General features: G+C 36.4%; 5 protein-coding genes and 2 long non-coding RNA genes across 9 annotated transcripts; 3 read left to right on the top strand and 4 right to left on the bottom strand.

Moving 5' to 3' along the window:
- Nucleotides 1-50,967: 50,967 nt before the first annotated feature.
- LOC129452438 (voltage-gated inwardly rectifying potassium channel KCNH7) lies at nt 50,968-136,052 on the top strand. The gene is made up of 16 exons (XM_073854764.1): nt 50,968-51,372; nt 51,403; nt 52,149-52,374; nt 82,365-82,520; nt 95,080-95,514; nt 96,429-96,640; nt 104,413-104,838; nt 112,049-112,448; nt 113,286-113,485; nt 116,473-116,725; nt 121,823-122,028; nt 122,110-122,194; nt 124,356-124,574; nt 129,399-129,555; nt 131,143-131,308; nt 133,675-136,052. Exons 1-16 carry the CDS (start codon nt 51,293-51,295, stop codon nt 133,891-133,893), a joined length of 3,441 nt encoding a protein of 1,146 aa, XP_073710865.1. The 5' UTR covers nt 50,968-51,292; the 3' UTR covers nt 133,894-136,052.
- Nucleotides 95,351-113,370, bottom strand: LOC129452440 (uncharacterized). The gene is made up of 4 exons (XR_008647134.2): nt 113,243-113,370; nt 112,235-112,454; nt 106,270-106,435; nt 95,351-95,486 (listed from the first exon to the last, which is right to left on the bottom strand). It is a non-coding gene; the product is annotated as an uncharacterized lncRNA (long non-coding RNA).
- A 2,540-nt stretch (nt 136,053-138,592) lies between the features above and the next one.
- Nucleotides 138,593-174,950, top strand: ifih1 (interferon induced with helicase C domain 1). The gene is made up of 16 exons (XM_055216276.2): nt 138,593-139,174; nt 143,167-143,335; nt 146,728-146,937; nt 147,302-147,370; nt 152,661-152,854; nt 155,027-155,237; nt 157,515-157,732; nt 160,438-160,539; nt 160,966-161,089; nt 166,100-166,315; nt 166,442-166,698; nt 168,156-168,305; nt 168,400-168,561; nt 168,687-168,880; nt 168,979-169,072; nt 172,705-174,950. Exons 1-16 carry the CDS (start codon nt 138,740-138,742, stop codon nt 172,888-172,890), a joined length of 2,991 nt encoding a protein of 996 aa, XP_055072251.2. The 5' UTR covers nt 138,593-138,739; the 3' UTR covers nt 172,891-174,950.
- A 3,869-nt stretch (nt 174,951-178,819) lies between these two features.
- fap (fibroblast activation protein, alpha) lies at nt 178,820-198,453 on the top strand. Of its 2 annotated transcripts, none has more exons than XM_073854763.1 (27): nt 178,820-179,188; nt 179,380-179,464; nt 180,307-180,396; nt 180,490-180,584; nt 180,713-180,787; nt 180,883-180,935; nt 181,080-181,153; nt 183,083-183,202; nt 183,317-183,471; nt 183,702-183,799; nt 183,873-184,002; nt 184,107-184,145; nt 184,235-184,333; nt 184,476-184,546; nt 184,622-184,675; nt 186,907-187,034; nt 187,149-187,199; nt 187,427-187,528; nt 187,604-187,673; nt 190,155-190,349; nt 190,833-190,887; nt 191,720-191,819; nt 193,805-193,863; nt 193,951-194,023; nt 194,120-194,193; nt 194,381-195,426; nt 198,233-198,453. In XM_073854763.1, exons 1-26 carry the CDS (start codon nt 179,186-179,188, stop codon nt 194,480-194,482), a joined length of 2,250 nt encoding a protein of 749 aa, XP_073710864.1. In that variant the 5' UTR covers nt 178,820-179,185; the 3' UTR covers nt 194,483-195,426; nt 198,233-198,453. The 2 variants fall into 2 exon arrangements, with proteins under 2 accessions (XP_073710864.1, XP_073710863.1); XM_073854762.1 differs by having other exon boundaries at nt 178,821-179,188; nt 180,304-180,396.
- Nucleotides 198,454-205,448: 6,995 nt separating this feature from the next.
- slc4a10b (solute carrier family 4 member 10b) lies at nt 205,449-275,283 on the bottom strand. Of its 2 annotated transcripts, XM_073854761.1 has the most exons (28): nt 275,032-275,283; nt 272,125-272,154; nt 256,165-256,246; nt 243,328-243,463; nt 242,056-242,202; nt 241,066-241,226; nt 237,662-237,850; nt 234,796-235,020; nt 232,377-232,465; nt 229,210-229,367; nt 228,861-228,948; nt 227,498-227,644; nt 223,993-224,087; nt 222,898-223,072; nt 222,074-222,202; nt 219,655-219,905; nt 218,699-218,804; nt 218,340-218,501; nt 218,082-218,195; nt 217,136-217,297; nt 216,751-217,002; nt 214,861-214,929; nt 214,573-214,746; nt 213,754-213,876; nt 209,464-209,528; nt 209,136-209,228; nt 207,815-207,852; nt 205,449-206,772 (listed from the first exon to the last, which is right to left on the bottom strand). In XM_073854761.1, exons 1-27 carry the CDS (start codon nt 275,077-275,079, stop codon nt 207,840-207,842), a joined length of 3,483 nt encoding a protein of 1,160 aa, XP_073710862.1. In that variant the 5' UTR covers nt 275,080-275,283; the 3' UTR covers nt 205,449-206,772; nt 207,815-207,839. The 2 variants fall into 2 exon arrangements, with proteins under 2 accessions (XP_073710862.1, XP_073710861.1); XM_073854760.1 differs by lacking the exon at nt 234,796-235,020 and having other exon boundaries at nt 275,032-275,281.
- LOC141350211 (uncharacterized) lies at nt 245,883-247,329 on the bottom strand. Its single transcript, XR_012358205.1, has 2 exons — nt 247,078-247,329; nt 245,883-246,610 (listed from the first exon to the last, which is right to left on the bottom strand). It is a non-coding gene; the product is annotated as an uncharacterized lncRNA (long non-coding RNA).
- A 2,104-nt stretch (nt 275,284-277,387) lies between the features above and the next one.
- On the bottom strand, nt 277,388-282,970 carry tbr1b (T-box brain transcription factor 1b). The gene is made up of 6 exons (XM_055216278.2): nt 281,542-282,970; nt 280,916-281,070; nt 280,676-280,797; nt 280,221-280,379; nt 279,939-280,000; nt 277,388-279,257 (listed from the first exon to the last, which is right to left on the bottom strand). Exons 1-6 carry the CDS (start codon nt 282,216-282,218, stop codon nt 278,408-278,410), a joined length of 2,025 nt encoding a protein of 674 aa, XP_055072253.1. The 5' UTR covers nt 282,219-282,970; the 3' UTR covers nt 277,388-278,407.
- Between the last annotated feature and the right edge of the window lie 5,388 nt (nt 282,971-288,358).

Here is a 288,358-nt window from a genome sequence, read left to right as displayed (position 1 = left end):
ATTCAGATTCAATGGATTGTGCTAAGCTATGCTAAAAGTGCTAGCGCCAGACCCGGAGATCAGCTGAATGGATTCCAAAACGGTAAGAATCAACTGTTTAACTCTAGAGGAGCTTGAAAATTTTTATATTTAAAAAAAAAGGTGGAAAAGTCAGATTTTCATGATATGTCACCTTTAATAGACGTCTAACTGTAGCCAAAAATAAATGAAATAAATAAATAAAAGCAAAGAATTTGTAAGCACTGTTGACTTTGTTTACATGATGGAATATCAGACATCTGACAAGTTATTTTGGCAAAAATGACATGAAACCAAATTAAAGTTTATTTTGATTAGAAGTGGGTTACTCATAGCCGGACTATATCGGGTTACAGTTAAACTAGACAGTAAAATGACGGCTATTCTTTGCTGAGCAATTACTTTATATTATTCAAATCACGTCTTTACTTGATCTAATAATTATCAAAAATTATAAAACGTTCTGATTGGATGAGCCACAAGTTGTGTCATGTTGCCATTGTAAACAGCTTACATTTACATAAATGAGCTACAAAAAGTTTTATTATCATCAATAATTTAATTACTTATTGAAAATCTGTGCCTTTACTCATGTTGTTGCCAACATTTTCTCTCAAACCTTGTTTTAATAAGAAACCTGTAACCTACCGTAAAAAAACTTATGCGAACTTCCTCTTTTGGCTTATTATCCCGGCTAATGTGCACAGAAATATCTTTTAGATGTCTCAAAACTACCTGTGCTCACTGCGTTCTTTCCACTCACTGAGTTTAATACACTTCTAGAAGATTGCACCTTTACGCTTGTTCATATTCACACAAAAAGTGCAGAAGCGGTTCGCGTGTTCTCCGCATTAACCTGCGTCACTGAACAAACACAGTGAAAACTGCCACACCATCCTGACCCTTCCAGCTCTTCATTCACAGGTATTATTTCTGATACAATAAATAAAACAGGAAGAGGCACGGGCAGCATCGCTGGGAAACAATGTGTGCTGTTTCTCTGGGTCCTGACTATTCAACAGACCCCAAGAATCTCAGATCATTGCACACGAACTCTGCTGAGCCGAGACTCTCTGTATCAGCGTGTGGTCCGGCTTCTGTGTTTATGGTGGAAACATGGTGATATTTGTAAGATTTCTTGGACAAATTTCTTTTTATTCATCTTTCGCTGAGCGACAGAGCTGATATTCCATTAGGTTACACTTCAATAAAGATGAATCAGAGTCAAGGCAGTCATCTCAACATATAATGACCTTTAGTCTAGACGCATGTTTTACACACATTGGCCGATGCATTGCTAGCGTGAGCTCTGGTGTTGATGTGATGGTAACAAACATCAAGGGGGCGATAGAGTTTCCTTTGAATATCTGGGCTATTTAACTACATTATGATCCAGCTATAAACATCAAACTAAAGCCATAAACTAACTAGCTCAGCAAGTCTCATGAGAGCTATGTTTTAAGAAGTAGTGGAAATGGCCAAGATTCACTGGAGGGACTTTAGTTTCGGACATATTTTATATTTATAAACCACAGATCACGTGGACAAACAAATGGTAATCCTCTACATTTTAAACTTTGAATCAGAAAATCTCACAACTGTGTGAAAATATGTGTAAATATTCTCTAAATACACTCACCTAAAGGATTATTAGGAACACCTGTTCAATTTCTCATTAATGCAATTATCTAATCAACCAATCACATGGCAGTTGCTTTAATGTATTTAGGGGTGTGGTCCTGGTCAAGACAATCTCCTAAATTCCAAATTGAATGTCAGAATGAGAAAGAAAGGTGATTTATGCAATTTTGAGCGTGGCATGGTTGTTGGTGACAGACGGCCAGTCTTTTACAATCTGCTCAGTTACTGGGATTTTAAAGCACAACCATTTCTAGGGTTTACAAAGAATGGTGTGAAAAGAGAAAAACATCCAGTATGCGGCAGTCCTGTGGGTGAAAATGCCTTGTTGATGCTAGAGGTCAGATAAGAATGGGCCGACTGATTCAAGCTGATAGAAGAGCAACTTTGACTGAAATAAGCACTCGTTACAACCGAGGTATGCAGCAAAGCATTTGTGAAGCCACAACACGCACAACTTTGAGGCGGATGGGCTACAACAGCAGAAGACCTCATCGGGTACCACTCATCTCCACTACAAATAGGAAAAAGAGGCTACAATTTGCACGAGCTCACCAAAATTGGACAGTTGAAGACTGGAAAAATGTTGCTGGTCTGATGAGTCTCAATTTCTGTTGAGACATTCAGATGGTAGAGTCAGAATTTGGCGTAACAGAATGAGAACATGGATCCATCATGCTTTGTTACCACTGTGCAGGCTGCTGGTGTAATGGTGTGAGGGATGTTTTCTTGGCACACTTTAGGCCCCTTAGTGCCAATTGGGCATCGTTTAAATGCCACAGCCTACCTGAGCATTGTTTCTGACCATGTCCATCCCTTTATGACCACCATGTACTCATCCTCTGATGGCTACTTCCAGCAGGATAATGCACCATGTCACAAAGCTCGAATAATTTCAAATTAGTTTCTTGAACATAACAATGAGGCTAAAATGGCCCCCACAGTCACCAGATCTCAACCCAATAGAGCAGTGTTCTTCATTGCGCGGCTCACGAGCCGCATGCGGCTCGGCAAGCTTTAATTTGTGGCTGGCATGGCAGTAAATAATACAGTGATATGATCATGCAGGCATGCGTTTTTTCTGTTTTCTCTGCTCCGGACGCTAACTTTGTTAGAAAACCATACCTATTAGATCAAGATGCACGTCAAGAACCGTGTTCAATCGCATGCAGCGCTTGCACAGAGCGATCGTCATATGACATCAAAGTACCGTGAGATCAGACTGCTTGTTATGCTTTCGAATTGCTCTCGCGGCACAGTAATGTCACTCGCCAACCGTTCTGTGCAGCGCCGCATGAAATTATGAGAAAGGTGGCCCCCTGGTGGTTTGGGGGGTACTGCGTAAGCATATTATAAGAATGCTTAGCATTAAAATCCTTTTTTTGTCATTAAGGGAAATCATATTCTCTCAGACTGGTAAATGATAAAGAATGATTTGCCCTTGTATTTATTGCATTGCAACAGATTGACGGATTGATAGGCAGGCATGCTGTTTATGACTGCATGTAACTTTTGATACTTTGCGGTAAAGGCGGCTCTCCTATTGACCCAGACCTATCAGTGTGGCTCTCATGAAAAAAATAGTGAAGACCACTGCAATAGAGCATCTTTGGGATGAAGTAGAACAGGAGCTTCGTGCCCTAAATTTGCATCCCACAAGTCTCCATCAACTGCAAGATGCTATCCTATCAATATGGGACAACATTTCTAAAGAATACTTTCAGTACCTTGTTGAATCAATGGCACGTAGAATTAAGGCAGTTCTGAAGGCGAAAGGGGGTCAAATGCAGTATTAGTATGGTGTTCCTAATTATCCTTTAGGTAATTGTATATTTTCATTTTGTGAAAAATAGCATCATAAGGTTGTGGGGGAAAAAAAAACACTTTTATTTTGAGATAAACTATTCCTTTAAAATATCCAATTTGCATTCAGTGTATTTATACTTGTGTTTATTTGTCAAGGGAGGTGTATGTATTTTTTATTAAAGCTCAGACACAGATATGAATATAAACTGTGCTTTAGATCGTCTGTCCTTTGGGCAGCACACAGAGCCACGGCAGCACTACTGCGGAGAGGTCTGACCTTGTTATTCTGCTATGGCACTGGCAGGCAGCCATATTGATTGAAGTATTTCTGGACTTCTCTCCTGAATCTCCAGGTGGACTCGGAGGCCTCGGTCCCTAAGAACCTCAAACCAAAAGCTCTCCGCTTTAAATCTCTCCATCCAATGAGAGGAATAAAAAAAGAGAGTAGAGAAAGAAGGACCGGTGCTGCCTTGGGACCGGAGGAGAGAGAGGAGGGGATGTCTGCGTTTCGCACTGCTGAGAGCACGGACAATTAGAGCGTTCCCCAATGCCTCTTTGCTCTATGACTGCCTGGTGGGTTGCTCCACAGGCTACGAGCTGAGGGAACGGTGCCTGGATGGGCCTCGGGCCGAGAGCCGGGGGAACCCGTAATCCGCTTCACCCCGCCCCTGAGAGCTTCAAAGGGGCGGGAGTGATCGAGCTCTATTGGACAAAGACCGACTCTCTCTCTCTGATTTAAGACTATGGATTCTGACAGTCACACATACTGACTGGTGGCACTTCACTTGACTGGATGTCAAAGTGCATTATAACCACACTTGGAGTCGATGCATAAGAAACCAACCCTAACCTAAATTTTTTTATACATCTATTCATAGATTATAGGGACAGACCATAACAGTGCTATCTTCAACTGGTGTGTCATCAACCAAATTTGGAAATATGGCTTACACATATGTTTTAAAAAAAAAAAAATGTAATTTTTAATGCATGCAAAATATATATATATATATTTTTAAAGAGTCTTTGTTATTGATTTATAATTTAGTACATGCGCATGCAAACTCTGTTAAAAGTGTAGAATCCCTTAGTTTTTGTAATATTTTTCCTCACATTTTTGAATAATAGTTCTCATTTAAAGTGCTTTTAAAAAGACATGCACAAGGAGATTGCGGTATTAAAGGAGTTCCCACACTGTAAAAAAATAGCTGTAATTGTAACTGTAACTTACTGTAGAAGATAAAGACTAAAAATGTTTCATGTTCATTTAACTTCGTACAAACTGTTGCCAGTAAATAACATAAATGTAAAATCTACAGTAAGTTACTGGCAGCTAGTTGCCAGTAATACCCAGTAATACTGTAATTTCTACAGACATTTTTTACAGTGCATCTATTATTGACTGCATTTTATTATTTAGCTCAAATGGTCCATTTAAAAAAATGCTTAAATAATAAAAATAACACAATTATATATTTGTCTAAAAAGCACATTTTTAACATTTAAAGTGCACCTATTTCATTGCTAAAAACAACGTTATTTTGTGTATTTAATATAATACAATGTGTTTGCGTGGTTTATGATTCAAAAGACACATTATTTTCCACATACTGTACATTTTTGTAGCTCCAGACATCCTGTCTTCCTGAAGTACACTGATTTTGTAAAAAAAACTCATCAATCTGAAAAGCGCTGTGTCCCTGATTGGCCAGCTAATCTGTACGTTGTGATTGGCCTGAATACCTCTGACGTCAGCCGGAATTTTGTTGTATTTTGTTTTCTTATATGGTTAGATGCGTTTTTAATTTTTTAATTTGGCCTTTTTAAGCCAAATTAAGTCTGGGCTTTAGATGGCTATTAGACATCTTTGGAACCCAAAATTGAATGCTGTGCAGCTTTACCACGTTTCGGTGCAGACTGTTTCAGTAATGACAATTTTAAGGCCCTATATTCCTGGTGCAATGCAGCGCAAAGTGTTTTTTGCTAGTTTCAACCCAGCGCAGTTATCATTTTCACGTTCAGCATTTAAATAGAAAATGCATTTGCGCCCATTTGTGCGCCCACGGGCGTGCTGGCTTGATAATGAGGTGTGTTCAGGTGCATTCTTGGTGCGTTGCAACTACACCATTGACCAACTAAAACCTGGTCTAAAGTCGAAAGTCAATGGCGCAATATTGTTTTAGTTATTTAAAGAGCGCATTAGTAATATATGCACCTATAAACGGGACATTACACACATGGACATTACACAAACTTTTTAAATATAATAAATTCAAAGATTAAAATGTAAATGTTTGCTTTTAAAAAGTGCTAATATTGCATTTTTTTATGCTAGCCCACGGATTTATTGTATATGGTGACTTTGTACCTCTGAATATGGTGAGATGAGAATAAATTTTAAGTAAAATTTTTCAAAACAGTGCTGAACTCTTCACATGTTTGTAAATTCTTTATCTCTTGTTTGTCACACAAAGCATTTTTACATATGCAAACCTTTTTTTTTTTTTGCATATTTGTAAATTATTCTTATAAAAACCTTTAAGATTTCATACTTTACCAGCACATTTTACTTAATACTCCATGACTGAAAACGACTTTAAAAGAGAATCAAAGCTTTAATTACACAAATAACCATTATAATGAATAAAACACAACACATTTTTTACCATCAATGTTTAACTGGTGGTCTTCTTTAGTCTTCTACACTTTTTCCATTTACAAACCCTGCTATCTAAATAGGGAATTCACCTTTGCGCAAGCGCGACTGGCTTTTAAAGGGGATTGGAGATGAGACTCTCATTGGTTTATTGCACATTACGCCCCAAACACACCCATTACTCATAACAAGAATATAAACAACACTTTTAGACAGTGCACCAGGCGCATACACAATTTTTCCCGTCGTTAAACTAGCAAAAGTGGATTCAAACACATCTTAAGTGCACTTGCACTGTGCCCTTTAGACCCTGCAGCTCTGAGAAAGTTGGAGATCAGTCTCAGACAATGGATTAAAAAACACTAAACACTAAACACTATTTCAGTACTGACATGAAAATGTTTTTAACACAAAGTTTCAAAGAAACATTTGTGAATTTCACAAAAAAATATGTTATAAGACAACAAAGGAAGCAATTTTCAAAAGATGCAATTTATGGGATTCATTATAGGACTGTTCAGGACAGACAACCAACAACAAAAGTACCCAATAAATGATAATTTCATATATATTAAGCTTACTGATATTTCAAATATTATTATGGGTTTCAACAGACAACAACATGTCTTAGTAAACATCTCGGATAAAAAACACAAATCCTTTAAATATTTTTGGTTGTGTGACAAGAATGGCCCATAATGTGCAGGTAGTATTAAAACCTTTTAATGTTTAAATTTAATTACAGGCTTTTCAAAAAACAATTGGTAAATGTTTACAATGGATCAAACCTAATCTTGAAAATGCAGTTAGATCTTTGTGTATCTTCATATTTCTACATATTAAAATGTCTAAAGTCATTTTCTGTGTTTATTTGATCCCTTCTATAATATATCATGTTATATTTTAAATCTATTGCTTCAAATTGAGCGTGTGGTTTTCTTCACTGAAGAGCAGGTTTTAAGTACTCCCTCTTGGCTCCACAGCCTATAAAGCTAAAAACCAGTTTGCCTTTTTCCCGCCTGGAATTAAGGCCGTCTTTCTCCATGAAATTCCCTCAGCCCGTGACATAATTTAACAGTTCACCATCTTACACCTATAGATACGTTACCGTGATGTAGTTGTACAACACCGACCGATTCGCCCCGGCTGAATACGTCAACAGCCAAAACTAGCGGCCTAATTATGGGGCTACATGTCTGAGAATGCACAGGCGAACTTAGCACAAATAGGAAAAAGTGCTTTCAGCCCGGCGCATTCATCCACCTCAGTCCCTTAATGTATTACCGCCTGCAACCACAATCACCAGAGCCAAATTTAAATGCTGATGATTCAGGAGAGACAGGGAGCGGACCAGCGAAAAGCCATGCGAGAGGTGATTTAAAACATTGGTCCTAATGAGACTGACCGCTGGCCGTCTGATCTGAATGTGATGGCGGAAATTAGATGAGGGAAGAGGTCAGATAGCGCGGTGGAGAGGCCACGGTACAAATGAAACGCAGTCTACGACGCAACCATCAGACGCTCTGTTTACTTAGTGTCAAGAAAACAGCGGCTTCCAGTGTTGTATAGATAAAATAATCAATGTGTTTGTATCTGGGCTGGAAATGTGTTTTGCGAGGATGTCGGTTTGTGTTTTCAACATCTCAAACGCTCTGGTTGTGAGCCCACAGCAGGTAAAGAATAGATTGCCTCAGTTGTATCTTCTACACTTTTCTGAACCCTGTATACACACATACACCACATCACTCCACACAACAGCATGGACACCACACACGCTATCATGGAGAAAAACAACCCATCATCTTCAATCAAGCCAACATATGTCCTCCTTTAATGTCCTTGAGTCTCAAAAGTCCTTGCACGTTTCTTTAAAAACAGCTAAAAAAAACTTGCTACAGTCATTACATTTACATTTATGAATTTGATAGACACGCTTATCCAAAGCCACTTACAGTGAATTACAACACTGAAAAAAAAATCTTTGCTGTCTTAATTGTTTTTATTGAATCAACTAAGATTTACAAGTCATGTCAACTTACTATTATTTATCTTGACAAGAGATCAGTTGCTACAACTTAAAAAATTAAGTTGACCTTTTTTAACTATATTTTATAAGTTATAACAACTCAATAGCTATATAAAAGTAAGTTGACATGACTTGTTAATCTTAATTAAAAAAAAGGCAGCAAAGACTTTTTTACAGTGAAGTATTGTTTATTATTTCTATAGAACAGTATTGGGTTTCGCAATGCAATATGGGATTGCAATCTCCATAAAAATGTATGCGATGTTGCCTGCACTGTAAAAAATGCAACATGAAGTTAAAACAACTTGGTTTTGCAAGTCAATTCAATCCAATATTTTAAGTCTTTGCTTAAAAAAGTTGACATAACTTATAAATTCAAGTTGCAATTGTTTAACTTAATTTAAATTAAGTTAAAGAAACACAAAAATATAGGTTGATTTAACAAAAATGCTGCATAATTTTTATTGGATCTAACTCAATAAAATTAAGACAACATTTTCCAACTACTTTTTGTTTATTGAACTAACTAATATTTTGAGTAAGGACAACTTTATAATATGGATTTCAATGAATTCAAAAATATTAAGTAGCATTTTAAGAAAAAGCCAAGTACAATCAATGTAAAAAAATCAGCATATTATACACAGACTTAAAGGTATAGCGTAAGATTTTCCCGAATTATTTAAAAGAACCGCCCCTCGATATTTTTTTAAAAATGCACACGGAACACTCTCCCTCCCTCCTCCCGAGAGGGAACGCCTGTTAAATGCGTGCATGAGACAGAGACAGAGAGAGAGAGCATGCAGGAGCTCAGTTCTTCTCTTCGCTCTGTTTACAAGTTTCTGTCGGCATGTTTACCGTGTCTGTGCGGTTCGTGACTTGTACCAGGGCTAGCATCGCTAATCATAGCTTACATCAACTTTTACTATCAGTGATTTTAAATGGATTCTCCAAATAGCATGACAAAATGTACATTTCCAGTAGAAACTTCGCATGGGAAGCGCAACCTGTACTTTTAGCTCACGCCAGCGTGTGAAATAGTCTCCCATAAACATTCTGGTCTTGTTTCTTTCTTTATAGTCCTTTCTCTTCTTGTCATACAATTCATAGACACTTTTTCTCTTGCGACCCTCAGACATTTTGAAAAAAAAAACAAAGCGAGAACGCGAGCTTCAATGAATGGTTGAAACCGCAGCACAACACACATACACGTGAAAGTGCGCATGTGCAGAAAGCGAACCTAGAGGCGAGCACGTACGACGGTTATACGTCAACATATAATCAGAATGATTGACATTTGGGATGACCAATAGTCTTGATGATCCACCCGGAAAACGAAAATCTTCCGCTATACCTTTAATTAAAATAGGTAACAATTAAATGAAAAAAAAAACTAGTTAATGTCTTCTGATTTATTAATTGATTTTATAAAAATCACGTTGAGTTAACTAATAGTAGCCTACTAGTATTACTCAGATTAACTTACTTTTCTTGGAACAGGTAACTTATTTATGGTATGTTTTTTTAACTCCATAAAATGAGGGCACAAAACGTTTATTCAATTAACGCACCCACTCGGTTTCGTTTTGGGCCAGTTTAAAACGCAAAATACTTCAGTATGCAGTCTATGCACAAGCACCAATCTTCTGAACAATGGTAAATGCAAAACTTAAAAAGAAACAAAAACTCTTCCAAATCTCAAAGAGAAATCTCAAAGATAAAAAGTCTTTGTTTTTAGTTAAAAACCCATAAAATAGAGTTTAAATTAAATGTTTTCTCTCCAAATGCAGTCCCATGCAAAGCAAGCTGGGAACTATGAGTCTACTGCCTAGTTAGTTATGTTTAATAAAATCATTCATGTAGTTTCAACACAAAATTATTAATTTAATTTCCTTCTTAAAAATTTAAAGTGAATTATACATGATAAAATGAAGTTGAATTTACTCAAAATGTGTTAATTTGAATTATTCAACACAAATTAATCAAATTTTTAAAAGTTATTTTAACTCAAATTTTGAGAAAAAAGAAAACAAGAACATTTTTAATACAGTTTACTCCTTTTCATTTGTAATCCTCTCTGTTAGATCCAGGCTAAAGTCTCATAAACTGATGATATGATTAAGAGCATTAACTTTGATTTCACATTCATTTCAATCTTTGTCATGACCTTACTCAGTCAATACTAAAGATATAATTTATATTAACATAACACTTTGGATCATGCTGTTTCTACTAAACATTCAAAAGCTGCCAAAACTAAATTTTTAGTGCAGATCCCAAAAAATTTAATTCAACGTTGCGAGCGGAAATTCAAAAAGCTCAAGCACACCGCAGTCTAAACATCAATCCGAGAAAATCTTGGGAAAAATCAAGCCTTCAGCCAAATCCATTAGGACCAGTTCAACCATATCGTCTGAAACACAAGATGAAAGCAGAGAGCCCGCAATCTTAGAACGACGGCGAGTACCTGATCCCTGGCATTTGATTGACAGCTACTGACCACCACTCAACTGGCCCCGGCATCTTCAGCTTGCCGAGCTCAGCGGGGGCTGTCGAGTCTCGGGGAGCCGTGCAATCAACTGGGCCTTACAGAGATAAACAACGCTCCAGACCAAAGGCACGTATCGCACAGTTCCATCACGCGGTCTAGCAGGGTTCACTGACTCCACTGTTTCAGAAATTGCAGGATGGATTCAAACAGAGGTGCGGACTTCATTGTTCTGTCGGCTGGTAAAGGTGGAGATGGAAAGACAGATTCCCAGGATCCTCAGTCATGGGGATTGTAAAGCACAGAAAGTTGATTTATTTAAAACGAGAATCCATCGCTGTGATCTCTAACAAGTTAAATAGACAATACTTGCAACAAAACAGCCATCTTGCACTTTCATCATTTAAACTGAACACATGCACGAGTGCTGAGCAAAGCCACAACAACACGAATGATCTAAACCAGGCAATGATAGATGCGAGCCGACTTTGGAAAGTTTCCTTTAACATATTCTGCAATGTCTTGACATCAATTCTCATTAAATGACATACTGTAGTGGAAAACAGCAAAACTTGGTGCTATCTGTCCTTGGGCATGCCAAAAATAGCATCCACGAGCTCAAAACCAACAGTTAAATAAATAAACAAAACTGGCATAATGCAGGTTATGTAAGTGTCATCTTTATCCGGTAAACATTCCCACGAGCAATGCAAAGAAGCACCCAAGAGCATTTACATCCCTAATTTACCCATCCATTAAAAAGAAAGACGCTTTCATAGTAGTGCCGTGTTTATCGGCCGTCTCGCGGGATTCATTAGATCCGACGCTGCCTTCAGAACATAATCTATTGCTTAATTAAACTTCCCAAATATGAAATTTGAACCTGTGAATAAGAAGAGAAGTTATTGCTTTGTTGTTTCTCATTTGCACAATATTTTAATGAACACAAACTGGAGATATATTACCATTTGCATGTAAATAAAGCTTTTCCTCCACCACTTAAGGGCTTTGATTTGACTGTGGCAGTCTGGAAGTCAACGTTTTTTTTCTGCTTGACGTATCTCTGAAGGATACGAATCTAAGCTCATTGACTGCGTTGGGAAATTTCACAGCTCGTGGCTTCGTCGCACATCATTGCCAAGTGTGAAATTTTAATCAGCGATGTTGTGAAGAAACAAGGATCGTCTGACGACCATAATTAATGACTTCTGTCATAGAGATTAGTGTGGCAGATTTGAATGCGCGACTGTTTTAAAGAGCAAAAGAAAATGCATTAACTAAATTGTATAGCATGAAGCGCTGGTGAATTAGGGACGTCGTGCTGGCGTGTCACTTTGCGTACGCGTCCGTATTCTCTGTTGTATTGCGTTCGTTTGCGTTTAATTGAACGATGCGCACGACACCTCTTGTTTGCTGCGCATTAATTTCACGCACTGATTATTGATGCGTGAGATTCTCAAAATGATTGGAAACATGCAGCATTAACATTAAGTTTATTTGCGCTCTACGGCTAAACTGTGACAATAAACTCATGCATCACTTCTGCTCATATTATTCTTGTTATATATAGCCTGCATAATGTGGTGTATTCAACTAAATATACCCAATATATCACGGCCACTGCTGGAATTCAGGCAGCCTGAAAAAATAAAGTACTGTATGGTAAAACCCAGCCATCATATACCAAACAGTGTATGAAAGTATTATAATGGCATGACACGCTGTTAACCCAGATATTCTCTTTACTTAAACAATGAAGTAAACATCACTTATCACAAATATTTTTAGTTTTGGACATATACTTAAATGGCACATATTATGCCAATTTTTGCAATATGTAATATAAGTCTCAGGTGTGTCCAGAAAGTGTCTGTTTTAGTGTTCAAAATACCCCACAGATCATTTATTATAGCATGTCCAAAGTGTCCCTTTTTGGGTGGGAGCAAAAATGCACGTTTTGTGTGTGTACCTTTAAATGCAAATGAGCTATTGCTCTTTGCTTCCTAAAGAGATGCTTTGGTTAAAATAGATCTGATTTGAATCACAAAAGAAATAGCAGACAGCGTCCAAATCACTAAGGACAGAAACTATGATAAAACAGGACTGCCAGTCAGCAGCCGTGGGCGGGGCTTTAGCAGTGTCACATCACATTGCTAAGAGAATCAAAACAGCTGTTTTGGTTTAAAGGTGGGGTGCATGATCTCTGAAAGCCAATGTTGACATTTGAAATCACCTAAACGAACACGCCCCTACTCCAATAGAATTTGGACCTTCTTTTGATATACCCGCCCCACACATACGCAATTCAGGCAACGATGTCGTTTAGTAGACACGCCCCTTACTGCTGAATGGCTACAAATGTGTTTTGTTACTTGGCCTGACTCCCTTTTCCAAAGCGTTTCTCAAAAATCGTGAACCCCACCTTTAATGAGGATTAAAAAAAAGAAGGGGTAAATAGATTTTTTTCATTATAGGGTGGTTGTGTTTACACACTGCAAACACACATTTATGTCCAACACCTTGTAAAAGTGGATTTTGTATAATAGGTGCCCTTTAAAAATCTTAGTTAAACTTTTAAGTGTATAAAATTCATTAAACTAAAACATTCAAGTGAAACGAACTTACAATTATCAGTACATGTTGTTAGGAATAGTGAAAAAGCATAAATAATCAAAATATTCAGGCACAAAGGATTATGGGACATAAGTACTGATAAGAACTTTAATTACTTAAATACTTGTTGATAAAATGTCATAGAGGTTTAAGCTTATATATTATTAATGTTGTTTTGTTGTAAATGATAATTTTGTGAAGTTACCATTCAGGTGACTGAGATGAAGATTATGCCAAAAATCACTTCTATTTTGTATGCGATTAATCTTTTCCCAGCCCTAAATTAATTATTTCAAGTTAAATCAACTTAAAATTAAGTTTACTGAACTAGAAATTTTAAGTTAAGTGTACTCTTGTTTTAGTTCACAAGAGCATCAACGTTTGATTTACTCATTGATTTCACATTAATTTCAATCTTTGTCATGACCTTACTCAGTCATATTAAATATTTCATTTATATAAACATAACATTATGCTGTGTCTGCTTAACATTCAAAAGTTGCCAAAACTAAATTTTTAGTGCAGATCCCAAAAAACTGAATTCAAATTTGCAAGTGGAAATTCAAAATGCTCCACGACGCAGTCAAGTTATATCAACTTAAAATTATGTTTACTGAACTAGAAATGTTAACTGTACTCTTGTTTTATTTCACATTTTAGGGCAATAACTTTCCTACAATTCAATTTGTCCATGTTTATAGTGCACTCCAGACAATAAAAATCCATCAGTCTGTACTATATAATACTGTACAGTAAGTGCCACACAGTAATATAGTTTATAAACATTTAAACTATATCAAAGAGGTTATTATAATATATGCAATTTTTTATAAAGATTCACTTGTTAATAAAAAAGGAGTGTGTGAAGTGAGGTTTACACAAGGTTTTCTGCACACAATCTACTGAATGTCTGCATTTATTCTTTATGCAAGTAAGTGCTCAGAATCTACTTTAAAATAGAAATTCCACATTGAGCGAGTGTTTTCTATACTTGCATGTTTGACATTAGTTTTGAAGACAAAAATATGCTGCAGCCAACATTTCTTTCATTATAAAAATGTATTTAAGATTTGAAATGGGCTGAATAATGAAGAAAAATTAGCTAATAAGAGCCCCGAACAATTTAAACTGAGTGGACCTTGGTAAAATAGGGTGGGCCTTAATGCATACTCTCAAATTACATCATTTTACAATATAGTACTTAAACGAAGTAGATTACATTATTTGAGTCATGGATTGGATAATTTTTAAATCAGCAAAAAAAATAAAAATAAAAAATAAAATAAAGAAATTATAAGCATATTGAAACAGAAAAGAATAAAGTTAGAATTAACCCTTTAACTGGCGCAGCCCTTTTTGAGTGGGGGGGGGTTGGTGAAAAGGTGATATACACCTTTAAATTAATATAACTCTGGCTTTTTTTGGTCTAGAAGCCTAATTTTGATCTTGTTTTAAAGAAGACACTTCAACGTTTTTTAGGGAAGTGTCTGGAGGTGAAAATATTCAATTTTTTTAAAGCAGTTTACATTTATTTTTAATAAATAAAAAATGCAATATAGTATTATTTTTAATACATAAAATTGTCAAAAAACTGAGGTTTGCGCTGGTTTGCTGTGAGGTTTGCTGCATACTTGTGTCACAAATGAATAAATTAGAGTTACTGCATTATTATTACTGCTAAAAGGTTTTGAAATATGAAAACTACATTCTTAGACCTTTCCAACAATATATAGTTTGTCGTGATAGATTAACATTTACATAGAAAATACTGAAATAAACGGGTTAAAGTATAACAGTAGTATTTAGCAACAGAAATAGAATCAAATGATGCTATGACATAATGACACAAACATAAGAAGATTTGAGGGTACTGCCACTTTAAGACCGAATAAGCACGGATCCATATACTGCACACATCTGATTTCTTTCTGAACAGTTTGCGTTCACTTTAAGACATAACTGTTTTCATGAGCATTCTTGCCAAGACTGTGATATTTTAAGATAATTTTGAATATGTCTGTGCATCTGTGCTCACAGAAACTGAAACAGTTCACTTTAACATCTTCTAGCGCTCAAATGGTTTAAAATGGCTTTAATGTTAACATTTGCCAGGTTTATAAACACATGCAAATGATAAACTTTCTATACAAGTAGTTATTTATTTCTGAATGATGCGTATTTGAGCGATTATTATTAAAGAGCTTAATATAATTTATGCGTGATTTCTTTTGCTTTATTTTGTGTCTCTTCTGACTGGGTGGGCCAGCCGTCAATCTGGGTTGGGGTGGCCAGTGCTACCATGGCCCTTATGTAGCCTCGCCACTGGCCCAGAATAGATGTGTACTCCATCAATACTTTCTCCAGAAATTTCTCCAAATTCTAGACAAAGGTGACTACTTTATTTGCAGGTGCTAAGATGGATCATATTTTAAATCACATACAAAATAAATGTGCTTCACGATGCCATAGAAGAACCATTTTTGGCTGAATGGGTCCATAAAGAACCTTCAATATAAAAGGCTATGAAAGAAATGTATTTCATAGTTTTGAGTTTTTTATTATTGTAAATGTGAAACATATTTAAAATGAATAAGCAAGTGACCCTAAACTTTTAAGTACCAGTTTAAATCTAGAGAATATCATAAAGACTGATCTATATTTTCACCATCATTTAGTGTGGATCTGAGCTGTTGTAGTTTATAGGAGGTTTGTTTCGACAGTCATTTATTTCTCAGAGCAGCTCATTAAAATGCAAATAGTGCATATGTTTTCATTTTCCAGCACAGTAATCTGGTGCTGTTTATCCAATCACCAACTTTTATTTTACTAGCTAGCGTTCATGAGAGCGAGCGAGAGAGATTGCGCTCCGAAGCATGCACACATTTTGAAGTGGCCACTAATCACAGATTGCAAACTCAAGTGTAGGCTGAAAGTGTCTGGCCCCCATTACAGAGCGCCCGTGCCCTCACCGAGACCTGAGTTGTGTTTCTGGCCCGCCGGTGACCTGCAGGCTAATTCCAGCAATCAATATTTTAAGTGCTTCCTGATTCACTTCTGTCACATCCTGAGGCACGGATTTTGATGTGTGATTAATTTAATAGTATGAGAACCATTCTGGAAAGTGAAATTTGTCAAACGGACTGATTACTGATTGTTAATTGCCGAGTCTCTTAATCCCAAACAAAATGTGGAAGACTATTTCAGAATACTTAACCGTTATGAATATCATTGCTCTGATATAAGAGGTAAAACAACCAAATTAATTAGACTTCTCTAACCTCACTGATTTAAACACTTTAATCAAACGTTGCATGCGTTGCCCAAGTACCCATGGATCATTATTCTGAGGTAAAATAAAAACACACACTACAATCGACTCTGTTAGGCCTGCTGCAGTAAAAGAAATGCTCCAGTGGTTATATACTAAAAATAAAGGTTCCTAAAACATTCCTTGTCAGGCTACACTCTTAAAAATAAAGGTGGTTCACAATGCCATACAAGAACCACTTTTGACTATATGTATGGTTCTTTGGGAAAACAATATTGCATCGCTGCCAAGAACCTTTTGTAGCACCTTGATTTTTAAAAGGGTACAGTATTTGGTACAATAAGGATGCAGAAACCATAAGGATGTCTATTGTGCATTTGCAATAGTGATTAAAGGGGGGTTTGATGCTATTTTATGCATTCTGACTTATTAATGCAGTTAAAGAGTTGTAATCCTCATGCTAAAAAATGCAAAAAAGTGTCAGAAAAGCAGTTCAGCTTGTGTGTTGAGTGTTTCTGGGCCAAACTCCTGCCTTTTTTCTACAAGTTTCAGAAAGTCTGGGTTTGAGAAAACATGGGTACCCATTAAACATCAGTGACCCCATATTCCTTTTATGGGTACTTCCCCTGGAAAAGCATGCCTACATGTCAATCAGTGAGAACGGTGATATTGACCAACAGTGTTTATTTACCTATTTTGTATTTTGTTTTACTTATACCCATAGTCAATTTTATTTGTGTTGGATTAAACGATTATAATTTTTTTGTCTTTTTAGGTGTGACATTGTAGGATCTGTCCAGGGACAGCAGATGTAAAATACCCTTTTGGCTAATTCTGGCACATTGTACATTTTTAAATCTATTATTGATGTGCATTGTGCCTGTTAAACAAACCTGAAATGAAATGAGATGGGGACACTCAATAGAAAATATAAATTACATGCATCACTGCTTGCGACAGCTTTTTTTCTATCAAGAATCAACAGTGGCATGAAAGAAGAAGTGTGTTTTTAGATGTGTGTTTGTTTAACGCTGGATTTCATTGAAATGGGGCAGTCCCAACTGGGTCATGAGTCACTGGCGGTAAGTAAAACTGCATCAAATGTCTGTTTTTTATTGGCAATCGGTGCTTTAAGTGGGCCGGAACGCGCCGGTACTCAGTACCACCACTTCCAAATATAAAAGCCTATGGAAAAAATTTATTGTTTTTGGCGAGGGAACCAATAATGTCCCACTAACTTCCGGGTTAGCCTACAAAAATACGTTATCCCTGCGGCACTCTATTGCTCCCTTGAGCATCACACTTAACTTCTGCTTGCTCCATTGGGACTCATGCAACAAGATCACTGTAACACTTTAGTCTTCCAAATACTCGCACAGCCAGACTTTAGACTTGTGCCATCAAGTTTGGTACACTTTTATAAGAACGTTTGATCCAAAATGTATAAACATTTGCAATTTTACAGACGTAACCAGATCAGCCCTGCCTGCAATAGTAGGCTGAAATGGATACCGTCCTTTTACCAATCCGTTGACTTTACAATATTTTCCAGTCTGCTCCATTCACAGCCACCATCACAAACCTTGTGTCGGCAAAGACTCTGGCGACGTCCCAGATGCTTACCAGCACCGCGCTCGCAACTTCTGACGTGAGGGTTTGTTTCACAAGCTGCCTAATCAATTGGAAAGCAGCCCTTTAGAGTCTGGCACACAGATACATTCCTCCATTGTGTCATCTGTAGCGAACACAAATAACGCGCGTCAGTCGGCCGTCTCACCCCCGCGTGAAACGAGAGGGACGTTAAACAAATTGTACGCTATTGTGCGCCGCTGAGCGAAGGGCAGCTCGTGCTTTTTGTTTGTCATCTACAGTAGAGCGTTTGAATAAGCACCTGCATTTGCGTCCGTGCTAAAACGCTGCCAGGTGGGAACCCCATTGTGTTTGGCTGACAAGTGGTGTTAATGAAATCACAGACGCCTGTCCAGCAAACAACAGGAAACCACCAGAGAGGCGCTTACACCAAGACACATTGGCAGCGCTCTGTAGACTGACGCCGGGACTAATTTACTCCACGCAGAGACGAGAGAGAGAGAAGAGAGAGAGAAGGTGTGTGCGGGACTCTAGTCATTCATTACCTCTCCTGATATCAGTCTGAAGGATGCAAATGACCGATTCTTTTCTCCGTGTTGGAGCAGAGACGGGACAGATAAAGTGAAGACGGGACAGAAGGACTGATAGAGCATTGCAGACATTACAACAGCACCCGACGCTGCCCCTGTATGTTAACAGGTCTGCATGGACAAATTAAAGCTGCATGTCATTGTTTGCTACCGTGTCCACAGATTCATCACTGACTGAGTTAAAGACAGTAACACACACACACACACGCACACACGCACACATGCACAGTCAGGCATACATTGGTTTACGGGGGCATTTCCATAGACGCAATGCATTTTATACTGCATTTTATACTCCAATGTCACAAAAACCCACACACACACACGCACGCACACACACGCAAACGCACACACACACACGCACACACACACACACGCACACACACACACACACACACACACACACACACACACACACACACACACACACACACACATTCTGGTTTCCATGTTTTGTGGGGACATTCCATAGACGTAATGCATTTTATACCATACAAACTGTATATTCTATTCCCCTAACCTACCCCATTCCCTAACCCCAACCATCACAGAAACTCTTCACCTACTTCACATTTTCTATAAACAACATTTTGTTTGATTTATAAGCTTGTTTCCTCATGGGGACATCAAAATGTCCCCACAAGGTCACAAAAACACTGGTATTCCTACGTGATAATTACCAGGTACACACACACACACACACACACACACACACACACACACACACACACACACACACTCACACACACGACACTCAGTGACAAATGCTGACAGCTCATTACTGTTATCTATAAGAAACAAAGTGCCTGACGGCCTTTGGGGCAGGACACACCAAAACTTTTTTACGCGGCTGAAAACGCATGGAGGACGCCGAATGCCAGTTGTTTTTCAGCTGAGCGCCAGCTTTCTTAAGCTTTGGTAGCTGTGTTACTTGAGCTGTGAGCCGGTTGGTTGTTGTGATACTAGTCCCGCCCCTCCTCAACTGTGATTGGACGGCCGTGTGAGAACTGACATTGACGAACAGAGCTTTTCACCCAAAGTTGAATCTCTTTCAACTCTCAGCGCTCAGAGGTGAGCGCGGAAAAACCCCAGAGCGAGAAAAAACGCTAACTGCTGGCTTATTTGAAAAAAACGCTGAGCTTCCATTGGAAACAATTTAAAACATGCACCGGCCGCGGGAGTAATAGCTTTGGTGTGCATGCCCCCTTAAAATCCAAATCTTCTATTAGGCCACATTTAAAAGTTCCTTATATTTTTATTTTACTGTAAACATTTGTGCTTTAAAAATAGGTTTTTGAAAAAGGTCATAAGATAAGAACTCAAATATTTAAAAATCATTTGAAATTAAAAACTTAAAGGAGTGGTGAATCAAACAATCAATTTTAACTTGATGATTTGTTATATAAGAGGTCATCATACTTAAATGAACATCCTGCAAGTTTCAAACTGATAACGCCCTCTTTACTGAAATGTAACAAAAATGTTTTTTGCACCAAGCCACGAAAACGGTCGGTTCAGGAATGTGCCTAAATGTGACGTCAGATAAGAAATTAAACACCTCCTCCAAACCCAAAAAGGCAAAGACCACTTTTGTAGCTTCACGTGACACACGTGTGGGCCAGGGGCAAAGCAAACATATGCAGTCTCTCATCAATCAGTAAACATGTCTTAAAAGATTGCCAAATGTAACCAAAATTACTTTTAAATAAAAAAATTCTGAAAGACTTTTATTTTGACGCAGTGATCTGTTATGATTACCCATGAAAACGGAGTCTTCGGTTGTGGAAGAACCGTCTGGGAAGAACACAGTCGTTGTATAACCTTAACTTGGAGGCTCGGAACATAACATTAGGAATGCGTGGTTAAGGTTTGCTTTTGAAGAAGATCCAGCTCGCATGGGGAGTGTTTGTTTACTTTGTGTACGGCGGATTCATTTGTAAAGAAGCCACAAGTCAATGCTGGATTTGAAGAGACTGTGATTAAAAGCACAACTAATATTGGATCTAACAGGAATGATACAGCAGTATTATGTGAGTAAAACATTTTACTAAGTTACTACGTTTCACTATTGCTTTGTTAGAGATCGCTTGATGTGTCCTGATTGTAACATCCGTGTCTAAACACGTATGTTTGACTGTTTTAATTGACAAAAAAATGATTATTATTAAATGATTAATAAATGTACAACACTTAACAGTACAACTGTAATATAAAAATAGAAATATACAAAGTTAGTGATAAAGAAGGACTTACCAGCCACAATTTAGATTCTGATGCTCGCTTACTGTGTTGTATACGGTAATTTAGGCAAGTTGCGTTTGAAAGGTCCAACACTCAAGCTTTTTTATCATGTAACTGTGGTATGTAACGTTACGTGTATGTAAGAGCAACCTCACAAGCACAATAGAAATATACAAAGTTATGGATAAGGACTTACTAGCTGCAGTTTAGCTTCTGGTGCGCGCTTACTGTGTTGTATACGGTAATTTAGTCACGTCGAGTTTAAATTTTTGTTTCTACTTTACTATACGTATTGTCATTTGTGTGTATCATCTTTAGCACCCAGAATCTTTTGTGGCTCAAACATAAATGTGTTCGGCTGCTATTTTTACACATTTAAGGTTTTCAAAACAATTCCCCACATGTAATAATGGGGAATTAAGCTGTCCAATCATAGCAGTGGGCGTTTACGTCCAGGTCTTCAATGCGGCCCGCCCCTTCAAACGAACCATTTCTCCAGAGAGCCACTAATCCATGTTACAAAAAGCCTATTACTTATTGCTTTTGATGTTTTTGAATGTAAAAACCACGCAAACATCATAAGTAGACCTTAGACAACAGTATAAAACAATAAAATCGACACGTTCATGGACCCTTTAAAATCCCAAAATAAATTCATAAAAAGTGGTAAGAAAAGTAACATACCTTACACCCTTCTTATACATATTCATTTCAGCAGTGGTCTGGGAGTTAATGTCTTGTGCTGAAATGGATAAACAGACATGAATTAAGTGCACAGATTTCCATTTATTACATGCACTCAAAAATGCTTTATTCTGATTGGCCAGTCACAACATTCCAAAGTTCGCTATTTTCAGAAAACTACCACTCAAAATGAATAACACACGGTAACCCGGATGCTGCAAATCGTTTTGATATTACACAAAAATAAATATAAATGTAATTTAATAACATATATATGACATAGTGTGTTTGTGACATTTGAACGTCTTGTCTAATCTTAAAACCCAAAGTAAAGGTCTGCTTTTATTAAAAATGAGCAAATAAAATATTTCAAACTATATGTTTCATACCTTACTTATGAGGTAAATAGCCATGTAATAAACAGGATAATGTGCAGTCAGCAGGTTGTTATCTGGAAATAAACTCCTTCAGTGTAATACAAGCTACCCAGTCTCACAAGGTTTCGTGATATAGTCAAGTAATTTTTTGATAATTTTTTCGTGATATTATCACGAATTTCCGCGTTTTTTCGTGATCGTATAACTAATTCTTGTTTTCGTGTGATTATCACGTATTGGTTACTCAACTGCTTTTTCCTATTTTTAAACCATTGACGCTTCGGTTTAGGGTAAGATTTCGTGAATTAGAATGTCACTTTACATATTGGTTTATACTATTTTTTCGGATTTATTTTTTTATATGTCGCCTGGCGTTAGGGTTAGAGTTGGGTTTGGTTAGGGATGTAATTTTATGTAAATCTAACCCTAAACCAAAGCAACAATGGTAAGAAAATAGGACAAAACAGTTGAGTAACCAATACGTGATAATCACATGAAAACAGGAATTTGTTATACGATCACAAAAAAACGCAGAAATTCGTGATATCACAAAAAAAATAATCAAAAAATTACATGACCATACAACGAAATTTCATGAGACCGGGCTGAATACGAGATCCTGTGATCCTGATTTCACTGCTCCGCAAAAACAACCTGCTGCCTATACGTTATCACTTACATAACAACCACTTGAAACTGATAATACAGCCGCATCCAGGTACTGCGAGTCATCTTGTCAGGTGGAGTTATTTCAGTTTATATTTTATTTTTATTTACATTTTGAATTTGCTTTTATTTTAGTTCCATTTTTTTTTACTTTGCTATGAGCTTTTGTCATTTTATAAACGTATTATTTTTAATTTTTTTAAACAAATATTAAACTTAAACATATTCTCTTTTTTTGCTAAGGCAATATTTCATTTACGTCAAGTATTTTTTACTAAAATGTATGCCGATGTTTAATTTGATTCCAATTAACAGACAGGCTTTTAATAGTTTTAGTTTGAGTAAGAACAAGACACATGTTGACACAAATAAATTCAATAAAAATATGTCTACGTAATAACATATATAAAATTATATATTAGCAAATGATTTAACCAAATTGCATGTTTGCCTTATATGTCTTTGTTTGTTTTGGGCTTAAAGCCACTAGAAAACATGTATTCCTTGAGGAAGGTTTGCATTTCTTCCAAATGAGCTAATAAAATATATCCAATTAATATTTTGTCCATTTCTTTTACTCTCCTTGCAAGTAGCCATGTAATAAGCGGGATAATGTACATCCAGCCGGTTGTTATCCATGTCGTCGGGCTCCTGATCACCCTGTTGGGATTTATTCTGCAATAACAACCAGTTGGCTGTACATTATCCCTTACATATTATATGCTCTTTCTCATTTCTGCGAGTAAAGCGTCACTCCCCCAATGCTAACCACCTTCTCCTTCTGCCCCATCTATGCACCACAACTTCTTGTACGTGCTGCTGAAAATCTCAGTCTATATTGTTGATTTGAGTTACATAAAGCATCTCGTCTGCTGGCTGAAGTGAAGCAGGTTTGACCTTTAAGGTTAACAAACATTGTCTGTGTTATAAGGCCACGAGCAGGCCCAAGCCGGCCCTCGCATTGTAATGGCCCGATGTCCCATCCGCCGGTTCCCGTGCGCCTTTACTAATTGCTGTCGGTCGTTTGGCGAGTTGTGGGCTCGTGAGGTTCAGCCTCCTAACAAGGAGTTTGGACTTCTGTGTCCAAAACCGGCAGTAATGGGTGAATGTGGACAGAGCAACTGCATGAGAAACAGCATTAATTGGCACGGCTGTTCACTGCCTGGCTTTAGGCAGTACATTCACTCAACCTGCATCTGTAAACTTTGATAAAACCTCCAAAAGGTCTCTCTTATGGGCTGCTTTATACCTGGACACATTATTTTACTAGATTTGTGTGTACAACACTTGTTTTCTGTCATCCAAAATCAAGCTTACCTTCCTTCACTCCAGGTAAAGACTGATGCAGAGCAGGACTGTCGACTGTGTCTCTCTCTCCTCTCGCTCTGCCAATTTATCTTCCTTCTCTGTGTGAACAGATAGACAAACACAGTCAATCTCACAAAAACATGTCTATAGGTGACATTTCACCCCTCACATTTTACCTGTTTACAATTATTTCTCATTTAGCAAAATCATTTTGCAGATATGTTATCCATTGTGACCCAGCTATAAGGAATGTTCCAGATATTTTTATAATTCCTATTATTGTCAATAATGATTACTGAAGTTTTACACCTGTCAGCAAATCAGTTCAATTTACTGGAAAAACAGGTAATTAATATTTATGAAAATTATTCATGCAAATTACAGCAAAGTGTCACGGTATTCCAAACACGGAAGAATGACGAATGTGTGGTTTTAATAACATAAACCGTGATACAAAGACGTTGCATAGACATTGACGATAACCAACAAAAGACAAAGATAATCGAAAGTTCATATGTAGTGATGTCAATGATACAATGATGGTAGATGACAGGTGCAAAGGATTATGGGAATGCGTAAATTGAGGGCAGATGACAGGGGTATCTTGACACAAGCAAATACATTTTTATTTGTGCCTTAAACATCCCCCTTGCCCAAACATACACAATTCATACTATTACTGTCTTATATTAACATTTCACAAGACTTTTTAAAGATATAATTAATAAATAAATCTTTGATGTTCCCAGAGTACGTATGTAAAGTTGTAGCTCAAAAAACCATATAAATAATTTATTATAACATGTTAAAATTGCCAATTTGTTGGCATGAGTAAAAATTTGCCATTTTTTGGGTGTGTCCTTGCAAATGAGCTGATCTCTGCACTAAATGGCAGTGATGTGGTTGGATAGTGCAGGTTATGGGGCGGTATTATCCCTTTATGACATCACAGGGGGAGCCAAGTTTCAATTACCTATTTTTTCACATGCTTGCAGAGAATAGGCTTGTTCGACTTCATTTTGCGGCGCAATAATCAACAGCCAGATGACGTCAAAGTAACGCAAGAGCGATTCGTGAAATCATACAGAGGAGTTTGCTTTAAAAATCACTCTTGCGGAACTTTGGTGTCATCCGGCTGTCGTTTCTTGCGGCGCCACATGAAGTCAAACAAGCCTAATGCTGCGTTTACACCAGCCGCGGTAGAGGCGTGAAGCGCGAGTGATTTCAATGTTAAGTCAATGTGAAGACACGTTGACGCGCGTCTGGAGGTCTTAGGGCGCGAATGAGGCGTTTAGCATGGCGCGGTAGACGCAATTCTGCCTCGTTCGTGCGAATTGACCGCCTGCCGTGGTACGCGCGAATGGTGATTTTGTGCATTTGACGCCAATTTGAGGCTGACACCCGAGTTGAAAATTTTTAACTTTGGCGGATTTTAACCAATCAGGAGCCTGCTTGCTGCTGTGGTAGCCCCCCGCCCGGAGTCACTCCTTCAACATGGAGGAACGCTTGATAATGTCCGTAAGCAATCACCCAGAGCTATACACAAGTTCTTATTTCTATAAAGACAGGAATAAAAAGGACCTCGCTTGGATGAGTGTCAGTGAGGACATTGGGCAACCTGGTAAGTTGTGAGTCACGTGACGTTTATCGACCCGTGTCGTTTATTTTCCCCCTATAGACCAAATACAAATCGGTAACTCTCTCTATAAATGCACAATCAAGATCAGCCATCCTGCAAACAGACAACAACATAGCACTTGCCCCTCCAACAAAAAGCAAATTTCGCCTCTAACGCGCGTCAAATGCTTGCTTTTTCGGTGTGTCTACTTCGCTCTACACACGCGAATGCATTCAAACTGTTCAAACGGCAAACTAGGCGCGGAAGACGCGATTTTGACGCCTCAAACGCAGTTGGTGTAAACGCAGTGTAATGGTTTAACAAAACTAAGTTACTGGGTTGATCTTATTCACATTTTCTAGGTTAATAGAGGCACTGGGGACCCAATTATAGCACTTAAATATGGAAAAAGTCAGATTTTCATGATATGTCCCCTTTAACGACATCATCTTTAATGGGGGGCAATGTTTTAATAGTCACAGAAATAATGCCATATAATGCAAAATAGGTTTCATTTTATAATTTTTTTTAGTGTTTAATATATTATTGTAAGGTTTAATTTAATTTGCCTCTAAAATGTTGCATTTAGAAATCTGTAAAGTGAATAAATAAATAAAATGGTCATTTGAACCAAAGCCATTCTAAAAGGCTGCTAAGGAAATATCAAAGAAAAACCTCCCGGCACAACGGCGGATTCATCGTAGTGGAAATCAAACATCTGACAGGTGAAATTAAGTTCTTTCATCGCCTGGCTGTAAATGAAATCCATTTATTTGTGGCTTTCAGTGCACAGTTACTAAAGACCACACGGCAGGTCACCTCCTGACCATCTTCATCCGTCCTAAACGCAAACCTGTCCCAGAATTCTTTGCAAGACTCCTCACAGACCACTATCGCAAGACATATACGGTTACACGTCCCGCAATTATGCTCGGCTGTGAGAAAACAACGTCATCAACAACAAAACACAACGGCGACCCAGACACTGTCATATAATATCAACAGATAATGTTTCTGCTGTGCATTTCTTCATGTCACCAAATGAACGTTATGAGCTTCTGTAATGGGATCTGGGCGGGGGTGAATGTGTGTAGTCATGGCCAACCTGTTCTGTTGTAAATCACCTTCAATGTACCTTCAGAGTGATTTGATAGGCATAATATCCTCTGCTGCCCGGATTCCTGGAGTCCGTCGCGCCCGGTGAAACAGTAATTATGGGATCTAGCACAAACAGGAACAGGTCTGTTCCCACTGCCTTATTGGATAAATTTGCTCATATTGCCTTAAATAAATGAGCAAATCAATTCAGTGACTGGCTTTGGACTACAGCGGGCCAGTGCACGCACACACATTAAAACACACAACACACATGAGCGCACAAACACACACGCTGTTATTAGCACTTTGGAGGCACTGAAAGTTCATGATCGCAGCCAGCTAACATTAATCAACCTACTGCAGAGACTGTGAGAGAGAGAGAGAGAGAGACAGAGAGAGAGGGATTATGTCTGATGTGTTTGTGTGTTTCTGAAACCAAAAGGTAAGACAGGTGTCATGAATTGTGCATCATTTAGTACTGAATTCAGACGACTTAGTTCCAATTCAAATCATGATTTTGAATAGAATTTCATAAAACATACTTTGCGTTCAAAATCGCATATCGTGACGGTACATACTGAATTAGATTGAAAATTGACCATTCCAAAAAAGTTGAATATGATGACACAAATGTCTATCGAATGCACACTTCAAAATCTTGCCAGAAATAGGTCATCCAGGTACTTAAACCTAAAAGTTGAATTTACTTAAAAAAAATGAAGGAAAGTTTAAGTAATGTGAACTAAAACAAGAGTACGTTTAACTTAAAATTTCTAGTAATTCCAATACAATTCAGCAAGTTCATTAAACTTAAGTTGATTTAACTTAAAATAATTAGTAATATCAGTTGCTCTGTCCAGCTCCACTTAGTTAACTAAGTTAAAAGATTTTCTATTTTTAATTTATTTGTAGTTACATATGTGTAATAATGAAATAATTACTAAAAATAAAAATTATTACTTTTAGTGTTATAAATTGTATTATAACATAAAAATTCATGACTGACTATACAGACTGATCTCACAGAAAGTTGTGTTATAGTCATGAAAAACTTGATTAATTTATTAGTTTCCATGGCACGAAATTCAGCTTTTTTCGTGCATTGAGCACAAATTTCCCTAACTGAGGGAGAATAGTTTAAAAGCATAAAAAACACGTATAGTAGAAACCAATACATAAAAGTACATCCTAACCCCAAATCTAACACCAACCCCAAGCAACAATGATTTAAAAATAGAAAAGAGAAAACAATACATAAAATGACACGAAAAAAAGTCTTGCCACGGACACAAAAAACTATTTATAGTAATTCGTGCAAGTGACACGACAAAGACATTCAGGCTCAAGGCATTTCGTGCCATGGACACGAATAAATTAATCAAATTTTTCGTGACTATAACATGACTTTCCATTGAATAAACTTGATTCTCCACAGAAACACACACAAAACTGCATCTGTGAAGAGAAATACAATAAAATGTGCTGAACAGGGTTCATGAAAGTCAACACTGATTTCACAAAGTTATCCTTTACAACAAAACAAACATTATAATTATAATAGCTTAAAGGTGTAGTGTGTAAATTTTAGAAGGATCTTTAGACAGGAATTAATTATAATATAGATAACGGTGTTTTCAGTGGTGTATAAAGACCTTACAAAATTGACTGTATTGTTTTTATAACCTTAGAATGAGACGCCTTTATCTGCACACACCGGGGGTTCCCTGACACGGAAGCCGCCATTTTGTGTCATCATGTTTCTACAGAAGCCCTAAACGGACAAACTGTTCTATAGAGCGCGTTTGTCACTAGTTGTCTCAGACAATGGCACGTTTGTCCTGTGATGGCTACCATCACTTCTCTATGTGCTTCGAAGGAGAGGGGTGCAATACACAACCTCACCACTAGATACCACTAAAATCTACACACTGCACCTTTAAACCTCTATGACATTTTATTAACAAATATATCAAGTCTTATTCCTTAAAAAAGCATAAATAATCAAAATATTCAGGCAAAAAGGATTATGGGAATTCCATGCAACATGTTCTGATCATTTATATACTTAAAAGTTAAATAATTTAAGATTTTTTAAGTATATGTTCAAAACTCAAAATATTAAGTGATGTTTACATCCTTGTTTAAGTAAAGACTATATAGTATGGACGTAGGCGATTTCAGATGCAGTGATAGAGTGCCAAGGGTAATTCATTAACATTAGATGATAATCGCATTTAAGATAGACAGACAGTCAATAAGATGTAAAGCTTCTTGTTTTTTGTAATCAAAATCTAATATAAAACAAATAAAAAACAATGCGTTTCCCAACGGATTTGTGTGTGCGTTTGTGTAAATGAGGTAAAGGGACAAAGCAAGCAGTGGACCAAACCACTATAAGGGATGGGAGGGGGGATTTCATAATGTTTCTAACCTTGTCCTGTTTGCATTTGTATTGTGTTACTACTTACACAATTATTTAAGTTTATACCACGTGGCTGTTAAATGCTTTATTGAGAAATGTTCAATAAGTATTTTTCAATAAACGCAGACCTGACCTGCCAAAAGTCTTAAAATATTTACAGAGCAATGTCTGTGGTAACCATAGTATAAGCAAAATAATTGACTATGGTCCTTTGAATTATTTGAAAATATTCCTCTTCATGGCCCATTGTCAATTATTCCTAGCATATATCTTTAAATTATTTATAATACACATGGTTTTTCATGACATTTTTAGGGGGGCAACCCTCCAGGGTTCCTACAGGGTATGAAAAAGTATGGAATTTGATTTCCGAAGTATGGAAAAATAAATCAGAGTATGGAAAAATATTTAAGTTTCCAAACTATTGTCCCTATTTTGTTTTGTAAATATAAAATTAAGAATTTCTAAATGTATATAATAAATATATATTATATACAATCGTTTTTTCATGACGTTTGAATCAAGTGCTGCCAAAAGATGGTTTTAGACTTGAACTTATTAGTTTAGAATGACATGAGGGTAAGTAAATGATGATAGAAATTTAATTTTTGGGTAAATGAATAACCCTTTAAAAATTTGTGACTTATTTAGCATCTTGTTCACAAAAGACAATATTTTAATATAGAATTTCTAAATATTTTATTTATAATTAGCTATTGTTTAATCAGTCTTTTCAAGTTTGCTGTACCTAACAGCCAATTAAGCACTGTCATTTGACTTTAGCTCTATTTTTATATTTTCTGGTTAATTTTACGTGAACATCCTTTCTATTTCTGTATTTACAAATTTAACATGATAGCCTACTTAAAGGTTTTGACTCCGAGTGTAACATACTTGTCGGCGCCGATAGCATTGTGGGTAAATGCGTCACCATGTAGCGCTGTTGTGCTTTAGGAAACCCAAGTTAGAGTCCTGGCTCATGGACTTTTCCCCATCCCGCCCCCTCTCTCTCCAATCTTACTTCCTGTCTAGCTACTTTCCTATCCTAATAAAAGGCAAAAACATACTTAATGTTTAGAATGCAACATACTTGTTAGAAGTTGAATTTTAAAACAATTTATCAGAACAAATTAAATAGAGATAAAAATCTGTGGGGAAGTCTGGAAATTGGAGTCTGGAAAAGTATGGAATTTTGAAATGAAAATTGTGTAGGAACCCTGACACTCAGAGACCTGTCAATCGCCTCCCCCAACCGGGATTCCCGCCCATCACACACTCTAAAAATGGCTGGGTTATTTTTGACCCATAATGGGTAAATATTGGACACAATGCTGGGTTAAAACTGCCCCAATGCTGGGTTGTTTTAACGCAACTGCTGGATTATTATACCCTATATGGTTGCATAACATCAACCTAACATTGGGTCATTTTAACCCAGCATGTGTTCTGTCCAATAGTTACCCATTATGGGTAAAAATAACTCAGCCATTTTTAGAGTGCATCATTATCAAAAGTTACGTTATTAGTTTTATTATGTTGTTAAACTTTTGACTCCTCTGATGTGAAATTTGAATTCAACATGCGGCCAAATGCCATTGCATAAAAGAAGCAACTTGTAAAAGCAGGTGTCACAGGCATCGTGTATGTGTCCGGCCAAAGAAAGACAGGAAAGAAACTAAATAGAAGGAATGACTAAAGACCGACAAAAGCCCAGGAGTGTTCTGTGGTCCAGCTCTAACCCCGCTCACGGGCACGTTGTTCTCACCAGACATTATTTACCACCGGCCCTTATAGCAGACATAGAATGAGAGAGAAAGAGAGAGAGAGAGAGAGAGAGAGAGAGAGAGAGAGAGAAAGAGAGATTTTATTTACTGAGAGGCTTTCTTTGGTCGGTCACCACTGAGGGGCTTCAGCCTGCAGCTACTGCAAATACCCCAACTTCAATTCAGAGAGAGAGAGAGAGAGAGAGAGAGAGAGAGAGAGAGATGAGATCCCAGTTAAGTGTTAATGTTTACTCACTGCTTTGGAAGATGGACTCCATCAAAAAAGATCCACGTCTGAATTGGCTGAAAGCTGCACTCTCTGTCATTTCTTCTTATGAGATGTGAGAGCAGAAAAGATGAGAGAATGAGAGGTGAACAGATGAGGATGAACTGGAGAGGAGAGATTAAGACTGAGATTACAATTTAAAAATGTTACACCTTTTTATACAATTTATAACAAACACATGTCACCTTAACATTCAATTTTGATTTTTTTTATAATGTATGCAAGCAAAAAAAAGTAAAAACAAATTATTTTAGAAAGAAATTAAACTAAGAACAGATCAGGGTCTGTTTATTGCACGGCCTAATGTATTAGAGGGGGAGCAAGAGATACAGACAGAGACATGGAGGGGTGTTAGAGAGGTAAAAGAGAGAGCTCAGCTAATGACTAACTCTTATGCATCACTGCTCATTCTAATGAGCTTCCAGGGAGAGAGAGAAAGAGAGAAAGAGAGAGAGTATGTGGACCAGGCTGCCCGGGATGTGAGATGTTCGGCCATCTCTTCCTCACAGAGATCTCTGCCTCCCCACTCGCAGGGAAACCCAACTCCCATTCACTAATGAGAGAGAGAGAGAGAGAGAGAGAGAGAGAGAGAGAGAGAGAGAGAGAGAGAGAGAGACAGGAGGAAAGACTTCGGTGCACCTGCCAGCCTGTCTGTCTGCTGAGCTCGACTTTGGCCTCTGTATGCCTGTGAGGGGGGCAGAGCTGCATTCCTCCACTCTTAATAATTTACATTGAATCGATTTTATCCAGCACTTCTTCAACCCCACATCCCACCCAATTCTCTCTGCTATAGTTTCTCTTTTATTTTAAAGTGAATAACACGCATTCCCAAGAAAAACTGGAGATTATGATCCTACAAAAGAGACAGCATGTTTCCTCTCACTTGTAAACCCCTAACAGCTGATGTTCTGTAACTGTAAGCGCTCTGCGTCTGCTGGACTCCATCAGGGTTTCCAATGAATTTTCGATCATCTTTCTGGCTGTGTGTGGTTAAAAATTATTTTATAGAGATTTCTGGTGCATATTGCTATCGGAAAAGCACTTATATATTAAAAAAAATTATGGTAAGTATTATGACACTTTATAACTACCAAAAATAAAAACCTTGAGACCAGATGGTACAAAACTGGCTCCGAAAGGTTTTATGAATTCTAGAGGTCGACCAAAAGTGGATTTTACCGATACCGAAAACTAAGTTGGTTCCTACTTGCCGTTAAACAATTAATACACCAATAGTTTTTAAAATGGATACTGGGTAAAAAATAAACATAGCACTGCTAAATGAAATAAATGTATAAATAAAAATATATTAATTATATGAATAAGTATTGAAGTAAATACTTCTGTGAAATACTCCCACTGGTTAAATTGAAGTTACACAAATGTATATTATATGTGCAGTCTTTATTTTTTGTTTTAACATTTAATAATTATCTTATCAAAATAACAAAAGATGTATTGCAGTGAAGATAATAAAAGAACTGAAATCAGATTTTGATTACACTATAAAAAATACTGTAGAAATTACAGTATTACTGGCAACTAGCTGCCAGTAACTTACTGTAGATTTTACATTTATGTTATTTACTGGCAACAGTTTGTTGAAAGTTAAATGAACATGAAACATTTTCAGTCTTTATCTTCTACTGTAAGTTACTGGCAACCAGCTGCATAATTACAGTTCATTTTTTACAGTGTATGTAAACGTAGCTGAACGCTGCATATAGTTCACTTTCTCTAGTTATTAACTTAAAATATAAATAAATCTTGAATAAAAGTCGCCAGCTGGATATAAACGAATGCAAATCGATGGTAATAATTATGACATTAAACATTTGGGTTGGATTTATTGTGTATATTTTTGTGTAACTTTTTGTGCACTACGTCCTGTCAGACTAGTCGACAAACTTAGGTTTATGCATGCTGTTTTTTTTTGCTAATGCAGCATTTAGTCAGCAAATTAATTACTTCATAATGATTAGGGCATGGTTCATGATACAATGTATCACGATACGATACAATACGTTGCATGCTGCAATAAATTGCAATACTTTTTTATCAAAAAATGTTTAAAAAAAATAGAGCTGAATAAAAAAATTTAAATCCAAAATGCTTCCACACGTCGGCTTTGAAAGCTTTTTAAAAATTTCTGCCATTTTCTCACTCCCGCTAACTTCTGAGACATTGGCCGAATATGACAGACAACTGGACAGCGACAACTACCGCAGCACACAGAGGGATTTGATGAGTTTTTAAAAATATCAATAGTAGAGATTGAAAAGATTGATACACTATCGGGGGAAAATGTATAACGATAGTTAGCTGTATCAATATTTTTGCACAGCCCTAATAATGATATTAAGCAACGGACACACTCGGAAAAACTATCAGCATGGATTTTTTAGCTGATTACACCATTGAACTATTGGCGCCGATTAATCGGCAAAACCGATTAATTGGTCTACCTCCAATGAGTTCCAATTTGTTTATGTTTTTATTAATATTTTATCTCTTCAGTAAAGTTCACATGCTTTTATTGTGGATTAAAGCAGAAACAGATTTTCCATTAATTTTTAAGTTTTTTAAAAGTGAGTTTTCCAGAACTGGACAAAAATATTTTAATGACCATGCTCTATACATCTATCCGGTTGCAGTGTTTACCCATTTATAACCCAAATGACCACGCGTCCACGGTTAAATTAACAGTGGACACACATGGGCTGGAGACATTTGGTGCTGCCGGCTGTGTTCGCAGGGAGGTGAACTTTATCTTCACCTGAATTGTTATGTAAAACACACTCTACCTGTCTGTTCTCTCATTGACACGCCAAGATTCTGATATATTAATATTTCAGTGGAAATTCATTTTTTCCCCTGCTGTTTTTCAGATAAAACAGTAAAATATACAGAAGCGGCCTGACCAAAGGAAACCTATCAAAGGTGTGAAAATAACAGGAAGAAAGAAAATGAATAATGTATTCAGCGTCTAGTTTAACCCCTCATCAGATACCAAGAGCAAGAAAATTAGCATTCGTCCACTGTCAACATTCTGATCTGTAAACTCTGCGTTTTAAATATTCATAAACTCGTGCCACAGTCTTTACCTTACACTGATTTATTATTTAAATGATATGAATGTTACATACCTTGGCATTTCCCTCCCCCTCTCCTCTTTTTCTATCTTTGTCTAAGAAAAATCTGGATTAAAGTGTTCATTAAATATTATCATAACCCTGCAGATTTCCACACGGCATCGCTCAGTTGTTGAGGAAAGAAATCATACATTGGTCTTTAAAGAATATTGGTCCATTAAGCAGAGAACACCAAATAGAGATATGATGACAGGTCCATAACAATTCATTTTTGTTTACCAAGCACTGCCCCCTAGTGCCACACAGTGAAACTTCATGTTTAAAATCTTGTGATAGTGTTGTGGACAGCAGGATAAATGCAATTTTGAATGCAAATAATTAAATGCAACTCAATATATAATCATGTACGGTTTATACATATTCAAAAAATGGTACAAAGTTGATAAGCTTATTCATTTTGTTGAAAGTAGCCAATAGGGGTTAAGCGCAAGAAACTTTTCTATTCTGCAAACAGGTCACAGCTAAACACTGCGCACAGGTTTGAGCTTAAACACGCCCGTTTTACGGTTTGTTTATGTGACATTCGGCAATGAGCCTATAGGTGTTTGCTATGTAAAGGCTGTGATGCTACTTATATTGCAGGTTGTATTCAAAGAGGAAGAATTTTATTCTAGAGAAGAGACAAAAACACCAGTATTTAAGTCATCAATATCTTTGGCCTGTTTTCTTGGAAGAAAAAATGCTGCTATATCTGCATAAAATGATCTTTAAAACAGAATACAGAATTAACATGCCAAACTAAAGTTGAAATAAATAAATATAATCCACACCACATTAAAAACTTAAAAAGTTTTACTTACATTGAGGATAAACAAATAGTAGTCGACCGATAGTGGATTTTACCAATACCGATTAGGTTGGTCCGTACTTGCCGATAACCGATTAATCGACCGATAGTTCGATTAATAAAAAAACAAACATAATACTAAAAAGTGAAACGGTGCTAAAAATTCTAAAGTGATAAAACAACAACACTACTTAACCATGAAAATGTGCTAAATTAAATAAATATATAAATAGAAATATATTCACTATTAGTATTGAAGTAAATGCTTCACACTGGTTACCTTTTAAATTACATAAATGCATATTATATGTGTAGTCTTGTACTTTATTTGCTTCTGTTTTAATACTTAATGATTATTTAATCAAATAATCAAAAGATGTATTGCAGTTATGTTAAAAAATAACTGAAATCTAGACATGTTGGATATGTTAATGTAGCCGAAAGTTGCATATAGTTCACTTTCTTTTGTTATTAACTTAAAATATGACTAAATCAAGGATAAACCAGCTGGATTTAAACTAAAGCAAATATACAGTATGGTAATAATCATGACATTTGGGTTGGATTTGTCTGTATGCATTTTTGTGTAACTGTTTAAGGGAACTGTTATTAGCGTCCTATCAGCCTTGACGACATACTAATGCAGCATCTAGTCAGCTAATTAATTACTTTATAATGACATGAAGCTATGGACAAAACTCAGAACAACTATCGGCATAGATTTTTGCTGAGAGACATTTGTTCCCACCAATGAACTATCAGGGCGGATTAATCTGCAAAACCGATTAATCTGCAAAACCGATTAATCGGCCTACCTTTATAAACAAACTTGGTTCTGAAAATTTGAAAGTATCACTGTTCAAGAGACATTCAGAGATGTCTAATTAAAAGACATTAAAAGATGTTTAATATTTTTCTATAAGCGTACACACACACACACACACACACACACACACACACACACACACACACACACACACACACACACACACACACACACACACACACTCCTAAACCAAAACCCATTAAAAACCATCATATGATATCATTAACTTTCAGCCAATAAGAGAGCTGCTCTGATGTCATAAACCTTCTGTGATTGACAGAAGTCAAAATGAGAACATAATGAGGATGAAGGATGTTTAGGTAAAAATGCTTGTGTTTGTGAAAGGTTGTGATTGTAAAGGACAGATACAGGTTTACTCAAAGTAAACTTTCGGTTTGAAAATAATTCGAATCAAGTCGTCAAAAAAGCATCAGTGTGGAAATCAGCAGATCAGCATCAGTTTGAAGAAAAAGGCTGAAACGTCATGGCCCCTTTCTGCAAAATACCATTTGGAACGTCTGACTTATAACTTGCATTGCTTTTATTTGACAACTTTCTTTCGGATTTCTTTTTGCTTTGTTTAAATTCTCTTTGTCTTATATTTTCTTTTATGAAATTCTCTGCTCGCATTTCTTTCTTTCCTAATTTTTCCTGTGGTTTTCACAGCACACCATGAAGGATTTACATTAGCATTGTTCCAGTGCTTTTAAAAACGCTATGAAGCATCTCATACGGTGCAGCCATAAATATTTAATATCTGTGCTAGCTAATTTAGGAAACTCGTTCACATGCTAAATTTCTTTCTTATTTACTCCAAAGAAAAAGCCTAACTTATTAATACATTAATAATGATAAATTGTTTATCAGAAAATTTGTTTCTTGATAAAGATCTTGAATCACTGAAAGAAGAAGGTTTACTGTAGTTAATAGCAGAACATTTGGCCGTTTCTCTCAGGCAGACGGCGTGAAGCCGAGAGCTCGGCTAATGACCCCTCCACTTCTGCTCCGTCGGCCTGGAATATTAATTTCGGTCGCACAATGTGCTTAAAACAATGGCGTAAATTGCCCGAGCAGGCCTGTAATTGTTTATGAAGATGTAAATTGCTTTGCAGTGGGAGAAACTGATAGCTTCTGCGAGCAGGAAAATGAACTATTCTGTGGGGGAGGCTATTTTCTTTATGACTGGTATTTTTCTTTTTTATTAAAGATAATACAGTCAGAGGCTCGCTGTAAAACAGTGTGTTTCTGTACGGGATCGTGTTGATATTGGGTTTTTTTTCATTCATCAGAGGCCTGTTTCATGACTCTAATGGGTGCAATCATACTAGAGGTGCTGATGAGCTTCTATGGCAGATATGAGCTAATTTTTACTTGTAATATGTCTGGATAATAATGATATTATCGCGAAAGCCCCTAAACAGAGCCTAGTTAAACTGTGCCTTGAGATTTCTGTACAGACCTATTATTTTGAACTGAAAATGACCATATGATGTTTTAATCCACTACTGGTTTAAAGCGCTACGTAAATGTGTGACAATTATAAATTGCACTGAGACAGCTTCAATTGTACTTGCCTACACAAAATCTTCTGCCAAAATGTGTGATGCGAGTTGCAGAAGCTTTGCTCTTAAAGGAATAGTCTACTCATTTTCAGTATTAAAATATGTTATTACCTTAACTAAGAACTGTTGATACATCCCTCTATCATCTGTGTGCGTGCACGTAAGCGCTGAAGCGCGCTGCGACGCTTCGATAGCATTTAGCTTAGCCCCATTCATTCAATTGTACCATTTAGAGATAAAGTTAGAAGTGACCAAACACATCAACGTTTTTCCTATTTAAGACGAGTAGTTATACGAGCAAGTTCGACTCAGCGCAGTAACACCCTTCCTCTCCCATTATGAGAGGGAGAAGGGGAGCGGACTTTTCAGGCGAGTCGAAGTACTCCCAAAAGTGCTATTACGCCATAAAATATAGTTCCTCTTTTAAATCCGCTTAAAAGCGCTACGTTTTATTTTGTACCACCAAACTTGCTCGTATAACTACTCGTCTTAAATAGGAAAAACGTTGATGTGTTTGGTCACTTCTAACTTTATCTCTAAATGGTACCATTGAATGAATGGGGCTAAGCTAAATGCTATCGAAGCGTCGCAGCGCGCTCCAGCGCTTACGTGCACGCACACAGATGATAGAGGGATGTATCAACAATTCTTAGTTAAGGTAATAACATATTTTAATATTGAAAATGAGTAGACTATTCCTTTAAGTTGCTAAAGGTGTGCAAAGAAAGCATCATAATAGAAGTTTAAATGACACTACAAACAACAATGTCCTATTTCATCATTAATCATCATTGATTGTTTAAAAAAGTAATAACTTTGCTTAACTCAAGAAGCCAGCTAATTTATGTAACATTCTGTGCAGGATGAAATGGAAAGGGCACAAACTCACATATGACAAAACAGCAATGCTTGCCTTAGCATCACCACAAACCAGAAAACTTGTACTTGTAGCCCACATGAATGCTCTATGAATGAATGTGAAAAGTCTTTATGCTGCCCCTGCTGGCAGACAACCAAACTGCATTAAAACGACCTTAACTACTGCAGCAAATGTTCTAAGTGGTCAAATGACAAGAAAACAAATCATATAAAAACTTGTATAAATTATTTTGTTCTGATGAACACGAAGGAAGGTATTTTGAGGAATGTTTGTAACCAAACCGTTCGTGGACCCCATTGCTCATACTGTTTGGTTACAAACATTCCTCAAAATATCTTCCTTCGTGTTTATCAGAACCCATGAATTTATAAAGGTTTGTAAAAATATGATAGTGAGTAAATGATGACAGAATTTTCATTTTTTGGTGAATTATCCCTTTAAACAAGCTAAAACCAGCTAGTGCTTGCTGGTCTTAGCTGAATTTTTCACATTTACAAGTCCAGAATATACATGGTAAATATTGACAGATTCTCATTCACTATGACAAATGGCATCAAATAAAATATTTTGTCATTTACATAATATATAATTTAAAAAGTGTTTACCTCCTTTGTTTTCGTCACGTCCCAATCTCATCGCTAAAACTTTGCCCTCAGGTAGGCTTACTTAATGCATCAACCAAACATTTGGCCGACAACGAGAGCAATTACAGTTTGTGTAAAATACATTCAATAAAACATTTAAACTGTCAGTTTAGTAGCCAAAAGAATTCTGAAGTATTTATAAACAGCAGATGAACGCACGGCACCAAGATAATACTGCGCATGCGCAATACCTGGACTTTCCCATAACGGCTTTCGGTTGATGACGAATGTTTGGAAAAACATTTTTTCTTATCAAAGAACAAAAGTAGACTATGTTTAAGAGGTTTTGTCTTGAGAAAGATATTATTTTATCTCATGTCTGGTGAGTAAAAACTATTTATATATTATATTACAGGTTATATTAATGTGTTTTATTGAGCAATTAATGTCTGTCTTTTTCCTTATTAAAATGTCACCCCCAGATTATTTAATCTCGTAGAATCACATAATATACAATGTTCCAATATTGGTGGTGTTTGTATTCAAAATAAAAACTGCATTTTACATTAGGAAATGTCTTTGAGTTGATTGAGCACAGCCAACTAAATCGTCCTATGGTTGCTGCAGTCTGAGATAAATAACTTTGTACCCAATAAGGTCAAATAAATTCACTTCAAGGCTTTTGTAAATACATTTAGACATAACATCCACAAGCCACAATGCTTTTTATGTGATCCCTGTTAATATACATTGATACATTTATTCCAAAGGATGAGCTTATTTTTAGACAGTTACTCCTGCTTTTATATATCTATAGTCTATATTGTATACTAATATGATATTGGGGGACATTTTTTCAGTTTCAAATTCAGTAATTCAATAAACATTTTTTTAATAAACTACAGTTTAATATACCTTTTATGTTATTTTAATCATTTTTTATTATTATTTTAAAGTCTGTATATGCATAACGTAACTTGAATTGACATTGAATCTCTTCTTTGTATAATTTGTGTAAAATTAAAACTGTATAAAATGCTACTACTAGCTGCATAGTTAAAGTTAGAGAAGTACAGTACAGTAAGAGCTTCAGTCTGAGAAATGTACCACACCACAAAATCCACTAGATGGCAGCAAAGACCCAGACGTTTCTCCATACAACAAATGTATCTTAAGTAACATTAAGTCAATTATTTAACAAACAATTTGACATGTTCCTAGAACAGCAGCACTTGAGTTTATTGCATTGATCTGCTTGGATGGATTATTGTATTTTTACGTACATTTTTCTATATCAGGTGTTTGTTCATATATCTAACTTGACTAAACAGAACAAAATTTTTACATGAAGAACTTAACCATCTGGCAGGTGCAAAAAGGAAACAAAAATTAAGGTTCTTCAATGTTTTACAGGACCTTAGGTTCATACTGTATGTGAAGACCCCCCTAAAATTCAGATGCTTTGAAGAGATCCACACTTAGAGACGATCTGAGTACAATCACTGTCGTTAAAACGGTCTGAGTTTGGTTATTTTAAAGAAGACTCAGGTGTAGATACACCCTACAGATGTCTGTTTGGCTGCCGGCCAGACGCGGTGTTGTGGAGACAGACAGACTACCCACAATCCCACAGTCCTCTGAGGGCCACACTACAGAAAGAGAGAGAGAGAGAGAGAGAGAAAGAGAGAGAGAGAGAGAGAGTCTCTGTGCCTGGATCATTTCAATTAAAACACCTTAAACACAAATAAGTCATTAATTAGTTAGTCTAAATCTATTTCTTGACAGTTTTTGCTTTAGAAATTAGATTTTTCATTGGACATTAAAGCGGCAGCCACACACAAAAACAAAGCAGTACAAAAGTAAGATTTAAATAAAATCAATCAAATTAACTAATATAACCATGAATTGCACAGACTTTGAATGACACAAACCATCAAGTTAACCTGTCTTTAACCTACACTGGTGTATTTATCTTTTATTAATGGTTTTGGAAATGAATTGGGGGTCTTTAACTGTGCATGTTGACATCTGTCTAATTTGAAAGGCTTCAGATGACTTTGCATCAAAATAACTGATTGTATACAAGACCTTAACAGACATTAACACTAAAGGATATGGAAAGCGATAACAGTTGTACAATAAAACAGTTGCATTTTATTATTTGCATTGTGCATTTGTCCCTTTCTGTCCAAGACCCACCAGCAGATGTAAACTGTACACACACACACACACACACACACACACAAACAAACACTCAGTGTCTGAATCATTTCATTGTTAAAATGTGACACTGTGTTTAATTGGGAAGGGCAGTTGGTCATGCTGTGAAGGGTTGAGGATCTGGGGGTCTTTTGAAGCACAAAGTCAATTTGCATTGAGAAAAAGCAGGTTGTGATGGTGGGACGATGGTTACTATAGTAACATGTGCGATGGTGGGGGTCGGGTCAGGAACAGATGAGGGTGAGGTAGCAAGGCCATTGAGCTAAATCAACAAAAAAAGATTAACGCCTATTAGAGCCATACCACAATGCAAAACTATAAATGACATTAAAACAAAATGCATATGTTTTTAGGGTTTTTAAGTGAGATATTAATAAAACAGCCACAAAAAATAAACATTGAAATCAAAATACACTGAAAAGTTGCCTTTACATGCAGTACATGCAAAGGTGTTTGTAACAAATTTTGCAAACTGGCTGATCCTCCATCCTTCAAAGCATGACCAGGTGGGTCAAATATGTGTTTTATGGGGTCATGGACAAAAAGAAATAAACGCTAAATGAAAATAACACCATACTGTTGCTTGTCTATTAATGACCCACAAAAACAAAGTTAATATACTTTCTTTACCCTTGTGCCTTAAAGTATCCAGGGTTACCCAGAAAAGATTCAGGACTAAAAATACATCAGTTTTGTATTCATACGGGAGCAGAGAGACCTGTGTGTGTCTGACCTAATTGTACTGTACACAATCATCACAGCTAATCCTGAGTCCTGTTAATCCACAGCCATGATTTCATTCATGTGAAAGGTGATTCCTGTCATTCATGTTTACATTTCATTCATTTACAGCAATCCTTTCAAAGGAATGATGTTAATTATTAAAAGTAGGGTTGCAAAATTCTGGGAATTTTCAAGGCTGGAAACTTTCCATGGGAATTAACGGAAATATATGGGAATTAACAGGAATATGTGGGAATTAACAGGAATTCATGGGAATAAAATAGGAATTGCAGAGTTACCTATAACAGGGAACTTAAATGTAGTTTTAAATCTAGCAACTAGCAAATACCAAAATGTGTTAGCTAGCTAGCTAGCCAATAAATCAGATATCTAAATGTAAGCTAGCACTATTTTAATAGCTATAATAATGTTAATTATGCTTAATTACTTAATGAAATAATAAAATAAAGTTCTTCTTATAATTAAAGCAGTCAATAGTTGTTTATTTATGTTTGTATATGATATAGTTTATATTAATTTTCCCAAAATTTCTAAATAATTCCCGTAAATTCCCGTAAAGTTTTTTAATATTTCCAAAATTCCCCAGGTTAAATGGTAAATGGACTCCATTTATATAGTGCCTTCAACAGACCCATGGCCATCCAAAGTGCTTTACAAATTGCCTTACATTCACCCATTCACTCACTTATTCATACACCGGTTAAGTTCCCATGGAAAGTTTCCAGAAATGTACCAGTTCTAGAAACAATTCCGCCCCCTTTGCAACCCTAATTAAGAGTCACATATACACAATTTTTTTGGGGGGAGGGGTTCACTTGGATCAAACACTGGCATTTAATAGATGTACTTGAGTACTGAATATTTAAAGGTGCAGTGTCTACATTTTTTAGCGACATCTAGTGGTGAAGTTGCAAAATGCAACCAGCCCCTCGCTTTTAAAACGCATAAAGAAACTATGATAGCCACCACCGGACAAATGTTTTATCGTCGGAGACAACTTAATAAAAAAGTTTGTCCATTAAGGGCTTCTGTAGAAACATGGTGGCACAAAATGGCGACCTCGATGTGGGGACCCTCGGTAGATAAAAATGTCTCATTCTAAGGTTATGAAAACATAACAGTTCGTTATAAAAGGTCTAGTTTTGTATATTATTTAGCATTTCTTTCAAGAGATCCTTTCTAAAAATTACACACTGCACCTTTAATAAAAATAAAGTTATCAAGGCCAACTTTCATGTTGTACAGACAAATCCTTACAAGAAAGTTTAGTTGGTGATTATATGGACAGACAGATATAGATATAGGTTGAATGGCACATTTTATCACATACTTGTCAAGATCATTTGCATAACCGTTACAATCTGGACACTCGAGTATGTTATCAGTTGGGGTTATGAAGTGCTTACATATGTTTTTACTCTAGGTGACAATTACTCCAGTAGGGCGGCGCTGGAGAGATGCCAACGTTGAGCTCGAGGGGTTACCATGCACATTCATCAATGCAGATAACCTCCCCACTTGGAGCTGTCTCCCTCTCTTTTTTTTCTCTGAATCACCCAATGTTAAACCACTGGGTGACGTGACACACAAAAGAAAATGGTGTTGGATGTAAAAAGGAAAGGCGCCGACAGACAGAGATAAAATAGCAAGAAAAAGTTTACGACAGGCTGTAACACCATCTGTAGCTGACAGCCAACACGATGGCAAACGAGAGATGAGAAAGAGAACGAGGGAAGGGAAGAATTTTATGACGGGGTGGCTGTGCTATCAGTGCGTGACAGGTGGGATGTGTCTGTTCTTTAGCGAATGTACATTGTGGCCTCTTCTCACGGGACACGGTCTCTCCTCTCTAAAGATAGAAGCTCTCGCATGGTGAGACGCTTATCACCTCTCTAAATGAATGGAAAGAAGCGGAGAGAGAAGCTTTGGGTTGCATTGTACACAAAACAAGGCCTGCAACCATGACAATGCACAGCCCTTTGTTACTTTGTTATGCCTAGAAAAGAGCCCAAATCTAACAAGCTAACGAAATCTTAGAGAACAATACTACAAATACAATGTCAGATGTAAAATGCATAATATTAACAAGCCATTTAAAAAAAAATAGGCGTGTAATAAATATTTATATTTCAAACAAATAATTATAATTATTTTGCAAATATGTCAATGTTATCTAGTTTTTATAGCCAAGCGTTTATCAGCATTTTGCAATGTGGCTCATACAGTGTCCATCAACTCTAAACTGTTGGTTGCGTAACAGTCTTAAAAGTTTAGCTCATATTTAGCAGATAGGACAGCGGGTAGAAGAACTTTATTAAATGAAAGTACAGCCTGCTTTTTGCATTTTGTTTATCTATATTTCCATTTAATCCAGCGTTTTTTGATCATATAAATATGACAGGGTAAAGGAGAGACAGAGAGAAACAGAGAGATAAATAAAGAAAGAAAAGAGATATACAATAGGCCAAAAACATCTATGTGTTCAACCCAGTATCACAAAATGACGTACCTATAGTCACGTAAATTTGTCTTTTCCGTGAAACTGACACGTTTTTTTCGCCTTTTTACGTTAACATGTCACGTGTTTCTGTTTACGTGTCACGTGTTGCTCAACTGTTTTGTTCTATTTTCTTACCATTGTCACTTCGGTTTAGAATTACACGGCAAACAATGCCATGTTTTCAGTAAAAATATCTACAAATTCCTAAATTAAAGGAACAGTATGTCAGAAATTTATATCAATAAATCATAAAATGTCCCTGATATGTCACTAGACATTAAGAAATCATTTTTATTTCAAATACTTGTATCACTGACAATAGTAGTCTGGTCAGGATATTGTCATTTAAAAAGTAGAGTTGCAGCCCTCAACTGATGTTTATGTTGTCATGTTGTGTATTGGCCACCAGTTGTGTGATTGCAGTACCAGCTTTGGCCACAATCCTACATACTGTTCCTTTAAGATGCTTTTTCTTGATGGGGAAAACGACCAAAGAAAATAAGTCTAGTTTTAAAACCAAAAATATCACATGTAAGTGATTTTGTGCATAAAACAAGCAAAAAATCTGCCAGTGTTGTTAGCAAATTTTTCTTAAATTTAGTGTTTAAGAAAAATGTTCAAGACTTTTTTGCTACCCTATTGGCAGATTTTTTTGCTTGTTTTATGCACAAAATCACTTAAATTTGATATTTGAAATTAGACTTATTTTCTTGGGTCGTTTTCCCCATCAAGAAAAAGCTTTTCTTAGATATTTTTACTGAAAACAGGACAAAAATACTAAGAAAATCATTGTTTCCGTGTAACCCTAAACCGAAGTGACAATGGCAAGAAAACAGAACAAAACAGCCGAGCAACAAATACGTGACACATAAACAGAAATACGTGACATGTTCATGCAAAAAGGCGAAAAAACGTGTCAGTGTCACGGAAAAGACAAATTTACGTATTTACGTATTTACGTATAGGTACGTCATTTTGTGATACTGGGTTGAACACATAGATGTTTTGAAAATCATTTTTTTGCAGTGTAGATTTACATAAAAGAACATTCTTACCCAAACCCAACTCTAACCCTAATGCCAGGCGACAATGGTTTAAAAATCATAAAATATAAAAAAAATCATGAAAAAGGAATAAACCAATACTTAAGGTAACATCATAATGCAAACACCAATTTTAACCCTAAACTGAAGCGTCAATGATTTGAAAATCGGACAAAACAGTTGAGTAACAAATACGTGACAGTGACACGTAAACAGAAATATGTGACATGTTCACTCAAAAACGAGGAAAAACATGTCAGTGTCACGGAAAATTTACGTGACTATAAGTACATAATTTTGTGATACATGGTTGATATGTTATATTGCTATAGAAAAGGCAGATGGCATCATGATGGATGGAAGGAGAGGAAAGAGAGAGTAAGACAATAAGAGAATAACGTGAGAGACATGAGAGGTTCAGATGAGAAGTAGCAGTGGTTTTAGCATCACTGTGGCAGCAGGAGAGATGTGAGCTCCCTGTTGAGAGATGTGGATTAGCTGCTCCTCTCTCCTGCTGCTCTTTAATTGCTCCTTATTTCTAAAGATTAGGAGAAAATGAACGAGCCATCGCGGCCTGTCACGAAGAAGAGCATCGGCTTTTTGAATCAATCAAAAGAGCGACGCAGCCAGGCATAACTCTCTCTCTCCTCTCTCTTTCTCTCTCTCTGGGTATCACAGTAGAGAAATAGAAGAACAAAGCCAACAAAATCTTTTTTGGAAGATCATACGTGTGGTGGTTGCATGTAAAAAACTGCCATGATGCCACTGTGTTCTGGATGCCTGTTGCTATGGGTGTAACTATGCGGTTGCTATGGTGTTCCGGCTAATTGCAAGGTGACCAGGTTGTCTATGATGTTATGCAGTTTATAGGGTGTTGCTACCTGTAGGGCATTACCATGCAGTTGCTTTAACATCTTGGTTGGTTGCGACACTGAAAAAATATGATTAAAAAAAAATGATTAATTCAATTTACTCCATTTTTTTAAGGTAAGTGGTCACAATCAATTTATTAAAAAAAATTGGAAAAACAAAACAAAACAAAAACATTTGTAAATTGATTGCAACCACTTACCTTAAAAAATAGTAAATTGAATTAATCATTTTTTTTTCAGTGATAGGGCATCATGAGAGGGTTGTGAGCAGTGTTGGGGGTAACGCATTACAAGTAGCATGCATTACGTAATAATATTACTTTTCTGAAGTAACGGGTAAAGTAATGCAAGTTAATTGTTTTAGTGTAATAATTTGGTTAAAAAAATATGTACTGAATTAAACTAAAAGTAGTCACATTATGCACTCTATGCGTACATGCCTGTGTGGAAACAGTTTGAGTCAGAACCTGAGATGGCAGGCCAGATCTCTACATTTTTGTGATGAAATATGCAATTTCTGAATGCAAAACTTTTCAGTCATAAAAACACCTGCAAGGCCTGATCAAGCCTCGGCCAAGAAAAAGTAATGCAAAAGTAACTTAAAAGTAACGTAAGCAATGCATTACTTTCCATGAAAAGTAACTAAGTAATGCAATTAGTTACTTTTTTTGGTAATAACTTAAAGGATTAGTCCATTTTCTTAAAAGAAAAATCCAGATAATTTACTTACCACCATGTCATCCAAAATGTTGATGTCTTTCTTTGTTCAGTCCAGAAGAAATTATGTTTTTTGAGGAAAACATTGCAGGATTTTTCAAATTTTAATGGACTTTAATAGAGCCCAACATTTAATACTTAACTCAACACTTAGCAGTTTTTTTCAACGGAGTTTCAAAGGACTATAAACAATCCCAAACGAGGCATAAGGGTCTTATCTAGCAAAACGATTGTCATTTTTGACAATAAAAATAACAAATATCCACTTTTAAAGCACAACTTCTCGTCTAGATCCGGTTGTGATGCGCCAGCTGACCACACGCAATACGTCATGACGTGAAGAGGTCACAGAGGACGAACGCGAAACTCCGCACCAGTGTTTACAAGTGTGTTGAAAGAGGACCATTCCTACGTTGTTGTATGTAAACTGATACTAATTAATGTCTTTGTGTCAGTTTATTGTTTAAAATGGTCCGCAAATGTCCGTTTTATATATGTAACACGTGACCTCCCTACGTCACTACGCATTTACGTTAGGTCGCGCTGGACCAGACCTAGACGAAAAGTTGTGGTTTAAAAGTACATATTTTTAATTTTTCTTGTCAAAAATGACAATCGTTTCGCTAGATAAGACCCTTATGCCTCGTTTGGGATTGTTTATAGTCCTTTGAAACAGTTTTTTTCAACGTGTTGAGTTAAGTGTTGAGTTAAGTACTAAACGTTGGGCTCCATCAAAGTCCATTAAAACTAGAAAAATCGTGCAATGCCTTCCTCAAAAAACACAACTTCCTCTGGACTGAACAAAGAAAGACACCAACATCCCGGATGACATGGTGGTGAGAAAACTATCCGGATTTTTCCTTTAAGAAAATGGACTATTCCTTTAATATTGACTGCATTACTTTTAAAAGTAACTTTCCCCAACACTGGTTGTGAGGGAAAGCTTGCACAACTTTGCTTAATAATTTGCCTGACTTGGCGCATCATTTAAGTCTGTAATGCAAATACAGAGCTGAAAATGAGTTACATGGAGAAGTTTAATAGATTGTGTTTGTCAGCTAGCATAACACTATGTAAATTTTTTTATTTTAATAATAAGAAGTAACAGACTTTTAGAAACAGTGATAAAAAAAATAAATCAATGAGAAGTATGCTTTAGCATTCATGTGTGAGCAGCATTAAACATCACCCATTCCAGGACAGATCAAAACAGTTTAAAATTGTTATTTTATTAATCCCCACTGTATTGAAACAATTACAAGGTTTCAAAGTTTATATACTGAAGGTGAAATTTGACAGCGAATTCCCAGTGTCCTCATTCTGCTGTGGTCTACCTGTATTTAGCAGCATACAGATCAATCAGGCTATCTATAGCCTCAAAGACACTGCCTCTGAGTTTATGTTCAGGACACAGATTTTACAATGGACAACAAGTGGCAAGTGTGCAAAAGTGCCTTTAAATGTAACCATTATAAATGTATAGATACCGGTACTACAATAAAGCCCATAGCCCAACAACATACAGTACATTACAGACTATATAGGAAAATGAACAGTTGAATCTCGTGGATTCACAAAAAAAAGTAGAAAGCACAAAAAAGTTTGTCTTCGCTTTTCCTGTTAAATCTATAGACCACGTTCATAAACAACTATCTGACGTTCATTTCAAATCATCGGGCACGGTTTTAGTAAACAACATAATTTCCTTGGTTTTAAGTTTGATCAATTTTCAGCCACATGCCATTTTAAAAGTCTACGAATGAGCAGAAGCCCAAATTACACATGGTTCTCACAAAAATATGACCATATCGAAATGCCCTGCATTGCTTGAAATGGTCAATTTCTCTTGCGTGTCCAGATGGGAAGAAGATCATAACAGGTTAACTCTCACACTGGGATTCATTTAAATCTCACACGCAGGATTAGTAACATCCCTGTTACCCGCCGTCAACTCACACCCCAGCAGAGTCAACAGGGCTGGACTGATGAGAGAACATTGTGCAATTTAGTTAATATGAATAAACCCAGTCACTTCATGTACATCACAATGTGACCTTCACCGTTTTATAAAGTATGAGATGATGATGAAACATACAAGACCCATCAGATATAGAGAATGGGTTTAAAAGAAGAAACAAGACGTTTTATGTACATTTATATTCATAAATAATAGATTTTAGTTTGATCAGCACATGCCAGCGCAGCTGGTTTTTTTATCCCATTTTCAGTCAATTAAAAACTCTTAGTGTACACAGCCAACCGCAGTAACTCCTAACATATGTGAAATATTATGATCTGAAAATCACAGCAGCAAAAAAAGGGTTAAAACTGATGAAAAACTAAATGCACCTGCATGCATAAATGTGTGCAGATACAATATGAGCATGCACACTATAAACACTAGATCCATCTCTCTCTATTCCACACATCATCAAGTACACATCTGTGTATTCGTGCTGTTCTTCCACACACACATTTGTGCTCAGAGAATATCAATCTCAGTGTGATATTTTTGCATTAAGTCTAAATTACAGCCTCTCAGATCTTGAGTGCTTCTGTCTCTTCTGATGACAGACAACTAAGAGCGCACACACAGAGAGCTCTCATACTCACTCAAGGAAAACTGAGTGCGCTCTGAAACATTCATGCAATTGCTATATCGTCGGAAATGTACATTATTAGAACAGCTGCACTGAGCATCTCATGGGGCTCTTGAGAACGATGGTGGTGTAGATCTGGTGTCAACATCTCTGAAAGTCCACAAGCCCAATTTTGTTCTCCTTAAATCTAAAAAATGAAGCATAATCTATGTAGCTCATGGTTGGGCATGGCATTAACAACACAAAGGTGATGGGTTTGATCTCCAGAAAACAAATACTGATAAAGATTTGGATTGAATGCTCTGTATAACTTTGATTAATTCCAATTCTTGCAACACGTCTGGATGTTTCACTTTTGAGTTTTTATTCCATTTCCACTGGCTTTTCTGGAAAGCATTTACCCACAAACTTAAATAATTTAGACAAACTAAATCACCTGAAACGGTTGCTATAGCAACAATAGGCTTATCCTGTGCTTTCAGTCAGCATCAGCACCACATCACCTCTCTCACATCACTGTTAAAACTCCCAAACACAAGCCTATTACTCTGTAATGTGTTTTAAAGCACTCAGCTTATTGTTAACTTTATTTTGTGGGTTATTAAGATAAATCTGACAATTTGCATTTTGTTTGTCATAACATTTCTGATATCCAAACCTTTAATATAGCAAATTACCATTTTTTTTGCATAAAGAGCAGCAAGTTAGGGACTTTATTTGCATTTCATTGCTGCCCGGGGTCCCCATGATTTTTCTCAATGGAGCAGATGGGTTTTCAGTCCTGACAGAAATACTGGGACAGATGTTTCAGTAAGACAATCTCTCCATTCTCTCTCTCTCTCTCTTTCTTTACGTGCAGCCCGGGCTTGGAGATTAGCTTTGAAATCTCCAGTAGGGCATATATGGATTAAAGCAAACGCCCGCAAAGCAGCGGAAAAGCCCATTCAGTAAACTTGCATCATGTTTACAAGGCTGGGGTATTAAGAGATTGCAAAATATAGGCCTGGTAGTCATTTAGGGCTGCAGTGGTGATGGGCGGATCTGTGTTCAGTACCATGGACAGATCTCTGTATGTGCAATAGACGCATGATGAGAAATGCCATAATAACACCAATTCAAACTTTTAATCAAGAAAATATTACTGCTTTTTCTAGTTTAGTTAGGTTTTCTTGTAAAAGCACTATCTCAAAACAATTGAATAGAATTGATCTTTGCATGTCTGGTTGTTAAATCAGGGAAACTGAATTGTGTGCCGTGTCACGAGGGCAGTAACTCTGCCCACTTTATACGTATCATCGACGAAATGAGCGCCAGTGCGCCTGAATCCGCGCCCGGGTGAGTTTGGTTTCGGCTGAAGCCGAATAAAGCCTCACAGTCTTCCGTTCAGCACCACAGGACTCCGTCCGTCTGCGGACAGCGATGCTTCATCACCCGAATCTCACCCGAGTCGCCCTCACGACCCATTCATTCCGGTGTCGGACGCGAAGAGTTCAGCCAAGAGTCCGACACGCATGTGACTGCAAACACACCGTAACGTCTGAGTAACAGCAACAAAAGGCGACAGAAAGTGAAGAGATCAGACAGAGAGCCGGTAACTTTACGCAGAGACGCGGGTTTTTTTTGGCGCGCATCTAAAGATTGTTGTCATCATGCCTGTAAGGAGAGGACATGTCGCTCCTCAAAACACCTTTCTTGGAATGATAATACGCAAATTCGAAGGACAGAATAAGTACAAGAAACATATATTATATAAATACAGAGTAAGCAATATATTTGTCTTTAATATAAAAAGTAATGCATACGTTGCGCGTCTAAACATTTATGTAAATAAGTAAATAATAGTCCCCCACCTCTTTTTGTGTATATCCATCGCCAGTTTTTGTTTTGTTCCTCGACTACTGTTTCATACAAGGCTGTTATTAAACTCTGTAATGATAAAGAAACAATGGCACTGCAGTGTATACTTATCTAAAAATGCGAAATTATATCTGATAGATGCGTTAGGACAAATGACAGGAACAAAGAAAAAAGCACACAAAGGATTTTCCCTTAATGGGTTTCATTCACTGTGGAAACATAAAGACTGGCACACGACAACATTCATCTGCTCACATGTGTAAGATCACATTGTTTACGTACACAGTGTTATAGAAATATATGAATGACAGCGTGCTCGTGTTCACATAACGCAGACGCGCTGAGTGTCCAACGATTACGCGCATAGCCTACAGTACGCAGTGAAAGGATTTTAACCATTTTATATAAAATCGACATATATAAATCTATCTTACATATATAAATCTAGGTTTATACCGTTTGTAACCATTATATAAATCATAAAATGACAAAGATATTGAAAAATTACATTTTTTCATTATGGCAACAATAAATAATTAAAACAAATATGAAAAATATATTAAACAATAGAAAATGTTTATACCAAACACCACATCCATTTAATACTAATATGTGTTGCACTTCTTGTTTGTTTGTTTACAGAATAAGAAGTTTCTCATAGCCAATGCCCGGGTCCAGAACTGTGCTATTATTTACTGTAATGATGCATTCTGTGAGATGACAGGATTCTCACGGCCGGACGTCATGCAGAAGCCCTGTACATGTGACTTCCTACATGGAGAACAAACAACGAGACATTCGATTGCCCAGGTGGCCCAGGCACTCTTGGGGTCTGAGGAACGTAAGGTGACCATCATGTACCATCGCAAGGATGGTGAGTCAACAGTACATCCGTACTTACATATTCATACTTTTTCACTGAGCTTGGACTGTCTTTTTCATGAAGGATACAAGTAATGCTGACTTAAAATTTGTCAAAATGAAAATAGACACCTCAATTACACTGTTTGTCTTTAGGAACAGCCCTTGCAGGATTATGCCAAAAATGCTGTTTAGGTAGGCAGTTTGAAAGAGAAAGAAATGAGAGTAGTGTGTCACTAGATGATCTCTTTCTCTTCTCTTGTAAGCGTCTCATTTAGTATGGAGGAAAGCTGATCTCGACTGAAGTGTGCAGTCAAGCACACTCTTTAATGTGGGCATCCTTACACCCGCCTAGAGCTACTCAGTCAAATTCAGCCCTCAGCCTCTCCGATCTCTTCAAACACACAAGATTAAATAAAAAACACACACGGTAGCGTCTGTGTTCAGAGCTGAGATCGTCGTCTGCTTTCTCTCTCGATGTTAGCAGTGTTTGAACAGAGAGATGGGTTAGTGACAATGAGCCGGAAGTCTGAATGTGTTCGATGAGCCATGAGGTCTCTGTGTCTCTCTAAAGTACAAATTATGTTCTAATGATGGAAAAATTTTCCCATTAGACTTTTAGACATAAAATAGCTTCAATAAGTGCATTGAGGAAATCATCAAAAATCCCATAGACATACTGAAACTATATTACAGTAGCGGTCAGAACAATATAAAGATTTGGAACTTGGTCCTGTATATAACCACATAGTGTTACCAACAGTGCTTTTGCACACACGAATCACAAATCATCATTGTGTTTCCTCTACATGTCTTTATAGTGTTAAAATTGTTAAACAATTAAATAATCGCAATAATATAACGGTTGCCACTATCAATGAAAACCCTTAATGAGGAAATGCATTAGTGTGATTTCATTGCACGACAGAGTCGCCATATGGCAACACAGCAATTAGTCTATTATGGCACTGAGATGCCATATGGCAATGATCATACATTCTCAATTTACTGTAAAACTATGTTAAACAAAGGTCGATCTGTCAAAATCATCATCAATTTACTCATAGATCCAGCAAACATCCAGATGTACCAGAAACTCTGCCTTTTTTGTAAGAAAAACAACGTCGGGGAGAAAATCAAATGTCAAGTCACTTAAAAACAGCATATTATTGGTTACTTAAGAGACTTTTGCTCTTTTATTTCAACAGTCACATTTCTTTTAAATTGCATGAAAGTAAATGAAAATGATATAAAATGTATCACAGCACTGTATAAACTTCAATCATACATGATATGATAAAGCGTCTCTCTGATGTGATTTAAGTCATAAAACATCTTATCTGCACTGAAAACCTTAACAAGCTAAACTCATGTGACCTTTTCACATGATTTTGTAATATGTAAGGTCGCGCTGGCACGTCATACGGCTAGTGCAAGACGAGAAGTTGTGGTTTAAAAGTACTAGATAAAAGTACTTTCGCTAGATAAGACTCTTATGCATCGGTTGGGATCATTTAGAGCTCTTTGAAGATGCATTGAAACTGTAAACTGTTGAGGTCCAATAAAGTTCATTATATGGAGAAATATTTTCCTTAAAAAATATTAATTTCTCCTCAACTGAACAAAGAAAGACATAAACATTGTTGTGAGTAAATTATTGGCATTTTTATTTTTTAAGTTCACCAAACTTGGAGTTTGTACAGTGCACTTAAACAATTAAGTTCACTTGGTGTTCATAAAGACTAAACTGTATTTGTCTTTTAACTTTATATAACAAGGTGCAATGAAAGGTATTCAGGACTGACTCTATGTCAATGAATGAATGAACTTAATTCTACACAGAAGCACACAACAAACTGCATTGTTCACGTGTATCTTCATTATAGTGGAAAGAAATACAATGTGCGAGTTAAATGTGGTGCATGCATACAAACACTGATCACCTGAACGGTCAGTGACTTCACAAAAAAACTATAATTTACAACAAAACATCAATAATGCTACAAAGAGTGTAAAAGTCTAAGAAATTGTATTAACAACTGTTTATATGTCCTGTCAGTTGATATTCTTTGACCAAAATTAAATAATTTAAAATTTTCAGGTGCAAGGGCTGAAGGGTATCCTCACAACATTTTGAACTTATACATTTAAGTTTATTGAACTTGAATTTTTAAGTTCATGGTTTTTGTAAGTTAATACGTTAAATGAACAACTATAGTTAAGTTTTGAATTCAAAAGGCAAAATTAAAGTCCTGATTGCTTGACGTTTTGATTACAAGGGCTTTCAGTGTGTGTAGTACTGCAAGGGTTAACCACACTACATAGAGACAAAGTCGAAGTCACCGGCTCATAAAGAAGGTCTATAACAATTCTAATAACTTCAGATAGAGAATAGGTACAATATATATAAAGCTATTGTGTAATAGGAGAAGTGCAATCATTATTGTCTTTGCCGTTATAGATGAATAAAGCTACTGAATAGCACTGGGTGTGAATAAGAAGGGCATTTAAACAGCTATTTCCCCTGTATATAGATATTATTAACCAGCGTTTAAACTGGCATTAAAATTGGATCTGAGAGCAGACTTGGTCTCATTAAGGAATCATTAGAGCTTGGGTTAAAGAGAGCTATCAGCAGCCGAGAGTGAAACTCAACACCCTGTACACACAGACGACAATACATCACATCAGACGAGTATCAGAGAGACATCAGCCGTCCTTTATCAGCCTACTTCTGGCTATTCTTCTAACGATATGAATTATAAAGAAGGTGTAATTAAATTTGAGATAGATAAAGCACCTTAATGAAGAGGACTGATCCTGCACCTTTAAAATAATGAGCTGATCTGAGATCTTATATTGCCTTTTGCAACAATCAAATAATATAGATAAGGCGCACGCACACACACATCCTGATCCGTATTTTCACACTGTCTTCACGTGTAAATTATGCAGAGCAATCCTCCTTGCCTCTTACAACGCTGTCAAACTATCAAAACTTTTGATGAAAATCCCTCGTTTTTAAAGTACCATGAGATGACTCGCGTAAAGACCTCTATGAGACACCTGCAGCCCCCGAACACCATTTTAACAAGGTTACAAACAGCTTCAGGCTGAATCAATATGCAATCCTTAAGCCACCGTGAAGGCAAATCAATGTGCATCCGTGAGCCCAGACTCATTCAGCGGCAGTCATCACGATCGTCCTGCAAAACTGTCAAGCTCCCTGGTGAAGAGAGTTTGTTTTCGAGGATGCTATGGATGAAGGGGTTTATGGTTAATGAGCTCTGATGTCAGAACGCCATTGTAAAGCATACGGAGATGTCAGCACGTGTGCCGAGTTACACCAGTGTGCCCGAACACTTCACTGTCAGCTCATGATGGATTACAGCGCACACACAAAGCTGATGAGCTGTGCGTTTATTTGTTTAGTTCATTACATTTGCTTGACGTCGTTGTTCCTAAATGCGTTCCAGATCTGTTTTTTAAATACTTGTTTGAGGCGAGGTTTTGATCTTTAGAGAATGATTTCAGTTAGCAGAATATACAACTGGAAAACTGGTGCTCGAACCCCTAATATAGATTTAAATGCAAATGAGCTACAGCTTCCTTTCATACAGACAGTGAGCGCTTTCAGTTCAAATACAGTCTGAAACAATAGCATCTAGTGGACATGCAGGACTGTAAGTGGGAGGGGCTTTATCAATGCGACCTCACATTGATAAGAGAATCAAAACGGCATGTCAAATGAGACTACTTTGGTTTAATGGGGATTAAAAAAACAAGGATCGGGTGGATGGGCGTGTCCGATGCCACTTTTGCTAATTTAACGATGGGAAAAATGGTTTGTGCGCCGAGCGCACTGTCGAAAAGGGTTGTCTATATTCTCCTAATGAGTAATGGGTGTGTTTTGGGCGTAACATGCAATAAACCAATGAGAGTCCTATCCCCCAGTTTAAGAATAATGTAAAAAAATGTGTTGTTTTCATTTTTATTAAAATTTATATTCTTTGGATTAAAACCTTTCAAAGCCTTTTTCTTTCAGTCATAGTACAAATACAAATAGCCAACCCATTCTCACTCCCCAAGGTGTCAAAATCTGAACGACTTCAGCGTCAGTATGAAGATGCGAAGGGTGCCCCTATACGTCACTATATCGACGAAATGGGAACTCCGTTGCTTTAATGCTAATCCCTCAGCGTTGGATATAGATGAAAGGGAATCCCAGAAGGTGATGCCGTCAAGTAATTTTTTCCATTGTCGCTTGGGGTTGGGGTTAGAACAACTTTCTGTTACATAAAATTACATCCTAACCCAAACCCAACTCTAACCCTAACCCCAAGTGACAATGGCTTAAAAATCAGAAGACAAAAAGTATAAACCAATACTTAAACTTACATCCAAACCCCAAGTCTAACCCCAACCCCAAGCGACAATGGTTTAAAAAATGGATAAAATTTAGTAGTTACCATCCAGAAGCAGCATGATCCTGCCGATCGTCGCATAACGTGACGGCATCACCTTCCGGGATTCCCTTTCATCTATATCCAACGCTGAGGGATTAGCATGAAAGCAATGGAGTTCCCATTTCGTCGATATAGTGATGCAAAGGGGCACCCTCCGCGTCTTCATACTGACGCTGAAGGCGTTTGAACATGCTTCAGATTTTGACGCCTTGGGGAGTGAGAATGTGTTGAAATAGCAGGCTTTTAATTGCTGTAAATGTATTGATATCCTGCATAATCATTGTAATCTCATAAAATAATTAGCAAATATGTAAGAAAAGGTTTGTACTCTAAAAATACAATACAATACAAGAGATAAAGAATTTACAAACGTGCGGAAAGCCAAAGCGTTTCAGCACTCGGACAGCGCCAGGGGATTTTTAAAAAGCATTACTTAAAATGTTTCTCATCTCACCATATCCACAGGTACAGAGTCATCATATACAATAAATCCGTAGGGTAGCATTTAAAAAACATTTAAAAATAGATGCACTTAATTAAAGCAAAGCATTTATTTATTTAGGCTGCAGGTGAAGCAGCTCTTTATGCCTTCTAACGTCTCATAAATGGTCCTCAATTATGTCCAAGAGAAGCAATAATAATTTTTTACATTTTAATCCTTTAATCATTCATATTTAAAAGCTTTTTTGTGCTGCTGCGCATTCATGTATGTGATAAGCAAACCTGCGTTGCCGTCCCGTTTATAGGCGCATATTACTAATGCGCTCTTTAAATAACAAAAACAATATTGTGCCATAGACTTTAGACTTTGGAGTAGGTTTTAGTTGGTCAATGGCGTAGTCTATTTTAGTTGCCTCAAAATAGCAACGCGCCAACAATGCGCCTGAACACACCTTGTTTTTAGACCCGAATGCCCATGGGCACAAAATTGGGTGCAAATGCATTTGCTATTTAAACAACGTGGAGCTAAACGTGAAAATGATAATTGCGCCGGGTTGAAACTAGCAAAAGACACTTGCGTTGCGCTGTATTGCGCCGGGTGTATGATAGAGCCCATCATTTCCGAGAGTTCAAACACCTTGTAAAAGTGGATTTTGCATAATAGGTGCCCTTTAACCCGGATGCACACTTGCCATGTCTTTGACTTGCTAAATAATCTGAGCAACTGTATGCAATACACTTTTTATCTTCTCGCTAACCCTAACCCTAACTTTTGCAGGTAACAAACACACTGTATGTCAAATAGGTTTGGTATCATGGGTTTGCTCGAGTATGATTGTTTGTCAGATCTGTACCTTCAAGGGACAGAAGTTAAGACCGATCAAACATGAGACAGTGTGGTCACCGTACAGAAACGCTGAAAGATCTAAGGCATGTGGTGATCGAGAGTGCCGGGTTTTATTTGCGGTGACGGGCCGGGCCTGAAGGCTTTAACCTCGTCTTTCTCTCCACCAGAGCTAAATGCAGATGGTTAAGGGCTCTGCAGGTACAGTGTAACAGCAGGTGCAGGATGGTTGCTTCTCAAAAGGGCAGCATGCATTATTAAAGGGCCATCACCTCTTTGGTTACTCTTGCATCTGTTATGAAATAGTAGCGTGTGTTTGGCTGGGTCAGAGGCAAGAGCGTCTGGCAGAGAGAGTGAGAGCCGGCGGCCAATCAGAATACAGCTAATGATGTTATAATTCAAAACATATCAAGTTTAATTTGAGATCAGGTGTCGTGACGAGCTGTCGCTGGATTCATTTGTGTTCTTGTTATGTTATGATAAATACAACACAGAAGTGTCTGAATATATTTATGTTGTTACAAAAATCTAAATGAGTACCCAAAAGGAAATTACTTAGTACTCAACTGGGCATTCCTCTGTGAAACACTACCCATACGGCAAAAAATACATTTCTCTGGACAAAAACATATTTTAAATATATGCTAAATACATTTTGTAGAAAGTAATACTCAATTGAATATTTTTCTTAGTTTTAACCTTCATATATTAACATATATTTCAAAATGCATTTCAAGGGCAAGCAAATACATTTCTTATTTTACATCCAATATGTATTGTTTGCCAAAATATATTTAAAATATATGCTAAATAAGTAAATTTTATAATGTTTGTTTTTTAAGTTAAAAATATATTAAATTTGAACCTTTTTAAAATTGTTAACATGTTCGTAACATAAATAAATTTTTTCTTCCAGTGCAACGTGAATATATTTCCTTGGATTGAAATATATGGAGGGCTAAATATATTTGGTAATACTTTACTTGAAGGGGTGTTCATATGACTGACATGACATGTGTTATGAACATGAAGGAGCTTTCATGCACATTTATGACATTTTTCATTCAATTATGTCAGTTTTAATGCAAAGATGACATTGCTTGAGATGTCTTTGTTAGGACCTTGAAAATAACCAAATACATCATAACTTGTCATTACAAATCGACATTACAAAGACAACATAACTGACCACTTTTTAACAGTGATACAAACTGAATTTGTCATTAAATGTCAATAAGTGTTAATACTCTGTCAAATAGTTTTATAACAGTGTCATGAATATTCTTCAGCTAAAAAAAAGAATTATCCAATAATAATAATAATAATAATAATAATAATAATTATAAATGAGATTTTATTGCATTTGGAGAATTTGGACAATAATGGGTTAAGTCATGCAGCGTTGTAGGGCCAATATCGCTGGAAAAACTGTTAATTACATTAAATAATTTAATTTAATTTAATTTAATTTAATTTAATTTAATTTAATTTAATTTAATTTAATTTAATTTAATTTAATTTAATTTAATTTTATATAGCCTGTTGCATTTTTTTTAGGTATTTAAAATTATTTGACATAGTATTAACACTTAATGACAGTTTAATGTAATGTTAACCCATAAAGCTAAGTAGTTTCTTAAGTTTGATCATTATTCTGCTATGTCATGTTTATGACAGATTTATGACAAGTTATGATGTATTGGCTTATGTCAAGTTGTCATAACAAAGACAATTCAAACAATGCCATCTTTGCATTAAAAATTATTGAATAAATGACACTTAATGACAGTTGTCATAAATGTGCATAAATTCTTTTCATGTTTATAACACGTGTTATGTCATGAAGGTGTCATGTCAGTCTTACACTGCAAAAATGTATTTTCAAGAAAAAAAATCTTAGTATTTTTGTCTTGTTTTCAGTAAAAATATCTAAAAATTCTTAATTTTTTACTGAAAACAAGACAAAAATATTAAGATTTTTTTTCTTAAAAATCATTTTTTGCAGTATTTGAACACCCCTTCAAGTAAAGTGTTACCATGTATTTTTTAAAGCTTTAAAAAAAATATATATATTTTAAAATACATTTCAAAATATACATAAAAGAGCCAAAAAATATATTTTTGTAAACATATTCCAAAATATAAATATAAAAAATAAAAATAATTTAAAAATATATATTTTTTGCCGTATGGGTAAAGATGTTTCTAAAAATATCTTTCTGTGCACTGTCATAAAAAATGGTCCCTTGCTGTCACTGGGGCAGTAAACTTAAAAAAGGTCCTAATATGTACAATTCATACTGTATTGTGGTACTAAAATACTCTTCAGTACCAATGTTATCTCTGAGGTCCTATTACAAACTCTATGAGTGCTAAGGTTTACTTTTCAGTGAAAGTGGTTTAGGGTTCATCAAACACATTCAATTTAGTGTTTTTTGGCACATCTGAAAAGAACCCAGAGCGACACTTGAAGAAGAGCAGATGAATTCGGGCATATGTCTGTCCAGTACATCAGGATAGAACTGCTAATGAAACAGATCTGCTCAACTAAGGGAACCCTTTTTGAAAGCCATCCAGAGGCAACCTAAACCATCTGTTCCTCTCCTCCTGCCAGCATCGTCTACCACTCCTCCACTCGAGCTTTCAGCATTGAGATCTAATCTGACTCACACATGAAGTGAAGGGTGAAACAGAGAGCAGAGTGATTCGATTAGAAAAATCCTTTTTTAGAAACAAAAGCTTTTAGAGCAGAAAATGTTTCTTGGGAATTTTCGATCATTGCTCTAGCTAGATTGTACTTTCACTGAAGTTCACAGAACATGAGCTAGGTCAATAGTGAACAAGCTCCCTTGCTGACCAGCTGGTCAATGATTTAACAGATGACAAATCTTTGTTTTAAAGGCACCACTCGAATCGGCCGAAATGATAAACAAACAAATACTGGATTTATCAACTATATTGGTTATTTCTCTAAAAAATTGTAATAAACATTTATGAATTACTTACCAGGAGAATTGAAAAGGGTCTGTTTTGTATTTGGATACTTCATTCAATTTCGTCAATTCAGCAGCTTTTCCATTCAATTACATTTATGCATTTCAAGGGGTGAGAACCAGAAGTGCATAAGTGACATTTTTTTAGATTCGATTTTTAGATTTAACTTTATTATCTTTGCACATGTAAACAACTCAACAAAATGTTAAAGTTTGGGTGACATGGAGATATAATTATCAAATAAATGCTCTTTATGCTGCCAAAAGTACATAAGTAAATTATTAATCTATTTCACTGCAAAAAAAAAAAAAAATAATAATTTTGTAGCTAGTACTTTTGTCTTGTTTTCAGTACAAATATCCAAACATTTCTAAATCAAAATCCATTTTTAAAAGAGCGAAATCACCTAAGAAAATAAATGTAGTTGTTAGACAAAAAAACATTAAATTTAAGTGAATTTGTGCTTAAAACAAGCAAAAAAAAAAAAAAAAATCTGCCAATGGAATAAGACATCTTTTGCAAAATTTTTCTTGTATTAAGTAAATTCAAGAAAAAAATGTCTTATTCCATTGGCAGATTTTTCTTAGGTCATTTGCTCATCAGGAATTTACATCTTAATTTAAATTTTTTTATATATTTCTACCGAAAGCAAGACAAAAATACTAAGATAGTCATTTTTTGCAGTGTGTGTTTAAGTAAACTTCACTTAAAGTTGTTAAGTAATCATTACTTACATTTTTTAGGGCAACAAGTTTGCTTCGTTTTTTTTTAAGTAAACTCAACTTATTTGGGCCTACAGTGTTGAAAAAGAAGACACCAGTGACCACCAAAGAAAATGTATCTTGATTTAGGAATTTTTTATATTTGTACTAAAACCAAGACAAAAATACTAGGGAAGAAAGTCATTTTTGCAGCGTTGGAGTTATAAAAATTTAAAATAATACACAAATTCAATTGTTCTGGCTCTTTTGGTTGAGGTTATACCGTAGGACATAAATGAAGAGTTTCGTTGCAAAACGAGATAAATCCATTTTTTTAACATTTTTGTCAAAACATGTTTATTATTATGTTATCATGTTATTATTTTGTTTTATGGTGCTACTTAGTTGTATTTTTTAAGTTAGGAAGATTTTAAATCAAAACAAACCAACTGCAGTTGCATTGAAGTTAATTGGAATGCACAACCAAAAAACGTGATTTCTGAACAATTAAAAAAACGGTGGTTATCTCGTTTTGCAATGAAACTCTTCAAATATATACATAAATTAAAAAATGTTAAACATTTGACATAAAGTGAGCTCACTTTATGTCAAATGCCCTAACACACAGATGAGAAGCCGAATATTAGAATATGACAAACGCCTTTCAACCATTTCAGAACGTGACAAATCAAAGATCCCAGCGGGGAAATCATCACTAGTGGTATGAATTTAACAGCCAATCAGTTTACTCATATAGTGGGCATGAGATGGAGATCAGTCTGTATGGCAACTTGATGCAATGCTGATTAGAAATGAAAATAGGCCAATGGTTTTGGGATCACAGCAGCCCCAGTAAGACCAGAACAAACCAAATGGCCACCAGACGGCAAACAAAGGGTTACTGCCTCTCTGTCCCATCCACCATTAACTTAACAACCCCAACACTGTCACAATGTATTAGAGAGATACGCTGAGCAAAAAGAAATTGCTACAGTCTTCTTGGCCATTGAGTTTTATTTATATCTTTTACAACCATACATAAGTGAAGAATCATTCAAGCATTGATTCTACTATATGATCGTGTAAAACTCAAATGACTTTTTATAGATAAGATTAAGAATTAAGAATGCATTGATAAGTGTGGAAATTCACATTAACTAAGATGAATAATTGCAGTAGATGTATTAGTTCATATTAGGAATTTTAACTTTATTAAAGCCCTCAGTCAAGTCCATGCTATCTCGGCACCCACAATTCACCTCCAAAGCATGATGATTGACCTCTTTAAAAAATGAAATGCAAAATGCTCTTTAAAATTGGCTTGCATGCAGAGTATCACGACCACATACTGTCCCGTTCCAAAAGCAGATTCTCGGTGCTTAGCATGAAAAATCAAAACAGCCTGCATCCCAAGTCGCCTTATACTATGCCCTAAAAGTATGTACTGTTTTTGTTATGGAAAAGCATAGACATTTAAGCGTATTGAAATGGGACATACTGAAACTAATTTCGACTACTATTTAGAACTGATAGTATGCAAATAAGGATGCAGGCTTTGTGTAGAACTATAGACTCAATCTGTCTCCAAAGCCAATGACAAAAAATAATCAAAAGCAAGTTATTTAAAATTATTTTACCATCTGAAATCGGTTGCAGCAGAAGCTTTCAACTTTTTAGTTTGCCGAACCCCCTTGACCCAAGTACCCCCATAGATTTGAAGTAAATGTTTCAATAATTTAAGAGCACATTTGCATGTTTAACATCAAAACCTCATTATTGGACCTTCATCAATTATCTTCTACATAAAACATATCTGTATATTTTGCATGTGTTTTTCTGATATATTTGCAGTGTTGGGTAATGGTGACATGACATGCAGATTAAACAAAGAAAATATATACTTTTGTTAGTAAGTGTTTTTTGATTATAAGTGATTATAATTGTAATATTTTTTTCATCAACTCACGAACCCCAAGAAATTCCCTAGCGAACCCCAGTTTGGGAAAGCATGGTTATTTGTTGAAAAGTATGCATGTTTTAATATATTAAAGGGGATATTTCACAAGACTTTTTAAAATGTCAAACAAATCTTTGGTGTCCCCACAGTACATATGTGAAGTTTTAGCTCAAAATATCATATAGATCATTTATTATAACTTTTTAAAATTGACACTTTGTAGGTGTGAGCAAAAATGTGCAGTTTTTGGTTGTGTCCTTTAAAATGCAAATGAGTTGATCTCTGAACTAAATGCCAGCGCCGTGGTTGGATAGTGCAGATTAAGGGGTGGTATTATCCCCTTCTGATATCACAAGGGGAACCAAATTGCAATGAGCTATTTTTTCACATGCTTGCAGAAAATGGTTTAAAACTAAGTACCTGGGTTGATCTTTTTCACATTTTCTAGGTTGATAGAAGCACTGGGGAACCAATTATAGCATTTAAACATGGATAAAGTCAGATTTCTTTAACACAGTATATACTTTGTGGGACTGTAGTTTATGTATGCGAGTCCAGAGATAGGTTAGAGTTTTCTGTTTGGAGGGTTAAGTTACTATAAGAAGTTTAAGAAACAAAGCATTTTCTCCTGAGTAATGTTCAACATAACTGGGTTAAAGTAGTTATCTGCTGGAGATTACCCAAGCGCATGTTGTAATCAGATTCGCTCGTGTGTTCATTCAGAATTTGATTGCTCAGACTCTCGTTCACTTTCTCCACCATAATGGATCTCAGCTGCTGTATTGAGCCGTCACCTTTAAATTGCATTACTCCTAAAACACTGAATGCAGTGAATGTGAAAGCTGCAACCCTTCACCTGCGGTCATTAGACTCTGATGGGTTGTCTAGCGAATAAAAAGCCTCTCAGCGGAGGGAGTTTCAGAGTGAAATCTATCCCTCCGCTCGCTAATGACTTAACACAGTCTTTCCTGAAGGTATGACCATTATGGATCTATTTTTAGCCTAATGCCTTCAAAAGCCTAAACTCACCCGGTGAATAAAACGAAATCTCTCCCCGGGGATGCGGCGCTTCAATCGCCCGTGTCTTGAGGAGAATAAAGTGGCTTTTTTAAGAAATTATAGGGTGCCCGCATGGAAAAATGTTTATTTAGCATCTTCTGAGTTTTTCCTTTGAGGAATAAAGATTATGTTGCACTTCTAGGAAATTGCTTTGTCACCTTGTAATGCATTCATTAAACAGACCAATAAAGTAGTGCTTAACGTAATGGAAACGATGGGAAGTTTTAAAGCAATGCACGCTCCTGTTATGACACTCAGACTGATAATGAAGTGTAGGTTTCTATTAAAGATCATCATGTTTAAACTTGCCTGTCACATGCACCACTGAATAAAGTCTGAAAGATGATTTTACATCAGCGCTGTGCCATTATTTGCCATTATAAATCATACAAGCCAGAAAGAAACCAAACCAAAAGGTGTCTTAATATTTTTGTGACGTGACAGAAATGAGACTCATTGACCAGTGCTGTTTGTCACAAATATGCAAATATATATATATATATATATATATATATATGTATTGTGCATACATAAATAATGCAATATACAGTCACATGAAATATTTATGATTTTTATAATTTTTGATTCGCCTGTCATAGATGGAGCAGGTGTGACAAAAGTTCAGTTTGAACATTAGGGGTGTAGGACAAGAAGTCGTCATTTAGATGGTCTTAGTGAAATGCATACTTGTGTATTGATGTCTCAATGTGCCACAATGTTTTAATTATTGATGATGGAAATAAGAATCTAATGAAATTTCCATCATCTTGAATGGGGAACTATACTGTACAGTATGTTCATATCACGAGTCATGACAGTAGCAGATGCAAAGTCAAAAATATACTGTTCTCCACTCAGATCTCAGTTTCACAGCTCCATTTCTCAGTAACACACAGGTCTCAGAGCAGCGAATTTTTTAAATGAATGAAACATACAGGTCCCAGAACAGCGATATATGCCAATTTGAGTTTATCCCAACCGGCTCGGACGATTAACAGTAGTGTACATTTCCCCGTTTTAATTCCAAATCTATAGACAATTTTTTTTTCTAATTTTAGTGTTTTAATAAATATTAAGATTTCATTTAAAAATCCGTTCACTTGGAAAGTAAAAGTTAATTTCCCAAACCAGTAGCACATGCTTAAAACCTAAAGCTAAGCAATGGCAAGCACCACTATACTGTACAGGTCTGAGATCAGGCAGTAACTATTCGTTTGTGAATGAAAGGTGAGCTCACGCTGACTGACGGTTGTGTTTGATGCTAAAAGTCCTGAGGGAACAACAAGTGTGTAGTGGGCTGGAAAAACAGAGATGAAGTGAGAGACGTCTGCTGTGCGGTACGGTATAGAGCCTCAGCCATAACTACACCTTCATGATGAGGTCACGTAAAAGCTTTTGTAATTTGAAGAAGGGTTACTTGATACAATGACACTATAGGTGATTCAACCAGTAGCCTACATGTGAGTGTCACAGGTTAACTACTGTAATCCAACCAACCACACTGAATTTGTAATGATTCGTGCTTCAGTGTGAATCACAGAGGATCTGCTGCAAATCAAACACAGCAGTCGCTAATGTACAACTCAGTGCATATACAAACCATAGACTGTAAAAAAGATGGACGACGCCTGTTCGCTCTCTCCAATTGGTGAAAAGTGAAGCCGCCAGTTGCCCGATATGGCGCTGACATCTTGGGTCTTGAGTCTGCGCAATAGCGATTTCGGGACCAGTCATGCGCAGTAGTGAGCAGGAAGGGAAGGCGCGAAGTCAAAACCCCGCCCTCGCTCTCGTAGAATGCGCATATCACACGATACCACAGCTGTCAATCATGACGTGACACCACCGTTTTTATATCATTAAATAACTAACTAAACACAAACCTATTTTAAAAACAAACATGTGAATTTACATCAGCGTGATAAAAGCTACAGTAAATGACAGAAACCAGCTTCGGAAAAAAGATAATTGAAGTGTAATTAATTTTTTTAGTTGGTCTCAAGTCCCATTGAATAACATGGGGAGGCGGGCTTTATGACCTATACTGGGACCGGTCACTGGGGGGCGATCGAGACATTTTGGCTTCACTTTTCAGGGCTTGTGCGGCACGCTTGATACAAACACTAATGTTAGACTTTTAAAAATTAATGTGTCATTTCATTCATATCTTTATATAATCTAAAAAAAAAAATTTTTTAATGACAAAGAACCTGTTGTGAAACAGATATTAAAGAGGTGGTTCAATGGTATTTCATGCATTCTGACTTATTAACACAGTTATAGAGTTGTTTCCTCATGCTAAACGTAGGCAAAGTGTCAAAAAAGCAGTTGGGCGTGATAGAGTATTTCTATTCCGAATGCACTTCGCCAGGGTTCGTACAAGTTGCAGAAAGTTTTTTTTTTTCGATTACGGGTCCAGCTGACGTTTCAGGGGTTTCTATACGTATTACTTCTTTTTATGGGCACTTTCCCCGGAAAACCCCGTCCACCCGTCAATTAGCGGGATACGCTAGTACTTGCAAACATCACATCACGCGACAGCATTGTTTAATTTCAAAACTCAACAATGTCACAAAAGATGAATTGTGTTTTTGAATGTAAGGAGAAGAAAGCCAGCCTTATGGAAACAGCGGAGTTTTGCGTGTGTTTGATGCGCTTGAATTTTTGCAAATTCCGTTTTATCCGTTTTAATTTTTGGCAATTATATTTTTTACCCTTTACTTGTATTTTAGTCATAAAAAGAGTGTGCCTTTAATGTTAATGATTAAAATGTAAATGATTTGGGGGAAAGACTGGATAACACGATTACTTAATGACTATAAAAGATGCATTTACACACGCACATACACACGCGCGTGCGCGCACACACGCACACACACACACACACACACACACACACACACACACACACAACTAAATTCAATGCATTGTTTAGTGCTGTTGCAGGAGGCTACAACAAGGTTTCAAAGCAGTGGTGCCTTCAGAAGTGCCTTAAACACATCAATCCAGCGGAACGCGATCCATATTTTATACACAATCGCTTGAAATGCATATAACTTTACAAACAAACACAGGATAGTGATCTGACTTAGGACAGCATGAGGTGCTCTTTGCACGTGCAAGCGAAAGAGAGACAGAGAGCGGCGCCATGATGCAGATGATTATATTTTAAATGCGAGGGATAGTTAGTTTGCCTCAGCTCGCTTGAAATGCATAAAACTTAACAAATACATGAGGATTTGTGTTCATACTTCGGACAGATGCGTGAGCGCGTGCACGTGAGAGAGGTACAGTGAGACAGACGTGGATGAGAGAGTGCATGTATCTTTGCGCTCACCATGAACAGAATGTTGACTAAACTTCCAAAATAACAGTTCTCCGGTGACATAAAAGTCATGTGAGACCTGCTCGGAACTAAGTGCTTAGCGTCGAATTTCTTAATTTTTTCGCTGACGAAAGCAGAGTCGTGGAGAGCTGCTTCGCCATGGTTTCAGTGTTTTGGAGGGGGTCTGAAACGACAGGAGGGGGCGTGTCGCCCAGATTTACTTCCCCCGGTCTGCATTTCCCCCAGACATACGTTCGTCTCCCACACAAAAACATAATTTTATTCAAAATATGTAAAATTCCGCGTTAATACCAGATTCCGTGTTAATTAGCCAATTCCGCAATTCCGTCCGCGATTCCGTGATCGCGGAAATTATAGGGCCCTAGTTATGTTGGAAATAGGCGCGTGCATATTATATAAATGACACGAACATGTAGTGAATCATAAGTTAAACAGTGTTGTATAGTGTTGCATGACTCGTACTCGCTTCTCCCGCAGCTCGTAACTCCTCCTTCTTCATTTTTTCGTTCGTTATTGGAAAGAATCGGTAAAGCTAATCTTTCTTTTATAAATCTAATTAAACTAAAGACTCTTCGGAGATATAAAGGATGTAATACTACTCTATAGGTACTCCAGATTAACATCAGAAATGCAGAAACAGTGTGTGTTATGTGAGCTTTAAAGGTTCTTTATCGAACCATTTACCCAAAAATGGTTCTTTTATGGCATCGTGAAGCACCTTTATTTTTAAGATTTTGTATGACAGCGGTGGCACAACAGGCTTTATAGACTACAGGTGACTTTCAGCGTGATACAGGATATAAAGAGACCTCTTCATTGAACTACTGTACTGTTTGTCCATCTGCTTTAGGTCTTAAAACCCAGAAACACAGTGAATCAAGCCAGAAACCCGAACTAATGTTGCCCACATCACAGTAGGAGACAAAAAACAACCACAATACCAAAGACTCCCAAACTAGACATCAACAACACAAGTGTGCAATTTCTATGACACTAACGACAGCAAACAGAATTTACAGAATTTCAACGTTTCATAATTATGAGCAATGAGATGATTATCTAACCCAATTCACATTTTTATCCGCAAATTTGAGTTAACACATTCAACTTCTCTCAGAAGTCTGGGATAAATAAAGATGACTATTTAACCATTAAGGCCTGGTTTCACAGACAAGGTGAATATTTAACCATTAAGGCCTGGTTTCACAGACAAGGTTTAGCTAAAGCTCTTAGTTCAATAAAAATGTTTCAGCATCTTTTAGAAAGATGCCTTAAAAAAGATGTTACTGGTGTGTATTTTGAGATAAATCAATGGCACTGGCATATTTTAGGATTTATCAGGTCAAGTTATTTTCAGTTGAGACAGCTTAAACATGTGCCTTATGCTACGTACACACCAAACGCGGGCATCGCGTTACTCGCTCTAGACTGTACTCGCGGGATTTAACTTTGTGTCATGCCAATTTTTCCCTCAAGTTGAATATTATTTTCAGCTTGGCAAAGACGCGTTTAAGACGAATAGCGCATGTTTTCGCGGCAAACGCATCACTCCATGCAAGGACGCGTCTGATCACGTCTTTGCATTGACTTTGTATGTAATCTACTACTAGTGCAAATCGTTGAACTCGCATCTGGTGTGAACCCACAGTTAGTCTAGGATTACTTTTTGGCTGTTTAACAGCCTTATCTGTCAAACCGGGCTTCTTTTAAGGACTGCAAGTAAATAACTGCATCTGAATAAAATAATTATAAAGTGGTTTGGCCTTTTTTGTAAAACAACCAATTTCATGATTCATGGATAACAATAATTACTAATAAATACTACTGTGATATATATGAAATACTAAAGAGCTTACAAATCATAAAGGATTATCCATTACTGAAAAATATAAAATATAATATAAATAAATAATATTTTATTAAAACACAAATAATTAAATCAAATTCTGTCTATATACTAAAGGTGGATATTTTTTATAAATCTACCTATAATAGATAGATATCCACACATCCTAACCATCCTTGTATTATGCATCAATGCATATCAATAGATTTTTTTGAAAGGGCTGCACAATTAAGACAAAAAAAATTAACAGTTATCATTTTGATGAATAGTATTTACATTGTTTTTATTTCATTATCAACTACTACAACTAACCCCACTGTAGCTAAGTTTCCATCCACTTGTCAATCGAATTATCTGAAGTTCGGTTAAAAAACTTATACGAATAAAGCTGGTGAAAGTGTGTTTCCATCCAACGGCTTTAAAGCGAATAAAAACCTGTGCGTAATGACGTCACATGCTGGTTTGCGATCAAATTGGTATATCGAATTGATTTGAGACATTTGAAGGTGTTTCCATTCATTTTCGCACTGAATCGCACAATATTCAAGCAAACATTTGCGAACAAAGTTTTGCTAGACAAATTTGCGGCATTTCACAAGTTATAAGTGCTTATGTGCCAGCTGAGCTGATAGCGACATATCAAGCTATAATAATAAGAAAATTACATTAACATCAAATTGCTATGATGATGCAGATGCATGTAAATGCCCAACGACAACGGAGGCATTAACGTGAAATGATAGTCCGGATCAATTCTTAACGTAAATGAGAACGAAAAAATATCTTTAGAGTTGTTAATAAGCCAATAAAGCTACGAGGGTTCTTTGGCCGAGGATCCATCTCATCAAGGTCGAATTTGCTTTTATTTTCCCTCCGACACCGTTGCAAGATAACTCTCTTTTTTGAAACACGTATCGCTGTTTGAGCGCCTCATTTACTCCGGAGTACGTCCCACGTCTTGTCATAACCATTGTTGGGCATTTCCTTCGCCAGTTCCTGATCAATTATGGCATTTCTTAGATTTTTGCTATCTAAAATAGAGCTGTAATCGGGCCTGAAATGACCGGAGCCCGACAGAATGCAGCCCGAACCCAAAAGTACATTTAGGTTGACAGCTTTTTAAAAGCCCGAACCCGTTTACAGCCATACATTATTTAAATTTGCGCACGCAAACAGCTTTTATCAAGAATTAGTAATTTACACAGGTTTTAACATTATTTATTAATGACTAACTGGGCTACACGTCACTTGGAAGTTGAAACAAAGAAAAAAAAGTCATCTGTAACATCGTAACATCTCGTTCTAAATGCCAATAAAAACAATTATTTCTTAACGAATTAAATTAAGATAATACATTCTGAATAAGATGGTTATTTGGGAATAACGAAATTAAGATAAAGGTTCTGTGGTATTTGCTTCGGCACTTTCTTTACATTAATGCCAACATTAGTCTATATCCTCTGTCTAAATTATGTATTTAAGACTAAGTAATATTTAGTTATACATTAAAAAACCTTTACTCACCAAGATAAGGCTACATTTTTGGTGAGGAAATTATTAAATCCACTGTAAATTTAGCCTACCGTGCAAAGGCGGAGCACGAGCCCGTGTAAAATGTTAGAAATGAAGCCCGAATCCGACCGAACCCGTTGGGTTCGGGCAAAAATCTTCAGCTCTACCGTTATTTTCTCTGGTAAATAAAATTTAAAATTAATCTCGTCTCGTCGTTTGTCCACTTACATCTGACTTTGTTGACACACGCCATGTGTGCCACCAGAGCGGAAATGACCTAAAACTTTTTCTTCTTTGCAACCATAAAAGGACCTAAACTTTAATCGCAAATCATTATTTATTCGGCAAATAACGTTTCCATCAGCGTTTATCGGATAAGCCATATATCGATCAAGATAAAATCCGATGAGATCGAACGTATTTCTTTTGAGTCGATATTCATGAAATTCAATCGAATTTTACTGTTTCCATAACGCATTTTTCATTCGATATCACTTAATTCGGATAAAGACATGTGGATGGAAACATGGCTTGTGTAAAAATGTTTTCAATCCCAGCTATCAGGAGTTGCTGACATGTTTCAAAATAATGTTATGTTTTAGTTAACAAGACAGTGATTAAAAAACAACATGATCTCACAAAGTTCCGTGGGATAGTCACGGAATTTTGTGCTCATTTTCCGTGGCATTCTCACGGATCTCTGCATTTTTCCGTGGCCCTGCTACGGACTGTCCTTTTTCGTGGCATTCTCACGGATTGGTTGCTCGGCTGCTTTTTCCTGTTTTCAAGCCATTTTCGCTTCGGTTTAGGGTTAGATTTGGTGTTTGCGTTAGTATGTCACTTTAAATATTGGTTCATACTATTTTTTCTGATTTATTATTTTATATTTTCTAAACTTTAAACAATTGTTGCCTGCCATTGGGGTTAGAGTTGGGTTTGGGTAGGGATGTCATTTCATGTAAATCTAACCCTAAACCGAAGCGAAAATGGTAAGAAAATAGGACAAAACAGTTGAGTAACCAATCCGTGAGAATGCCACGGAAAAATGAGCACAAAATTCCGTGACTATGCCACGGAAATTTGTGAGATCAGGTTGTTAAAATAATATAAGGTTGGATTTGGTGACTTACACACCCAACTCAGAAATAAAAAAAAAAGAAATAAAAAATTGTAAATCCATTCACTTAGAAAAGTTAATTTCTCGAACCAGTACATTCTTAAAACTTAAAGCTACGCAATAACTATATTGATATTTGCCTTGGCAAGCACCACTAGTAAAATACTATACAGGTCTGAGATCAGGCAGTAACAACTCTATATACCTGTAGTTTTCTATAAATGCACAGCAACAGATTTATTTTAGACAAATATAAAACAGCACTGTTATTTAAACCTAACACGTTGCAAAAAAACCCATTAAGGGTGCCGAAAAGCTTTTACAGAGTTATCCTGAAAAATATGTCAAGACCTGACTACTTCATCTCTCCAGGGTGTTAGTGTTCCTCTTGACCCATTTCCCTCAACTTTACCTTCATTAGGACACAAGAGCTTTACCCGTCACATCTCTATCACTATGACTGCAGATCTTTTATCAGTCTAATGTCCTCAGCGGTGTCTTTATACAGCAGGTCGGGACTAAGCCGTGTTGTTCGGTTAGTTCAGATGTAAAGCGGTAGAGTTGTAACAGTACATGGTGTAGAGCAGCAATATGAGAGGAGCAGATGAAAGAGAGACAACAAAACACCAAACAACCAGACAGGATCCATGTCTGTCCTTCATTATTAATTACAGAAAGCTATCATTAGTGGCTTAAAAGTATTGTGAAACTTAATGACATGGTTTAAAACCATAATAGATGACTTTATATTCTTTACATAAAGAATGTATGACTCTTTATATCAGGAAATTAATGCATTAATGCAATGCAATGATTTCATAGAGCCCATCGCAGCAGACCCAATAACTGACCAATGCAACAGAGACATTAGTGGTAAATCACCGTGTATTATGCAATGCAAAGCATAACAAGAAATAAAATCTGATTGCTTATGCATAATTTTCCCATCTCAATTAGTCTTAATCAAGATTAAATTTTTGTATCATCAAGAAAAATGTCATTGCAAAAAAACATCTCAACAAAGCTGCATATTAAACCTTAAACAGCGCTTCAATCATCATGCAACGTTTTCATTTTTTTGTCTGAATGGACAAATTGGTTGTTGCTTGACTTTGTGGCATCACACCTGGTCTGTGTAATTGAGCAGAGAAAGTTATGTCACTCAACATACAGCATCAACACTTAGAGAAAAGAAACCAAGCATATCATCACACAATAAGTATTATACTGTAAAACATAGCGATTACATTCTGTTTTATAAGCAATATTAATGGCTAAATACTCCAATTCATTCCCAGCTGCATGAGTTTTGGCTGGAACTATTATTTTTCTGACCAGTTTGGAAAACTTTCAAGATAAATTCAATTCAGTTCAATTCAATTTATTTATATAGCGCTTTTCTCATTTTGTTAATTGTATCAAAGCAGATTTACATAATAGATGCAGTGAAAAGCACAGAAAATCGACAGATAGCACAACATAATACACGATAGCACAAGCAGCTAAATTTGCTGCGGCTTTAAATCAACATTATAAGCGAACGTATTACTAATGTAACGTATAGAAGTTAAGCCCAAGAAGGCTGCCTCCCCGGGTTGAAAAACCCCCTAGAAGAAAAAACCCCCGGATTTTTAGCCAGAAGTAAAAAAAAAGTCCTAGGAGGGAAAAACCCATGGGAGATATATATATATATATGCACTGAGATGGATAAGGAGATTAAGCGGATATTAAGTGGGCCCATCGCAGCAGACCCAGATAAATAGATCAAAAGCCGTCATTGTTTTGTAATTGCATTTGGTGATGAGAAGATATTACACCCTTCAATGCATTTGTACACCTAACTTTAAAATTCCTTTAAACAAATTAAGCTAAAACAATGCAATCTCAGTATACTTCATCCATCACTCCTCGTTTTCAATTGTATTTTTTACGATTTGTAAGTTAACGATACGAGTCCACAATGACAGCTGCTGTAAACAAACCCCTCCTGTTTCTGTCCTCCTGAAAGATGTAAGTCTGCAGTAAGCAGACGGTTTAAATGATTCTCACAGAAGATGCAAATTGCAAGAATATGTTGAGCTCAATATGTGTTTGAAAGGCTTACACGCATTCAGATTTCTCAGTAGCAGCAGTCATCACTGGTGTTTATTAGCAGTATACTGACTGTCTGACTAAATAAACTGTAACTAGCAGTCTTAATTGGACTGCTCACAATTGAAGAAACCTTTGAGCTCTTTATCCAACATCCATACTCACATTTCCATTTGTCAAGTGGTTCATTTATTTGGCCTGTCTCTGTGGAAAGATAAATAACATAAAATGTATTTGATTGTTTCTTACTGCTACGATCCAAGCATCTAAACTGCCTAGAAAATAAACATAAACATCTTATTCAAACTGATTTTGATAAATGGATAACTGATATGATAATGAAAAATGTATATCTTGTAATAATCTGCAAGTCGCTTTGGATAAAAGTGGTCCAGGTCAAGACAAACTCCTGAACTCCAAACTGGATGTCAGAATGGGAATGAAAGGTGATTTAAGCAATTTTGAGCGTGGCATGGTTGTTGGTGCCAGACGGGCCGGTCTGAGTATTTCACAATCTGCTCAGTTATTGGGATTTTAACGCACAACCATTTCTAGGGTTTACAAAGAATGGTGTGAAAAGAGAAAAACATCCAGTATGAGGCAGTCCTGTGGGTGAAAATGCCTTGTTGATGCTAGAGGTCAGAGGAGAATGAGCCGACTGATTCAAGCTGATAGAAGAGCAACTTTGACTGAAATAACCACTTGTTGCAACTGAGGTATGCAGCAAAGCATTTGTGAAGCCACAACACGCACAACCTTGAGGCGGATGGGCTACAACAGCAGAAGACCCCACCGGGTACCACTCATCTCCACTACAAATAAGAAAAAAGAGGCTACAATTTGCACGAGCTCACCAAAATTGGACAGTTGAAGACTGGAAAAATGTTACCTGGTCTGATGAGTCTTGATTTCTGTTGAGACATTCAGATGGTAGAGTCAGAATTTGGCGTAAACAGAATGAGAACATGGATCCATCATGCCTTGTTACAACTGTGCAGGCTGGTGGTGGTGGTGTAATGGTGTGGGGGATGTTTTCTTAGTATCAATTGGGCATCGTTTAAATGTCACAGCTTACCTGAGCATTGTTTCTGACCATGTCCATCCCTTTATGACCACCATGTACTCATCCTCTGATGACTACTTCCAGCAGGATAATGCACCGTGTCACAAAGCTCGAATCATTTCAAATTGGTTTCTTGAACATGACAATAAGTTCACTGTCCTAAAATGCCCCCCACAGTCACCAGATCTCAACCCAATAGAGCATCTTTGGGATGTGGTGGGACGGGAGCTTCGTGCCCTGGATGTGAATCCCACAAATCTCCATCAACTGCAAGATGCTGTCTTATCAATATGGGCCAACATTTCTAAAGAATGCTTTCAGGACCTTGTTGAATCAATGAAACGTAGAATTAAGGCAGTTCTGGAGGAGAAAGGGCGTCAAACACAGTATTAGTATGGTGTTCCTAATAATCCTTTAGGTGAGTGTATATATAAACTACTAATAAAATTATAACACAGTTAATCTGTTGCTACAATGAAAGTCTGAACTTAAAATTTTGTCAAATAACCTGTTGAATCTTGTTTCAATTCAGTCACATTCAAATGTCAATACAATGTTAAACCAAGTCTGATCAGGTAATAGAAATGACACGCTTTACTTTAAACAAATACACTGCTGTGGTGTTCGTAACTAGAAGGTTTCCAACTCAGGGATTCTAAAATAGCATAACACGTAATACAAGACTATAGATGCTACTGTCTAAATTTGATACATTAGACTAACATTTAATTGGAAGTAAATTAGTGTTAAACCATAAGATTACTTTTAATTTGATATTTTGTCATTATTAATATTATAAAAGGTTAGTAAAAGGTTGAATGCAAAGTTTATGATCATATCTTCTCATGGTAAGGCCATGACATTATTTATCTTCAGAGGATTTTTAAAGCACTTTCACTCCGGATGCCCTTTTGATCATATTGAACTGATAGATTAAACAGCATTAGACAAGAATACATCACACCTCATTTAATCCATTTTTCTTCTCTCGAAAATATTAATGATGCCTGTCTGTGCAGGAGACGTTGATATACTGTTTAAGATGTAAGAAATGCTTAGTCCAGCATATTCCTGCTTTAATGATGTCGGGTATTTAAAGTGATTTATTTGGTTCATGTTGGGTGGGACCATATAAAGTGAAACACCACCTTAATGGAGCAGATTGTGGTCAATTTACTGCAGAGTAATAATAATACTATAATCTGAATTAACATTTATTTATTTAGCAGACACTTTTATCCAAAGCAACGTAAGGTACAAATGAGAGAGCATTTAACATTTTGTCCTACCTGTCAATATTAAGCACAGTACACAAAGCGATGTTTACAATTAGTGACGCTGGGGGAGAAGAGAACATAGTGACAGAGGAGAGGAAGATTTTCTTATAAAAATAACTAACAATGTTTCGGGTTAAGGATATGTAAGGTGTATGCAGAAGAAGGTGCATCCTCAGATGTTTGCTGATCGGGAGGAGGCTGGCAGCTCATTTCACAAAAGAGAAAAATAATGGGTGAATGTAATTGAGAGCGATTTGGTGCATTGTCGTGAGGGAACAATTGGACGTCAAACATGTATACTGATTACAGACTGTAAGCATGCAAAATTTCTACGCAGACAATTGCAGCAACCAGATACTGTATATCATCAGATTAAAATGTAGTTTTTTACACCACACCTGGATTTTGATGCACTGTAAAAAAAATTCAGTAGAAATTACAATGTTATTGCAGCTGGTTGCCGGTAATTTACCGTAGATTTAAATTTACTGGCAAGAGTTTGTTGAAAGTTAAATTAATGTTAAATATTAACAAGTCTTTATCTTTACAGAATAAAACTATACAATAACAGCCTCATGCAAAGCATTCTGGGAAGCAGAAATCATCATCAACCTTTTTCTGTTTTTTGCTTCAGATTTTGTTTCACAGAATGTTTTGCTTGATGCTGTTTTTTTAGTTTTATTCTGTAAAGACAAAGACTTGAAAATGTTTAATGTTCATTTAACTTTGAACAAAAAGTTGCCGGTAAGTAACATACATTTAAATCTACGGTAAGTTACCGTCAACTCAGCTGCAATTTCTACGGATTTTTTTACAGTGTGTGCTTGCACCATTATGGTTGCTTTTATTATTATTGTACAAAATAGGATTATGTAATACTGTTATTTTTTCTCAACATGAAAAGTTCATGCTTTGACCCGAATTTCGCAGGTCAGAGTTCACCAAACTTAAACTTTGAAACGCAGCAAAACTTTTCATGCAAGGTTGCGCTTCCAGTCTGATGCATTCATGTGCTTGTGAATAGAAGTCAATGGAATAATTCATTCAATAAAGTGCACTGTGACTACTCCCTTAAAGGGATAGTTCACCCAAAAATGAAAATTCTGTCATCATTTACTCATCTACATGTTGTTCTAAACCTGTATGAGTTTTTTTTTTTTTTTTTTGATGAACACAAAAGAAGATATTTTGAGAAATGATGTTAAGCACAAAGCTAATTGTTATCATTGACTCCCATAGTAGGAAAACAAATATTATGGAAGTATTGTGATAAATGATGAAGAAGATATTTTGATAAATGACGGTAAGGTATTTGTTTATCCTACTATGGAAGTCAATGGTTACAATCAGCTGTGTGCTTTCCATCATTTATTACAATATTTTTTAAGAAATTTATACAGGTTAAGAACAAAATGAGGATGAGAAAATTATGACAGAATTTAAATTTTTGGGTGAACTATCACTTTAACGTTAACAGGTGCGGTTGCATTTGATAGACAGAAAAAAAATCTGCCATTTACTCACCCCATGTTTTCTAATCCTGTAAGATTAAACACAAAAGCAGAAATGGATACAGTCAGTAACCACAATCTCAGAAATAACTCTTTCACCGCCATTGATTTGACCATTAACCATTGAGTTATCTCGAGAAACCATTTGCATGTAACGGGTGTGCTTTAAAGAAAGCGATGAAGAGGAGAATCCATGTGCAAAAGGTGTTTATTAGTAAAATCCCAATAAGGGCCAGCAAACAAATCCAGTAAGGGTAATCCAACAATCTTAATCCAAATAACAGGCTCAGGTTCAGGGCAGGCAGAGTAACAATCAAAATCCAGAAAACAGGCACAGGTCAAAAAACAGGCAGATACAGATTAACAGAAACTAGTGATGGGTCGTTCGCGAACGAGCGGCTCTAAGAGCTGATTCTTTGTAGCGAACGAGCAGAGCCGAATCTTCAGACGCAGGCAGGGAAGCCCATAGATATGGGGAAGCCGGCTCTTCTAAGGGAGCCGAGCTAGAAGAGCCGAATCTATGAAAAGAGCCGGACTGCCATCACTAAAATGTAGAGCCAGCGCTTGAACCGAAAGAGCCGAATCAATGGAAAGAGCCGGACTGCCCATCACTAACAGAAACAGATACCGGCACAGGCAGATACTAAACAGGATGGCGATGTAATAATCAGCCAGGAGCAGGTGAACAGGATGTGACTTATATACAAGAACAAACAGGAAGTGTGAAGTGAAACATGGCAGGATGTATATCAAAATAAAAGCCAGAACAGAACAGGATGTCAAAATAAAAGTCCAAAATACAAAAATACACAGAATACAACCAGAACACATAACAAAACCATTACATTGCATAAAAAAAATGTGTTCCTGATGAGGTTTTATGTTAATCTGGAATACCGCATTTATCCACTAGATCCAACCCAATTTATGAAAAAAACTGAAGCCAAAACGTTTTTGAACTCTATGTTTTGATAATCGTACTGAATCTGATCTCTAACAAAATTCATTCACAAAAATGCAATTATTTCAGCTTTTTGCTAAAAAAAAATATTTTTAAAGAAAAATACTAACACGGTCTCACACCCATGGCGTCAACACTTGACGACACCTGACCACGCGCCAACACGTTGACGCGAAGGGCACACCCCTCGCGCCACTCCCTGACGAACCGGGGACCTCAATACCACTAGGTACGCGAAATTAAACAGTTGTCGCCTGGCATTGGGGTTAGGGAAAGGTTTGGGTAGGGATGTCATTATGTAAATTTAACCCTAAACCGACGCGAAAATGGTAGAAAATGGTAAGAAAATAGGAAAGAGAATGCAACGGACTTAATAGTATTGAAGTCCCCAGGTCAAGTGTCGTCAAATATTGACGCCATGGGGTGAGACTGGGTTGAAAATACCCATATTTAAGAATTTATAAGCAGAGAAAAAGCTAGGATTAAATGTTTTTTCCACGTTTTTTTTTTTTTTTTTTTTTGAAAGCAGAGGCTCTGTTCTTTTATTTGATATATTTGTATGTTTATAAATTTTTAGAAGAAAATTTTACTGGAAGGCATTTTGTGAAACTTTTGTGAAATTCACAAAAACAAATGCTGGGAGGCAACTTTTCAAAAAATGGCTGGCGGAGAATGAGTTAAAGATACTAACGCTATCACTAGGACGGCACCTCTTAAAATCTACACAATCTCACGAAAAGTCATGTAATAGTCACGAAAAATTTTATTAATTTATTTGTGTCAATGGCACGAAATTCAGCTTTTCCTGCCTTGAGCACAAAATGCCTTTTTTATGTCCCTTGCCCGAATTTCTATAAATAGTTTTTCGTGTTCATTGCATGACTTTCTATTTCGTGTCATTTTATGTATTGTTTTCTCCTCCCCCCTATTTTTAAATCATTGTCGCTTGGGGTTGTGGTTAGATTTGGGGCTTGGGTTAGGATGTACTTTTATGTATTGGTTTCTACATGTTTTTCTTCTGCTTTTAAAACTATTCTCGTCTGGAGTTGGGGTTTAGGTTAGGATGTCTAAAACTGTAACAGAAAGTGATTCTAACCCCAACCCCAAGTGACAATGGTCAGAAAATAGGAAAAACTATGAGAAAACAATTCATAAAATGGAATGAAAAAGAAAGTCGTGCAACAGACACGAAAAACACTTTATAGAAATTATGACATGAGGCATGAAAAAAGCTGAATTTCGTGCCATGGACATGAATAAATTAATCACATTTTTCGTGACTATAACACGACTTGAGATCAGTCTGCTTAAAAAATTCCCCTTTGTACCTAACCGGTGCATATTAGTACCTCAGAGGTACATGAATGTATGCATATCTCTACCTAAATGGTACTTAATATCTGTACCTTTTTAAAGGGTACTGCAGCAATGACAGCTTACTATTTAATCTAAGAGTGCAGGTGATGTCATACATTAATGCAATAAGAGGCCATTTACAAAACATAAGAACAGAACAAACAACTATTTTTGCCCTGTAAGGCATTTTAATAATCCTCTAGAGCAGCAGATATCTGAAATCTGAGAGGCATTTTTACATCCTTTCATCTCTAAAGGGGCTTTGGGCTCAATGAGAGAGAGATAAGGATGGATTTGAGTAAAAGGACATTGATGTCCGAGTGGACAAATTCATTGTGCTGTATATAGTCATGCTGCCCGTCATGCGCAGGCACGTGTCTGCAGCTGCAGGATAAGAGTAAGCATACGCGGCTGAGCCTGCAGAGAGAAACACAAACTCTGACCTTTGATCTTCTGACCTTCTGAGTCTGATTCACCATATTTACAGCAGCAGCTCAGGCCGCACGCTTGCTTTCTCTCTCTCTTTCTTTCTCTCTCTCTCTCTCTCTCTCTCTCTCTCTCTTTCTCTCTCTCTCTCTCATTCTCTCCCTCTCTCTCTCGTTTTCAGAAGAGAGTATTTCTGTAATGTACCGTCTGTGCATTAAAGCTGATGTACTTTGTCATCAGCTATTCACTGATCATTTAATAAATAATGCTTGGAAGTGAATGAGGACTCATGACTAAGCTGTGCTGATGAGTTGATATGATGACGTGTGTTATTGTTTATGAAATATGATGCGTTTGTCAATCCCTGATGATAAATTAATTGCTGTTTAACTTTGCAAAACAATTGACTGATGTTATTTTGCTAACTATTCACCAGTGTTTATGTAAGAAAGGATATCAAATGAATAATTCATCCAGTAATGACGATTTTGTGAATTACTCGCCCTTGGGTTGATTAAAAAACATACATTTCTTTATTCTGTGTTCTACAAAAGAAGAAATATTGAATAATTTACCGCCGGCTGTTTTTAAACCTGATTACAATGAATGGACACAATAGCACCATAAATGCATCCTAAAATATCATGCAATTCATGTGCTATATTCTTCTGTATTCTTCCATGTATTCTGATGCCATACAGCAGCTTTGGGCAATAAAGAGAGCTAAATATAAATCAGTAATTCAATCTGCTCTAATAATCCAGCATATGGCACTATATCCCTTTAAACCAAGCCATTTTTTTAATTTATAACCATTTAAGTTTTGTCATTTTTATTTTGCTTTTAAAAATCTGCACTTTCCTCCCACCCCTCTATATTTCCCATCACAGCTCTTAATCCGAGCTTTTGACCGTATGTCTTTATTAACAAGCCAGAGGAAATCCAGAAAACAGATGGGGGTGTTTACAGAAGCAAACTAAAATGCTTTCCAAAAAAACTAAATATGTTTTCATTAACTCTTTCGTCTTGCTCTCATAGGATCTGAATTTCTGTGCAACACTCACATCATCCCCGTGAAGAACCAAGAAGGAGTCGTGATGATGTTCATTCTAAACTTCGATTATGTTCTGGATGAGGACAGCAATGACTCTACAGAAAAGCTGAACCTCACCCCGCCTGCCAAATCTGACATTAGTGAGTGTTTCTTTTTTTCATAAAGGTCTTAAGGAAACATCTGCTGGTTGCTGCTTCCCATCATCTGATCTTTGTCTTGTCTTAAAGAAACAGTATGTAAGAAATGTATATCAATTAATCATAAAATGGCCCTGATATGTCTCTAAACAATAAGAAATCATTTTCATTTCAAATACTTATATCACTGACAACAGTGGTCCGGCCAGGATATTGTCATTTAAAAAGTGGAGTTGCAGCCCTCAACTGATGTTTATGTTGTCATGTTGTGTATTGGCCACCAGTTGTGTGATTGCAGTACCAGTTTTAGCCACAATCCTACATACTGTTCCTTTAATTGAAAAATCTTGTGTTGATCACATACTGGCCTTTGTAAATTTGTCACAATGCAGCCAGCAACAGCATTGTTTATGATTTTCACAAAAGTTTAAAGCCTTTCAGATAATGTTCTTCTCTAAATATATAAACATACAATATATCAAATGAAAGAACAGACCATCTGCTTTCGAACAAAAAAACTGTTTCATCCTACCTTCATTTGTTCTCTTTCTATTATTTCTCAAATATGGGTAGGTTTCATCAAAAATACAAAATTTTGAGCAAAAACCTGAGATAATTGCATTTTTGCATTTAGATTCAGAGCAATCATGTAAACACACATGGAGTTTGAACTATGGGTTGCGTCCGGGTTTCATAAGTTGGGAAAGAGTGCTACATGGTGGAATAATGGATATACAGATTGCCGGAGAAACTCGTCATTGGCAGGGATGACGTCATTTGTTTTCTTTTAATTGACGCATTAACTTATCAATGGCGGGGAAAGAGTTCATATTTTAATATATTGTCATTGTGTATTTGGTGTCTTGAGTGATGTGGCGTTCTCAGTTTCTAGATCTGTCCTAGATCTGGCGAGGCTACATAAGATTGAGGGCTGCTCCACCCAGTCAGAAAAGACAAAAAATATTTTTGTGGAAAAGCAGAAGAATTCACGCATAAATTATAATAATCATCTTAATAATTGCTCAATAATCGCAAAAAGCTGAGAATCATTCAGAAATAAATAACTATTTATATAAAAAGTTTATCATTTCCATGTGTTTCTAAACCTCGCAAATGTTAACTTTCAAGTGATTTTAAACTATTTGAGAGCAAGAAGATGTGGTTTTTTTGCTGATCCAAAAATGATTCGATCCATGACTAAAAAAAACTTTGAGAGTAGGCATTGAGGTCCACCCTATTTCACCAAGGCCCACTCAGATTAAAGTGCACCTATTTCATTGCTAAAAACAACATTATTTTGTGTATTTGGTATAATACAATGTGTTCGCGTGGTTTAGGGTTAAAAAACACATTATTTTCCACATACCGTACATTTTTGTAGCTCCAAATTTCCCTGTCTTCCCAAAACGCACTGATTTTAAACGAAACTCATCGATTTGAAAAGCTCTGTGTCCCTGATTGGCCAACTAATCTGTACGTTGTGATTGGCCTGAATACCACTGACGTCAGCAGGAAATGTGACTCTCCTTACCATGTTTGAAAGATTTGCTCACAATGCAATGCTAACATTTACATGCTGTGAGTCTGAAGCGTGAGGAATTATGATAATGTCAGTCTTTACTACATCATAAATCCCAGGAAACAAAACTTTGGCAACATATTTTAATTCGCTGTCATACCTATCATAACAAACCTCAGTCCCCTACGGGCTTACAGAGTTACCTTCATACATATGTGCCATCAGACTGGATGTGTTACTATTCAGGTGACTGTAAATGTGAGGTAACTTCTCAGCAAGATGCTGCTTCTTTATTAGAGTATTTGACCTGAACAAGACAACCAGGCGACAGTTTATGCTAAGCTAACCCATCACCAACACAGATGTCCACTGCACACGACTTTCACATGGCATGTGACGTTTTGCTCGAAAAGTCACATGCCATTCAAAAGTCTTTTATTAAATAAATCTTTGATCATTTTCGGAGCTTTGGTGTGTGCTGACTTATAATTTTCTGATATGATGATGATGATCTGATATGTAACTTTCATTACGACTCTCTCCACCATCACATCTCCGCTGCGCTAAGCTACTCTAGTCATTATAAACAGTCTACCTGGCGCTGTCAAGTCTCAGGAAATACATTAGCTGGCCTCTATATGCGGATCAGCGAAGCACGGTGGGGCGTTTATCATCAGTGCATGTTAATTAGACAGGAGGTTCGCGCTGTGACTGCTCAGAAACAGTTGGGATGTTGGCATCTTCTTCTCTCATTGGGTGTATAATTGGCCTCTTATCAATAACGGATTAAACATGCTCATCAGCATGTGCAGATTTAGTTATTGGCCCAGGTGAATGAGATTAAATCCAACATGGGCTTCTTTTTGTACTCTCAAATGACAGCATGGTGTCAGCACACGTGGTGATGCTACAGGAACTCCAAGTTAGCAAGATGTGGCCAAGAACCGGACATTTAGATAAGAAGAAACTTTTAAGACCATATGACTAATACGATTGCTTTTATGTGATATTAGGGGGAGATTTATCTCAAACAGAGGATACAACAACAGAGGAATTTGTTTTATTAATTTGTCGTCATGCGTCTGTATGGGTGATTCTCACGAAACCATTGAAACACCACGGCACTAATGATTTTAGCTTTAAAATGTGTAATATAGTAACATTAAAAAGCATCAGAATTAACACAATACTGTGTTCTACCTTGCACAATGTGTAATTTCAACATAAAAATTTATAATTGTAAATTTGATCTCATTTTCTGCTGAAATTCTCATTACCGCAATGTGTTTTTTAAGAAAAATAAATAAATGGATGTTTTGCTAGACTACTTTAGATGACAGAAAAAATATTTACTGAATATTCATGTATAATAATAATGAAGAAAAATTAGGAAAATGATGTGTCCATGCCTGATGTTCTCATCCTCCGCAACACTTTTTGAGAACAGTTCAAGCACACATACAGAATTTTAATAAAGTTTGATTTTGAGTGACCAAGCACATGGACCAGTTACTTCAAGATGGCTACCAGGTAAGATCATTTTTTTACAGTTAATTTGAAATATTGTCTTGTCAGAATGCTTACACGACATTTTGATTATCATTACCGCAACAGATGCTTATTAAATGTTCATTTAAATCCATGTGCAGAATCTCCAAATTATGTTCTTTTAGGTTTGTCATGTCATTTTGAAAATATGTCAGTGTTGATGTTTTCTGACTGTTGCGGTAATGAGATTTTTAGGACTAATTTTTTAAATTATGTTACAAAAAGTGTTAAATGATAAGTAAAAGTTTTTAAATTAATGTTCCCATTTACTCCAGACTTTGTTTTTCAATGTCTGGTGGGGAAAAAAAAGTAAATTTAAGCAAATTTTACATTTTCATGCTTGACATTTTTAAAACCAAGTTTTCGTGAGAATCACCCGTATAGACGCACGAGTCAAATGAAGTATAATTTGCAAGTCTGTGTGCCTTCAACTGGTCAGGTACACTTGCATACACACAAAAACAAAGTACACTTTGGCCTTTAAGCATGATCTTGTTTCCTTGGCTTTGAAGTTGGATTGCTGTTGAGCTAGCCATGTCTTTATCATCATTTATCATGCGATCTGCAGGCCAGTGTCCTCTGCAACCTCTGACTGTAAAATGCACCATAGGGCGGACAATCGTTGAGATGATGACGCATGTTTAAATGACCGCTGGGGTCCCGTGGATGTTTACAGCACTGCACAGCTGCTCAAGCCTCAGGTGCACTTCAATATTTCTGAAATCCTCACTCAGCACAAAGCACCGCTCTAGGAGAAGGTTTATTTTTAGTGGGGAATGTTTGGTGCCCCTGGGCGTCACAGACAGTATACAAGCAGTCTCTACTAAACTCTGATTTTAGGTGTTACAATATAGCCTGAACCTGCTATCTTAACCAGCACACTAACAAGTAGTGATGCAACAATACACTTAGTTCACGGTTCAATACAATTTTCAGTTCTTGTCCACGGTTTTCGGTTCGGTTTCGGTTCTGATGCCTTGGCCTATTAAAGTGTTTTTTTTATTATTCTATTCTTAGGTGAGTGAGATGTTAAGAAACAAAAATACTGGTTTTAATTGCAGTTCTCTTTATTTTATGTAAATGCAAAAATCATCTTACACATTTCTAGTGTATTGATACAATAATATAAGATATAATTAAATAAAGATATATAAAAATGATACCCTATTCAAACTGTGAATTCATTACATTACATAAATTGGCCATTTTATATACCTGTACTTAGTAAATTAAACTTTACATTGTAAATGAAGGCTATAACTTACTGCACTACTGTTAAGTCCAACATCATGCTGTCTAAGTAGAAACCAAAAATGCGTTTCTCAATCAAGATTACTGGTGGGATTTATTTTAGCATTATGCGCATTCTCTTCTTGAGTTGAACTTTATCAACTTGCGCGGAAGACGTGTTTGAGGCAAATAACGCATCAATAACAAGCCCAATTTGCGTTATTTGCATTGCCCCACGTGAATTTGCATCTTTACATTAATGTTGTATGTAATCTACACGCGCAAATAATTAATCCACACCTCAGATTTGAAAGACAGTGGTGCTGCTTATTTTTGTTGTCGTACTTCTGTTGGGTGTGTGTACGTGCGCGCGAATGAAATCTGACACCAGCATTGCAAGCAGAGTTCAAGCAGAGTTAAAGCAGCAAGCGCACAGTGACTGGATATCAACTCGCTGTGGCGTTTAAGTGCAGGGAATATAAAACTGACAGATTTGGATGGATAAACCGATAAACCACAATTCACATGCGCGTATTGGACCGTGGGGGTCGAACCGAATGGTTCAATATTATATTGAGAATTGTGGCATCCTACTAACAAGTTTGTTTATGAGTCAAGTGTGTGCGCATGAGCGTGTAAATAACAATCCTGGAGGTTTAATATAAGATGCAAATCTGATTCAAAGGGATTGTTCACCCAAAATGATTATTGTGATTATTGTGGTTTGCATGTGGTTTGACCACCCAATATTTCTGTCTTTTTAAAAGCACCTATTGTCCAATTCACAATTTTACATTTCCTTTGGTGTGTAAGTATGTATTAGTTCATGTTAACGATATGCAAAAGGTACAAACCCCAAAGTAAAAAATGACCCGACATTTTACTTTCTGGGATTGGTGAAGTAGTAAATACCGACATTATCATAACTCCTCCCGCTTAGACTCATAGCCTGTAAGTTAACTCCTGTTAGCATTGCATTGTGAGCGAATCTTTCAAACATGGTAATGAGCATCACATTAACGGCTGACGTCAGAGGTATTCAGGCCAATCACAACGTACAGATTAGCTGGCCAATCAGGGACACAAAGCTTTTCAAATCCGTGCGTTTCAGGAAAAGAGTGAAATCTGGAGCTACACGTACGGTATGTGAAAAATAATGTGTTTTTAACCATAAACCACACGAACACATTGCATTATACCAAACACAAAAATAACAATGTTTTTTAGCAATGAAATAGGTGCTCTTTAAAGCTTCAAGGGTTTTCTAGTATAGGAGTGGATGGTGACAGAGGCAGTCCCCATCCACTCCCATAGTAACCAAATATCCTAAAACAACACTTTCAAAATCTGTGTTCGGGTTTTGAAGAACAAAGAAAGAAGCTGGGGATTTTGTTTCCTGTATAGCGGGACTATTTGAAACAGAACAGTGAATGGCACAATCACAAACCAGCTTGGCTAAAAATCTTACATTTAAATAATTGCACAATGATCCATAACGGCTGTACAGAATAAGGGGTGATTCACATATTGCATCTTTTGCGCGCTTAAGTTTGTTATTTTAAATGTAGGTGCATGGTATGCATGCTCATAATGGAAGCGACGCGCTCGCGACATGCTCAGTTTTTCCAGGCGCGCCCGCACCTCATTGAGTTAAAAATATTTCAACTTGTAAAGATGCCGCAAGCGCACCGCAAATCATTTGACAAAAACCTACGCGCCTAACGTTTCCACGCATTTTTAGGCACGACATGTGAATGGCCCCTAAAGAAGTCTTTTTTTATTGCATAGACATAAATGTAAACAAATAAAATATACAGTACAGTTCTGCGTAGCGATGTCTAGTTTATTCATTTACCACTAAGTGGTTTAAAAAAACAGTATTTGTTTTAGAAATATGATAACAAAACATGACTTCACCCCATTGTGTTTTAAGCTATTTAGGTTTGTAAGAAAATGAGGGTGAGAGAGTGATGACATTTTTTTGTAAACTGTTCCTTTAAGCAGGGATAAGGAATAAGAGTGCAGAACTTATCTGATGGAGTTGATTGGATTGGAAATTTAAATTAATTTGAAAAAGCTCAAAAATACATATACAGAACTTACGTTAACTCAAACCTGCAACATGATATACAATTCAGATTAAAAATGCAGAATATTTAAAAGGCCTGTGATCCTGTTCACAAATGACTTTTAGGAAACAATGGAAATGATTCTCCATGTGTACCTTCTGGTATCATAGCAACAAATGGAAGTGAACGAATCATGGGATGTAATCCCCAGATCCGAGTGTATTCTGAAATAGAAACTCTATCATTTTGAATGAGACACAACCCCTATTACCTTTACATTACGATAAGATGAAACCAATCAAACGTAAAGTAATTTAAATGCTAATGTACATTAAAGTCATACTAGGCAAATATCATATGACCTTCAAAAACAAGTAAACATATTACACGTGACTAGTGCAGTCTGACTGTTTACTTCATGTCATGAATAATTTGTTATTGAGCCACTGTATGTTTTCAATCTCTCTGCTATATGGCAATTTCATTTTCAATTCAAAACAATTTATATCTCTGGATTAAAAAAAATTGGATATTAAATGTGCCTAAGTGGAACAGAATACATCTCATTGTTTACCCATTTATTTCTTCCCTAAATGCAAAAATCTGCTTGTTATAGAAGTGCTTAAACCAAATGGTTATCTCCCAAACAGTAAATCAAGAATGTTTAGAGAAACAGAAGAAAATGACTACTGGAAAAGGATGAAAATCAGTCCCATGTGAAATTTACGAGTTTTTTGTGGTTGTTGCGGGCAAAAATCTTTGATCTTGTGCCACGTTTTCTTAAAGAATGCGATGGAATATGTGGATATTTATTCAATTTTATGCGATGAAATTGCGAGAACTTGCAAAAATTGTGGAAATGTGCAAAAACTGCAGGAACTTTCAAAAACTGTTTGCAGCTTTTCCAACTTTTCAATGATGTTCACGTCACATAATCTCAACACTTCCCAACGTTTCCATGACAACAGGGGACGTGGCTGCGCTTGTGTGAAGTAAATGCAAAATTTTTGAACTTTCTGCTAAAATATATGTGATTTTTGCTACGAAAATGCGGGGATAATGAAATCATGCAAGCCCCGCATATTTTGCACACGGAAATCTGTAATTTATGCTGCGAAAGTGCAGCGTATTTGAAAAAATGCGGCCCCTGCATAAATATGCGGACTTTGGCTGATTATGCATTGAATCATGCGATCGCATAATCGCGTTTTTCTGGAGGGACTGATCTTCTTAACACGGAATAAGTTCACCCTAAAATACAATTCTGTCATTTTGTATCATTATGTTTACAGCATTTCTCTCAATTCACTCGATATGGAAAAGGGTGAATTTCACATTTTGCATTTCACTGAGAAAAGAAAGATACAGATGTGAAAGTAAATCAGAGTTTATAGCTCTTTCAGATCAAAGCTACAGGAAATTACAGATGATGGAGAGATAGAGAGAGAGAGAGAGAGAGAGAGAGAGAGAGAGAGAGAGAGAGAGAGAGAGAGAGAGAGAGAGAGAGCACATGATTGAGTATAATGTGCTGACAGTGTCATGAAGAAAGGGGAAGAGTATGTAATGGTTTAATATCTCTTAATGTTTAATTAACCTCTCGACTCAAACTGACTTTCTCACCGTCAACATCACTCAAAATCACAAAGTCTGATGTCTTACTCGTCTGATGGGTGAATGGTAAAGTTTGTAGCATTTACTTAGCTGTACCTCTTATTTATGTCATAATTTCTCTGTCAGTACAGTTGGGTATCGTAAGATATTTTCTGGTTCCGAATCTGGTTACAGTTCTGCCTAGCGTTTGCTAAAAATTGTGCAATACTTAAACATTTGCATTTGTGTTTATTAATCACCATCAAAATATTTTAAATGTAATGTGCATTTTCAGTCACTTATTCCTGTTAAAGTAGTCCTCGTAAGCTCAACGTAATTAATATTCATGAGGTAAGATGGCTGTTTAAAGTGACCGCTCATATCGCTTTGCCCGTGCATCGCATCGGAATCGCTTATAGAACCGAAACTTAAGAATTCCACGGTTCCAGTTCCTTTCAAAAGGTTCCCAACACTATCTGCCAGAGAGGCTTTTTTACAGTTTTGGTCTCATAACAAAAATGTCACACAGATTTTACTAGTGTATGAATTACGTATGCATTTATTATTTAATTACCATTCCAGCATCTATTGCTACAATTAGAGGAAGTACAATCTCCAATTCACTTAAAGGCGGGGTGCACAATCTCTGAAAGCTAATGTTTACATTTAAAATCACCTAAACAAACACACCCCTACCCCAATAGTATCTGGACCTTCTTTTGATAGACCCGCCCCACACATACACAACCCAGGCAGCGATGTCGGCTAGTAGACACGTCCCTTATGCTGATTGGCTACAAGTGTGTTTTGGCCAGACTCCCTTTTCCAAAGCGTTTCTCAAACATCATGCACCCCGCCTTTAACTTGCATGTTTTTTGGGAAAAATACAAACTCCATAAAGAGTTTAGGCTTGAACCCATGACGTTCATACTGAGGCCATTGTGTCACATATACATATATACATATGTGTGTATGGCCACTGTGATTTTGCCAAGTAATGTGTGTTCCCGGATCAACGTTGTTATTCTACAATCTGATTGGTTTATAGAAATGTTGCTCCAGACAATGGTAAAATCATGTATTCTGTAAATATAGCCTACATATTATCCTTTCCCAATCCTGGTCCTCGAGGACCCCCTCCTAAAATGTTTTAGATGTCTCCTTATTTAACACACCAAATTTAACTCATTTGATTTGATTTGATTTAGGTTGATCAGGTGTTTTAAATAAGAAGACATCTAAAAAAAATTTGGAGGGGGTCCAGAATTGGTAAGGACTGCTCTAGACAGCTATTAATTACATTTACATTACATTTATGAATTCAGCAGAGGCTTTTATCCAAAATGACACAGTATGCATTTTTTTTTTTAAATATGTGTGTTCCCTGGGTTTGAACCCATGACTTTTAGTGCTGCTATAACTACAGATCTGTCTGGACCTCTGGAGTGTACTGTAAGGAGGCTTGCGGTCATCTGTATCACGTGTAACTGTCACAAACACATCAACACACATGGCAGATGGACTGTGAGCAGCACTGACAGTACATGAAGGGTTTGATGAGTGAGGGAGTCCTCGTATTCCCAGCTGCTGGCTCTCGTTCAGCTCTGCCTTTGTGATCGATCACCTGAACCTGCCCTCCCGAGGAGGGTTTACGTTGCGCACGTGGCATCTGACACAACACGGAGTGAATGCAGTGGGGTTTCTCATCAGTTGTGAAAGCAGTCGGCAGGTTAACGCTTCAGTTCTGAGCGAGCACACCTGCTTCTGTTTTACAGGTGCACCTCTTTTATACCCCATTGTGCCGAATGAGGCATGCTGACATTTGGCAAAAAGCTTTGTAATTGAGCGGCTCAGGAACGCTCAGAATCTGCCGACACCGCACACCTGTTTAATGTAATGCATGCCTTCTAATGTAATGTCTTAATAATGAGCTGCTTACAGGTATTGTGGCTAATAGAGAGCAGGTGGAGACCGTGTAGAGGAAATTGCTCATAAAATTGCCTATTAAGATGCAGTCACACTATACTTTTAAAGCAGTGATTCACCCGATTGCAGTATGAAAATATTGCCATTACTCACCCACAGTGATCTGAACATGTACGGTATGATGTAACGTCTCCTATGGAAGACACAAAAAATTGTAATCATTAATTTGACATTAATATCATCATTGAAGTCCATATGATTTATGCAAAATATATAGAGGAACAGACTGAAATTTAAATCAAACGACTAAATCATATACACTCACCTAAAGGATTTTTAGCAACACCATAATACTGTGTTTGACCCCCTTTCGCCTTCAGAACTGCCTTAATTTTACATGGCATTGATTCACCAAGGATGCACATCCAGGGCACGAAGCTCCCGTTCTACCACATCCCAAAGATGCTCTATTGAGTGGAGATCTGGTGACTGTGGGGGCCATTTTAGTACAGTGAACTCATTGTCATGTTCAAGAAAACAATTTGAAATGATTTGAGCTTTGTGACATGGTGCATTATCCTGCTGGAAGTAGCCATCAGAAGATGGGTACATGGTGGTCATAAAGGGATGGACATGGTCAGAAACAATGCTGAGGTAGGCCGTGGCTTTTAAACGATTCCAAATTGGTACTAAGGGGCCTAAAGTGTGACAAGAAAACATCCCCACACCATTACACCACCAGCAGCCTGCACAGTGGTAACAAGGCATGATGGATCCATGTTCTCATTCTGTTTACGCCAAATTCTGACTCTAACATCTGAATGTCTCAACAGAAATCGAGACTCATCAGACCAGGCAACATTTTCCCAGTTTTCCTGTCCAATTTTGGTGAGCTCATGCAAATTGTAGCCTCTTCTTCCTATTTGTAGTGAAGATGAGTGGTACCTTATGGGGTCTTCTGCTGTTGTAGCCCCTCCGCCTCAAGGTTTTGCGTGTTGTGGCTTCACAAATGCTTTGGTGCATACCTCGGTTGTAACGAGTGGTTATTTCAGTCAAAGTTGCTCTTCTATCAGCTTGAATCAGTCGGATCATTCTCCTCTGACCTCTAGCATCAACAAGCCATTTTCACCCACAGGACTGCCGCATACTTGATGTAAATCCCAGTACTTGAGCAGATTGTGAAATACTCAGACCTGCCCGTCTGGCACCAACAACCAATTCACACTCAAAATTGCTTAAATCACCTTTCTTTCCCATTCTGACACTCAGTTTGGAGTTCAGGAGATTGTCTTGAACAGGACCACACCCCTAAATGCATTGAAGCAACTGCCATGTGATTGGTTGATTAGATAATTGCATTCATGAGAAGTTGATCAGGTGTTCCTAATAATCCTTCAGGTGAGTGTATCTTAGCACTAACTAAAAACTTGCGTACACGAGCTGAAACCTGACATGAAATTTGATTCTAGCCAGCGTTCACATCCATATCGATAAAAGCCAAGTCAACTGTATGCACAGTTTTCTGTCATACGCTCACTTGATAAATAAGGGCCATAGTGTTCACATTTACATGCATATATTGTATTTAAGTCTGGACTTAACCAAATTGCTCTTGAGGTTTAGTTCTGGGATCACTCAGTAAGCTTGCTCTTATTTACTGGACACAAGCCACACTGGAGTTTACTCTTCAAAGCAGTGATGTACTATAAGAGACATGAAACTCTCTCGGGAAGATGTGAATTTGTTTGATCAGATCCCGTTATATAAAAGTATCCTGTTGTTAAAGCCGCTAATTAAAGCTGTATTTATACTGACGGAGGATTTCAGACCAAAGCCTGCTAGATAATTAAAGGCAGGGCTGAGAAAATGAGCCACATTTTAGACTGTTGGGGGAAATGACCAATCAGTGTCATGTGTGCTTAATACACAAATTCTTGTTTTAATGTGGGGCAAATCCATGAAATGTCATCCTTATCATAAAATGTAAAGTTTTTACCTTAAGTCTTAAAATAAAATAAATATTATTTGTTATTTGAAGAGCCGTCCCTTCTCCATTTGGTGGGTATTATTGCTTCTGGTTTGTGCATTTTAATTCACAGAATTCCTACGAAATATGTTGTCTCTTAAAAAACTTTTGTCACATCCATAACCCATGCACGTTTCTCTTATCTAAAATAAAATAAAAAACATGTGTATAGACTGATATTTTTCTTATGTTTGGACTCTAGATGTTTAAAAAATATAAACAAATGGCTCGATATATTGGTAATAAATACATTTCCTAAGAAATTATATAACAATTTTTGACTGGGAATATCACATCCATAAAGCTGGAATTGCCCTGTGGTCTGGTCTGCAGGCCAATTCATTTCAGTCAGTGCTGTAACCACTTTAAAAATCCACAACACATCTCCAAACTTATCATGAAAATGTTTAAGTGCTATAATTGGGTCCCCAGTGCTTCTTTCAATCTAGACAATGTATAAAAAAGATCAACCTAGTAACTTAGTTTTGGTAAACCATTCTGCAAGCATGTGAAAAAATAAGTCATTGAAATTTGGCTCCCCTTGTGATGTCAGAAGGGGATAATACCGCACCTTAATCGGCACTATCCAACCACATCCAACATATCAGATCTGCCATCAGAATCTCATGTATGCAATTTTCATATGTCCTCCAGGAAAAGGAAGGTTTTTCCACTTTCGCCTGCCAGCGTTGAAGCTTTTGGGAACCAGCAAGCAGTCCCTTCCCCAGGAAGATCCAGACACGGTCCTGGTCGATACACCGAGGGGCAGCAAACACTCTTCGGTTCTCACAGACCTCCACTCACCCACAAATGATGCTCGCAGTCCAGCGGAGACCAACGACACCCGGGCGCTCATTAGCTCCAGTCCTCATTCGTCTCCACTCAGTGTATCTGTACCCGTCGACCACTCGTCACCCAAACAGACCTGGGATCTACCCAGTCCGTCTCAAGCCCAATCTACCACCTGCCTGACCCAGTCCATCTCCAGAAACAGTGTGTGCAGCAGAAGACGAGCCTCTTCGGTCCATGACATCGAAGGACTCAGTGGGAACTCCAAACGTCTGTTTTTAGACAGGCATACAAGTGAAGGTAAGTCTTACAATATACAGGAGGGACCAAAAGTCTGAGACCACATTTAAAATTGGGGATTCTTTGGGGACATTTCAAAGTAATTATCTTTTTGTCTTTAGTTTAAATTGCATGTGAGATTAATAAGTGAGTATGTGCTCTTTGCAGTCAGGAATATTTTCAATACTGGTCTCAGACTTTCTGGCTACAATATATTGACATATTGTCTAGAAGCACATATAACGGCTTTCAGAACTGATAGCAACATCAAAAGTCTGGAAAAGCAGCAAACTAAAGAAACCGTAGTTAGAGATCAAACCCGTTATCTTTCTTGAAAAATGCTTTGAGAATGCAGAGTATAAGCGTCCATCACAGTGTCTGGGATCTCATGCTTTTTCGTGATTGTCCATTTTCAACCTGATTTCCTCTGTCAAATGGATTCTAATGTCCTGATTAGTTCATGCAGAACATTGGCAGTGATTTCAACTTTAGGCAGGACCTTGCGGTATTTGGGTGGATTAGATCGGCTCAGCTGTTCTTACCTGAGACAGGAACTTACTTTTCACATTGTACTGATGTGAGACTGATGTGTGGACTCGCCGTCAAGACAGAAAATCAATGCTACACGCTGAATGACTTTCATCAGCTCTTAATCACGACAGCCACTTTTATCTCAGGATGAGGATATTTCTCTTCTCTAACCTGAGTTGAGCAATATGGCAAAAGAGACAATTACATTTATCCAAGCAATAATAAGAGATGCTCTTACATAGATATGGTATGAAGTGGAGACCACAATAATGTCAGAAACACCAATAAGATGATACTGATGTAAACAATTTATTGTCAACCATAGTTATTGGAATAAACAGTAATAATATTCACATTATTGCACCAGCATTATATTATATTCACGGCTATTTTTTTGCCATCAGGTCCATTTAACCATTTCAAGTCCAGTCTCCTGGGATCAACTTCAGACTCCAACCTGAACAGATACAGCACAATTAACAAGATTCCTCTCATCGCTCTCAACTTTTCAGAAGCCAATGATAAGAAAGTCCCATCTCCACCATCCTCAGAGAAAACCATCATCGCACCGAAGGTCAAAGACAGAACCCACAATGTCACAGAGAAAGTTACACAGGTGAGACTGTCAGCGTGTCAATATGTACTTATTTACTTTCCTTATACATGACCTGTTCTATATTACTTAGATTTTTTAAAATAAAATAAGCTGTAAACAGCATTTTATGTAATTTGATTGAAATGTGGCACTTTAACTAAAGCAACTTGCAAGGGTATTCAAGACCCTGGGAATCGAACTTACAACCTTAACGTAATGCTACTAGATGTGACTTGATTAGACTTGATTTAGAAAGTCAGTAGTGTTGTGAATAAGTACAAACAAGCATTAACAATGTCTCATGAACAGTGTTGGGGAAAGTTACTTTTAAAAGTAAAAAAAAGTCACCAAAAAAGTAACAAATTGCATTACTTAGTTACTTTTCATGGAAAGTAATGGTTACGTTACTTTTAAGTTACTTTTGCATTACTTTTTCTTACTTTGCAGGTGTTTTTATGACTGAGAAGTTCTGCATTCAGAAATTGCATATTTCCAACTTAAAAATGTTAAGCTTTGGTCTGCCATCTCCATTTCTAACTGAAACTGTTCACGCATAGAGTGTGTAAATCTATGTTAATACGTTCAGTTTAATGCAGTACATTGTTTATTTTTTTTACATCTAATTAATTAAACTGAAAAGTAACTCGCATTTCTTAAAAAAAGTAACTCAAATATTATATGTTACTTTACTCGTTACTTCAGAAAAGTAATATTATTATGTAATGCACATTACTTGTAATGCGTTACCCCCAACACTGCTCATGAATAATATTCATACTACCATAGGTCACTAACAGAACAGCAGCAAGGATACATAAGGGCCAGGGTGGCACTGGCCCACTCAGATTGACAGCTGGCCCACCCAGTCAGAAGAGGCACAATATTTTTTTTTGTTGAAAAGCAGAAGAAATTACAAATAAATGATAAAATCTCTTTAATAATAATAGCTGAAATACGCATCAGTCAGAAATAAATAACTGTTTATATAGAAAGTTTGTCTTTGCATGTGTTTCTAAACCTTGCAAATGTTAACATTCAAGCCATTTTAAACAATTTTAACACAAGAAGATGGTAGCCTCTTATGGAACGGCTGAAATTCCACAAGGGGGCATATTTGTTCCTCAGACGTTGCACAGTAATGGTGACATCCGAATATATTCATTATAAAGCGTGAATGAAAAGTGAGATTCGAACGAATGTCCGTTAGTGAACTAATTGTATACAGTATTTATATCGTAATTCAGCCAGAAATGTCAAGATTGTGAGATGAACAAATCGTTTTGGATTAAAAGGCTTGGATATTCCATTTGCTTGGACTTTTGGGGATTTCTGAACAATTTGTTTTGGGCAATTTCCTTAAACCGGATAAAGGGAAGATTTTGAAGGTAAGTAAATATTCTAAATCGGCGCCGCCCGGTTCAGGTAACTAACAACTAGATTACAGTTTTATGACTGCTAAAAATCATATTATGCTTTGTGTGTGCGCTTAATGGAATCCCGAAAATCTAAGATTTACAACAATGTGCCGCATGACCATATATTTTAAAGATTTAATGCTTCAAAGTTAGAATGACGTAATGCAGCCTCACGTGCAATGAAGGGGGTGTACCGTGTACGGCACAGTGTTCCTTATCAGGTTAAAGTGAGCTGCACAGACGCACACACATATTCAAATGGACATACACTCATAAGCAGTGTTGGGGAAAGTTACTTTTAAAAGTAATGCATTACAATATTAAGCTACTCCCCAAAGAAAGTAACTAATTGCATTACTTGGTTACTTTTCATGGAAAGTAATGCTTACGTTACTTTTAAGTTACTTTTGCGTTAATTTGTCTTACTTGGCTGAGGCTTGATCTCTTTCAGACCTTGTAAGTGTTTTTTATGATCGCAAAAATTTCAAGCTCTGGCCTGACATCTCTGTTGACATCTCTGTTTCTGACTCAAACTGTTCCCGCTCAGGCGCACCGAGTGCGTAATTCTACGTTAATATGTTCAGTTTAATTCAGTACGTTATTTTATTTTAAATTGAATTAATTAAACTGAAAAGTAACTTGCATTACTTTAAAAGTAACTCAAATATTAATGTGTACATTTATAAAGTAATGCGTTACTTTACTCGTTACTTCAGAAAACTAATGCATGTTACTTGTAATGCGTTACCCCCAACACTGCTCATAAGCGCATGCACAGAGACGTGCGTTTTAAAAAGCACGCAAACACAGAATCTCTACACGCTTGGCAGGACACAAACGGGCAAAATTATCTCGAAATACCACAGTCTTGGCAAGTATTTTCATAAAAACAGTCAGTTGTGTCTTAAAGTGAATGCAAACAGTTCAGATAAAAATCAGATATCAATATATGTATACCTGCTTATTCGGTTTTAAAGTAGTACCCTCAAGAAATCTGCTTATGTTTGTGTCATTATGTTAATAAAAAAACTGAAACCAAAAGGAAAATCATTTCTGTAGCATTAAAAAGATTAATTATATTTCATTTATAGAATGAAGATAGTGTATAATTAATTTGATTATATTTATGTTCTAAAAACTACTGTTATACTTTATTTATAACTTTGTTCTTTTCTATTTTTCTTGATTTGTTCTTATTAAATTTTTCTTATTTCCCTTTTTTGCTGATCCGAAAAGTATTTGAACTCGCCACTGTTACAGACGTGTGCATGTAAACAAATAAGGAGCTCAGATGCAAAAGCCGCTACACGGCACCTCAGTAAAAATTAGATATTGACCGAATGCTCTCGGTACGTATTGTTCATCTAATATTTTTGCTTCACATCCACTTCATCCCAACCTCAGGTCATTTAGAAATACCGCTTTGTTGACAGAATCCGAGTCTGATAAAAAAATGCTAATTTACAAGAAAACATGTCAGACGCACTTAGCAGGTCTTGAATCAGAGCTTCTGTAATGCTAATTAGAATCCTACTTAATAGTGTTTCTTAGACGAGTAGAAACACCAGTAATTATTTTAAGCACATGTGTGAGGCATCCTCACTCACAACTCTTGCGTTACCTCACCAATATTTAGCATCTTTTTTTGTCACTGTGACACTGAACATTTATCAGAAGATCTGATCATGAGACCTTGGGGATGTTCTTCTTCAAATATGGGGATGTGAACTTTTCCTTTTGGTTCTTAGAAGCTAGATTTGGCTATTTGCACAAACACACACACAGTTGTTCTGTTCCAAAAATCAGCATTTTAAAGCCATCAGAGACTCGAGATATCCGTGAGTTCTTTTAATCAAATTCTTCGTCTGTATTATTCTTAGCAGGGAAACCAATCCTACGATTGCGACAAAGCCTGTAAATTAAATAATCTAAAACGCTGGATGATGTTATGACACACAGAGCTGCCATTTTTATAAAGGGTGATGAACGAATAATACATGCCGAATGATCACATATTACGTCTAAAATCTTTTACTGTCTTAGTAAACTACAGTATGTAGACAGTAGACACCAAAGTATCTCAATAGGGTTTGAAAGTCAATGGTGTGGTTTGGTTTTAAGTTTAGATATCCTCTGCAAATGTCCTTTAATGAAAGTCAGAGAGTTGCACATGTGAAGTCAAACCTGGTCTTAAACGTATCTGCTTCTTGAGCAGCGGTGATGAAAACAGGACACTGATGACAGCCTAGATCTAGACAACACAAGCGTTCCCTTAGAAGTGCTCAGGCAGCAAATGCTGACTTCATCTTTGAAGTCATTTAGCTTGTCACATCTGACTGATTCTCACATTACCTTTTTCAACCTGCCTGGTCGCGTGAGAGCCGGACGAGATACATAATTCATCACTTTCTTAGGAGAGAGACAGAAATGGAGTTAGGCAACGGATCGTTCTCACTGGCGTCATCATTTCTAATAAAGAATTTATTGAGAAAAGACGCCTCATTTGCTGACTGTCAAAGTTGGTTAAGTCCTGGAGAAAGGTGCGTGTGTTCAGAGATGAAAATCATAGACACACATCCTGGATTTCTGACTATCATCATCCTAATGCTGTTGCTATGAGACTTCTGATATGCACTGCCTTTGCAAAAAAAAAAACTTAGCCATTTTGGTAGCAATGCAAATGAAAAGTAATTATTTCCATAAATAATATTAGAAAAAAATATTTTTTTATCAGTATGCGTGCTCCCTGGATTCAAACCCATGATCTTTTGTGCTGAAAATATGATGTCCTACCACTGAGCTACACGTGAAGAATGATTGATGATGGGCCGTTGAATGGTGGTAATGCAGCTTAACGTGAAACGGAGTGGCATATACCATGGTTACCACAGACATTGGTAATAAGGGGTATACACCAAACGTAAATTCAACGATTTGCACTAGTAAATTACATACAAATTCAATGCAAAGACTCGAACAGACGCGAGCAGACACGGACAGACGTGGACAGATGCAAACTGACCCAAACTGATGCAAACTGATGCAAACTGACGCAAACTGACGCAAACTGACGCAAACTGACGCAAACTGACGCAAACTCGCGCGGATGATACAAATGACACTAATTAGGCGCCGCGATTGCCACAAAAACACGTACTATTTGCCTCAAACACGTGTTCGCACAGGTTGACAATATTCAACATGAAGTTTATTCCCGCAGGTAATCTAGTGCAAGGATTTATTTACATTTTGAGTGTACGCATCATAGGAAATTGCACTGGTGGTTATTTTTACGTGGAAATACCATACATAATTATCCGGTTGGTTGTTGTGGTATTTGTCCCGCCCCTCCTCCACTGTAATTGGACGGCCGAGTGAAAAGTGACACTGGCTATGTTTACATGCACAAAATCTTGTCAATCCAATTTAATTGAATATGAATACAGTTTACATGCACCCTAAATAGTGCTGCATAATTAATCGCATCGCAATCGCGATGTCAGCCTGTGCGATTATATGACAGCAAAATATTGCAATTATATTAAATAAATAAGTGTGTGGACTTGTTAACACAAACTTTCTGATAACAGTTTGATGATTTTCCTTGCTGTTTAAAAAAAGAAAGAAAAACGAGCAAAAAAAGGCAGTGCATGTGTGGCATGCACGTGTGTGGTGTGCGTCGTCACTTATACCAGAGCGAAGATGGATGCAGAGGAGATTGACAGTGAGCTGGTAGCAAAAAAAAAACCTCTACGTCTGTTGTATGGCGGTATTTTGGATTTAGGATTACTGACACTGAGCAGTTGCTACATCACGTGGCAATACGAAAACATTTCTAGTTTTACAAATACACATTTTAGCATTATCACTTGTGTGTGGATTTTCCTTAAAACCTATCAAGTTGACTCATGATACCATTTAGTATAATCTAGGGCTGTCAAAAGATTAATCGCGACCAATCGCATCCAAAACAAAAGTCCGTGTCAACTCAACACATGTGCGTGCGCGGTGTATAACCATCACTCATATACAAAAACACACCCAATTTTGTATATATTTAAGAAAAATGTATTATATTTATATATAAAATATTTATATTCATATATAATATAGATTATATAAATGTATATACAGTATTTAAATGCAAATATTTCTTAAATATATACCTGAATGTGTCGGTATTTATATATACATAATATTTAGACACAGTACACACACATATGTTATGTAAACACAAACTTTTATTTTGGATGCGATTAATCGCGATTAATCTTTTGACAGCCCTATCGCAATCGCACATCGCAATATTAGCACCAATAACCGCAATGGGAAAAATTGCACAAATCGTGCAGCCCTAACCCTAAACATTGCAATCTGATTAAAATGTTTGTTTACATGAATATTCTATAGAACCCAAACGGAACATCTGTGCAAGCGCACAGCCAGGGTTGCCAGATTCGCGTATCAGAACCATCCCAAATGGACATTCAAAACTAGCCCAAAAGCATCCCAATGACTATTCACAGCCCAAATACCAATAACTAATGAACGATATACTTTTATCTTTAACCCGCATTAAATGGTGGAAACAGTTTAAACAGTAGCTAAAAACTCGAAAAAAGCAGGGGACTTGGCATCGCCTCGCTGCGGACAGCATCTCTCGTCGAGTTCAGGCTTTATCTCTGGATTAAAGTTAAAGCGGAGTTGGAGAAAGTTGTTATTTTCTGTCTACTTTTCTCCTGCGGATCGGATCACAGATCGTACACCACCCCCTTCAATACGATCCAAATTTGCATCCGATTGTCCTCAATCGGATTGATTAAGGTGTTTAAATGAAGGATTTTCAATACGATTGAGCCATCAATATGATTACAAACAGATTATTTGGTTGCATGTAAACGTACCTACTGATGAGCTGAGCGTTTCACACGAATTTGAAATTTTTTCAACTCGCGATGCTCAGCGCTGAGCACAAAAAAAGCATAGGGCAAGCGCTCAGCGAGGAAAAACACGCTATACCTGCTGTTTTTTTTTTAAGTGTGGCGCTTCCATCGGAAACAACTGAAAACATACACCAGCCACGGGGCATATAAAAGTGTTCAGAAGAGTGCCACTATAGGGCCTAATGGTTAGAGCCTGTCGGGCCTGTGAGTTTCCGGTTCGAGGCTCATGGCTGGCGGGTTGCAACTGTGGTGCCCTTAAGCAGAACGCCTTACCCTAATTGCTCCCCGGGTGCTGGGAAAGCTGCTCACTGCTCTGGGTGTGTGTGTGTTCAAGACTTGCAGTGCGTGTGTTCACTACTCACTAGGATGGGTTAAAAGCAGAGGTCACATTTTAAGTATGCATTGCATGCTTGTCACTTTCACTTTTTAATCTTTACTTGACAATGTCTTGTTTACTGCTTTGCCCTTGAGTGGGATAATTAATCCTAAATAACCTGAGATGCAATTACACTTTATTATCGAAAAAGTCACATCTATGATGACCGTAGAGACGGTACTGAAAGTAGAATAAAGATTTAAATATTTATGCCATGGCTCCCTGGGACAGTACGGTTATGAAATGTGAAAGAACTGACAGTCTCCATGAAATATTACATCAGCTAGAATGATAAAAAAAATCACAAATAAATGACAACTGCAGGGAAATGGTGAGACACAGTCACCTGAAACTGACAGCTACATTTACATTTAAAGCACAAAAAACTTAAAATATTTTTATATTTTTACAATATTTCAATTTTAAAATTAATATTTTTAAAAGCACATCATTTTTACTCATTACATGAAAGATTAAAAGACTTTACAGCTCTTTATTTATTTCTTCAGGACCCAAAACAAAACATAATTGTTTAAAAAAATCAAATGTCCTCAACAAATTAAACATCGTTTGTATCTATTTATTAGTGCCGGGCATATGATCGCGATCAATCGCATACAAAATAAAGGTGCATTTTTGCATTTTATGTGTGTGTACTGTGTGTAATTATATTTAAACCCAAACACATATGCATTTCAGAACATTTTTATTTATATATCCATTTTTTGTTTATATATATATATATATATATACACACACACACACACACACACACACACATGTAAATTTTTCTTAAATGCATACGCGAATGTGTGTGTATTTATATATACATAATAATTACATACAGCACACACTCATATATTATGCAAAAAAATCACTTTTGTTTTGTATGCGATTAATCGCGATTAATCTATGCCCAGCACTACTATTAATACTACTATGACATATGCATATGAATAGTAAAATAATCTATTTCAGTTTTCAAACAAATTGTGATTAATTAATACATGAATATTGTTTATTTTCACTGTGTGATTAATTCTGGTTCTTCTGGTTTAGGTCTTGTCACTTGGTGCAGACGTCCTACCAGAGTATAAGCTTCAGACGACGCGCATCGACAAGTTCACCATACTACACTACAGCCCTTTCAAAGCAGTCTGGGACTGGCTCATCCTACTCCTGGTCATTTATACGGCCATTTTGACACCTTACTCTGCTGCCTTCTTGCTCAATGACCTTGAGGAGCAAAAGAGACGAGAATGTGGCTACTCCTGCAATCCCCTTAATGTCGTGGACTTAATGGTGGACATCATGTTCATCATCGATATCCTTATAAACTTTCGCACCACATACGTGAACTTGAACGAGGAGGTCGTGAGCCATCCGGGGAAGATCGCCATTCATTACTTCAAAGGCTGGTTCCTTATAGACATGGTGGCAGCCATTCCCTTCGACCTGCTTATATTCGGCTCGGGGTCTGATGAAGTAAGTAATCCCAAAACTTTATGTGCACTTTAAAGCGGGCGTCTTAAATTACCTAGCCAGGGGACTACAGACTTGTTTCTTTACCAAAAATGTATTTAATTGCTATTTATGATACTTGTTTATGTATAGATCAGATGAGATATTCAACTTTTTTTAAAGGCGCCATATAATGTAAAACTGTATAGGCATACATGAATATTAACAGTTTTGTAGTAATGACATATCATGAGCCTCAAACGCGATTGTTTCCTTCTTTTTATGTAAATCTCGTGCATGCAAAAGAGCGCTGGAAAACAGACCAATCACAACTTAACACCGACTGTGACATTACAGTCAAGATGTACGTCCCCAACATTAAATTACACATTAAATTAAGTACAATGTTGTTACAATGATAAAAACAAAGTTGTGACTGCTGAGTTAGCGCTATATGCTAGTTAATGCTATATGCTAACGTTTAGGGTGAAGTTCTACTATTGACGTTACAGTTACGTTTTCCAGATCCATACTGAAAAAAAACACAAACTTACCACTAAGAAACGTCCATAAACAATCTCCAAACAATTGATTGTTCCTCAAAATCTGTATCTTCATCTGATACAGACTCAAACATAAGATCTGTTTACACACACACAGAGCTACTGAAGGAGCTGCTCTGAGAAACAACCAATCAGAGCAGAGCTCAACATTATTATTCATGACCCTTTTAAATAAGGTAATAATAGACCATTTAATTCTAAGGCAAATCCTAGGGTTGTTAATGAACATGTGAAACTGTCTCTGGATAATTTTTGCACTTAAAGCGTAACTAAACCCCTGGTCAGAGCCTGACTCCACCCACTGGCAATATTCGAAAAATGCAAGAAAAGTGGGCAGATCCCAACGGAGATAGAGGGGACGAACGAAGCTCGTACCAAGCATGTGGTGAGATCGTAACAAGGGCGTGGTGAGCTTGAACCTGCTTACGTCACGAGTTACTTTTTGGACCCAACATCCAATAGGAAAATTCAACTGCAGTAGCCACCGTTCAACCTGAAGAGGGCAGCACTCAGACGTTTTTACACCATATATTGTAGTATTGAAACACTTAATATCCAAATGTCAAAAAACTGGCTAAAATCAATCCACAGCACTAATAAAGCATCATTCTTACAGATCATTAACTAAAAAAAGTTGGTTAAGGGTTTAGTTACTCTTTAATAAAGCGACAAGCCTTCTATGTAGATATCAAAGAACAATTTAATATATTATTATTTCAATGCATTCTTTGGCACCTTTAAATGTAGATCAGAAAGCTTTTAACGCTGGGTATTGACTACACCACAGACAATTCACAGAATCTGGGATTACATTATCACAATGTGCTGTTTTTCCTCTTTCTTTTCTGAATGGCCCTCGTTTTTGAATGCATTTATGGGATTAGTGGCTTACCAGATCAATAATGATGATGATGAAGATGAAAGTGGGGGCGTTTGAACAGCTTACAGACGGCTGCTAGTGAATAACTGGCAAGCCGTTTGCTTGTTTATGTGGCCAATATTCCTGGCACAACAGGGCATATGGTTTCCCAGCGTCTGTCACTCTCATCTCATACAACCTGAGGACAAAAGAAAAACACTGACCTTTAAAATAATCAAGAGGATTAAAACAGGCTGAAGTTTTTACATTGTCACATCTAATGTATTTTTAGACACAAAGGTGCCCTGCTTGTTTTCTAGTTTGTTGCTTTGGCTTAGATAATATTGTCTTTATATGTGTTATGATCCTAAACCAAGAGATGCGAGCAGCCTCAGTATTTCAACAACCCTGAAGATAAACCTCACATCACAGCATCTGCTCTCGCTTTCACTTCAGGCAGTCAAACCTCTGTCTGTGGTTGCAAAAGAGTGATATATTTTCCATACGTTTATATTTAAAGATATTTTCAAATTGTATATGCATGGTTTGTATTTGCCTAAGCAAGAATATCAATGTTTAATTGGTCCCAGTGAACACTTATAGTGATAAATAACTTAAAAGCACTTTGGGTAAAAGCATTAGAAGAATGCATACTGTACTTAAACTCATGAAATGTTACCCATGTGGGTTTCAATGAAATGGACAGGTCGCAGTCAGGGGTGTTAGTTCAAACATGATGGCCTTCTATTAGTGTATATTATTAATGCAGGGGTATGGAAAGCAAAGCCGACTCTTTGAAATAAACACATAAGAAGAGATACTGACAGGTCTAGCAGCTTCTTAAAAAGAGTACAGCATCATTCATTTAGCATATCAAAGGTCAGGGCCCTGATGGCTTTGCTGATAAATAAACCTCTTTCAGCTGTGTTGGTCAATGGATTATACTGGTTTTTACTGCATTTCATTTATTTGGTCATTTAGCATTTAAATATTATCATGAAAGAAATGTTTAGCCATGCATTTATTCATCCTTTCATTATGATGCCAAATTTCATTCTGAATGAATGACAAATGCAAAGAAGACATGGGAAACCTAATCGTATACGCTGGTGTGGTCAGCCAGATGGGTCTGATGTGCTGTATGGTCAGTAGACAGAGGATAGTGTGTCTGTGTACACTGTGACAGATGGCAGGTGGTCTCAGGAACTCATTTACAGTACTCAGATCAGGTGCTATGGGTCTCTTTGAAAAGCACAGAGGGCATGACTACAGTTTACAAAAACCCTGTAATGACATCATCTGAAATGTGTGATCAGGGCCACATACATGGATTTATGGCCTTTGATATGTTGTATGCGCTGTAAAACTCTGTTTAGAGACCAACAATTGGTCTCTGATATAACAGATATTGCATATTGATAATGGTGATACCAGTATAGCTCAGTCATGGCTTCAAACCTTCCGATCTCTCTGATTAAGCCAATACGGAAGTGAGTGCAATTCATTGATTCAATTTAAGCTTTAAATTTTTAGGGCGTGGCCACTTGAGTGATGTTAAACAGCTACTGCTGTCACTAAAGTCGAGCTAGATGGGCGGGGTTTCACCCACATCCCACCTTTAAACCCATTTTCGGATTTCTGCGAGTGATGCGCAGTGATGCCCGGCTAAGATGGCGACGGCAGGCATCGCATACTATTGGCTTCAAAAATGATCTTCAGGAACCTATGGGTGACGTCACAGACACTACGTCCATCTTTTTTTACAGTCTATGGTTTGAACCCAGGGATCGCACATAAGCCTTTTTCACACAGAGATTACAGAAAATACGCAGTCTGGGATCGTTTGAGTTTTGGTTCGCACTGCCAATTCAGGAAGTCGTGCGTGCATTCACACACATACCGTAAAGATCCTGTAAAGACATGTGACGTTTTTAAAGTCCTCAACTTGGTAGGTTTTTTCCTACCATTTTAGTTTATGACAAGATCATAATGCTGTTCTGTCATGCTGGCGAATGATCCCAGCTTCAGAGCTGATAGTGAGGAGCTCCCTGATCTCTGCTTCAGTCCAGTTTGCCAACATTTCTTGTCGTGAATGTTAATCTGCATTTAAATCCCTTTGTCATAGAGCTGAACCATAACTTCTGGTTGCGATGAAACGTGTGTCCACACTTCAGCACACCCCTTACAGCATTGTTTCTGCCTTTTGTTCACACAGAATGCTTTCCATTTCCATTTACGGGAAGTGTTTGTATTTAAACTGAAGCCTGTCTGCCAAGTTTACGGAATTTCTTTGCTGTGTGAATAGGGTTATACTGATAAACAGTACAGCATACCTAGCAATGTAAGTCGCTTCGGATAAAAGAGTCTGCCAAATGCATAAATGTAAATGCTGTAAACTGGCATCCCATACCTACAGAAAAGACCAGCTTGAACCAGTATGAGTTTCCAGACTGGTTTATGATCCAAATGAGGTACATTTTGCTACACGTTCGATATATTTGGGTTTGTTCGACATGATCTCAAGGCAAGTTGTGTTATATTCACAAATTAATTTAATTGTGTCCATGGCACAAATTTCAACTTTTTTGTGCCTTGAACACAAATGTCTTTTTCGTGTCAGTCACACAAATTTCTATAAATAGTTTTTGTGTCCGAACTTATTCGTGTCATTTTATGTATTGTTTTCTACTTTTCCACCCTATTTTCTTACCATTGTCCCTTTAAGTTGGGGTTAGAGTTGGGGTTTGGGTTAGGATGTCTAAACACTACAAAAAATGACTTTCTTACTTAGTATTTTTGTCTTGTTTACAGTAAAAAACATTCTTAAATCAAACTGTTTTTTCTTGATGAGCAAAAATAGAAAATAACTCACAAATAACTAACAAAACATTTTAAGTGAATTTGTGCTTAAAACAAGCAAAAAATCTGCCAATGGAATAAGAACTGTTCAATAAAAATGTAATATGTTTTGTCTAAAAACTAGACTTATTTTCTTAGGTCATTTGATCATCAATAAAATGTCAGAATTTTTTGAGATTTCTACTGAAAACAAGACAAAAATACTAAGTAAGAAAGTCATTTTTTGCATTGAAAATGTAACAGAAATTGATTCTAACCCCATCCCCAAGCGACAATGGTAAGAAAATAGGAAAAAAAACGATAAGAAAACAATACATAAAATGAAAAGAAAACAAAAGTTTGAAAAACTATTTTTAGAAATTTGTGCGACTGACATGAAAAAGACATTTGTGCTCAAGGCACGAAAAAAGCTGAATTTCGTGCCATGTACACGAATAAATTAATCAAATTTTTCGTGACTATAATACGACTAAGATCAGTCTGGTTTGTTGGACAATGCAAGAATGTTAAATCTGGGTTTTCTTGTGAGGTCAACAGTGAAGAGAGTTTGATGAGCAGTTATATAATTAAGCAATCGTCATGTCCAGCTATAACTCAGAAACATGAAGAGAAGCTGCTAATGAGTTTTTAATGACCGGCTCGTGTCAAATACGCAGCTCTATCCACACTTCTCAACATGTGACTGAAGAGAAAAAAATCACATGCTAGCTCACTAACTCACTGTCAGCGCTTGTACGCGTGCCAGGCATTCCTGTCAGACACATCTGTTAAGACCCGTTCTAAAAATACTCGCTCTGGGTTCTAACCTCATTTTGTGAGGCTGCAGTTTAATTGAAAACTATACAAACCGGCTGCCAATATGGGAGAACTGGACTGTACTGAGGACTGCGTCTTTATTCAGATTTCACCCATACAGTAAATGAGGACTGATCTCAGTTCAGTCATGTACTGTTCACTGAGCCAGGACCTTAACAATATACTGTGGATCCAGCCAGACCCTCAAGCTTATTACCCTTGACTCTCATGTCTGGTGTTTATTTTATCCTTGCAGTGTGAAATTTTGATGAGTTGGATGTGTAGTGTCGGCAGGCACAGCAGTGTGTAATGGGCTAAAATTAAACACGATTATCAAAATATTAATTAGTGTCACAGTTGTAGAGGCAAGGAGTCTAATGTGTCTAAGGATTACTCCACTTTCATTAAAAAATCCCTATAATTTACTCACCCCCATGTCATCCAAGTTGTTGATGTCTTTCTTTGTTCAGTCAAAAAGAAATTAAGATTTTTTTTTTTTTTTTTAAGAAAACATTCCAAGATTTTTCTTGTGGGTTGTTTATATTCACTACCCTTTCGGGTTGTTTGTGTACAAAACGGCCACTAAATTAAACGGCTGTAAAAATGTATCAGATTAATCTTTTTTTCAATTTTTTTCATAAATCTGTTAATCAACCTCAGAACTGATCAAAACTACCAAATGTTTACAAAATTTCCATGGTTTTAAGTCTTTAATTGGCAAGTTCGTAAGTGGTGCCACTGATTTGGGGAAAAAACACACAAATTGACCAATTTTCAATATAAAAGTGATTGTGGACTGGATTTTTTTTTACCTTTTTCACAGTCTAGGGCATGCCAAAGATTGGTAAAAAAAATTGGCTTTGATGCATTTTTAGTTTTTGTGCAGCAGTCACTGTTTTTACCAATTTTTGGCATGCCCCCTAGACTGTGAAAAAGGTTTAAAAAATTCAGTCCACAATAACTTTTTATATTGAAAATCAGTAATTTTGCGTGGTTTTTCGTCTAATCAGTGACACGACTTATGAACTTGGCCATTAAAGAGTTAAAATTGTGTAAATTTTGTAAGCATTTGGTAGTTTTGATCAGTGCTGAGGGTGATTAACAGATTTATGAAAACAAATTGGAAAAAATATTAATCTGATACATTTTTACAGCCATTTAATTTAGTGACTTTGAACTTGAATTTGCCCACAATATATTGTTGAGTTTTTGATAAAATTCAAAAGCATTTTCTCAAAATATGTGTCAATATAAGATTTGTCACCAAAAATCATTCCATTTGAATTCCAACACAGAGAAAGTTGTGGCCAAATTAAGACATAAAAAAGGCCAAAAATGGCCTCAACAACCCATAAAGGTTAAGAGCTCTCCAAACGAAGCATAAGGGTCTTATCTAGCAAAACACTTATCATTTTCGCAAAAAAAATATTTTAAACTACAACTTCTCATCTTGTACTAGCCGTGTGATGTGCCAATGCAACCTTACGTATTACGTAATCACGTGATAAAGTCGCGCGTTACGAAACTTTCAAACCATTTAAGACAATAAACTGATACAAAGATATTCATCATTCCACACCCAATAACGTTTGAATGCTCGTCTTTCTCCACACTTGTAAACACTGGAGCGTTAGTTGTGCATATGTCATACGTAACCTTTCAACATAATTACATAATACGTAAGGTCACGATGACGCATCACACGGCTAGTGCAAGACGAGAAGTTTTTATTAATAGTACTTTTTTGGGGGGGCGGGCGAAAATGATGATCGTTTCTCTATATCAGGAAAAAAAGGTGTTTGTGACACCATACATTTGAAACCTATTTATTTCACAAAATATTGATATTTGTCATATATCGGCATTTATCCCAAAATTACAAAGAAATTAATTTTGGTCATTAGCCTAACCCAGCCCATTGGGTTGTATTGTAATTTAACCTATGCTGGGTTGTTTAAACCTTTGTTTGGTCAAATACTGTACCTCACAAACTATTTCTGGGTAAATTTAACCCAACGGCTGGGTTTGTCCCTTTCTAACCAAATGCGGGGTGGAAAATAACCCTGCATTTTTTATATTGTGATCTTTTTATTAAATTGATCTGTTATAAAAGCCATTGATCACCTGTAACTAAAGTACACCTTCTCTTTTTTCCAAGACAACAACTCTGATTGGCCTACTGAAGACCGCACGACTTCTGCGATTGGTTCGTGTTGCCAGAAAGCTGGACCGTTACTCAGAATACGGTGCGGCGGTTTTAATGCTCCTGATGTGTATATTTGCTCTCATTGCCCATTGGCTTGCCTGCATCTGGTACGCCATTGGAAACGTTGAAAAGCCGTACCTGGAACATAAGATCGGCTGGCTCGACAATCTAGGGGTGTCCATTGGGAAGAGATATAACTACAGTGACCCCAATTCTGGCCCGTCCATAAAAGATAAATACGTCACAGCGTTGTACTTCACATTCAGCTCTCTGACCAGCGTGGGGTTCGGAAACGTATCTCCAAACACCAACTCGGAGAAGATCTTTTCCATTTGTGTCATGCTTATTGGATGTAAGTCTGAAAAATATGTATTTAAATAACTTAAGTCATTAATTGAACAATTTGTAACTATTTAATTTCTTCACACACTGACATTTGACCACAGCTGAAAAGAACAAAATAACATGAAAATACTATCAAATAGACCTTATAAGTACTGTGCTATATTCCAAGTTTTCTTAAGTTATTTAGAGACTTAGTTACCTTAATTTGGTAAACAATCTTTATTATGGTTGCTCATAGCTTTGGGATGAGATGAATTTTAAACAAGCATGATAGGATTTTTATATTTGGGGGAATTGTATGTTTTTTATTCACTGCATAAGCAATGCATAAGTACATGCTGTGCTCATAGCTTCATAAAAATGCATTCCAGTTTTTTTGTGAGAGAAACTTTGGCAAGTATAGGACAGAAATATGAATATAAATGTGAAAATAATTCAAAATCAATTGTGGTGCATTGTTCTGAGAGGACTGCAATGAATCTGAAATGCCCCATACATCTGTAAACTATTCATCCTATATACTTCATCTGAGCCCAAATCTAATGGATGGATTTGGAAAAATGCAGCTAATTTTAAAGCAGTGCTTATGGTCATTTTCATTTTTTAAAGACTATAATATCAAAAATTTAGTTTTGCTTTTAGTCCACGTTTGTTGGCATATTGAAGATTACGCTTATGCGTGCACATGTTTAATCAGCCACTGCAGGCACATTTAAATGAGTCTATAAACCTATCAGTATCCTATGTATCATATCAGAATTCACATCAAATAGAGATCCTAACACAGGAAATGATGCTGACCTTCTTGATCTGTTACCGTCCATGCAACTTTTCTTTTCTCCAGCTTTAATGTACGCCAGCATCTTTGGAAATGTCTCGGCCATCATCCAGCGGCTATACTCGGGAACAGCACGCTATCACATGCAGATGCTCCGCGTAAAAGAGTTCATTCGTTTCCACCAGATCCCAAATCCACTCCGGCAGAGACTGGAGGAGTATTTCCAACATTCGTGGACCTACACCAACGGCATCGACATGAACATGGTGCGTGTATAGTTATTTCACTTCTGGATACTTAGATACTGGATACTTAGTACTTGTTTTCTGAATTTACAAAGTTATAAAACAAGAGTTATGATATGCCAACATGACAATTTATTTATGAAACTAAACTGCTTAAAGGGAAAGTTCACACATAAATGAGAAATTACTCGCTTATATTTTGTTAAACCAGTTTAGACAGCATACTGGGGCTAACATGCTCTACATAGTAAATGACCAATGTGACTATAATGTTGTCTTCATTTATGATTCTTCTGTGACTAGTCAATCCTTTTTATTTTTATTTTTGAGTTGTTTCTTTAAATGAGCCTTTCTAAAATGCTACAATGTCATAACAAATCTGTGGATTAATGTACTGAGCAACACACCTCTTTGTCTCTCTCTCTCTCTCTTTCTCTCTCTCTCTTTCTCTTCTTCTATGAAATGGAATGACCTCATCACGCTGGCAAGAGCAGGAGGTATGTACATTATTTCTAGATTCATGTCTATTCATGTCTATGATCATCATTATTTATCATGTTTTAACAATTCCATATCAGATCATAGCACATGAGCAAACATTTGTACCCTTAACTGTCCAAAACCCTTTGAGAAGTGGATTTAGGGGATATTTTGTAAGATGAGAAATAATAATAAGATAAGTCTTAAAACGTATATACACAAAGTGAAATGGAAAAAACATAAGGGAATGTTTTCGACATATTTTTCATTAACTGAACAAGAAACAATGCACTCCTTAAACTTAATGGCAAATAAAAGTGTTAAATCATAACAGTGTTCACAATCCTGCTTAATTTTGTTGTGATTTTATCACAAATGTTTTGTAACTCTTAAGCTATATCGCCCAGCCGCAGTGGCATGAATTAGTGTGCATTAGATTTGGGCTGTTGGCATTTCTGATAAAAGTTGCACACTGAATGTTGCGACGGGTCTGCATGTTGCTAAGAAACTGATTCCTCTCTCTTTGCCAATCTCAAAGTCTCATTATTCTGTTTTAATAAACGATTGGACTACAAATATGAGCAGATCAATTGTCACAGTTTAGTTCAGACCACTTGCTCAGAATCAGTCCAGGTTAAAGACTTCATAAAGACGCATCATAATTTCCAGCCTGGTATCACTGTTAATACATAGTAATAAAATGTAACTTTCAAAAACACAAAACTTACTTTTTTGTAGACCTATTTGCAGCATTTAATTGTAGCATTATTTTTTTAGCTTTACAGAATTTACAAATCTTTTATACTATAAAGATTGCTGTAAGCTTTCCCTTTAACCGTTTTATTTATAATGTTACCACCCTAACCCTACCCCAAACCTTACCCTAAACATAAACCCTTTATATAAAAAAATTGTAAAAAATAAGTATTGCATTTTTTAAATTTATGCAACGTAACGGACAGATAATAATTTATTTATTGCGAAATTTCAAAAGCAGTACCAAAAGTAGTTAAAATGAGGATGTGCTGCAGTCGCGGTCCTCTCTGGAGTTTATAAAGTAATTATAAAGTAATCCGTCTTTCTCTGTCAAGGTGTGCATTTCAAATGTACATCGACTGAAAGACGGCAATGTCGCAAATTTGTGACGTAGCACACAAGAGCAAATGAGCGTTTGATATGAGTGCTGTAAAACAGTGTGTTGTAAAGCTTCATGAGGCGCGATATTTGAATTCAAATTCATAACTTTAGAATTTAAGATTTGACGTTTACGGTCGCTTCAGAGAACTGGAATTAAGATCGCTGGATAAAGAGCTAAATCTGGATCTGTTCCTCACAATAGTATACATTTTTAAGATGTGGATTACAGAGAATAAATAAAATTTGGTTTTGTTGTAATTATTGTTGCATAGGAGAAAACATCTTTTGTGTGTCATGGAAAACAAACAAAATATTGCAAATTGGTTAAATGATTACAGAAATGTTTTTCATTTTAAGGTTTTAAAGTGTAGTCTTGTTTAATATTGCGTAATTCTCTGAAAGTCATTTCATTAGATTGAGTAAACTGTCTTAAATAAATAAGTCAGAAAGTATGACTGAAAACATGTCATTAATATAAGTAAGAAATGCCAATGCTCGCTATTTTTTTGTGCGTCTGTAAAGCTGTTAAATCTTAAATAATGAACGCATTAGTCTTATCATCAACACGTCGATATTGTATGTTTCAGTGTAAGTAAGTAAATGTACGTATGGTACAACCGAAATTTATGTAAAAATACAAACATATTCTCATTAAATCACGTTGTAATTTTATAAGCAACCGAGAAAGGCTGTTTTGATGATGCAGTATATGAAGTAAAAGAAATGCTGATCATAAATACATAATTCAATACAAGGAAAATTCCATTTAAAATTAAATCTAATTAAAATCAATTCAAATTGTGCCCAACATTTTTTATTTTTATGCTTCTCAGTGTTGTTAACTGAGCAACATTCTGATGTCTACATTATTTTTGCATAGTGCACAAAGTTTCTCTCTATGTAGTGTGGGCCAAACTAAATTAGTGCAGGAAAGTTACTATGCTTACCATACCGTACCCAAGTACGTTTGACCCCCCCAAAAGTACCGTTCGTTTGGCAAATGTGATTGCTCCGTACTGTATCAGGGTACAAAATTACGATACAACTCCATCGCACATATCTTTTTTAGTTTTCTTCAAAACAATTGCATCGTTTAATGGCGTAAGCGTAGTCGGTTATGGATCAAAAACCAAATGTAGTGTGAGTGCACTCGGGTACGGTTCAGTCTAGTTAACTATAATATGAGTGTGCCCTTAGAGGCTGTGTAAGAAAGCCATACACCAGATATTGAAACAGAGCCCATATCACCTTCACGATAACAGGACTGTAATTGTGGGTAATTATGCACTGATGTGTTTCCTTTAATCTTCAGTGATAATGGATAGAGTCAAATTACTCTCCTCTTAATGTCACAATTATACTTCTCACCTCTCGCTCGTGTTTATCTGCAGGTCTTAAAAGGATTTCCAGAGTGTTTGCAAGCAGACATTTGTCTCCATCTGAATCAAAGCCTGCTTCAGGGATGCAAAGCTTTCAGAGGTGCCAGTAAAGGCTGTCTGCGTGCTCTCGCTATACGCTTCAAAACTACCCACGCACCACCCGGAGATACAATGGTGCACTGCGGGGACATCCTCACCGCACTTTACTTTCTGTCCCGAGGATCCATCGAGATTCTTAAGGATGACACCGTGGTGGCCATTTTGGGTAAGAGCTCACGGGCTTGTTTTAATTCTTCTTCCTTTATTTATCGAACAAGTTGAATTTGCCTAACTTATATGTTTTTGACATGTGGGAGGAAACCCACGCTAACACAGGAAGAACATACAAACTCCACACAGAAAGGCCACCTGCCCTAGCCGGATCTCGAACCGGAGACGCTTGTTTTAATTCAATTTCAATTCAATTCAATTTTATTTATATAGCGCTTTTCACAATTGGTAATTGTTTCAAAGCAACTTTACATTAATATAAGCAGGGAAAAACACAGAAATATCGACAGACAATATAAGTAGCAAAATACAGCGACTATGAATAAACTTTACAAGCAAGCGTATTAATAATATATCATATACAAGAGGGTGCTAAGTTAAGCCAATGTCGGCTGACTCCCCGGGGTGGAAAAAACCCCTAGAAGAAAAACCTCCCGGCTTTTTTTGCCTGGGAGGAACAAAAAGTCATAGGAAAGATAAAACCCTTGGTAGATATATATATATATTGACTGTATATATATATATATATATTTATATGGGATGTAAACTGTATGTAAATGGAGTATGTAATGCAAGTGTCACACAGTGTTGTGTTTTAATATATGCTCGGTTCCAGACAGGCTAGCTATTGCGGCATTAGTATATACCCAGACGAGATGTGAATACTTTGTTCCGTACAGGCTAACTATTGCGAGATAAGTATGTTTCCTAGATAAATTATGTGAATGCTTTGTTAAAGAAAAAAGTCTTAAGTTTAGATTTAAAGTGATCGACTTTTAGAAAAGTTCATTTATCTATCAATTTATCTAATATATGCACAATATAAAAATGTAAAAAAGCATGGAAACTATTTACGTACAAAGAAATCTTCACTCTTACATGGACTATTTTGACTCTGAATTTAAATACAAAGACATAAACGAATATATTATATGTGTCAAATATAATAATTTGTAAAAACTGTACTGAAATTCACATGGCTTATGTAATTTCATAGCCATAAAACATATTTTGGGTTGGTTTCCTGGACAGGGCTTATCCTAGCCCCAGACTAAAAAGCATGTTTGAGCTGCCTTCATTTGAAAACGTCTTGCACTGAAATCTCTTAACACATCAGTGCCATTGTTTTGTCTTAAGATGCACACCAGTTTTGTTTTTTGTAAGGTATGTTTGTAAAACTACTTAAATGTCCTAATGTAACCAAGGCCTATTCCTGGATTAACCTAAACCCTGCCCGGTAAGCCTCCCGGAAATTTAGAGATTGGACTCTTGGACCATTATTTGCGCATTATATAACGCTGGTGTAGATATTTCACAAAGACAATATGTAATAGTTTTGAGTTGTGTATCCTGTGGAGACATGACTGCCTAGACATGCTGTTTACTCACGCAGGCCTAGCAACAAGAAAGACGGTACACGCTGTATCTCCCAATGGGCAGATGTGCTATTGTCCTCACATGCTTAAACACATCGACCTGATAGCAGAGGTGTCGAGGGTGCAGTTTGCTGTGTTTTCAAATCAAAAGGTCGAGTGAAATGAATACACTCCTGTATAACAGAATATATTATAATTTCAAACAGATGATCATATTTTAGAAATACACCTGTCTTATCTTACAGACTTGTGCTTTGTGTTGCATTCTGTGTCTGGAAGACCAGGACTTGGTTTATCTGATGAGAGGCTTCTGACATTTCTTTTTAAGTGGCGGCACCTGGATGTCTTTGGCATCTTCAAAGCGCAGGAGACAGAGAAAGAGCTCTGTGCTTCAGCTCAGAGCCGGACTGGGCTTTTTATAGCTCACACAGCCTATAGAGAATGCAACAGACAATATGGAAAGATATATAAAGGAACGTGTTCATAATGGACCGTTGGTTTAATCTTACAGAAAAGTCACATGAATTTCGCATGTGCAAATTCACACGTGAATTTTTGTGTGAATTCTATGTGAAACCCATGTGATCACATGTGTAATCAGCGAAGCACATGTAAACAAATTGTCACCACATTATGCATGTGTGATCACATGGGATTCACACACAAAAATGTTCCAAAAGCACACATTTCACATGTAATCACTTGTGTTTTTTTACATGTGAAATTCAGGTGGTTAGCCAGCGAAAGATATGGGTTTCAAGTGGATGAGGCCAATATCTGAAATGATAGGACTGGTGCCTGATCAAACATCTTATAGGCTAATATGTAAGGAATAATTGATGATGGGCCGTTAAATTATTGGGACAATAATGCACACTCGGGTGTGCATTATTTTTTTTTATAATTCAAAGGCCGGAGTCAATTATTCCGCTTATACTACGGTATACCACACCTCAAGACATTGATCACATGATATATTTAAAGTGATTCATCCAGTTTTTGTACTTAAATCGCTTTTGTGAGTAGGACTATTTCTTCTGCGTCTCATCCAACGGCTCTTTTGCTTGTTCCAAAACATCATTTTAAAGCTGGCAATGGAGGCTTGAGCCGTTGAAAGCATTCTAATGCAGTTATTAATAAAATTATTACAAATAAAATTATATGAACGAGGCTACCTCTGTGTGTCTCTAAACAGCGCTGTTATTGCCTCGACAAATCATCTGTCATGTTGTTTTTGTCAGTCCGTTATTAAAGTTAACTATGCGAAGTGATATGGAACTGTAATGTGGTCAAGAGAGCTGCCTGGAACTACGTTCACCGTGCATTTCCCAGAAAATAATTGCACACCTCAGAACGTTCATCAGCCAATCAGATTCAAGCATTTAACGGACCCGTAGTATAAAGTAAGATTATTATAGCAATTTACAAAACCAGTCATGAGTCGCACAGGTACACTGTAAAAAAATCTGTAGAAATTACAATGTTATTGCAGCTGGGTTGCCGGTAATTTACCGTAGATTTAAATTGATGTTATTTACTGGCAAGAGTTTGTTCAAAGTTAAATCAATTTTAAATATGAACAAGTCTTTATCTTTACAGAATAAAACTATACGATAACAGCCTCATGCAAAGCATTCTGGGAACTAGAAATCATCATCAACCTTTTCAGTTTTTTGCTTCAGATTTTGTTTCCCAGAATGTTTTGCTGATGCCGTTTTTTTTTCTCTGTAAAGACAAAGACTTGTAAATGTTTAATGTTCATTTAACTTTGAACAAAATGTTGCCAGTAAAAAACATAAATTTAAATCTACTGTAAGTTACCGGCAACCCAGCTGCACGGAATTTTTTTTACAGTGTATATTTGTATAACAGCCAACAATAATATACATTGTATGGGTCAAAATTATCGATTAGCATTTTAAGTTACATAATATTTTGTAAATTTCCAACCGTAAATATATAAAAAATATATTTATCATTAGTAATATATGTGTTGCTAAGGACTTAATTTGGACAACTTTAAATGTGATTTTCTCAATATTTTGATATTTTTGAACCCAGATGTTCAAATAGTTGTATCTCGGTCAAATATTGTCCTATCCTAACAAACCATACATCAATGGAAAGCTTATTTATTCAGATGATGTATAAATCTCAATTTCAACAAATTGACCCTTATGACTGGTTTTGTGGTCTGTGGTCACAAATAGCAAAGTGGCACAGCTGATAACCTCACCATGACGAAATATCAGCTATCTTTCTTTTATTAAATACTACATGTAAATACTTGACTAATCTTGAAAAATGAAGGGTCACTTACTTGTTACTTACTAACTGAAGGGCATTCGATTATTTCAGTGTTATTATAAATGGGGTAAAATGCAATGCTCAGCATGGCCGCTCTGGGGTGCATTTCCCAAACAATGATGTAACTCGCTGCTGTGAAAAAATTGTTACTTTGTTGCACAATCGTGGTTTGAACCATGTTGGTTCAACAACATAGTTGTGAGATGTCCTCAGGCCAACATATTGTGTTGACCCAAGGACAACATTTTTGAAAATAAAACCTGAACCCACCCCATAACCAAACCCTAAAATCAGGGAGATATGATAAGTGAAAAACAATGGTCTAGAAGCAGCTAACCCTGGTCGTAAACTTAAACTTAAAACAAATTTTAAACTTATTTTTAAAATCTGTTTGGTTGATTAAAAAGTTCAACCACTTGGCAAAATCAGGAGAGTCGAAAAGACCCACCGTAACTCCCGGATGAACCGCTGTGCTTTATCCAATTCAGTTTAATGTCACCTGCCCCTCAGACAGTATCTTTAATGCTAAATCGCTCTCAGGGTCTGACATTTAACCAAGTGGCCCATCTGAGCCCTTCAGCTTTTTCAGATATTGTAATTATGATGAATGTATTTTGGTGAAGCATTTTAACATAAAAAAAGGATTGATGAAAAATGTAAATAAATGCATCAAAAAAATAGTGTTAAAGTTTAAAGTATAGGTTTAAGTTTAGAGGAAGGCAGTGGAACAGCAGCGACAAGGAGAGAAAGAGGAGGGGTGGACGTTGTTAAGGAGATGAAGGTGAGATGGAGGACGAGGAAGAGGATGAGAGATAAGGTAGAGGAAGAAGAAAGGTTAGCTAGAGAAAGGGAGTTACTACAGTGCAAAGGAAAAGTTTACCTGACGTTATGCAACTCATAATCCCACATGGGAACTCTGATAATCCACATGCACAGATTCTGACCCAAACTGACCCCAGACACTGTTAGAAACACACAATCAATACTGAAAATCACATGCACGCATGTACAGACACATGCTGTGACACACACTCACAGAAGATGAACAATATCAAGATAAACTAGTATTGTGTAGTCGGACTTACGACCTTCAGCCTTAAAAGCTTATCCTGACCCATCTGACCAACATGAAAAACAAAGGATTACATTTTGTAATCCTTTACGTTTTGTTTTAGGTGTTTTTATGGGTTTACTGTAGCTATAAATAAACCAACATGGAAAAAAATTGTACTTCCACGACCGGTTTCACAGAATGAGTGAAATCAGAATTTCAACTTTCCAAACGTAATAAAGTTTACAGAAAAATAACGGACGAAATCTAGTTTAATTGCTAATTAAAATGTTTCAATTGCACATTCTCAAACTTAAGAAAACAAACACAGACCCCAAACTTGTTCTTTGCTATGCAGGTAAGAATGACATATTTGGAGAGATGATCCACCTGTACGCCAAACCCGGTAAATCTAACGCAGACGTCAGAGCATTGAGCTACTGTGACCTGCACACAATCCAACGGGAAGAGCTGCTGGAGGTGCTGGACATGTATCCGGAGTTTGCCGACCATTTCCTTACCAATCTAGAGCTGACCTTTAACCTGAGAGATGAAAATGGAAAGGTACATAATGATTTCATACAAAGTTAAATAAATTAAATGGTTGAGGTAAATTATTACTGTTGTTATGGTTGTCACAAACAGGGCACTTATTTGCAAGCCACTGATTCAGATGGAGAGGATTCGAAGAGCCGGAGAAAGACTTCCTTTAAACGCAAACCATCCAAAGGTAAATATCATCAGTATATTTGAAGAGTTTTCTATACCAAGAAAGTGACAAGATGAAAAGCACTATTTTCTGTTACAAATGTTCACATAGCATCTTTAGGTTATAAAAACATAAAAAATTTAAATCCATAACTTGAATTTTAAAGATTTATTATAAAAACTGATTATTTTTTCCACAAAATGCAATACATCTATTCAATCAATATATAAATGTGCATTCATCTTTGCCATGTTATATTCATTTATACACTGATTAAAAAAATAAACATTAATTGCATTAATCAAAACATGTTGTCGGTAAACTTTTTTCACAGCGATCAACTGTAAAATGTTTTGGTTCTGCTCGATATTCATTGACTTTGAGTAAAATAATGGAAAGTTTTTCATAAGATCCCCTGGGGTAAATGTGTTAGCATGACAGAAGCTTGATGATGTCGTGTGAGAACAAGCAACAGCCGGCATTTTTCCGTCTCCCGAGTGCCTCTCGCGTAAATTATTTGATTTTAATGGCTTACGTTTCTTCCCCACCACAGAAAACCACCACAAAGTACAAAGTAGATGAGGAAAACTAGGATTCTGTGTGTATTGCGCGCCGCCATTGTTTGTTTACAATGCGTGGAATGGTGTGCTGTGATTGGTTAAGCGGATTTATTGCTTTCTGCAGAGAAGGAGGATTGACGTTTGTCATGGTTGGAAAAAGGAAGAAAAGATGACAGAACGATATGGCGGATTTTGGATTTAGCTTAAAATTAAGAATTTACTTAATACTAGGGCTGTAACGATATATCGCTTGTCCCATTAAAAAGGCCTGTCTAAAATCGAATCTGCATCGCAATTCTGTGTTTCATGCGCAGCTTGTGCGTGTACTATGGCGTTTTGGTAAGTAAGAAGTCCGTTATCAATCTAAAATCTGAGTCGTTTATAACGTGCATTTAAAAAATCGTTAAACAAAGTCATTCAAAATATTCTTTATTATCATGAAAATACCTGAAACAATTTGAAGAACGGCGATATAAATATTCCTGTAGACATTTCCTGGAATAGGGTTTGTAACGCTACTTCTTCTGTGGCACAAGTGGCGTTTCTGCACGAGTGCGCCCCCTGGCATTTGGATGTGGCTGCATTTCAACGTAATTCATTCATTGAGAAAACGTGCATTTGCACGATAAATCGTTACAGCCCTACTTAATACTGACCTGATACAATACTGATTTTGGCGGTAACAATTTAAAAAACCAAACTCTTCATTTGTTCATCTGTTTTTATGTGCAAATTGTATCAAGGTTCTGTGGCATGCTTTTTTGGTAAATATCATATTAGAGCTAAACTATGAAAGTTAAATGAATATTACAGCACTTGTTGGCACAATAGCCAGGAAAACCAAAATTTTCCCACACTTTCCTCCTTATTATCACTAACCCCTGTCAAAACACAACCACCACAACCAAAGACGTAAAACTTAAATGTATCTTTTCCTAAAACATGTTCATGGCAAAACATGACTTTCTTACTTAGTATATTTGTTTTGTTTTAAGCAGAAATATCTAAAAGAAATAAAAAAAGTCTAGTTTTTAGACAAAAAATATACAATTTCAGGGAATTTGTGCCTAAAACAAGCAAAATATCTGCCAATGGGGTGAGAAAAATTTGCTTGAATTAAGTGTTTAAGAAAAATAAATCTTATTTCAAGATTTTATCTCACTCCATTGGCAGATATTTTTGCTTGTTTTAATTTAATTCACTTAAATTGTATCATTTGTCTAAAATAGACTTAAGGTCATTTTGCTCATCAAGAAAACACATCTTTATTTAAGATCTTTTAGATATTTCTACTGAAAACAAGACAAGACAAAAACAAGACAAAAACACCAAGTAAGAAAGTCATTTTTTGCAGTGTAAATGATTTACAAGAAAAAAAACTATTTTTGTCTTGTTTTCGGTAAAAAAAAATGATTTTTTTTTCTTAAATACTACATTCAAGAAAAATCTGCTTCTTGTCGTGCCGCATTGCACCTTGGGTGTGCGTTTTTTTTTTATAATTCAATGGCCCGTCGTCATTTATTCCTTAAGTATTGTTATTTTTTGTTTGGTCTGTCTTGGACATCTGAGCTTAAGGATGATTTATTTTGTACCCCTCATCCGTGTTGATTATCAACCCCTAGGGGGAAGTCTGAAAGAAACAGACAGCGAGTTGGGGAAGGAGCGGCGAGAGTCACGGCTCAGCTCTAAGAGAAGCTCGGAGGACCGCCGCACCTCCAGAGAGGAACAGCAAACACTTTTAGGAGCAGGAATAATGGAAAACCCCTCAGTAAAGAGCTGCACCTCCACACCGGCCTGCGTTTCTCCTGATGAACACATGGAACTGGGGCGTTATGATGATGGTGAGATAAAAAACTAACCTGAATCAATATATACAGTTATCCCTCATGATAGTTCACAAATGGTTTAGTTTTAGGTGGATGTCTAAATACAATGACTTTAATATTAATCTGACAGTAAACTACCAATATCTTTTAACTCTTTCCCCACCATTGACGAGTTATCTCGTCAATTAAGAGAAAACGCTTCCCTGCCAATGACGAGAATTTTCGGCGTTCCGCAATACTGCTATTAACCACCGCAACTTTTACAGCTCGGAAGTAGCGCGTAACGTGAAAGAGAAAGAATTCAGTTTATGTTTTAAAGATCGCTCTGCATCTGATCTTTATCAAAAGTCCTTTGCAAAAATTGAATTATATCAGCTTTTTGCTCAAAATTAGGTGTTTTTGAAGAAACCTACCCATATTTGAGAGGTGATAAAAAGAGAACTAATGAAGGTAGGATGAATTTTTTTTTTATCTGATTCACGGTTTTACATTTCCTTTGGTGTGTAAGTGTGTATTAGTACATGTTAACTATATGCAAAAGGTACAAACCCCAAAGTAAACAATGACGCTAGTTATCATCTCCATTGTAAATCTCTTTTCTTGGACTACAACAAACACACAGATATACACAGATATAGGCAACAGTTTACTTCCTGGGATTGGTGATGTAGTAAAGACTGACATTATCATAATTCCTCCCGCTTGGACTCAAAGCCTGTAAGTAAACTCCGGTTAGCAACTGAATTTTTCAAACATGGTAGGGAGCGTCACATTTCCTGCTGACATCAGAGGTATTCAGACCAATCACAACGTACAGATTAGCTGGCCAAACGGGGACAGTTTTGTACAAAATCTGTACAAAAAATGATGGTGTGTGAAAAATAATGTGTTTTTTGAACCATAAACCATGCAAACACATTGTATTATAGACGGTTTCAGCAGTAACAACATAAACAAGCGGCTGTCGTGGTCCGCACATAGCTTCCGGTAAACTCCGCTAAAAATAAATAACAACAAAGTTCTTTAAACATAGTTTATTTATATAACAAGCAAAAAACAACACATAGATTACCTAGGAAACCAAAACATTTGTTCAAGAGATCAGTTTGGTAACTAGTCAGACCATTAAAAAAACGAAACTGGAAGTAAAGTTCGGATAAAGACGTGTATCGCGTCAGCGCACGTGTGTCCGTTGAAACCGTCTATACCAAATACACAAAATAACGTTTTTAGCAATTAAATAGGTGCACTTTAAAGACCATCACTGCAAAATAATATGTAAACCACTCCTAAAACGATCACCTTCATAACATGATCAGTGCCTTTTCAGAGAAGAGAAACAAACTTGTGCCCATTTGTCCTAAAATCTTTTTAGAGAAACATAGATAGCAGACTGTGTTTCACAAAGTATAAAAGGAAAGCAAAGCTTACACACCAAAAAAAGTATTGATCAAATCAGTCTGTCCCTAAATCCAGACTGAAACAACATGATAAGAGAGGAGCTGTAGTAATGCAGGATCTTTTAGGGGCTTAAGGCACAGTACGGCCTTTTTTACGGGTTTTAGGAAAATCCGCTGGGCAGCTATTCCCGACTCTCCTCCACAAGCACAAAATGTTCCCTCCCCATCCTACAGCCAAGTCCACTAATGCTTCCCAACCATCCTCATAAGCGCCGGAGAGAGGATTTGACATTGAAAAACAACATACACATACACTTGTTGTATTATCTATATCTCTATTGTATTTTTGTTGAGTGTTATATATACCGAGCTACCAATTTAATATTTGCTACCCCTGAACCTGACCCTAATAAATGTATTTGATAAATGACACAATTTTTTATTTATGAAGAGCCTACAACGATTTCAACATGGTAAAAGGCTTATTATATAATAAAGAATGGTTGGTTTCAGGTTTCACTAAATAGTAGGGATGATTAATTTACCAATTAACTTTGATCTTCAACAAGTTTAAATCACAGCAATTTACAGTCTGCTTAAATGTCAAAACGCTTTAGTTTTCAAGTGGTAAGAGACCTCAACTATTAATGCCTGTAGAAATTGCCAGATTTGGACTTTCTCCATAAGGATGAATTTGTTTGGGAGGAATCTAATTTCATTGCTCATTTTCGGTTCTCCACAGACCCTGATCAGAAATAAATTGGCGTCTTGCACGGGGCATCTGTTTTGATCAGCGTGTTTTGTTTTTGGCTCTGATAGGAGCAGGTGTGTTTGAGAGATAACCACTAGCTTTAGTGTTTCTATTAGTCCTGAGTCTCACTGATAGAAGAATCACAGCAATATAACACCAACACAAGCGCTAACACAGAGACAACACCCTTTATGCGCACATTCACCTGCTCAAACACACACATTTTCACAGTTTCTTCTCCCTGTGCATCATCCTTCACCACAGGCTGTGGTTTTTTAACTGGTGGGTCACAGGTCGGTTCTGACAGGGCCATGGACGGCAGACAATAGCAATGCTAAATGCAATTAGTAAAATGTGTCGAAGGACATAATAATGCATGAAATTATAATTAAAAAATATTCAAAATTTCAAAGTATGTGTTTGGTGCATCATGTGTGCATCATGTGTCTTGTCAAAATACATGCCTGCTGCAGACGCGTCGAAATGGTTTCTGATAAAAGAGACACTCACGTTCACAAAATACTCACAAGACACTCACTTAACACTAAACTCTGATTACACATGAGATAAAGTGAGCATCTGGGAAACAGCAGCGTCTCTTTTATCATAAACCCTTTTGAAGCGTCTGCAACAGACATGTATTTTGAAATGACGCGTCAAATGCAATTAATAAAATGTCATAATCATGCATTGAGATTATAATTAAAAAAAATAAATAGACACTCTTAGACTTCAAAAATATATATTTTGTAGATATCAAAGATGTCTGGTTAAACTTTATTGTATGCTAGTCAACATTTAAAGTGGATCAACGTTCATCAAAGTTGCCCTAAGACAAAAACGGGTATTGGTTTTAAAACAACTTTTATGAATGGTTTTGATCCACAATGTTGACTAGTGTTTTTTTGCACTGGTTGGTTGCAATGTTGCTGTATCATGGGCATTTACACTATTGATCAGGGGCGTCATGCCCATTGAAACTGCTTTTCTGTACTGCATCCTTGTCACTTTTCAGAGATTTTTGCCGCTTTGATAGTGTTTTGATCGTGTTACATTTACTTTATTCTGGCGGCAGGCGCTGCAGTCAGCACAGCCGCAGACGTTGGAGCGCGCTCACAAGCTTTGCTGTTGCTGCTGCATTTGGCTATCTGAGAAATTAAAACGTGTAAGAAACGCTCACAACATTTACAAACCCCAGTACGGTAATGTGCACTTAACCTCCTCCGTGTAGAAAATGTATGATTTAAAATGTGACCGTCTCTACGTTATATTAGTAGAGATTTCTAAATTCATCTTCTTGGTACAACGCCAAAGTTCGCCAGAGTTCACGGGGCGCGGAATCACACATGCTCTCATATTTAATGCAAAAATTGGTTCGTCTAATAATTTTATCTAAACATATTTTTTAAAATCCTTATTGAACATTTAAATCAATCACGTATGCCATTTTCGTTGTTTATACTGTATACTTTATGTTTTTAAAATTACATTAATTTCATACACTGAAAAAATGATTTATTCAATTTACTCCATTTTTTAAGGTAAGTGGTTGCAATCAATTTATTTAAGCTACACTTAAACAGTGTAGCTTAAACTTAAAAAGTTTTTTATTTTATTTTACTTTAATCTTTTTTGTTTAAATGTAGCTTAAATAAATTGATTGCAACCACTTACCTTAAAAAAATTGAGTAAATTGAATGAATCATTCTTTTTCAGTGTAGGATAATGCAGTTATTGTGCAAAATGCATTAATGACACAATTAAACAAGTCATTAAACAAAACGTAAATAAACAAAACATGCCATTTCAGATGTAAATATGATATCAATATGTCATTATTCCGATTGAATATTTGATATAAAAGTTATTCAACACTTTTATTTTGGAGGTTTTTGCATGAAGGGTGGGGCACTCAGTTTGTTAGAAATGTAGGTGCCATGGAAAAGACTGAAAGCTCTATAATATATTTCGTTTGATGTCTGTGTATGCACAAATTTCTGTGAACTGTGCCCCCTTAAAAAAAATTGTGCGTGACGCCCCTGCTATTGATGATAACCATAACTTTAAAAATACAGTATTAAACATGTTCAATGACATGAAAACAAGTGCAGAAGTTTCTAATATACAAAATTGCTTATGACCCCATGCTGGGTTAAAAATCACCCAATGTTGGGTTGTTGTAATGCAACCATGGGGTATAATAACCCAGCAGTTAAAACAGCCCAGCATTGGGTTAATTTTTTAGAGTGAAGTGCCATTAAATGGATAGTTCACCCAAAAATTGTGTCATCATTTACTTACCAACATCTTTGTAATGATGACCAAAAGAAAGATATTTTAAGGAATGTTTGTATCTTCAAATCATGAGCCCCATTCATTTCCATAGTATTCTTTTTCTTACTATGGAAGACAATGGAGCTTGTGTTTGGTTACAAACATTCCTCAAATCTTTGCGTTTATTAAAACAAATAAATTTATACAGGTTTGTAACATCATGAGAGTGAGTAAATGATGACAGATTTTAATTTTGGGGTGAACTATTCCTTAATATAACGTTATTGCTATCGTCCGGTGTTGCAGTCAAGTCAAGAACTTTTATTATGTACAATTAATTCAAAAAAGTGCTAGTATTTTGTAAAGCATTCACAATGCAAATATGTATATACGAGTATGTGTTAAATGTTTTAGATATACACACCCCTGACTGGTTTGCAGAAAGAACCAAACAGCACATGGACAAAAGTACACAGGAGCAGGGTGGGACAGAAGATGAAGACCTGGACTGTGACATCACATATGGAGAGGTGGAACACAGACTCGACCAGCTGCAACAACATCTGAGCAGGTAAAACACATTCATGATTTGAACAAGAAAACAGGCAAGTTTTTACATAGGCATAGTCCTTAGCTTTGAAGTCAACATTTTACTTCCATAACCTGACTGGGAGCATGCATTTTAAAAATAATTTTAAATTAAGTCACCATGCCACATCACCACGGTAAATTACAGTAAATTACTCAAACCGGTAAAAATATATCTTTGTTCTGCTAAACAGAAAGGAAGATATTTTAAAGAATGTTTTGCAACGAGGCAGATCTGCCTTGTTTTAAACATTTCTCAAAATATCTTGATTAATGATGATTCTTTATATTTGGGTGAACTATCCCTTTAACCTTTAGCCACATGTGTATATTTAATAGACTTAAATAAAATTTGTAAATCCAGTGTCTGTAAATCCATCTGTGAGGCAGATTGTGATCACTACATTACACCCGGTTTCCAAGAGAGATGAACCTTATGGGCTTCTGTACACAGTAAAAGAAAGTGACCCTAACCACACACACCTAATCTAACCGGTGAAGGTTTGCCCTGTAATAAACATTACAAAACAAAACATTACTGTATCATTCACATGCTAGAAAATGAGCCTTGACTGACATAACTAGTTTAGATAACAGCAGTTACAACACAGACAAAGACACACACAGAAGCAGAAGGGTGAGCAGAATAACAGCAGGTGGTATTTTTAGCAATATGCTGGCTTAGCAAGTTGGCATCAGCCATACTGTATCACACATCTTAAAGCAAAGTGCATCTACTGGAGAGATGTCAGGTCATTCTTACTATGAGTAGTATATTTCATACCATGTCTTATTTCTATATTGGCTAAAAACAGGTTTTGGAGATAGCATACATCACAACATAATGTGAAATTTATCTCAATTACGATATCATTCACTTTATTTCCACCTGCATATACTTAAACATTATAATGCATTTTTTAAAATGATGCATGCACGGCACCCAGAGGCAATAGATATTAAATGTCTCCTTCACCCTCCAGTGTAGGAAAGATCATCTTTTCCTTTTGTTTTCTGAGATCTACAGTTAATGGGCTCTGTGGTTTTAATAACAAGGTGTCCCTTACATACACTTAATATCTGACATGAACTCTGATTAACCCTCATATAACAACATTCATCTCAAAATGATCGCTTATTACCTCCTCAGACCTCCATTACCTGAATGAAAATGTAACGCACCTCCTTGAGCTTCACATGCCAATCCTAAAGATTATTAATAATGAAAGATGTTGCTTTTAAAATGTTCATGACTTGTGCTGGCTTGTAGTTTTTATGGAAGAGTATTTATGCATCAGTGAACCCTCACAAGAGGTCTGTGCTATACTTTACACACAACTTTGTAAATTTATGCTGCCACACTGACAGAAGACATCGAGTACATTAGTATATGAGCTCCACCTAGTGTACAAGAGTGGTAAACACAAATGTTGTTCGGATACTATATGGTTTGTTACAGATTTAGTAAATTAATAGCTTTATTTCCTTTGATCTAAATACTTTTTCTTTTTAATGTATATCTAAATGAATTTTTATAGTGTTTTATTACTGAGCTCTACTCACTGTCCAGGTTAGAGTCCCAGATGACATCAGATATTCAGAGCATCCTTCACCTGCTTCAGAGACAGACGTGTTTAGGACCCCCGGCTTACAGCAGCCTCACAGATTACAAGAGACTTGCCAGCAAAGTACAAGCTTCTGTGCCCACCGGTCAACCACACCGCACAACTCCACAGGTACAACACAGCATCATTATTAGGATCACACGGTATCAAACACATTTTGAAGCCCATACTCTTCCTTGCTATTTTAATTGTATTACACAGTCTGTCCATCCCATAAAACCATAAACAAGCAGTCTAGATGAAGTAAAGTAAGTTTATATCAGATTACATACATTTGCATACTGTACCACCAAACAAACAACTGGTGTGGAAGGTCTACATGCATTAAATTTCAAGAACTAGAAATAACTTGCCATTGCATTACAGCTTTCAATTGAATAAATAAATATTGAAAATACCGGAACATTTTACAATAAGGTTGTATTTATTAACCTTAGTTAATTGCATAATAGCTAAAATGAGCAATACTTCTACAGCCTTTATTCGTCTTAGTTCATGTTTATGTCAGCATTTACTAATACATTTTTTAAATATTTGTTAATGCAGAATTAACAAACAGGAATAATTGTATTGCCATTAACTCACATAAACACAGATTAAAGGGGACAGAGAATGACATTTTTTTTTACCTTGTCTTTGTTGAATAATGGTAGTCTACCCACATTCACAAACATACAAAAAGTGCTAAACATCCTAAACATCTCAGTCTCATAGAAATTCCTCTTTTAGAAATGTCAGCCAGAAAACAGCCCAATCTGAAAAACTGATGCTTATGACATCACAGGCATCTAACTGCCCCTCCACTTTAAAATAATTGGCTACATTTTTTGGGTGGCAGCAAAGTCAGCCAATCAGTAATGAGATTGCAAGTTAAGCCAGTAGGGGGAGCCAAATAGGTGCAAAACCACTTGTTTAAAATCCCCCACCCTAATAGAGCTATCTGAGAGAGGTTTTTAGGAAGCTTCTAAGGCATTACAGACCCAAATAAAAAAAAATTGTCTACATGTCACATCACAGAACAAGGATAAATACCCCGTTCAATCATTCTATGTCACCTTTAATACATACAAATATTTGCATTTGTTATGTCCTAATTTTTTATCAGTATAGTGAGTTTACTTTCCTACCCTAATTATTCTTGTTGAGTATCTTAACACATGACATCATGAATCAGAACACACTGACAACCATAGAGCGCCTACTAATGCAGACATGGGTTATTGCTCCTAGAGTAGTGGTAGTTGATAGATATAATAAAGCAATACGCCCCAAGAAGCAGTGGGTTCCTAGTGCATTTTATAACAGCTAAGGGGCGTTGTTAGGCACGACGCGAAGCGGAGTAACACCACTGCTTCGCGGGGCTTCTTGCTTTTATAAAACAGTTACTTCATATGCATAGCAGGATTTTATTAAATAAAACACAAATAAGTTGTAATTATATTAGTACAAATATTACTCTTCCGCCAAACAAAGTAGTTCCTCATTTCTCAACCAACACAGACACAGCAAAGACACAATGAAAATATGATTTAAGACTGTGGTGTTTATTTTATAAATCAACATGCATCTAATTTATACATTTACATTTATATTGTGCAACTGTTGAAGTGATGATCAAATATGCTTGGAAGCATGCTTAACTCAATTAGGGTTACCCCATCAGCGTTTTTTTTTTTTATGTTGCCACCCAGTTTTAGTTTAATGCCTTTTAGCAAAAAATGTTATTCTTTAAATAATTATAAAATATATCAAATGAAAGAACAGACCATCCGCTTTCAAACAAACAAACAAAAAACGTTTCATCCTACCTTCATTTGTTCTCTTATCACCTCTCAAAATTTCAGCTAAAAGCTGAGATAATTCCATTTTTGTGAAGAACTTTTGTAAGAGATCAGATTCAGAGCCTGATCAAAACTTACATGGTGTTTTTGTAAAGTGGATAATAGCGGGAAATATGAATTTAAGGTAGAAACTCCTCAGAGAACATTTTCTCTTTATTGACGACATGACATATGACAATATTTATTGACATTTATATGGATATCATCATTTATTGTGCGAATGCGGTCTGAACCGTGGGGTTACCGGGGTATTTTATTACGGCTTAGAACGCGGTTCAACCAATAAGAATGAAGGACTAGAACGGGCCGTTTTATAATAAATTATATGTGGGATATTTTGAGCTAGAACTTCACATACGTACTCTGGGGACACCAAAGATTTATTTTATATTTTAAAAAAGTCTTGTGCAATGTCTCCTTTAACTCTAATTAAATTACATTTTAGATGGATGTTGTTGTTTACAGAAGAACATTATTTAATATATCAAAGATGTAGTAGAAGTACATCACAGTTCTGCATAGAAAAAAACATAAATGTGAAGTGTGCTTTAGCAAGCATGCATAACCTGCCTGAGAGTGAAAGAGAAGAAAAGGAAACAATTAAACAATCAAACATTATATTTTCTTCTTTTACAGGATGCAGAATTTCCGGCCATAACAAACATCTTTTCCAAAGACTCTCCATCAGGTTTGTCCCTAACAGACTCTAATCTGCAGCAGAGCCATGAGATACAGCCGTCACGAGACTCAATTCCTACTCACGGTTTTATAAACAACCAGACACTTTCACTTCCAGACATCATTCCAAATCTCTGCTTCCAATGGAGCGGTCTTCCCCACCAGACCCGCTGTTGAACCCTGTAGCAACAGAGACTTTAGATCTTCACAGACCAGGAGTAAAAGAACAGCACAGACTGCAGTAGATATCAGGACATCTGCACGTCCAGAGAAATAAATCTTCTGGATTCTCTACAGACACTGGCCTAATGCAACTCATCTATTACTTGACATTGATGTCGCTTCCTTTTTGCTCCTCAATGCATTTGAGGACGATCTGACCGATTACAGACCAAACTTCCATTTGTAGGAAGTTTTCTGTAACGACAAAGGTGACAGTCTTTTGTATGACTCAGGATATTGCTGATGGCTTATATCATATGACAGCTTATGGCAGGCCCTGTTTTCAGTTTCAACATGAGGATTCCAAATGATTGTATCCCGATTACAAACCCCACTAAAAAGTGAAATTAAAACATTAAAGGGACAGTTCAGCCAAAAATGATATTAAACCCATGATTTGCTCAACCTCAAGCCGTCCGAGATGAATATGTCCATCAAGTTATTTTATGCATCTCGGACAGCTTCGGGGTGAGTGGATCATGGGTTTGGTATCATTTGGCGGAACTATCCCTTTAACTCTTATAAAAATTGGTAATTGGTATGACCTCCCTCTTTAAATCTCAGCAGAATTCAAACTAAATCTGATGATCCATATTAACCAGCTTGGTTTATGAATGTTCAGAGCAATCTTTTGTGCTTCCACAGAGCTGAGCATATCTGATCTTTTATGGAAAAGGTCAAATGGATTTCAGGTAGTGGCCTAGGAATGAAGTCTTAAATATTTCTTCATTTTATGTCATAACTTTAAATCCCAGATTTGAAAAGTGGTCTTAGTATTTATTTTTATCTGAATAACTGCCATGTATAAAGAATGTATTTTTCTGCCCGGGAAAAGAGATGCATGACTGAGAGTTTGAACTAGTTGCATGTTTACTGCAACATATTGGGAAGCAGGTGTGGTGTTGGCATGACCAAAAGCTAATAACTAAAATGCACTGTTCTTTAATTGACTGTTTTTTTGCACCTGGTCATGCTGGCTTGAATTAAACTCATGTGCATGACTATTACACTAGTTCACAACATTAGTATACAAAACAAACCAGCAGCCCCTTCGGTTACAGTCGTTCTTCTGAGCTTTGCCTATTCAGAGCCGTCTACTGCAGAAGCTTTTGGGGTGGATTCTGGTTGCAATGTACATTATAGTTTTACATGTAGCTCTGAATATACACTGTACTGTATGCATATTTATAAATAGATTATGTATATTTATCAACTACTGATCTACTGTGATCAGCTATAATAATGTTGGCTTGATCAAGCTACTGAAATTCTTTACTGTATCGAGGCAACAAAAGTCACTTTTTTCCAAATAAGTAGACCACTGATGTTTGTCTCAATGCATACTAGCAATAAAAGTCAAACACTGGATCTGCACACACATTTCTTGTCAAATTTACCTCTGTGGGACTAATCTGTTGAATAATGTTGCAAATATTAGTGTACAACGTCTCTAACATCATCAAGTTGTTAACTTTACATAGTAATAATAACTGTATGGTTCTGGTTCTGAGAGGAGATTTGTGTGCTTGCTTCTCTGTAACGTATAAGTTTAAACTTTAAACTTATTTTAGTTGTATGTATTAAAATATATATCCAGTAAAACACTGGAATTTTTTATGTGCAATAAACACTTTGAATTACCCTGTCAATTTTTATCAGTTCGGACAGCTACAGCCTTTTAATTTATTTTTGATGTCACTGTATTTTGGAGCAAATAATTATTAGTTTTACCTTTTAAATTGCACAAACCCTGTTTTGAAAAACAGTATATACATACTGTATACAAATAAATGAAATCTGCGTATGTGTGTAATATTCGGTTATTTCTGCATAAAGGGAGAGTTCCTGCACTTTATTTCAAAATAAAAAACTTAGTAACCCAATATAATAATTAATGTTGTTACCTAGCGTGCATGTGCCTGACTGTCTGTCGCCTGTATGTGAATTCTTTGCATATTAATGTGTAAGCATTTGTTTTTTATTTATTGATTATATTTTGTTTGTATGCAGTGTGTGTGGACTTATAATAGACGGGAGACAGACAGAGGCTTTTTTATCTAAAACTTTTCAATAAACTGCAAACTTTTGCACGTAACCTCCGAGAAGGTACAAATGTTTGTTTTCCCAGTGTTTCCTTGGACTTTTTTATAGTTTGCACTGTACAGTTTCTACACCACACTATTCTGCAGGTGTACTGAATTTGTCTGTTATATAAAGATTTATTATTATATATATCTGATGCATTTGCATCAGGTTAATACTTTAAGTATATGAATAAAAATAATGCATATAAGTTTTGTGTTGCCTATTCTTACTGCTCCTGTAAATTACTTTTTTATGAGTTGTTAGATGCACTGTCATCTGTACAGGGTAAGTGAAACATTTGGGTAGATTTTCATTTTATTTAGCATCAAAAGTACATACAATATATTATAGATTACAGGTTTAAATGAATTTTGTCGCCATCTATTTTTAACTACTATTTATTTGATCTAGTATGCAACCCATACTAATACTGTGTTTGACCCCCTTTTGCCTTCAGAACTGATTTAATCTACGTGGCGTTGATTCAACAAGGTGCTGAAAGCATTCTTTAGAAATGTTGGCCCATATTGGATAGCATTTTGCAGTTAATGGAGATTTGTGGAATGCACATCCAGAGCACGAAGCTCCCATTCCACCACATCCCAAAGATGCTCTATTGGGTTGAAATCTGGTGACTGTGGGGGCCATTTTAGTACAGTGAACTCATTGTCATGTTCAAGAAACCAATTTGAAATGATTCCAGCTTTGTGACATGATGCATTATCCTGCTGGAAGTAGCCATCAGAGGATGAGTACATGGTGGTCATAAAGGGATGGACATGGTCAGAAACAATGCTCAGGTAGGTCGTGGCATTTAAACGATGCCCTAAGGGGCCTAAAGTGTGCCAAGAAAGCATCCCCCACACCATTACACCAGCAGCTGATAACAAGGCATGATGGATCCATGTTCTCATTCAGATTACGGCAAATTCTGACTCTACCATCTGAATGTCTCAACAGAAATCGAGACTCTTTAGACCAGGTAACATTTTTCCAGTCTTCAACTGTCCAATTTTGGTGAGCTCGTGCAAATTCTAGCCTCTTTTTCCTATTTGTAGTGGAGATGAGTGGTACCAGGTGAGGTCTTCTGCTGTTGCAGCCCATCCGCGTCCAGGTTGTGCGTGTTGTGGCTTCACAAATGCTTTGCAGCATACCTCGGTTGTAACGAGTGGTTATTTCAGTCAAAGTTGCTCTTCTATCAGTTTGAATCAGTCGGCTCATTCTCCACTGACCTCTAGCATCAACAAGGCATTTTCACCCCCACAGGACGGCCACATACTGGATGTTTTCACTTTTCACACCATTCTTTGTAAATCCTAGAAATGGTTGTTTGTGAAAATCCCAGTAACTGGCCCGTCTGGCACCAACAACCATGCCACGCTCAAAATTGCTTAAATCACCTTTCTTACCCATTCTGACATTCAGTTTGAAGTTCAGGAGATTGTCTTGACCAGGACCACACCCCTAAATGCATTGAAGCAACTGCCATGTGATTGGTTGATTAAATAATTGCATTAATGAGAAATTGAACAGGTGTTCCTAATAATCCTTTAGAATTATTAGGAATTATTAAAATATTAATCTGAAATCTATGCTATGCCCCCAATGAAAATGTTAGCCTAATGTCAATCTACCATTAAATACTTTAATTTTTATTTTATGTCAATGATGTGCATTACGTTAAGTTGGAGAAGAAAATGACTGCTTTCAATTGTGTAATTATTTATAACTATTTAAAAAACAATAAATGAAATAAGATAAATCTTTATCACAACAGAACAGACCTATACAGCAAAACTATATTTTTAAATATATTTTAAAATCTCCACAAAAAAATGGCCAAAAAATATATTTGTTGAAACACAAATTAAAAAATATGTTTCATCGATATATTTTTGGTCCTTTTTTGTATATTTTGAAATATATTTTAAAATAAATACATTTTTAAAGCTTGTAAAAAATTTACAGTAATAAGCCCTTCATTTCAATCCAAGGAAATATGTTCACGTTGTAATGAAAAAAAAAACCCCGTTATGTTACGAACATGTAAACAATTTTTAAAAGGTTAAAATTGAATACATTTCTAACTTAAAAAATATACTTTATAAAATTTACTTATTTAGCATATATTTCAAATATATTTTGGCAAACAATAAATTTTTGCCATGTGGGATGTAAAATTTTAAATTTTGCTTGACCTTGAAATACATTTTTAAATACATGTTGATATATGAAGGTTAAAACTAAATATATTTCCAAATTAAAAAATACATTCAACTGAGCATTACGTTCCACAAAATGTATTAAGCATATATTTAAAATATATTTTTGGCCAGAGAATAAATTTTTTGCTGTATGGGATCAGCTGCATATTCATTTTATAGGCTACACATTTATTATGTTATGGTTTCATTTTTATTTGTCCTCACATTTGGGTCTTTTGTTGGCTACATGAAAAACTTTTGTTGGTTTCAATTTTGAAGAAATTGGTGTATATATTACTTGCACTTTTAACTTCTAGAAAACGCAAGGATGACGTTTAGAAACCAAACACGGAATCGAAACCGAAAGTAGCCCACAACACAATATTAGCTGGCACAGATTCGACTCTCGTGCATAGGACGCTCTAGTAGAAACGCTGACAGATCACTTGAGCGATACTTACCGATAACAACCCACTCTTATCGCGTACTTAAAATAGTCTTATCTTTAAAACATGAACTGCGATCAGGACGTCGCGACATGTCACGTTCTGGACTGTTACAGAGACAGACTAAAGCGTCTGATCAAAGTCGAGCCGCTTTTGGACCTTTTGAGTTTCCTTGAACCGCAGCAGAAGGATCGGATAAACGCCAAGATAGGTAGAGATGGGGACATGAGCGCGGTATCTCTTCTTATTGACGAAATTATTAAAAAACGTGACGTCATTGGCTGGTCGCGGGAACTGATCACTGCACTTGAGACTGTCGGTTGTAAACAAGCAGCGAATTATGTTGATAATAAACCGCCCGAGCCGACAGAAGAGGAGCAAAACGACAGCTGTGTTCGGCTCATCGATCTGATGCGACTGTCGCTGGTCAACATGAAAACACGCGATGTGTCCACGCACTGCGCCACTATGGGGCTCTTAACACAGGAGGACATGGAAAATGTCAGTAAACTTAATTTCATCTCTATTGTAGAATACATGCAGAAATAGAACGTGAAGATTACTGTATACTATCATATCATCAAATATATTACCCTTTACAAAAATGAACCATGTTTTTTGTGGTAAAAGTGTAGTAACCATGGTTTTTGTGGTAAAAGTGTAGTAACCATGGTTTTGGGGTGTATTGATTACTATTATTTGCAAAACCACACTGTAAAAAAAATGCAGCATGAACTTATAACAACTTGGTTTTGCAAGTCAATTCAAGCTAGTATTTTAAAGGGGATATTTCACAAGACGTTTTTAAAATGTAAAATAAATCTTTGGGGTCCCCAGAGTATACGTGTGTGAAGTTCTAGCTCAATATATATGGATAATTTATTTATTATAACATGTTAAAATTGCCACTTTGTAGGTGTAAGCAAAAATGTGTTGTTTTGGGTGTGTCCTTTAACATGCAAATGAGCTAATAGAGACAGAGCGCAGTTATGCAAATTTGAAAACCACGCCCACCGGGGGGAAGCAATCCAACCATCTCCATTGACTTTGTATTGCGAGAAGCCGCCTCCTTGTCATTTCTGGCTTATAACAAAAAACTGAATAATGCCTAAAAGCTGCTGTGTGACAATATGTACAGCTAACAAGCCAAAGAACCCAGAAATAAGTTTTTATAAGCTGTCGAGCCGTAAAACCCAGTCTTTAAGGAGAATAAAGTGGATCGCCGACTACGTTTCCCCCTAGTGGACGCAGTTCTACTAATAGAAGTACTATGAAAAGTTGCCTGTATCCATTTTTGTGTCTTTAAACGCTCGTTTTTTGGGGTCGACAGCTTATAAAAACTTATTTACAGATTAAACTTAAAAACAGAATAATACCTAAAAGCTGCTGTGTGACAGGGTGTACATCTAACACGCCAAAAAAACCAAATACGTTTTTATAAGCTGTCGACTTTAAAAAACGAGCGTTTAAAGACACAGAAATGGAAACAGGCAACTTTTCATAGTACTCCTATTAGTAAAACTGCGTCCAATAGGGGGAAACGTAGTCGGCGATCCTCTTTATTCTCCTTAAAGACTGGGTTTTACGGCTCGACAGCTTATAAAAACTTATTTCTGGGTTCTTTGGCTTGTTAGCTGTACATATTGTCACACAGCAGCTTTTAGGCATTATTCAGTTTTTTGTTATAAGCCAGAAATGACAAAGAGGCGGCCTCTCGCAAAACAAAGTCAATGGAGACGGTTGGATTGCTTTCCCCCCCGGTGGGTGTGGTTTTCAGGTTATGACGCGCTGCGCTCTGTCTCTATCTCTGCACTAAATGGCAGTGCTGTGGTTGGATAGTGCAGATTAAGCGGTGGTATTATTTTAATAAAATCCCCTTCTGACAATTATTTGCTTAAAATTTCAAGTAAAACTTGGATGCAAAAATTATGCACTATATTTTTAAGTAAATCCCGTCTTTATTTTTTAAAGTGTAGGTTGATAGAAGCACTGGGGTCACAATTATAGCACTTAAACATGGATAAAGTCAGATTTTCATCATATGTCCCTTTTAAGTTTTGTCCTGGTATAAGAAGACATAACTTGACAAAAACAAGATTGAATGGTTTTAATGGAAATTGCAATGGTTTTAATGATTGGTTTTATTGGTGGGATGTTATCCGATAGATGGGAACCAATAAAACACCATTAAATCCTACTGGAATATACCGAGCCCCTAAGGTGACATTGGAGTAAAAAAAATCTGAAGTTTAGTTTCGCGTGCGCATGTGAAACTATCGCGCACGCACGTGAAAACGAAAGTTTCATGTGCGCACGCGAAAGTTTCACATGAGCATGCGATAGTTTCACGTGCACACGCGAAGCTGAACTTTATTTAATTTTGCTCCATGTCCCCTTATTGGCTCCGTAGGAATACGACCCAAAGCATAATTCAAAAAATAAATCCTGTAATTTTGTAAAATGTCTTAACAGAAACTATAATTGGTTTCCGTGGGTCTAAACAGCACTATTAAAAAATATGCAGCACTATTAAAAAATATGCAGCATTTTTTGTCAAATAAACATATTTTGATTATACTTAAAAAAATAAGTTAAACAATTTCCACTTGATTTTATAAGTTATGTCAATTTATCGCAAGCCAAAACTCAAAGGGGACATTTCACGAGACTTTTTTTAAGATGTCAAATACATCTTTGGTGTCCCCAGAGTACATATGTGAAGTTTTAGCTCAAAATACCATATCGATAATTTATAGTAACATGTTAAAATTGTCACTTTGTAGGTGTGTGCAAAAATGTGCTGTTTTGGGTGTGTCCTTTAACATGCAAATGAGCTGATCTTTGCACTAAATGGCATTGGCTTGGTTGGATAGTGGAGATTAAGGGGCCGTATTATTATAATTAGATCCCCTTCTGACATCACAAGGGGAGCCAAATTTCAATTACCTATTTTCCACATGCTTGCAGAGAATGGATTACCAAAACTAAGTTACTGGGTTGATCTTGCATTTTCTAGGTTATAAAAGCACTGGGGACCTAATTATAGCACTTAAACATGAAAAAAGTAAAATCTTCATGCTATGTCCGCTTAGTAGATTCAATTAACGTGCAAAACCAAGTTGTTTTAACTTCATGCTGCATTTTTAACAGTGTTTTGTCTTCTATTGTTGTTATCTGGTGGATAGAAATCAAGAAAACACCGCTGAATCCTAATGTAGTTAGGCCCGAATATGGGCTTAAATACATTTTGTTTTGGTCATCATTTTGCAATGGTTTTAATTGAAACTATAATGGCCCCTGTGGGTCTATTGGTGGATGTTATCTGGAAGATAGGAACTAATAGAACACCATTAAATCCTACTGGAGTAAGACCCAAAAAAAATTTTTTGTATTAATCTTTTAATTTTGTAAAATTATGTCTTTCATATAAATTATGAAACTATAATGGTCCCTTTGGGTCTAAATTGGTATTTTTTGCCTTCAATTGATGTTATCTGGTAGGTAGAAATCAAGAAAATCCCACTAAATTCTAATGTAGTCAGGCCCAAAACTACATGGGCCTAAAAGCATTTTGTAACCGTTTTAATGGAAACATAATATATAATGGCCTCTGTGGGTCCATTGGTGGATGTTATCTGGTAAATGGGAATCAATAGAATCCATTAAATCCTACTGGAATAAAACATAATACAAAAGGGAATTTTGTAAAATAATGTCTTAACAGACACTGGAATTTTGTTTATTTTATTAGTAGGATGTTATTTGGGGGATAAAAATCAAGACAACACCACAAATTCCTAATGTAGTTAGGCCCAAAATGCACTACATAGGCCTAAAGACATTTTGTAATGGTTTTAATGGAACCTATAATGGTCTCTGTGGGTCCATACTGGTAATGTGTTGGGCTCCATTGGTGTGATGTTATCTGGTAGATGGGAACCAACAGAACACCATTAAATCTTACTGGAATAAGACCCACCACACACTAAAGCAAAGTTGTAATGGTCCTAATGGTAAACAGCTGCTGGTTTATAATTATGTAATAATGGAAACCATTAGAATTTGTTTTGTTGTTGTTTTTTTAAGGTAGGAACCTAAACGTGCACTTAATGAAATCCACAAATTAAATACTTTCTCATTTATTTTAATTAATAATATATGAGTAATTAACATTATCATCAGTAGAGGGCGCCACAAACCAGACAGCCACAGATGTGCAAAACACCTCATTGTCATCAAACCTGGCTATTTGGGACTTTCCTCTTATACTTATGTGGTTATGAGTAATTTCTACTACACTGTACTTATCATATCACCATCACATGTCTAAAAATATTGTTTAATTCTTTTTAAATATGGAAATCATGTTTTCTGGTTTTCCATCTCACAGCATAAAATATCAGATGTGTGTGACTCATGAGTTCATGTGCTTCGCACTCAGTACGTGTTATTTGTGTCAAAAATGAACTGTTCCTTTATTTTTCCCCTTGTAGATAACAACTGCCATTGACGGTAAAGGCAATACATATGGCGCTCGTTTGCTCCTCACGCGGCTGGTCAAGAATGAACCTGGCTGGTTTTCCAAATTCCTGAAGGCTCTGGAGGACACCGAGCATTACGACCTAGCACGTGAACTGAGAGGAGAGCCGTGTAATGAAGATGGTAAGAGGACAAACGCCACGAAAACCTCTCACACATTCCTGCACAAGAAATTTCCAGGGACTGATAAATTATTGGGGTTTCCTCACTAACCTGTCACACGGGTTCCTCCTGGAAAAACAGGAGCTGGAAACCGGAAACCAGTAGAGGTCAAATGCCACCAAATAACGCAGACTAAACATTTTTGGTCGGAATTTCTCACGTTTAGTATTTGTACATACACCTCGTCCAATTCAACTCTTATTTAAGTTTTAACATTGTGTCAACGATACACGTGCCAATGATTCACAAGATCTTAAGTAATGTGAGAAGGTTGTACTGGGGAACTTGGGATTTTTAACCTTTTACATCTGAACAATTTCTGAGGCTTTGATTCACTAGATTGGAGAGAACAGGCACCCATAAATCTTATAACATTTCTAAATACTATTTATAAACAACAAATATAAAAACATTTTTTTCAAAAGTTCAAACACTGTAATTCACTGAATGGGTGATATACGTTTGTATAGAAGATATAAGAGCACTCAACATTTACTTATGTCAAATATTCACTGAAAATATTTTTTTAAATGTTGCATGAGATGTTGGTGACCGAAGTCATTTCATCAGCAAGGAGTAGTGAAGGAGAATGAGCGGGAAAGTGATTTCGTGCCCTTTTGTGAAGATATCACAAGTTTCTGGACGGGGTGTTAAAGTTGTTAAAGTATGCCAGTGATAGTTCTGTAAGTGAGTAGTAGTGATTTGATACGAGCTTCAATCGGTAGCCAGTGGACAGAGATGAAGGGCGGTGTCACATGAGCTCTTTTGCCTACTTATACTATGTCCTTGAAGTGTGTACTGTTTTTGCTTTGGGAAAATATAGTGTAGTGGGATGTAGGGTAAGTTTTGCCCTAGAACACATCAGATATCACCAGCCATGCACTAGAAAACAATTGGAACACCTCGACAACTCCCTAGCATTCATCAATCTAAATATCTGTTTGTTATGTAGGAAATAATTGACAACGGGCCGTTGAATTATTCAAAATAATGCTCACCCAAGATGGTAATGCAGCACGATGCAAGTGTCTAAAATATATTTTAGTGCTCCCGTAACTCAGCAGTTATAGCAGAAGACGACCCAGGGCCGGAGCCGCACCGGATCCGCTAACTTCGGCCAGGATCTGTTGCAGATCTGGCCCGGAGTCGTCTGCTGTCTGGGCGTTATCAGTGCCAAAGGTCATGGTTCGATCACAAGGGAACAAACAAATGTGTAAAATATAGGGCTGCACAATAAATTGACAAGCTGGGCAATATTGCATAAATTATCGTGATATTAGCCATACGTCTAGGGCTGTCACAATGATTAAATAATCATCTCATCGCAATGATTTCAGATCACCGCAATGATTGCACATCTCTCTAAAAAACAAAAGGGGGAGTTATGTGTATTAATATTTAATGCAAGGTAAACCTTGAAAAAGATTTAATTGAAATAATCACAACAATTTTCCAAAAAAATATTTCATAAACAAACAAAAAAAAATTAAATGTCAAAGCAATAAAACAGCAAATTAATCGTCATAATCGGCACAATTTATTTGACAATTAACTAGGGGTGGCAATTAATTCAATTACGATTCACCAGGTTACGATTCAATTCAATTCGATTCTACGATGCATTGCGATGCATCAGAATTCTACTGTACACAACAAGGCAAATTTTTAATCAGTCAAGTAGTAAAGTCAAGTGCAACTATTCTCAACAAAAACGGAAGCTTAGCAGCTTTAAGACAATGACAATTATATACCTGAGATGAGAATTTCACACAGGTTAAGTTTTGTCTAGTTTCCCATTAACTTCATAGAATCCGAAATGTGCCCATATGTCCACTTTCCATGGAAAAGGGTGCGTTTTTATTTACCCGTCTATCACGGTCATCTCTCTCCGCCTCAGCCATCTGGATTGTTGTTGTTATGCCCCCGGACGTAAATGAAACTTCACAACTTTATGGTCCACTCGAGGCCAGAAAATAAACAGTGACATGATCGATTATGGCACTTTGCTGCATCGATGCTGAATCGTGCATGCGCGCATTGCGATGCATTGCCGAATCGAATATTGTTGACACCCCTACAAGTAACCATCACCCAAATTTTACAACTGTGACTGCCCTACATACGTCCACGAAAATAAAGGTGAAATCACCCGATTGTCAGTGAACTACGGCTCGTGTACTACGGTGTAGTAAATGCTGCTTCATCTGAAAGCAGGTGATGAAGATTTACTACTAATCAAGGAACCGGCTTTACTGATCAGATGCGCATGACAATCGCATGCGATTTATTGCGCAGCCCTAATAAACTATATACCTTATTTTCCGAACAATGAGTCGCTCCGGAGTATAAGTTGCATCAATCAAAAATGCGTCATGAAGATGAAATAACATATATAAATCGCAATAATCTACACGTCGCATTTATTTAGAAAATGATTTCACAAAATGTAAGCCGGAAAACATACATTTAATCTGGAAAGGCAAGTTATTAAACTAAAAAATAGCGCACAGAACAGCAGGCTGAATAGATGTCCGTACGTTAACGTAACATTATCAGTTATTTACATGATATACAATAGCATACTGAACATACCTGGAAGGCTGAATAGGCTAAATGAACAGAACAAGCCAACGAGCATCAAGTTCACAGACTCGTCATTCCACATCACTGAATAAAAATATTGATACAGCTAACTATCGTGATCATTTAGATTCGGTAAAAAGATTCGGTATTTCAGTCTCTACTACCGATATTTAAAACCCATCAAATCTCTTTGTGTGCGTCAAACGATCTCCTCCGCCGCGGCTGCAGTTGTCGCTGCCCAGTTGTCTGTCTTATACGGCCATTCGGCCAATGTCTCAGAAGTTAGCAGGAGTGAGAAAATGACGGAAAATGTAAAAACGCCTGCAGCTTTCAAAGCTGACATGTGGAAGCACTTTGGTTTAAAAAAAAAAAGAGTAAAAAAATGTAACTCTATTTTTTACATTTTTGATAAAAAAAGAAAAAGTATTGCAATGTATCGCAGCACGCAACGTATTGTATCGTACTGTGATATGTATCGTATCGCGAGGCCCTTGCCAATACCCAGCCCTACTGAATTCATTGAATTACATAAATACAGCAGCATAGAGCGGACTCTCGCGGCTGTAGACGGCAATGTTGTCTCTTGGTTTATATTTGTCAAAATTAATTCATACTGACAAGTCGCGCCTGACTAGAAGTCGCAGGACCAGCCAAATTATGAAAAAAAAGTGTGACTTATAGTCCGGAAATAAAAGCAAGTAATTTTATTAATCTCAGTAATTACTAATAACTGTATCTGTTACTAAATTGATTATCTGTGTTTTGTCCAGAACCTATGTCTGTTGACACCTTTAAGACGAGAACAATGGAAGAGAGTGAACAGTCATGTGCAGCCGCTCCAGAAGAGATGGAAACAGACTCCATCATCCCTCCGGCTCTCTCTGCCAATAGCTCACTTCTGTCGGACGATCTGGACAGCAGTATGGACAACAACAACAGCAGTCTTGAGACATCAGCACTTTCCACCACTGTTACTGAAGGTAGAATCTGTAACTTTCTCCTACACAGACTTTAAACTCTTCAACGAGTAACTGTATAATGTGCTTATGTTATCACAAAGCCAACTTGACGTTAACAAAATTTAAAATCTCATCTTCAAGACAAAACAGCAATTGCAGCCGTTTTGATAAGTTCTTTGTCATCCTAATATATTTGAACACGTCATCTGTCTTTCTTTGCCCACTCTCAAGTGTAAACAACTCATCTGAGGGCTAGCGGATATGTGGTCACTGTGGTCACCACCTTATAGGCTAATACAGGATGAAGCATTACGCAAGTTGCTGAGCACAGACGGATGACGTTAGCACAAGCCAAACTAACATCAGTGCATATGTTCTCTTATAGAGGCTGATATGTACTTAGATGGTCAACAGAAAGAGGAGGAAGATCTTGCAGAGGACACCGATCAATCTGGTACACAATTGATTTTCATCCATCTGTAAAACATTCAGGTGATGCAGCCAAGAGATGCAAGATATAGGATGGTAACCAAAGGTTTACCAAAGCTCTCAAATACAATTCAATACAATTTAAATTCAGTTTACACTGAATTTTATTTATTACAATACTAAAACTAAACTTTAATGTATGCACCAACATGATATAGTACAGTATATGTTTATCTCTTCTTGATCATGTGGGTCTGCTTTGTGATTATGTTGAATTATTATTTTCAGTCAATTCCTTTTCCTGTCATTAGGACTCAACATCCTTTAATAATAGCATAGCCATTTCATTCATAGTCTAGCTATAAATTCATTACTTGAAAACCAGTTCCTAACTTCTGAAACAGTCCACATCGGTTGTGCTGGAAACACAAATGACTGGAAAAAACACTTTAAATTAATAATGCAGTAAACACTGCACACGTGTTGAATTATTGGTCAATTTACCTTTTAATCACATGTTTTGGTCAAGACTGATTTAAGTATATTACATAAAAAGGTAGATGGGTCTAATTTATATCCAAATAGTAAGAATGATTAGTCCTAATTAATTTCTAATTGGTCAGACTAGTTCTTAAGACACAGCCTTAACTTCAATGTTTACGCAATGACCACTGTAGTGTACAGTATCATCTGAATGCATACTGAAGGGATTAAGTACAGGTAGATTTACGGTTTGCATGATGAAGAGGAAGAAGCAGAAATCTCCTTGAAAGAAAATGCTTACGTCTTCATAAAACACAAAAACTGTTCCCATTATGCAAGATGTGCTCCAGTGATGGGTAGCGGTGCCAGAGGAGTTGGAGATTTGGGGTTGTTAAGTAATAGCACACATGGGTCTGTGGCTAAATGGTTTCCTCAAAATCTTTTGCAGTTCAATTTGCACAAGTGCTTTAATAATGGCATTGCCTACAATGCCTAAAGATTATATAAAATTATGTCTTTCTACATATAGTCCCGTGCTGGGAAAATGAGCAAATTTTCCAAAATAAATTATTTACATTTTGATATTCTCTATTAAAAACCTTCAAAACGATGTATGATTTGTTGGAATCTGACAGAAAATGTCAGAGCTACACGTGTTTGAAGTTGATAAAGTCAGCAAAGTCAATTGTGAGAAAAATCAAATATTTTTTTAAGGTTCAAAAATCACAAAATTCATACCTTAAAATCACTGATAAAATTAATAGATTAGGCACACACAAAGTCAAAAACAATATCGATAGGAAAATATATGTTTAAGTTTTTCTTTTCTTTTATTGTTTGATTGACGTTGAAACAGACAGCTTTAAGATCTACTCTAATGCAAGGATCTAATATAATCTTACACATCAGATATTTTTATTTTTTAATTCCTGCATGTTTTTAAAAACCGAAACCAAAATGTCAGATGCACATGTGGATGCACGCATCTTTGCATTAGACTAAACATTTAGGACAATACACCTCTCAAAAAACATACAAATAAAGATCATTTTAGATGTTTAATTACTTAGAAGAGGGCTTGTGACCCTTATTTTTTATTTTTATGAACTTATTTTATTTCAACCAAAATCGACATTTATGCTTTCTTTACACTATATATTATATGATCGAAAAGGCATAAAAACATTATTTTTTCCATCATAATTTGCAATCAATAACAGTTAAAATCTATAATACCCGAAACAGTAAAAATCCAAAATAATAAAAGGCATTTGATGTAAAGTTGAAAATCACTGCATATAAACTATAAATGCAGGACCGAGCTCTTGTACTGCCAAATATATACTTTACAAAGAAACTGGCTCTTCACTTCCCAATGGTAGTTTAATGTTGTTACAGCACTGAAGAAATAACTTCTTTCTGGTTATTTAATGTTGAGGATTTTCAGAATCCTTTGATATTCATCAGATCACAAAAGCAGATTCTTTCCTTCTGCCAAAAATGCTATTAGCTTTCCAATTACAGACTACGGATGCAAGCGCGTTGCCACAGGTATGCGCCTGGCCCGAAGTAACATCCAGTCTGTGCTTGTTTATCCATCTGGCTAGTGACTAAACTGACCTCTGGAACAAACACCTAGTGGAAAATAAAAATTTGTTGGTTTTCAAAAGACGAAGGGAGACGGTGAGCATGGATTCGCGGATTTGGCACGCAGGGAAGAATTTAAAGGAATAGTTCACCCAAAATTAAAAAATAATGTCATTAATGACTCGTCGTTCCAAACTCGTAAGACCTATAAAAATACATTTTGGTCCAAAAATAACACCTTTATTCAGCATTGTCTTCTCTTCCGGGTCTTTTGTGAACTGGTGCACAAGACTAAAGTCACATGACTGCGGTGACGCGGCTGATGTGTTATCCTCGGACATGTTTGCAAAGTTTTTTTTCAAACTTACTGCGTGCGTCTCCCCAAGACTGTAAACAAAGCTCAGGCGCACAAAAACAAACAGCTGGGGCGCACCAGATAACACGTCAGCCGCATCTCTCGTGCATGCACTTCACAACAGATGCTGAAGAGAAGACAATGCTGAATAAAGTCGTAATTTTTGTTATTTTTGGACCAAAATGTATTTTCTATTCTTCAAAAGATTCTAACTGATGTCACATGGACTACTTTGATGATGTTTTTATTACCTTTCTGGACATGGACAGTAAACCATACGTAGATTTTCAATGAAGGGTCAGAAAGCTCTCGGACTAAATCTAAAACATCGTAAACTGTGTTGCGAAGATGAACGGAGGTCTTATGAGTTTGGAACAACATAAGAAAGTCATTTTGTGCAGTGTGTTACTGCTGAAACCATCTATACACTCACAAATCTACTTATCAACTCCGATGACTTCTCCAGAAACATTGTCTTGCCTAAGCTCTTACATAGCTACACAACTCATGCTGGCATTACATTAACACAATAAAAATGAGTTCTAGCAATTGACATCTATTCAGGAAACTGCAGTGACAGATTTACTGGACCAGCAAAATCCACATGGATTCAGTTAAAACACAAGATGTTTAGCGAATGTGACAGGCTGAGTTGTGACTCTCTGTATTTGCATTGGCATTGATAATATGTTCCATATGTTCTCAGTGCAATGAGTTTACATGAAGAGCAAACCAAGACTTTTGCAGAGGTCTCCTGCTTCCACATTTCTCCTGAGGAAACAGTCCTCAGTAATTTTGTGTGTCTCCTCTTTAGTGATGACAGATCTCAACAAGTCTATATATGTGGTCATACTTGCCAAGTGTGCAAAAGCAGAGAATTTCAAATGAACTCCAGCATAACTTTTCCCAAGAAGAAATTCTCCTCGGTTATGAAGAAGCATCTCGGCAACACAGATTCCCTTCAGGAATTGTCTCATTTGTTGCTTCCGTGTTCACAGATCTTCTTCTTTAAGCAATATAAACAAAAAACACAAACCTTTGCTCAGTTTCCCAGTTGCATACAAACAGCCTAGATTAAACCATACTGGTTTTCATTTACTATCTGGCTTTCTAATAAAACTATTTACATGTGTTAATGGACTCAAAAGGACTCCAGCAAGGGAGGAATTAATTGTGGGCCAAAGTTGCAGTGAGAGCAGGAGGTTATAAAAAATTCTTAAAGGGTGAATCATGAAAACATGCTTGTGTCACAATATATTGCCTTTTTATTGCGATTGCAATATTGCAATTTAAACATTGCAAATGTAAACAACCAAAAAGAACATTGTTCACGTTTTAAGAGAATTTAGGAGACTTTTAAACTCGTGCTGCCTCACGATTAGTCGCGACCAGAGTCGTATAATAAGAGAGTTACGACACTCACATAGACGTCTGTTGTAAGAATGGAATGCGGAAGTAACAGCGTGTCATGTAGTGACACATAGTTTCAAATGCAGCACTGAAGCCCATTTATTTCAATGATACCTGCTGGTAAATCGATGAAATTTCCATTTCTCTTTACATTTTCAGACATTTCATGAATATAGTCAACAGTGATATTTTATGAACTCTGCTGTAGGTAATGATTAGCGTTAATAATAACTAGTAAAATTTTTATATTTTAATGAGTTGTGTATAATGTGTGAATAATATAGATTTAATGGTTTAATATTTTATTACTGGTGGCCATCTACTTTATACTTATCTTTTTTTATATATTACGAGTAACACTAGGGGACAACAGCGACAAGCTAAATGCCTTATAAGAAAGTCACACTGAGATCAAAGCGTTTTGTAACTCTCTTATTATACGACTCTGGTCGCGACTAATCGTTTGCAGAATAAAAGTTTTTGTTTACATAATATATGTGTGTGTGCTGTGTATAATAATTATTTATATATAAATACACACATACATGTATAATTTTAAGAAAAATATTAATTTATATAATAAATATGTATCATTATATATAATATAAATTATATATAAATATAAACATGTAACTACACATGCAAATGTTTGCGCGCGCACATGCGTGTGTGTTTTTACATGATTATTATTAGAATAGATTAGATTGTTGAAGGCGGAGTCCACGATGTTTGAAAAACGCGTTGGAAAAGAAGACGGGCCGACTACCAAAACACACTTATAGACAATAAAATCATATCATATGCCGGATTGCGTATGTGTGGGGCGGGTCTATCAACAGAAGGTCCAGATTCTATTGGGGTAGGGGCGTGTTTGTTTAGGTGATTTAAAATATCAACATTGGCTTTCAAACATCATGGACTCCGCCTTTAATTTAGCCACACGACAAGCTCTACATCATCATACATTACAAACAACAATAGACAGTGCAGTTCACAACATATAACAATACAAGATACATCCACATATACATGTAAACAAAAACTTTTATGCTGCAAGTATGCTGCTTGATCATTACGCTTATGATGCCGTTGTTGTTTTAAATGTTGAATAGCTAAAAATATTTATTGTTTAAGGACAGCTTGACCAAGCAAATAAATATTTTGTTCACGTACTCTCGTACGTACTCACTGATTTTCATTATGTCTGTCTGGCTTAAAAAAATCTGAAATCAGTATTGACACAATTGCTTGTAAAAATTGAATTGAAATATTGAAAACAACCATGAAAAATTATAATCAATGCATCACTAGTAGAGGATATCGAAAAACATAGGGGTAGCTGCATTAATATCCAAAACAAAGTAAAGTCCTCTACTTTAAAATGTGCTTCTGTCTACACTACTGGTTAACTGCAGGATTGTGATACGTGTCATGTAATTCATCCTCGGTTTCTCATGCTCCCTCTCTTCCTCCCTTCCAGCGAGCAATGGAAATATTGTGCTACGTGACTATCAGATGGAGGTGGCCAGACTAGCGCTGGAAGGCAAGAACATCATCGTCTGCCTCCCGACAGGAAGCGGTAAAACCAGAGTTGCTGTGTTCATCACTAAGGAACATTTGGAGAGTCGGAAGCGGATGGGAGAGCCTGGGAAAGTCGTTGTTCTGGTTAACAAGGTGCCCCATCTGCCTAGACATTTCGTTTAGTTTTATTATTTGTATAGACCATTTAAAAGGCGCAGTCTCCTTTGGACTCCCTACTGAAAAATCCAGTTTAGACCAGCATAAGCTAATAGCTGGTTTTAGCTGGTTTGAGGTGGCAGTAGCTGGTTTAATCTGGTCCTCCCAGTCTGGCAAAGATGGTAGCTAGATAGACCAGCTTAAAAAGAGACCAAAACACAGCTAGACCAGCTTAAAAGGAGATCAAAACACAGCTAGACCAGCTTAAAAAGAGACCAAAACACAGCTAGACCAGCTTAAAAAGTGACCAAAACACAGCTAGACCGGCTTAAAAAGTGACCAAAACACAGCTAGACCGGCTTAAAAAGTGACCAAAACACAGCTAGACCGGCTTAAAAAGAGACCAAGATACAGCTAGATCAGCTTAAAAAGTGACCAAAACACAGCTACACCATCTTAAAGTGACCACAACACAGCTAGACCAGCTTAAAAAGAGACCAAGATACAGCTAGACTAGTTTAAAAAGAGACCAAAACACAGCTAGACCAGTTTAAAAAGTGACCAAAACAAAGCTAGACCATCTTAAAAAGTGACCAAAACACCGCTAGACCAGCTTAAATAGAGACCAAGATACAGCTAGACCAGTTTAAAAAGAGACCAAAACACAGCTAGACCAGCTCAACAAGAGACCAAAACACAGCTAGACCGGCTTAAAAAGTGACCAAAACACACCTAGACCGGCTTAAAAAGAGACCAAAACACTCTAGACCAGCTTAAAAAGAAACCAAAACACAGCTAGACCGGCTTAAAAAGTGACCACAACACAGCTAGAGCAGCTTAAAAAGTGACCAAAACGCAGCTAGACCAGTTTAAAAAGTGACCAAGATGCAGCTAGACCAGCTTAAAAAGTGACCAAAACACAGCTAGACCGGCTTAAAAGTGACCACAACACAGTTAGACCAGCTTAAAAAGAAACCAAAACACAGCTACACCATCTTAAAAAGTGACCAAAACACAGCTAGACCAGCTTAAAAAGTGACCAAGACACTCTAGACCAGCTTAAAAAGAAACCAAAACACAGCTACACCATCTTAAAAAGTGACCACAACACAGCTAGAGCAGCTTAAAAAGTGAACGAGACAAAGCTAGACCAGCTTAAAAAGAAACCAAAACACAGCTACACCATCTTAAAAAGTGACCACAACACAGTTAGACCAGCTTAAAAAGAAACCAAAACACAGCTACACCATCTTAAAAAGTGACCACAACACAGCTATACCAGCATAAAAAGTGACCAAGACACTCTAGACCAGCTTAAAAAGAAACCAAAACACAGCTACACCATCTTAAAAAGTGACCAAAACACAGCTAGACCAGCATAAAAAGTGACCAAGACACTCTAGACCAGCTTAAAAAGAAACCAAAACACAGCTACACCATCTTAAAAAGTGACCACAACACAGCTAGACCAGCTTAAAAAGTGACCAAGACACTCTAGACCAGCTTAAAAAGAAACCAAAACACAGCTACACCATCTTAAAAAGTGACCACAACACAGCTAGACCAGCTTAAAAAGTGAATGAGACAAAGCTAGACCAGCTTAAAAAGTGACCACAACGCTAGACCAGCTTAAAAAGTGACAAAAAGATAGCTAGAGCAGCTTAAAAAGTGACCAAGACACAGCTAGACCAGCTTAAAAAGTGACCGAAACACACCTAGACCAGCTTGCTACACCAGCAGAACCAGCTAAAACCAAGCTGGGAGACCATCTAAAACCAGCTTTTGCTGGTCTTGGTTGATTTTTTCAGGGACCTTTTAGGGACCTTTAATAAAAAACTAAGATCTCAATGTCTGTTTCTGACATTTGGTTCTTAAAACCACAGTGGGGGTAATCAAAAACCAAATATTTTATTAAAGCTCCCAACACAGCACAGACCTCCAGCTTATTTTAAATGTGTACGGCACGCTATATTAGTAACAGAGATGCCCTAAGCATGACTCAAAATAAACCAGTAACAACTCAAAAAACCCATTCTGTGTGCCTATACAATCTACTTTATTGACACTTAGATTTATAAACCTTTACATTTGGTGTCAAAGCTTTGTAACATCAAAAAGTTGCCTTGACAAACTTTCTTTCTCTAATTATACATGTTTACATTTTTCCAGGTGCCCCTGGTTGAGCAGCACTACAAGGCCGAGTTTGGGAAGTTTCTACAGCACAAATACTCTGTGAAACCGGTCAGTGGTGCATCGCAGCTCAAAATCTCCTTCCCACAAATTGTGGAGCAAAATGACATCATCATCTGCACGGCACAGATTCTGGAAAACTCCTTGGCCAAAGCCAAGAATGGCGACGAGGACGGAGTCAAATTATCGCGTATGTTACATTTTGCATCGCTCACTGAACACTACTGCAGTGACCGTTGATAGTATTACTTTTCTGTAACACCAACAGTTTTTTTTGGTCTAGTTCACTTTCACCTTCTGCTAGAAAAGGAAATGAGACCGACGTCGCTCCTTAGAGGTTTCTTGTGACAGTTTTCCTCCCCGTCAGTCTTTGGCGGCAGGTTCGACTCTCTTGTGAGTTTGTCTGGCATCGTTCACTGCAAGGTGAAAATTCCCCCCGCGGCATATGCTGTTTGTTTTTTCCCTTTTTGGCTCTTACACCCTTTTCTTTTTTGACGTATGGGCCACGTGTCTGTTTCAGTCATCAACTGCTGATCGGTTCTCTGGCTGATCAAATTCAATGGAGATTTGCTGTCATTGGCTCTTGTCCATTGCATGTCCTAGTGTGGCCCTCAGGGGCCAGGTGGGCAGAGCCCCCATCACCCACCGCCTTTGTCAGGTCTGTGAAATGCAGACTTCCACCGTTTATTGTAAATCCCTGGGAACGTAAAAAAGCAGCGTGATAAAAACACTGTAAACTGAGACGAAGGGAGTGGACTGGAGGTGTGCAGCCAGATAGGGTTTTGTGCCTTTGTTGATTAGAAACACATGTTGGGCAAAACCAAAGAAATTTATTGCTAACAAGATGCGTCACTGGTAGTGCAATGAATGGGTGGGATCGCAACACTCAGAATGGTAAAAAGAGCCAATCGTCAACCGTTAAAGAATGACAACCTCTTGGGGAGGGACAAGACCTGGGGGCGTTGCAAATTTGGCGGTACAGTGACATGATATTCTTAAAAAGACTTTGGCAAAACTGACCCAGGGTTTTTGTTATTAATCTCTTTCGTTCTTTATATTTCATAATATATAACATAAATATATATTATAGCATATAGTTTATGCTAGATTTATCAACTATGTATTATATAACTTAACTACTGTATGTATTATCTAAGTATAGAGATAAGTTTTTGGTTGATTATAATTGTCATGCAGTCCTACGATTAAGTGTCATATACAGTGGCAAGAAAAAGTATGTGAACCCCTATAAATAAACTGGTCTCAACAGTGATTTGCTATTAAAATGTGATCTGATCCTCATCTAGGTCACAACAAAAGACAAAGACAATGTGCATAAGCTGACAACACAGACACACAAATAATTCTAGTTTTTTTAAAACACCCATTAAACATTCACAGTGCTGGAGGAAAATCTAAGTAAACCCATATACAAATTACTTTATTAAAAACTAATTTGTGTATGAAATAAAATGAGTTTAAAGGTGTGGTTTAGTGCTACTTTGATTAATAAAAAGACACAAACATTTTGAGATTGCTGTCCTTAAGAAGCATCAGCTCTTATGAACCATACCTCGCAAGAAGGAGCTCTCTAAAGATATCCAATTAAGAGTTGTTGCACTCCATAAGGCTAAAAAGGGATACAAAACAATACCAAAATGTTTAGATCAGTCGACAGTTTGACAAATAGTCTATAAATGGAGACTGTTTATTACTGTAGCTATCCGTCCTAGAAGAGGGTGCACAACCAAGATGACACAACGCAAAATACTCATTCAAGTAAAGCAGAACCCACAAGTTTTTTCTGGGAAAAGTACTATGCCGCAAAAAGGGCACAGCTTACCGATATCAAAACATCATCCCAACAGTGAAGTATAGTGGAGGGAACATCATTATTTGGTACTGCTTTGCTGCCTTAGGGCCTGGACCACTTGCCATCATCAAGGGGAAAATTAATTCCCAGGTTTAACAAAATATCCTACAGGATAATGTCAGGACGGCTGTCTGCCAGTTGAGGCTCAGTAGAAGTTGGTTGATGCAGCAGGACAATGACCTTAAGCATTGAAGTGAATCCACCACATAATGGCTCACGAAAAACAAAATGTGCCATTTGGAGTGGCCTAGTCAGAGCCTGTGGAATGACCTCAAGAGAGTTGAAGCAATTTTGTAAAAGGGGAATAGGCAAAACATTTCTTCTGAATGATGTGCAAGTATGATTCAGAAAAAAAACGCTTGCTTGAAGTAATTGCTGCCAAAGGAGGTTCAACAAGCTATTAAATTCAAGGGTTCACTCTCATTTTCCTTCAGCACTGTGAATGAGAAACGCAATGCTTCGTGTTTGGTGTGTACGCAGCATTATATAAACCACTCTACTAATCTAGTAGAAGAATTGCAGCATAGCTAACTGGATGTGTTTTATATTCATTTTAAAGTAAATTAAACAGGATTTATTTTGTTACACCTGCAGAGTTTACCCTGATGGTCATTGATGAATGTCACCACACGCAGAAGGGCGGTGTGTATAATCATATCATGATTCGCTACCTGAAACAAAAACATCGAAACCAGCAACTGGTGAAGCAGCAAAAAGACCCGGTTCCCATTCCTCAGATTCTGGGCCTGACCGCCTCACCTGGTGTGGGAGGAGCCAAAACCCAACAGAAAGCAGAAGAACACATTTTACAGGTAAAGAAACCTTGTTCTCTGAGTAAGTGATGCTAAGAGATATCGGCTTAAGTCATGAAGTAAGGAATACCATTTCCTGGTCCAAGTCCCCATTTATTTTAATAGAAGATATTATTTAAACAGCCAATTATGAGCACTATTTATTCATATTGCAAATTAAAGCTAAATATGTATAAACTCACAGTGTACACAGCAGTCTCCAGGCTCACGAAATTATAGACATCAATATAAATGATTCGTAAAAAAAATCCCTGACCATGTCTGATCATCTCCGATTGTTAGGATCTGATGTTTTTGGTAGTTTTGCATTATGATACAAGTGTATATCAGCATGATATTTTTGTTAATTCCCTATGGCATTTGAGATCCGTTGGACAAGGAAGCTCTGCATGAGCGGATTGCAAAGAGGGGAATAGGAGAGTGCTTTACAATTTACAACCTAAAAATGTAATGTAAAAAAATGTAAAAATGTAAAAAAAATGCTTCTTGTGGGAGGGGCAAGTGCTATGCGGTTGTCTGTTTGCAGGATGGCTGATGTTGATTGTGCATTTATCGACAGAGTTACCGGTTTGTATTTGGTAACCTTACTGTAGGGGGAAAATAAATGGCACGGGTCGATAAACGTCACGTGACTCAAAAGTGAAATGTGTATTTACAACTTACCAGGTTGCCCAAAGTCCTCACTGACACTCTTCCAAGCGAGGTCCTTTTTATTCCTGTCTCTGTAGAAATAAGAACTTGTGTCATATAGCTCCTGGTGACTGCTCACGGACAATATCAAGCGTTCCTTCATGTTGAATGAGTGACTCGGGGCGGGGCTGCTGCCACAGCAGGAAGCAGGCTCCTGATTGGTTAACGCGGCGCGAAGATCCGCCAAGGTTCAAATTTTTTAACTCGGGCGTCAGCCGCAAATTCGCGCTAAACGCAAAATGTACAAAAAGCACCATTGTGAATGGCATGAATTGAGCGTCGGGCAGGATACGCGCGAATGGTGCTTTTTGTACATTTTGCGTTTAGCGCGAATTTGCGGCTGACGCCCGAGTTAAAAAATTTGAACTTTGGCGGATTTTCGAATGAGGTGGAATTGCGTCTACCGCGCCGTGAGACCTTCAGACGCACATCAACGTCTCTTGACGTTGACTTAACATTGAAATAACTCGCGCTTGACGCCTCTACCGCGGCTGGTGTAAACGCAGCATATGGGGTTGCTTCAGTGTTTTACAAGTTGGTAAGAGCGCCACCTGGTGGATAATAGTACAGATTGCCATAAAACTCGTTATTGGCAGGGAAGTGTTTTTTTAAATAAGCATTAAGTCATTTACAAGTAGTTTAAATGAAAACAGCCTAACTAACCTATCTGCCTTGTCAATGGCGGGAAAAGAGGAAATGTTATTAAAATAATGTATGGATGTACAGTATGTGCTTTAAGGAGTTTCTTCATGTTAACCCCCATATAGAAAATAACATTATGGCATTTTAATATTAAATGACTTTTTTTAACTAGAGAAAGCAAGTCATAGACATCCGTTGTGGCATGAGGGCTGTAAACAGAGAATTTTCATGTATTCATTAATTTCTCCTTTAAAAATTGCAGGTTGTTCACAAACCATCTTCAGAAGACAGAAAGAATAACCAGAGCACTCGTTTTATTGTGCTTACTGCATGTGTGAGAGTATTTTCATTTTAACTCTTTCCCCGCCATTGACGAGTTATCTCGTCAATCTGCAATACCGCTATTATCCACCAGGCGCTATTCCGCAACTTATAAAAACCGGAAGTATTGCTCTAGGGCAAACAGCTGTATGTCCATGTATGTTTTAAAGATCGCTCTGCATCTGATCTCTATCAAAAGTCCTTCACAAAAATGGAATTATCTCAGCTTTTTGCAAAAAATTTTGTGTTTTTGATGAAACCTACACATATTTGAGAGGTGATAAAAACAGAACACAAGAAGGTAGGATGAAACAGATTTTTTTGTTTGAAAGCAGAGGGTCTGTTCTTTTATTTCATATATTGTATGTTTATATATTTAAAAAGGAGCATTTTCTGGAAGGCATTAAACTTTTGTTAAAATCATGAAAAATGCTGGTGGCGAAAGAGTTAAAAAGTTTCCCATTATTCAGTAGTCGTATGCGGCAACATCTGGCTACAATGCTGGTCAGCAGAAAATGCGAAAAAAAAGTGTACTATATTTTTCTAGTATGAGATAAACTTCAACCATATACACAGTGCCCACCCAATGTCAAAAACACACGTACAGGAAACCACTTATGCACATAGGAGATAACTACAGTAAAAGAGTCTCCTTTTCCTGAATTAACACTTTCCGAACGTTTTTTTTTCACACATACCCCTCTCCAACATCTCAAATCTCTCTAACTAATCTACAAGCTGTTTCCAATGTTCCACATGGCCCCAGCGCCCGAGGACACATAAACCTCTGCATGCCTTGCATGCTTTTCTGTCCAGAAGAAGAATTATTTAAAGCTTTATTTAGACCCTGCGTTTCCATTATTACTATGTTTTACCATGAATCTGTAGCAGTGATTTGCTTGTTTCTCTGGGTAGCAGTATTGTTCAGGGTCAATGTGTTTGACCCGAGCACTTTCATGTGTCGGACAGAGGTGCTTTGGAGTGTAACTGTGGTCATCTGTTATTCATCTGGAGTTCATCAGTATGTGTCTCATTATATTGATGTATTACAGATCTGCGGAAATCTGGACGCCTTTACAATTAAAACAAAAAATTCTGAGGAGGAGCCAAAAAAGCCTTATAAAAGGATTGCAATAGCAGAAGAGAGGAAGGAGGTATTTCCGCTCATGTCTCATAATTTCCAAAAAAAGTTGGATAGGTGAAGTGTCTGATTTCTGTGTCATTACCAAAGACTCTCTAATATTGGTCTGTATGGTCTAAAACGGGTCAGGGCATGGCAGATTGGGCTGTTTAATACTAAATAATTACACATAAATTATTTCATTTCTGTTAGCGACATAGAAATTAAACACTTTCTTTTTCATTACGCTTTTAACACTAATTGCTTTTAAAAGTAAGCAACCACCTAACAACCATAAATAACATCCTAGCAACATTTAGGAAATCTTAGAAATTTAAAAATCTGCTTATTTTTATGATTTTATATTAAACTAAACACCAATATGTGAGTTACTTCATTTAATAAAGAGATGCAATATTGTAAAATATGTAAAGTGGTTTGTTTCTGTATCATGTTAAAGGATCCATTTGGAGACGTCATCAAAAAAATTATGGATGAAATCCACACACATGCCGAGCTGAAGCCTCTCTGTGAACCTGGCACACAAAACTATGAACAATGGGTTGTACAGAAAGAGCAAAATGGTAAGACAACTCGAGCTTTACCAAAGATATTAAATATATTCAACAAGATGCATCACTGGTATTAATCTGAATGGTCAGTATGGCCGCTCTAGTCATGCCTTCCAGTAAAAAGAGCCAATCACCAACTGTTAAAAAATATCATTGGGGGGGAAGGACTTTGCACATGCACAGTATCTGACCGATCAAGTCTTGAATCAGCAAGACCGGAAGACATTGCAAATATGGCGGGGCGCACTGACACGACTTCCTTATAAAGACTTTGGTATTACTTTGCAGAATACAATCGAAGGATAAATGCAGTTTTTTATTTCCTTATATATATGCAGGATATGGAAAGTTGTTTACGTTCCAGACAAAAAAAAGATTTACATAATGACTCTAGTAGAACTAATTTATCAAAACTATCTGTGCAACACAAAGTAGGCATGAACTTTTTAGAAATTAAATGCTTGCAATGCAGCCTATTAATCCCTATAAAAACACTACAAAACCAAGGAAAAAATCTATTAATGGCACATAGAAGAAATAACTAGACATAACAAAACTGTGATCGGACAACTACTGATAAATATTTAAGGGACACAAAAGAGAGACACAAATATTTTGTGTGAAATCAGAAAAAAATACATAGCCTACATTATAATAATCGCTTTAATAAATACACATCATTAAAATTCAAGTGATTTTTAACAATTTGAGCGCAAGAAGATGTTAAAGTGAGCTGTTTTCTGTGCACACAGACATACACATACTCCAATGGTAACGCAGTTAAAAGCACACGCACAGAGAGGCACTTTTTTTTAAAAAAAGAGCGTGAACATGGAATCTCTCTTCGCATTACAGGACAAAACAATTATCTTATACCACAGTCTTCTCATGAAAACGATCAGTTATTAGGTCTTAAATGAACGTAAACAGTTCAGAAAGAAGTCAGTAGGCTATCTGGGTCCGTGTTTATCTGGTCTTAAAGAGACAGTACATAAATCTGCTTATGTTTGTGTCATTATGTTAGTCAAACATAAAAGACATAAGCAAATCACTTCTATAGCTTTAAAAAATATATATAATCAGGGTGCGATTTGTGAAAAAAACAGAGGGGGGGATGTTTTCATAGGCGTCGATTTCGGCGACGGTGGGTACCCACCATATTTCGTCATGAGTCATTTTGTACCCACCACTAGTTTTAACTTTTTTGATTGTTTTCAGTGGTTATGAAGAGCAATATGAGAGAGAAATTTGGTAATTATTGTCCGACCTAAACAAAAATCCATTATAATATTATTATTTTTAAAAATATTTTTCTAATTTAAATATTTCTAATATTCAGAAATGCGCTCCCCACTCACGAGCTCTGATCGGAACAAACCCGAACCTCACTGTCTGCTGAACTTGCGCAGAAACATAAAAATATAACCAGCTTGTCAAAATAGTTTTAAAACTAAAGATTTATACTATTTTAGCACAAATTATGAGCTTATTGACGATTTTTTATAATTCTTGACATAATGCGTCTCTGTCCACAGCACATTTTAAAACATTTTAATTCATAAAATAAATCATGAGAACATGAACTCATCACTGCATTTGCAGGAATTGTAAAATCTTTTTTCTTATTAACTCATGAAGCAGCCTAACGCAATATTTTTACTGTAATAGCTTTTTTTTTCCCCACACATATGAACTTTGATCATGCACAACGAAAAAACACGCAATAATTAAATCTTGAATGGCAAAACTATATGGCACAATGTAGTGTCAACTTAAACATAAATATGAACAATGTATTGATTGCAAAGTTAAACCATTACAGTAGAAACCGTTTTAATGCTGCTTTTAAAGTAATAACATTAACTTTACACCGCGATGCTTTACAGTGATTTACAGTGAAATTATAGAAAAGTCAGATGCATTATGTGTTAGTCACTTTAGCCTCATTTGCGCAAACTGGACGCGCCCGCGCCTCGCTAAACGCCTCACCGGCATTTATCATGTGTGTAACTTCTGCCATTCTCAATGGTGTGACTGGGACACTAACTCTGCTTGTCATCATAAACAGATAATCAGATTGTGATCTTTATTCCCGCTTTATTAATATGCGGCTGAATATGCTGCATTTCATCTTTTCGACACACAGCTCCATAACCATCTCGCAAGTGTTGATAGGCTATTACTCGTGAGATGTAACCTGGTCTGTAACCAATCAGATAGCGCCGTGGGCGGGGCATTGATCAAGTCTTCAGAGTGGTGAATACAGAAATGCTGCGCGGCAGCTGTATCAGAGCCAGCCAAAGTAGCGCATTTTAAAACAAAATTGACTTTAATCAAACCACGGATCCGTGATAAGTTTTGTGATCCGTCTCGCCACTAGTGTAGTAGCACTGATCACTTTGAGAGAGGGATAAATTTATCCCCACCGGGGATAAAAATAATTAAGCAGAGGCAGGGATACATTGACCAGAAAGGGGGAAATCCCACGCATCCCCCCCGGCAAATCGCACCCTGTATATAATTATATTTAATTTATAAAATGAAGACAGTGTTATTTGATTCTAAATCTATGAAAGTCATAGGTTGTATATTAGGAATGCACTGATACAAAATTTATATGCCAATCATCCCAATATTCAATTACTTAGAATGACATCTACCAATATCAACAGATAATACTTTTTACTCCTTGTTTCAAATTATTATATCATAATAAAGTCCTAGAATTGCAGAGCGTCCAAAATGAAATTCTGTTGTCATTGTTATCAAAGTCTTTTTAAAGGGGCCATGTCACTTTTTTTAGATGTCAAATAAATCTTTGGTGTCCCCAGAGCACATATGTACCGAGGAGGATTAGGGCCAGGGTAAAATAAAATAATAAAACCATCTTGAGATTAAAGTCATAAAAATGCGAGATTAAAGTCATTATTTAATGAGAAAAAAGTCCGAATAAATATAATTTAGAGAATAAAGTCGTTATGTTTCAAGAATGAAGTCAATATATTCAGTTTCGGCTTATTCTTTACTTTGTAACGACTTGATTCGCGTTAAATAACGACTTGATTCGCGTTAAATAACGACTTGATTCGCGTTAAATAACGACTTGATTCGCGTTAAATAACGACTTGATTCGCGTTAAATAACGACTTGATTCGCGTTAAATAACGACTTGATTCGCGTTAAATAACGACTTGATTCGCGTTAAATAACGACTTGATTCGCGTTAAATAACGACTTGATTCGCGTTAAATAACGACTTGATTCGCGTTAAATAACGACTTGATTCGCGTTAAATAACGACTTGATTCGCGTTTAATAACGACTTGATTCGCGTTTAATAACGACTTGATTCGCGTTTAATAACGACTTGATTCGCGTTAAATAACGACTTGATTCGCGTTAAATAACGACTTGATTCGCGTTAAATAACGACTTGATTCGCGTTAAATAACGACTTGATTCGCGTTAAATAACGACTTGATTCGCGTTAAATAACGACTTGATTCGCGTTAAATAACGACTTGATTCGCGTTAAATAACGACTTGATTCGCGTTAAATAACGACTTGATTCGCGTTAAATAACGACTTGATTCGCGTTAAATAACGACTTGATTCGCGTTAAATAACGACTTGATTCGCGTTTAATAACGACTTGATTCGCGTTTAATAACGACTTGATTCGCGTTAAATAACGACTTGATTCGCGTTAAATAACGACTTGATTCGCGTTAAATAACGACTTGATTCGCGTTAAATAACGACTTGATTCGCGTTAAATAACGACTTGATTCGCGTTAAATAACGACTTGATTCGCGTTAAATAACGACTTGATTCGCGTTAAATAACGACTTGATTCGCGTTAAATAACGACTTGATTCGCGTTAAATAACGACTTGATTCGCGTTAAATAACGACTTGATTCCCGTTAAATAACGACTTGATTCCCGTTAAATAACGACTTGATTCCCCTTAAATAACGACTTGATTCCCCTTAAATAACGACTTGATTCTCGTCAAATAACGACTTTATTCTCGTTAAATAACGACTTTATTCTCTAAATTATATTTATTCTGACTTTTTTCTCATTAAATAATGACTTTATTCTCGCATTTTGATGACTTTAATCGGGATGGTTTTGTTTTTTTGTTTTAGCTTGGCCCTAATCCTCCTTGGTACATATGGGAAGTTTTATCTCAAAATACCATATAAATAATTTATAGCATGTTAAACTTGCCACTTTGTAGGTGTGTGCAAAAATGTGCCGTTTTGGGTGTGTCCTTTTAAATGCAAATGAGCTGATGAAATTCAAACACTGATCACAATGATGGTCGTTTGTTGTAATTGAAACTTAATTGTGCTGTGAATTATTCTCTCTCTCTCTCTCTCTCTCTCTCTCTCTCTGCATTAAATGGCAGTGCTGTGATTGGATAATGCAGATTAAGGGGTGGTATTATTATAGTAAGATCTCCTTATGACATCATAAGGAGAGCCAAATTTCAACAACCTATTTTTCATGTGCTTATAGAGAATGGTTTCCCAAAACTAAGTTACTGGGTTGATCTTTTTCACATTGTCTAGGTTGATAGAAGCACCAGGGACCCAATCATAGCACTTAAACATGGAAAAGGTCAGATTTTCATGCCATGGCCCCTGTAAGGAAGTCGTGCCATTATGTTTGCAATGCCTCCAGGTCTTGTTACAAGACTGTCATATACTGCGCATGCACAAAGTCCCTCCAACAGGGCACGTCATTCTATAACAGTTGATGATTGGCTCTCTTTACAGGAAGGCGGGACTAGAGTGGCCATATTGACCATTGCAATCTCCTGCATTTATATCATGATGCATCTTGGTAATATTAAATATCTTCATTGTCACCCATTAAAAAAAAAAAATCACACAGCATGAGTTCTGATGCTTTTTCCCGCCCCTTTGAATTGCCAGGATATAATCTGCCCTGATCATTGACTGTTTTTAAAAATATATATATCTAACAGGTATGTGTTTGTTTCTCAACAGCTGCTAAAGAAGAGAACCAGAAGGTCCGCGTGTGTGCAGAGCATCTCCGTCAATACAACGAGGCTCTTCATCAGAGTAACACCCTACGCATGTCAGACGCTTTCTGCTTTCTCGACAAATATCACACAGAAGAGCTCAAGACAAAATCCACTCCTGATAGTGAAGATAATATTACGATCACAGACACAGAGCGATTCCTCTTCAATTTGTTTAAAGGTAAATAATCACAACAACTCATCCAGCAGATGTTCTCCAGAATCTAGCAAAGCTTCAGCAAATGCACAGATTTTAGCCTTTAATTTCTCTCTAATGTCCCTTATGCTCTTTTCTTTTGCACAACAGACAAAAAAGCAAAGCTGCAGGAGCTGATGGGAAAGCCGCAATATGAAAATAATATTCTAGCGCAGCTAAAAGCAAACATCCTGAAGGAATTTAGCAGCAGGGAGAAGGCGAGAGGCATCATGTTCACACAGACTCGTCTCAGCGCCATCGCGCTCTGCCAATGGATTCAAGAAAACCCCAAGTTTGATGAAATTGGAGTCAGAGCCAAATATCTGATTGGTGGAGGAGATCAGAGCCTGGTGAAACCAATGACCCCTGTAAGAGCCATCTTAAACTCAGTGACTTATTTTTCTGCTTTTGGGTTTAACTAACATCTGTTTCAGCCAAACAGATGACACAGAACAATAAATGACTTTACTGTATCCTTATGTTTCTTTTAAAAAAGCAACAATCATGTTCACAGTAATGTTTTCTGACATGCTTAACAGCAAAAATGTGACGCACATGTTTTTTGCTTAAAGCATTTAATTTCTGTCATGCCACAGAATGCTAGCTTAAAGGATTAGTCCATTTTCTTAAAAAAATCCAAATAATTTACTCACCACCATGTCATCAAAAATGTTGATGTCTTTCTTTGTTCAGTCGAGAAGAACTGGAGGAAGACGAGAAGTTGTGGTTTAAACGTGCATATTTTTTATTTTTCTTGCATGATTTTATAATCCCCACATTTTTGTATAAAAAGTCATATATATCTTAGCAGAAAGTTGAAAAATGTTGCATTTACTTCACACATGCGCAGCCATGCCCCCTGTTGTCATGGGAATGTTAGGAAGTGACGTAATTACGCGACATGAACATCAATGAAAAGCTGCAAACAGTTTTTGCAAGTTCACACAGTTTTTGCATGTTCCTGCAATTTTGGCAATTTCCCGCAATTTCAATAAACTTACAAAAATATCCCACATATTCCATCACATTTTTAAAGGGGACAGAGAATGAAAAACCATTTTACATTGTCTTTGTTGAATAATGGTAGTCTACTCGCATTCACAAACATACAAAAAGTGTTAGAGATGCTAAACATCTCAGTCTCTAGAAATTCCTCTTTTAGAAATGTCAGCCAGAAAACAGCCCAATCTGAAAAACTGATGCTTATGACATCACAGGCATCTAACTGCCCCTCCACTTTAAAATAATTGGCTACATTTTTTGAGTGGCAGCAAAGTCAGCCAATCAGTAATGAGATTGCAAGTTAAGCCAGTAGGGGGAGCCAAATAGGTGCAAAACCACTTGTTTAAAATTCCCCCACCCTAATAGAGCTATCTGAGAGGGGTTTTTATGAAGCTTCTAAGGCATTACAGACCCAAACAAAAATTTTTTGGTCTACATGTCACATCACAGAACAAGGATAAATACCCCGTTCAATCATTCTATGTCACCTTTAAAGAAAAAGTTGCCGCAAGATCAAGGATTTTTGCCTGCAACAATCATAAAAAAGTCTGCATTTTTCTGGAAGGACTGGTTAATGATATGAGTATGACAAAAAAAGTCCCGCCCTGCACATTGACGCGATTGGTTACAATTTTGTGATATAAAAAACATAGGCTCTTTAAACCACATGGTTTATCTTAAAACATATTGAAAACACCACATAGTCATAACAACATTAAAAACTTGATTTTCCCCACAGGTGGACTTTAAACTTGTTTAAACTACAAATATTTTTAAAATAATTGCTGTTCTCACCTTATCGGCTATTTGACTCTGTCTACAGGCGGAGCAGAGGGATGTGTTAAACAAGTTTCACGAAGGTGAGATTAACCTGCTGATCGCCACCACTGTGGCAGAAGAGGGGCTGGACATCGCAGACTGTAATTTTGTCATACGCTATGGCCTCGTGACCAATGAGATCGCCATGATTCAGGTGTGGTCATACTATCAGCCTCATTTATGTAAAGAGAGACACATATTGTGATGCACATCTTAACTGAGATGTTGTGATGTTTTCCTCTTTGCAGGCCAGAGGTCGAGGGCGAGCTGAGGACAGCAGTTACACGCTAGTGGCCGAGTCGGGATCTGGCGTGGCAGAGAGAGAGAGCGTTAATGAATACAGGGAGAAAATGATGAGCAAAGCCATCGCCAAAGTGTGCAAGATGAATCGAGCCGACTATGAGAAGAAAGTGAGATTCAACTTTTGTTCTTCAGTACAGCACTACACATAACCCTGCATCTATATTAATATTGCTTACGCTTTATGTCAGTGTTAACATAAATAATCCAGATTTTTTTTTTTTTTTTTGAGTAGATCAAAGAGTTTCAAACCCAGGCCATATTGGAGGAGAAGCTCAAAACGAAGAAGAAACAGCAGAAGGGAATGATAAAAGAACCTCCATCTCAAATCAGTCTGAGCTGCAGACAGTGCGCTGTGTTTGTTTGCTCTGGAGAAGACATTGAGATCATCGAAAACATGCACCATGTCAACGTCAGCGAGACGTTCAGGTAAAACAAGAGTCATTAAATATGGTTTAATTGTCTGTTTGTGTATGAACCTGATGATGAAGAAGATAGTAATGATAAATCTGTTGTTGACTCGGCAGCACGCTGTTTATAAGACGAGAGAACGTCTCACTGCAGGAGAGACAGCTGGACTATGAGACCAACGGCGTCATCGCATGTAAAAAATGTGGAGGGGTCGGTATTGACTTCACTTTTTACATTTAGGCATTTACCATGCACTTTTGTCTAAAGCGACTTACAAAGATTACGAATAAGGATGCATAACGATTAATCGCGATAATCTATAGCAGAGTAGGGGTTTTTGTTTACATCATATATTTGTGTGAACTCTGTATAATAACTTTGTATAAATAAATGCACACACATGCATGTATATATGTAAGAAATGTTTACATTTGTCATTATATACATTTGTATATTTATAATTTATAATATATATATATTTTTTTTTTCTTAAAATTATACATGTATGTGTGCATATTTATATATATATATTATACACAGTTCACATACATTTATGATGTAAACAAAAACTTTTGTTCTGCTGTGGATTGATCGCAATTAATCGTTGTGCAACCCTAATTAGGAAACAATAAAAGCGATGTGTCATAGGGAGGCAATAGTACAAAAGATGCCTATAACAAGATACAAGTTTTCGCCAGAAAAGAAAGAGTTAGTTTATGTCGGCGCACTGAATCCTTTACAAGAACCAGAGTCGACTACACCTCGATACCCACCGAGCGTCATCAAAAACCGGTTGAGTAAGGGAGACGGGGAAGAGACTGCATCAGCCATCTCCCTCATTCCTGTCTAGGCTTCATACTACTCCCTTACTCGACACCCTATTCCTCGGAAACCTCAGGAGGAGGGTCGAGCGAGTGAACATTGCGATACTTATCTTTTACTCTTAACTCTGTGTTTGGGAATTAATAGCCCGATATGGGGTTTTATTAGTCTTGTTTTAGAGTTATGGCCTCGTTTAGTGGACTTTTTTATGAATAAAGGAAAAGAAATGCGGTCAATATCTATGTCAAGTATTTGTGGAAGAGATGGATTTTTAATAGTTTTTCCATTCAGAAAAACTTCTTTCAGTTATAGCTAAGAGTTAACATTTTCTTGACTGTCACATATTGAGTGCAGATGTATTAGGTGAGAAAATGGGTCATGCATAACAACATTAAACAACTGAAATATACAGAGCCACAGTGGCAGAGCTGCAGCACTCCTTGATCCTTTTACAGGATCATAAATGCAACATAAATTGGTTCATTTATAATTATTTTTCATGGTCTCTATACTCTGTGCAAATAGCATCGCTTCTTGTTAAACGCTGTAGTTCCACCCACCAATGTCTGGTTTTTAAAATAAAGTTAAAAATGACACACAGAATTCAATATCTTCGGTTAGTCAGACAGAAGTGAGTAAGATCTGGCTTTGACGCAATGTCCACGGTTCAAATCCGTCTTTTGATGGCCTCGCTCTTCTCTCTTTTTCTATCACATATCACATCAAAACTTAATTTAATTCTATTTTCAATAAGACAATTTTCAAAAAGTGGAAATTAAGTGCCCAAAGAGTGTTTATTCAGATTTAAAGTGTTTATGAGTCAGTGCAGAAAGGCCTTTTTATTCTCCCAATAATGCAGCATCCATTTTTAATAAATATAATCCTTTACTCTCAAGGTACAGAAATACTGAGGTGCAACTAGTATCTGCCAATATAAAGTATAGATAACTGCGGAGGCTGAACTCGTGTCCTCGTCACAAGCTGGGTTTCCATTACCCCAATTTTATGCGCATTTTTGAGGTTTCACATAAGAAACGAGTAATGAAAACCCCAAATTTCTAAAAAAAAAATCCTTAATTCACAATAAACGTTTACGCTCTCTTGAGGTGGTTTTTGACTTATGCGAAAAAGAGTAAATGTGAATAATGGGAGATAGAAACACATTTGCTGAATAATCATGACATAGCAAAACATTAAACCCACGTGACTGATCGTCTTATATTGGGCTCGACGTCGTCGCAATGCCCTTGCTACTAGGGCCTGCATTTCTTCAGTGTATAGCATTTAGTTTGGCAATTACAAGCTGCCCTGCTGCCCTACTATCAATTTATAACTTGCCCAATCATAAACTAAATGCAGTCATGTCTCAATTTTCTACGCATGCCTTGTTTAAATTACTGTTGGTTACTAGATTACCAATACCATCGTCATTCGCTCGAACAACTTGATGGAAACGCACCTAGTTTACATTTGTTTGTTTTTCTTTTTTTGCGAAATTTGAAAATATTCGCTTCACGTTTCGATGGAAACTCAGCTACAGGCGCTTAACAATCTGCCAAAAGTCTAAAGTGAATTTTACATGCAGACACATCAAGAGAGTTTAATTTTAATTCATTTAGAGAGGAAATTAAAAAGATTTACAGACGTCATAGCTGATTACATCCATATACACTCTAAAAAACAAAAGGTGCTATATAGCACCAAAACAGTTGCTTTGGATCGTAACGATACACTCTAAAAAAACAAACGGTGCTATATAGCACCAAAACAATTGCTTTGGATCGTAACGATAGAAGAACCATTTTAGTGCCATATAGCACCGGTGAAGAACCAGTGAAGCACCAGTGAAGCACCTGTGTAGAACCATATAGTGCTATGTAGAACCATATGTGGTGCTATATGGCCCCTTTATGGTTCTACACTGGTGCTTCACTGGTGCTTCACTGGTGCTTCACTGGTTCTTCACTGGTTCTTCACCGGTGCTATATGGCACTAAAATGGTTCTTCTATCGTTACGATCCAAAGCAATTGTTTTGGTGCTATATAGCACCGTTTGTTTTTTTAGAGTGTACACAGCACCCCCAACCTAAAACATCTTCCCGCACCCCTGCAAACCAGTAAAAAAAACTCCTATCAAAGATCAAATTTAGATTTACAAGAAAAATTGTACACACTCCCTTTTAGGGTTGAAGATATACACCGTGTGCACAATTACTAGGCAGGTTGTATTTTTGAGGATTACTTTTGTTATTGTACAACTAAAGTGCTCTTGGTCAATTCAAAATGTTAACAAACCCTCAAACCTGAACATTTATGTAGTAAAAGGGAAGTTTTGTCTTTCTTAAGAGAATATTTCTATGTACACCGTTATTAGGCAACTATTAGTGTACAGAATTATTATGCAACTAAATAAAAAAATAAAGATTTTCCCATCTCACTTGTTTTTTTCACCTGTTAAAGTGAGAATAATAAACAAACTCTACATTTACAAATAAACATTTCTGAAATAAAAAAAAAAATAAAACTCAGTGACCAATATACTCTTGAAAAGATGCAAACCTTTTCCTGTACCACTGCTTAAAGAAAGTGTTTTCTACCCTACAGGCAGGCAGGCACTGACAGGTATTATTAAAGACGAGCTAGCTGGACCTTTGTGGGTTAAAAATGGAAATAAAAAACAACTCTCAGACCTACTGAACATTTTTAGAAGATACTTTCTTCAAGCAAGTGAGATGGGAAAATCTTTGTTTTTTATGTAGTTGCATAATAATTCTGCACACTAATAGTTGCCTAATAACGATGTACATATAAATATTCTCTTAAGAAAGACAAAACTTCCCTTTTACGACATAAATGTTCAGATTTGAGGGTTTGTTAACATTTTGAGTTGACCAGGAGCACTGTAGTTGTACAGTACCGGGAGTAATCCTCAAAGACACAACTTGCCTAATAGTTGTGCACACCGTGTACTTAAGTACCATATGCATTCATTTTAAATGTTTTGTCTCATTCATACACAGCCGTGGGGTTCAATGATGCTGTATAAAAGCATGGAGTGTCCCTGTCTCCACATCAAGAACTTTGTGGTCACATACAAATCTAAGAAGAAAACGTACAACAAATGGACCGAGCTGCCCATACACTTCTCTTCATTTGATTACACGCAACACGCAGATCTCGGGGATGAGGACAGTGACATTGAATGAACCCAAACTTCAGAAGAAGGATTGAAATCATCTCTGACACAATGAAATCATCTGTGAGATGCAGAAACTATCAAGTCTGTTCTGTTGCATGCACTGTGTCTTTCATCAAACTGTTCAGTTTCCTCATTTTTATCATCCAAAGCTTTTGTTTTGATTCGGATATTAACATTTAGATAACTTACTTTTCTGATGATTTACTAAAAATTAAAAATACTTTGTGCATCTGCTGAGCAAAACGCTTGTTTTCAGGTGTTGTTTACATTGCACCCAATTCTGATAATTGTGACTGTGAAATCCAGGCTAAAGAAGACTCATAATTTATTATTAAGAGCAACAAGTTTGATTTAATCATTAATTTCAATATTTGATATAATCTTACTTTTCACAGAATGTTCTTTACATTTTGTAGGGTGATGATTACAGTATATGAAGAAAACATCACAGAACGTGCTTTAAGCGATACTCAAGGCAAATATCATAATTACCCCATAATTTACTCACCCTCAAGTAATCTGGGAAACATATGTACATCATCTTTCATACAAGCACATTTGGAGTTATTTTAGTACTGTAAATGTACTTGCTCTTCCAAGCTTTATAAATTGTAGAAAACAGGGATCAGGGAACAACTTCTGACTTTAAACCCCAAAAGTGCATTCATCCTTTACAGAGGTAATCCACACGACTCAAATGAGTTAATGAAAGTATTTTGCGGGAAATCAATTAGGGATGGCCACGGATATTCGAATATTCGATCGGCAATAATAATTCGAATTTAAAAAATGCTATTCGAAAATATATACACACAGAATATAAGTTTAGCTTGTTGTGGATATTTCCTAATTGTAAGCCTTCTGTGAAATTATGACAAAATGAAAAATACAAAACATGCATGTCTTAATTAACATAATTTAAATAAACGAATATTCGAATATTCGTTCTTTATGAGCTAAAATATTCGAATAGTAAATTACTGGAAAATGCCCATCCCTAAAATCAATGCATGCAATATATTAAGAAAAACACATATTTTAAACGTTATAAACTATATTAACTAGCTTCCGGTCTTGACGCCATTTTGGACTCATGCCATTCACAAGAATCACTGTGCAATGTACCAATGGCACCAATGACTGTTTGGTCAGTTTCCTATATCAGTAGGGCTGGGCAAAAAAAGCGATTTTTCGATTAATCAGATTTTTTTACATGGTCGATTCGAAATCGATTCTCAAGGCCGCGAATCGCTTTTTTAAATATTTATTTCCGCAAACATTGAACGTAAGATTAACGTTAATCTAATTACTAGTCTTCTCCAGTATATTTCACCCTCTTTTTTGCCTTGTGCAATGTTACCAAGGAGCGAGAGGCGAGCCTGTCATTCATTCATTCAGTGCTTAAAATGACGGTTTCAGGTGCTTCATCGACATTGATGCCACCTTCACATAAAAAGTCAGAGGTATAGAAGCATTTTAGACTTCGCAAGCAAGACGACGACACTAGTGTTGTGGCTTTTAATTTCTTTTTATTAATTACCCACTTGTAAACTTCTGTCGAATCGAGAATCGAGTATAAAAAACTACCTGAGAATCGGAATCAGATCGAGAATCGAAATCGAATAGATTTGGTAGCCTGTGAATCGAAATCGAATCGATCTGGAACATCTGAATCGATACCCAGCCCTATATATCAGTGCTATTGTAATGACTGTACATCAACATGTTAATGACATCATCCATAATTCCCACAAATTTTGCACTGAGCCCTGTGATGGACTGGCAAGCTGTCTTGCGGGGTGTTTCTCTGCCTTTGCCTAAGATAGGGTTACAAGCGGTGGTGGAAGATATCTCATAATATAGAGATAAACAGTTTAGATGATGAATGTATAAAGATTTTGCTGTAAATACAGCATATAGATTAAACCACTGTGATGCTATGCAATTACAGTCTATCAACAGCAGTGATTTATGCAAGCGCTCTGTATATGCCTGTACTGTATATGTGGGTCTCATACGTTGTGCTTTTTAAACTAAATAAATAAAAATGCAAATTGATGTATCATATGTTTACTCTCTTTTTTTTTGCATGAGCAATATTTATTGGTGATAATGAATCATGCATTAATGGGAAAAAATGGATCATCAGGGACAATCTCACACACCTGTTCAAGTGTTCTCATGAGGTATTGGCATCCTGAACAAACAGAACCTGACAGTTGTCATACTGCAAAACTTCCCTATCATTATGCATGACTTCAGTTCAGGAAAATGAACAGGTTTTGCCTGTTTCACACACAATACTTCCTATAAACACCTTCACTGCGAGTCAAAAGTTTGATATGCTCAACATTTCTTTATTGTCAGTGTTGTTGATACATGTGCAGACATTATGAATTTCAGAAGAGATCTTTTAAGAGTTTTACAAACTCAGCAAATTTGAGAGCAAAAGTTCAACATTATGAACTCAACATCAAATTGACCCAAATCCAGATTATTTTACATATACAATCTACATACATGTAAACAACTTTTGTCAGTGACTTCTGAGACAAAAATGAAACACATCTGACTCCCTTAAAGGCAGGGTATCACATTTGATCCTGAAACATTTATAGTTATGCTGGTTAAATGTCTCCTTGCATCCTGATAGCAATCACTGTGTTAAGTTGTTTAAAGGGGCGGTGAATTTGTCGATTTTATTGTTTTATACTGTTGTCTGATGTCTACTTATGATGTTCGCATGGTTTTTACATTCAAAAACATCAAAAGCAATAAGTAATACGCTATTTTGTAACATGGATTAGTGGCTGTCTTGAGAAATGGTTCGTTTGAAGGGGCGGGCCGCATTGAAGACTTGAACGTAAACACCCACTGCTATGATTGGACAGCTTCATTCCCCGTCATTACATGTAGGGAAATGTTTTAAAAAACATTAATGTGATAAAAATAGCAGCCGAACACAAATATGTTTGAGACACAAAAGATTCTGGGTGCTAAAGATGATACACATAAATGACAATACGTATATTAAAGAAGAAACAAAACTCGACGTGACTAAATTACCGTATAAAACACAGTAAGCGTGCATCCGAATCTAAACTGCGGCTAATAAATCCTTATCAATAACTTTGTATATTTCTATTGTGCTTGTGAGGTTGCTTTTACATTCACGTAATGTTAAATACCACAGTTATATGATAAAAAATAAGCTTTGTTGAGTGTTTGACCTTTCAAACACAATTCGCCTAAATTACCGTATACAACACAGTAAACGGGCATCAGAATCTAAACTGCGGTTGATAAATCCTTCCTTATAACTAACTTTGTATATTTCTACCTTTAAATTACAGTCGTATTGTTAAGTGTTGTACCTTTATTAATCGTTTAATGTTTTTAGTAAATTAAAACAGTCAAACAAACGTGTTTAGACACGGATGTTACAACAGGACACATTAAGCAATCTCTTTTAACAAAGCAATAGTAAAACGCAGTAACTTAAATAAAGTAAAATGTCTTACTGTGTATTATACTGCTGTGTCATTGTTGTCAGATCCAATATAAGTGGTGCTTCTGACTGAGTCTCTCTGCAAATCCAGCATCGACTTCTTTACAAATGAATCCATGTCCACAACGTTAACAAACACTTCCCATACCAGCTGGAACTTCTTCAAAAGCAAACTTTATCCAAGCATATTGCTAATGTTATGTTGCAAGCCTCCGAATTGAAGTATTTAGCTTCTGTTTTGTTCCCACGCGGTTCTTCCACAACCGAAAATGCGTTTCCATGGTATCATAACAGATCACCGCGTCAAAATAAAAGTCTCTCAGAAAAAATTTATTTAAAATTCATTTTGGTTACATTTGTCAATCTTTAAAGACATGTTTACTCGTTGAGACACACGTGTGTCACACAAAGCTGTAGGCGGGGCTACAAAAGTAGACTTGTCCTTTCGGTTATGGGGAGGTGTTTCAATTCAACTTTGACGTCATTGATTTCCGAATTCCTCACTGGAGTGTTTAGCTGCCTTGGTGCCAAAAACGGTTATATTTCAGTAGCACGGACGTTTTCAGTTCTGAAACTTGCAGGATGTTCATTTAAGTATGATGACCTCTTATATAACAAATTATCAAGTTAAAATTTAGTTTTTGATTCACTGCTCCTTTAAATGTATTTGGAGAAATTTATGTCATCTGTGAAAGGCGTAGGACCAAATAACGTTCAACCAATCATAGAGCTCGGTCCGAACGGACGTTGCCTTTTTTGTCCCTCAACCGTAAGCGTAATTTAAATGCCCACCACCAATGCAGCTAGTCCACGCAGACACCATACGTCATCGGCGCGTTTACGTGCCCCTTACCTCCTGTCTGTAAACCGAGAGAATAGCAATTTTTTCTGCTGAATTGACAACCTGCACAGGAGCCACAAAATGAAATACATTTTTTTATAACAACAACAGCAAAAACTGCCTGGATCAGCAAAGAGCAAAAACCCAAATGAACATCGGTAACTTTACTGCTTTACCACAAGATGCAAACAGCTGCAGGAGGCAAAAGGTCTGAAAGGGTTGTTGCACTGTTTATTTTGGTAAGGTAGGTACACGATATGTGTGTATTGAGATGGATTCATATATTCTACTTTGATGAGACATTGTGTTACTTATGAAATTTGTGTTTGTTCACGGATAAGCGTAATGATATAGTTACTACGTCTACACAAGCGAAAGTGTGCTTTAACTAATTCTGATGTAAACCAGTTGTTTATGTTGGTTATTTTGATAATGTTATTCATTTTGTACTGCAAAGTTTTCTCACTGGTGAATGAGACATGAGATGTGACCGTCTGATCTGTGCATGTTCAAGATAGCCACTGGACGCTGTAACGGAACAGGACCGCAACCCAAAAAAAAACAGAGCCGGACTCATTCCTGAGTCCCAAAGCACATCAGACCGAAGCCGTTTCTGGTCTGTTTTTAGGGATTGTTGCGGATATGTGCCAGCGCCGATCCAGCACCGCCTGATCATCAGTATCGGCTCAGATTCATTGCACCAAAATCATCTGGACCAAATCATAACCAAACACAGCTAATGTCTTTCGGTTACCTTTGGGAAAAGTGATCTGGGCCACATCTGTAAAATTATATAAATACTAAACTGATGGCAGTTAGATGTTTAAGCTGAAACCTCTATCTGGTTCACAATCAAAAAACGTCTCTAAGATAGAAACGGAGGCAAGGGGCTTAAAACGGATCCGGGCCAAATGTAATTGCTATCTGGGGTGTTTTGAAAGATGCGTGACTTTAGATGGCGATTTGAATGGAGGGTGGGATCATGATTTCATTGCTAGGCGGCTACCGTTTAAAAGGGGACATACCATGAAAATTTGACTTTTCCCATGTTTAAGTGCTATAAATGGGTCCCCAGTGCTTTCATTAACCTAAAAAATGTGAATAAGTTCAACCCAGTAACTTAGTTTTGGTAAACCATTCTCTACAAGCATGTGAAAAATAGGTCATTGAAATCCGGCTCCCCTGGAGATGTCAGAAGGGGATCTAATTATAATACCACCCCCTAATCTGGACTATCCAACCAATTTAGTGCATAGATCAACTCATTTGCATGTTAAAGGACACACCCAAAACGGTTTTTTGCACACACCTAAGTGACAATTTTAACTTGCTTATCTATAGGATATTTTGATCTAAAACTTCACATATGTACTCTGGGGACACCAAAGATTTATTTGACATCTTTTAAAAAAGTCTTGTGAAATGTCCCCTTTAAATTTCCTATGAAAGATCAACATCTCTAAGCAATAAAAGTGTCCTCTTGGGTATACAAAACAGATGAATTACACTAATCGTGATAGACATACTGTATATCCCATTGTATGCATGAGAACAAACTGATCCTTATTGTGGCAAAACAAAACCTGTCATCGTATATCTCCGTGCAGACGCTTCAGCTGCTGAAGTCAATGCAGTCGAGCTGCACAGTGAGGCGTTCATGAAGTCAATCTCATCCTAAAGACACTGCGATGGAAACTTATGCGAACTGCTGAGCAAATCATCCGACGACACTGAGTCATGATACATCAGAGGAAGTAACTTTATAACTTTGAAAACAGCAGTCGGACGGCATAAAGCGCAACTATCCGTCCTCTCACATATATCGCGCTATATCGTATGGATATATGTTTAGTAGAACCTGTTTTGGTACGCCTGAATGCAGAGAAGTGAGACACGTCAGCAAACTGAAGATTCCTGAAGTTTGGATGCGCTTTATTAAGCCCCTGCGCAACTATGGTGAGTGACAAGTTTGCGTCTCGTGCACGGTGGGTTTCTGAGTAGAAAACTTTATGCAAGCAGGGTAACAAAGATTGAACATGCTTTAAATGAATTATCTGATGTCTTTAATAAATGGATGATTGTTTTGGTAAAACTTGTTGATGTGTGATGGTTTGTAAAGCGCAGTGGGTTTTTTTCCTTACCTGTAGGGCTGTAACAAGGTGTGCGTGGCGCTGCTCACGGCTGTTGTCGTCATCACGCTCATCATTATTCTCACGGCGATTTACGCCAACAGTGAGTGACAGCTCCTTAAATCTCCTCAGATGTGTTAACTGATTATTAATGCATATATTAATGTCTGTGTTTTAAACATTTGAGAGCAATGTAAAAACATTTGAAGGAAGCTTATGGGCGCATCTGTCAAGTCGAGTTAAGTGTTGTTATCCTAATTTATAAAGCAAGACACAACCTATTTACGTTGTCTTTTCACCATTGACATTAATAAATGATTTCTCGTATTTGTTCCTATAAACAGATTAAATAAATTTGAATGGAAATTTTCCCAGCAGCGCCCCCATGTGAACACAACAGGCATTATTAGGAATTATTGATGTGGCAATGTCTTATTCTGCAATATATCGTTTTTAGTTTTTATTTTAAGATAGTACACTGCAAAACATGATTTTCAAGAAAAAAAATTATAAGTATTTTTGTCTTGTTTTCAGTAAAAATATATAAAAACATTTAAACGTTTTTCTTAAACACTAAATTCAAGAATAATTCAAGAAAAATTTACTTACCTCATTGGCAGATTTTTTAGCTTGTTTTATGCTCAAAATTAATAAAATTTTATATTTTTGGTCTAAAACTAGACTTATTTTCTTTGGTCGTTTTGCTCATCAAAAAAAAGCATCTTAATTTAAGAATTGTTTGATATTTTTACTGAAAACAAGACAAAAATACTAAGAAAATTTCTTCTTGAAAATAATTTTTTGCAGTAGTACATTTTAGTACTAGTGCTGTATTTCAATATAAATATTTTAACTTTATTTTATTGTATTTTTTATTATATATTTCTTTTCTTTTAGTATTGAAACCTGAGATATAACTTTCTTCCCTCACTTTGTTTTCAGAAGTTGATTCTGTTTCAAAGAGAACATTTTCTTTTGACGATTTTTACAATGATACTATCAGGTATAAAACCTACAATCTCTACTGGATATCAGGTATGACACCTAAAGACACCTGGTTTATGTTTTTTTATGTAATGACCTCGGTTTCACCCTGGCACAAACAATGCTCTGTCTCTTTACCAACAGACAATGAATACCTCCACAAAACCAGTGAGGATTTTGTTTACCTTTACAATGTTGAAACTATGAATAACTCAATATTCCTGAGCAACACAACATTTGTAAGAGAACACATTGTATGGTCCTTCATTTTTTTTTTATAAAAAGTATCTTATAGGCTATTAAGCCATTATTATGTAACTGTACATGCTACCATCTCAGTTCCTCGGTTGATTCATTTGATTTACAGGCTAAAGTTGATGCATCAAATTACATTTTGTTGGCAGACAGAAAATATGTCATCTTTGAAAGCAACTACTCAAAGGTAACCTAAAATCACTACAGTAAAACCCACGATGTACATACTATAAACTGATTACTTATGCTGAAATCTCTAACCTAGTTGAAATTCTTCAACAGCACTGGAGACATTCATTCAATGCCTCCTATCATATTTACGACATGGAGTCTCAGTGAGTCAAAATATATAACATCTAAATATTTTTTCAGATCCTGGGAAAGCAATGGACATTACAGTAATTCATTATATACGTTAGTCATAAATGCAGTACTTCTGCTACTCACCACAAAATAATATGTCTCATTATTTTTATAAGGGATTTTATCTCCAAGGGGCAAATTCCACCTTCTACACAACTCTTAGTTTGTGCACCAAAGGGACAGAAAATGGTGAGTAACATACTCCAGATATTCTTCTTACTATTGCGATAATGTCCAGTTTTCCAACTAAGAAAATTCCAAATAAAAAGTAACTTTCCAAACTCCAACACAGTAAACACTTTTTACAAGATGCTTCATGTTGGTTTGTGGCTTTTATAAAAGTGAATACACTGCAAAAAAGAAATGACTTTAATATAACTTGACTTCTAGTTGATCATTTGGAATATTTTTTCTTGTTTTCAGTACAAACATCTAGAAATTCTTAAATCAAGATGCATTTTCTTGATGAGCAAAAAAAGAACTTAAGAAAATAAAGCTAGTTTTTTAACAAAACAAAAAAAAACATAAAATTTAAGTGAGAAATGTTATTAGAAATAACATAATCTGCCAATTGGGTAAGAACAATTTTTTTTATTCAAGAAAATCTAGCTTACCACGTTGGCAGATTTTATGCTTGTTTTAAGTACAAATTCACTTAAATGTTATGTTTTGTTTTGTTTTTGTTTTTTGTCTAAAAACTAGATTTATTTTCTTAGGTCATTTTGCATATCAAGAAAATGCATCTTATAACTGTAGCTCATGATCTATCTTCACTGCAAAAAATGACTTACTTTCTTACTTAGTATTTTTGTCTTGTTGTCAGTAGAAATATCTAAAAATTCTTAAATTAAGATTTCTTGATGAGCAAAATGACCTAAGAAAAATAAGTCTTGTTTTTAGACAAAAAAATATACAATTTAAGTAAATATGAGCTTAAAACAAGCAAAAATATCTGCCAATGGGGTAAGAAAAAAATCTAAATATAAGTTTTCTTTTTCTTAAACACCTAAGAACAAGTTTCTCACCCGTATTGGCAGATAGTTTAGCTTGTTTTAAGCAGAAATTCACTTAAAGCTCACACAACACAAGCTGTTTCTGCATTTCTGATGTTAATCTGGAGTACCTATAGAGTAGTATGACATCCTTTATATCTCTGAAGAGTCTTTAGTTTTGTCAGATTTATAAAAGAAAGATTAACTTTACCAAATTTTTCCGATAACATACAATAAAATGAAGAAGGAGGAGTTACTGCCGCGGGAGGAGCGAGTACGAGTCATGCAACACTATACAACACTGTTTAACTTATGATTCACTACATGTTTGTGTCGTTTATATAATATGCACGCACCTATTTCCAGCATAAGACAGAAGTCTTACTTACCGCATGCAACTCATGACCCGGTTGGGACTTTTCAATGAAATCCAGCGCATCAAACACACACGCAAAACTCTGCTGCTACCTCGGATAATAAACTATATCTATTGTTTCCATAAGGCTGGATTTCTTCAACCAAAAACACACTTCTTCATTCATGCCATTGTTGAGTTTTGAAATTAAACAAAGCTGTCGCGTAATGTGAATGTTTGTATCGTCTCTCGCTGATTGACGGGTGGGCGGGGGAAGTGCCCATAAAAAGAAGTGATACGTATAGAAACCCCTGAAACGTCAGCTGAACCTGTAATCGAAAAAAAAAACACTTTCCGAAACTTATACTAACCCTAGGGAAGTGCATTTGCACAGAAATACTCTGTAACATGCCCAGCTGCTTTTTTGACACTTTGTCTATGTTTAGCATGAGGATACAACTCTATAATTGTGTTAATAAGTCAGAATGCATGAAATACCATTGAACCACCCCTTTAAGTTGTATATTTTTTGTCTAAAAACTAGACTTATTTTCTTAATTTTGCTCAACAAGAAAAAGCATCTTAATTTAAGAATTTCTAGATATTTTTACTGAAAACAAGACAAAAATACTAAGAATTCTTTTTCTTGAAAATCATTTTTTGCAGTGTTTAAAGTTTATCATTAAAAAAATTCTTGAACATTAACTTTTTATTCTGGGATCTTTTATTTCGAGAGGAGTCTCTAATATCTTGATATTGTCCATCCTAATGGCTTATGTCTGGGATTTTAATATTTACCTCAAAATGAACGCCACCGCTGAGCCACTACAAGTTACCCACAATGGAAAAGAAAATCTGATTCTCAATGGAATACCAGACTGGGTTTACGAAGGTAACTCATTTATTCACAACATCAAATCGTACTGACATACAGAAGACCCTATATGTTAATATACAGTTTTTATTTACATCACCTAATCCTGTTTCCATCCATTTTTGATCATAGAGGAAATTTTCGCCTCCAATGAAGCCGTATGGTGGTCTCCAGAAGGAAAATATCTGGCATATCTACAAATTAACGACACTGGAGTTCAGAAAATTGAATACACGATGTATGGAGATGACCAGTACCCCAAGACAGTATCTATTCCCTACCCAAAAGTAAATGATTCATTATTATCTATTTAATAATGTTACATAATATAAACAAGCTATAGCATGGCTTACTATATATTCAGTATAATATACTAGGGTCAGGTACACCTTATATTTTTCAAAATACATTTTTGCTTTAAAGAACTGTAATAGATAGATGTGGGTTAAATTAGCTGACTTTAATGTGTTTTCTTTACAAAAATACATTTGGATTGTGATGTATTTCTCTTTACAAGGCAGGCAGTGTCATTCCCAGAGCAAAGCTGTTTGTGATCGATACAGAAAATATATCCAAGCTTTCGGAAGTTGTGGTGCCAAATACCATCGGAGAGGGGTGCGTCCTAATTTACACGCTAATAATGCAATTCGTCTGAATTCATAATGTCATTTCATTTGCTCTTTCTCAGAGATCACTACCTCAGCTCGGTCACATGGATCACAGAAACACGACTGGCCGTACAATGGCAGCCTCGCAGACAGGACCAAGTCCTCCTGCAGATCTACGACTATGACGGCACCAGCTGGACAGAAAACTCGGTGAGATTCCAGTTCCTTAAAAATGTGTCAGATGAAACCTTGATATACACTAACACTACTGTATATTGTGGATATAAATGTATTTTTTTCTGGGTTTTGAACAGAAATTTTATCAGAAGAGCAAAACTGGCTGGGTTGGTCGGGTGAGTGACAGCAATCACATAAACCCTTCAGAACGTCCTGATGTTCACTGAATGTGCTGATCATGTGAAATCATGTGTGTTTATTACAGTACTTCCCTTTACCTCCTTACTTTACTGAGGACAACTTGAGTTTTTACAAGGTTATGAGTAATGACGCTGGTTACAAACATCTCCACTATGTGACTGGAGTAAGTTTTTTTCTGTCATTCATGTGTAAAGCTCAGATTAATTAAGCTGAGGTGTGCCAGTAACAATGAAATATAACACTCGAACAAACACTGTGGTACAAGCATTACTAGTTATTGGTCAGTCAACTTTGTTGTTTTTTAGGGAAAAGCAACAGCCATAACCTCAGGCAAATGGGAAGTGATATACATCTCTAAAGTAACCAAAGATGCAATGTGAGTATTATATGTAGATAAACGTATCTTGTTTCTTATTGCTGCACATCTCTTATACGGTATGTGTTTCCACAGATATTATGTGAGTAATGAACACATGGGAAGACCTGGACAAAGAAACCTTTACAAGTAACCATACTGTATCTTTCTTTGTACTGTACTGTATGTCAACCATCTGACATCCGCTCTGTATAAGATAAGATCAGAGATAAGAGCATTTTAAACTACCCAAGCAATTTTTAGTTAAAAATATCTAATAGCCATACAAATGTCTAGGCTAAAACCAGGCAAAATTTGGGCTGACAGTGAAAATTTAAGTAGAAAAAAAAATGTAATGATTCACTGAAATGCACAAAATTTTGTCAATATGACTGAATTTAATCCGATTGCAGGTTATGACAAGACAGTTTATAATACAATACATGTACACATTTACATGTACATTCTATATAATCCAAACCAAACATCTGCCTAAGCACACAGTCAGAGTTGCCAGATTTTCGTATTAAAACCAGCCCACTATCCAAAAGCATCCCAAAGACTATTCAGAGCTCAAATACCAATAACTAATCAATGAAGTCTTTTCATCTTTAACCCGCAGAAAAAAATCTGCTTTCGGAAACAGTTTAAAAAGCCCAAATCTGAACTTTGCCAAACGCAGAGGACTTGGCAACGCAGTGCACAGGATCTCTCGTCGAAAGGCACCACGCTATTTAATTGCTTTATGTAATGTTATGAAACACACTGCAAAAAATTACTTTCATACTTAGTATTTTTGTCTTGTTTTCAAAATATCTAAAAAAAATTAAAATAATATGCATTTTCTTGATGAGCAAAATTACCTAAGAAAATAAGTCTAGTTATTAGACAAAAATATACAATTTAAGTGATTTTGTGCTTAAAACAAGCAAAAATATCTGCCAATGGGGTGAGAAAAGTTTTTATTTTTTCTTAAGCACTTAATTCAAGCATGTGCACAAGGTATTTTTGCATCCAATTAAGAAAATACACTGTAAAAAATTATTTTCAAGAAAAAAGTTCTTAGCAGTTTTGTCTTGTTTTCAGTAAAAAAATCTAAAAATTCTTAAATTAAGATGTTTTTTCTTGATGAGCAAAACCACCCAAGAAAATAAGACCAAAAATATCGAATTTGGGTGATTTTGTGCATAAAGCAGGCGGGAACTGCCAATGGGGTGAGCACATTTTTCTTGAATTTTTCTTGAATTTAGTGTTTAAGAAAAAAATTTAAGATTTTTTTGCTTACCCCATTGACAGATATTTTTGCTTGTTTTGTGCACAAAATCACTTAAATTTGATATTTCTGTTAATCTCACTATTTATGTAAGGAAAAACGACATGTAACCAAATTGAAGTTTATTTTAGCTAGAAGTGGGTTACTCATAGCCTGACTATATCGGGTCTATACTTAACCTAGACAGTGACATGACGGAAAGTCTTAAGTGTTTAGCCGGTCTCACAGTTTTGTCTGGCTGGTTAGTCTGATATCTGTTGACAGTTTTAGAGCTAGGCAGTGTTGTAGTTGAGACCACCTAAACCAAGACAAAGACCATCATACAATGCATGGAATTACATCTTGGATATGGGCCTTCGTATCAAATCAGGGCTCCAGACTGCCACCAAATGGTGCAATTTTGCCACCAAAATTTGAGAGTGTGCCACTGAATTTTACATCCAGTCGCAGATGTGCGACCAGTAAATTAGACCTTTTTGTTTGTGATGTGACACTGAATTGTACTTTCTGCATCAATCATCAAAGTATTTCTTAGTGATACAGTGTATTACTTAGTAGAAATCGGAATATTTGGTTAGCATGTTGATTTACGGTATGTGCCCCTAAATTTTCTGGTTGTGCCCCTAAAATTTTCAGTTGGGGGCCAATGTGCTCCTAGTGAAAAAAGTTAGTCTGGAGCCCTGTAAATTATTGACAGATTTCTTTTTGGACAATTCCCTATATCTTACTGGCACAAGAGTACCAAAAGAAATCAATAAGAAATGCTTTTAAAGCCAGAAGTTTTACATCCAATGACATTAAAGATGTTAACACATAAATCAGACGATGCACAGCAATTTCATGTAATTGACCGGTCGGACCGGTCTTGAATTAAAATCCCGAGACCACAAAGTCTGATTAATGACAGTCGTGACCAAGACCAAGATAATCAGAAAATGGTCTTGAGATTGGTCTAGACTGGTCTCGATGAGTACTACAACACTAGTGCTAGAAAAAGCTGATTTCTGACAAGCTTAAATGTAGGCTGGTTTTTCTTCAGAGAATGATATCACATTAAAAATCGAAGGCTGATTTATTATGTAATATCTAAAAACATTTTATTTCTCAGGATTTCGATCACAAAAGATGGTCACTCTACACCCGAGTGCGTCACCTGCTCCCTGTACCAGGACAGATGTCAGTATAACTCGGCTTACTTCAGCACTGACGCCTCCTACTTCCGCATGGACTGTTACGGTTAGTGCACACGCTTTTACACCTGCTCACACAAAACAACAACCTGTGGAAACCTCAGATGATCCGATCAGGCATCACAACATGACAGTTCACTAATAAAGTGTAATCTTACAGGACCAGGACTTCCATTGTTTACACTGATGGACAACCGAGGTCCTGCTAAAGGTTTGGTCATTATTCCTGACCCTCATGTCATTTGAAACCTGTCTGATGTTACTTTATCTATCAATCTTATGTGGGTCAGACCTGTCATTGTAGAAGATCTGCATGAAGATTCCTCAAAATCCTTTATAGTGGTCTTCTTTAGCGTGAGGTTTGGAATTAGGGTAGATCAATGATGACAGGACTGTCTCATCTATGATTTGAAGTGAATTCATGCTGTCCTTTTTTAGCAATTCAGATTTTGGAGGACAATGAGAAACTGAAAAGCATTCTGACCACTGAACTTCTCATGCCCACTATCAAGCACTCCACCATGAAGATCGCAGGATTCGGTACTTAAAACCATGTAAAGCATTCAGTGATTTGAGAATCCTATCATCTAATCCTGTTTGATGATCTTTCTACAGATCTCTGGTACAAGATGATGTTCCCACCAAATTTTGACTCCTCCAAAAAATATCCACTTTTTATTCAAGTGTAAGGTTCTATTATTGTGTAATGAATTTGTTTTGGAAAAAAAAGAGATTTACCTGACTATACACTCTCAGAAAAGGTACATGAAGGTACAAAAGTTGTCACTGGGGCGGTACCTTTTCAAAAAGTACACTTTTGTAGCTAGAAGGTGCATATTGGTACCTCAAATGTATACACTGGTACCTGAAAAGTATATATCTGTACCAATTAGGGTACTATCCCAGTGACAGCATTTGTACCTCTATTTCTAATGCTGCGTTTACCCCAGCCGCATTTGAGGAATCAAAATCGTGTCTACCGCGTCAAGTTTGCCGCTTGAACAGTTTGAATGCATTTGCGTGTCTAGAGCGAAGTAGAGGCGCGGAAAAAGCAAGCAGAGGTGAAATCCGCTTCTTGTGGAAGGGGCAAGTGCTATCCGGTTGTCTGTTTGCAAGATGGCTGATGTTCATCGTGCATTCATCAAGAGAGTTAACGGTTTTGTATTTGGTAACCTTACTATAGGGGGAAAATAGTTTAAAAAATGACGGGAACGCTGTGGGTCGATAAACGTCACGTGACTCAAAAGTGAAATGTGTATTTGAAGAGTTTTATTGGAAAACGAGATAACCACCGTTTTTTTAATTGTTCATAAATCGCGTTTTTTTGGTTGTGCATTCCAATTAATTTCAATGCAACTGCAGTTGGTTTGTTTTGATTTAAACCTTCATAACTTAAAAAATACAGCTAAGTAGCACCATAAAACAAAATAATAACATGATAACATAATAATAAACATGTTTTGACAAAAATGTTAAAAAATGGATTTATCTCGTTTTGCAACGAAACTCTTCATTTACAACTTACCAGGTTGCTCAATGTCTTCACTGAAACTATTCCAAGTGAGGTCCTTTTTATTCCTGTCTCTATAAAAATAAGAATTTGTGTCGTATAGCTCCGGGTGACAATATCAAGCATTCCTTCATGTTGAATGAGTGACTCCGGGCGGGGCTGCCGCCACAGCAGCAAGCAGGCTCCTGATTGGTTAAGGCGCGAAAATCCGCCAAAGTTCAAATTTTTCAACTCAGGCTTCAGCCACAAATTCACGACAAACACAAAATGCACAAAAAGCACCATTTACGTGTACCACGCCAGACGCTCAATTCTACAGCGCTGTGCTAAATGCCTCATTCGCGCCGCGAGACCTCCAGATGAGCATCAACGAATCTTCACATTGACTTCACTTGCGCTTGACGCCTCTACTGCGGCTGGTGTAAACACAGCATTACTGTGGGTTTACACCAGCTGCGTTTGAGGCGTTAAAATCGTGTCTACCGCGCCTAGTTTGCTTGAACAGTTAGAGTGTACTCGTTTCATTCGCGTGTGAAATTCTAGTCATCGAGACATTCACGTGGAAATTTGCGTCATGGGAGGTGCTTCTGCAACTCTGCTCACTTTCTGTAATCACGTCACTACTAAAGCAAGCTCCTGATTGGTTAACGAGGCACATTTTTTCGCCAAAGTTAAAATTTTTCAACTCGCGCATTTGCCGCGAACTAAACGCGCGACTGAGGCGGAAACGCCTCTACCGCGCCGCACGAAACGGCTCATTCCCACCGCGAGACCTCCAACACGTCTTCACATTGACTTAACATTGAAATCACTCGCGCTTGACACCTCTACTGCGGCTGGTGTAAACGCAGCATTAGAGTGTACTGTATGTAACCTTGGACCGTTTTTTTTTCTTGTTTTTTTTTTGAGAAATTGAGATTTATACATAATCTGAAAGGTGCATAAATAAGCTTTCCATAGATGTATGGTTTGTTAGGATATTAGCTAAGAATCAGGGGGTGAAAATATTGAGAAAATTAGCTTTAAAGTTGTCCAAGTAAAGTACTTATATTACTAATGATAAAGTTTTGAGATATTTATGGTAAGAAATGTACAAAATATCTTCATAAAACATTATCTTTAACTAATATCCCAATGATTTATGTCTGGCTATTGCTTCAAACATACCCGTGTTAATTATGACCCAGTTTTGTGGCCCAGGTTCACGTATGTCTTTTACAGTACCTGATTTTAAGTATGAAACACTAATCTACAGTATCAGTGGTATGAAGTCATTCTTCATATATCTTTTAGTTTTTTTTATTTAAACATACATAAATGCATAAAAAATAAAATGACCAAAAAATCAATCAATTATTTATCTTAAATAAACAAAACATGATTATCAACCCGGGTAATATAATCAGTCTGTTTGTCCAATATTGTTCAAATGTAAAAGCATAAACACCTTTTGATATCACTAGGTCCTGTGATGTAACAAATGTTTTTTTGAAAATACAAATACCCCATCTAGTATCAATTGGTCTTAATAAATGCATGCATAAAAGAATGAGCACAATGCTATTTAAATCATTTTTTTCCCTTATACAGTTGAAAAATTACAAAAATATAGTAGGCATTTTAACCATGTCTTTATTATAACCGTTCAAAATAAAGGTACGGGGGTCCAGCGAGCCAGAACACAGACTATGTTTTCCGACTGGAGTGGGCCACGTACTTGTGCAGTACAGAGCAGATCATCATCGCCAGCTTTGATGGCAGGGGAAGCGGTTTCCAGGGAGATGAGATAATGCACGCCATCTATGAGCGACTGGGAACGTATGAGGTGGAAGATCAGATCTCGGCCGTGAGGTGAGCCAAAGCGAACGATGTGCACACGCTCCGTGCTAACGTCACACCTGCTGCCTGTGCTTCAGATGGGTGACGATGAGCTACAATCATTTAGTGTAATATATAACGCTAGAGACATGAGTCACATCTGACACACTGAAAAAAATGATTCATTGAATTTAATAAAAAATTTTAAGGTAAGTGGTTGCAATCAATTTATTTAAGCTACATTTAAACAAAAGTTTTACATTTTATTTTATGTTACTATTCTTTTTTGTTTAAATGTAGCTTAAATAAATTGATTGCAACCACTTACCTTAAAAAAATTGATTAAATTCAATGAATCATTTTTTTCAATGCAGCTTGTAAGAAAGAGTCATGTAGTCTGTGTTAAAAAGAGTTACGGTCACTTGAGTTAAATAAGAAGTGATAGCTTTTAATATCTTTCAACATTAACAGCTATACCAAATGCTGCTTTTCATGTGTGTTTGTGTCTAATTTCAGAAAATTCATTGAAATGGGTTTTATTGACAAAGACAGAATTGCTATATGGGGTTGGGTGAGTAAAATGTTTTCCACAGAATCTTTTGATACACTTTCAGAAGAAATTGTACAAACGCTGTCACTGGGACAGTACCATTTAAGGTCCCCAGATGGTACCAACATTTACCTGTGAGGTACTAACATGCACCCTTCTGGTGTGTACCTTTTGAAAGGGTAAATCATCCCATCGACAGCTTTTGTACATTAAATTCCAAAAATTAGTGTATAACATGCCAACAGGTCTTTATATCCTTAGTTTCATCATGTTGGCTCGATAAAATGCCAAACTCGATTTGTTTAAGATGAAAGATGAACTTTGTGTTGCCTGGCAACCATTTAGTACACTCAAGCAAATGCAACATCCTAGCCAGCTCTAATCCATAACACCCTAAAACACCTAAGCAACACCCTAGCATCCACACAGTACCCTAGCAACCGCCTGCAACTACCAACCACCCAAAACACCCCAGCAACAATACAGCACACTTTTGAAATGATGGGTTGTTTTAAGTTAATAATGTTTAAGAGTTAATATTGGACAATCACATGTTAGGTTTTAAATAAACGTATGCTTTACCTTTCCAACCAGCATCCCAGCATAGGTTTATTTATAACTCAACATGTGTGCTGCTGTCCAATATTCACCCAGCATTGGGTTAAAACAAACCAGCATTTTTAAAAGCAGAAACAGATTAGCATTGCATTTGCACAAAACATACAGTAAGTAATACATTTACACTTATTGAATATCAAGAATTTTCAACAATTAATTTCTAGATTAAGATATTTCTTTACATGCTTTCATAAAGCAGTCACATTAATTCACAAAACATTTGTCTCGATTACAGTCATATGGTGGATATGTGACCTCAATGGTTCTGGGATCAGGAAGTGGCCTGTTTAAATGTGGAATTGCTGTGGCTCCTGTTGCTAAGTGGGAGTATTATGGTATGTGATGTCACTGTTTTCTGATCATATATATATATATATATATGAAGAGTTTGGTTCCAAAACGCGATAAACGCCATTTTTGAAAAAAATGAGTTACTGCCAAAATCAATATTATATCAGGTGAGTAGTTAAAAGTAAATAATTAATTTTGCGCAAAATCCAATATCCGCCGTGATATTCTGTCATCTTTTCTCCCTTTTTTCCCAAAATGCGACAAACGCCACTTCTCCTTTTTTACAGAACGCAATAAATCCATTTCTGATATTACAGCGGACCATTCACGCAATGTAAACAAACATGGCGGCGCGCTGAGTACACGGAGTCCTAGTTTTCCTCATCTACTTTGTACTTCGTGATCAACAAACAAAACAAAATAATACTTTAATAGCATTGCCAAACCTGTGATGGTTTTCTGTGACGGGAAAGAAACGTAAGCCATCAACAGCTAATAATTTCCGCGAGAGGCATTCGGTTGCTTGTTCTCCAGACAGCATCAAGCTTCTCATGCTAACACATTGTGTTCTTAATATAACAAAGTAAGTGTTTTGGTTAATGCCATTAATGTTTATTTTTTTAGTCATTGTATACCACTAGTCAACTAAATAAATATAAAATGGTAAAGATGAATGCACATTTATACATTGATTTAATAGATTTATAGCATTTTGAAATAAAAAACTTGTAATGGATTTATTGCATTTTGTGGAAAAAAGAATTCGTTTTTATAATAAATATTTGAAAATCAAGTTATGGATTTGAATTTTTTATGTTTTTATAACCTAAAGATGCTATGTGAAAGTTTGTAACAGAAAATAGTTGTTTTCATCTTGTCACTTTCTTGGTATAGAAAACACGTTTTTACCGAAATTTGTCAAAATGGATTTATTGCGTTTTGGAACCAAACTCTTCATATATATATATACACGTCATTAGCAGCTGTTTCTATGGGCTATTATATGCAAGTTGTCCGCCATATTGGAAGGGTCTAAGGCAGTGTAGGTCGCTGAATACGTCATCAAGCCTCATTTATTTAAGTTAACTGAGCATTACATATGCAATTCATAAGCATATTACAACAATTTACCATTAACTAAGAATAATAGTCAACTTTGTAATTGCTAATATTTTGAAATAAGACAGTTTTGATGACGTATGCAGCCTGGAAATTCAGATAAAAGCCAGTGCACTGCAAAAAAATGATTTAAGAAAAAATTGTCTTAGTATTTTTCAGTAAAAATATCTAAAACTTCTTAAATAATATGCTTTTTGATGAGCAAAACGACCCAAGAAAATAAGTCTAGTTTTTAGACGAAAAATATCAAATTTAAGTGATTTTGTGCATAAAAAGAAAATTTAAGTAAAATGTTGCAGATTTTGTTGCTTGTTTTATGCACAAAATCACTTGAATTTGATATTTTTGGTCTAAAAACTAGACTGATTTTCTTGGGTCGTTTTGCTCATCTAGAGGAAGCATCTTGATTTAATAATTTTTAGATATTTTTACTGAAACAAGACAAAAATACTAAGACAATTTTTCTTGAAAATTATTATTTTTTTGCAGTGTAATATGCATGTTTTTAATATTATCAAATGTTACTTGCTTTTGTATAAACCCAAACATTATAACTTCTTACAAAATACACAAAAATGAAAGCGTTACCAATCACAACGTGAAGAAGTTACTGTATTTTAAAAATCTGTAATACTGTGTTAATACAAAAACAACACATTCTTGCCTGTGAAAAGTTATCCCATTTTTTCACGAATATAAATCTCTGAAGGAGGCTGCGCAATGTGTCCTTAAAAGCTGTGATTGACATCTGCATCAGGACCGTTACTTATCGTCTACTTATGCTGTAGAGCAGTCGATTGGTGTATCCATGTTGCAACGTATACATATCTAGTTTTTTATTTGTATTTCTGAACTCATCACAGAATAATGCTTTCAATAACAGAATCAATGTTGCTGCTTTTATTTACAGATGCTGTTTATACAGAGAGGTACATGCATCGCCCTGACGAAAACTCTGATGGCTATAAAGTAATTGAACTTATGAAGACTATGTTTTAAAATGAATACAGTACTGTATTTATGGATACAGTATTTTATCATTTTGTTTATTTGCAGAACTCCACAGTGACCGGCAGGGCAACAAATTTCGAGACTGTACAATACTTGCTGGTTCATGGAACGGCAGACGGTAAAAACATGTCAATCTAAACACTATAGATGTGTATTTGTATTGTGATGAATTAAATGACTGATATGATATATTCAATTGTCTCTGCTGGTCCAGATAACGTTCACTTCCAGCAGGCCGCTCAGATTTCTAAAGCATTGGTGGAAAATCAAATTGATTTCGAATCAATGGTGAGTATTTGTGATGTATTTATCTCACAAAACTTTAAAAATAGGTCATATTTCCTTCCAGAATTAATTTAAACAAAGACGACACATCATTTTGCATGAAGAAAGATGATGATACTTTTAATTTTTAAGTCTGATGGGATATAATGTTCTTGTACTCATACTGTATGTCTGTGTAATGTGTTTTCAGTGGTACACTGATAAGGATCACAGTCTGTCGGGTAAAGCGCGTTACCACCTCTACAAACACTTAAACCATTTTCTGCTAAACTGCTTCAAAGAGAAAAAATAAATGGACATATTGATGCTGAGAAGACAAAAATATCCCTCTTACATCAACAGAGACTGTTAAAGATTAATCCATGTTAGTCTGTACATAAAATGTCAATGGAAAATTGAAAAATGTATCATATCTTCATGATATTGACACAGTTTTTTATTTTTTTTAATGTGATATTTGTACTGTTGTTTTTTATTAAATTGTTGTTTATGAACGTTCTGATATGAATGTTGACATGTTAAATATTTACACATTGATTGTGAAATGCTTATAATGTTTGGTTTTGTTTATGCACTGACTTCAAGTGAGTGATCTGAGCTTTTGGTTTGTAAGATCAAATAATTTTAAGACCTTTTTACACAATGTTTTATAAAAAAAATAAAAGTATTTTTGTGTCCTAAAAGTGGTGTGTGTAAATTGTAGCGGCATCTAGTGGTGAGATTGTGAATTTGCAAGCAACAGCTCACCCCTCAATTTCAAAACACATAGTTGCTGCCACAAAAAAATGTCGTTGTCTCAGACGACGGCTGCGTCCGAACCACCTACATCCATACTATAGATAGGGAAAGTGTAGGAGAGGTTATCTAACGAAGAAGACAGATGGGTGTTGTTTTATTTAAAATCTCCGAAAGCAGTAACACAGTGTATTGTGCTTGTTTGACATCATTCCAGTTAACGACTAACTTCTTGTTATGATGATGTTTGTCACGTGATGTATCAACATGGCAGATGTAGTACGTCCGAATTCATTCATACTAATATCCATATTCATACCATACAGTACTGTTATAACAGTCGATTGAGTCTAATTCAGTACATACTGTCACAGTATGCGATTTCAGATGCAGCCAATGCATCGTCCAAAAGCACACTGGAGAGCAGTTTGTCCGTTTAGGGCCACAGTAGAAATGTAAGGAGACCCGCGGCGTATGGAGATAAAAACAACTCATACTAAGGTAATAAAAACAATACAGTTAATTACATAAGGTATGTAGATCAGTGTTTCCTAACCTTTTTTGACTTGTCATAAATATTATACTGTATTAAACGTAGTATTAACATTTAATAATAAAAATCTTGTTTTGATTAACACTGGAATTGATGACAGTGACACACGCAGCTGTGACCAACTCAGCAACCTGGTAGCTAGCTTTGAGCGCTTTTTCAAACACTGTGGCAGTGCTTTTTTTTCATGGTACACCAAACAAGTGGTCACGCCACACTGTGCCGCAGCACAGTGCTTGGGAAACACTGATGTAGATTATATTGCATTTCTGTCAAGAGATCCTTTTAAAAGTTACACAATGAACCTTTAAAGGAATAGTCTACTCATTTTCAATATTAAAATATGTTATTACCTTAACTAAGAATTGTTGATACATCCCTCTATCATCTGTGTGCGTGCACGTAAGCGCTGGAGCGCGCTGCGACGCTACGATAGCATTTAGCTTAGCCCCGTTCATTCAATTGTACCATTTAGAGATAAAGTTAGAAGTGACCAAACACATCAACGTTTTTCCTATTTAAGACGAGTAGTTATACGAACAGGTTTGGTGGTACAAAATAAAACGTAGCGCTTTTCTAAGCGGATTTAAAAGAGGAACTATATTTTATGGCGTAATACCACTTTTGGGAGTACTTCGACTCGGCGCTGTAACACCATCCCTCTCCCATTATGAGAGTGAGAAGGGGAGCGGACTTTTCAGGCGAGTCGAAGTACTCACAAAGGTGCTGTTGCGCCATGAAATATAGTTCCTCTTTTGGGTCCGCTTAGAGGGGCGCTGCGTTTTGTTTTGTGCCACCAAGCTTGCTCGTATAACTACTTGTCTTAAATAGGAAAAACGTTGATGTGTTTGGTCACTTCTAACTTTATCTCTAAATGGTACCATTGAATGAATGGGGCTAAGCTAAATGCTATCGAAGTGTCGCAACGCGCTCCAGCGCTTACGTGCACGCACACAGATGATAGAGGGATTAGTTAAGGTAATAACATAGTTTAATATTGAAAATGTCAGCTGATACGTCAGCTGTGAGACGGTTGATTGCTGTGATACTTGTCCCACCTCTCCTCCACTGTGATTGGATGGCCGCATGAGAACTGACATTGACGAGGGGAGCTTTTCATCCAAAGTTGAACATTTTTCAACTTTCGGTGCTCAGTGCTGACTGCAGAAAAAACGCAGGGTGCCGGTTTTCAGCACGGAAGAAAACCACTAGCTGCTGGCTTATTTGAAAAACGTAGAGCTTCCATTGGAAACAATTGAAAACATGCACCGGCCGCAGGCGTAAAAGTTTGGTGTGCACGCCTCCTTAGGGGTGGTTTCATGGACAGGACTAGGCCTTAGTTAAATTGGGATATTTTAAAAGCATAGTTAAAAAAATGTGCATCTTGAGTCACAATACTAACACTGATATATTTTAAAGGGCACCTATTTCATTGCTAAAAACAATGTTATTTGTGTATTTGGTATAATACAATGTGTTCGCGTGGTTTATGGTTAAAAAACACATTATTTTCTACATACTGTACATTTTTGTAGCTCCAGATTTCACTTTCTTTCTGAAACGCACAAATTTGAAAAGCTCTGTATATGGCCAGCTAATCTGTACGTTGTGATTGGCCTGAATACCTCTGATGTCAGGCGGAAATGTGACGCTCCTTACCAAGTTTGAAAGATTCGTTAACAGGAGTTCATTTACAGGCTGTGAGTCTGAAGTGGGATGAATTATGATAATGTCGGTCTTGTCTACATCACTGATCCCAGGAAGTAAACTGTTGCCTACAATCTGTGTGTTTGTTGTAGTCCAAGACAAAAGAGTTACGTTGGAGACGATAACTCGCGTCATTGTTTACTTTGGGGTTGCATATCATTAACATGAACTAATACACATTTACACACCAAAGGAAATGTAAAAACGGACAATAGGTGCTCTTTAAGATATGTCAGAGCAAGTTGTTTCGATCAAGACAACACTAACATTTAAGTTAAGGGGGCTTAAGCCCTGTCTGGGAAACCACCCCTAAGTGTTTTATTATAGTCTCATGTGCATACGCTTTGTCAAGGTTTTTGTGCTTTTGTATTCCTAAACAAATTTAACTTACCACATAGACACATTTAAAATGGACAATCTTTCATTTAGGAAAAATGGGCCAAAAATTTTGATAATTTTGCACCCACATGTGTATCATTTTTTTGGTTTCCATTAACTTTCGTTTAATCAGAATTTAATCTAGGGACCATAAATAAGTCATCCAAAACAAACAAGTGGTTGGGCTAAGGGTACAGAAAAGTGAATAATTTCTTTTTTTACATTTTGGCTGAACTACTAAAAAAAAAAGTATAAATTATATTTCCGTACCATACAGCTTTCTATCTCCCTCATTTAAGTTAAAAAAACGACACTTTTAAAAAATAATGATGCTGTAGAAATATTGTCTTTGGTTGAATTTTTACAATCCAAATAACCTATATGTTTCACAAAAGTTTCTGTGCAGTTAAAAAGATTTCATGAAAAGTAAGAAAGAAATGGTTTATCTGAACCAAACGGTTCTTTGAGGAACCAAAATGGTTCTTCTATGGCATCACTGTGAAAAACCTTTTAAGCACCAGAAGAGTATAATCATTGGTGTTTGGTTAAATGTCTTCCTGGATGTTATGCAATTGTCTTTTTTCCAACAAGATAGAATCCTGTTTGATCTTTCCTCTTAAGTGAAGCTTTTTAGTCTGTTTGCTCATTGCCCCATCTCTCTTTTTTAAACAGTTGTCCAGTGCAAATACACGCATGCATTCAGAGGGAATCTTGATTAATGGATTGAAACTAATACAGTGTGTGCGTGTGGATCTTGCCACCTGGGCATCCCTATATAAGACACTGAACATCAGACTGGGGACATGAAATCTCACTGGGAGCCAAAGAGGAGAACCCAGCAACAACATTAGGATTCACTTGATTTTTCGGTGACAGCTCGACACAATCCAGGTGAGCTCAGGGGTGCTGGATGCTTTTTGGTATTATATGTTAACAGCATGAATAAATGAAAATAACTTGTGATCTGCATCCTCAGGTAAAATGATGAAAAGGATTTACACTTTCATTGGACTTTTACTTCTCCTGTTGATCCAGACCAGCCTGCAGATTCCTATCCAGGACACAGAAGAAAACTCCAGGTAATAAAACCTCAATCATTTTGAAATATTTTATCAAATGGATACACTGTCAAAATGACAGTAAGTTACTGTAGATTTTACATTTATATTTTTTACTGGCAACAGTTTGTTCAAAGTTAAATGAACATTAAACTTTTTCAGTCTTTATCTTCTACAGTAAGTTACTGGCAACCAGCTGCATAATTACAGCAAATGTTTTACAGTGATATCTTGAAAACTTAAACGTTTGATAAAAAACTTTTACATTACAATAAAGAATAAAAGAAAGAAATAAAAAAAATCTATTTTAAGGACCTTTAAGATTTTTAAATCTTTATTTTAAACTTAAGCACAAATTTTTACTGTAATGAAAAAAAAAAACATTTTTACTATAATGTGGAATCATTCTTTTATATATAATTTTATATCTGTTTTACTGCATTTTCATTATCATTACTAATAATAAAGTAATTCTTGATATTCTCCTTACTTTCAGCCTTATGTCTGACGAGACATTATTTAATGAGCCGAGAGAAATAAACAACATGAAGAGACATTCAGAAGGAACCTTCTCGAACGATTACAGTAAATACCTGGAGACCAGACGAGCGCAGGACTTTGTTCAGTGGCTGATGAACTCTAAAAGGAGCGGGTACGAACTTATTTAACACAAATGATGTGAATGAGGATTAATATTTGACTTTAAAGTTTATACATTTTGTTTTCCCCCCAGAGCTTTTTCACGACGGCACGCAGATGGCACATACACAAGTGATGTCAGCTCTTATCTACAGGACCAGGCAGCAAAAGAGTTTGTGTCCTGGCTAAAAACAGGGAGAGGAAGACGAGACTGAGAATGACATAAATACTGCCATGATAACTGTGACATTTTACCATATAGCGTTTTATAAAGATTTGTGCTGTCAGTTTCCTTGGATTATGCAAATAAAACTTTCTTCAAGTGAAGCAAAATTATTTTGTCCTGAGAGTCAATGGCAAAATTTTGTTATTTTGTAAAATACAAATAAATATGTTACTATATAGGGAATCGCCTCTGGGATCTTAACTGCTGGGTCAAGACTTAAATATGGGTCGCAGGTTTGTTTTATTTGGGTTGCAGTCTGCAGGGAAAAATAAGAAGCAACTTTAAACTGCAACTACCCAGCAAGCATTTTTGCTTTTAAAGACGTCTAATGGTCGTCCAAACACAGCCCAGATGTCTAGGTTAAAACAAGGCTAAATTTGTGCTGACAGCAGTGGCATCTTTTTCGAGGGTGCACGATGCGAAGCTCATTGCAACATGTATTTAGCCTGTCGTGTGTGTGGTTTGTCATTTCAAAATATGTTTTCATTGCATCATGTGCATGCGCATCATGCATCTTGTCAAAATAAGTGCCTGCTGCACACTCAACTAAAGGGTTTTTGATAAAAGTGATGCTCGCATTTGCCAGATACTCGCTTAATCTTACAAATTTCTATGTTATATTCACGGAATATTTTTGCTCATTTATCCGTGTCATTGTCACGGATCTCTGCATTTTTCCGTGTCCGTACCACGGACTGTCTTCCCCTGTCAGTTTCATGTATTGGTTTCTTAATTGTTTTTCCTATTTTCTTACCATTTTCTCGTGGGTTTGGGGTTAGAACGACTTTCTGTAACATAAAATGATATCCTAACCCAAACCCAACTCTAACCCTAACGTCAGGCGACAATTGTTTAAAAATCTGGAAAAAATAGTATACCAATAGTTAAAGTGACATCCAACCCCAAATCTAACCCCAAACCCATGCAAAAAAAATAGGAAAATCAATTAAGTAACCAAAAAGTGAAACTAACACGGAAAAGAAAGTCAGTGGTACGGACACGGAAAAATGTAGAGATCTGTGACAATGACACGGATAAATATTCTGTGACTATACCACAGAACTTTGTGAGATCATGTTGCAATCTCATGTGTAATCACAGTTTAGTTTTGAGTTAGTGTCTTGTGAGTATTTTGTGAACGTGAGCGTCTCTTTTATCATAAACCCTTTCGTCGCATGTGCAGCAGGCACTTATTTTGACATGACACATGATGCACATGGTTAACATATATTTTGAAATGATGAACCAAAAACGACACTTTGAACACCTATTTTAAATTAGCACCCCTCAGAAGAGAAGTCACCAGCCGTCAATGGCTGACAGTAAAAAAATTTAATAGACATCTGACTGTAGCCCTCCCAAAAATCAAATAAAACCAAACATCTTGTAATAACTGTTGACTAAAAATATGTAAAAACTAAATATGCCATGCAACTCACAGACAACGCACTGACCTAGACGTTGAAATGACAGCTATTGCATGCTATGTCACCATATGATTGTGCATAGCTTGGATAGCATAAATAAATATCTTATGTCTGAATAAACAGTATTTTCACAGATTCAAACAAATGCATCCGTAAGTTGCAAGAAGCTTTAGCAAAAATATCATGAACAGATTGTGTGACAATTTCATACTAAATTGAACATCCCTAAAACCCAGACTACATTAATAAAAGGATATCACAGTTTTTGGCGACCACGGTTCGTTGTGGTGAAATATTGACTACCAAGAACATGAATCTATTAAAATTCAAACAGACATGTAATTTATTTATGTAATGTATGTGGTTTGTGGTCGCGATTTGTAAAATGTTTGTTATAAAGCGAAATGAGTTGGAGAGAGCTGATGGTGTATGAAAGCTGTGCTGTGTGTAAACCTCACTGATCTCAAGAGATCTCAAGTAGGACTGATAACACAATAAGATGGTTAAGATGGTTGTTTCATGTGATTCAAAAGACAATAACAGGAAGAGCCCCATACCAAACACCACATCCTCTATGAAAAACAGATCATCATAAAATATGCTGCCAAACGACGTGCAACCCAATAAAATACTCATGTGGAAAACATTGAAAATCATAATATCCTTAAACCTTCATTTTGTCAACACATTAAACTCAGTGAAACTTTACCTGCACTCGGCCATCATTTCAAACGACCTATCCCATAATCCCTGTGGAGATTTTACCTCAGTGATGCGTCATTTCTGTCCACCGCACCGTATCTAACATGACACTGACAGACGTTTAGTGGAGATGTGTCAATTATTCTGCACACGGGGACGTCATGTCTCCTGTCCTTCAACAAGACAAAAACAGTACAAGAGCCAGAGATGAAGTGAGCCCTGGGAGCAAACATCTCTCGGAGCTGTCAACTGATGTTACAAACCATCTGTCTACCAAAAACATCAAGCCAATACACTCATGCATTTAAATAGAGGACAACCTGTGGAAATGTGACATCAGTAGAAACGCTGGTCAAGACAAACTTAAGAAAAAATATTGACTTGCTTAAAAAACCCATTTAGGTTTATATGGGCATGATGTATTTAAAATGATTATTTTTTTTCAATCCAGCATTGGGTCAAAAGGGACGAATTTAACCTGTGCTGGGTTGTAATTAAACCCATTGTTGGGTCAAATATAAACATTTTTTTTATATTTAAAAAGTCAAAAACAAATCATTACCTATTACATTCATGCTCTTGGCACACCCTTATATCCAAATCGATTTTACATTTTACCAATCTGTGTTCCCTGGAAATCAACCGTATGACCTTTCTACTAATGCAATGCTTTACTGAAAAGCTCTGGGGCCTTATACGGACTACCGGCGCATCCGGGAACTTGACTGTAAATTTCGTCACCGCCCCTTTTTGGACGAAAAAAAAGCAGCGCTTCCATTGGCTTCCATTCAAAATAGCGGAACAAAGCAACGTTTTTACACAGCCGGCAGGCGTTAATAACTTATGAAATCACTCAGATTAAACATGTCGAGTATTTATCTGTCCATCCCGCCCGCCACAGAGCGCGAAATACACATCAACACATCTAATTTGGTCAACACAAAAACATGTCCCCCTCACTCTCACAGCGTCAAACCCGTGCAACAACGCCATCCAGTGATTGCTGGAAATATCGCTAAGCCAGTTAGTTGTATGACTCGACGGAAAAGTGCACTACTCTAAATATAAAGACATAATAAATAAATACGAAGTAACTTTCAAATACGAAGTAAAATCATTCACTTGCTTCCCTGTTGACTCGATGAGGTACAAGTAAATGTCCGAGTAAGACACCTCTGGCCAATAGGGAGCGTTGTTACACAAATTTGATGCTGGGAGAATGAAAGAGACATGTTTTTATATTGACCAAATTAAATATGTTAATTTATGTTCCGCGCTCTATGGCAGGCAGGGTGGACAGATAATTACTCAACATGTTTAATCTGAGTGATTTCATGAGTTATTTACGCCTGCCGGCTGTGTCGAAGGTGGCTTTGTTCCGCTGTTTTGAATGGAAGTCAATGGAAGGTCTAGTCTGATTTCCCCCAACAGTGGGCGTGAACCTGTTCAGAGACATTCTATGACGTTGCGCCGGTTGTGCGTATTTATAAAACTGTGCGTAAAATCATTACTATGGACTATAAAATGAAGTAATGTTCCCTTTATAAATCACAGATTACCTGCAAGTGTGCATAGATGAATCATGCTCAGGCCCCACCCTGCAAGCTCATTTTCCCTTTAAGTTTGTATTTTATAGATCACAACCTTTGCGTGGGAAATGGCTTACACACATTTCCAGTCCCGTTTTGTGCGTATGCATGCTTTGTAAATGAGACCCCTGAGCATTAACTGAGCCAAACTAATCAAATACCTTAAAGCACAATGTACTGTACTCACCCTTGCTAAGAAAGATCTGTACAGGCACGATGAAGTCTTCTACCTCGCAAAAACACCAAACAGTTTCAGTAACACAACAGGTGGTGTAAAAAACTCTCTTTAATTTTGATTATCTAAACCACACCCTCTCATCAAACCAATAGGACAGGTGTGGTCTCTCAAGACACATTGCATTTAAAAAGCTCGAATGTGTCTCTGAATAAATGATCAAAAGTGTTACAATCCCTCTGTCACTGTGTGATTGAGCGTTTTAGGGGGGTTACTTTACAAAGCACATGCATCCTAAATTGACTACTGTATGTCCTAAAAGTATGTACACTGAAAAAAATGATTTTTAAGAAAAAAAAGTCTTGTTTTCAGTAAAAAATATCTAAAAAATCTTAAATTAAGATGCTTTTTCTTGATGAGCAAAACGACCCAAGAAAATAAGTCTAATTTTTAGACCAAAAATATCAAATTTAGGTGATTTTGTGCATAAAACAAGAAAAAAAATCTGCCAATGGGGTAATTTTTCTTGAATTTAGTGTTTAAGTAAAATGTTCAAGATTCTTTGCTTTGGCTGATTTTTTTTGCTGTTTTTATGCACAAAATCACTTAAATTGGATATTTTTGGTCTAAAAGCTAGACTTATTTTCTTGGGTCGTTTTGCTCATCAAGATAAAGCATCTTAATTTTAGAATGTTTTGATATTTTTTCTGAAAACAAGACAAAAATACTAAGAAAATGTTTTCTTGAAAATAATTTTTTGCAGTGTATGTATTGTTTTTGTGCATAAAACAAGCAAAAAAAAACAAAAAAAAAAATCTGCCAATGGGGTAAGCAAAAAAATCTTGAAAATTTTTCTTAAACTAAATTCACGAAAAATTCAATAAAAATTTGCTTACCCCATTGGCAGATTTTTTTGCTTGTTTTATGCACAAAATCACTTAAATTTGATATTTTTGGTCTAAAAACTAGACTTATTTTCTTGGGTCATTAGACTTTTTAGATACTTTTACAGAAAACAAGACAAAAATACAAGAATTTCTTTTCTTGAAAATATTTTTTGCAGTGTATTTGAGTACTTTAGAGATAGGACATAGTAAATGTAATTTTGACTGCTATATAGTACTGATAGTATTCGAATTAGGATGAGAGTGTATGTGTGAAAAACAGTGAGCTTCATGTTTTTGTAACTGGTGCTCGGGATGTTAGTCTGTAAAATTCTACAATATACGTTTTAGAAAATAAACAATCATCCTGTTTTACAAACAATAGCTGTTACAGGCTGGGATATGAGTCTTTTATGTAAGTGTAGCAACATTTTTTCCACATTCTTTGTCACAGCGGAAATTTTAATTTGATTCTGTTCTCTCACAAAAATGGTGAAATGAAAGAGTGTAAATGAAGGATATAGCTTGTGTCATACAAAAACAATTACAAAACACAAAAGAATCTCAGTGAAAAATCACACCACACAGATTTAGTGATACTTCAGTTTCATTTTCGCACCTCGTTCATTTACAGAAACATCAACACACGTTCAAAAGAAGAAGAAATTTTTCCAAAAAATGCAATTAGATGAAGTATTTTTAAGAACTTTTAATAGACAGATTAAAATATTACAGGGGGGGAAATGGCAACACATACTACTGTATGTACACATATAATCCACACGATACAAATAAGCAAAACAGCAAGAGTGAAACATTTATAATATTAAATTATGTTTATGATATGTCACATTTCATGATAAATGCTTGAGCAACAATTGTTACAGGTTTATGAAATGGAAATAATTGCACAAGGATCTAAACATTCAGAAACCTTTATGAAGCTAAAACACTATTGCTTTATTCTGTGACTGAAGAAGATGCAATCTGACTTAAAAAATGAATTGCTTTAAATAAAATATATTAAACAATCATTCAGGTCTGACAGTAAACCGATGTTCATGTGATTTCCAAACTGATGGACTGAATATTTACACTTTCACATCAGCAGCATTCTTAGTACAAACTGCAAAAGCTTTCATAAAAAAATCTGTTGTTATATATTTTGTATAGTCTTTTTTGCATAAATGCAAAAATGCTAAAATGCAGTAAATTATTTCATATCAATGATATGCAGCCAAACCAAGGCTTTACAGTACTGTACCATTTATTTAAGCGTCTTCATAGACTGAGCAACCTCGAGGACACAGTGGGTGTCAAAGGAGAAAAACTCAAGCAAATACATTACACAAGCAAACACACAAGATATTATCACAAAGCTGTGAAATTATTAAAATATATATTTTATATATCACTTCGGCCTTTGGTGGACCTACAGTATAACTTAGTAAACAGGCAGTTCATTACCACCCCAAAATAAACTCTGCAAACATTCGACATCTACAGTAAACACATTAATTTAAACTTTTAGAGTTGTTCCATAAAATGCAGTTATGCTGAACATTGACGATACTTCAAAGACAGAGAAAAGTTGAAAACATTATCTTTCGTCACACGAGAACAATCAATCTCTTCCCTATTTGCTGGTATTACTTTATATGTAATGTACAGATTATACTGTATATCAATCAATTTAAAATATAGAAACACAAGACAAGACAATGAGAAAAGCATTAAAGTGTATACTGTACATGTGAACAAACAAACTCAGTACGTGATCGTCCTAAAAGAGAAAAGATGCACATACAGTATTTGCCATTGCAACATTGCTGGTTCAAACCTGTATGCTGTTATTGATCTGTCAAGCTCCAAAGAAAAATAAATAAATTACTTTTAAACATTATTAGAAGTATTTTATGCAACTTGTATGGCATTTTAAAATTCAGCAAAGCACAAATAAAGTTTTGAGTTGAAACAGACTAATAATATCAAATGAACATTTGAAGAGTTTGATTCCAAAACGTGATAAACGGAATTAAAAAAATTTTTACTATCTGGTCAGTATTAAAACGTAAATTCTTAATTTTACGCAAATCCGATATCCGCCATGTTTTTCTATCATCTTTTTTTCCAAAACACGATAGCCAGCCCTCCTTCTCTGCAGAATGCAAAAATCTGCTTAACCAATCACAGCACACCATTCCATGCATTTCATCTTGTCACTTTACCAAATTAGTCAAAATGGATTTATTGCGTTTTGCAACAAAACTCTTCATTTATTATATGTGTGTGATATTATTGACAGATGCAGTCACTATGTCACATGGAAAACAGCAGCATAATTCAAAATTGTAATTTTGGGGTGAATTTTTCATTTATCAAAACAATAATAATTGGATAACAAGTAAACAGTATATGTGTGACACAGTAACACAGTACATCAGTAAAGTTAGACGCTCTTCTTCTCCCTTTATCTTTCTATTGATGTTTGTTGTGCGTTCTCTTAAACAAGCTGTAATAAGACAGAAGAGTCGGTACACATGAATAAACTATTGTGCGATAGTTTTGTGATTCAGCTGTATTGCAGAAGGACGTTTTGGATGAACAGAAGAAAGACAACAAAGTTCAAAGGGAAACAGATCAGGCATTTGTGTAAAAGAAATAAATATATGATCTATATCATTTGAAATGTGTTTTACTGCTCACTGTAAAAAAAATCCGTAGAAATTACAATGTTATTGCAGCTGGGTTGCCAGTAATTTACCGTATATTTAAATTGATGTTATTTACTGGCAAGAGTTTGTTCAAAGTTAAATACATTTTAAATATTAACAAGTCTTTGTCTTTACAAAATAAAACTATACAATAGCGGCCTCGTGCAAAGCATTCTGGGACCCAGAAATCATCATCAACCTTTTTCTGTTTTTTTGCTTCAGATTTTGTTTCCCAGAATGTTTTGCTTGATGCTGTTTTTTTTAGTTTTACTCTGTAAAGACAAAGACCTGCAAACGCTTAATGTCCATTTAACTCCGAACGAAATGTTGCCAGTAAAAAACATACATTTAAATCTACGGTAAGTTACCGGCAACCCAGCTGCAATTTCTACGGAATTTTTTTACAGTCTATATAGTACAACATCACATCATCAGAGAAGCAAAATTCCCATTCGTTTCACTGTTAAGAAATAGATTTCAACCACTAGTAGTCTAGTAATAATTTACGTCTGTATTTACGTTTAGCAACTGTTAGACCAGACACACATTTATTCTTCATCATATCACAGCTGATCAGACAGTCGTAAAGAAACAACAACACAAGATTCTCACATGCTGTCTGTCATTGTCTGACACATACAGAGAGATGTGAATGATTTATTGTTCTCCACCGACACGCCGGATTCAAACAGTTTGGAAAGACACACAATGGTAAAAAGCTGATCCAAATTTAAAACAATAATTTCTGTCAATTGCAGCCAATTTGGTCAAAATAAATGTTCGCATGTAAAGAAAGAAAAGCGTTTGTTATGAGGACAGACCGGAGAGAGATAGACTTACCTTTGGACGCTCAGTATCCAGATCATCACAAAAGAGAGCTAAAATAAAAAGAAATAAAGTTGTTTGTTATAATAATATATTTACAATAGTATCATAATCATAAGATTAAATAATCAAACCAATCCTTTATAAAAAAAATGACCAGGGTAACACTAGTTACTACAATCACTGTCAGTAATACAGTAATATTGAATCTATCTTAAACAACACTTACAAAATATTTCTGTTTTTTTATCATTATTAGTGTTTGTTATTACTTACACTTACAGTACTATTGAATTAAATAAACCTACACTGTAAAAAATTTGCTGTAATTATGCAGCTGGTTGCCAGTAACTTACTGTAAAAGATAAAGACTGAAAATGTTTCATGTCCATTTAACTTTGAACAAACTGTTGTCAGTAAATAACATAAATGTAAAATCTACAGTAAGTTACTGGCAGCTAGTTGCCAGTAATAGCCAGAAATACTGTAATTTCTACAGAAATTTTTTACAGTGTACAGTATATACAGTATTAACTTACAGAAATATTACACTTTACACAGTGGATAATAAAATGAGTGAATAAATTAAAGAAGGCAGGGACCTGAGCCAACTGTGGTATTTTGGTGAAAACTATGTTTACCATGGTACAGTAGATTGATTCACGTACATGATATCAGCAAATACACAATTCAGTTTTTATTGTAAATATACACTGCAAAAAAATGACTTTCAAGAAAAAAAATTCTCAGTATTTTTATCTTGTTTTCAGTAAAAAAATCTAAAAATTCTTAAATTAAGATGCTTTTTCTTGATGAGCAAAACGACCCAAGAAAATAAGTCTAGTTTTTAGACCAAAAATATCAAATTTAAGTGATTTTGTGCATAAAACAAGCAACAAAATCTGCCAATGGGGTAAGCAAAAAAAATCTTGAACATTTTTCTTAAACACCAAATTCAAGAAAAATTCAGATGTTTGCTTGTTTATGCACAAAATCACTTAAATGTGAAATTTTTGGGTCGGTTCGCTCGTCAAGATAAAGCATCTTAATTTAAGAATTTTTAGATATTTTTACTGAAAACATGACAAAAATACCAAGAACATTTTTTCTTGAAAATCATTTTTTGCAGTGTATAAACTAAAGTCCTTCCTCAGAAATAAGTTTACAACTATACTTCAATAACATTTAATTTTATAACCAACGCTATTAATTGGGCCTTTGTATCTATTTTAATGTACAGCACTTTGGACAACTTTGGTTGTATTGAAATGTGCTTTATAAATAACAAATACAATACAACATGCTTGAAAACATTTCCTATCAAACTTATGAGAACCTTTTAGAGTTTAGCTCAGTTTTTGAGTTCCATGTGTTTCCAAAGGAACCTCTGGACATCTCATCAGTAATGTTGACAGAGGACGGATCATCTCTAAAAACATCACAGCAGTTACTTTTCCACATTAACTATTACATGCACTGCCAAAAAATACTTTTCTTGTTTTCAAGAACAAAAATCTAAAAAAAACCCTGAAACGTAAGTGAATGCAAAAAATGTGTATATAATATGTTGCTTATTCAGATTATTCATATAAAAATCTCTCTTACTCAACAAAGATTACTCATATCACATGTTATTGAAAGAATTAGTAAAATCTGGTGCATACTTGAAATTTTCCTCCAGTGGCACTTGTACGATTGCTTCTTCCTCTGCCAAAATACTTTGCTCCTCCTGGCAGTAAACACAGAGAGAAGGAGAGAGGGACAGACAGACAGAGAGAGAGAGAGAGAGAGAGAGAGAGAGAGAGAGAGAGAGAGAGAGATTCATTTTAGTCCAGCCAAAGAGAACTTCAGAGACCCTCTGAGATTCAATAACTCTGCTGAAGGACATTTTGGCAGATCGATTCATGCTCCATTTGTTTGGCATAAAATAAATGCATTCAGACACATAGGTGGGTGAATCGGGGTCTCTCTATAAGAAACGAGTAAAATATCAGATTTTTTGCCAGGGGGTCAGGAAGTCTTTGAATGCGGAAAACAAACAAAAAAAGGGAACATAAATCAGCTCACATCTCATTAATGCAGAAAACCTTCATGAATTCTCAACAACTAGAAGAAAACGATATTTTCATTCACAGTCCATAGAAATAAAAGGCAAACAGAAGTCATGTCATACAGTCATATAGACATCGGCGTCCAAAAACTAATTACTCGTGTTATTAAAGGTCTAAGCAGAGACATCTCAACAACAACTCATTATTTTTCTTGTTTTTTTTTTGTAAACTTTGTTGCTGTATTGTAAAACGTAAAGTCCAGTTTATTATGGGATGGATTTGAACTGTGGTTGCTAAGCAATGAGTGAGGTTGGGACATTTTCAATTGTTCTCATTAACTGCTCAACCAATTTGCATGAAATTTGGCATGTATGAAGTTTGGGAATATATCCAATACTGTAATAAAATAAACAATTCATGGCCCTCATGTATTGTATGTAATCCATATAAACATAGTTTCACAAACATTGCACATGGGGAGACTGAGTCCATGGAGTAAATTTCAAAGAGTGAAGGAGTTCCAGTTCAAATGTTTCAAAACTAGAATATTCAAAAGGAGGATTTCCATCTTTGATCCACATACTGTAACAGCCCTTGAGCAGTATGCAAATTTCATACATGAAATAATGTAAAATTTAAGCATCTATAGTTCAAAATTTGTCTTTAACTAGGGACCATCCATTGAATCTTAATCATTTCCATAACTGACTGGTTTATAGTCTCATGAAATTATTTACCTATAGTCAGTCCCGGCGCCATGGGCGGGCTTTAGGGGGCTGGGCCCGCCCTGTGAGTCACCAGTGCCCGCCCTGGACGAGCCTGCGGTCTCCCTTCACCTGTTCATCAGCTCCATGTTTTAATCAATAGGCTACTGTTATTAATTAAAAGTTATTGTTTTGGACATATATAACTCCTGAATAAAAAATAAAATGTGTTTGGTCTGATTTTAAAAAATATTTATTTTAAACGTATTTGATTGGTTTGTCAATAGTGAGCGCGGAAATGTTTGGTTGTTTGCTTAAGCGCGCCCCACCGCTTAACGTTAAGACACGATTTGTAGTGAGACTGACACGTTATGGTTCTGCTGTTATCTTTCAACTATTTTCGCTGCTGAAACAACAAAAACACAGTCAACATTGCGTCTAAAATGTAAGTGGCTTAATATTAATTACTTGTTTGTTGTTGTCATGAAATCTGTCACATTTTCAACTGTGATGTGATGCTGCTTAACTGTATCATTAAAAACTCCACATTTTTACCGCAGTATGTTTAACCCACTTTGTTAACACACTTTGTGTTTGCTGCGCTTATTTGTTTAACTTTGCGTTATTACATTATGCACTTTCTGTCGCCATTGAGACTAAAGGATGCAGAATCATTATCGTGTTTTGGTATTGCCGTTTTTAATCAGACTAGGCTATTTGTTCGGTCGGGGCAAGTAAAATTCTCTTTCACTTGGCCTTTTAAAAAATCAACTTGTCTCTGATATTAAGCAGACAAGCGTTGATGTCGAGCCCTGCGACATGTTTTATTTGCGTTTAGACTGCTTCAGTAGGCTGGTCCAATCTTTACGACTTCTGCGTTGTATTTCGTTAATGGAGAGGTATGTTAGTTCTTCCTCGGTTTTTGTCCTTTTATTTCATATTTATTGTTTTTTTGAATTGCAGTGTGGTTGATCTCATTTGTGCCCCCCCCTGAAAAATGAAATGCCCGTCCGTGAATTTGTGTCTGGCGCCAGGTCTGCCTTTAGTCACATTTTTTTAAAATTCTTTTTTACTGTCACGAATTTCCAAGTTTTTTCATATTTGTATAACAAATTTTTGTTTGTGTCATTGTCACGTATTTACAAAGTTTAGTTTCGCGTGAGCATGTGAAACTATCGCTTTCACGAGCGGGCACGATAGTTTCACGTGCACGCGCGATAGTTTCACGTATGCGCACAAAAGTTTTACATGAGCACGCGAAACTAAACTTTAGATTTTTTTACTCCAATGTCACTTTAGGGGCTCAGTACCTATTGGTTACTTAACTGTTTTGACTTTGTAAAGTAAATAAAAGTTTTACTTGAATACAAGTAATTAAGTACCAATTTTTGTAGCCTATATAATGACGCAATAAATAAAATTGAATATGAAATGTTGTATGTTATACCCTACCCAGTCAAAGTTTTGTGATATAGTCCCATATTTTTTTAAATTCTTTTTTCGTGCTATTATCACGAATTTTCACGTTTTTTCGTGATCATATAACGAATTCCTGTTTTCGTGTGATTATCACGTATTGCTTATTCAACTGCTTTTTCCTATTTTTAAACCATTGTCGCTTCAGTTTAGGGTTAGATTTGGTACTTGCATTAGACTGTCACTTTATATATTGGTTTATACTATTTTTTCTGATTTATTTTTTTATATGTCGCCTGGCGTTAGGGTTAGAGTTGGGTTTGGGTAGGGATGTAATTTTATGTAAATCTAACCCTAAACCGAAGCGACAATGGTAAGAAAATAGGACAAAACAGTTGAGTAACCAATACATGATAATCACATGAAAACAGGAATTCGTTATACGATCACAAAAAAACGCGAAAATTTGTGATAATAGCACGAAAAAAGAATAAAAAAAAACGTGACTATATAACGAAATTTCGTGAGACTGGGCTGGTTATACCACGGGGCTGTTAAATGCTTTATTCTGATTGGTTGAGAAATGTTCCATGGGTGTAGGGTTGTAACGGTATGAGATTTCCACGGTATGATAATCGTCTCAGAAACTATCACGGTTTCGCGGTTTGCCGGTATTAAACACTTAATAATAATAATAATAATAATATCATTAGCTACAAAGACCCTTAAATTAATAAAAAACAGATAGGGTTTTGGGTTGAACATATGGTTTATTATATTAAACTTTTTTGGGGAAAAATACACTTTCGAAAAAAGTAAACCTTGATTCCTAATCTTTTTTGATTCTTTTAAATAAAATGATAAAATTGTCATTAAATTCTCTCAGAACTGCTCTGGATATATTCATTTGTTCACATCGTCATATAGTGAGTGAAATTTATAGTTTTTATTATATGGCCTAAGTATAATAATCAACTTCAAATGATCTGTAATATAAATCACTTAAATGTGTTTTAGTGCCTGTTTTGCAGCTACATTTCTTGCAAACTGAATATCTATCTTCAAGGACAACCCCATGTTCGTTTTTCGTATACCCAAAGTATTCCCATACTGTAGATTTTAACTTTTTTTCTGGTGGGGGAATTTGTAGTCTCTGAAATTTTCTCTGCTATACATAAACGAGTGCAGTCTAGCAGTCACGCCAAATGAAGTTGCATGTGCGTAGTAGCGCAGGTGAGATCTGCTTTATTTTTTCCAAAACCGTGTATAAGCAAATGTTTACGGTATGATAATCGTAAAAGTTAATATCAAGGTATACCGCCAAACCGGTATACCGTTACAACCCTACATGGGTGTTGATTATTTTTCTGTAAACCCCACACCTGATCTGTCAAATGCCTTAAAATAAGCACCAGAGCAATGTTTATGGTAACTGTGGTATAAGAGGAATAATTGACTCCGGCCCTTTGAATTATGTGAAAATAATGCACATCCGCTGTGTAACGGCACTCTGCTTTGCGTCGTGCTGCGTAACCATCTTGAGTGTGCATTATTTTCTAATAATTCAAGTGCATGTCTTCCATTATTCTTTATATATGCTTTAGAATGTACTGAAGTGAAAGAATACTTGATAAATACTTGCTAAAAGTAAAAATACTTAAATACTTTACACCTCTGTTCACTAAAGAGTTCAGTGTCTGAAAGTCACACTTTAAAATTCTCAGATATTTGCAGGTATTTTAGTAGTGTGGAAAGCCTGTGGAGATGTTCATTAGCAGTTCACCTCTCGCTCAGCGTCCTCCAGTTTCTTCTTTTTGCTTTCGGGCATGAGATCATCCAGCCAGCTCAGTTCTCTCTTTGTAAAGAAAAAATCCAGCAGTTTCCGAATAAAGACCAAAGCCAAAACCTACGGACAACCAAACCAATGATCACATGTTAATGTTAAGAGAGGCTTTAGTTATTTAAATGTATTGTGATATATTCATCTATCATTCATTCCCCTACTTCCTTAATTCTTCCTACATATTAGTGTTATTTTCTTATTTTGATGATTATTATATTATAATTATCAAATGTAGATGAAAGTATTAATAAAAAATAAATGTGTTGAAACCTACCCCTAACCCTAACCTAACCCTAACCTAAAACATTGACCATAAGTTAATTTGTAAATCATCATAATAAAACCATGCAATGCCTGACAAACTCTGAATAAATCTATGATGCGTACATTTAACTCTTTCCCCGCCATTGATGAGTTATGTCGTCAATTAAGAAAATATTTCCCTGCCAATCTGATCTCTAACAAAATCCCTTTACAAAAATGCCATTATTTCAGCTTTTTACTCAAAATGTGGTATTTTTGAAGAAATCTACCCATATTTAGATTTCTGTTCTGTTCTGTTTTTTCATTTGATATATTTGTATGTTTATATATTTATAGAAGAAAATTTTCCTGGAAGGCATTTTGTGAAACTTTTGTGAAAATCACAAAAAAAATGCTGGCAGCAACTTATAAAAAAAGAGCTGGCGCGGAATGAGTTAATTGACACACATATTTGTAATATAATCATGAAACCCGTTTAACATAAACTATATTTACCATCATAGGAAAGACGATGGCAGCCCTGGAGGTTTTGATGACCCAGAGGAGAACCAGACAGCTCAGCTGGACGATGGTGAACAGGTGAACCTTTCTCAGAGGAACGTGTCTCAGGTAAATGAAGTCCGGCTGGTGCTTGGCCGGCATGCCAAACAACTTTAAACGATCAAAAAACTAAATGATGAATGAACAGATACATTAGAGGTCAACTCGCAGGAGATTTCCTAAATAATAAATGCAGATATAAGCCAAATGAATCTGTTTCCTCAGGTGTCTATAATGCTTTACCTGGATTCCTCGCAGAGATGATGCTCCCATGTACAGAAAAACTCCATACAGCACCGGCATGGGAATAAACTAAAGAAAATATACAGTGACTTAGGTTAAAGGATAAATAAGTCAAACTGCACTTCATTACTTCTCTTTACTGGCCTGTTTGCATCTTGTATTAACATCTGTCTTAGGTGATCGCATCATATAGAGACAGAGCAAATACATGTGCAAACGTGATCCAAAAATATCTGGGATCTGATCACCCAAAGCTCACAAAAAAATAAACAACATTCTAAAAATGGCTAGGTTATTTTTGACCCATAATGGGTAAATATTGGACAGAAGACATGCTGGGTTAAAAATTGACTCAATGCTGGGTTATTATACCCCAGGGTTGCATAACAACAACCCAACATTGGGTCATTTTTAACCCAGCACGTGTTCTGTCCAATATTTACCCATTATGGGTCAAAAATAACCTAGCCATTTTTAGAGTGAACCACATCACTTTTGCATTAAAAGAACATTTGCCCATATTTTACTCATCCTCACACCATCCTAGGTGTAACTTTTTTTAACACAGTCAGACAGGGATAAACAAATAAATAATACCCTGGCTCTTTTTATAATGGCATTGGATAGTGGCCCTTTGTCAAAGGTCCAAAAGCGCATCCATCCATCAAAAGCGAATCCATATAGTTATTAAATGTCTTTAGAGGGGAAGCAATTGGTTTTTGTATCGTTGGTTCAGATGTCCTTCGCTTTACCTCGACTCTCTCCTGAACATAGAGTTTATTAAGTTTGAAATATAAATGTTTTCTCACAAAACCCATTGCATCACCTCAGGCGGTGTTCAAATTATGTCAAAAACTATGTGGGCCCCTAGCTAAGATTTATTTGTTTTAATCAAAGAAACTCCAAATTACCCTTAACTCAAACGGTAACCATTTTTTCCCCTCAAATAAGTGTAAAATAATTGTTTTAGAAGAACTTTTAAAAGCCCCTAACCCAATCCTAAATCTAACAATAGGTCAATTCCTACATAAAACAGCGTGTGGCGCACTTGAAAGTGTACATTTATTTCAGACAGAAATCTTAGTTAGTTTATTTAGCTAAATCAGTTTATTGCGAAATTGGGAGAAATAATGGACAGTATCGCTTTGTGACAGCGCAGCACGAGAATTTTAAATTCATGTAGTATTTTAAGTTGAATAAAAACCAGTGGGCCCCCCTAATTTATATTTTTGTGCTTTATGGGGGTCCCTCAATGCTGTAGGAAGTCTAGGACCACCCTAGCCCCCCTCAACCTGAACACTGATCTTAGGGATATTAATAATTATTAGTGTTCATGTCTTTAAATGTGTGCGTAACAGTTTACAATAAGGTTGAAGTAGTAAACATTAACTTACATAAACAAAAAATAATCAATATAGTTTTTCAGCATTTATAAATTCTTGTTAATATTAGTTATTCATGTTAGTTCATGGTGCATTAACTAATGTTAACAGTTATGACGCTTATTTTTATAAATGTATTAGTAAATGCCAAAATTAACATAAACTAAGATGAAAAAAAGCTGTAGAAGTGTTGTTCATTGATAATTCATGCTACCTAATGCATTAACTAATTGTTAACAAATACTATGTTATTGTAAAGTGCTACCAATATTTTCATGACAACCTTTGTGGTTTGAGTGACCGATCACAAAAAAACGTTCGACCCTGTTTACACCTGTGTTTAACACCACGTGGTCGAAATACAGTAAAAAACGTTATACACAGTAAGTCATGTATTTTTTTTCCTGTAAGACAAATACTTTATATTCTGCACATTATCTAGTTCTTAAAGATAATGATCTTTGCTTTAGAAATGACAATGGGTTCATCATTCATACAGACCACAGACCTTCAGCACTGAGGTCATGAAAACAGAGCAGCCCATGAGGAGGAAGATCATCAGACCCGTCACACGCTGCTCTCGAATGCCAAGAAACTTCGGCTGCTCCCCGGGTGCCGAGCACTCCGACTCCAGTTTCAGACTGTTCACGTGAGAGATGGACAGAACGGTCGCGGCCACAAACCACGGCAGCCCCATCAGAGAGCAGACGCCCAGCATCACGCCAACAATGAACAGATCCAGGTGATACCCGCAGCCTTTCTGCCGGGACAGAGACCAAATATATTCATATCCTATCCTTTCAACAGGTGTGATTCACAACAGTGAGATATTTAATGTGTTTTTGTTTCAATAGCATTAAGCTTCCTATATGTGACAAGGTAAGAGATCAAACCTTGAGCTTGTGCTCCTTTCTGTTGATGATCACAGCTGTGATCTGTTGGTCCATGAAGATGAGGATGGTGCATAGAAACGCAGGAAGGAGTGATATCACACACGTCCACCATGGGTTTGGACCCAGCGGGTTAATGAACCACCCGCGATCATCACGAGTCGGCTTAGAAAACAAAATCAGACTTTATTTTAAAATCTTTTCTTACAGATTGAAAGTACTTGGACATTTGAGCTGCAATTAATGTAAAAAAAGGTCATTGTGTTAAGATGAAAAATATCAAACTGTGAGACATTTCTTTTAAAGCAGTGGTTCTCAAACTGGGGGGCGAGAGACGGTGCCAGGGGGTCCCAGTTTTATGACATTTAAAAAAAAATCTCATATATTCTGTGTAATTAATCTTATAAAAAATAAGGCCATAACCAACAGCACTACATATTATTTAATGTTTTGATAAATTTAAAATCTAAGTTTTAAGTCTTTTTTATTGGGGTTTATTAATGTACCCTACATGGGGGGGGAGGCTTGTGCATGCCGAAAAGTTTGAGAACCACTGTTTTAAAGAAAGCACAAACCTTTCAAGTTACCTAGACGCGCTGGTTGGAAAATATTCAGCCAGTGATCATAAAATTTAAACAAGTAGCAAAAAATCTCTGTCCCTGTATCTTTACTTTACCATCATATGTGCCCAAAACTACACAGTCAGAAAAATGTTCAAGAAACAGTCACTAGCTGTCACTGAGGCAGTACCCTTTCAAAAAGTGCACCTTTGCACCAAAAAGTACATATTAGTACCTCAGAGGAACCAAATATATACATATCTGTACCGAAAAGATACATATTAGGAACTTCATAAATGCTACTGCCCCAGTGACCTTTTATTTCTAAAAAAGTAAATGCCCCTTGTGCATAAATCATTTTAATTATTGTATTGTAGTCACACACATACCTTAAACTCATTAGGAACCTGCAGTTTAGGTGATGGCACCCCTATAGCGTAGTCTAACAGCACCATAGTAACAATAGTGATGAAGACTGCAAAGTCACTGATGATGGATCTGACCTGCAGAAAACATGCACGAGAAACATCAGTAGATAGTCTGCAGTAACACCAGAGGGCGCCAGTGCACAAACATCTACACCAGACTCAGTCTATCTATGAGGATCAAATGCAGCTCTCACCAATGCCGGGAAACGACAGCGGTACCTTTGTGGGAAAGTAGCGACTGGTCTTGAACTCTTTAAGAAAAGCTGACATGGCCACGGTCGAGAAGAAGAGAACCACGGACCAGAAGAGGACATCAGGAATATATGGACCATGAGGACCACAGGCAGATCCCAAAAACTCTCCTTTCTTCTCAATGCAGTCCTGAAACATAAGGAAATACAAACAGAGATATATATAAAAGAATATATTAACACACTGACCATAACTGATACCCATACTATATACTGTATATTTCAGCTATACCAGTGATTCACAAGGAATTTACATGATAATAAAATATGCATCTTAAACGCACGGTAAGCATCATATAATGTCCATGAAGTCGCATGAAATCTGACCTGAACTTCCAGAGCCTCCCAGTAGATCTCAGAAGCAGAGATGTTGTTCTTCTCCCAGTACTGAAGAGTGCCATTACTGGGGCTTTCAGGCTCGATACATGAACATCTACAGGAGCACATTCACTTTTTAATACACAAAGAAATTACACACATCACTTTTCATTTCTATAATACTGAAGCAAACTGATTAATGATTTGAAGTGCATTAACTCATTCGCCGCCAGCCTTTTTTTTAAGTTGCCCGTCAGCATTTTTTGTGATTTTCACAAGTTTCATAAAATGCCTTCCAGGAAAAATTTCTTCTATAAATATATTCATTTGTTTTTATAACCTTTTTAAATATGGGTACACTGAAAAAAATAACGCTGGATTTACTAAAAAAGCAATTTAAGCAATTTTTAAGTAAGTTTCACATGGAATTTTAAGCAATTTAAGCAATTTTTAAGTAAGATTTACATGGAATTGTAAGCAATTTAAGCAATTTTTAAGTACATTTTACATGGAATTTTAAGCAGTTTAAGCAATTTTTAAGTAGGTTTTACATGGAATTTTAAGCAATTTAAGCAATTTTTAAGTAAGTTTTACATGGAATTTTAAGCAGTTTAAGCTTATTTTTTTAAGGAAGGATGCAAAAATGATGCACTATACTTTTTAGTAAATCGAGCTAATTATTGTTAGTTTCTTTAAAAATACCAAATTTTGAGCAAGAAGCTGAAATAACTGCATTTGTGTAAATTAATTTTTTTTTTAGATCAGATTCAGAACAAACAGATCCAAAACATACACAAAGTTCAATTTTGGTAAATTAGTTTTTGCTTCCGCTTTTTATAAATTGGGTAAAAGCTCATCAGGAAAGCGTACATGGCAGAGAAATGTTTTCTTTTAATTGACGAGAAAACTCGCCAATGGTGGGGAAAGAGTTAAATGTTGTGATAATAAGATCATGTAGCATTCACCTGTATGAGGTCATTTTCTCCAGATTGTTGTTCATGTTGATGGGATAGGTCTCCCCGAGATGTATGAGTTTTTCCAAGGCCTCGTATATGAATATGATGCAGATGAGAGATGCGAAGGCCTCCTCTGTGAATCGGGTTATGTAACATACGAGAGAACTGGCATCGGTGGCCACAAGCAAAAGACAGAGGAATGCCGTCCACAGCCCGATACACGTCCTGAGAGACAGGTACGACAGCTCATATTCCTTGCAAACACACAGACCCTGTTAAAAGATGCTCTGAAGGTTAACTGAAGACAACTGGCATGAGCCGAACCTAGAAATGCATTAAAAGGCAGTCTGAAGGTTATCTGTGGTTAATAGGAGAGAATGAAGAGATTGCTAGATTGATGCTGCAGTCGCTAGTTTTTATGGTTCTCTGGCTGGTTGCTAAGCGACTGCTGAAGAGTTTTACTGTAGGTGGTTGCTATAGGGTACTGCCAGGTAGTTGCTAGGGCCTTGGGATGTGGTGGCTAGCATATTTAAGGTGGTTGCTTGGGCGTTCTGGCTGGTTGCTAGGGGGTTGCGAAGGTGTTTTAGATGAGACAGATCTACAGATGAGTTGGAGGCCTGATAGCACTAATTAACGATGCGCGGGTCGGGTTAAAGAAATTGTCACTTTATTTGTGGGGTGGGTAATTAAAACAAAATAAAAAACATGTACGTTGCATTTGTCCTAATACCAACATGTTTGTTGGTATTAGGACAAATATATTTTCATAAGTTTGATAATGTTAAAATACGTAGGGCTACCTAGCAACGTAACTTGAGTGATTTCTCTAAACCTTTGGCCTCACGACTAACGTCATGAATGTGCCAAGCAGCTTGCACTGCTAGCCACAACAACAAAACAAACGGAGAAAAAAAGTGAAGATGAAAGCGAGGTGCAGGAGAAATTAAGGTGGGGAATATATGAATAGATAATACAAACGCTGCTTTGAATATGTTGAAAATGTTTATCATTATACTATTTTTTATTAATATGATCATGCTGGTTCATATAAGCGTATGCTGTTGCCAGTTTACGTGGCGATGTAATCTAATGGCTGTCTTCAAGCACTTTTAGGCTGAAATAAAGCCTGTTTTCATTTACTTTACAATGCCTAGTACTATTTGATGGTCGAGGAGCAGGTTGTAAAAATAGATACAGTGGTGCGGGCCGGGACAAATAATTCATAAAAGCATTTTTCCATAACTAGTCTAGCTCTGGAATTTGGGCCATTCCACTGAATTGGTGCCTTTATCTTCCCAGGACACCATGTGTATAAAAATGCAAAAAAAAAAAAAATTACAAAACATTTTATTTTTAAGCAAAGTGTCCTACATGTTAATTTAACACCAAATTTAAACTATAATTGAAAACATTAATAAAAAACTACATACAACACTAAAAACCAGCATTTTTATCTCTATACTTCACCTTTAAATATAAAGCATAAAACTCTTCAGATATCTTTATTTTTGTTGCATTTGAAAAAAAGCAAAAAAAAAAATTTACACTGTTTTTTAAACCATTTTCGCGTGGGTTTAGGGTTAGATTTTAGATTTGCTTAATGAGGTTATTTAATATACAGGTTTCTCCATGTTTTTGTCTATATTTAAGCCATGGTTGCTTGGAGTTGGGGTTAGAGTTGGGGTTTGGGTTAGGATGTCATTTTTATATAACGAAAAGTTGTTCTAACCCTAAACCCAAGTGAAAATGGTAAAAAAAAGCAAAAAAATTGAGAAACCAATAAATAAAACGACAAAAAAAAGATGCAACGTTTAAGTGAATGGGAAGGACTGGCGTATCATATGCACGCCAAAGTGGAATTTGGCGTATATATTGCACGATTTTCACACTTCGTGCTATTTGGGAAACGCACGTAAATGAACAACGAATATTCGTTAAGTAGCTCGTAGAAAGCGCTCTTAAGTGCTAAGTTTAATCGTTATCGGGAAACCCAGCCCAGTCCTGTTACTCATATTATTTCTTTGATGTTATCAGTTTATTTCAGAATAAAAGATTTTGGTAAAGTACTAGAACTAGCTCAGTGTCTGTCTTCATGCTATTAGCACATATTTAATAAATGTTACCAAAATACCTCCGTACTTCATTACGAAACCATATTATAAAATCAACAAGTTACCTGAAATTTGACCAATAATCATTTTGAAAAGTAAAATATCTGTGTTATTAGATTTATTGTTAAAAAAATGAACTTCAAATTTGTCGAGTTACAACATGCAAATGGCACTGATTCTGTGGAATTGCCCGTTTAATACTCTATATGACATTAAATATAAAAAATGCTAGTGTAAAATCTTTAATGTATACCATTTATGTATGCAAGATTAAATTAATCTCATATAAACCAAAAAAGTTATCAGACATACTTGCAGAATTTGTACAGTATTTTCTCAAACACCAGAACAGGTCCAGTACTGCCCAGTATAGTGAGAGGTTGACCAGCAAACAGTGAGTAAGCAATCCCAGTCATAGAGGCTCCAAACAGAGATTCAATGGCACTCTGAAAATACATCACACAGAAAACTTATTTAAACAAATTATAGAAATGAGATTTTATTAACATAGGTTGAATAGAAAGATACATGCATATGGTGTTGCACCCCTGTTGGCTTTGCTTTCTGCAGACTAAACATGTTGTATTGAATTATCAGAAGTTATTACTGACAAACTGAATAAATGCTGTAATTGGGTTTATGATATTAATGCCATATAACATGTTTAATATGCATGCATGTGGTTTCTCACAGTTCGTACATTTATTGCCGTTCGTTGGCGTAGTGTGAACACAGCAGTTGTGACTACCAACACTACCAATGTTGAATGTGGCTGTTTATTGGTATTTATTGAAACAGTGTGAATTATCTATATTCACGGTTAATCTTTCCACAAGTTGAGGAAGGACAATTTGGCATTTCCAGTTCACCTAACCTGCATGAGAAAGACCTCAAGACCAAGCCGAGGTTTCAAACCAGACACAGCTTATTTTATATGACTTCAGTAGACTTACAATATGGCATAGAAGTCATACAGATTACATTTCAAGAGCATACTTGGTTACATGCATGAAAAATAAACATCTATCTTGCATTACATCTAATCGTAATCACGATAACATTTTAATTTCTGGTTTCTTTAAATGTGTTTTTTCTGTATATGTGTTTTTATATATGCACAGCATATCTTTTCATGTCTTCCTATGCGTCCCTCTGTGGCTTCTCCCAGCAGACCTCCGAAAGTAATAACAGGAGACATGCAGGCGCAATACAGGAACAAAAACGAAGCCAAACACTGCAGGCTGAACGCATCGGTGAAATCAGACAGAAAATGTGGAGCCTTCCTCTTCAAATCCCGAAAAAGCCCACCAAATAACCTGAAGGAAAAACAAATCCCAGACGCACAACATTAACGCCCTCTGATCGTGCGAATGAGGCGGAAAACAAGCTTAAAGTCAATGTAGTGATTTACAGCTATTTTACACATTTAGAGGGATTTTAAAGCATGGTATAAAATTAACACTCTCCAGGTGCCAAATGTAAGCAAAAATTGGCTTTGGATGATAAAGAGTCACTTGCCAGTTGGCTGGTAACTTGATAAAGTACTGCAACAATAATTTAAACTTCTTAAATTTGATCACCGCTGATATAAGAGATGAGCAAATCAATAGAAAAAAACATACATGTATACAGTACAGTTCTGCATTGATGCATGTTTTTGGCCAGTTCATGTTAAGCTATGTTAAATATACAGTGGATGATATTAAACCAGTACATACCAAACCTTAAGAGAAATAAAAGCTGTGAATTTGTGATTAGGACAGAAATATTAATAAAGGCTGATCAGACACAATCACTGAAAACCATTTGGGACAAAAGAGGCATCTGAGAACAGAAGGGATTTTTGTTGTGAGAAGAGAGAAAGTCAGTCAAAGTTGTGAAAACTGTCACTCAACGGGAAGAGTGTGACCAAATGTCAAACATGGCGTCTGTCCAGTTCACTGGAGAGTTGAAAACCTGGTCCTCAGTGGCACGGCTCGAAACCATCATCTTCAATACTCTACATTATAATTTGTCATTTCACTACATGTTCAAATAAAATAAAGATTGTTTGACTGCTCAGGTATGGCTACAAAATGTATTAAAGAAAAGAAAATAGACACATCGTTGACCAAGAGTGTCAATGATTTCTCCTATTAGTGAGATTTTTCTTTCCTAGTGATCTGACAAATTCACACGCGTGACTCTGTGCGTGTGTGTGTAAAACACGTCACACACACACACACTCCAGACTGACCTCCCGGTGCGCTGAAGCTCAGGGCCTCCATGACCACCATGTTCTTCTGTCTCTGCCAGATCTCCATTAGGGACCGCGGGGATTTTTCTTTTCTCCTATCATACCAAACAGAAGGAAATATAGAGACATACATCACGTCTGTTCCTGTATCAGACATGACAGCAAGCATCAGACTTAATCTTTTCTACAGTTTGATCTGCCTGGACTTGATGAAACAGTGAAAACTTTTGAGGAAGAAGTTATCACTGAATTTGCAAAGATTTTAGCCTACATAAGATTACTTTGGGAAGGCCTACAGTATCTTACTGTAAACTGATAAGTTTCTTACATTTGTGTCTTTGTTCTGATGTTTACAACACTGAAAAACACTCAGTTATTCATTTTTGTTTATTCTAAAAAAGCACAAATTATTAATCCTAATTTGAATTTTACTGTAAATCATTTTTTAAATACTTATAACCTAGACAGTGGGATAGTTTAAAACCAGTGTAGTTATTACATATATAATGTACAGTACACCGCCGATTAAGAGACCACTCCAGTTTTGACTTTAACTCTTTGACCGCCATTGAGGAGTTATCTTGTCAATTAAGAGAAAACATCTCCCTGCCAATGTTTTCCCTTTTCTTGACGAGTTTTTACGGTTATCTGTACTTCCACTATTATCCACTAGATGGCGCCCAATTTATAAAAAATTTACTCAAAAACTAATTAAATTAATTTTAAACTCTGATCTCTAACAAAATTCCTTTACAAATGTGCAATTATTTCAGCTTTTTGCTTAAAATTTGAGAGGTTATAAAAAGAGAACAAATGAAGATAGGATAAAAAGTTTGTTTGCTTGAAAGCAGAGGGTTTGTCCTTTCATTTGATATATGTGTATGTTTATGTATTTGTAGAAGATTTTTCTGGAAGGCATTTTGTGAAACTTTTGTGAAAATCACAAAAAATGCTGACCGGCAACCTTTTGAAGAAGGCATGCAGGGAATGAGTTACTCATCATTTGTAGATGTTTTGTGACCATGTATATATAAGATATATACATAAATAACATGTTTCTTAAATTTCTTATATATGTGTATTTGTTTATATATACAAAATAATTACACAAAATACACATCCAAATATATTATGCAAACTTTTATTTTGTATGCGAGTAATCGTGATCTTTTGACAGCCCTAATAAAAACATAATTTTTATTAAGAATATGGCAGAAATGTTGTCGGTAGTTGAAAGAATAAAACAAAAATTATCATTAAACACAACTATTAATTGTTTAAAAACTGAAAGGGATCATTGAAATGGTCTCTGAATTTTTTCCGCGGCTGTATGATAGTGCAAGGATTTTATTTTAAATGTGACATAGAATGATTGAACGGGGTATTCGCGGGAGCGAGTCTGCTTCATATGTACACTTCATGCAGCTTCATATCCCACAATGCAACACGATTGTGACGTCACGTCAGCAACTCCCGCTTTGCACATGGAGGGGGCGGTCTCCACTTTCCATGTGATCAAGGGCTTAGGGCGATCCATTTGAACCCACTTCAAGTGTTCTAGCAGTAGTGGGCACTCGTACAACGTAAGCAATGACGTACATCCGAGTGAACGAGACTGAGGGAAGTTGGCGAGGGAAGGTCATAAAAAAACGAACTGGAATGCTGGGTAGAACGTGACTTGCCATTTTGTTTTTAATTTCATGAACACTGCTGTAATTTACTTCCCGTTGGAGGCGAGAGGCCGGATGTATGCAAATTACTTTGACGGGGAGGAAACTAAATGAGAGTGGGTGGCAGTAAGATGCATTTTACGTAATATTTATCCGTTGTTTAGATTGGGCCATTTTCTGACGGGCATTTCTAAAGGAGGAATTTCTATGAAACGGAGATGTTCAGAATGTCTAGCACTTTTAGTACGTTTCTGAATGCGGGTAGACCATTATTCAACTAAGACAAGGTAGACCTGTTAACATATAAAATTGGCTTTTCATTACTATTAACCATTGGTAACATTTTTGATAAATACAATAATAGGCCTATTTTCATTTCAATTACACAACCATCATACAACACAAACTACCTATAGGAGCCATGTTAAGTGTATGTGATGTGACCGTGAGAGAATAGGGGCGTCATTAATTACGTTACATTATAAAACGGCTCGTTCTGGTTCTTCATTCTGATTGGTTGAAACGCGTTTTAAGCCGTGATAAAATACCCCGGTAAACCCACGATTCAGACCACATCACAAGTATCACTGCGCCACTGTTGCTACGTACTGATTTATGAAAATAAACACCACACTCTTTAATCATATTTTTAATTTGTATACAATTGCACAATTATGGCGATATCCAGATAAATGTCAATAAATATTGTTGAGTCATTTCGTCAATAAAGAGAAAACGTTCTCTGAGTTGTTTTTGTCTTAAATTGATATTTCCGCTATTATCAATTAGATGGCAATCTTGCACAATTTAAAAACTGACGCATTCACTCGACACAACAGCGTTGTGGTGGATTTAGCGTGACCTGTAAGTTTTGATGGCTCTGAATCTGATCTTTCACAAAAGTTCTTCACAAAAATGGAATTATCTCCGCTTTTAGCCAGAAATTTGGTGATAACTGATAAGAGAACAAATGAAGGTAGGATGAAACGGGTTTTTTGTTGTTGTTGAGAATTGCGCTCTGTTGCAGCCACACTTGATTCTGAGGAACTACTTTGTTTGGCGGAACAGTAATATTTGTACTAATATAATTACAACTTATTTGTGTTTAATTTTATGAAACTCCGCTATGCATATGAAGTAACCGTTTTATAAATGCAATAAACCCCGCGAAGCAGTGGGGTTACAGTGCATTTTATAACAGCTAAGGGGGTTTATCAATGCCCCTTAGCTGTTATAAAATGCACTGGTAAGGTAACCCACTGCTTCTTGGGGCTTATTGCTTTATTAAAACACCTGTGTGTAGCTTTGGAAGAATGGGGTTGAGTGCAGGTGCATATATTTTTTGGGTTTACCGTACAATCATCGTGTAATCACTGTATAATAATATATTCATTGAGAAGCAGTATTGATTTGAGCAAATCACTGTTATACTTTGCTATATTAAAACATTCTTTAAATGGATGGAGAATAAACAGCAAACTGCAAGGATGATTGACGTGTCATGATTTTATTGCTTTCCACTCAGCTCCTTGGCGGCTTCAAGGTTATTGTGCAGCTACACTACCCATTACATAAATTATGAACAAATGTAAGTAAAGGAGATATGTAGAGACCAAATCTATGTTATATACAAAACTTTATTATATTTAAGCTTCTTTAAAGTAGTCCATGCACATAGCACAGTAGTTCATCTTTCAACCAACTTCATGAGGTGCACTATTGTACATTTCTTCACAATCACAATATAAATGTCCGCTTTAACTCAACTTATACTTGTGCATTACACACACCAAACGTTTGTGTTAAAAGTTTTTTTAGGCATGTTTATCACTGACCTGGGACGGGACGTTTTTTGGTGGCTCTATCCTGATGGATGGATCCCATTCTCCCGGCGGCAAAACTGTGACCTGATCAAGAAATTCATCAATTCCAGCGATCAGATCGTTGCGGTCTTTAGCTTTATATGCTACATCATGGAAAACCTAAAAAAGTAATATAAAAAAGAACATTTTAGATCATCAAATAAATAATATGAGATGAAGTGCATGATGCGATGTGAGAAAATGTGAGATGTCTGTGTGGATGTACCCGTGTACCCGAAATACCCGTTTAATACTGGTTTTAAATCACATGCCTGCCTTTCAGTTCAAATATATTAAAATGTAAATGCAAATTAAATCTGCTCCTTTTTACCATTAGAAGAGGAACCAGGATAATATAATCATCCATGTATGATGGCAATTGCACTACCGTTGTGAAAACAGCAGTATGCCCATTTTCAAAAAGCACTACATTTAGGCATTCAGTCCTAGACCAGTATTGTGTTTTGACCCATATACAGAAGGCCTGGATACAGTGGTTATTTTTATTTTCATCATCTTAAGTAGTGTCTTTAAAGGTTGCCATAGCAACATGAACCAGCATCCTGGCACATGGATGCATCTCTAGATCATTTGCATGCTATTAAGGCTGTTCTGTGAGTTGCCTCTCCACCTCGGATAGTAAGTGAGAGAGATTCTGCTGAGCTGTGAAAGACGTCAGGAGTTTCATATCGTGTCAGCACAACATGACAGCAAAAATGCTTCAGTGAAAAAACCTGCTCAATGTTTTGAGTTGCAAGTGATTTAATATGGGTCTCAGACTCACACAGGCACAGTCATCATTGACTCTCTTTATATCTGCATTTATTAGACTTTTAAGTGGTACAATTGGGTCCCCAGTGTGTCTAACAATCTAGAAAATGTGAAAAAGATCAACCCAGTAACTTAGTTTTGGTAACCCATTCTCTGCAAGCATGTGAAAAAATAGGTCATTGAAATTTGGCTCCCCTTGTGATGTCAGAAAGGGATCTTATTATAATAATACCGCCCCTAAATCTGCACTATCCAACCACGGCACTGACATTTAGTGCAGAGATCAGCTCATTTGCATTTAAAGGACAGACCCAAAACGGCACATTTTGTCTCATACCCACAAAGTGTTATTAAAAAATATCTGTGGGATATTTTGAACTAGAACTCGGCATAAGTATTCTGGGGACATCAAAGATTTATTTTACATCTTAAAAAGTCTTGTAAAATGCCCCCTTTAAAGTAAATGGTAACTGAGGCTGTCAGTCTCTGTTTGAATAATTTTTTCATAAACATTTTTACAGAAAGAAGAAACAAAGACCCCTAATGTGACAGCATCCATTCTTACCTCATCTGTCATTAAGGTTGCAATTGACCTGCCGATCTCATGATATTGAGCTCCTTTACCCAACGGACCGAGCAGAATGAACAGAAACCTGAAAGGTCCGAAAATATTACAGGAATAAATCTTTTTTGCTTGATTAGTAAACAATGATTTCAATTCCATTTAATTTTAAACAGAAAATCAATTTGTTGATTGCACAAAAGTAATTAAAGATATGAAAAACACTGCAATGTATTAATGACCTGAGCAGTTCCAGAAATATACTAAATAATTAGATTGAAAACAGATCTCAACCCACCAGCAGATAAGTTTTAGTTTATATTAGTAACAGGTGAGAAAGTGAGTCGGTCACCTGGTAGTGATGGGAACCTCTGCCAAACCATTGAGTAGTACGGCAGGAGAAAGACGGACAAACGCCACTACAGGTCTGTCAAGAAACTCCAGCTCTCCAACCAAAATATTAGAGGCTTCTGCACCCGGAGGAATCTTCTTCATAAAGTGCAGATCTATCTATAAAGAAATGATCAGACAAGAGCTTATTAAATTCCTCCTGCATGTTCATCATAATAACTCACAACACTAGACGACTTCTGTAAGCAACTATCCAAGACAACTTACAGTACACTGCATTACCAGACATACATTTGTTTTTTAGTATGTGTGCTCCTTGGGTTCAAGCCCATGACATTTTGCACTGCTAAAGCAATGCTTTACCACTGAGCTATACAGGAGCACATATAACAAGACTTGACAAACTCTTGACAATATGGTTGAAGGTAAGTTGGTTTACGACAGACAGAGGCAGACAGACAGACAGACATACAGAGACAAATTTACAGACTGAATTAGACAGACACAGGCACAAAGACAATCGAACAGACAAACAAAAACAAACTTACAGACAGACGGAGGTAGGCAAACAGACAGAGGCGCACAGACAAACAGACAGAGATAGAAAAACAGACAGAGGCAGGCAAACAGGCAGACAGAAAGACATTTCAAACCAACTTAAGTATAAAATCTATTTACATACAGGATTCTGAAATCATCATAATCTAAATATCATAAAGCACATCAACAAAACTTAACAAATTCTGTGTGTACAGTTTTCAAGTTACTTTAGGAATGTCTGGTATGTCTATATGACAAAAGATTATTTATGTAGCATAATGCAAAAGGCTACATGTTGTGTAAGGTTTCATAATGTGATTTCATCTCTATCTGACTCTCATCATGACCCGTATGAGCACATACTGTACAGCACAACAGCTTCTGTTCATGACATCACAACCATAAGAACCACTTAACACAACAGACCTGACATTGGGTTTAAAATATTAATCCTCATCCCAGAACAAAGGTTCACCATGGTAAATCATAGTAAATCTACAGAAGTAGGGGAGAGCAGGAGCGAAAGTACCATTTTTCAGAAAGATGTTTTAGACTGAGATATATTTCTGCCGGTCAATATCTCACAAATGTCGTCTATCAAAACCAGGTGCAATTTAAAACAAATGTAAAATGACTTCAGTATAATTTCACTTTGAACATAAGTTGCGGATGGGTCAAAAGTAACCCAACAGAACTAGATTTTTGTGTTACACTTGTTTTTTAGTAAATATACATGTACTATGACCTCATTAATATGTAACTGTAAACATATTTTGTCATTTATCTTTGCAAAAAAAAGAATGAAATTACATTTGATTTGTATGAGCATTATGAAAAGTTAATTAAATCAAATTAGAATAATATAAATGTGCAACTTAATGCAACAGTATTACAGCTGGACAAAAGAAACAAGTTTTACTTTCATCCTGACAGGAACTCCTGACATTTAAACCCAATTTACTTTTATTTAAAAAAAAAAAAACTCTGAGAAGTCAAACTTCAGAATGTGTTAGAGCACTAAATAACCTGTAGATGAATCAGTACTTTAACACATGAAACGAAAAGCACAACACGTGATCAGAAAAAATTACCGCTTTAGGAATTAACTTATCATGGTTAAAAACAGCTTTCTGGACCTACACGCGCAAAACAGTGAGGAAATAACGCAATATTTGTCAGCTCTATTAAGGGTTGTGTGCTAAAGATGCTGTCATAGTTTGAAATGCAAATGAAGAGTTTGGTTCCAAAACGCGATAAACGCCATTGAGTTACTGCCAAAATCAGTATTATATCAGGTCAGTATTTAAAAGTAAATAATTAATTTTACGCAAAATCCAATATCCGCTGTGTTATTCTGTCATCTTTTTTCCCTTTTTTCCCAAAATGCGATAAACGCCACTCCTCCTTTTTACAGAACGCAATAAATCCATTCCAGAAATTACAGCCCACCAGTCACGCAATGTAAACAAACAATGACAGTGCGCTGAGTACACGGAGTCCTAGTTTTCCTCATCTACTTTGTACTTCGTGATCAACAAACAAAACAAAATAATACTTTAATGGCATTGATAAACCTGTGGTTGTTTTCTGTGACGGGAAAGATTATCATCAATATCTAATAATTTACGTGAAGCACTCGGGGGACTGGTGCTTATCTCCCGACAGCATCAAGTTTCTCATGCTAACAAAGTGACCCCAGGGGATCTTATGAAAAACTTTACATTATTTTACTCAAAGTCAACGAAAATCAAGCAGGACCAAAACATTTTACAGCTGATCGCTGTGAAAAACGTTAAGTGACGACGTCAAGTATAACCGCAGCAATGACAGTGATCTTAATATGACAAAGTAAGTGTTTTGATTAATGCCATTAATGTTTATTTTTTTAATCAGTGTGTAGAACTGTTCAACTAAATGAATATAATATGGCAAAGATGAATGCACATTTATATATTGAATTAATAGATTTCTAGCATTTTGAAACAAAAACTGTCATGGATTTATTGTATTTTGTGGAAAAATTATTCGGTTTTATAATAAATCTTTGAAAATCAAGTTATGGATTTGAATTTTTTATGTTTTTATAACCTAAAGATGCTATGGGAAAGTTTGTAACAGAAAATAGTGGTTTTCATCTTGTCACTTTCTTGGTATAGAAAACACGTTTTTACCGAAATTTGTCAAAATGGATTTATTGCGTTTTGGAACCAAACTCTTCAAATGTAATCATGGCTCCGAGAAAATCACTTTTGTGATTTTTCGTTACTTTTTCCCTGGTTCTCCCCTTCTTAACTTCTCTGTGCTTTTTAAAATGTGTTTCTCAAAGTTGATTTCCCAGAGCACAGGGAAAGAGGGTCGTGATTTATAAAAGATCAGAATATAGATCAGTATAGCAGTGGTATAAACTAGTTTTATTAAAATAAAGTTTTAGAAAAGACATAAAAGCCAGTAACTGATTTACTGGGTTAAAGGGTATGTGTGCTCTAAATGTGTATGTGTCCATTACAAGACTTTTCTCACATAATAAGAACACATCAGAACATCAATTTTGCCAGCAGCAGTGTGTCATTTTGCCTCTGTAGTGAGATATTGAGGGATGATACACAAACTTTTTAGCAGTATTATTACCTTACTGAAGTCTACAGCGCTGTTCTCACGACTGACATCACTTTTGCCTTCTGTGGTGATGGGTTGGGGCTGTGGGGAAATCATCTGTCCTGGAGAAACAGAAACATGATAGAGCTCGGACAATCATTTCACCAAAAACCACGAGAGCACAATCTATCAATCCATACAACATCAATGCTAATCCATCACAGCAAAACATCTCAACAGTAAAGTCAAATGATTTACTACTAACCTGCTGAGAAAAAAAAACAACATAGACCAGCATAATTCCCATGCTGGTTAGGTGCTGGTTTAGATGGTGGTCACCAGCAAACAAGCACCATGACACAAATTATGTTGGTCTTGCTCATATGATGTTTTTTTTCAGCAGGGAAGTTCACATGTGAACCATGGCTTACAGAAAATGTGGTTTAAATTCACAGGGCCCTTGGTCTCAAAAATAACTCAATAAGATGCACACAGGTATACTGGTCTGTTGCTTTTGTAAGATGGAGACATAATGTGATGCTTCATATAAAAAAGGAGAACCCTGCAGTGATATTAGCATTGGTTGTATCTGAAAAATAATGTCTTTGAGTGGCAGATGAGGATTGATTCAAGTAGTAAGAGAGAAGATGATAGTAATGGTGGTCTGCTATGATCCCAAACATCTTTCAACCATCACAATGGATCTCTGACATTAACAGTGGACAGAAAGAAGATGACTAGTATTCATTTTCACATTTTTGCCAGTATGCTCACTACAGCAACTCTATAAAAATGGATACAGATCACAAAGCATCAATTTATCCAAACTCTATGAAGAGTTCGCTCTACATGTTCGTTCATGTCTCTAAAGGTTCAATGCATGCAGGACATTATCGTCTCATATGCCGCACAGACAGGTTTTCTATATTACTCATAACCGCTGCTGTTTTAATCTGGCTTTGGCTCAGCACGCGGTATGAATTACTGCACTAATGATGTTCTGAACAGAACGAAGAGGTCTGCTGGTCTTCATGTGCTCGCATTAGCGTGTGGGAAGCTGGCAAACATCCTAAACATAAGCCCTGTATAAAGGTAATACATGTTCTGCATATTCTTTACATAATAAAAATATCTGCAAAATGATACTTCTACTGATATAAGTAGCGTAATATTGTGATATTAGCATAATGTTAATAGTAAATGATATTGATTAAATGTGAATTGTTAAACACAGTACTATTTTAAGAGGTACAATCAGCCGTGGAAAAAGCATTTTGTCTTTAAACAGGTTTAATATTATGAAGGGTTTGTGATCTGGTCAGGCTGAGAAAAACTGCTGGAAAAATAAAGACCGGCTTGTTCAGGTATCAAAGGTTTGTGAAGAAAAGGCTGACCTTTGATGTAGCAGATCATTTTTTTTATATACCATCTGTTTGTTACATCAAAGCCACCTTGTAATGTGATTAATCTTGATCTTATTTTGTATAAAAAAACTGCATGCATATGTTTTTTGCAGTGATGTTAATTTTTTTAAACCAATGCACTGCAACAAATGATTTTCAATAAAAAAAATTCTTAGTATTTTTGTAAAAATATCAAAAAATTATTAAATTAAGATGCTTTTTCTTGATGAGCAAAATGACCCGAGAAAATTAAATGATTTTGTGCATAAAACAAGCATAACAATCTGTCAATGGGGTAAGCAAAAAATCTTGAACATTTTTCTTAAACACTAAATTTAAAGACAAATTTGCTTACCCCATTGGCAGATATTTTTGCTTGTTTGAATTGGATATTTTTGGTCTAAAAACTAGACTTATTTTCCTGGGTCGTTTGTCTGTGCACTGCAAAAAAATATTTGAAAAATGTCTTGCTTTGTTTTTAGTAAAAATATCCAAAAATTCTTAAATTAAGATGTTTTTCTTGATGAGCAAATCGACCCAAGAAAATAAGTCTAGTTTTTAGACCAAAAATATCAAATTAAAGTGATTTTGTGCATAAAACAAGCAAAAAAATCTGCCAATGGGGTAAGCAAAAACAACTTGAACATTTTTCTTAAACACTAAATTCAAGAAAAATTTTATATATTTGGTCTAAAAACTAGACTTATTTTCTTGGGTCATTTTGCTTATTAAGAAAAAACATCTTAATTTAAGAATTTTTAGATATTTTTACTGAAAACAAGACAAAAATACTAAGACAATTTTTTCATGAAAATAATTTTTTGCAGTGTGGTTAGTGTTCATGCACATCTTTGGTGTGTTTACAGCGTAAACAGCTTCAAAACGTAGGACAAAGCAAGCCTCGTCTGGTGGTAAGATGTGTTACTAATATTTTGAAGCCTCTAATTCAGGCTTGCCCAAGTGCAACCTATTTGCCAAGACAAACACCTTCACCGCTTATGTTTTAGGAAGAACTACAGCAGAAGCGAAAGACTCTCAAGAAACGTTGCCTGGATCCGAGCTGTCCTCTGTTTTCAGGTCGAAAGTGGGACCTGTAGAGATAAGGTTGTGGGACGGGTGAGTGGATGTGGATGAGGAGGGAAGAGGTGAGGTGATGGAGACACTGGAGGAGCAGCAGAGGAGCCAACATGGAGAGCAGGGTGAGACCTGACACCCATCTCCATCAGAATGAACTGATCGCCACAGAGAAGACTTAAAGAGATAAGATGAAGTGCCTGTCAGATACACACACACACACAAACACACACATATACATATAACAAAAATACAAAAACGTAAGAGTTTACTGGCACGCCCATAAACACTCCACTCCAAGTTTTGGGAGTCACAATCACATTTAAATTTGAATCTCTTAAATTCTTTTTCCTTGTGTTTAATGAATACAAGAGTCATCCTGAACTTATGATCAAGTTAATAACCAGAGCAAGGGGCTGTTAATAAGGAATTTAAACTTAGGTGGGGTTACAATCCTTTTCAAAAGTAATATTAAAGAGCACCTATTTCGTTGCTAAAAAATGTATTTGGTATAATACAATGTGCTCGCATGGTTTATGGTTAAAAAACCGTACACTATGCGCTGCCTCCCTGAAACACATAATTTTGTACAAAGCTCACCGATCTGAAAAGCTCCCTGATTGGCCAGCTAATCTGTACGTTTTGATTGGCCTGAATACCTCTGACGTCAGCCGGAAATGTGACACTTATTACCATGTTTTGAAGATTACTCACAACAATGCAATACTGACAGGAGTTAATATCGTCTTTACTACCTTATTAATACGAGCCCAATCTGACCCAGAAAATGCAGATGACCAAGCTGATCCATCAACTTTAGCAGCACAGCTTGAGCAGAACGTAACGGATTGGTAAGGTAAGGATACTAAAACATAAAACCATGTCTGCATTTGTGATCGTAGAAACGACAAACAACAAAACTTGTTACTTGTTATAAAACTACTTACAGGCTGTATGTCAGAAGTGGGCGGGATTATGATAATGACCGTCGTGTCCACATCAACCGGCCCAGGAAGTAAATGGTTGCCTACAATCTATATGTTTGTTGCGGGTGTACCTCGTACGTCTTGAAAAGTGAAGCCGCTAGCTCTTTGATCGCCCCCTGGTGGCTGGCTGCAAGTCATAAACCCGCCCTCTACATTCAAACGAATGGGACTCTGCTCTAAATAAAAAAATTATTTACACTTCCAATAAAAATTCTGAAATATGTTTTTTTGGCCCTTTGAGGTAGTTGTTATCACGTTGATATATTTTCAAGTGTTCATTTTTGTGATAAGTTTCATTTTAGCTAGTAATTTGATGCTATAGAAACGGGGCGTGTCTTTATGTTTGGCGTTGTTGAATTGGGCGCGTGAGCATTTGGGCGGAAGTTTGATACCCTGGCTCCGCGTCTGGCTCCACGGATGATTCTTCTGCGCATGCCTTGGCTCCAAATTGACGTTTTTATATAACATGGCGGCGACCATGGTCGGACATTTTTGGCTTTAATTCATTACTATGGAAGGAGGCGATGTCGCGTTGTCCATCTTTTTTACAGTCTATGGTTTGTTGTAGTCCAAGAAAAAAACTTACGTTGGAGACGATAACTCGCGTCATCGTTTACTTTGGGATTTGCATATCGTTAACATGTACTAATATACACTGTAAAACCGTGAATCGGATAATACGTACTCTTTAAAGACTTCTTGCAACCACCATTGAATGAGACTCTGTGTATTAAGCTTGATAATCTGGTACGTTTAAACAGCACGCTGTGCATATGCATGTGATAACACCAGACAGCAGGGATGATAAGAACAACAACCGTACAGATGATCTTTTATGAATAATGATGCCTGATGATGCCTTTCCCTCATTGACCTGCTTGCATCAGAAATCCATCAAGTTTCCAGCACATGAAGGAGCAATTTGTAAGCAATAACGTTTTCCTCTGGGGTTCTGCATTGACTAAGATCAAATGACGGAATACAAAACTGGTGCAAATGGCCATTAAACACTGTACATTAGAAAATGTAATAATGTTTTCAACTACTGATAAGAACGTAGTACTCACAATTCAGTATTCTGGCCAATCAAACATCATTTATACATCAGATTTACACGCCATCATTCTGTTTTCCTTCTGCATCCAGTTGAACATAAACATCTTTGGGTTCCTCTGCTTTCTCTAAAGGGAACTTGATGATGTGTAATACAGAAGCAGTCCAACTTGACAACTATGAAAAGCGCTTGTTCTTCAGCCAAACTGACAGACAGTCATCTGATATATTATATGTGACCCTGTCTATGAAATCCAGACTAAAGTCTCATAATCTAATGATGAGATATAGAGCATCAAAGTGTGGCTCCCCTTCTGATGTCAGAAGGGGATCTTATTATAATAATACAGCCCCTTAATCGGCACTATCCAACCACGGCACTGACATTAAGTGCAGAGAGAGATAGAAAATAATTGACAGCACAATTTCAATTTAAACAAACCACCATTATGGTGATCAGTGTTTGCATTATCAGCTCATTTGCATTTAAAACAGCAAATTTTTGCTCACACCCACAAAGTGGAAATTTTAACATGTTATAATAAATTATCTATATGGTATTTTGAGCTAAAACTTCACATATGTACTCTGGGGACACCAAAGATTTATTTTACATCTTTTTTTAAAAGTCTCCTTTAAAGATATCAAGGTTATATTTTCATAGAATAGACTTTACATTATGTAGGATGAGTTTATGTAAAACAAGTAAGTCACAAATAAAATGACTTTAGCTGGATTTTCACAGAGTGGATCACATTTATGGGTCATCTCTTAAATTTTCTGTGCTAAGGACAATGAATACCGTTTTTGTCCACGCAGTTGGTCTCAGATTGCTTCTTGCCGATGTCGGCGAACGAGCGGACGATAGGAATGCGGTTGGCCAGTTTCTTCTGATTCTGATGGTGGTGATGCTTCAAAAGAGCATCTTTGATCTTCTTCCGAACATCATCCTCTAGATGTCCAGATACTTCCTGTTGATCCAGCACCATATCTGAAACATTCAGCACACAACATAACAAATAAATTAAACTAATTCTTAAAATACATTTGTGACTAATTTTGAGCTACATGTAAAAGAAAGTATAAATACTTTGAGGTTTTCATAAAATAAGTACGCTACATTAAGACCTCGTCTAGCAACCTCAATGCTCTAAATAGTCATTAAACATCTAAAATTATCTTTATTTGTATGTTTCTAAAAGGTGTACTGTCCTAAATGTTTAATCTAATACAAAGTTGCGTGTCCATCCTCTTGCGCGTCTGACATTTTGGTTTCGGTTTTAAAACATGCAAAATTTAAAAAATAAAGTGCAGGACTTACTTGATGTTAAAATAGGTTTTAAAGGGATAGTATACATTTCTTTGTTCTGATGAACACGAAGGAAGATATTTTGAGCAATGATTGTAACCAAACCGTTCATGAGCACCATTCACTTTCATAGTATTCTTTATTCCTACTATAGAAGTAAATGGGGTTTGGTTACAAACATTCCTTTAAAATATCTTCCTTCTTGTTTATCAGAACAAAGAAATTTATAAAGGTTTGTAACAACATGAGAGTGAGAACATAGTGAGATCATTTGAATTTTTATGTAAACTATCCCTTTATGAGGGATAAAATTCAGGACCTGATTGATTTCATCTTCCTCGCATTGACTGACAGATCCGAAGCATACACACACATAAGCGCACGGACCCAAAATATACACACATAATTACCGTTTAAAAAATATCTGTTTTGACAAGAATTCATGCAGATATAAATTGTTATATCTTAAGTGAATGTTTGCTTAACTGTTGTGAAAAAAAGATCTGATGTTATATTAATTAGATAACTTGCATTACAGTAAAGCTGTCTGTCTCACTGTCAATCAAACAATAAAAAAGAAAATATAGAAAGAAAGAAAAAAGTTTCTTGTTTCTATAGATATTGTTTTTGACTTTGTGTGTGCCAAATCTAATAGTTTTACTGGTGATTTTTAAATTTCTTTCTTTCTTATACTGCAAAATATGACTTTCTTACTTAGTTTTCTTGTCTTGTTTTCAGTACAAATATCTAAAAATTCTTAAATAAAGATGTTTTTTTCTTGATGAGCAAAATTACCTAAGAAAATAAATCTAGTTTTAAGACAAAATGCATCAAATTTAAGTGAATTTGTGGATAAAACAAGCAAAAAATCTGCCAATGAGGTGAGCACATTTTTCTTGAATTAAGTGTTAAAAAAATATTTTTTTGCTTACCCCATTGGCAGATTTTTTAATCCACAAACTCACTTAAATTTGATATCCTTTGTCTTGAAACTAGACTTATTTTATTAGGTTATTCCGCTCATCAAGAAAATGCATCTTGACTTGAAAATTGTTAGATATTTGTGCTTAAAACAAGACAAAAATACGAACTAAGAAAGTATTTTTTCAGTGTAGTGTTTTTGTCTTGTTCTAACTACAAATATCTAAAAATTCTTAAATCAAGATACGTTTTCTTGGTGAGCAAATGACCTAAGAAAATAAGTCTAGTTTTTAGACAAAAAATATAAAATTAAATTTTTGCATAAAACAAGCAAAAAAATGGGGTAAGATTTTTTCTTAAATTAAGTATTTTTTAAAAAAACTAAACTTATTTCAAGATTTTTTTTCTTACCCCATTGGCAGATTTTTGCTTGTTTTAGTAACATATTCACTTAAATTTTATATTTTTTGTCTAAAAACTAGATTTATTTTCTTAGGACATTTTACTCACCAAAAAATGCATCTTGATTTAAGATTTTTTTATTAAAAACAATACAAAAATACTAAGTAAGAAAGTCTTTTTTGCATTGGATGCAGTGATTTTGTTTTTGAACCTTTAAATTTTTTTTAACTTCAAATAGGTGTAGTTCTGACATTTTCTGTCAGATTTCAACAAATTATACATTGTTTTGAACTTTTTTATAGAGAATGTCAATATATAAATAACTAATTTTTCAATATTTGCTCATTCTGACTCATTTTGCCAGCACGGGTCACATACCTGTGTTTCACCGGAAAAATAGCACATTATAAGTTTGGAATGAGGGCAAGATTTTCATCTTATTTCTAACATCTAGGGAAGTATATGAGGAGCTCAGATGCAAAAGCCCCTACACACCACTTCTGTCAAAAATGATATAATGAAACTAACCGAATGCCATCGGCACATATTATACGTAACGTTCATCAAATACATTAGCTTCAAATCTGCTTAATCACGGCCTCAGGTCATTCAGAAATCCATCCAGAATCCATTCAGTCTGATCAAAAATTCTAATTTACAAGAAAACGTCAGACACACTTGCATCTAAGCTCTTCATATGAAATATGAATATAGATTTTGCATGTTCATATGATTATATCTGTACAACTATACATGTTTTACAGCAAACGCTATGTTTTTTTGTGTTCATATGATTCACCAAAGTTCAGTATTATTTATTTTTACCCTGAATAATAAATCGACGGAGGAATTCCTAACATAGCATCAGCCTGTACCATGGTGTCTTGATGTGATTTTTAAGTAGCTAGTCTACACTAAATATTATATAATTCTCAATGTTAAAAATGTGCAACACTTCAAAACTCTCAAATCTTCAAATCCTGAAGCTCAGAAGCTGAACTTTGTACATATGAGACAATTACCTGAGCTTTAAACAGTGTGGTGCCGTACACATAGGTTGAGCTGTCTTACACAAATCCCACAGAGAATGAAGTGTTTAAAGTGTTCCTCTGTGATACATCCACAGCCTATTACAATGTGATAATTTGACAGAGGAATCTCATGTGACCAGAGATAGCAAACATTAAAATGATTTGGCCTTCTTTTGGACAAATTCTAAGGCGGCATAACACAAAGACGACGTGGTTAACACAATCCCAGAATGCACTGCAACAAGCTCAATGCAAACAATGCAAAATAACATAAGACATCTTGATTAAAAATAATATAAATTTCTGCATATCAGAAGGACTATAAATAACTTAATCTCTAACTGAAATATTACTTTGTGTCATTTAACTGCATGTTCCGATTTTGGTGCATATTATAGAATTAATGTCAACGTTTATTCAAATCATTCGAGGCTCTTGTGCACTTTGTATGTTTGTATGAAACAAAGGTTATTTTTGACCTATAGGACGTTGCCTTTTAAGTGATCTCCCTATGCATGCATTAGACAGAAAGTGTGTGTTTACCGGCGATCTCCTCCAGTGAATTGGCTTTCATGTCTAGCATGACGCTTCCATTAATGATGCAGCTCCGGAGCTCAAACAGGCTGTGTAGAGAGAGAGTAGCAACGTACGGTTTACTCCATCTCTCTCCTCCGTCCTCCACGTCCTCTTCAAACTTTAGCCACCTGGACAATGAAACACAGACAATGAGACACAGACTCCCGCAGCGTTTCAAGATGCTGCTGTCTCATGTTTTAAAACATAAAGCAACAAAGATGACAGCATCAATGTCTTATTCAAATAAAATAGCAAAACCTGTGCACTTGCAATTAAAAATGTGACACCATATGACAATGTATCAACTGTCATCATTATAAAATCTGTATTTAGCCTTACTGTTGTATGAGTCTTAAATTACCACACATACAAATATTGCACAACAACTGTTGTTTATATAAACCTAATGTAGCTCTTTTAGATGAATGCCGCTCAACAGATGTAATATACTGTATTATACATCACGCACGCTCGGATAGATTGTGTTCCTGTAGTTTAACTTGTACAGCAATGCATTGGCAATGCACAAGGTCATGAGTTTAATACCCAGGAAACACACATTACAAGTTAATAAAATGTTTATGTATAGGAATGCACAGCACATTGCTTTGGATAAAAGTACACTTTTGCCTCCATATGACAAATCACTTTATTGATTAGGTTGCTTTGGATAAAAGCATCTGGAAAATGCCTAAATGTAAAATGTAAATGCCAGTATCATTTATTTTCCTTTCTTGTGACATACATATATCCAGTGTGTTTTTTTTTCATTCCGATGCCCTTTATCTCACTCACTGGGGTTTGTAAGGTTTGTATTCTTCATGACGCTGCTATAAAACTATATATTAGGAAGAGAGTGTCTTACAAAACATTCATCATGTTTTAGGGGTCCCGACATCATAAAATTTTAATGCCTGTGTCTCATGGTACCACTCAAATCAGATGATAAGTAAGTACCTGGCGGTTTCTCTCCATTCAGCATCTTCTCCCTCACGGAGACATATCTCATCTAGTTCAGTGAAGAGATCATGTGGTATGTGCTCTTCATCCTCATCCTCAGTACCCAGAAGAAACTGAACCCGCTGTGATGGGGTATCGTGTGATATGGACAACATACAGAAAAGACTGGATAAAACATTACATAGACAAGAACAATAAATTATTATCACACTACAGTATTATAAATTATCATTTATTTATTAATGCATTACAAGCTATACAGTTTTCATCAGTAATTGTGTTCCCTGGGTTCAAACCATGACCTTTTGCGCTGCAAATGCAATGCTTTACATTTTGTGGCTATATGTTTTTATCTGTGTGCTTATCGTATATGTCCATTAATGTATCTTTAAATGAGTGCTTTATTAAACTGAGCTGTAATTTGTTGGTAGCCGACTAATAATTTTTGAACCCTAAAACATTCTAAATTGACTTTATAAACAGAACATAATCTTTATAATCTAAACACAGTTGCCAATATACTGCATTATTAGTGAGCAGTACACCCTAAAAATGCTGGGTTACTTGTATTTTCAACAGTGGCGGGCACACAATGTGAAGTTCGTCACAACATGTATTATCACGTCGTGTGTGTGGCTCCTCATATCAAAATATGTTTTCGGCGCATCATGTAAAGTTATGTGCATCACGCGTGATGTGAAAATACGAGCATGCTTAAAGGCGGGGTGCATGATCTCTGAAAGCCAATGTTGATATTTGAAATCACCTAAACAAATACGCCCCTACCCCAATAGAATCTGGACCTTCTTTTGATAGACCCGCCCCACACATACGCAACCAAGGCAACAATGTTGGCCAGTAGACACGCCCCTTACTGCTGATTGGCTAGCCTACAAGTGTGTTTTGAGAGTCGGCTCGACGTTTTTTCTGTATTTTCTGTCATCTAAAGGTTCTGCAGTAATCCATCATGTTCTTTTACGGACTGAGTCATCATCAGTCTTTCATGGCCTGAAATGAGCAACATGCACTTACCACTTACATGCACACACTCGAGAGAGAGAAAGAGAGAGAGAGGGGCCAGAAAGAGCACGAGAGAGAGAGAGGGGCCAGAAAGAGAGAGAGAGAGACAGTAAAGTAGGACAGAAAGTGAAAATAAAAATGGTGTCAGAGAGATGACAAAAAAACTGAAAATAGAAGTAGAGACAGCTACCTAATCTAATCTATCTAATGTTTAGTATTATTTTTTAAGAATCCCGATTACCGTGTGATGGTGATTCCCGTCCATCCTCAACCCCTGAATCTCTCTGTTTGCTTTTCTTCTGGGTTTTGTGTCCATGGTGACGATGTCGTCTGTGAGTTTTCCGGCCCAGAGGAACATGAACCCCGATGTATAGAGTCCTGTGACCTGTTTACACAACCAGACATCATTAGTCACATTATGTTTGTCTATATTTTACTGGACATTTTGTTAGATGGCATGGTAAAATTTGCCTGATCCACAATTTTAAAAGATTTTAAGTATATATACAGAGATGCATGTATGGGTGATTCTCACGAAACCATTGAAACACTAATGATTTTAGCTATAAAATGTGTAATATAGTAACATTAAAAAGCATCAGAATTAACACAATACTGTGTTCTACCTTGCACAATGTGTGATTTCAACATAAGAATTTATAATTGCAAATTTTATCTCATTTTCTGCTGAAATTCTCATTACCGCAATGTGTCCGGCTGTGTTTGAACATGCGTTATGTTGTAATTTAATAAAATTAACACAAAAATATTAAGAAAAAAATTAATGGATGTTTTGCTGGACTACTTTAGATGACAGAAAAAATATTTACTGAATATTCATGTATAATAATAATGAAGAAAAATTAGCAAAATGATGTGTCCATGCCTGATGGTGTAATCTTCCGCAACACTTTTTGAGAACAGTTTAAGCACACATACAGAATTTTAATAAAGTTTGATTTTGAGTGACCAAGCACATGGACCAGTTACTTCAAGATGGCTACCAGGTAAGATCATTTTTTACAGTTAATTTGAAATATTGTCTTGTCAGAATGCTTACACGACATTTTGATTATCATTACCGCAACAGATGCTTATTAAATGTTAATTTAATTAATAGAAGCATAATACTTTGATTTTAAATGCATGTGCAGAATCTCCAAATTATGTTCTTTTAGGTTTGTCATGTCATTTTGAAAATATAGTCAGTGTTGATGTTTTCTGACTGTTGCGGTAATGAGATTTTTTAGGACTATTTTTTTAAATTATGTTACAAAAAGTGTTAAATGATAAGTAAAAGTTTTAAATTAATGTTCCCATTTACTCCAGACTTTGTTTTTCAATTTCTGGCGGGAAAAAAAGTAAATTTAAGCAATTTTTACATTTTCATGCTTGACATTTTTAAAACCAAGTTTTCGTGAGAATCACCCGTATAGTGTATACAGAAATAAAATGGAACAGATTAAAATAGAAATAACCTTCCCTTATAAATGGTTTTAAAAGGCAGAGGAAAGATGAACTGGATTATAAAACATGTTAGATTATATAACATTATGTGTGATATATACCATAAGTATTAAAGCATCATCCCGTACTGGCTCAACAGTAATGCCCCAGTATGGGCTTTAACATAATTTTCCAAAGCTTTAAACATTATAAAACTAACACCTTCTTTTAAAGATTGCTGTTGAGTTATAAAAAAAACAGGAAACAAGCACATATGGAAACCTGTCTGCTCGGCCATGAGGAGGTGATGTGAAATACAGGAGATGAATGTGGAGAGAAGCTGAATACGACTCCTGCGTCAACCCTACCGCTGTCATGACTCACCGTACAGGACTCTGAAATGAATGAATTGTGTACGGGAATCTGTAGATATATGGCATTCATTCTCACTGCATGAGACACCTATCTGTGATGTAACAACCTGCTACTGTATATTGCGTTTTAGTACAATATTAATGGCTTATATAGCTGTGGCGTCATAATGATAGTATAAAGAGATGTAGCTTATTAAATCAGGTAGGACACCACTGAAAGCCTATTCACCTTATTCCGCCACGCCCCTTTTTAATTCTTCGCTCTTCCGCATTTTGTCAACCGACTTCCGCTGCTAATATGGCACAGTGCATTCGGTGGTTAGTTTGGGGGTTAGAAGATTGTTTGTAGTTCACTATAACTTTAGCCAAATGACAAATATCGCTACTGCTGTTAATGTTTTAAATTAGGAGCACGTAGAAAACTTCATAAGACGCTCGGATAGTCTTATATCGTCCCATCAATCGTCTCGTGGTTAGACGATATGAAGCGGCCGCGGCAAGTAACCTATGGGACATATTACCTCGTCCTGTCAGGAGTTGAAGGATCAGCATTGGAAATTATTAAAGTACTTATGCCTAACAATATTTACACAGTGATTTCGTCTTTTTTAAAGCAAATGTGCACCTTAGCCAGTCCAATAACTATTTCGTTTTTATGTGGTACCATGATAGAATTCATTTGCAAACTTGCCAACACTTATTCCTTCAAATCAGCAGACTTAAATCCTTTAAATCTACAAAGCTCACATATGATTTAAGAAATTCCTTACAGATAATATCTGATAACACTGTAAAGGTTTATATAACTGCATGGCAGGTTACATCTGATCACATTGTAAAGGTTTAATATAACTGCACAACATCTGATCACATTGTAAATGTTTAATATAACTGCACAACATCTGATCACATTGTAAATGTTTAATATAACTGCACAACATCTGATCACATTGTAAAGGTTTAATATAAACGCACAACATCTGATCACATTGTAAAGGTTTAATATAAATGCACAACATCTGATCACACTGTAAATGTTTAATATCACTGCATGACATCTGATCACATATGAAGGTTTAATGTAACTTTACAACAGGTAAAGCAAGACCACCCTGCAATAAATTAAGACACAGCTTTATCGGAGTCATCAGGAGCTGATCCCAAGTGTTTATCTGGAAGCTGTTGGTGTATGTACTGGTAAAGTGCTTGGCAACTGTGTAATGGATGCAGTATCAACCCTGTGTAAAGCTGACACAAAGATGGTTGTTTCTCAGCAGAGATATGTACATTTGTGCCAGCTCAACACATTGAAGCAGTTTCTCGGACAGGGTTTACAGGACTAGGATTTAATTATATTAGGACATTTTAGTTTTTACAAACAAACCCTACAAAAAACAAGACTGGTGCGCATCTTGTGACAAAACAATGGCACTTATATATGTTGAGGTATGTCAGTAAAAGGTGTTTTTAAATTATTGTAGCTCAAATATGCATTTTAGCCTGGGACCAGCATAAGCCCTGTCAGGGAAACTGCACCATTGTTTTCCCATATCAGATGTAGGTTGCTTCAGGTTGAGTTGTGATTTTAAAGTGTAGTTCTGGTCAGAGACGGATGGATCCTCTCATTGTGTTTCTGCATCACAGTTTAGGAACATGTTGATTGTATCATCCATCCTCACAGTTATCCACTGCATCACTACACATCAATGCATCTGTGAAAACAATATAACCATAAACATTTTTATGTTAGTATTTAAAATAAACTTGCATCATGAGAATTAATATATAAATGGCACCCATACTTAAACAGAACAGTGTGTGAGAGAGAGATGCATTCAAAAGAGACAGTAACATTATACACACAACCTTTAACTTCAGTGTTAAATAATACGTTGTTTAATAGGTCATTATCAATATCTGAATGAGAAATGAACTGACATTCTAGCATCTGAAATCTCAGTAACTTGTAGGAATCACGTGAGCTACTGTAAGAATGCAATGTACTATAATATCTCGTTGTACTATCGTAAATAGAAAAACATTTATAGGTGGACAATTAAAACCATTCAAATAGTTGCATTTTATAAACTAACGTTACTGATCTTAAGTGTATTTGTAGAACGGACTTCACAAATCTAACTTTAGGCGAACGAGCACAAAGTTAGCTAAGATAGCTTACCTGAAACTGGCCACCTTTTCAACGCCCGGCGTGGTTTAAAGTTACCGGAACATCGTAGTCGAACCATTACTTGGGATAAGGGTGTTCCTCAGTTTGCTTAAAATTGGTAAGAAAGAAACATAAAGGCGCTCGAGTGAGCTTTTTAAGCTTAACGCGTCGCCTTCAGTCACTGTCTCAGCGTCTATGCGGCCGGAAGAACGTTGACAAAATGAGCGAAATGGCGCCGCCCTTGTTGTCGTGAAAAATAAGGTGAATAGGTGTAAAATACACGCCCCGCCACTGCTCACCACCGACATTAAAGATGAATGCAGAAAGATGATTTTAAATGCTTCCTTAAATCTGAGTTTTGTAGTTTTTGATCAAAGTCTGTTAGCTGTGAAATAATCTATCCGCTTGTTGAGTCTGATGTCAAATGCCACAACTTCCAGATTAAAAGATACACTGTAAAAATTTTTACTGTAGTTATGCAGCTGTTTGCCAATAACTTACTATAGATTTACATTTATGGTATTTACTTCAAAGTAAAATGAACATTAAACATTAACAAGTCTTTATCTTTACAAAATACAAGTCAACAAAATAAAATAACACCATTCTGGGAACCAAAAATCAATTGTAAGGGTTTTGGCATGGTTGGCCCTGTCCAAAATGGCACAATCCGGACTTGTGGACTTTCACAGAGTCCACACTTTGATGACATCATGTAGTGCAGACTTTAGGGACTACTGTAACGATTAATCGTGCAAATGCGCGTTTTCTCAATTAATGAATTTGAATGAATTACGGTGAAATCCCAGCACACCCAAAACCCAGAGGGCGCTTTCGTGCAGAAACTCCAATTGTGCCACAGAAGTAGTAGCGTTACAAACACTATTCGGCGTTCTTCAAATTGTTTCAGGTATTTCAAGATAATAAAGAATATTTTAAATTATTTTTTAACGAGTGTTTTTTAAATGCACGTTATAAATGACTCATAATGATTTTAGATTTATAAGGAATTCTTACCGACCAAAACGCCGTAGTACACGTATAGGCTGCGCATGAAACACAGAATCGCAGCCTTGAGATTCAGAATAGATTTTAGACAGGTCTTTTTAATGGGACACGCGATTTATTGTTACAGCCTTATTAGGGACCCTTGAAAAAGGGAGAGAAGTTGCCCATCAGTGTAAACTCCTCCCATCCTCCTTTACTGTCTAGTGATGTGTGTTTATATTTAAAACAAAAACAAACCTTTGTCTTTATAAAAGTTCTGTTCGCATTTAATGAAGTTTATTGATTTGGCTCGCGCAATTGTCAGTTGGAGAGCTTCAGAGAAGGTCACATGATTTCCGGCAAGGGAACATAGGGACCATCGATCCCTGCGTTCCAGTTCGTTTTTTTATGAACTTCCCTCGCTAACTTCCTTCAGTCTCGTTCACTCGGATGTACGTCATTGCTTACGTTGTACATTTGCCCACTACTGCTAGAACACTTGAAGTGGGTTCAAATGGATCGCCCTAAGCCCTTGATCACATGGAAAGTGGAGACCGCCCCCTCCATGTGCAAAGCGTGAGTTGCTGAAGTGACGTCACAATCGTGTTGCATTGTGGAATATGAAGCTGCATGAAGTGTACATATGAAGCAGACTCCCTTGGTCAAAATCAAGGAAGCGAGGGTCTGTCCATACAAACTTCCCTCGTCCACTTGACGAAGTGGACCGCACTTCAAAATGGCGACAGGGATTCCCTCGAGGGGAAGTGCTTAGGGAAGTTCACGAGTGTGTGTCTAAAACTGGAGTGGAACGCACCCGATGTCACTGGTTTTGTGTTGCATTGTGGGAATTTTTAGGGAATGAACGTTCCAGTGCACTGGAAAGATTTTGCGATTGAGACAGCCCTTAAAATGGCTGGCTCCCTGATCAGTGCCTTGATACTGTCAGTGTATTTATAGCCGGTGTTTGCCATTGTATCTGGTCAGCTATTGGCCATTTATAGTTGTTGTAGTATACCTCATTTGTTTATGTTATTTTGCCATGACATGCATTCCTGTTTCTGTATATTTAAGTTATTAAAGTTTGCTGCATTTAGATCCATCCACTTCTTGGACTTAACGTGACGTCAACCTTTTACTGTTTCTTTTTCTTTAGATTTTGGTTCCCAGAATGCTTTACATGAGGCTGTAATTTAGTTTTATTCTTTAAATATAAAGACGTGTTAATGTTTATTGTTCATTAACTTTTAACAAACTGTTGCCAGTAAATAAAATACATTTAAATCTAGTAAGATACTGGCAAACCGTTGTCATACTGTAATAATTTTTTACAATGTACATAAGATACCTTAAGTAAAAAACATCTATACTAATAAACTCACTGTGTGCAACATTCTTACACTTAAGTTGATCTAATTTATACATTTGCAATGTTTTTATTGTTTGCAAGGATTGTTTATAACCAGGCCATCAAAATACGCTACTGGGTAAATTGGCAGTGGGCGTCACCACATGAACCAAAACAAAAACAGATATTCTGAGTAAAATAACTGACTACAAAAAAACGTACTGTGCCTTAAACCAGTGGTTTTCAAACTGGGGGCCTGGGCCCCAGAGGGGCCGCGAGATGGTGCCAGGGGGGCCCCAGTTTTGTGAAATTTTATGAAATACAAATTTATTTATCATGAATTCTAAACAAATAAGGCCACTAACCAAAATCACTACTTTTTGGTATAACTTAATTTTTTTATTCAAATGTTGAGTTTTAGAACAATTTTTCGTCACAAATTTTCTTTGGGGGGCCGCGAAGGAATGCACCGTACACAAGGGGGGCCACACGCTGAAAAAGTTTGGGAACCACTGCCTTAAACAAGTGGATACTACATGAGATAAACAGATACAGAATTTAAAATATACACTGTTCATCATCCTTCAGGAAAATAGCTCGTAAACGCCGATTACTTCTTCTGCACCCACATACGCATTTAAATTTTTGTTTATCAGCCAAAACTAAGAATGCAAATGTATAATTACTGCAAATAAACAGCTCGAGAAATAAAGTATTACTTTCAATAATGTGTAGGATACAGAGTCTCTATTAAGAGATGCCAAGAGCTCTGACTCCTCATGTATTTTTATCATTGAGATACTGTAATTACTTTGGTTGTCAGACAAACACACAGTCTCTGGATCTTTTTCACTGACAGACACAGCAGATTGTAAAAATAGCTCACAAGGGCAGAGCGTAGCTGACGTCATGTGGGTCCTTTGAGAAAATGCTTGGAGTAAATGTTCATTTTAATTTTTTCCCTTGTGAATCGCTCTTGAATACGAGCTGTCCATCCACCCACCGGTCTATTCTACTGATGCCATATAAGAGGCAGATAAACACTCGTGTGTACGCGTGTGTGTGTGTCTTGTGTTAGTGTTGTGCTGGTACGAGCTGTGCTCTTCATTTCACACCCACAGAGGTTTCTCTCAGGCTAACATTAACTTGATGCTTACAGTAAATGTGTCCATGCGTTTGGCTATATTTGTCATAGTCAATGTTTTTAACACAAATACAGTAAAGCTATTTGAAATGCTCAAAGTCATGTTTCTGTAAAGCTTATGTTTATGGATATGGTTAGAGGACAAAAAATATAATTGAAATATATTAGGGACATACTGTGTCTGTCAACACTAGAACAACTAACATCATGTAACATCCCATTATTTTGGTGATGTTAAATATATAGGCAAGAAACATTTGTAGTTTACAGAAACTTAAAAAAGTTATTAAAGTCCCCGTGAACATGAAGTCGCAATCAATTTTAATTCCGTATTGTGACGTATTTCCAAGTAAAACGGAATATCACACCAGGAAAATAGCAGGCGTGGCTTGTGTTATACTGTGAATTGATTGGATATGGAAAAGTAGGCGTTTAATTTAGAAATTGAACTCGCAGCAGATTGAGAGCTGTAGGGGCGGGGTTAATGATGCTCCGCCCTATAGATATCAAACTGATGTCATCATAGAAAGGTTTGCCACAAGAGGGCGTAGGGACTTTATACTTTATTAGTCCCATCGCTGGGAAATTTGTCTCGGACATCGTACAAAGTCAGTACAAACCTTTAAATGCAACATACATTAAAAACAAATGGAAAATAAGTAAAAATAAATACATAAAAGCCACAGTGGCACTTTACAGTATTTATCTCTATTTAAAGATTTGATTGCAGTAGAAACAAATTAATTTTTAAAGGGCCATATCATGAAAATCTGACTTTTTCTACATGTTTAAGTGCTATAATTGGGTCCCTAGTGCTTCTATCAACCTAAATTTGGTAAACCATTCTCTGCAAGCATGTGAAAAAATAGATCATTGAAATTTGGCTCCCCTTGTGATGTCAGAAGGGGGTCTTATTATAATAATGCACTATTTGACATTTTAAAAAAGTCTTGTGAAATGTCCTCTTTAAAGGTGCAGTGTGTAAATTTTAGCAGCATCTAGTGGTGAGATTGCGAATTGCAACCAACGGCTCAGCCCACTGCTCACCCCTCGCTTTTGAAACGCATAGAGAAGCTACAGTAGCCCCCATTAGAAAAACATGTCATCGTCGGAGACAAAAATGTTTGTCCATTAAGGGCTTCTGTAGAAACATGGTAGAACAAAATGGCGACTTCCACGTAAGGGGACCCTTGTGCATGTAGATAAAAACATCTCATTCTAAGGTAACGAAAACATAACGATTCATTATAAAAAGCCTATGATAATGTAGTTTTGTATATTACTGTATATTGCATTTCTGTCAAGAGATCCTCTAAAAATTACACACTGCACCTTTAAGTCAAGTCTCGTCGCCAACAATTTTCTTGGCATGGTTTAAAATTGAGGCATCAAACAACTCTTGTATTAATTGTCTCTCCTCACCCGCTATAATATTAACGGCGGTGTGCACCAAATGTCCTAACTTAGATTTTAACTTGACAGACAAATTACAATACCATGCAGTAATACCATATCTGATCAAACTCTCTAAAACAGATTGGTAAAGCAAGTACATGATCTTCTGGTTCACTCCAAACACTTTTAACCTGCGTAGAAAGTATAGACTGTGCTGTAAACTGGAACAAAGATTGTTGACATGAAAAGACCAGCATTGTGAATTATTTATATAAACTCCTAAGTACTTGTATGAAGGAATCTCTGCAATGATATTACCATGTATAATTACTGGACTATGGTCTTTCCTATTTAATAAGCTTAAAATATATTCAAAATGCTACTGTATTGACAATCGATGGTGTATAGTTTAAATAAAATTGGTGAGTTGTTGACTCTCACCTGTTGTGTATGGTTGTACAGGAGGGAATAGAGCCACTTAATACAATATGGATCCACCTTAAGCTCTATTTACTTTGTGGTCAACAACATGGGATTCAGGGTATTAAGCCCTATTCAAACGGGATTAGTTTTACAGGGGCAAGATGGAGTAATGTAAATTTACTGTAATATTTATGGTCAACTGCACGGGATTAGAAATCTCATTAAAACATTCAGAAGTGGGAGGGGTAAGTCGATTACGAAGCGCGTCAACTCCCTCTTCATCACATGCACATAACCTTGCTTTCTGATATCACATGTGCAAACACGCAACATGATGCAGAGGAGAAAAACTCAAATTGGACCAGGAAGGAACACCTGATCCTCCATCTCTGCTGTCCACATCAACTTCACTTTTCACTTCCGTTTCCATCATCTCGCTTTCTATCTGGATATTGTTCAGTTTCATGTAATAATAGTAATGTAGTACTACAGAATGGTCTCAAGACCAATTTATGCTTTCTCAGACTCGTCTCGGATTTGTTCCTTCAAAGACTCGGTCTTGACTCTGTCCTGGACCACAGTGGGAGGAGATAGTCTCGTAATTTCAGACCGAGTCCACAAGACCAATGCATTTTTTTAATGTTTATATAAAAAACACACAACACACAACAATAATAATAAAATGCAATGTTGACGGGCATTATTTGAAAATGACATCCCATGGTGCAATGCAAAGATCTGCCATCAGAGCCGTTTATTTATCTGTAGAAAAATAGGCAGAAGATGATGCATGTGGTAGGGATTTTTTAAAGAATGGTCCATATTAAGACGTTAAGACTGCTCCTCTAAACAATTCCCAATCTAGCTTAGTCTGTAGACCTAACTATTGATTATTAACCGGGGTGATATTAAATCATGAATATGAAAACTGACATGTTTTTATGGTCTTGGTCTTGACTCGGTCTTGAATCCTAAAGGATTTGGTCTCGACTCAGACTTGCTTCCTCAAAGACTCGGTCTTGACTCGGACTCGACTGTATTTGAAAACCAACGGACTCGGTCTCGACCCTTCAAAAACTCGGACTTGACTCGGAACCGGCATTATAGGCCGTCTCGTCCCCATCACTTACTTCAATCTCAAGAGCGTCTGTGCGTTTGTCCTCGGGGTTCCCCTCACACATCAGGATTTCTGATCATAATATTAAAAATGTGTGATTGTACGATTCGCGATCGGGGCGGCTCCGATCAGGTTCAGACACTCTTAACACACCTCACACCATGTGGGAAATATGATAAGATCATCTGTAGAACCATTAAGATAATCGGGACATAGCTAGAATTGTCAAAAGGGGGAAACTGGCTCAAAATCAGCCCGATTATCTTTTGGTGTCTACCCAGCATTACAAAAACTCATTACTTCACCTCAGACTGTATGGATTAGTTTTTGATGGATGGAGGTCATTATAAATACATGCCATTATCAGGGACGTCGTTGGGCCTATTTTAGGGGGGCTGAAGCTACCCCAAAATGTCCCTAAGCCCCCCTAAATGATTATAAGAACAACAGTAAAATTTGATTTATCAAAAACCGTATCCTCATTAATATTTAGACTCAACAAATGTTATATATCCAGCTACAAAAAAACATCTGACAAGTCGGACAGAATACGCTAGATGTCGAACGTCAAGTGACCAAACCAGAAAAAGGCGATCGCTTCCGGTTGCCTGTATTAGTGATGGGTCGTTCGCGAACGAGCGGCTCTAAGAGCTGATTCTTTGTAGCGAACGAGCAGAGCCGAATCTTCAGACGCAGGCAGGGGAGCCGGCTCTTCTAAAGGAGCCGAGCTAGAAGAGCCGAATCTATGAAAAGAGCCGGACTGCCATCACTAAAATGTAGAGCCAGCGCTTGAGCCGAAAGAACCGAATCAATGGAAAGAGCCGGACTGCCCATCACTAATACACACGCTAGTACGCACGCTAATGGTGAAATAAAGATTGGCAAGTGTCGTGATACGGAGGAGTGAAATTGTAAGTTGTTTTTAATTACCTGCTGGCTGCTTACCTTTAGCTACGTTTTCTTGAGGTAAAGGAATGGGAATATTTTGGTTTGCTATGTCATGAAAAACTTTAGTCTTGCACAAGCAAAATACAAGAAATTGTTAACTTAGCAATATAATCACAACTATTTATTCTTTGCCAACAATATAGGCCTAATAATCTTTAAAATAAAATATCTCTAAAATAAAATATCTCTAAAAGAGGCATATTCAACAGTATCAATCCCCATAGAATGTTGTTGTCACTGAAAACTAAATGTCATCATAGGGTCCCTGTTAATGCAATACTGTTGTATCCTTCAATTCATTGAGCAGATGAGATGGATATTAGAAAATATTTTAGGAGAGAGAAAGAGAAGCAGCTGCAGGAGATTGGCAGGCCAGTTGATTCTGAGGGAGCCGGTGTGATTGAGGTCAGTAATGGTCTATAGGTCTAAGGATAGTTTTTCTTTTCTTTTCTTGAATTTCTTATAACAATAAGCATTTGTTGGCAGGTCTAGGCACTATGCATAGCATACACTACATTTTTTTTCATTATATTTAATACGCTAGCTATATTCTAACTAGGCCTGAGACTATTTTAATCATATAATGTGATAAATTAAATATTAAATACGTAGATGTTACCTAAAAGTAGGCTAAAGATGAGTAAATGCCCACACTCTCCACAGATACACATGTGAAACAAAAATGAAAGCAGTCATACATTACATATTATACAGTAATCATTACTCCAAATCTTTTACTCCTTCCGCCATCAGGTTATTGTATTTATACAGTAGCCACTTTAAAAAGGATCCATATCAATAGCTTACCTGGTAAAATACTGCCTGTCTGTTTGTTGTTGCAGAATAAATCATCTTTAATTGAGAAATGCTCAAACCTGTGTGTTGTCAAATATCACTGACTTTAAAACTCTAGTTCTTGGGTTAAACTGTATGCAAGTCAAACAAAATTGCACTCTGATTGAACCTATCCACCATAGCATTCTGTGTGTGGACAACTTAATATAGAAATTAGATATAGTATGCTATTACTTTATCATACAGTTACAAAAGCATACAGATAGCATTTAAGTCATTGCTTATAGAATAACTAATCAGGAGCAAAGTCTGGCCTAAATTCCCCCATGCAGCTTTGATGTGTCTAAAAGCTAACATTACAGTAACTTTTATTTAACAGAGTAGAAATGGAAGAGGAGGATATGTCTGTCATGTTTTACTTGTTAACATCTTGGTTTCTTGACTGGTTGTTGACATAATTGTAGCTCAATTGTAACACAAGTTACAAATACTCTGTGGGCTGAGCCCCCCCTGTCTTCCAATCCTAGTGACGTCCCTGGCCATTATAAAGCTGAAAATAGCCAGGATATTTAAAAACTCTGGCTAAAAAAAGAAAGTCATATACACCTAGGATGATTTGAGGGTGAGCTTATTTTAATTTTAAGGTGAACTATTCCTTTAACTGCAAAAGTTGCACATGCTGTAATGAAATATTTCAGATGGATGAGGAAAATACAAGTGACTGCTGTAGCTCTGCAGTGAGTCAGAAATAGAAACAGGGCATCAATCAGGCCACTGAAATCCAGTCATTATAACACAACACACTAGACATTTACATTTACTGTAGACAGACACGGTGTGAGATTATTAACAACCTGTTATCACCACCGTAATGTGTGTGTATGTGTGTGTAACATCATTCAGCACTGCAGCATAATCTACAATGATAAAGCACTCGTGTTATACCTTCTAGTTCCTCCTTCTCAAAGCCATCTTTTGGCATGGAGCGAGTGCCTCCATGGTCCACAACAGCCTCCTCTTCATGTCTCTGAGAGAGAGAGAGAGAGAGAGAGAGAGAGAGAGAGAGAGAGAGAGAGAGAGAGAGAGAGACAGATTGATGTGACTCTCACCATCAGCACACTTTGTCCCAGTACATCATATGGGATAAGATAAACACTATACATTTATACACAAGCAGGTTGCTATGGTGTTCTGAGTGGTTGCTAAGGATGATAGTGTAAAGAGCACATACTGTATATAGGTTTAGAAGGATATGAGGCTGAGGAAATAGCAACAGTAATCATTTCAATTTTATTCCTCTAAAAAAAGAAAAAGATGAAATTTCTTTCTTGTATCTTATTCTTGTACAGAATAAAGGAATGAAAGTGTTATCCAACTAAGACTGTTACCATGACTACTAATGTAGTCAGCAGCTTCAGTTTCTTGCTGTGAAATCAAACCAACTCATGTTCTTAAACACTTTTGCTGCTTGAGGAATAAATTGTTTCTTACAGCCTGTGGGCTGTATGATGATGTATACAGTATTATTAAATATAAAATACATATTTTAAAAACACTTCCAGGGCGATGGGGCAGTCCCGAGTGTCTACTTCATTTTTAATAGCAGAAATCCAGAAAGCTGCAAAACGCAGATGGTTCACAGGCAGAGCACCCCGTAGATTGCCCGCATGCCGAATCCTGCTGTTTAAGCGGGCATGGCTCTTCACGACACACAAACATCTAGAAATGAGAGTAGCAACTACTCCAAAAAGATAAAGGATTATTAGGAACACCATACTAATACTATGTTTGACCCTCTTTCGCCTTCAGAACTGCTTTAATTCTACGTGGCATTAATTCAACAAGGTGCTGAAAGCATTCTTTAGAAATGTTGGCCCATATTGATAGGATAGCATTGCAGTTGATGGAGATTTGTGGGATGCACATCCAGGACATGAAGCTCCCGTTCCACCACATCCCAAAGATGCTCTATTGGGTTGAGATCTGGTGACTGTGGGGGCCATTTCAGTACAGTGAACTCATTGTCATGTTCAAGAAACCAATTTGAAATGATTCGAGCTTTGTGACATGTTGCATTATCTTGCTGGAAGTAGCCATCAGAGGATGAGAACATGGTGGTCATAAAGAGATGGACATGGTCAGAAACAATGCTCAGGTAGGCCGTGGCATTTAAACAATGCCCAATTGGCACTAAGGGGCCTAAAGTGTGTCAAGAAAACATCCCCCACACCATTACACCACCACCATCACCAGCCTGCACAGTGGTAACAAGGCATGATGGATCCATGTTCTCATTCTGTATTCTCATCTGAATGTCTCAACAGAAATCGAGACTAATCAGACCAGGCAAACTTTTTACAGTCTTCAACTGTCCAATTTTGGTGAGCTCGTGAAAATTGTAGCCTCTTTATCCTATTTGTAGTGGAGATGAGTGGTACCCGGTGGGGTCTTCTGCTGTTGTAGCCCATCCGCCTCAAGGTTGTGCGTGTTGTGGCTTCACAAATACTTTGCTACATACCTCGGTTGTAGTCAAAGTTCCTCTTCTATCAGCTTGAATCAGTCGGCTCATTCTCCTCTGACCTCTAGCATCAACAAGGCATTTTCACCCACAGGACTGCCACATACTGAATGTTGTTCCCTTTTCACACCATTCTTTGTAAATCCTAGAAATGCTTGTGCTTGAAAATCCCAGTAACTGAGCAGATTGTGGCAACAACCTTTCTCATTCTGACATTCAGTTTGAAGTTCAGGAGATTGTCTTGACCAGGAACACACTCCTAAATGCATTGAAGCAACTGCCATGTGATTGGTTGATTAGATAATTGCATTAATGAGAAATTGAACAGGTGTTCCTAAGAATCCTTTAGGTGAGTGTGTATATGAAGAGCACAACATTCTGTTTTAATTGGGAGTGGACACAAAAAATAGAAACGTTTTAAATGATGTATAAATCTGTATGTCCAAAATTAGCAGAGTAAATTAAGTCTCTTTGCACAGTGATTGAAAAATAAAGAGGTTTCAACCATAGACTGTAAAAATGTCTGTCACCATCTTGGCCGCGTGTCACCTGGCATCACTCGCGGATACCGAAAACGGGTAAAGAGACAGGACGTGGGAAAATCTGAGGTGGCTGTTTGCTGAAACTATGCCCACCTAGCTTGAATGTAGTGACAGCAGTGGCGGTTCACCTGTCACTCAAGTGGCCACGCCCTTAATTATGCAGAATTTTAAGGCTTAATATAATTTAAACAGATAGAGACAGAGCACAGTTATGTTAATTTGAAAACCACGCCCACCAGGGGGAAAACAATCCAACCGTCCCCATTGACTTTGAATTGCAAGAGGCCGCCTCCTTCTCATTTCTGGCTTATAACAAAAACAGAATAATGTCTAAAAGCTGCTGTGTGACAGCTAACAAGCAAAAAAAACAGAAATATGTTTTTATAAGCTGTCTCGACCCTAAAAAACGAGCGTTTAAAGACACAAAAGTGCATCGCCGATTACGTTTCCCTCCAGTTGGTGTACACTGTAAAAAACAACTTGGTTTTGCAAATCAATTCAACCTATTTTAACTTTTGGCTTAAAAAAGTTGACATAACTTATAAATTCAAGTTGAAATTGTTTAATTTAATTTTTTAAGTTAAAGTAACATAAAAATATGTTTTGATTTACACATTATTTACAGTGTAGTTCTATTAATAGTAGTACTCTGAACAGTTGCCTGTATCCACTTTTTTGTCTTTAAACGCTCGTTTTTTGGGGTCGATAGCTTATAAAAACGTATTTCTGAGTTTTTTGCCTTGTTAGCTGTACACCCTGTCACACAGCAGCTTTTATGCATTATTCTGTTTTTTGTTATAAGTCAGAAATGACAAGGAGGCAGCCCGTGGCAATACAAAGTCAATGGAGATGGATGGATTGTTTTCCCCCCGGTGGGCATAGTTTTCAGCTTAAGGTTTATTTCTGCTGTAAAGTTGGGCATTTTAACATGGGTTTATGGGATTGACTCTCTTTTAGAGCCAGTCTCTAGCGGCCAGTCGATGAATTGCATTTTATGTCACTTCTGTGTTGACTCGGTTTCAACCTAAAACCAGTGGGTGTTTACAGATGTAAAATTGTGTGTATATGTTTTATTGTAGAGTATTATGTGTGTGTTAATGTTTCTGAGGACTTCACAGAGCCGTGTGTATTTATAGTTTTAGTGCTAATTAATTTGTAGTTTGTTTAGTTAATATTAACACATTATCAGCAGACTATCCGGCCCTCACATGGCGATGTTATTTATCATCCGGCCCTCAACCTAGAATCAGTTTGACACCCCTGCATTAAAGTCTTTACAAAGCAGAGACAAAGCATGTGTTTGTAAATTGCACTGTGGAGATGGCTTGAGGTCAATGAAGTTTTTACATTGTTTTGCAAACCCCACCAGCAGCTAATCCTTTAGCAAAAGGGATGCAGTTTCTTGCACATTTCAATACAACACGTTTCATCCACATCACATTAACTTGTTTGACTCTGTGGACCCTGTACCAGAATTATTTTATTTTGACTTAATATAAAATATTCCTTTAATTTTTAATGGTCTGTCATGGACCCAGTACCACATATGAGATACTGTTTGAAAGCTTAGACTCTCTACTTTCTGCAGATATGCATCACTTTGAGATATATTTTACTGTAAGCAAGTTATTTACACTTAATTTACACTTTAACCCCCCCCATAATTTTGTATATGATTTAATATTCACATATTTCATATTTTTCAAGTATAACAAAGATGGGCAAGTCTTATATCAAATGAAAGCTCTCACTCTCAGGAAGAAGGCTACATCATTTTTGTTCTGTTATCATCACATATCCAACAATCGTCGAATGAATAATGAGGTAAAAAATCGTCTTTTGTAAACGTATGTGAAACTTGAGCGTGAACTGCCTCAGATAGCACATATAGCCACAAATGATACACCATCTTTTCTCTTAGGTCCTACTCTAAAAAATGAGTCCATTCACAACATTTTCTTTGGTTGTGTGCATGAATAATCCCTTGCTACTTATTATATGTGCAAAACAAAAAATTAATATTTATATGAAAATGTATTTTCGCACACTTCAGTAAAATAAGAATATCTTTTGAATGCGACATGCTAAAGAGATCATTCTTTTTTTGGTTGTTTACTGTCTGCTGCTGGCAACAACCAGAACTGTCTGCAGTCTGCTAGAGTACACAGAACCAGAGTTATACACTTTCAAAGACAGTGTTTACAACATAAAAAAACAATTTGGTGTTTTATCATATGAAAAACAACATAAATAACACTATTTGTCACAAACAGCAGCTTTTTATGTAACTTCAAAGGGTTTTCTTTAAAATGATATAAAGCAATTTATTCCACTGTATGTGGTTATGGGAGCACTTCAAATATTTTTAGGCTGAAATTAAATACAAAACACTTATTATTCCATCAGTTGGAGTAAAATAACTTTTGCATTTTTTATTTTTCTCTGTAAGCTGGCAATTGCTGGAATCAAACAAAACTGTCTGCAGGTTTCGTTCCCACTCAGGGCCAGAGTTATACACTTTTAAATACAGACTTTAGAAAAAAAACATCGAAAAGCGCCTATTTATTTTTGTGGTTATTAGAGGACTGACAACACATACAACCATGTTGAGCACTTTTAACAGTGTTTTATGTCATTTCAAAGGGTTTCCTGTAAAATGATACCAAACTTTTGTATGTGCACCTCTGCATGTGGGTATGAGAAGCTTTTGAAATTGGGTAGGCCAAATCCAGGCGGAAATCCCCAAAATAGCTTCAGAGTGTAAGAGATTAAGTAATTTCTTAAGTGCAGAATAATGATTGCTAGTTTACTAAATGAGGCTTTAACAGTTTCTAATTTTCAACCAAAACGCTCAACTAAACTTCAAAACAAAGAGGAGTGCACCCAAAAAACACAGCCCAGTCTCACGAAATTTCGTTATATAGTCACATATTTTTTTGATTCTTTTTTCGTGCTATTATCACGAAATTTTGTGTTTTTTCGTAGTCGTATAACGAATTCCTGTTTTCGTGTGATTATCACGTATTGGTTACTCGACTGTTTTGTCCTATTTTCTTACCACCGTCGCTTCGGCTTAGGGCCAGATTTACATAAAATGACATCCCTAACCAAACCCAACTCTAACCCTAACGCCAGGCGACATATAAAAAAATAAATCAGGAAAAATAGTATAGATCAATATATTAAGTGACATTCTAATGCAAGCACCAAATCTGGCCCTGAACCGAAGCGACAATGGTTTAAAAATAGGAAAAAACAGTCGAGTAACCAATACGTGATAATCACACGAAAACAGGAATTCGTTATACGACTACGAAAAAACACGAAATTTCGTGATAATAGCACGAAAAAAGAATCAAAAAAATACGTGACTTTATCACGAAACTTTGTGAGACTGGGTAGAAAAAACAACATAACACACACACACCTTCTGTACATTGTAAAATACAACTACAGAAATGCACAAACTCTATCACATTCACATAATACTATGCTTAAATAAAATAAGTGTCTAAAAGAGCCATGGTTTCCTTATATTTAATTGCTGTTTAACACAGATGAATTGCACACAATCAGACAAGAAAGTAAACATTGTCAGTGTGGATTTAAGTTTCTCTTTGATCTAATATGTGAGCATGTCACAACAAAGATGCAAATCATTTGACAAAAACTATTTTCTTCCTTTGCTTTCAGAAACCGGCAACATCTTTAGGTCAGTAAACATCAGCTTACAAAGTCAACATCTTTAGCATCAGATTTCTCACTGGTGTAAATATATTGAAGAGATTAAAAGCTCAAGGGCAGGTAGCTGTGAATTAACCTGACTAAATGTTTGTGTGAGAGTGTTAACAGTTATTCCTGTGTAAATATGTCTGTGTAAATGAGCTCAAAACTGAAATATTAATGGTGAGGAGATCAATACCATAGATCCTAAACTGTACTCTATCTGTTCCACAATGTCATTTTGTGTCTGTGTATTTTACATGAGCATGCATACAATCTAAAAATGGGTTATTTTTGACCCATGTTGGGTAAATATTGGACACAACACACTGCTGGGTTAAAATTGACTCAATGCTGGGTTGTTTTAATCCAAATGCTTGGTTATAATAACCCATGTTTGCATAACAACAATCCAGTCAATTTGAACCCAGCATGTGTTTTGTCTGATATTTACACAACATGGGTCAAAAATAACCCAACATTTTTACAGTGCATGATTAAACATAACACAGCTAGATTTTTTTCAGTAACACTTTACAATAAGGTTGTATTAGCAAATGTATTAACTCTTTCCCCTCCATTGACGAGTTATCTTATCCCCATTTTTTCCCCGTTTTGTTTGTTTGTTTAAAGCAGAGGGTCTGTTCTTTTAATTGATATATTTGTACGTTTATATATTTATAGAAGAACATTTTCCTGGAAGGCATTTTGTGAAACTTTTGTGAAAATCACTAAAAATAATGCTGGCAAGCAACTTTTTTAAAAGGCTGGTAAGAAATTAGTTAACTTACATGAACAAACAATGAACAATATAGTTTTTCAGCATTTATTAATTATCGTTTATGTTAGTTCATGGTGAATTAACTAATGTTAACAATTAAAGCGTTTAATTTTTAAATGTATTAGTAAATGCCGCAATTAACATGAATTAAGATGAATAAATGCTGTAGAAGTATTTTTCATTGATGGTTCATGTTATCTAATGCATTAACTCATGTTAATAAATACAACCTTATTTTAAAGATACCTTTATTTCTTGTGTTTTACTTTTCTACATCAAATCATCCTATAATGTAAATAACATTCTGTAGTAAAAATATAACCTTGATATCTTTAATACTGACTGGTTGAGATCATGTCAAAGACTCTCATCATTAAAAATCTCTAAATGCATTACAGCTGTGTTTTAGGAATATAGTCGGTCACACAGTGCGCACACACACACACAAACAATATGATTTTTTTTTTCATTCAGATGAGTGCCGGACTGAAATATGAACAGCGTGTAATTTAATCGCTTTATACTGAACGCTCTCTTTTGTACAATACAAAAGCACATTCTGTCCCGCTGTGTTGAGTTCTGCACACATTCAACACTGTAATCCTGTAAAAGCAACATACTGTAATGAGACAAACACACACACACAACCTACCGAAAATGAAATGTAAACATCTTTACTCTTAAAAAATGTATGACAATTTTTTTTCAGATGGTCTCTGTGTCAAATCTGTCCCTTTAATATTATTGTAAACTCCACATAGTATCCTGAGCTATAATAGAGCAACACTTTTAAGCTGGACGCACACTACAGGAATATCAGCTTAAATTTTCCTCTCCCGAGAATCCAAAAAGAAAATTGGGTCCTGGACCTCAATCGGTTCCAATGTTCCACTCACTTTATCATGTAATGTGTGACGTTTACGGATCAAATCTTACACATCCTGATGTGCTTACAAGCAAATAGAGGCCACCCCGATCATATCAAATATGTTTGATATTTAGGATTTTAAATCGGGAGGATTACATCATTACCCTTCACATAGCCAATGAGAGAGGGAGGTGAATGGCAGCCCTTTTGAACTAGTGACCGTGAAACAAGCTGCTGTACGTGTCCGGTAGACAGAGAAATGGCTTGTGGAAGTGAAGAAATAACACGAATAGCGTGTCCGTGATATCACCATTGTGCTACAAAAACATGAGCTGAGAAGAAATCGACTTGGTTTTAAACATGCTAGGGAAGAAAAAGCTGCTAGTGTACAAGCTAGCGAATTTAATAATTAAAAATAATAATAAATGTGTCACAATTTGACATCTGCTTCCCTGTGAGTTGAGATGATGTGAAGCGCTCGCTCTGTCATGATCATCTTAATAATATTCTGTAGTGTCGCGTGTGATTATAAAATCTTGTGGTGTGAGCATGTTTAAGATTTAGGAGAAGAAAATCTGTCAAGGTTTTCTTTATGTGTGTGTTGCAACCAGATTTCAAAATCAGACAGGATTTTAACTCTTTCACTGCCATTGTTATCCTGTCAATTAAGAGAAAACATTTGCATAAAAAAGTGTTCCTGATGAGTTTTTATGTTTATCTGTAATACCGTGACTATGCACTAGAAGGCACACTTACCCACTTTATAAAAACAGAAGCAAAACATTATTTTTCTAATTTTAAACTCTGTGTATGTTTTGATAATCGTTCTGAATCTGATCTCTAACAAAATTCCTTCACAAAAATGCAATTATTTCAGCTTTTTGCTAAAAAAAATTATTTATTGAGAAAAATATCCATATTTAAGAGTTTATAAACTAGGATGAAACTTTTTTGTTTTGTTTTGTTTGTTTGTTTGTTTGTTTGTTTGAAAGTAGAGGGTCTGCTCTTTCATTTTATATATTTGTATGTTTATATATTTATAGAAGAACATTTTCCTGGAAGGCATTTTGTAAAACTTTTATGAAAATCACAAAAAAAGCTGGTGGCCAACTTTTCAAAAAATGTATGGCGGGGAATGAGTTAAAAATCCTGTAGTGTGCGCCTGGCTTTAGTGTGACTCTACACTGTAAAAATACTTTGCTGCCTTAATATTTTTTCTCGAATCAACTTGGATCTACAAGTCATTTCAACTTAATATTATTTATCTTGACTAGAGATGAGTTGTTATAACTACAGGTGAGTTGTTATAACTTTAAAATTAAGTTGACTTTTCTCAACTATATTTTATAAGTTGTGACAACTCATCTCTGTTGACATGACTTGACTGAGTTGATTTAACAAAAAATTTAAGGCAGCAAAGTATTTTTTACAGTGTATAAATATCAGCTCTATATGATTCAGTCAGTACACTCCTAAGATAAAGCGTCTGCTCCTGTACTTTCCTGTCTAATCAAAAAACTGTTTGTGTTTCAAGTCACTAACATGATACCTCAGGATATCTGTGTGCATAGGCCACACTGTACTGCATATAATATTATATAATCTCTGTATTGTTTCTGAACTACGTGTTAAACCTATGTTTGAGAGAATAAATGGTCATGTTAGAGGCGACAATATAGTATTTAAGGATATAGCATGCCTTCCTTTATGTGGTCACATCAATGCTGCATACAGCCAGTGTACTAGTTAATAATTAGCTACTGTAACTTAATTACTTTTCCTTGAAAAAATAAAGTGATGGATTAGTCTTAATTTCCAGTAATTTAATTACAGTTACTTCTGATGTACATAATTGAATTAAATCCTGTGTATGGACTGTAGATCAATTATATCTAATAGAATAGTGGATTTAACATCAACATTTAAAGTCTTAGGTTAAAATGCATGTTTTTATGCATTCTTCTCACTTTAAATACGTTGGTGAGTTAATAAGAATAATGGGAACACTCGTGTGTTGTTTACAATTCTTGCTATTTACTGGTTAACTAAGGTTAGATTTGGGATTTGCTTTAGGATGTGATTTAATATATAGGTTTTTGCATTTTTTGGCTATATTTAAAACATAGTCGCTTGGAGTTGGGGTTAGAATTGGGGTTTAGGTTAGGAAGTCATTTTATGTAACAAAAAGTTGTTCTAACCCCAAACCCAAGCAACAATGGTAAAACACAGAAAAAAAAATAGAAAAGCCAATACATAAAATTACGAAAAGGACTGGCGTATCATATGCATGCAAAATTCAAACGACTTTTCACACTATGTGCTAATTATAAGCAAATCATAAGAATAGGCACAAAAACATTACCTTATATCATTCCACATACAATAACGTCGAAACGGATCTCTTTCTCCAAACTTGTAAACACTGGAGCGGCAGTTTTGCATACGTCATGCATCACCTTTGACATGATTATATACGCAAGGTTACGCTGGCAAGTCACAAGGCTAGTGCATGACGAGAAATTGTGGTTTTCATTTTGCTAGAGTTGATTTTTTTAAATATTATTTAAAAAAATACTAAATAAAACATTTACATTTTAGAATTTAATTGTAATAATTGCATTGTTTGTTTTCCATCAACTGCATTTCCCTCACAAACCACCAGGTGTTTGTGAACCCCAGTTTGGAAAACCCTGCTGTAGAAGACATATGTTAACCTGGGGTCTCATTTATAAAGCGTGTATACGCACAAAACAGGGCTCGAAACATGTGTACACCAGTTCCCACGCAAAGGTTGTAATCTATAAAAAAAAAAAAAAACTTGATGGGAGAAGGGGCTTGCAGGGTGGGATCTGAGGATGATTCATGTATGCACACTTGCAGGTGATCTGGGACTTATAAAGGGAACATTGTTTTGTTTTATAAGTTGAAATTTTTTGGCGTATGCCATTTTTGGCTTTTGTGCGTACATAGACTTAAGTAAGAATCCTACACACAGTTTTATAAATGAGACCCCTGAGCCGTTTCTGACACAAAACTGTCACATATACAGCAGTGCTGTTTAATTTTGTGCTGCATCCAAAAGCGCCTACTTCCATCCTATACACTAGGTGAAAATCAGTATACGTAATGAATAGCAAGCATGTTCGCAAGTATGCAAAAAACAATATGTGAGAAATCTTCAAATGCTACTGCTTCCATCGAGATGTTTCAGTATGCACAGGATGAACACTTTTCTATCCCATGAGGTCACAGGAGCTGAGTCAAAGCCAGTCACATGACAATGGAAGCAAGGATGTAGTATGACTGCATATTGCACCCACACTTCACATTTTTTATAGAACATACTATTTTAAAGGTCGGTTACTAGGTACTTTAATTCACAAGCTTGCAAGTACGATCAATACAGTGAACAAAAAATGTGCTGTGTTGTGGGCAAAAGAAACACCCCTGGAGGAGAACATTACAATCAGCAGACAAAACGAACACGTAGAGGGGAAATCTCAGCAGTTCATGCCACACCAGCTTAACATTGAGAATTTCACTTTATAATTCATACTTTTTTTTAAAAAAACAGTGTAGCATTTTAGGAACACAACAGATATTGAATATTTGGATATTTTACTGTAATGCAAATTGTATCTGTGTGTGTGTGTGTGCGTGCGTGCATGCATGCTTGTTCTCATAAGTAGTCGAGACATGATGCTGGACAGCATCAGAGATTTGCTGTAATGGGTCTGTATAGACATCTGCAGCATGTTAACCTGTTTCTCACTCGCTCGCCCCTCCTCTACATCACACAATACGCCCCTCCTCTTCATCACAATGCAACACAGAGCAGCAGATCCTCTGTATTACAGGGATGACCTCTATCATCCAGAATCCTGTGTGTGCTACTGCAATCTGCTATCACTGCAGATACATAGCAATGCAGTGCACCAAACATGTTACTGTTATACAAACTATTAACGGACCTCTTAATATAGTTTAACAACACTCAATGCACATAAGACTCAGGCTGCAAATAGCTCAAATAAAAAGAAAATCCTACAATGTCACAGATTTTAAGTCGCAAAGTGCATCTCCAAATCTGCAAAAAACATCTGCATACCTGTGAAAGCAGTCTGGTGTAAAGATCCAAACTCTGCATGACCTTCCTGATGTCTGCTCCATGCACCACTGATCCAGCTGATGTTAAACTTTAGTGTTCATCACACAAACACACACTTCACTCCAACCAAATAACTGTGATGTCTGCACTCTAGCATGCACACGTACAGTTCTTAGTCTCTCTCTCTCTCTCTCTCTCTCTCTCTCTCTCTCTCTCTCTCTCTCTCTCTCTCTCTCTCTCTCTCTCTCTCTCTCTCTCTCTCTCTCTCTCTCTCTCTCTCTCTCTCTCTCTCTCTCTCTCTCTGCTACAACAGCGCTTCTCAAAGGAGGTGCGAGATGGTGCCGGGGGGCCCAATTTTATTTTATAAAACACCTTAATTTATCATAAATTCTGAGGTTATTTGGGGGATTTCCGCCTGGATTTGGCCTACCTAATTACAAAAGCTTTCCATACCCACATGCAAAGGTGTACATACAAAAGTTTGGTATCATTTTACAGTTTTTCTGAATTGCTAAAACACATTTTTGGAAACCATCACTCATTTTCTCAAAACCATAAACACAAATCCCAATTTTAAACAAAATTCACAGAACCCCTGACTCTTCTAGCAAAATCAAACAATTCCTTCAAAACCATTTCACTTGTATTCAAAATCAAACTAAGCTTTCAAATCATACACACATAAGTCTATAATATAAAAAACTACAAGCATCCATTAGACACTACCTTAAAAAATGGAAAACACAACATCCAGGACATCTGCTTACAGAAAAATCCATGTTTATTGTACATAACAACACACTTGACAAATACTGTTAAAAATCTATATTGCTGTAATCACAAGTTCAGTTCAGTAAATATAGTGAATACTTTACTGTAAGTACTGCAAGTAATAGTAAGTTTTCAATATTATAGCAGCACTTGTATCTTGTAAAAAGTCTCTGGTGTCCTTTTCTTCATCATACTCTTCATCTGCTTCCAATCCACACAATTGGTAAAAAATACCATTAGATAAAAGTGTGTAGAATTTTGAGTTGTTGTGTTTACTCGATGATAACGGTGTTGTAGTTGTGTTCAACTTTTGCCTGCCTGTGTTTAGCATTTATAAAACAAGTTCATTGCAGCGTGAAATGTGTGTTTTAGTGAGAAGTTTGTGTTTAGTGTTTTGCGAAAAGAGTGCATGATGTGACAAATGGGTTTAGGCCACTATGGATTTGGTTCAGAGATTGGGGTTTAGTGTTTTAGCAATTCAGAAAAACTGTAAAGGAACCCTTTTGAAATTATATAAAACACTGTTGAAAGTGCTAAACATGGTTGTATGTGTTGTCAGTCCTCTAATAAACACAAAAATAAATAGGTGCTTTTTATGTTTTTTTTCTAAAGTCTGTATTTAAAAGTGTATAACTCTGGACCTGGGTGCTCCAGCAACCTGCCGACAGTTTTGTTTGATTCCAGCAATTGTCAGCTTACAGAGGAAAAAGGAAAGTTATTCTATTCCAAATGAAGGGAGAAATAATACCCTTAAGTGTCCCTATAACCACATACAGTGGAATAAATGCAATTTCTTAATATCATTTTAAAGAAAATCCTTTGAAGTTACATAAAAAGCTGCCGATTGTGACAAATATTGTTAATTATGTTGTTTTTCATATGATGAAACACCAAATTGTCTTTTTTATGTTGAGAACACTGTCTTTGAAAGTGGATAACTGGTTTTGTGTGCTCTAGCAGATCTGGTTGTAACCAGCAGCAGACAGTAAACACCCAAAAAAGAATGATCTCTTTAGCATGTCAAATTCAAAAGTTATTCTTATTTTACTGAAGGGAGTGAAAATAAATGTTTCATATAAAAGTACTTTGTTTTGTTTTGCACATATAATAAATAGCAAGAGATTATTCATGCACACAACCAAAGAAAATGCTGTGAATGGACTTAGAGTAGGACCTAAGAGAAAAGATGGTGTATCATTTGTGGCTATCTGTGCTATCTGAGGCAGTTCACGCTCAAGTTTCACATACGTTTACAAAAGACGATTTTAAACCTCATTATTCATTCGACAATTGTTGGATATGATGATAATAGAACAAAAACAACGCTGTAGCCTTATTCCCGAGAGTGAGTTCTTTCATTTGATATAAGACTTGCCCATGTTTGTCATACTTGAAAAATATGAAATATGTAAATATTAAATGATAAAATTGGGGGGTGATCAAGGCCGCCTTAATGCACGGGCTTACCTGGGCTGAAGCCCAGGGGCCTCCCAAGTTCAAGGGCCTCCCAAGTTTGCGTTCATGATGAGCTGAAAAGGTCATATTGTTTTGTAACTTGTCAGGTTTTCTGTCAATCACTCTAATTGCACGTTTCATGTCTGCTGATTGGTCCGTTGTAACTTAACGTGAAATAAAATGTTAGACGTAACATATTTTTTATTCCGCGTAACGTAATTAAGTGCGCGTTGTCAACTTGACATTCCTGCACGTTAGACTGAGTGTGACAGAGAAACGGGAAATAATCCACCAACAAATGAAAGAGTAATTTCTGAAATTTCATAATAAGCATTAGTGAGGTGCAGGTCTCTCTCTCTCTTTCGTGCGCGCGCTCGCTCGTTCGCTCTCTCTGTGCTCCTGCAGTGCAGCTGTCTGAGTCTCTGGCATGCAGAAGTCTCTCCAAACGTGCGCAAGAAACTGTGCGCTAAATTAAGAAAGGAGTTCGCGCACATAATGCTGTTAGTTGTTATAAAGTTTAAGTTTACTCGCGTTTATATCAGTGACGCGTGCGCAGCTGGAACGATGTAGTTTGACGCGACGTCAGCTCACAGTACACACATCTGTTGGTTTAAAAAAACGAGAAAGAGACGCAACGGTAAAGGTGCAAGTCTAAGAAAGTAAAGAGCGACAAGACCATCTCAAATGATCATCCCCTGATAGCACCATTCTAATCTCATTATCTAAAGATCTTATATACAGGTATGTTCCCTGTCTGTCTTTTGCATATTCATACTTGGTCGTTTCACATGCTTATGTAATACTAAATACAATGCATACTATATCTTCAATAGCCTACAAAATAAATAAATGATTAAAAAACAAGATTCTGTCTATAAAGACTTATCTTTTGTTATCATTACTGCATTTAACAAGATTCTGTCTATAAAGACTTATCTTTTGTTATCATTAATGCATTTTCACTTTAAAACTAACTTTAACTTATTATATTTTTAAAACTGTGGTGAGCATTTAGTTAGTGAGTGGCAATTTTCTGCAAATTTGTATATTCCAAAAACTATATAAACATAAAGCTTATAAACTAGGGCTGTCAAAAGATTAATCGCGATTAATCGCATCCAAAATAAAAGTTTGTGTTTACATAACATATGTGTGTGTACTGTGTCTAAATATTATGTATATATAAATACCGACACATTCAGGTATATATTTAAGAAATATTTGCATTTAAATACTGTATATACATTTATATAATTTATATTATATATGAATATAAATATTTTATATATAAATATAATACATTTTTCTTAAATATATACATAATTGGGTGTGTTTTTATATATGAATAATAATTATACACCATACACACACATTTGTTATGTTAACACAAACTTTTGTTTTGGATGCGATTGATCGCGATTAATTTTTTGACAGCCCTATTATAAACATATATACTTTCACACATTTTGGTTTTATTATCACCACATGTTGCTGTGTGTGGTTGTTAAATAAAGTGTCTTGTGTTTATGCTTAAGTGGGCTCAGTGATATGTTAATAACAATATTATGGTGTTTTCTGGCTCAAAGAGGGAAAACTCACTGTTGTATGTCTCGAAAGAAACTAATGCATTTTGATATGTAGATTACCTAGATATTACACTTAAAAAAATAGACCATAAATCGAGGGGAAGGGGGGCCTACAAAACCTCTTAGCCCCGGGGCCTCACATTAGGTTAAGGCGGCCCTGGGGGTGATAGTGTAAATTAAGTGTAAATAACTTTCTTACAGTAAAATATATCTCAAAGTGATGCATATCTTTCAAACAGTATCTCATATGTGGTACTGAGTCCATGACAGACCATTAAATATTAAAAGAATATTTTATATTAAGTAATGATAAATAATTTTGGACCCAGTACAGGGTCCTAGAGTTAAAGAATTTAAATTTTAAGTTTGAGATTGTTTTAGGTCATGAATTTTGTTTGGGGGGGCTGCAAAGTGATGCACCCTATACAAGGTGGGAGGGGTTCAAGCCGAAAAGTGAGAGATGATGGTGACCTTTGTGGCTAGAAAAACGAATGAACAAATAGTCTAAATAAACAAGATAAATTAAAAGGACAAATAAAACATTCCCACTCACCACACTTTGTCCTCCAGGAGCGGTGACTACCTGCAAGACCAAAAATATTTTAAATAACATTAATCATATTATTTCTGTCAAATGTTTTCACACAATATTAATGAGGACTTATACTTAAAGATTAACACCTTAAAGTGTTCAGACACGACCGGGTCACCAGTGGTGTTGTCAGGTTTGCAATTATTCTGCCAATTTTTGACTATATTAATGCCTAATATATCATAATATTTTCTAGTGTGGCAGAAGAGATATTCAGCTAAATCTGTGTCTGACCTTTTATATATTTAACATTTTGTGTTTTAACAAATTTTATACCATGTTTTACAGTGGGTGCCACAAATTATTGTGGAGTAGGCAGAGTCAATTTTAAAGTGAGCACATAATGTTACACGTGTCTATATGGTATACAAAACATCACAGATATTCAAAGGACAGTATGGCTGATGGCAAATAAAAGATAGGCCATGAGTTAAGTTAAATATCACAGTCAGTTGTTTTTATTATAGACTGGTGTGGTTTGCATGGTGGTTTGCAATGTGGCAGGGTTAATAAACATGTATTAGATTAATAGGTAAAAGTCATAAGACATCATTTTTATCACAAGAAAAAAAATTGCATTAAAAAAATAATATTAGATTTATTAATTGTAATGAAAGCAATCATATATTACACTGCACCAAAGATAATCACACTGCTATACGTACGGACAGGCAAATCTGTCAATCTTTGCTGCTCCGGCTGAAACTGAACAGATTTGGTCTGCACTAATGGACACGTGGGGTCTTGTTCTACCCTTTAAATGGCTAAATATTTAAATAGAGTTCGAACATCTTTCTTTTCAAGCAGAATAATCCTGAATAGAGCACCAATTAAACCCTTAATCTCTGCTACAGACCATTACATGAGCATCTCTGGTGGATTATCAAAAATGATGAAAGACCATTTAGGACATATTCTTCTTCTGACACATATCAGTCAATTTCATGAATGAAAGCCCTCAGCCTACAACAGATTCGTGCTAACAATAAACATATTGGTTTCCACCTATCATTATATTATCATTATTACGGAGCTAAATTTAACCAGCTGAACCTGATATAATCGCTGACAACAGATGCATGTCTGTGTAAACTCACTGGTGATTTCCATTAAGTAATAATAGGCAGATTTGTCTGCTTGCAGGGACTCACGCTGAGCAGAAAATGTTTTTCTCTGTAATCTGAATAATAAAGCTTAGCTTTGTTTTATGGAAAAAGCTTTGCAAAATCCCACATTTTATTGTCCTGTGATACTAGCGCTCAACATGTGTATTAATGCCATGCAATATGCCAATATATATTCATAATATTATGATTATTAATAAAAGCACATGATTTGAATTAAAAATATATTTCGGTGTTTCATATACTCAAACAAAGAAACAATATAAATTTCAGGAAATCAAGATTTTCTAAGCTGTTGATGATGAATATTGAAAGATTTTAATGTTTACTTTTCACTTTTACACTTGTGGCTCTGGATAGTACACATCGTTTCCACTATAGAAGCACTTTGTATCCAAAGCTGCCAATCTTCTTAAAGATATGTCAGTCTTATGCTCCATCATTGTCAATACAGTCAGCATATATACACTTTAAAAATGGCATGGGTTATTTTTGACCCATAATGGGTGTCTATTGGACAGAACACACCGCTGGGTTAAATTGACCCAATGCTGGGTTGTTTTAACGCAACTGTTGGGTTATTATACTCATGGTTGCATAAAATCAACCCAACATTGGGTCATTTTTAACACAGCACGTGTTCTGTCCAATATTTACCCATTATGGGTAAAAAATAACTCAGCCATTTTTAGAGTGCATTAAACTCTATGCACAGCATCCTCACACTTTCTAAACAAGTTTGGACAGCAAATGTCAACACCATTCAGAAATGAACTTGAAAGAAAACATAAGATTTGAGACGAAAAACATGAGGCAGTGCCTACAGAATATCTGAAGTGAATTAAGTTAATTGCTATTAAATGACGTATCTGCCTGTGCCTCATTTCAGTCTGAGCAGAGTTATCACATTGTGAGTGTCTAAAACCTCCAAATTCAACTGCAAGTTACTTCAGGGGTAATCCAAGGGATGCTAAACCTTAGCTGTCCATTTTTATATATTCATTGCCTATTGTTGAGCCTATGCAGTAATGTTTATACATGTCAGTGTTAAATGTCAAGAGAAACAGTGCTTGACATTTATCATGCTTATAGGTGGATTCACAGCCATAATAACAACACTGTTTCACTTTACAATCCAAAACTGAAATGTAACTGATCATAAACTGTATGCCATAACATCACATTTGCCATTGTGACTTTAAATATATTGTGCTTTATTTCTTATATTGAAAATAAAATAAAGTCGACAACGTGCACACACATGTTAATCTAGAAATGTTACATATTAACCCATGAATTGTTATAGGGAATTGATTAAAATATGAGTTTTAAGATTTAAGTCAGTAATTACTCTCATTAACCTTTAATTTTTATATTGCTGGTAATTTTTTTGCAATGCACAATTTTCCATTATAATGCCATGCGGCACAAACGTGAATATACTTTTACACAGCTCCTCGAGTGCGCAGTGTTAATAAAAAACGTCCTGATCTGCGACATAGAAAAGCAAAATGTACGTATGCGATACAGACCTACATGTACCGCTTGGCTTAAACCGCAAAATGCGTAATTCACGAATAGCAGAACGCGGAAACACAAGCCGATCGAGACAGTGTGCTAAATTCCAGAACGCATGATCCTCGCTCGCGTCACATACATAACACACGTGTGCTGTATAGCCCCTACATGATAAGAGACGTATTTACTCCGCGTTAGGAAAGCTGGATAAAGAACAGCATCTTACCATCGGCAGCAGCGGCTCAATTTGTGCGCTCTGGTCTTTCACGTCCATGTCGCTTCACCTGTAGAGTATCTGTGGTGCGTGTTGCGCGCGTCTTGATGCGGAGGATGCGTCAGGTTTGCGTTCAGTGGCACCACGGTGTGAGCGGCGAGTCGATGCTCACATATTTAGCCTGGTGAAATGATGTTATTAGTGTTGAATGAACGGGGAGATTTTATTCTCACCCATAAGGGCGCATGTGTGACGCAGTGTGTGCAGTGCGCATTACTGTATATTGATATAGTGCCTTTTAATGTTCTTACAATGGACCTTAAGAGAGATTAGATACTAACTGTTCTGCACTAATAACTTGGTTTTAGACCAAGCAATATAGACACGAGGGCTATAAAGACCTAAAAGTCCAACATATAGTTGGATAAATGTTTTTCTCCAGCTGTGATTTTGCATGTTCACTATTCACTGAAGTAGGACACCAACCCCTGCCTCTTTTACTCTTATGAAAATTACCTATGGTTTAAATAAAACCCTGGTTACAGTAATAATTTTGCAAGGTAATGTCAGGTATTTAAAGATCTGAGGGAGTTACAGTACATGTGATGCAAAGAATAAATTCATCTCCATAATGAGATGAAAGAGGGTGCAGATGAAAATCTTTATTACTTCATCTTCCTGAAAAGTCTGTCTGAATGAATTTGCTTTTGAGAGCATATGGTCAGGATCAGGGTAGTATTTTTGTATTAAGAGCCAACTGCCATCTGTACAACCACTGTCTGACATGAACTGAACATGAACCTCTTACACATTAGTGAGGCGATGCTTTTCACATCACTTACAGTAATGACCTCCAAATACAGGCTAAACCACAGGAGCAGCCTATATTCTCAATGACAAAATGATCTAAAGTTATGTTTGGTGATTTCTGAAAAGTCTTTGAAAGGCCTAGGCATATTTCACCAAACCAAACAGTGTAGTTGGTTTTGTGTTGTATTTAAATTAAAACTATTTGCACTAAAATTACTTTCTTTAATTTCGTATTAATTATCACTCAAAATAATTTTTATACTGAACGTTGATTATTCAAAAAAATTAAAAACATTATATTTTTAATCTATTCAATATAATGCAAGGGCTATGTATATTTCATCATTACGACGTCGCCCTCTAGTGTTTTCAGCTGTGTATTACAGGTGCATAATGCGTTAAAAGTGGCTTTTATTTCACATTTGCATGTTTCATTTTTTTTTTTAACAAACTAATGTAAGAATATTGTAAAAATATTTTAAGAACTTTTAAGCCTCGAGAACTATATATTCAAGAACCTATTTAAAGGTTTCCTTATTAATTTTCAGCATATATATGACCACAAGGAGGCAGCATCCTGGATTTTTCAACTGATTAATATAAACCATGGAAATATCTATAATCCAATTTAAATGTGAGTGGACTCGTATGAACTGATTTAAAAACAATTTTTAATTTACGCCTCATTAAAAAGACATTCAGCTTACCCTAACAGCGAAAGGGGCGCATGGGGCTTTACAGCAAAGATGTCAAGATTTCATAGACCCCTGGACAATTCATGAAATAATGTGATTTGTAAAATACTCTCTCGTAATTTTATAGTAGCTAGAACTCAATCTGTCCTAGGTAAGAGCTGGGTGCTTATTTGCGTATTTACAATCAGAGATTGTATTCCATGGCAATATTAATAAAGGGTTAAAGCTTTGTTTGTTTGTACGACAAAATATTTACAAATAATCTAATATTATATGATTGTTGTCGTGTTTATTTTTAATAACGTGTGTGTAATACACAGTGTCCCTAAACATAATAGGACATTTTGGACACGTATTAGACAATTAATGTATTAATCTTATTGCATTTATAAAACATCAAATCAAGTGGCGTCTGCAAACTAACCATGTTAGATAATTAAGCAGAACAAAATCCATTTTTTATTTATTTACTTTATTTTTTTTGCATTTGGTTTCATGGTTATTTTAGTAGATGTACAAAGTTCCTTCTACCACTACGCGCACTTGTCCTAAAGTAAACACGTGGTTCATTAAAATAACTACCTCCCACTTACGTTTGATAACCAGAAGTGTTTTCTTATTTCATCCCTAATTTTGACCAATATATAAATTGTTTCACTAGAAACATAAAATACTTTTGTACAATGTTTTGCTTGGAAAGTATCATTGCGCTATTTTTCCTATTGTCACTTTATTTCGTTTTCTAATGCGATAAAATAAAGTCTCCAAAACCTTTGGGCCATAATAAATTATAGTAGCCTGCAGCACTTAGTTTAACTTAAAAGATCATCGAATTTAACGAGTAATATTGCTGTTCTGTGCGATTTGCTTATTTGTTGCATTTTATTATGCAGATGCATCATATACAGGCAAAAACACTGGCACAACATTGACATTGTGACTTGATGACCTCGATAGAACAGCTAAACGAATGATGAAACAGAATTATTTGGATTCGTATCCGGGACCTTGTGTACTTCGCCAGGGTTTCACATTCGGTCAAATTTATTGTAGATAAACACACCACAGTTACATTACCTTTACACATTTGCAGGCCTAACTCGCGTTTTTAATGAGAAAACAGTCCATATTATACAAATGAAAATATTTTCGTTGGTTAACGTGAACTGGCAGTCTAGGCTTTATCTCTACAAAAAGGTAATGAGATGATTTTACGCATGGATCAAACATATGCCCTGACAACTTTACAATAACGTTCACAAAATGGAAATGGCACCAACAATAAAACTACAGACTATGGTATTTTCGAACAGACAACGCGACTCTAAAAGCAACATCAATAAAAGCTTACATGAAGATTGGACGTCTGACAGACACGTGTCAATCATGTCTCTATATTTGGTGGCCCTTCAGCAGGTGAACAGCTACCTCCAATTCCAGCACACCATCGGTTTTTTTGTCATAAAAAACTGGAATAAGGAGCCTATACGAGTTGGATCCTTTTTTCTCAGACAATAAAATATAGAATATATGCAGCTATTCGAACTTCTAAGTACATTAAACATGAAGCTAAATCGTTTTTCCATATTGTACATCAACATACAACGAGAAAACCACAAAGGGATAGATAAGTACAAATATGTACAGTCCTTTCATACTTACAATAAGCTTAATGGGTAAACCCTTAAATAAATGTCATTTGGAAAGGAAAACAGCATACATCTCTGCTCAAGTGTCTAGATTTTCGATGCAGGCTTGGTTGCGTCCGGCCATGGGCATTGATAGATGCCCAAATAATAAATAAATAAGCACATAAATAGGAATAAATAGATGATAAATCACTTATGGATCCTCGAACCAAGTCTGTGTCGTGCGTAATTTCTCTAACTGTGAGGATAAAAGCTGTAGTAGCCGATGTCCTTGGAGCAGTTTTTCTCGCATTCCCTCGGCGTTAACATTTCAGATTTTAATGGAGACGAAGTCTCTGAAACCGGGGTGGCAGATGGCGAAATCCTCCTCCGCTTGGCTTGCTCAAAAATCCCAGAATCGCTCGAATCGATGGACTTAATTGAGGACGGGGTCTCTATCCAGCTGGATTCAGACAGGTCCTTGGGTTTGGAGTCATCCGCCCCGCCAAGCGGTGACCTTTCTGGCGCGATGGCGTCACCGTCCTCCAGGCCAGGTACCAGGTAACCCGAGGAGGTCGTTCTGCTCCCCACGGAGTTGGAGGGCCAGCACGACAAGACGGAGCTGGACTTGCTGCAATATTGCGGCGGGGTGCGAGTGCCCCACCCGGGCGGTTCGCCGTAATACCCCAGAGGTCTGTTGGAGCATCCCGCCCCGGGCAGGGGCAGCGCTTTAACTCCGGCAGCTGCGTACGACAGCAGGGTGGCCGCGTTACCGGCGAAATCGGCAGCCGCGGCTGCTTCGTACGCCGAGGCGGCGAAGTCCAGTCGGTTGTTGGCAGGGGTGACAAACCATCGCTGCGGGGAGGCCACCGTGGTCTCGTCGGTTTGTTGCGGGGAGAGCAAGCTGTTAGTAAGTGGGACGCTGCGGTCGCTGCCAGGAGCGCCTCCGACGCCAGGGTGAAAGCGGGACTTGGCATACGAGCTGACAAATTGGTCCTGCAGGAAAGAACCAGTCATGGCATATCTCGCGCTAGGCATGATCTGAGAGCGCGGAGAGTCACCCGGGGACGGCGTCAGCCGATCGATGTCGCAACCCGTGTAGACACTGGAGAAAGACGGTGGACAAACATGTTAATGTTGCATATGAGATGCGTAGCTGAGCGTAAATAAAGCTGTATGGATGCGTTGGAAATGGACATTCAATGGCGAACAATGATGTTGCTCACAACTTTTTCCATTCTGTGCGTAATTGTGCAAATAAACAAATTAACGCCGCACAGTGTGCATTGAAAATCCCAATGCACATTTCACGCGTGTTTTTATTTTATAATTGAAAAAGAGAAAAATAGAGAAGCATGACAAATATTAATACAAGTGATGTTTTTACTCTCGAAAAGTAATTTTTGTGGTCGGCTGTGCCATAGTTTTTTAACAATAGTTTACCATGAAAAAATTACCACAAAAAAGTCAAATTTGAAAAGCTAACAGGTGCAGTACTACATCTATTGCAGTGAAATGTATGTTCATAATGAGATTATTATATTTTCTAGATCGATCATTAAAATTCTCATCAACAGTGTGCACTTCAGTAAATCACATCAAAAAGCAAGGGCATTAATACAATTTATTTTAGCCACGTGTTTATATTACAATATGTCCGACTAGATAATACGAAAATTAGCAATTTTTATATGTTTAAATATTAAATTTAATAATTTGTGCAAATAAACACAGATTTATTTAGCAGAACCAGGAATAAATATTCAGGAAAATAAATAAGACTTACGTGTCATAATTATCACGGAATCCCTTTGCAAATGGATTGTGGTCAATTTTTAGCTGTGTGATCTGTGAAAATAAAACAAACACACTTAAAAAACCATAAAATAAATTCTACATGTTGTCATTCTTAAGGTGTGATCTTGAAAATGATCCTTTATTCCAATGTATTTATTTATTTATTTTTACCATACGTTATAGATTACTCTCAATAGATTCATATATACTAAACAGTTTTTTTATATTGCATAATTAATTTATTTCCAGATGACTTGATTCTTTTTCTTACGTCAGTATTTTGATAAGCGGTAACGGCGATAAATTGCGTCTCAGGGAAGGTGAACGTCTGCACGCGACCGGCTTGGCTCGTGTCCTCGGTTCCGTCCTCGTTCACCTGCACCACATGCAGGCGAGGCTGGTATTTATGCAACGACTGCAGGACCACCATCTGCATGAATTCAAGCGAATAAACGAGAGTCAGAGAACATTACTTCACCTTCAACACACTTCTTACGATGGCATACGAATGTTCGATTTCCTACACGACATTACTTTAAAAATATATATTTTGCAGGCTAATGATCATGCTTATATAATACTATAAACATTGCATTTTATGTAAATTATATTAACATTATACCAAAAATTATATTTTGCATTATACATCACGAAAAAGAAACTGCTTATACTTCCACAACATGGCAAATTAAAAATATTACATCCCTGTAAAATAATATTACTTACCTGTCCTGTATTATTAGATGCCCCTTTGTTATTGGTTAGTTTAAGTTTTCCAAAGGAAATCTCTTGACGCATCCAGTGTGCACCAGTGTTTGGTGAATCCGGATGCATATACACCCTGTTCCCTTTACAAAAAAAATAATTTGGATTAAGTGCTAAGCAAAAACATTATTATTGTTGTTATTATAAGATATTATAAGATAAAAAATCCTATACATTTCTGCTTTGATGCTCTATAGTCACCTGTTACATTTGTGTCCGCCTTTCCGCACGGGACCCATTTTCCTCCTTGAAAGCGCCAGTGGTTCGGATCCGCAAGTATAACGTCAACAAATATATTGTAGTGAGCAGTCGGGTCAAGTCCAGATATATTAAAACTCAAAAACGGGAACATTCGCCTGAGGGTTTAAGATAAAAACACATAAATCTAAGTTTTATGTAAGCAAAACTGTGGTATTTATTATAAATAGACTGAAGTATTTTAGGACAATTTGGACAAAAGAAAATTTGTAACAGCAATAACAAAAACAATAATAATAATCATTAAAATAATAATAATAATAAACGAAAAATAATAAAATATAAATCATTCGTTGATAAATCGATAAATAACAATTGTGTATTAATTTTAACAAAATAATAATAAAATAAACGAACAAAATAAATCAAAGTAGTTCAAACTGATAGAAAAAATATAGGCCTACTTAAGGGAAAAATTATGATATTATAATTATTATTTATGCCATGGTCCACGTAATTTCCACATGAGTAGCAAACCAATTTTGTTAAACTAGATGGCAAAATACAGTAGGCACACATTACATAGGAGTTTTCAGAAATGGCTATTTATCAAATACAAAAACACCTACCGTCCTTGCTTGGTAATAATCATCTCCGTTTGATGTCTGTGAAATTTAAGCCACAGGGCCCTATTGCAGAGGTAAACTTGCGCTTTACCAGGCACGAGGCCAGCCTGAGCGGAGGAAAACTGATAAAAAGCGGTGCCCTGATACGCGTGTCCATACTGCTGCGCGTACGGGTAGCCCGCCGTGGGGTAACCTTGCGGCGATGAGTTGCCCAGAAGACTGTTGTAGGCTCCGTTCGTTATCACCGGATGGTGAGCCATGTACCGGCTCGGGCTGCCGATGGAGAAAGCCGGGTGCGTCGGTCCATGCTGACTCGGATAGGGAAACATGGTGGTGGGACTCGGCTGAACTTGACTGGACTGAGACAGGAGATACCTTTCTCCTGCAGGTCCATCGAAATGATGACGACTGTCGGCGACTCCGTCAAGATCAGGAGAGAGTTTGGCGCGCTGGACGTCCCCCGATGAGTCCTTAGAGTCGCCGAAACTGTCTGCCTCCGACTGATTCGTCATCCCAGTGGAGTTTTTTTTCAGAGGTGAACTTCTCTCCAGGTTGTCGCCGATGGATATAATGGGGTAGTCCTGTAAGGAGAGCTCAGATCCTTCTGCGTAGCCACTGCCCACAATCATGCATCTCTGGGAGCGCGCGAGAGCTGGCGAGACGCAACGCTCGAGCTGCATCGCTCGATGACAAATAGCAATTAACGCGACCGACGTGAGAGCGCGAGAGAAAACGCCTTCCTGTGGCTTGAGCTACTTTGTGCAAGACAGCAAATTAGCCAATTGACACTAGCATGCATTCAGAAATGCTTTTGCATTTCTTTTCCTGCATCCTTAATGAATCCAGTTTTGCTATTGGTTAACACGTGATGATAATTTAATTAGACAGAACTTAATTAGTGTAATCAAGCACGCGCCACAGTGTATTCACTTCTGCTGGTCATTCTTGTTTGTATACTGTAGTCTCGTGCATGACGTCAGTACCCTACTAACTAGTGCAAATAAACCATTTTCTGTTATTGCAGACCCTATTGTCTTTTATTTAAATGTACCTAAACACGAGTCATTCTCTGACTCTTACGACAAAACGTTAAATGCGCCCTCATTTGAAAGTCACTTTGGATAAAAGAGTCTGCTAAATGAATAAATGCAATTGTATTTTTGTGTATATAGGCCCATATATATTGATGCTTCTTTGTATCTGTGCGCTAAAGTAGGAAAGCCTGTTTTACTTGAAAACTTAATTATGCATTATTAAAGCGTCTGAAGAAATCACGGGCAGAGCGCATTGCCCCCTACCTAAAATGTTTGTGTTATAGCGTGAAATTATTTGGCTTCTTTTTCAGATCTGTTTACCGGTCCCAAGGTAAATAAATATTTTATGTGGATGGACTACATTCGCTTAACGCTTCAAAGCTGAAACAATAAAACCAGGCGTGAGTAAATCCAGGCAGGTTTCTGTAAATGCTTTTCATTTGTAAAAAAAAATATATATATATATAATACCCGACTTGGTAATGTAACATAAATAAAGCCATTATATGTCTGATATTTTTTTTTTTACAAAAACAAAACCAGAGCTAAGAATTTACTGCCACTACAAAGCACGATTATTAACCGTCCTTTAACTGTTTATTTAATTATAAACTCTATAATTAACACAAAATACATGTAAATAAATCGCCAAAAAATTACAAATGCATGACAGTATTCTTCTAAATGCATTTTTCTGTATTGAGAGGATTTCTTATATTGGACAGACTTGATGTGTTTATGTGCTGGTTGTTGGACAGCTCTGCGCTTTCTGGACACGAGCCAGTCGACAGCAAAGTTTTAATAAACCTTTCACGCTCGACATCCATTGAATGAGATTCAAATGGCTTTGAACACAAAGGACGTGATCGTTTCCTCAAATATCCAGTTTGATAACAGACTTGTGTTAGACAACTCACATAAAACGCCTTTATATAATAAAGACGAGTAGGGCAAATGATGGGTATTTCGCATCATTTCTGTTGCGCGCTCATGTATTAGTTTTTATCACATTTAAAGAGCGCTTTTTAAAATGCGCGACAGTTGAAATTATTGTAGGCTAATGCAAATAGTTTTTTCATAAATCACAGCTTACAGTTCTAGTTATTAAAGTTTAACCTGATCATCTGTTCTAGAGTAACAGTTATGTCAGGATCCCAGCGGGCATCTGATAGTCACCTCATCCTCTCCTCTCCAGACTGAAATAGATTCGGTTCATCTCACCTGTCTCACCCTCACAACGGACTCTCACCACGACCGATTAGAAAGCACCTCCGATGAGTCTGAAAAACTCTTTTACCTTAACCCCTAATCTTCTGGAGCTAACAAAGCATTCTTTATATTATGCAATTCTAGTGGTCTTGTTAATTTGGTTAAACTGGGGGCCTCAGGACGCTATCAGGAGATGTCCTAAAACAAAAAAATTACTGTAGCCTACTAAAAAAACAAAATGGTCCTTCACATAAAAAAATCATTAATATTACCATGAACTGCAGGCCCAACAATATGCTAAATTATTAGGCTGAATATGAAAATCGACAATTTTGCAAATGCATAAACAACAGCAGAAGTGTGATTTACCAGCATAACACATGCAACAAACACCGGGCCAAAATTGTATTTGTATTAGCCATATTATAGCAAGTGACAAATGAATTTTGGCCAACACACTGTACAGTTTAATTGGATGCACTGCTTTTGACGTCAACAACAAAAGATATGGCAAATCTTTTTTTTTTCTTTTATTGAACATCAATACGCTTAGTTATTGTAAGTTGCATTCGTTTATTTGCATTAGTCAGATCACCCCTGTAGCTGTATTACACTTCTTCTCAGAGATCTCATGTATAAAAACATGATTAAATATCATGCATTTTCACATGCCAGCATTTTTCAAATGGTCTGCACAGTATAGCTGTGGATAGATTAAATAGTGCATTTGTGATGTTTTTAAGTTTCAGAGGAGCACAATAATTAAAAGAGGTAATACTTATTATTTGTATGCATATATTATTATGCTCTCTAGGACTTCAAACATAGTGACAGTAATGTCAATCTCATCATAACAGAGATTAACATATGGCTCAGATTTAATCGAAGTCCACATAAGACATTTAGATGCACGACGGCTGACATACTTCAATATATCTCCCAACCAAAGAAAATATGTTTAAGGGTGCAAAACATCTCCAGTCTGTCAGAAAGGAGATGCAGGCAGAGGTGAGTTGTTCTGATTTCTAATGAAGAGGCTTTCACCTCCAAGGCTAACAAGAAGGGTCATTATATCAGGGCAATGGGGTCCAGTAATCTATTCTCCTGAAACATGCAAGCACGGGCTTGCCCGCACCCTACCAGCAGGACAAGCGGCCATCTTCTGCTCCTCATTACCGGATTACTCGCCTTCCCTCTTTCCTCCTCCTCTTTAATGGGCTACTGCCAGGCTTCGCTCTCAGGCCTTATTGTTGAATTAACCATGTGTACGCCAGCCAGAAGAGTTTACTTGTTTTTTACCTTCTGCTTTTGTTGTGCATTAGCCCCCTGTACTTTGCACTTATTAACACAGTGAGTGGCCACAAACACCGAGGGGCCGGCGTGATTAGGAACGGTAAGGCCGGCGCCTCCCTCGGGGAGTCATTGTGTTGCATAGAGAGCTTTTCCATCATCAGGTGAGTACAAACAAACTGCACTGACCCACACAATCAGCTGTTGTGCACCCACATGTGCTTTTAATGGCTTTGCTGGAACGTTTTGGTGTCATGCAAAAACCTTAAACCTGCAATGAAACCTGGTGTGCCGAGAAGAATCTGATAATCTAATGACTTGAAGGTGATGATAACAGTGTCATGGTGAAAATCTCTAATAACACAGTCTGGAGGTGATTATCAAGGGTCATATCATGTATTCTTCACCATGGCGTGAATGCATCGTAAAGTGCCAACAAAAAGATATTCCTTCAATATATGAACGTCTGCCGAGGTTGCTTAAGGACCACAGATATCAGGAAGCTTTGTTTCAAAGTCTCTTCACCGAGGAACACGCCTTGCCAGCCAGGTCTAATCTAATCACTGTCAACGGCAGCTTCTGTAAGTGAGCACCAGTTCTGGGATTTTACCTAATGCCCGGCACTGTCACATCAATGATGTGGTCACCGCACAGCGAGATGACAACAAAATTATTGCCAGCCTGGATATGGGGACAGGAAAGGCTGCCCCAGTCAGAAGAGATTGCTTTCTACGAGAATATAAGAGAAAGAGCGCACGCTGATGGACAGCAGGGTAAACACGGCGAGAGATGACAGAAAGAGAGGCCAAGGTTATTTGCCATTCATGACAGGTAGTGGCTTACATTACAGTGGCGCTAAAAATTTCATGGGAGTGCATTTAAGATGGCCTTTGGGTTATTTATAAGTTGTTTGCCGGATGCCGTTTTGAGATTCGTATGAAGATGATGGATTGAAAAAGGAGCTCTTTGTCCGATTGAAAGAGCGTCACGTCGTTTAAACGACTTATATTCTAATCAACGCCTGACTCGTTTTAAAGGTGCATTGTTTGATGCTGACATAACCGCTGACCGCCGCCATCTCCTGTGGCTACAGCTGAGGCCTGTCAAAAAACATCAGCCATCTCTTTGGAAAAGAAAGACGGGTGGTGGGATGGCGTGGGCTGTGTGGACAGTTGTGGCTTTTAAACCCTTATTAGCCTCTGTGCAGCAGACTCGGGGCCCGTGTCGTCCCCTGAGATGCACTCCCACACCTCTCATTATTGATGTCCTTTTAGGTCCCCTGCTCAGGTGTCACTTCTGTTCTCATTGTCAAGAGCCAGATTTACCTGCGACGATTTACCTGACCCTGAAAATGAATATTGACGTTTCTGCTACCACAACCAGCTCTCTTTAAATGATCCGTTTGCTTGTTTTTGTGGTTAACTAAAGTCAGTCCAAGATGTTATTGTGCATATTATTTACAGTACAAAGAAACCATGAGTTTTAAATTAAGAGGTGTTAATTAAAAAATATAAAGCCAATTAAAATAAATCAATAAAACTTCTTTGATTCAAAGGTGGACTAGAGAGAACAAATTAAAGCGATTTATTTCCTCTATTTTCCACACCTGACACCACAAACGCAGAACTAATGAGGACAGTGGCCTTCTGAGGCAGGTAAGGCTTGAGCTTACATTAGTTGCATGGTTGAACTTGGACCTGGTCTAATTATAATGTCCACATAATCGGCAATAACAAACCAATGGACGCATAATTAATTTGCGGTTCAATTAAGAATTCTTATAAATATGTGTATTAATAAATATGGGAGTAATCTGTTACCTCTTGCATCAGCTTATTCCACTTTTAGCTTTCGTATGGCAGGTCACTCCTGAGGTGATGGAGCATAAAAGAAAATGGTGATTACTTTCTCCACCTGCAAACATTTCGGATAATGAAATTTTTACATAAATACGCTTGAAATGTAAAAGAGCATAATCACATGAAATGCACAAATTCCCATAATGCATTGCGACAAGCTCAGATACAATAGGAGCCAAGGAGGGTGGACAAAGTCAAGTGTTGTTGATTATGAATCAATTGTATTTTTAATCAATACCGTACATCATTGGTCTTCAACCTTTTTCAATTTTTTTCTTTTCAATCTCTTTCTTAATGGATAGAGAGGAGGACAAACCATATTATTATATAGACGGTTTCATCGGACGCACGTGATACACGTCTGGATCCGAACTTTACATCTGGTTTCTTTTTTTAATGGTCTGACTAGTTGCTAAACTGATCGCTTGAACAAATGCCTCGTCGAAAAAAATAAATGGTTTGGTTTCCTAAGTAATCGATGTGTTGTTTTTTTGCTTGTTATATAAATAAACTACGTTTAAAGTACTTTGTGGTTATTTATTATTAGCGGAGTTTACCGGAAGTTACGTGCGGACCGCGACAGCTGCTTGTTTATGTTGTTACTGCTGAAACCGTCTATATGGGAATCTTCATTTAAAGGTGCAGTGTGTAATTTTTAAAAGGATCTCTTTACAAAAATGCTAAATAATATACAAAACCATATTATCAGGGGTGTATAAAGACCTTTCATAATGAAGCGTTATGTTTTTATTACCTTAGAATGAGATGTTTTTATCTATATACAGCGAGGGTCCCCTTACGTGGAAGTCGCCATTTTGAGCCGCCATGTTTCTACAGAAGCTCTTAACAGACAAACTTTTTTTACTAAATTGTCTCAGTCGATGACATGTTTTTCCGGTGGCGGCTACTGTAGCTTCTCTATGCGTTTCAAAAACGAGGGAAGAGCAGTGAACTGAGCCATGGGTTGCAATTCACAACCTCACCACTAGATGTCGCTAAAATTTACACACTGCACCTTTAAATCAAGTTTTTTTTATTTTTCCAAAATATAATAATTTTAAATTCAAACAATATTTGGAGGACCCCCTGTTAAAGACCCATGTCATAAATTAATGAAATTAATGAATGTTTCCATCCAATATATGTTTATACCATTTTTATCGAGTATCAGGTTGCTAGCACAGCATCATCTAAAACCAAACTCTCAAAATTATTTAAAAATCAATTGTCACAGCTGTTTTCAAAACTTGTTTTACAGTAAAATATATGCTTTGAATGCTTAGCATGTTAACATTATTGTATGAAAAGCCCACTTTGGTATTATTTACCCCAGGTGGCAGATTTATTTCTTGCATGTTGACTACATGAGAACTTAATACATCTGTTTTCTGCAGCTAAATCACTGATGTGTATTAAAGGGGTAAACGA

The sequence above is a fragment of the Misgurnus anguillicaudatus genome, chromosome 17 (genome assembly GCF_027580225.2).
Source record: "Misgurnus anguillicaudatus chromosome 17, ASM2758022v2, whole genome shotgun sequence".
NCBI classification, from domain to species: domain Eukaryota; kingdom Metazoa; phylum Chordata; class Actinopteri; order Cypriniformes; family Cobitidae; genus Misgurnus; species Misgurnus anguillicaudatus.
The sequence above is the reverse complement of the archived record's forward strand: the minus strand, read 5'-3'. Positions and strand labels throughout refer to the sequence as shown.

Coding starts and splice junctions, on each gene's coding strand:
- LOC129452438 (XM_073854764.1), top strand. CDS start 51,293: ATGCCTGTAAGGAGAGGACATGTCGCTCCTCAAAACACCTTTCTTGGA. Junction 116,726..121,822: donor CACCGTGGTGGCCATTTTGG/GTAAGAGCTCAC, acceptor TTTGCTATGCAG/GTAAGAATGACATATTTGGA. Junction 122,029..122,109: donor TGAGAGATGAAAATGGAAAG/GTACATAATGAT, acceptor TGTCACAAACAG/GGCACTTATTTGCAAGCCAC.
- fap (XM_073854762.1), top strand. Junction 183,800..183,872: donor CCAAATACCATCGGAGAGGG/GTGCGTCCTAAT, acceptor GCTCTTTCTCAG/AGATCACTACCTCAGCTCGG. Junction 184,334..184,475: donor ATCTCCACTATGTGACTGGA/GTAAGTTTTTTT, acceptor GTTGTTTTTTAG/GGAAAAGCAACAGCCATAAC.
- tbr1b (XM_055216278.2), bottom strand. CDS start 282,218: ATGCAGCTCGAGCGTTGCGTCTCGCCAGCTCTCGCGCGCTCCCAGAGA. Junction 281,071..281,541: donor ATTATTACCAAGCAAGGACG/GTAGGTGTTTTT, acceptor TTAAACCCTCAG/GCGAATGTTCCCGTTTTTGA. Junction 280,798..280,915: donor GGCGGACACAAATGTAACAG/GTGACTATAGAG, acceptor TTTTTTGTAAAG/GGAACAGGGTGTATATGCAT.
- slc4a10b (XM_073854761.1), bottom strand. CDS start 275,079: ATGGACGTGAAAGACCAGAGCGCACAAATTGAGCCGCTGCTGCCGATG. Junction 241,227..242,055: donor GAATGGAGAGAAACCGCCAG/GTACTTACTTAT, acceptor TTCATTGTCCAG/GTGGCTAAAGTTTGAAGAGG. Junction 218,196..218,339: donor GTCGCTACTTTCCCACAAAG/GTACCGCTGTCG, acceptor TGTTTTCTGCAG/GTCAGATCCATCATCAGTGA.
- ifih1 (XM_055216276.2), top strand. CDS start 138,740: ATGAACTGCGATCAGGACGTCGCGACATGTCACGTTCTGGACTGTTAC. Junction 152,855..155,026: donor TCGTTGTTCTGGTTAACAAG/GTGCCCCATCTG, acceptor ACATTTTTCCAG/GTGCCCCTGGTTGAGCAGCA. Junction 155,238..157,514: donor GGACGGAGTCAAATTATCGC/GTATGTTACATT, acceptor TTACACCTGCAG/AGTTTACCCTGATGGTCATT.